The sequence below is a fragment of the Vulpes vulpes genome, chromosome 16 (assembly GCF_048418805.1).
Source record: "Vulpes vulpes isolate BD-2025 chromosome 16, VulVul3, whole genome shotgun sequence".
Lineage (NCBI taxonomy): Eukaryota > Metazoa > Chordata > Mammalia > Carnivora > Canidae > Vulpes > Vulpes vulpes.
The window spans coordinates 14,556,581-14,812,773 of record NC_132795.1 but is presented as its reverse complement, the minus strand read 5'-3'; the positions used below and the strand labels follow the sequence as shown (position 1 = coordinate 14,812,773).

General features: G+C 41.4%; 2 protein-coding genes across 8 annotated transcripts; both read right to left on the bottom strand.

Moving 5' to 3' along the window:
* Nucleotides 1-14,125: 14,125 nt before the first annotated feature.
* PLEKHM3 (pleckstrin homology domain containing M3) lies at nt 14,126-194,058 on the bottom strand. Of its 7 annotated transcripts, none has more exons than XM_072742358.1 (8): nt 193,842-194,058; nt 170,622-171,535; nt 154,366-155,301; nt 127,411-127,556; nt 115,451-115,644; nt 92,839-92,902; nt 45,416-45,573; nt 14,126-20,649 (listed from the first exon to the last, which is right to left on the bottom strand). In XM_072742358.1, the coding sequence occupies exons 2-8, from the start codon at nt 171,217-171,219 to the stop codon at nt 20,472-20,474; spliced, it is 2,274 nt and encodes a 757-aa protein (XP_072598459.1). In that variant the 5' UTR covers nt 171,220-171,535; nt 193,842-194,058; the 3' UTR covers nt 14,126-20,471. The 7 variants fall into 7 exon arrangements, 4 of the variants coding, with proteins under 4 accessions (XP_072598459.1, XP_072598460.1, XP_072598461.1 ...); XM_072742359.1 differs by having other exon boundaries at nt 170,622-171,478; nt 193,842-193,994; XM_072742360.1 differs by lacking the exon at nt 193,842-194,058 and adding an exon at nt 193,257-193,755 and having other exon boundaries at nt 170,622-171,478.
* Nucleotides 194,059-253,318: 59,260 nt separating this feature from the next.
* On the bottom strand, nt 253,319-255,565 carry LOC140595870 (gamma-crystallin F). The gene is made up of 3 exons (XM_072741484.1): nt 255,557-255,565; nt 255,232-255,474; nt 253,319-253,591 (listed from the first exon to the last, which is right to left on the bottom strand). The coding sequence occupies exons 1-3, from the start codon at nt 255,563-255,565 to the stop codon at nt 253,319-253,321; spliced, it is 525 nt and encodes a 174-aa protein (XP_072597585.1).
* Between the last annotated feature and the right edge of the window lie 628 nt (nt 255,566-256,193).

Below are 256,193 nucleotides of genomic sequence, written 5' to 3'. Positions count from 1 at the left end.
AACTTTTTTTTTATTGTGGTTCGATATCCATAGCATAAAATTGGCCATGTAAACAATTTTTAGGTGTCCAGTTCAGTGGCATTAAGTACATTCCCATTCAGTCACCACTCCTCCATCTCCAGAACATTTTCATTTTCCCTCACTGGCTTCTGTGCCCACAGAACACTGGCTCCCCTTTCTCCCTCACCCCACCCCTGCCCTGGCAATCACTAGTCGGCTTTGTCCCCCTGATATGACTGCTCTAGGTCCTCATACCAGTGTGATCACATGGTATTTGTCTTCTCATGTCTGGTTTACTGCACTTGTATCTTCGAGGATCATCCACATGATAGCGTATGTAGAATTTCCTTTCTAGGGCTAACAGTCCTTCGTATGTATTAACCACATTTTGTTTTTCCCTCTTCTATCATTCGTTCACACCTTTTGACTATTGTGAATAATGCTGCTATGAACATGGGTGTCCAAAGGTTTGCTTGAGTCCTCGCTATCATTTCCTTGGGGTAGGGACCCTCATGTGGCATTGCTGGATCATACGTAATACTTTGCTCACTCATTCAGGTACCACATCATATTCCATTGTGTCTTTCATGTGTTTATTGGCAATTTAAATTAACTTTTCCATAAATTGCCCATTGGTATGATTTTTGATGGTATTTTAGACAATCTTTATATAATCTGGATGTTCATTCTTTATCTGTTATATACCTGGCAAATTAATCACGTTTAAAAACAAGTTTCTACATCATTCCAGATCAAGCGCTTGTCCTTATCTCTGATTATTTAAGAAATATTTATGGATGAGGATTTTTACTATTATAAAGATAAGAGCCCACAGGCAGCCATTGGTATGCAGCGTAGGGCCTGCCTTGTAGAAGGTGCTCTGTAAATGTTTACTGAACGACTGGATTACTTTTGGCCAGCACATGGTCTCATTAGTTTCTTTTTAAGGGTTCACTGCGATCAGTCCAATCCAGGAATTAAATCCTTCATGATACCTCATAGTATAGCTTTTCCTAAGTTTAACCTGTTCTATCAGCCTCGGGGAAAAAAATTAAACCAAATTGCTATGAAAATAGATAGTTCAAGTCTCTGTTATTTGAAAAGCACTGTAGTGAAACCATCTTGCAGTGGGCTTTGTTAAAATGAGAATAGTTAGTGATCAAATAATCCCTGGACTAGAAAAGCTTGGAAAAGGGACAATAGTTCTTTACTCATTACTCCTGCCTCTTTTCCAGAAAGATTAGTATAGGTTTAATATGTATCAAATAATTTGCTGAACACTGTACACCTGTTATTTAATGTTCAACATAATCTTGAAGGGAACCCATGGCCATCCACATTTGAGAGATATGGGGGGCTCAGGAAAGCTAAGTCACTTGCACGAGATCACACAGCTTGTGGTAAATTGTAGAGCTGGGAATTAATCTGTGTTCCTTTGGGGCAGGCATTGAGATCTTAACCATTTTCTCATCTATGTCCATGGTACCCCAATACTAGAATGGGCTACTAGCAGGTACCATGGCCAATAGTGGGTGACCTTCCCAGGGTGTGTGCATGGAACGGGGGCAGGAAGGTTTGCCCGTGTCCCAGGGCTGGGTGTGGGACACAGGTTGGAGTGACTGTATCCATGAACCTCACAGGTCCACAGTGCACTGGCCAAGCCATTCCGTCCCCCCTCCTGAGACTGCTTCCCTAAGGCGCTACCAGGTCCTGGGGCTGGAGGGGCCTCCAGGGTCAGGCATGAATGCTCCACCTGTCATCCCTTGGGAATGGCTCTGCTCATCTCCTGGGTGATTCTGTCTCAAGCACAGCCCATAGGGATCTCTCTGTCTTTTGAACCCTGACCACACGGGGAGTTTGCAACTCACAACTTAATACAGGCTTATATTTGTTTTTGTCTTGTTCTCTGAACTTTGTTTCTTGTCAAATAGTGACACAATTTGTCACACCAGACAAATAGTGACGTCTCTAGGGCCAGAGGCCTGGGGTACACTTTGCAAACAGTGCTTCTGAAATACAGTACTCGAGCCAGGTATGGACTGATAAAGTATATTTTAGTGGACCACCGTTTCAGAGCCTCTGAGACCTTAGAGTCAGCTGAGAATAAGTGGTTATGAACAACTTCTCAGAGAGGAGAAGAAAGATGAGAAGCTCTCGAATTGAATTTTCTGTTTCTGGAAAGAATGCTGTGTACCTGTTTCAAAGTGCAATCAGCAGAACATTAGGGGGAAGCCCCCCCAAATTCCAGCTATCATTTCCCTCATGCTCATTCTCACTTCCAGTCTTAGGCATAGCTCATTTTCTAGAATTGCCTGCTCCAGGGCCCATTAACTAGGTAGGAAGTGCCTCTAGGGAGCCTGGTGGGGGTGGTGGCAGCAAAGGTGAGAGAAGGACCCCCGTTTTACTTGGAGGCATGAAAAATTAATCTACCCGTTTGATGATTTAAAATGGCATTTGGAATTATGGTTCAAATCCTTTAGGGGTTTTGTCTGTTCTGCAAGCGTGTGGATCATTTTAAATACCAAGAAGTTGAGGGGCTTGTCACTTGTCTGTGATTTGCCTGCACCGTCCTGATTCCCCGCCATCTAGATCTGCTGTGATTTCTACTCACCCAGCTGCTCTCATCTTTGAAATTGTCCCCATGTGATCTACTGTTACCTGTATCCGTTACAGAAGTCCTCACTGAAGGAAACAATGCTCCTTGAAAATAGGAGCCTCTCTCTTTCTCTGCTTCACTTGAAGTGTTTAACGAGCCAGCAGCCAGATGCCCTTGCACTGGTTCACACCCAGAACTGTGGCCCTGGCCTTATAGGCTCTGGGAAGAGCCATAACTAATGCTAGTAGGAATCCTTTGACAACTTTGGAGGAAAGGAGTGTAGACTAGTCTTACTGCCCCTGGGTAACCATAACAGAATGCCTTGACTGCACCAGGTAGAGTGGAGTCTCTAATCCCCCCCAACACACACACCTAGGTGTGGACAGCTTCTTTTTCTCATTTCAAGGTAAGATCACATGTGCCTACACTAGGGAGCCCCAAATTGTGGTTGTCAGCAGAATGTGCGTGAGAGAAGTTGGCGGTCTCAGTCAAGGGAGACAGAAAAGACTGTTTCCCTTTAATTGGAAACCTTTCTCCTTAGGAGGTGCTCAAAGGCTTGTGATTTGCACAGATGTCTCTCTCTGAAGCAACACAGTCTGGGAGCAGACTTGCTCCTTGGCCACGGCAGGGATCAGGAACATCGTGGAAGGCTGTGCTGTCCGGTGTGGGAGCCTCTAGCCACAAGTGGCTACTTACATTTATACTACTTAAAATGAAATAAAACGAACCATTCATACTCTATGTTGCACGACCCATGACCTTTCAAGTGCAGGTGCCTTCTGTACTGGACAGCGTAGCCACAGGACGCTTCTGTCATTGCAGAACGTCCTGTTGGACAGTGTTACTCTGAGGCATGCCACTTACCAGAGGCTGCCTTTCTGGTCCCAGGAAGGGGGGACCCTCACTTTGGCCCTGATTGCCCCAAGTGAGGCTGGAGTGAGGCCAGTCACCGTGGTCATAACACAGGCCGGGTCACTGGAGTGAAAACTTAATGCTACTTTCAATAAACATGTATTTCTTTTTTTTTTTTTTTTAAATTTTTTTTTTTTATTTATTTTTTATTTATGATAGTCACAGAGAGAGAGAGAGAGGCAGAGATACAGGCAGAGGGAGAAGCAGGCTCCACGCACCGGGAGCCTGACGTGGGATTCGATCCCGGGTCTCCAGGATCGCGCCCTGGGCCAAAGGCAGGCGCCAAACCGCTGCGCCACCCAGGGATCCCTAAACATGTATTTCTTTTTAAAATTTTTATTCATTCATTCATGAGAGGCAGAGAAAGGCAGAGACATAGGCAGAGGGAGAAGCAGACTCCCTGCAGGGAGCCTGATGTGAGACTTGATCCCAGGCCCCCGGGATCATGCTCTGAGCCAAAGGCAGATGCTCAACCACTCAGCCACCCAGGTGCCCCCTAAACATGTATTTATTAAATAACAGCACTCCATTCAATGTCACTCAGACATTGGAAATCCTGACACATTTCTGTTGCCTTGGAGTTCATAATGTATACATTGATTGATGTGTCCTGGAAAGATGGAATAACAGCAGGAGAAGTGACGGTGGGACATTGAAGAGAGGGGACCGGAGAGATCCACAGGCGGTGAACTCGGTAACTTGGTGACAGGACACCGACTGGACAGCATGTGGGGTGTGGGTCGTGGACGTGAACTCTGGGCCTCACGGTCTTCAGTCTGGGAGTCCGAGTGGGCCATCTTCCCCTGACCTCTCTTGAGCCACCTCCTTGGCAGCTCTGGCATCCTTGGGCTCCCATTCCCCCTCCCAGAGCACAAGGCGGAGGGTGGAGGGCAGGTGGGAGGTGCTGAGTCTGCGCCACCAGACCCCGTTCAGGGTGCACACTGTACCCTGTTTGCCCCCGGATCTGGGGGAACTGAACCAGCCTGTCTCTAGCCTAGAAGCACAGCCTGAGGAGGCTCTGGGCTCCTGTTTCAAGCCTCCCCGGGACTTGGTTTCCTGGTCTGGGTGTTTGGGACACGGCATGGGCTGCTATTACAGTTTTGCTTTTCACTTCCCGACTGAATCAGGATGTGCCCTTTATTGGGGTGGGGGGTGCAGGGGTGAAGGAACCCAGGCATCCGCCCAGAGCCTGAACAGTCCCCACAGCACGGCAGGAGGGAGGGAGAAAGAACCAGCAGGAGGGCATCTCCGGGGCGCCAGAAGCCAGTGTGCGGTCAGTGGCAGCGCGGGCTGGGTGCCAGGGTCCCCTTTCCCATCTCTCTCCTGACCGTTGTTGCACTGTTGCATGCGTGGGGCCAGCACCTTGGCCCCTCCACCCGCTCACGAGCTGGCCTGGTCAGGGGACACATGGCCTGGAGCTCTGGGCCCCGCATTCCGAGTGGTCCCCCCCCATCCTCCCAGCCTGAGGTGATGCCTGGGGAGGCCCCCCAATTGTTTCTGCTTTACTTTCCAGCCTGGAAAAGCCAGAGTGAGGAGGCGTGCTGCTTAGCAGGTCCTAGGTGAACCCGAGGGCTTTGCTTCTAAGACGGGGGCGATTTTATGGAGACTTTGCGTAGAGCGGATGTTTCCCCCGGCTTGTTTGTAAAGTCCATTACTAGGACTCTGGTGGGACCAAACACTGGGCAAGGGGAGGCATAGCTAGTGCCTTCGAAGGGAAACAAAAAGCATGGGCAGTAGAGTGAAGTGGGTACAAGTTACGAGATGAGTGCGTAGGGCTTCGAAAAACAAGTAGCAGGGCCAGCTTGGTGTCTTTGCACTTTCTGGAAACTGTGGTGTGGGCCAGGTGGGAGACAAGAGTGAGAGAGGATGTGAACAAAACTATGAATGGGGACGAACCTGGCCGTCCAGGAGACCAGCCTCACTTCGGGGGTGGGGGCATCTTTGCCCTAAAGAACTTTCTTTCATGGGGATCCCTGGGTGGCGCAGTGGTTTGGCGCCTGCCTTTGGCCCAGGGCGTGATCCTGGAGACCCGGGATCGAATCCCACATCAGGCTCCCGGTGCATGGAGCCTGCTTCTCCCTCTGCCTGTGTCTCTGCCTCTCTCTCTCTCTCTCTGTGACTATCATAAATATATAAAAATTAAAAAAAAAAAAAAGATTAAAAAAAAAAAAAAAAAGAACTTTCCTTCAGCCTCAGCTCTAACACACCAGGAACATCTCTGATGGTTTTGGGCATCTGTGAGGAGCAAGAGTGTTTGTGGTATCAGCCCAGGCCCTGAAAGTGCCCTGAAAGCAGGTTTCCCAGGCTGGTCCTGTGTTTAAACTGGGATGTGAACTTTGCAGGCAGCAAAGGCTCTGGATGTAGAAGTTTGGCTGATAGAAGCCCCCGGTGGGGAGGGGGGTGCTTGGCCCAGGCCCTCTGGGGGCGTCTCCCGGCTGGCTGCCAAAAGGGCTGGGCAGCTCCAAAGGCACTTGAAACAAATAAAACAGTGACTCTAAAACGTACCCCATATGTCACGTTCTTACCGAAAAATACTCTTTGTAATTAGTTACAAGCTTCTGAGAATAAAATCCAATTTACCTGTCAAAGAGAAAGTCTGAGCTGAGCTGTACCCCCCTCACCCCTGCAGGTTGCTGGGGGAGGGGCATGTGGCTTGTAGGCCCTTCCCTCCCCTCACCCCTACTTTTCTCCTGCCCCCTTTATTGGTGAGGACTGAAAAAAAAATTGGAAAGTTGGAAAAATCCTCTAAAGACACACAGCTTTCCAAGGACAATCAGGCCACTAATTACTGTTAAGCCCGAGCCCCGTTCTGTGTTCCAAGTGGGGGACCTCAGTGTGTAGCAACCACTTGCGTCTTTTCATGAGTTCGGGCTAACTCCTGAATAGCAGATTTCTTCCCCTGTCCTTTTCAACATTTGCTTGCTGCCCAGCCTTCTGTTCCTTTCTCCTTCATCTTCAAGTTCACCTTCTCCCTCTGTCCTTTTTTTCTTTCTTTCTCTCTCTCTCTTTTTTTGTTGCCCCCTCCCCTTTATTCTTTTTGCTTTTCTGATAGCATTTTTCTTCTGGCGTGGTGTTTTAAGTCTCTAAATGAAACTTGACTGCCCCCACGGCCGGCTGGAGAAGCACAAAGGCCTCCCGTTCCACTGGCTACAGTAACGCCATTGTGTGTCCTAACAATGCACTAATTGGTGGTGACAATTGTGGGGCTGGGAGGAAGAGGGGGGGCGCTCTTTTCCAATCAGCAGGGCCACCGGGATAAAAGGAGAGGAGGAGGAGGAGGAGGATGGGAGGCCCGGGGTGCCTGATGAGAGGGGGGACAGATCTGCAGAAGGGGCACAGTGGTGGGGCTCGTGTTGGGCTTTCTAAATTAATAATACAAACAAAGGAGAAAAGAATTGTTTTGGGGAAAAAAAGTAGACTTTGCCTCAGACAACTTCAGATTTGGGGGGGGTGGGTTGAACCCCCTCAGGGCCACTTGGTGGGAAGGGAACTGAGCAGCGCCCACAGCTCCATCCCTGTCCAGCAGGGCTGCTAATTGATGGAGATGTGGGAGAGGCCCATGAGAAGAGGCCGGGGGACCTCTCCATGGGCTGGTGGAGAGGCAGGTGTTGAGGCTGCTGTGTGGCAACATCCCCATGTCCACCACATTTCTCAGGGAGGGGAGGAAGCCACAAAGGGAGGAGGCCGAACCATAGGCTGTGTGGCACATTAGACTCTCACAGCGTCCAGGAGCTGTAGATGGTGACTCTGACCTTTAAACTGGTCTGGAAGTGGAGTTGGGCAGGACCATAGACAACAAAATGGTAGCCAAACGGTGCTGCTGAAACTCTCAGGGCCTGCTGGAGGATGTGCGAGAGGCCCCAGAATGTCACCCAGAGCCTGCAGGAGCCTCCTGGCCACCTGGCTTCAGCCAACACCCTTCCTTTGCGCAGAATGACTCATCTTCCCAGACCAACATCAAACGTGCCCTCTCCTAGAAGCTCCTCCTGGCCAGGTGGGGTTGACCCACATCCTCTTTCATGCTGTCCCTCTGTGCCCTGAAAACGACAGGACCTGATGTCCAGTCATCTCTCCTGTGTGCCAGGCCCAGTGCTAAGTGCCTTATCCACAGCATTTCACCTGAGTCTCACAACAGACCCATAACAGGAAGATTATTTTTATCCCCATAGAGAAGACCATGGGGAAACTGAGGCCCCCGAGCTTCTCAACGAGGTTCAGTATTGCGCTCAAGGCCACCCAGCTCAAAGCGGAGAGGAGAGGAATCTATTGAACTGCTTCAGTGATGTTGCTGGTTCACAGGCCCTGTTTGCTTCCACACTCACCTTTCCCCAGTCACTGTGGTCTCTGCAGGGTGGAGGCTGTGACTGTGGGCTTTGCGTCCCCAGCACCTAGTGCTTGGCATACAGGGGGGCTCCAGAAAAGTTTGCTGACTGAAGGGGGAGATGGGTGGGCTGGATTATTGGCAGGTCTCTTCTGTGCCCCCCTTGGGTCTCAGACTTCAGCCTGCATCAGAATCCGCTGGGGTGGAAGGTTGCTAAAACACAGATCCTGGGGCTCTGGCCCCCCACCCCCAGCCCTGTCTGGGTAGAGCCCGAGAATGTGCTTCTCTGATACTTTTTCCAGCAGCTCCTGCTGGCCCTGCGTCCCCAGCCTCACAAGGGCTGTTCCAGCTCCAGCATCATGCTAACATCGTGGTGGGGAATTCATTCCTCCTGTTATCTCTGTCTTTAGTAGTCCGAGATAAGAAGTTTTATTAAGGAGAAATTGACATTGACAGGTTTGGATTATAATAAATAATCTTAGGCTTCTGTTTGCTTTAAATAAAAATCTTATCGAATAGCCATTCGTACCTGATGAAAAAAAGCCACGTGCTCAACCAACCACACTGCAAATGGTGGCATTTTCAAGAAAACATCTGGACTGAGTCTGTTATTTGGGAGGACTCCGTCCAATGGCCTTTCTCTCTCACAGGTTTTTTTGTGCCTTTTGATTTTATGTCATGAATATCTTCTGCTTTAAAGGGAAATGTGCCTCCCAGGGAGGACTGAATGAAGAGCATTTGAGTTCTGGTCTTGGCAAGAGCATTGAGGGGTCAGGTGAGGCTTGAGGAGCCTTCCCATGAGGCCCAGAGTGTCAGGTCAGCTCAGGAGCCAATGCCCTGCATCTCAACATGTGCTGGGAAACAGTAGATGGGACCCTCTGCCATCCCTGCAAGTGAAGCGTTCTCTCTCTCTCTTTCCTCAATTCTATCGGAACCCTTTCTCTTGAGCCCGTCATTCCAATTAGTCTGTTCTTCAGCATCCTCGGTGAGCCACTAGCATCGTGTTGGGGGTGTTGCCTTGTCACAGCCTTTAGGCTATGGAGGCCAGGGATGGTGGCTCCTGGCAGGTTTGCTCTTATGTGTTCTGCTGGGAGCCTAGGGTGGGATGGGATGGCAAATGTACAGAAAAAGGGGACAAAATGTGATGAGATGTTGTGTGGGAAAAGCATTGTGTGAGAAACCGGGTCTGGTTAACCTAAAGAGAGAAGCCATTGTTGCATAGTTGATGGGAACTTAGGGAATAGAAACCCCCAGGTCTTTGGAAGAGCAGAGTTCAGGGCAGTTTCAGGGAGCTGGATAAGTGGAAAACCCCTTGAGCAGCTGTTGTCCAGGTGCACGCTCGGCTCCCGCCAAGTTCAAACTCCTGCTGGCCCAGCTTGGGCTATGGGTCTGACAGTCAGACTTTGACAGGCCACCTGGAATGGAAAGCACTGTCCTCTGAAGGAAGAGTGGGACACCTGTGCCTTAAAGAAAGTGGAAGGCGCCTGGCTGGCTCAATCGGAAGAGTGTGTGACTCTTGATCTCGGGGGTTGGTGAGTTCAAGCCCCACGTTGGGTATAGCGATCTCTTAAAAAAAAGAATCAAATCTTAAAAAAAAAAAAAAAAAAAAAAGGAGAAGAAGAAAAAGAAGGTGGAAGGAAAGCTGAGGAGGTACCAGAGCCTATATCAAACCTTGGGGGTGGGGGAGCACCTCATAATCTTATTTTTATTTTGTAAAAGCTTTATTGTTTGAACAAACAAAACAACAAAAGATGTTTTTGAGATAAGATGAATTCGACTTGAAACAGAGTATCAGATAGCAAGGAAACATTGCTAATTTTGTTAGGTGTGTAATGGCATTGTGACTGTAGAAAAAATACACTATTTATGATTTATTTATTTGTTTGGAGGGGAGGAGCTGGGGAGAGAATCTGAAGCAGACTCCCTGCTGAGCACAGAGCCTGATGTGACCTGGCTGAGACCTTGACCGCAGCCAAAATCAAGAGTCTGATGGTCAATAGACTGAGCCACCCACACGTCTTTTTAGATGTGTACTAAAGCATGCAGGGGATAAAATGTCAATATGTCTGGGATTTGCTTTGTGATATTTCCTCAAAACAGTGAAAAATGAAAAGGTGAGGTGGAACAAACAAGGCAAAATCTAATAATTTTTATCTTAAAAAATGTTCATTTTTCTCTTTGAAAATCCTCATTAACCGCATCCTGTGTTGGGCCGCGTGTGAGCTGTTTGGGTGCCAGCAGGATAGGTGTAGGGGTGATTCAGGCAGGGCTAGGTTCTGGGGTTCACTGTCCAACCAGACGTTGCCACATGTTGCCAGCGGCTCTGGCCCCTGCTTCCCCCCCCTTTCACCTTGGCGTGGGGTTGGACGTGCAGGTGCAGGATTACTTCCTTGAGATACCTGTCATGGGGCATCTCCTCCGGCTGTGGGGGCCGCTCCTGGCTGTGTCCTCAGTTGCCTCACTCCTGGGTTTCAGTGAGAAAGCCATCTGGGGAAGTTGACCTAGTTTAGAACTCAAATTCCCTTCCCTGCCTATGCAGTTGGAATTGGTTTCCTCTGCAAAAGGTTTGAATCTCAGCACAAAATGCCTCTAGCTGGGCTTGGGTGCGCACACAGGGATCGTAATGGAGACAGCTCCTGGTTTATTTTCCTAGCAGTGTGCACCTCGTGGTATCCTTGGAACCTGGCATTATTAAGAGCATGTCATCACAATACAGCACAGAAGCTAAGGCAATTTGGATGTCCTTGGGCCCCAAATTAATATGTGCTTTGTATAGTCTTGTAATTTGGGAGGCAATTTTCCATAACACAGTGAGAGATGTTCCTTCATACATTTGAGATAATTTAGCTCAATGTTCATTTGAAAAAATTACTGTGCTAATAGCAGCTCTTCAGCTTCAGAACAACAGCCCATCCTGGGAGCACACGAAAGTCCCTGCAAGTGATTCTCATATCGGTTTGTCTGGGAGCATCTGGATAAAAGCTGCTGGAATTTCCCCGAGACCTAGACGGCAGGATCTGAAATGTGGCATGAATGTGTGAACTCTAGCTGATTTGCATAAAGCCAGTCTCCCTCAATGGAGAAATATGAGATAAAGGTGGAGTCACGAGTGTCACTGTTGTCCAGGTAAACTGGAAGTCACTGTGCATAAATCAGAACTCCTATATATTCAGCTATGGGAAAAATTTATTCTTCCTGCTGGACTTTTCTGCCCAAAATACATGCCAAGGGGAAAGCAGGAACTCTATCTCTCTGCCGAGTGTGTTTGGCCCCGGGGTTCCTGGTTCCTATGTACCAGAGGACTTTGTTATCTAGGGGGCGGGGGTGGGGGGGGGGAGAGTGATTCTCCACCCCAGTCAGAACCTTTTTTAAAAAAAAAATTATTTATTTATTCATAAGAGACACACAGAGGCAGAGACACAAGCAGAGGGAGAAGCAGGTTCCATGCAGGGAGCCTGATGTGGGACTTGATCCGGGGACTCCAGGATTATGCCCCGGGCCGAATGCAGGCACCAAACCGCTGAGCCACCCAGGGTTCCCTCTACCCCAGTCAGAATCTAATGGAATAATAAAAATACAATTTTTTCTTGAAGATTTTATTTATTTATTTGAGATAAAGTGAGAGTGAACGAGTGAGAGAGCATGAGTTGGGGGGAGGAAGGAGAGGGAGAAGCAGACTCCCTGCTGAGCAGGGAGCCTGATGTGGTGCTGGATCCCAGGACCCTGGGATCATGACCTCAGCTGAAGGCAGATGCTTAACCCACTGAGCCACCCAGGTGCCCCAATAAAAATAAATTTAAAACATTTTTTTCCAGGACGCCTGGGTGGCTTAGAGGTTGAGCATCTGCCTTGGGCTCAGGTTGTGATCCTGGAGACCCGGGATCGAGTCCCATGTCAGGCTTCCTTCATGGAGCCTGCTTCTCCCTCTGTATCTCTGCCTCTCTCTCTCTCTCTGTGTGTCTCTCATGAATAAATACATAAAATCTTTAAAAAATCGAAACATTTTCCCCCCAATCAGGAATGTAGTTTCTAATGATCCTGCTTTAGAACAAATCCCAGGTAAGGCCCCAATAGACCCAAGTTAATTTCTAGTTGCATTCCTGCCCCACAGCACTACTGGCTGCCTATAGTGATTTTGAATGATGTCATCACTACTGTGGATGTGTTCCGTGTGATGAGCATTGTGGGCACGGAGGCGATGATAATTTTTAAGACTCAACTTTTAGGGAAAGCTCATGAATAAGGAATACTTGTCATCAAAGTCATTGACCTCAGAAAGAGAGGGGAGGGGGAAAACTGGCTGCTTCCATTCACCTGTAACTGGCATTTGAGGCTGAAAGTCATCCATCCATTCAGAAGGTGCCTGTGTTTGGAATGACTCTCGTTCATTTTCAAGTCTGATTCTTCTACTGAACCAAGGCAAATTTGGACACAGCTCAAGGTTTCATGCATTTCCCAGGTCTTTCTGGGCAAGAAGCACCTGGTGCATTTCCATTTTAAGCACCACTCTCAAGAGTGGTGAGGGTCATGTTGGCTGGATGGGTCTGAACTGAGAGCAGACTCTCACATGCATGCGCATGAGGAGAAGTGGAGCATCACCAGGAGGAACGAAAAAATGAAAGGGAGAATACAAGGCTCCCTTTGTAGCCAGCTTAGTCACCTGTGGCCATGACCTGGCCACTGCATTCACCAGGCTGTCTGGCGATAGTATATACTGGAGAAATAGAAGCTGACCGCACCCTGGAAGAAAATAAAAGGGGGTATAAAGGTGAGGTTTTATGGAAACGATTGTAACCCCTGAGCGGCAAGTCCCAAAGTACTGTTCTGTCCTGTGTCTGCTGGGAAGAAGGGCGGCGGCAACTGTTAGCTCGAGGGCAGCTAAGGCCATGCAGTCCCTCCACAGCCCTTTGACGTCCTTCCCTCTGCGGACCACCAGTATGCCAAGCAGATGTTTATTTCAGGGCAACTTGCTTCATTTCATCTAGTGGTTCTTAACTTTCAGAACACATGAGAATCACCCTGGGAGCTTTTAAGAAATACAAACACTCAGGCCCCATCCGGAGAGATTCGGATTCAGTTGTCTGTGATGGGGTCCTGACATTTTGCTTTTGTTTTTATGTTTCTGATGTGGGAACCACTGATTAAAGCCATCATCTTGAGCCATCATCAAAAGACAGGGCAGGGGAAACAATGAAGGGAGATTCAAATCACCATCTCCTGGGGCCGGGGGAGGGGAACAAAATAGTCTCTTTCCATCCTTCTGAAAACATCTTTGCATATCTTCTCTCTCTGATAATGCCAAACTTCCTGGAGTTACCAACCAGTCCAGTTTACCAAAGCTAGGGGAAAGCTAACCAGTCCTGTGAATCAGGTGAATTCCGGCTCTGACTATGGTTTTGTGAAACATTAACTCGTTTCTCTTTATCATGGATTGTAGCAGGTTTCTTGTGAGGATGAAGTCCAGTTGTTGCCTGGACAGAACGGGTGTGAGCCCCAGTTGGTTTCCTGAGGGAGGAGGTGGAGAGGCTGGGCATGAGCACTTTGAGGTACGTCTTGGGTGTGAAGCTCAGGGTTCGCCTTTGGTAAATGTTTAACCGGAAGCACCTTTACTAGTCTCCAATGGCTGTCTTTGAGAAAGTGAGTTTAAATGGTGTTTTGAAAGTTTCCTAGTGGACAGTCGTACCCCCCCCCCCCCCCCCCCCGTGGGCTTTGTGGTGGCAAAGCAAGGGCCAGCCCAGGCTAGGTAGAGCAGATACTCCCAATCACGTCTCAACAGCTAGAGGACTGCTCTCTCTCATGTAAACACCTACTCTGCTTGTCACTCTTTGCTCCCCAAATATGGTCTTCAGGAGACTAGCATCCTTGCCTGCTGGCTTACTGCCTGCCACTTGTCTATCCGATTTGGTGACGAGATGAAACCAGGGCAGGGAGGCTTGGGGCAAAGCTATGTAAGGTAAGACATTCCATGCATGAGCTTTGGCAGGTTTGTCTCAGACCTGAAAGAAATTGTGCCAGTTTCACAACCAAGACCCATAGTAGTACCTCTGCATTAAAAAAAACAAAAAACAACTTTATATTCTTCACAAGCATAGGAAGGGCTGATGAAAGTATTGCAAGTTGATAAATTAGAAAAAAGCTAAAATCTGGATTAATATTAGGAGAGATTTTTTAAAGTCCTTGTAGCTTACTTTCAATAAAGCTCAAATCTTGACTTTGAATTAGCATCCAGAGCTCATCTTGGGGTTTCACCAACCCTGTGAATACAGTATTTTAATGAAATTGTTATGAGAACAAAGTATTTTCTGCCTTGTTTATTGAGAGAGAGATAATTTTATACATTAGGAACTGGTGTGCTTAAATTATATGACAGATGACCATAAAACCTAGGGTTCTTGTCAACAACACAACTTCATCTTATATTTTAACAGTTACTGATATTTAAAAATGATATAGACAAAAGTATGGATAAGTTATGCTAAAACAAAAGGCAAAAATTCCAGAAAACACAAACAACACATATGTGTGTATGTGTGTGTATGTATGTTAGTGCATTAGGTATTTCAAATAGCTCAGCACATAGTGATATAATAGCCCAAACCTTGTACTACACTAGCAGAAATAAGGGAAAACAACACGGATCTGACCCAGGAGCAGAATGAGTGGTGTAGAACTCTTCTGCACCACATTTAATGCTCCTCATTTGCAGACTAAACATTTTCCCTCCTTTTCCTGTTCCCCCCCAAATCTTGTATGGTAGGCTTCTGGCTATTTAAAATAAGATTGCGGTAGGTGACTGAAATCAGAACCTAGACCTCCAGCAGCAAAAGCCAAATATTAATAGCTCGGTGGACCGCCCACACCACCCAGAAACATTTTTATCACAATGTATCCAAGAGGCTTCCCACTTCCTACTTGGAAAACAGGTGGTGAAGTAAAGCAGGAAACCTTTATACAGTAAAAGAAAAGAAAATTCTGTGTTTGTGTCATTTTTTAACCTGAAAAAGGCTGAGTTCAGTGACTTTACAGATTCAAATCTGGCTGACTGGTTTAATGCCTCCACTCTTGCCTTGATGACCGCATGACATTCCCCTGAGTTTGGTTAATGAAAGCAAGCAAGCAAATAAATAAAAAAAGAGTGACTTAAAAAAGAAAAGAGAAACAACCCCAGCATAAAACAAAGTAAAACATTACGTGCTATGTCTTTTGTATTTCCTAGCATGAGTGTCCACAGAGCTAGAAGCCCATGTTTGTACCATTCTACTCTCACAATGTGTTCCCCGAAGGAATCCTTCCCTCCCAAGCTTAAGGCACCAGGTTAAGCAAAGGGGAAGGGTCTGCCATGCTGGAGGAACGTGCAGGTTCCAGCGCACCCGTGTAACGGTGGCTGGCAGGAGGAAGCCCTGTGGCCTTCAAGTGGGTCAGTGGAGGCGGCTAGAAGCACGAGGCGGTACTGTAAGGCACTCCTGCGGGGCAGACAAGTGGGAGGAGCAGCGCAGGCTCCTGGGGCTGCAAGGCCCCCCCCCCTCCGGCTGAGGCTGGCGGGGGGGGGGGGGGGCGGGGGGGGGGCGGCCTAGCTCTAGGGACCAGGGCAAGGAAGGGGAGAGGCTGGTCTAGAGCGCTATGGTGGCGGGGGGGGGGGGGGGGGGGGGGGTAGTCTTCACTGCGCTAAGAGGCGCTGTAGGCGCCTGAATCTTCTCCCCTGGGCAATGGCTGTGGCTTCCACACCTTTTAACAGGGTGGCTTCTTTTTCCACAGGGAGGAACCAAAAGCCAAACAGCAGTTGCCCCTTTCCTGGGGTTTAACTCGCCTCACTTCGGAGGCCAACTGATGAGGAGAGTGCTCCCTAATACCATCACGGGGGGAACCCGTTTTAAATAAAACCCCTCACAACTACAGTTGTGCTGAGGAGGGGATGCCACACTTTTGACTTTTTACCTAGAGTTTAACCTTTTACCTAGAGTTTAACAGTGACTTAGACTTTACCGTGGCATGCACCCACTAAGACACATTGAAGAAGGGACACCTGGGTGGCTCAATGGCTGAGCATCTGCCTTTGGTTCAGGTTGTGATCCCCAGGGTCCCAGGATTGAGTCCCACATCACGCTCCCCACAGGGAGCCTGCTTCTCCCTCTGCCTGTGTTTCTGCCTCTCTCTCTGTCTTTCATGAATAAATAAAGTCTTTAAAAAACAAAAAAGACACACTAAAGAAAACCCTTCAAGTCAGGGGGTCTGAAAACAATGACACTGGAATTGTCTACCATTCGGAATTGCTGGGTGCCAGGACTTAACTGCACCCCATGACAGGAATCAACTCTTGTCTGCGTAAGTTAACCGAACGGGGCTCAGTCACCCATCACTGGGCCCAACCTAGGCCAGCGAGTTCTATCAGACACGGGGCTAGAAGGATGTCCAATGTCCACAGTGCGCTAATGCCTACTTGTTAACAAGTACCAAGGGAAGGAAAAAAGTACCTCTGGTGACTCAGTTCACGCAAAGGACAGTGTGTTCGTGTCTCTCTGTTTCACCCCCAATTCTCTACTTTTTGACATTATCTTAGAATCAGAAAAGAACTGAGACAGAAAATTCAAAAAATAAGGGGGGAAACTGTATGCATCACTCTTTACTGGGAGAAGTAAAAATAAATAAGTAAATAAATAAAATAACCCCTGTGCCGACTCTCGGCAGTATTAGAATCAAGAGCTGAAGGTTTACTTCCTTATCCAGATACTGCGGTGAAGTGCGGCAGAGCGGTGGCGATGAACGATTCCGCTCAAACTTGCGAACAGTAGCATTGGCTTCACCCAAAATTAGGAACAGAATGTACCCTGGCTTCCTCAGATAATGGCTCTCCCTGCAGGAAGCATTCGTGTGGCATCCAGGCCTACCCTGATGCAGTAACTCACACATGGCCCTGTTTGGCCAACAGGTAGAGAAACCACCCCACAGGTCTGGAAGCCGAACCTTTTCAAGGAGGCACAAGAAGGGGCTGTCTGGTGTCAGTGTTCAGTGTGTACACACGCAGGCCTCGTCGGAATGGACTCCCTCTCGGTGGCAGAGGCTGCCTATGGCTGCGGCATGACCTGAACACCACGGTTCGAGCCGCAGCCGGAAAGGAGTCACAGCCAGTCCCCTCTGCAGGAGTCCGAAATACCACTGAGTTAGTTGGAAACCACAAATCCCCAACGCTGATGATGTTCCCTGTTTGGGGGAGGCCTGGTCTAGTCGGATCCGAAGGCGACTGCCCTGTCAGCGAATCAAGTATTAAAGCTCCTAACAATATGACCTTTTACGGATGGAAAAGAACTCTTAATACGGTCCCCTGAAAGGCAGTGAGGCAAGGGGGATGACGAGAGTTTGCATGGTTTTCATATAAAGAGGCTTTCAACTTTGGGGAAAATCAGCCCTGGAAAGAACATGATTCGATTCCAGTTGACTGCTTTTAAAGTACTTTGTGGCCTTCCTGCAGTGGTGCAACTGCGGTCTATTTCGGGAACTGGCTTCTCCACGGCAGGGTTAGATGCCAGCATTTTACCAGGGTTGGACTGTCTCACACATGAGTTTCTGGCACCGTTAGGAGGGATTTCCTCAAGTGATCCACCAGGGAATGGGCCTTTCAAGCGAACAGAGGTTCCTCCAGTCGGCCGCCAGCTCTAGGAGATTAATTGGCCATTTTCTTGTGTGTTTTATGTGCGAGATATTTAATATGGGATGAGAAAGGGAACGTGAAGGAAAGCAGGTATTAGTTTGGTCTTAAGGAGGTGGTAATCCACGGATTTGCTTTTGTTTCGATAGTTTCTAAGCAGTAGAACAATTACCTAACAGTGCACCGAGTCATTTGTTTGGGTTGAAAACAGTAAGGGCGTTCATGTGCTCCAAGGCGTTCTGGGCTGGAAAACAGCAATTTGGAATTTTTCATGACAGACCCAATTCCTGAGCTGGCTCCACTCTGTCCTATCAGATTTTGGTGGTGGTGGCTGAGAGCCGTGTAGGCCGGCAGGCGGCACCGGCCAGGCTGTCAGGGGCGGACAAGAAGGAGAGAAAACAGAAGCGGCTGGGATGCAGTCCTGCTTCTGGGTAGCCAAGGGCGAGCGTACCTCCCTCTCTCTCTTTTTTTTTTTTTGGTGCCCTTTTGAAAATAAGCAGAAAGTGATGTGGGTAGAAGGTTCTAACTCCTCCCAAGGAGAGGCTGCCAGGGGAGGCCAGTGTTTAGCAGGGCCCTCCAGGCGGGTGCCCCCGTGAAAACAAAGGCCTTTAGAACAGGGATCTGGAATCTCACCTCCTTGGCAGGCCTGCCACTAGGTGCCTGCAGGGTGGGACAGGAAATCTGTCCAGAGGGAGAGCAAACGTGCTGGCCGGGAGGAGGGGGGCCTGCGCTTCACGACTGCAAACGCGCTGTGCTGGGGACCCTCGCTGACAGTCGGGACCTTGGATACATTAATTTCGGCGAAGGCAGAAGTAAGCTACGGTGACAGGGAGCCGGGGGTGGAGGAGAAAGGCACTTTGCCATCGGAGCACATCTGTTTTATAATAAGCAGGTCTATAATTCTCTTGTGAAAGATCATGTTCTGCTATCTTCTCTGAGGCTGGAAAATATAAAAACTGTATTTCACGAAGGGGAGGAAAAAGGAGGAGAGGATCAAATTTGTTTGCCTGTTTGCCAAGTGCTTGTTTGAGATTTTTTCCACCCTTTATCTTTCGTGTGCAGCATTCTCTGTAACTGGAGGGGGCGGGGGAGGAGTCAACCTGGTTTTCTAAGAATAAAAGGCACCCTAAGGTGTCCTTGTGAATGGGGTCTTGGCCTCTGGGGAAGTTTATATGCCCTTGGTTATGGCTGCTGTAGAATCGGAAAAGAAATGCATGCGCAGTGGCGCGCTGTGAAGTTGAAGCGAGTGGTCTGGGGCCCACGGAACCGGCAACAGGTTGTGCTGACTTCCGGCAGGCTGCGCGAAAGTCTGTCGGAAATGTCTTGCCTCTAAATGGACAGAGGTATCAAGAGTTAGGATCTGGGGGGAAGAGGTGTCAGGGAACATGGCCGTGGGGTTAAACGTATCGTGTACGGTGTGAGCCACTGACTCTCCAGATCCTAACAGCAGCGAAACTACCAAACCAGGAAGGTGTTGGAGGCATCAGCTCAGTGGAAACAGGGTCGTCTCATATAGTCTGCTAAGAATGGTTTCAGTATCAATGTATCCTTGTGCTGTGGAGTTATGGTGGGAGGACCCGAGCCATGATTTCCAGCGCCGTTCCCCTGACACTTTGGTCACAACCACTGCTACGCTGGCTCCTACGAGGGCACTGCGGTGGGGGCCCCCTACTTGGTCAAGTGGCGAAGCAGTTCATTATATTTCCTATTCCTATGATACGATTTAGCACTTCCTGTTTCACTTTAAGGTGGCAATTATGTGTGTGTGTGTGTATATTTATTTAAACAATATTATTACACTGAATTCATTACTTATAAGTTTGGTATTTTCTTAATAGTCTAACGTGTTCTGACGTCCCATGTTACTTTGATTTTGTAAACAATTTAAAAAGCGTAGAAGTGGCAAAGTTGACAAATTAAGGGTCCAAATGAAAGTGCAGTGAAGAACAATGAGAAATAAAGTATTTAAAATAAATAAGTAGGAAATGCCTACACAAAATTCTGTGAAAAGACACCGAAGACCATCTCATAGAAGGTACGCACTATACCCATAGGTCTACAAACCAATGTATTTAACCACAATCGCAGGAAATTTCCTCAGGCCAGCATTATTACAAAATCATAACTATTACCCATGAGACCCCGGGAAAACTCTTCGAAAGCTGTGTTTTCAACCAAATATGGAGGGGCGCCGTGTCATTGGGTAGCGCTGGGACTCGTACCAGCAAACAGCCGACAACGTGCAGGTATTGGTCGCAGAGGTCCCTTTTTTTTCCCCTCAGGAAAAAACCTGAGATCAACCTCAGAGCCAGAAGGAGCTCTCCTCATAAATCAGGGGTGCATGCTCTGCAGAGGGAGCTCAGTCGCCTCACTTCTGAGCCACTCGGCTCGGTTGAGGGGATCCCCACCTGTGTGGTAGAAACCGAGGTGCTGCCGTCAGGGACGCAGGGCCCCTTGGGCCATCCAGGCATCACTCCTGTGTTCCGAAGATTTTCACATGAAACAAACGATGATGAGTGCTTGCCTCAGTGACTTCGTCCTCTGCAACGGCTAAAAATAAATAACACAAAAATAACCTGAAGTTCTGTGGTCCCGTAGGTAAGCTTCCTCCTGTGTCCTGTGTAACAAAACAGCCCCTGAGAGCAAAAAAAAAAAAAAAAAAAAAAAAAAAAAAAAAAAAAAAAAGTCTGACCTATAAAGCCTTGTGTGTAAACCACATTTTGCTTGGGAGCAAGCTGCTGAAATTCAGGGCTAAGTGTGATTCAGCTAATGGTAGTTGGTTTTTTTTTTTTTGAGCCACAGTGGCTCCACTGACAGCGATTTACACAGAACATACATACGGGACGAACAGGTATGTGGGAATGTGTGTAAATATATATCTCTATCTAGCTGAACAGGAGACATACTCTTCTTCCAGAGGGATCTAACTGGCTAGCAAGGAAGCCACTGGGCTGCTGGATCAGCGAGAGGTCAGGCCCTGGCCTCGGGCTCCTGCTGAGTCAGGTGTTCTGGTAGGACAGCTCGAACATGTTGCAAGCCTCCTCCAGGCTCTCGTCCATGTTCAGCCTCCGCCAGAAAGATTTTTGCTTCTTCTGCAGCTCTCGGCGGACACATCTTGGGCAGGGGACGGACTTCTCTTTGCATTCGGCATGGAAAACAGCTCCACAGCTTTCACACCTGCAAAAGCCAACCACGGAGATGGTGAACGAGGCTGACGAGAGCAAGACAGAAAAGCCTCGGTGCAGCTCGGAGGACAACATGCGTCCCGGGGAGCCCTGCCACTGGAAAGAGCGATGACTCATAGAAAATGTGGGCTCTTGCCTTTTCCAAGATGCTCAAGGTTGAATTTTACTTGAAAAAAAAAAAAAGAAAAGAAAAAGTCCCCCCCCCCCCCCGATTGGAACTAGTTGGGGTGAGGCTTCTGGCTCACAGTAGAGAGGTGCCAACAGTCAACTAGCAACCACGTGATCACGGTGATGCTGGACAGAGCTCCAGAAACTGTGCATCAGTGTCCCTTCCTCTGGAAGGAGGCTGGGTAGCAAGCCTAGGGGTGGGAGCACGGGGATGGGGAACGGGAGTGACGGAGTGACGCGCTTCTCTCAACAGCAGCGCCACCCCAGCGTCAGCGCTGGGAAAAGGTTGCTTTCAGCCTCTGTAAACGTGGGAAGGGGGGGGGGGCCCTGGTACTTCTTGCCGCCTTTGACAGTTTGGAAAGATAAAATGACACATTTTCATTTTCTGAATGCTATCCTTGGGTCTACTGTCCTTCTGAGTTTTTTTTTTTTTTTTTAAGTTACGAAAACCTTTGTAAGCCCACCTTTTAACACAAGTGGGAACGGTAAAGCATGAGAAAGTGGGGAAGAGAATAGTTTTTAAAGAAAACACGCAGATACTGTAATTTATAGAGAGGAGGCATTCCAGGTGGATGACTAGTTTGTTGTCTGGCTTGGTGGAAGCCTGTGCATGAGGCCAGAAGGCTTGTTTTTACTGCAAAGTCTTTAATAATGAGTAAGTGACAAGCACGGCCATGGCTGCTCTGGGAGGTGGCTGGCCAGTGTGGATTAGGTTCCCATTCTGCCCAATGGGAGTGACAAGCAACTACTCCCTTATCTCAGGAGCCAGGGAATTGGGCCCGCATGGTTTCATTCAACCAGCAACCATCTATGGAGGGCCCAGCACTGGACTGGGCCCAAAGAGGACTGCAGGCTCAGCTTGTGCTTCTTTTGCTTTTCCTCTAGTGTCCTGGGCTTCAGTCCGGGGCATAGGCCGGTTCCCTAGCCTGCCACTGACTGAGCCCTGGCACCATTCAGGGTTCAGAAAGTTTGGTTCAAGGAAGATCCTCCCTCCCACCCTTGTATCCAGGACAGGAGGCAGTGGTTTGGAGCAGAGAAGCTGGGCAAGGGAGGGGTAGGGTGGGGTGGGAGGGAAGGGGAGGCGGGCGTATTGAACAGCTGAGAGACCAAAAGACAGAAGTCCAGAGACTGTACCCGGCCGTCTCTGCCCAAGCTCAGCTCTCTGGGCAAGTAAAACATAGTGGTATTTAGGAAAGCAGGCACAGAGGGACATGGCCTGACTTCAAATCACTTTCTTGCTGTAGGACTGCTACAGACTGAATTGTGTCCCACCCCTCAATTGCCACCAAATCCCTATGTTGAACTCTACCCCCCTGTGACACTGTATTTGGAGATATGGTCTTTAGGAAGTGATTAAGGTTAAGTAGGTTCTTAAGGGTGGGTCCTGAGCTGACAGGTTAGTGTCCTTATAAGAGAACCAGAGAGCTCTCTTTCTCCTCGACTGTGTGTACCCAGAGGAAAGGCTGTGTGAGGAGCATAGCGAGAAGGTGGCCATCTACAAGCCAGGAGGGGAGCTCTCACTGGAAACCAAGCCCTGCTGGATCTTGATCTGGGGACTCCCAGCTTCCAGAACCGTGAGAAATCAGTATCTATTGTTTGAACCCCCTAGTCTGTGGTATTTTGCAGGACAGCCTGAGCAGACTGTGACAGTGACCTGCAGCAAGTCTACTCCACCTCTCTGAGCTTCCATCACCTCATCTGCTACATGGAGTGTCCATCAACGTGTCCCTCATAAAGGTCTTATGAGGCTCAAAGGGAATAACAAATAAAACAGAGTTCCTGGCACAATAATACAGCCAAGACTGATCCTCCCAGGGTGAGCAGATGCCTCCTGCTGTCTTCTGACAACTCTTCCTGCAGCCTGACTGTACCAATGTCACATGGTGACCTGAGGACATCTTGATCAACCCCTCATGTCAGACATAAGACGACTGAGACTCTAAGAGGGGCAGTGATTGTCTCATGAGGACACTGAGTTGAAGACAGAGCTGAGACTAGAACCCAGGACTCCTGACAGCCTGGGCGTGGTGCCTCCTGAGGCCGGGTCATCTGAGTGAGGGGAATGTGCTGTCCTGGAGGCAAGCGCAAGCTTCCAGTCCGAAGACTCGTGCTCCAGTCACAACCCTTTTTTAGAGTTATCTGGGGCAAGTCATTGCCTTTTCTGGTGCTCTGGTCTCCTCATTTGTAAAGTGCTGCTCATAGTGACTTCCTTCCTACTCCTGGGGTTCTGTGGGACAAAAATGGGTGACTGTCTCTGGAAGAGCAGGTGTGTGACGCCATCTTTCATGATGACTCCACTACCTGCCTCGATGCTGCAGCCACAGGGGCCTGGACGGTCGAGGTGGGATCCTCTCTAGCATCTCCCGGCCCTTAGCCCCTCCCTCCTCCAGTGGGATGAAGGTTAGACTCAGGTCTCTGTGTGCCTCTGGTCTGGCTGGCTCCTCCCCGGGGCAGTGGCTTTGTCCTCACTGGGTCACACTTCTGTACCCTCCTATCACTGAAGTGACACTAATGGTAGCCTTATCGAATACATTTCCTCCTTCCTGCCCCCCCCCCCCCCCCCCCCCCCCCCCCCCCGTGCCCTGCTGAGTTAGTGATTTATACACCAGGGATGTTGCCCTAGGGCAGCGATTGATAAGGAGAAAGCCATGGGGTTCCTTCAGAACCACTCCCTTATCTCTGCTGATACCGGCACCCCGCACCCTGCTTGGGTGAAGAGGCTGAGTGTTACTGGGTATTTCTGGTGCGACAAACACTCATGGGGTGACGGAGGGGCTGAGTACACCTGCTCTTTCTAGCCAAAGGTCAGTAACTGAAGAAAAAAAAAAAAGTCTGAGATAAAAAATTAATGATTTCAGAATGTACCCAAGTCCTATTTTCTAACCATTTGTAAGCCAGCAGTCATCTTTTGAACTTTATAATGGACAGACTGATCAATGACCTTCCCAAATTCAGACACTCCATTGTTAACTTTCCCCCTCATTTTTTTTTTTTAAATGAAATGAATGTCAGGGAAAGGAAGGAGGAAGAAAAAACTATTTCTTACATAAACGTTACAGAGCTCTGTAAGAAAAATGTGCAAGAAAAATAAAGCATTTACATGAAAAAATGCAACCTATAGCCTCGCTCCTCTTTGAGAAAGGGTTTTATTTAAAAGGATCTTTCACTTTAAAAGTGTTCACTGGCTCCTTAGTGTTTGCTGAATTTCCTGACTGTATTTAAAGTTTGATTTTACAAACAACTTTTCAGGAACACATCTTGTATATAAGGGAAATCTACCAGTGCAATCATCCATGTAGAAAATTGCAGCAGATAATGAAAGAGAAATGTCCTTCCGTGTTCCCGAGTGATAAATCAAATGAAAGCCAGCCAGTTTCATCTTCATTTCTGAGCTCCCAGCTCCCAGCAATCAGCAGTTCCACTGCCTTTCGGTTGTTGCTGTGCATCTCCGAGAACAAAGAACCATGTCCTCCTTTCTAGTGTCACAGAGAATGCAACCACAGGGACACATATTGCTACTGACCAAAGCCATCCCATGGGGTTTTCCTGAAAACATTCATTGCTTCACTGAATCCAGGGATCTTAGCCCGGGCACTACTGACATTTGGGGCCAGATAGTTCTCTGTTGTGGGGTGCTACCCCATGCATGCAAGATGATCACAACATCCCTGGCCTCTACCCATTGGATGCTGGGCACAGTCCCTCCCTCCAAGTTGTGACAACCAATGGTGTGTCTGGACACTGCCAAAAGTCCAGATGTCCCCTGGAAGGGGCTGGGAGATCATCCCAGTTGAAAACCACTGACATATAATCTACCTGGAGAAGGCATTCTAAAAGGAGTACCCAGGGGGCACTTAAACAGTGCCCTCTCCAGGTTGAATTTGCAAGTGTCAGCTGCTGGCTTACACCAACCAATAAGGTCCAACATAGTGTTACTGATGCATTTCATTTTCACAGATGTATACTTTCAATACATCATTCGGTTAAAATAGCCGAAACTCGCTGGCATTACCCATCCTGTGGTTTTTAAAATTAATTTAGAACATCAGGTAAGAAGTCAATACCCATGACACAATTCTGTGCATTGCTACTAAGACTAAGAATTTCTACCAATTCACTCTGATTTTTTAGTCTTCCTCAAAAGCCATCTTGGTGGTTGGCCCTCAGTTGCACGTATTTGCTCTTTGGCCAAGAACATCTGGGCTGTTTTCTGTGGTGGTCTTTGCTTCTTCATGTCCTGTGTAGGCCAACTAGCAAATCTAAACCAAAAACTTGTATTTGTTCCACAAAATAAATTGCTTTTATGTAACTGTGAAGCAGTTAGGTTTCAGCAACATCTACAATGAAATGAGACTAGAAAATATTAACGAGGCTGATTACTGCAGAGAGGAGGGCTCAACTAGAGTGAGGAGCATGGAGTTCTTGGCCCAGGTTGGCCCCATTGTCCCTGGGATCGTGGGTGAGTTACTTCATCCCTGAACCCCCCATTCTCCACAGAAGTAGAAGTAAAAGGGGAGGCTGGATTATCTAAAGTTCCTTCCAACTTGCAGATTTTGTGCAGGGGTGAGGGGGCAGGGAAAAGCTACTCTGGGTTTTATCCTTCTCTGTCCACATTTTCTAGCCCAAGGTCTGTGGATGGGTGAGTGGGAATACCTTGCTGGCTGCTCCTTGGAATGTCTCAAACCGACGAACTAGGACTGAATGGGAGGATCCTTAAAGTGAAGAGTATTACTTTAAATTTTATTTATTTGCATTGATTAATCAAACCACGAAATAGCTTACAGACTAGTACATGCAGCTCTGGTTATCAGGAATTTGGCCAAAAGGAGCTGACTCTGCCTCTTTCTCAGAACATTTCAATAGTAAGGATTCCTTTCTAAGCATTTTCCCCAGCCCCTCATCAGCACCCTTTCTCCTCCCCGCCAAAAAAACCAGAATGGTTCAGTGTTGTTGACTTTTTATTTTGGGGGTGGTATGGGGACTGGCTAGAGGTGGCATCCTATGTGAAGAATTTTTTGTGTTTTAACCACTGGGACAGCCGCACAGGTGTGAACCCTATGCGTATTGGCACCCGTCTATACCACACGATGTGAGATGAGGAAAGGACTAGTTCTGTTTCTTTGGAAACTCCAGGGGGCAGTGCCGTGAACTGTCCACGTGTGTCGGGCAAGGTACGTGCTTGCCTATGTACCAGTCCCCTGCCTATGGCTGGCAGCGGGGGCAGAGCTCCGCCAGTCGGGGGCAACCTAGATCTCATTCTTTTAGTAAAGGCATCATTAAATGAGACTCTACACTCTAGGAACAGTCTTTGACCTAACGATTACCTTACTGACCTTTGGCAGGTGACAGGGAGGTTCACACCCTAGAAATCTAATAGCCACAGGCACGATGGTCTTATTTCCGCTCTCCAAACCAAGCAAATGGACCTGCTGCAAACAGACAGAACTACATATGTGCAGGGGCAAAGGTTTGCTTCTCAAATATTATGGCAAAGCGGCAAGAATTCCTGGCCGTAGACAGTTTCCTGTTCTGGAATGCTGATGATGTGAGACCAATTAGAGGCAGGCTCGATGGCTTTGTCTGTGTCTTCCAGATTCTAGCTGCACATATGCAGGTCACAGGAAGCTGCTAAAGGCCCCTGCCCCAAGTTGAGGTCACTGAAATGCTGCTGCTCTGTTCATGCTGGATTCTTCTCCTGCTGCATTTTTATTTTTGGCGCAGGCAATGACCTCAGATATTTCATTAGATTGAAATTCAGCCTTGAGTTTGGCTGGATCTCTGACAAGTGGAAGGACAGGCCTGCAGAGTAGGGCAGAGCTTTGGCTGATTTCCACTCTGCAGAGCCCACAGAGACTAGGGTGGGGTGCAGAAATAAGTGCATGCGAGCCGGCATGCGAGTGCGGTCGGGTGTATGGCTACTATGTAAGGCGCCCCACGGAGCCACTAGCTATTACTGGTTTTTCCAAGAAACCAAGATGATTATTGAAATCTCTTCGCTAAGGGAGGTAGTTATTGGGGCCTGGCTATTTTAATGTTTTGGGTTGGTGTTTTCTCCTGTTATTGTGTGAGTAAATGAATATAAGCCACTAACTTATAATTTGCTTGTATAGGAAGTCACATAGGTGTATGCCTGCGTACGTACGCATGTGCGATGTATGTATATAGGTATGTATGCTGCTTAGAAGAACACACAGAACATGCTACTAAACATTTTAAGGTAAAATGAGTTAATTATGATACAGTTGAACAGATTTTTTCTTTTGTGGGGGAATAGGAGGGTTAAAATAAACGTTTCACACAATTCCAGTAACGTGCTGATGGCTGGGGACAGTCCAAGTTTCACAGCCTCTGCCTGGAGCACCACTTCCGGTGAAGCCTTGAGCCAGGATTACTAGAAATCCACACACGCTGCAGATGCCCTTCTCTTCTGCCTCAGGGGAAGCAAGGGGAATGGGGACGAAGAGAGCAAAGGGCCTAGAGATGTTGTATTACAGAACTGCTGTGGCTCCATGCAGAGTAAGGAATAGACTACATTTGGGATTATTCATCGTGGGTTTTTTTCTTCTTTTTTTGGCTGGGGGTGGGAGTGGGGCAAAATATATCCGTATGGTTTGACTGGAATTGTATGAGACTGGGAAAGGTCTAGCTCCTTTGGCCAGATGTCTGGCAGATTTAGGTGTATATGTGCTGGTGTATTCAGCTATTCCAATAGTTCTGAATGGTAAATGCAAATACAGGCAGATCAATATTGGACATTTAAATTAGGCAACATCTGTATAGCCTTTTCCCCTGTTTTTATAGAAATTATCCTTATAATACCTCTCTGAGCTAGGTATTATTTATTTTCCTCTTTCTTTCCTTTTTATTTTTTTAATTTATTTTTTCTTTCTTTTTCTAGATTTTATTTTATTTATTATTTTTTTAAAGTCTTTTTTAGATTTTATTTATTCATTAGAGACACACAGAGAGGCAGAGATATAGGCAGAGGGAGAAGAGGCTGCATGCAGGGAGCCTGATGTGGGACTTGATCTGGGTACTCTGGGATCATGCCCTGAGCCAAAGGCAGACGCTCAACCGTTGAGCCACCCAGGCGTTCCTGCTTTCCCATTTCTAATAAGTAGTCACTCAGTATATGGATAAAATGAAATGAGGTAATAAAGTAACTGGTGGCTTCTCTGGTCCCCAAACTAGTAAGTGTGTGATCGACTCTGGCCTTGATTCCAGTCTTCTGACTTGAAGTCTGGCTCTCCTCCTGTTGCTAGCTAGTGGTCCTTTAAGTTATTTAGCACAGGCCCAAATATCTGCTAAGACTCAAATCATGGGAAGAACAGTTGGTATGCCCTGCAGCGATCTTTTTATTTACCTTTTAATCCTCAGAGTTAATTAAGGAAGAGTTTTTCCCTGATTGCAGACCACAAAGCCTTTGGCTTTGCACTTTTAGTTTGTAAACCAAGCTCAGTTAATAGCTTTGACAAAAGCTTTACTTAAAATCATGGCTTTGAAAGAGAATGTAAACAAGGGTTAATTAATTCATTTGTTAATTTTGCTATCCCATTGGGAATGGTAAATCACATTATCTTTAGTGCCAATGCTTAAATGCTTCTTGCTAATTTGTGGATGGTGATAGAACTTCTCAGTAATACTCTATGTATGTATATGAAATCTTAATAGGTTTGACCCAAGTGAAATAGTTATTTGAGGATAGAAAAAAACTAGTATTTCTGACACTTCTCAGGTTTTTTGTTGTTGTTGTTTGTTTTTTAATGGTTCACCTTACAGTTAATATAATTGTCAATAAATGTCCATTTCTTCTTCGGGTTACTTTAGGAAAAAATCTTGTTTAATATTAGAAAAAGTAAGGAAACTGCAGGAAGATTTAAGAATTTTTCTATAATTTCCAGAAGAAGCTAGAATATATCATAGTTGTAGCCATTAGAGAACCATAAATAAGACCAGTGGCTTTCTATAAAAATTTAGTTCAATACACCTAAGAGTCCAAGAGATGTTTAGCTGTGTCTTACCACATCTAAGAGGTAGTGAATATAATAATATTTGGCTAATGTAGATTTAAAAAAAAGCTTACACATGGACTTCCAGTGATTCACCAGTCCACCTTTTTAATGTAAAACTGACAAATTAAACTGTCAAGGTGTTTGACGTAGGTCTGTCTCTCTCTCTCTTTTTGATGTAGGTCTCTTGAAAAGAAATAATAATTTATAAGGATGATACATATTCCTAAGACTCTGAATGGGATTTATTTCTATTTAACATATTACATACCAGATCCTCAAAGTACTAAGAGTCCTAATGGAGCCAAAATAAGACATTTTCAAGGATGGGTACATTAGAAAAATGCAAAACATTCAGAAGGAAAAAGACCTTCAAATCAAAGATCCAAAGTGTTTTGTCATTACTGTACACTGTTCCCCTAATTCGTCTCCTCTCACCAATACAATTGTCTTAAATGAGATGATATCACGTAATTTTCTAATATTCAGTGTGTTCTAGGCCGTGGTTTTCAAAGTGTGGTCCCTGGACCAGCCAAACCAGCATCATCAGAGAATTTGTTAGAAATGAAAATTATTGGGTGCCACTCCAGACTTACTGCATCATAAATTCTAGGGTGGGACCTGGCAATCTGTGTTTGAACAAGCCCTCCAGAGAATTCTGATGAATATAACATTTTGAATACTGTTGCTCTAGGCCAGTTGTTTCCTAAAAGAGCAGGGCTGAAATATTAGACAGGACTGTTGTAAATATTTAGAACAAAAATATGGACTTTGCAAAATGAAAATGAGAAGTGGTATTAATGTTTTTATATTGGGATTTGCATTTCATATCTATTAATATTTTCTCATAGCTGCTAGGTAAGAACCTCATTTTACTTTCTTTAATTAGAAGTGATATTAAGCTGTTCAGATATTGGCCATTTACATATTTTTTCAGTCGGCTACTTCATGTCCTTTGCCCATTGTCTAATGACTTTTCCTTACTGAGTTTAAAAAAAATTTTATACTCAGGAAATGAATACTTTGTTAAATGTGTTAAAAATCTCTAAGTTTCCTGTTTGCACTTGTCTTTACGGAACTTTAAGCATTTACCTTTTTAAAAACATATTTAAAAGCATTTTGCTTCCATGGCTTCTAGGTTTGTGTCAAGCTAGAAAGACCTTCCCCACTTAAGATTATAAAAATATTCACTCATCTTTTCTTCTAGCACATTAGGGGTTTTATTTTTACACCAAAATATTTGATCCATCTGGAATTGATCTTGACATAGAGAGTATGGTAAAATCCGGAATTATTTTTCTTTCTCCAAATGGCTGTCTACTTCCCAGTTTCATTCCTTAAGGAATGTTCCATCTTTTGTTTTGTTAATTTGCTGTGCACCTTTGGCATGTACTAAATTCCCATATTACTTGAGTTTATTTTTGTACTTTCTGAAATCGTGTTCTGTTGATCTGTCTGTTCCTATGCCAGCACTGTACTGTGTAGTATATACTACATTTTTATATCTAACAAAAACAGTCTCCCTTCATGTAAACAACTTAGAGGTCAAATTCTATATTGAGTATGTTAGGAGAGTTTACTGCCACCCATCTTAATGTTAAATAAAAAATTTTTGAATTGTATATAATTAACTAATTTTAAAAACTTCTAGTATAATTTATAAGGTTTATCTAAAGTGAAATGCACCTGTGTAAACATCTCAGGTGGTCAAGGAGTAATTCTGGCTTTATATTTTTTTCATTTTTATATAGTGATAAAGGTATTGTATAAATTTGTTAAGACTGATTGTTTACATGTTTTTAGGAAACATAAAATTGTTTAGTAAGGTACACACTTTTAGTAGTTAAAATTATCCTATTTTGCATGAACTGTGGATGCATTATCTTGGAGAAATAGTTGCAATAATGCTTAAAGCATGGTATACATTATCATTGAACAAAGGAAGATGTGAAGAACAAAGCATGTTTTCGTAGTCCCTTTCATTCAGGGAAAACTGTTAGAACTTTTGTTTTTACTCTGCATATTAGTAAAAACTGGATAGAACTGATAATCATACTAACAGAAATAGTTATGCTCCCTATGTATACAAGCCATGAGCAGACGTGTAAGACCTCAAAGTCACTGAAAACTTTATGTCTTTCAACATGTGTATTCATAAGACAGGAACAGGGTAGAGAAGGCTAGATGCCAGTGTATCAGTAAAGGAAACTCTCAAAGGCAATAACATGCTTGCTCACTGGGGAAAGCCAATGGGAGGGAGCCTTTAGCTTAGGTCTGGGTAGCAAAGTGCTATGCTAACTAATAACTAAGCCTTTTCTTTCATTTCTCTGAGTGTGGCCAGGGCAAGCTCTCTAGACCTCCCAGGGAGAAAAACTGAAGTATGAAACGTTGGGGTAGGGTTAGGCAAGGTGGGGAGAAGGGTTACGTACTGCTCTTGGGTACTTTCTAAATATTAAGGTTCCCCTGATTAGGTTTCTCTCTTTTAAATAAGATACCTTAACTGCATTGTCAGGGAAGCGGAAGGGAGGACAAGTCATCTTTCTTGCTTGCTGCTTTGACATTCATTTCCATCCCGAGGTCCCTTGGCTGGTGCCTTTTTCAAGCACTGTATGAAAACTGTGTTACCTCAGGCCTCACTATCCCCTCCTCTACCCTGCCCTGCCATCCTGCTCCCACATCTTCCCCACTGCCAAGGAAAATTTTCTTATCTCTTTTTATTCTCAATTCTGAAATTTTTCTTTCAAATCGATGTAAGTTGCTTTCCAGCTAAGTCTTTTAATTTAAATTTCCTTTCTCTCCACCATCAAGGATTCTTTCTAGAAAAAAAGTGTTAACTCCTCTTAAAGAATGGCTTTTAGATACTTCAGCTTCCTACCTCTCAAGGCCAAACTAGATTTTTTTCAGTTGAAGTTAAGTCAGCTCAAGTTGGTGGCTTCCAATGTTTCCAATGCAGTCTTTGAATCAACCACTGGTTCATGACTTGCAAGGCAGTCTATTATGTTCTGGGTTTTATAAAAGGAAATTCCCGTATTTCTGTTTTTCACATGCTATCTTTTCCTGTTTTCTCATCAAAAGTTCATAAAATTCTTCCCATTATTTTTGTTAAGAACCCCTCCCCCCCAGCCCTACCACCATTACCAGAAGTAAGTGAGACAAGTTAAGGGTATGTGGTATAGTCTTTTGCCCTCCTAAGGTTAGTTTGTGTGTTCCCTCAAATTTCAGGCTGATGCTGTGAGGACAAGGTGAGGCAGAAAGGGGACTGTATTGGAATTCAACAGCTGGCATCTCTCAGGAGCTATGGCTGTGGTATTGGGTGGGGATGCCAGCCTCCCTGGGGAGGGAAGAAGGGAAGGGGTATGTGTCAGGGGGTGAGAGTTACAGGCAGATGACTCTATGCAAGTTCTATGCTACATAGACATAATTGAGTCCAAGTGGTGACTGTGGTAGAGAATGAACATCAATAGAGATAGCCTTTTCTCTAGTTTAAATACTTTGAAAGCATCAGGAACTGAACAGATGATTATTAATGACAGCTACAGAGCCAATATTTCCTGATGCACCATCAAGTGGTTTAATATTCAGAATACTGAAGAGGTTTAATAAAGACATGATAATAGGAGATCCTTGGGTGGCTCAGCGGTTTGGTGCCTGCCTTCGGCCCAGGGCGTGATCCTGGAGTCCCAGGATTGAGTCCCACGTCGGCCTTCTGCATGGAGCCTGCTTCTCCCTCTGCCTATGTCTCTGCTTCTCTCTGTGTCTCTCATGAATGAATGAATGAATGAATGAATGAATAAATAAATAAATCTTAAAAAAATATATAAATTAGATGCTGAAATAAAAACAAAAAGAAAAGAAAGGGATTTTTATTTTTTTTAAAAGATTTTATTTATTCATGAGAAACACAGAGAGAGAGGCAGAGACAGAGACAAAGGGAGAAGCAGGCTCCCGGCAAGGAGCCCGATGTGGGACTTTATCCCAGGACTCCAGGATCATGCCCTGAGCTGAAGGCAGACGCTCAACCACTGAGCCACCCAGGCGTCCCAAAAAAAGGATTTTTAAAAGATAAGTTTAACAAGATCTTGCTATCTGTATTCCGATAATTAGGCGAAAACAGTCTCACAATATCAAAAACACATGCTGACAAAACCAAGTTCCTATTGTACCTTTTGTAATTCTAAAGCATAAAATAGTTCATTTCAGAACATACTGCTCAGGCTGAAGAGTCAACATTTTTTGTATGGAAAGGTAAACACTCCTCTCTTCCCTATTGTGTATTCAGGTTACTTATTTACAGTGCCACAGGGAAAGAAAAAAACACACTCTAAAAAACGGCCAAAAAGATGTTTTGAAAATTAAAACTATCTGAGTAGCTTGGCAAAACTCAAGTTTTTGACATGAAAGTTTTCATTGGGCCAGAAAAATACATCTATGCCTAACATATGATAGAACGTTAGCTATCACTCAATAAAGTCATAGCTTGGTAATGTCTACATTTAAATATATAGTTTCCTTGAAATTCGTTTAAAAGTTATTTAAAATAAATGAAAATACATGGAAAAGCACAGATTTGAAAAACTAAAAATAAGCTCTTCATGAATTATTTGTTGAAAATTTACTATGTGCTGTTCTAAATGCAGAAAATTGAGCAGAGAGTAAAATAGAAAAAAGTCCATTTCCTCATGGAGCTGACATTATGTCAAAATGGTGGACTGAATCAAAAATTGAATTTATATCTTAATCCTTTCAGTAAATTGCATCAAAAATAGTCAACCTTGCTGAAAACATCATGACAAACTATCAAAAAAACTGGTACAAAATGATAAGCAAAGGAGCTGGATGAAGTAAAGTTCTATGTTCTTTGTTAATAAGAGCTTAAAACAGTGCTATATACCAGGTAGGCAAATCCAGAGGTGGGGTGGGGGATGGCTTGTCAAAGGTCACACAGCAAATCAGTGGACGAGTTAGGGATGACATCTAGACTTCTGTATTTCTACTCCAGTGATCTTTCTGTGGATTAGTCTGCCTCTAATTTTTAGATAGATCTTAATGATTTTAGAACCAATAATTTTTTTCTCCTGTTAAAGTAGCCATCAAAAAGTTTATGAACTTGGGATCCCTGGGTGGCGCAGCAGTTTAGCGCCTGCCTTTGGCCCAGGGCGCGATTCTGGAGACCCGGGATCGAATCCCACGTCGGGCTTCCGGTGCATGGAGCCTGCTTCTCCCTCTGCCTATGCCTCTGCCTCTCTCTCTCTCTGTGGCTATCATAAATAAAATTAAAAAAAAAAAATTAAAAAAAAAAGTTTATGAACTTGATTCTGATATGTGATAAAAAAGCTGGATATAAAACTACATATTCAACATATTGCCAATCTTATTAAAAAGTAAACATGCATACATACGTATGGAAAATTTTCTTTATACTCTCTGTGTACTTTTAAAATTTTCTCCAATGCAAATCAGTTAGACAGTTATGAGTTAAATAACGATGAACATTGTTGCCGCCAAACAACAAAAAATTAGGTTGTCTGAAATGCTTAGAGATAAGATGATAACACAGTATTAACCAGACACCTAACAAGAAGCCTGGTAAGAAATGTGTCTAGGTGGAGATGACAGCCATCTATTCAAGTGACCAAATGGCTTCAAAAAAACAATGGCAGCCTACCGGGGAGGACTACATTTATAAATGCACTGTATTTATAAAGTGGCTTAATGGCATAGAGGGTCAGGTCAGCCCTGTGAAACGAGGGTTTCACAGAGGTCTCGTCTGTGTTAGCAGACATTCTGAAACACTTTGACATGTGAATACAGGAGCCACCAGGCCAAGGTGAAATGTTATTTACCAAGTTACTCTTTGACCAAAGTTTAAAACTAACACTGTGTTAGAGATTTTTGTTTTTTGTTTTTTAATCAAGGAAAACCTTGACACAATAAATACATCGAAGAGCAGGCGGTCAGATAGCCTAAGAGCAGAATTGCATCTTGGTAAGTTGCCACTCTGCTTCTGCCACTGACAAACCCTTTGAGCACGTGGGGCTTCAGTTTTTCTACCCCCCAAGTGTCCAGATGTTCTCCACAGGCCTTTCCATCTCTGTTAATTTATGATTCCAGAACACAGGCAGGGGTCTTGTCCTCTATCATCAGTGTTAGAAGATGCGGAGAAAATTCCTCACTCTGCTCCTCGTCAATACCAGACAGAGGAAAGAACAGTAAGCAGATGGAAACTAAAGGTTCCTCAGCAAAGGTACCTAGGAAGAGGAGTTCCAAATTTCCTCTAGCTGTTTCAGGAATCCCACACCTCATCACAATATGCATTGAGTGGCTGCTTCCCAAGAAAAGCCACAGAAAGGAAATATCATTAAAAAAAAAAGCATATACGCATTGGGGGGAGCTATTCCCTCCCTTAAGCCCAGCCTCGCCAAGGCTGTTGTCCTCTATTGTTGAACAGGATGTAACAGGACTGCCAAGCACAGCCCGCAAACCTGCTAATTAGGTGCGCTGACAGTGTTTGTTTTGGAACCATTTACCAACAAAGGAATGTGTCAGGCTGATTAGTGAGAAAGGGGTATGTAATGTATGTGTATTTGGGTCCAGATGAGGGAATAATCCAGGTATTCAGTCTGTTTGTGCAAGGACTGACAAAAACGAAGGCTGAACAAATAGGAAGCCACAAGGAAAGACCAGCTTCTGGGCAGCGCTTCTCTCTCGTTCTCCTCTGGAGTTTTGATCTATTCTCCAACCGCTGCCAAAATATTCCTGCCTAAACACGAACCTGTCTTTCAAGAAATGACAAACTATAACTGGCTTCTCAAAAAATGGAAAAGCCTTTGTAAGGTAGCTGGCAAATCTGGGGTTTGGTGATTTTCTAGGCAACTAAGGAAGTGACAACTTTGGGCAAAGCCATCTCCATGTTCATCCTCCAGGGACAAATCAAAGGAAGCAAGGGCCCACAATACACAGCTCTTAGCGGACTGCTCAAGCTGTGCTGAGAAAAACTGTGCATCTCAGTATCTTCTATAGCAAGAAGCAATTCTGTGCTTTATAATAAAGCAGTTGCTTTCTCTCTTTTAAACCTTTTTAAGGTTCGACTGCAATTAGCTCTTGGAAACTTTGTGTGTACATGAAGCTTCAGGAAGGGCAGAAAGTGCCAAGGCAAAGACCAAACTCCACGCCCCAACAAGTTGAGGTCCTCAGGGGCAGGGTTGTGTGGATTGCCATGAAATGTAAAATGACAAAGACCAATTCACAAGGGTGTTGGGAGGAGCCTCCATGTTCTTCACTACAAACTGGCCTTTCTGAAATTTGGCCAGATGGATGAAAGCAGTGGGGCTTGGGCTGAGTTCTCTGGGAGGCCTTCTTTTTTCTGTAAGTAACCTAACAAAATAGATTTCTTAAAATGAAAAAGACGAGAGGCCCTGTTAGAAACTCACTTGCTATGGCTTTTTCTATGAGGCCAGTGTTCATTCTCAATAGACATATGTAGGAAATGTTCTTGAAATGTGTACAAATTGGACATGGTGTCAGAGTATGTTAACTCAACTGCTAAGAGTTTAGTGTTGATAAGTTCAAGGTCCTGAGTGTAATCGTTATTTCTTGGAGGAGGGGAGGGAGTGATCAACTACTGTACACAAAGAAAAACTGTCAAGTTATGCTCAATCTGCTTCTCCAAACCCTAGCGCTTCAAACAACACAGACCCCTTTTAAAAGAGTAACTGCTGAGCTGAACTGCAAATGACCTCCCCCCTCAACAGGAAGAACACTTCCTTGAATGCATTCTCTGGGACAAGTAAATGTTGGGGACCTGGGCAGGCTGATGCTCACACTGCTGAAATACTTAAAACAGTAGGTCAGTTGCTTCAACTTTACAGATAAAGCTTACATATAAAGTAGTGCACTCAGACTTTCACTATGCTCCTCTGTCCTTGCAAATATTTCTCTGCCTCCCCCAGCTTTATGGAGATATAATTGACTTATAACATTGCATTAGTTTCAGGTATACGACATGATGAGTTCATATGTGTATATATTGCAAAATGATTACCCACAATGTTTAGTTAACATCCATCACCTAGTGTAGTTAAAAATTTTTTTCTTGTGATGAGAAATTTTAAGATCTACCACTCTCTTAGCAACTTTCAAATATATGATATAGTGCTGTTAGCTTTAGTCACCATGCTGTACATTATATCCCCAGAACTTATCTTATAACTGGAAGTTTTTATCTTTTGACCACTTTCACCCCCTGCATTTGGCAACCACCACCCACTCTGGTCTCTGTATCTATGAGTTTGGTTTTTTTTAGATTTAACATGTAAGAGATCATAAAGAATCTTTCTCTATTTCAGATGGTTCAGGTATTTTAAGTTTTCTTAACTAACCAGTTTATTTAAAAAGCTTTGTTGGTGTTCTTAAGTGAATGCGCATGATATTCTGGGGAGAGCTGCACCAAATGATAACTATTTATGGAATGTGTACTATATGAAACACACACACCAAATTCAGTGTTAAGTATACCCTTCTTACAGTATACCCACATCTACATATAGCCAAAAATAAATAGGGGTCATAAGTCTCCCAAGTGCAATGTTTTGCATATTGGAAAACTTGTGGGGATGATTTGTATGTCACAAGAAAAAATCAACAAAACCAAATGGATCAGACTAAAAGGTTGGAACTGATTTATGAGAGTTGGTATATTTTGTAAGTCCCATGTTAAAATGCATGCTGAGTGTTTTTAAGATGAAGTATTCATGTTCATGTACTTGAGATCTGGAAGCATTTCAAGATTCAAGAATGGCATCTTCACACAAATTTGTGCAGCAGGATGGTCTCTTTAGCAGCATTATGTTTTTAATATCAAGAGAAGGTTAGTGATATGTAGAGATGTCAGAAAGAAAGCTGGATAGAAGGCAATTTAAGGATTTAAAAAAAAAATCTAAGCCTTGGGTCACTTTGTGCATATAGGTGACTTTTTTTTGCTTTTATATTCACTGTTTTCCCTTAAGCCTTAGAGTGTTATCGGTCCATTCTTCTGATTTGTAATTTGGAAGTTAGAGTTTTTATTTCTTCTTATTCTCAATCAAGGAGGTATGTTTGGTCATTTCTCTTTCTTTAGGATGTGGAATTTTATTGCTGTTTTAAGAGAATGTTTATCTCTCCTAAACTGTGCTTTCCTTTATCTAGAAGCGTAAATGTTGGATTAGGCTTAAGTTCTGGGATTCTGGATCTTACTATTGTATTTAAAATCTTACAATTTGGATTTTAGTGTTTTCCTACTTAGAAGTATGTAATTAATTTGTGTTGGAGAAGAAAGACTACCTCAAAGTAAAATAGTCAGCATTATCATCTGAATGGTGAGGGGGTAATAGTATATAGCACACTTAGCCGGAGTAAGGCGTCCTCAGCTTCCACAGGCCTCAGCTCCCACATGCGCCCCTGGGCCTCCTGACCTGCCTAGCAATGTGCAGAGGAGGGGGCTCCACTATAGTCTCTGCCCTCAGCCCCTCATCCCAGCTGCTCGGCGCTCTATCTCTCCCTCACCCTAACCTAACTCTGACCTACTGCTCCAAGTGTAAAAATCTTTACCATGGCACATATAGGGAGAATTCAAAATAACAGTTTGGGAGGAGGCTTCTTTAACAACAGAGGCACATAGTTTCTTCACATGTCTTTTAGGGGGTATACTGCAAAACTGGTTTGAAGACTATAGGTACAGAAGAAACAGTGATGGGTAATGGAAGAAGCATGGATTTTGGAGTCAGATGTACTTGGGTTCTAGTTTTGGCCTCATCTCTTGGGTAAAGTTCATTGCCTCCTCTGAACCTAGGCTTCCCCATTATTAAACGGAGGAGACAGTACCCCCTCAGAGGACTGGCCTAAAAATGAAATGATGAGCTATGTAAATTGCTGGCACCAGTATCAGTACATTATTAATGCCATTTCCCTACAATCTCAACACTTTCTCTATATCTGTCAGAGATGGCGTTCTAAAAATTAACACTAGGGCTATATTTTTAAATTACATATTCAGGAAGCTTCCTCCTGCATAACAATTAATTCAATAAGGAAAAAGTCTGAAGAGCTGATCAGTGTTTGACATATGATCATTATCAAATAAGTGTGTTAAAACCAAGTATATTCTGATACTGAAGTACCTAAGTCAGTGCTTTAGAGTTCAACATGGAGCTCTCTAACAGTTTAGAAATTGTGAACTGCTTTTTCACCTACAGTGTCCATAACTCCTATGGATGATGCCCCTTCTTAGTGCTCTGGGACTACCCGCTAGACTGTGGCTCCTCTAACACTTCAGCATAACTGCCTAATGGCTCAGTGTCTCTTACTAGAGACTGAACAAATTGTGAGCAGGAGCATGCCATGTTCACTGTGTGTCTCCAGAGCCTAGCCCCGTGCACAAACACAGTATGCTCAATAAATAAATAATAAATCAGTATGCTCACTTATTCAAAGGATGGATAGTTCTGATACTTGTGGAATGCTTTATTACTGAGTTGTAATTATGCTGTTCAAATGATGTTCGAATCTGAAGGGATATTAAGTATATATCTGAGGACACAGAGGTGTGGACTTTAGCAAGGTGGTCAAGGATACATGGTGATGAATTCACTGAATATATCATACCTAAGCTTTTGACTTACATTTTTTTTTTTTTTTAAGATTTTTACTTATTCATGAGAGACACAGAGAGAGACAGAGATATAGGCAGAGGGAGAAGCAGGTTCCTTACGGGGAGCCTGATGCGGGACTTGATCCCAGGGCCCTGGGATCATGACCAAAGGCAGACGCTGAGCCACCCAGGCATCCCAATTACTTACAGATTTTTAAATATGTCTTATGGAAAATTTCAAACATACTCAAAAGTAGAGAGAATAGTGTAATAAACCTCTGTGTACCTATCACCTTGCTTCAACAATTATCTTTCACTTATATCTATTACCTGTTTCCCACTGTCAGATTATTATTTTTTGCAACATGAGATTATTTCACAAATCTCACAAAATCACATTACTTTACCCATCAAGATTTCAGTTACATGTAAATTTAAAAAATTACCCCACTATTTAAATTTATTTTTATTAATCACATTTAATTATTCAGCACATCTTTAGCTAATATTCCTTCCTGCTGGGTAAAGGGCACCCTGAACCTACAGACGTGCTAATGTGATCATTCTTATAAGAACCTGGCACCTCTGCCCATGGCCACAGCTATTTAGAGCAGTGATTCTTCTGGCTGTGATGCAGAATCACATGGTAAGCCTTTGAAGATAGATTCTTAGAGTTAAAAAAAAAAAAAAAAAAAAACCAACAAGTCTCACGGGAGATTCTGATGTGTAGTCAGAGGGAAGCATCCTTCCCTTGTCATGGGATGAGTCCTAGGATTGAGGGCTTTAAAAAATGTGTGTGCGACCTAGTGCCCTGATGTTGGTTTCTAATATTATATTCTCAAATAAAAGCAACCTGGGCTCTTTGGAGAAATGGCTACTTCTAGGATTAGGACAAGAAATATATATGATGTGTCTAGAACATCTGGTACCACAAGAAAGTATGGAAATGATCAAAACCAAAACCCCACAATGATATGAGTATGTCAAAAATGATGCAGGAGCCAGTTGCAAGAGCTGGAGGGCAGAAATTCGAACAGTTTGGGCAACAAAATAATCTTGGATTATAACCCAAAAATTAAAACAAATATGCACCTGCTCATGCTGATGTGAATAGATAATTTAAAAAAATAAATAGGAAGAAGAGACAAATCACTCAAGCAGAATTCCAAATAATTTTGTATAAACTCCACTCCCAGGGGAAGTGGAGTATAATTAAGTGTAGGATAATATGGAAAAGGTGGGGGGAGAAGAGTATCTCCAGTGGAGAAACCTGACACAAACACTGCAGTGGTAAGTCATGTTGTTAGTATGTACCCTTGGTCTGATGTGATGAGAATGGCACTTTATGCCTGTGGTCTTCCTCCCCAAACTCATAAAACACAGTCTAATCATAAGAAAAACATCAAGTCTATCCTCACAGAGGGGTTCTACAAAATACTCCTCAAAACTATCAATGTCCTAAAAACCAAAGTCTAAGAAAAGTCATAGCCAAGAGGAGATGTTACAACTACATGTAATATGGTATCCTGGAACAGAAAAGAAAATTAGGTAAAAACTAAGGAAATTAAAAAACAAAACAAAACAAAACAAAAAAACCTAAGGAAATTTGAAAAAGCTATGGACTTTTGTCCATAATGTATCAATACTGGCTCATGAATTGTAACAAATATACCATTTTAATATAAGATGTTAATAGGGGAAACTGGGTGTGGGGTATATGCGAATTTTCTGTACCATCTTTGTAAATTGTCTGTAAATCTGAAATTGTCCTAATATAGTTTATTCACATTGATTAGCTTTGGTATTTGAGTCAACTGTTCAGCTGGATGCATTGTGGTTGTTTTTTTTTTTTTTTTTTTTAATTTTTTTTAGGACAGTTTTAGATTGACAGAAAAATTAAGCCCAGTTTTCCCTATTATCAACATCTTGCATTTGTGTGGTAAATTGATTATAATGAATGAACCAATATTGATACATTATTAATTAGAGTCAACAGTCTTTTTTTTTTTTTTTAAGATTTTATTTATTTATTCATGAGAGACACAGAGAAAGAGAGAGGCAGAGACACAGGCAGAGGGAGAAGCAGGCTCCATGCAGGAAGCCTGACGTGGGACTTGATCCCGGGTCTCCAGGCTCATGCCCTGGGCTGAAGGTGGCTCTAAATTGCTGAGCCACGCGGGCTGCCCAGAGTCAACAGTCTAAATTAAGGTTCTCTCCATGTTGCACAGCTATGTGAGTTTTGACAAATGTTATAGTGGGCATATATATATACACACAGATATATATACACATACAGAATAATTTTACTACCCTAAAAAACCTCCTGTGCATTACCTGGTCATCTTTCCTTACGTATTCTCGAGCCCCTGGTAATCACTGATTTCATTTTATTTTTCACTGTTTCTGCAGTTTTGCTCCTTTCAGAATGTTATATAGTTGGACTTATACAGTATGTAGCCTTTACAGACTGCTTCTTTCATTCTGTAATATGCATTTAAAGTTCCTCCATGTCCTTTTTTGGCTTTATAGCTCATTTCTTTTATCGCTGGATAATATTCCATCACATGGATATACCACAGTTTATTTATCCATCCACATGTGAAGGACCCCTAGGTTGTTCTCAGCTTTTGGTGATTATGGGTAGACCTGCTATAAACATCTCTGTGTAAGGTTTTGTGTGGACATAAATTATCAACTCATGTGTTACTTACAAATATATTGTTTAATCTACAAAAATGTTGGGATTTTGCAGGTATCATTGTTACTCATTTCTAGTTTAATTTCCTTATGGCTTGAAAGCATACTTTGCATGATTTCTATTCTTGTAAATTTGTTCAGATGTATTTTATGGCCCAGAATATGGTCTCTCTTGTTAAATGTTCCATGTGAGCTTGAGAATGCATATTCTGTTGTTGTTGGATGAACAACATGAATTGGCAGAGATGTCAATTAGATCCAGTTGACTGATAATGCTTTTCAGCTTAACGATATGCTTAAACTGATTTTCTGTCTGCTGGTTACTGACAGAGGGATGTTGAAGTCTAACTATAATAGTGGATAGATACGTATAGTTGTGTATTTGTCTGTTTCTCCTTGTAATTCTATTATTATTTTTTTTTTGTCACGTATATCGTGACTCTGCTTGTGCACATCAAGGATTGTTGTGCCTTCCTGGAGAACTGACTGCTTTATCATTATGTGATACCCCTCTTTATCCCTGTGTGAAGGATTGGTATTATTTCTTTAAATATTCAACAAAATTCATCTATGAAGTCATCTGGCTTTATGGGAAGATTTAAAAACAAATTAATTCAGTTTCTTTACTTGTTATAGGGCTATTCATATTTCTATTTCTTCTTGAGTCTATTTTGGTAATTTGTTTTTCTAGAAACTTATTCATTTCATCTAAGTTGTCTAACTTGTTAGAATATAGTCATTTATGGTATTTCTTTATAATTCTTTTAATTGCTTTTTCCTTTTTCCTTCCTGATTTTGAGTATTTGGTCTTTCCTACTAATTTCTTGGTCAGTCTAGCCAAAGAGTTTTCAATTTTGTTGATTCTTTCAAGAAGCAATTTGTAATTTCATTGCTGTACTGTTTTTCTATCTTCCATTTCATTGATATCTGCTCTAATCTTTACTCTTAACTTTCTTCTGCTCACTTTGGATTTAGTTTGTTCTTTGTTATCTGGCTTCTCAAAGGAATTTCTGGTAATGGATTTGAGACCTTTCTTTTTTTTTTTCTTTTGTTTTAAAAAAGATCTTATTTACTTATTCATGAGAGAGAGAGAGAGAGAGAGAGATAGGCAGAGGAAGAAGCAGACTACCTGCAGGGAGCCCAATGTGGGACTTGATCTCAGGACCCCGGGATCACAACCTGAGCCAAAGGCAGATGCTCAAACATTGAGCCACAGGTGCCCCTCCTTTCTTTTTTTTCTGACATTTTTTTTCATGATATGTTTATAGCTATAGGTTATACTCTAAGTACTATGTTAGCTGCATTCCATACTTTTTAATTTTATATTTCATTTTCATTCATTTCAAAATATTTTAAAATTTCTCTTGTAATTTATTTCTTCTTTGACTATAAATTTTTAGTTTGTTTGATTTAATTTCCAAATATTTGAGGGTTTCTCAGATTTTTTTCCTATTGGGGATCTTAATGTGTCAGAGAATATACTTGGTATGGTTTCAGTTTTTAAAAATTTATTGAAACTCATGAGACACCTGGGTGGCTATTGGTTAAGCAGCTGCCTTTGGCTCGGGTCATGATCTCAGGGTCCTGGGATGGAGCTATGCACTGGGCTCTCTGCTCAGTGGGGAGTTACTTCTCCCTCTCCCCTGGTTCCTCCCTCCCCTGCTTGTGTTCTCTCTCTCTCTCAAATAAATAAAATCTTTTAAAAAATTTATTGAAATTTTTTTTGTGATCCAGCATATAGTTGGAAGAAGCATTTTTAACTTAATTTTTATTTTTTTTATTAAACACTTTTGATTATGATCTAATGCATATACCATAAAATTCATTCTTTTAAAGTCTATAATTCAGTGATTTTTAATGTATTCACAAGACCATGTAACCATCACCACAGTCTAATTCCAGAACATTCTTGTTACTCCTAAAACAAATTAGTACCCATGAGGAGTTATTCTTTTTCCTTTCTCCCATGACCGAGGCAACTACTAATCTACCTTCTGTCTCTATGTATTTGCCTATTTGGGACATTTCATATACACAGAACATAAAATATGTGGCCTTTTGTGTCTGGCTTCTCTCACTTGGCATAATGTTTTTAAGGTTCACCCATACTGCAGCCTGTATCAGATTCCTTTTCAGACTGGATTATATTCCATTATATGGATATACCACATCTTGTTTATCCATTCATCAGTTGATGGACACTTTTTGGCTATTATAAATACTGCTGTGAACATCTGTGTACAAGTTTTTGTGTGCTGTACATTTTTAAGAAGTCTATAATCTCTAGGCTATGAGTTAAGTACCTGTACTCAGGAAATAAGGCTGGAGTGTGTGTGTGTGTGTATCTTTCTGTGTGTGGAGCCAACCCAAGTTCCTGTATGTTTACAAAGAGTCTGTGGGTTTAAGAAGAGGCCAGAAGAGCTGAGTCAACTCTTAATATCTTAGTTTTACCCTACATGCTTCAGCTCTCCCTGGCTACATGCCTCCCCTTCTGTTCTGAACCACAGTGTAAGTGAGCCCTGCTGGGTGGGAAATGAAGCATGATTTCATGGCCAAAGAAGCCAGTGCACAGACACATAAACAGTATATATTTCTATGATGCTTTTGGAATGAAAGGAAAAGTGATATGTATCATTTTGTGATTCAAGAAAAGCAATAGTAAAAACCCTACTCTCAAGTTAGCGGGAGAAGAAAATCATCCATCAATCAATGAATGCGATGATGCCCAAATATTACTTTGGTTAGAAAAATAATCCCACATAAACTCCCACTTTTCTCTCCTTTGGATCCTAAAACTTTCATCACCACACTGCAGCGCATCTGTGGAGAAACGCATGTGGTGAGCCAGACAGCTGTTTCCCAGTGTCTTGTAGTTTTATTCCTGGCGGTCAGTCCAGTTTTAGCATTGCTATGAAACTGCGATTTCCCTTTGCCTATCATTTGGCCCTGAAATATTGTGAGGATTCTTCTTCCCTGATCTTCATTCTAAAAATGAATCTAAACACTCTTCATTACCTAAGAAGGCAGAGTTAGGTGATGTTTTTTTTGCAACTCTTTATCTCATTTGGATAAAGATAGTGAAGTGAGCTGGGAATGAATATAGGAAACCAAAGGGTAAAAAATGTTCTCCTTGAATAAGGGAAATCCGATACAAGGTAAGAGAGATACAGTGCTTGACTAAAAGTCAAGGCCTGATTTGACCAAATAAAACTTCATGTGACATATTAAGGTATACTTTTATAAGACAAGAGATTCTGTACCTGCTTGTTGAAATATCCTCAAAAGGGTAGAGGATCTCTCCATTGTTACAGATTTCACAGATGAACCCCTTCTGGCTACAGAGACTGCAGCTGTACACGTGTGAGGTGGCAAATTTAATGACCTTGCCCAAGAATGGAGCCAGCTTCCCCTCTATTACCTGCGGAAAGAGAAATGGGACAGGGAAGCAAATCCATTGAGAACAGAAGTCTTGCAGACCCAAGAAGACTGGAATTCCTTTCCTTTACACAACAGGAAAACCTCTAATTATAATTTCTCAGCAACTCTGAGAAAGAAAAGACAGTATTTTCACTCCAAAAGAACTCTCTGGTTTAAACCACTGGAGGTTGGAAAATGAAGATGTTGGAACTTCTTTTGTATTCCTCTTTCACTGTAGCATGATATAGGGAATTGAGAAACAACAAATGGGGAACGCTACTTTCATAGACCAACTTACTGTTATAGTGTGCTATTAGAGGAATGGGGTAGATTTTCCCAAGATTAGAAAACATGCAAGGTAAACATTAACGTAGAATATTATGTTGTAAATTCAATAATACCTATCCTCTGATGAGTTAATAGTATAGCTTCTTTTACCATCTTCCCCAAAACATGTAACAAATGTGGAAAAATAGGTTTCTTTTGGTGCTGATAATAAGTATGTTAATATAAAGAGATTGCAATTCGACAGTCTGAGAGCTGCATTCAGCCTGAGGATTTTTTTTTTTTATTTTAGTGTTTTAAAAAATGATCCAATTTGATAACTGGGAGATTTCACAGAAAAATCCTGAATTTGGGCTTTTTGTTTTTTTTGTTTTTTTTTTTTTTTAAATTTTTTTTAAATTTTTTTTAATATATGATAGTCACAGAGAGAGAGAGAGAGAGAGGCAGAGATACACAGGCAGAGGGAGAAGCAGGCTCCATGCACTGGGAGCCCGACATGGGATTCGATCCCGGGTCTCCAGGATCGCGCCCCGGGCCAAAGGCAGGCGCCAAACCGCTGCGCCACCCAGGGATCCCGAATTTGGGCTTTTTGGGAAAAATAATCAGATTTAGCAAAACCCGGCCTGAATTCCAACATGATGATGATCCTGATTATGAGTAGGGGCTGCTTGCTCCCACAGAAGCACATGTTCTGCGGTTGACAGTTGTCCCCTTCTAGGTCCTACTATTTTGAATCTGCCTGCATACCACCATTACGTTACCTGTTGGCCTGCAAACATCCATGAGTCTGGAACCAATGGTTAGTCAGATCCCTTTTCACTTAAGTAATGCTGAATGAGCTTCAAAGACTTCAGCAGTTCAAAACTGATATGAAAAAAAATCTGCCTTCTTTCTCATCCATGCATGGGTATATACATGCTGATTTTGACATAACGAAGATTCAATTTAATTTGGAAATAGCTAGAAATAACTGGTAATAGCTGGATACTTTCACATCATGGAATAATCTCATGATGTTTTAAAAATGAAGAGAACAAATTGGAAAAGCAGATCTTTCACTGTGTGTGTATATAGTTTTTTTGTATTTTTAAAAACAATGTATATTATTTTTGTATTAAGATACAGAAAGTGAACAAAAATAAATGTTCACTGCTTTATAAGAGTGGATTTTCTTTTTCTTAATAAAGAGAATAGAAATTATGCTGGCTGTTTTTTGAGTCAAGCAAGTACATTTTCTGCCATCCTTTTACTTACTCTCCTCTGCACTTCTTTCAGGAAGCCATAGGCCAACCTCCTTTTATTTATATTTTCTCAAGAGCCATTAATATTGATGAACCCCAGTAACGTGTACTTCTAATACCACCACATGATATACACTTTCTAAGAAATAACCACTACCAAATCTTATACCAACCACCGGTAAACACTTTCCAATGTGTCATAGGGTTATTTCTAAATTGTGGTAACAATAGTTCAGCAGAGTTTGGTTTTATTTATGTTCCTCTTTACTAAACAACCAAGGTTAATGACACATTCAGAGATGCACAAACAAAATATAGCTCAGTTGGGGGAAAACATCAGGATATAGAACAGTCCAGAAACCAGGTGAGTAAAGATTTTTTGGAGGAACTGAGGGTGAGAAGGGAATATGTGGAAGAAAGTTATTATCTAGGGTCTAAAGGAGAAGGCTGGGCATCTTATGCATAAAGGTTTTTTTTTTTTTTTTTTCTGTTAGAAAACTTCCTTGAGACAAAGGGTGTGAACATTTTGAAGGCTTTTGAAATATTTCACCAAATTTACACTGCCAGAAATGTAAATGTATTTCTATCGGAAGACTTTAATAAGCTTTAAAAAATTAATCTGAGGACTGGTATCTTTATAATATTTATTCTCCTTATCAAAGGACCTTACCCATATCTCCATTTTATTAAATCTTCATTTGTTATTGCTTAATAAAGTTTTGGGTTATTTTTCCCTGTATAAGCAACTCACACTATTATTTAGGTTATTTTAGGGTTAAACTTTTATATAATACTTTTCCTTATTAGCTATTGCTGGTTTTAGAATATATTGACATTTGAGTATATCTTATATATAACTATTTCACTGAATCTTCATGAATGCAAATCACTTTTAGGTGATTCTTTGGGGTTTTCTGAAAGTAATAACTTGGTCCCTTCCTTTCTAATGTTATATCTCTTATTTATGTTTCATGTCTTATTTCATTGTACAGTGACCCTAAAATAATTTGACGTAATGGTGTTAGCAGATATTCTCGCTATTTCCATGAGAATTAAACTGGAAATTATGTAGTCTACAGTGAATGGTTCGTTTTCTCCATCAAACACGTATAGTCATTCACCACATTTATTAATTCCCTCTCCTTTTTAATAGCAGCTTTGAGATACAATTAACATGCCAAGTAATTCACCTATGTAAAGTCTACAGTTAAATGGTTTTTAGCATATTCACAGAGTTGTATGCCATCATCATAGTCAGTTGTAGAACATTTCACCAACACTTGCAAAAAACCCTATACCTATTAGTAGTTGTTCCTTTTCCCCCATAACCTGTCTCCTCCCCACCAAGCCCTAAGGAACCAATAATCTTTTTTTTTTTGTCTCCATAGATTTACCTCTTCTGGACATTTCATATAAATAGACTCATACAATATATGGTTTTTTTATGACTGCTTCTTTCAGCATAATGTTTTCAAGGTTCATGTTGATTCTCTTGAATATCTCTGGTATAAGTAAGTCTCTTTTTCCTGTCTTGCCAGCTATTAACACTCCTCTCTAGATTAATGAAATCATTTTCTAGTTTTACTTCTGGAAGCCAGTCTTTTCCCTCTGGTTCATCCACAGCATATATACTAACCAATTTTGGACATCATCTTTATCAAATATCATCTCTTCTTTCAAATCTTGGTGAATTCTTATTTTGTTATTAATAAAAGTTCACTCATTCATTTCATAAAATTATATTGAGTTACAATGTCCTATATACTCACTAAAGGAGTGAACCAGATAAGACTAGAGCTTACGTTTTTGCTTGGTGTGCAAGCGTCTCCATTAACTTATTCCATACTATTTATCCAGGCTCATTTTCCATTTCTTACTACATAACTTCCATTTTAAGAAAACTTTTCCCTGTGTAGAATATGCTTACTTTTGCTCTTGTGCCTTCACCCATGTCATTTCCTGTCTTAAGTTTCACTTCTTAACACATATTTATATTTCACCTAGGCTTCATGGCTCAGATCTAGTCAGTTTCATCTGGAAAGCCATCTTTGGCTACTTCAACTGTTACACTTCTCTTGTGCTTCATACAATTTACTTTTATATAATTTAATACAGAACTTGATGCTGTTTTGTACTCTTTACTATTGTTTAACATGTGATTGTTTTGCTTAATCCAACCAGATTGAACATATAAAAATGGTGATACTGACTGTAAAACAGTGATTTTACCTATAAAATGGTGATTTTATATGGAACGATATAAGAATGTAAATTGCTTCAAGGCAAAGACTGAGTCTCACACTTGTTTTAAATATCCCTTCTGCCAGGGACATGAGTTCTTGTTGATTGACCAAGGATGCCTTCTTATTTTTCCTCCTTGCCAGCAGCAGTCACATCTTAGGGGTGTCTTTGTGTCACAAACATTTTTAATCATTCTGCTGTGTGATTTAGGGAAGAGCATAAAGAGTGTGAGGACCTGGTGGCTGCTCAGCTGTTCAGGAACTTTTTTTGCTTCTTTATACTTAATTAATTGCTTTTTCTATTTGTTAGCGTAGGGTTCATGGCCATGTTCCAAAGAGCTGACGATGCTGAAAGTTTTTCCTCCAGAAAAGTGAGGTAATAGTCTATACATTTATTTTAGAATGTACACACATTTCTTTAATAGTATAGAAAAGAAAACTATAGGTACAGATATATTTAGGACGTTTAAAGCTTGTCTTTGAATACAACTACTAGCAGCACTGGAAACAGAATCCAGCTCTTCTGGCTTCTGGTCTAGAAGTTTTATCACCACAAAGAAGTAGGTTCTAAGTATGAAATCTCCTTGGTTCAAAAAAAAAAAAAAAACCAAACTCCTTGGTTCTTTTTAAAAATCAGATATATCTTCGCTTTGGATGATTGCTTAAAAAGAAATCAAGTATCCTACACCCCTACCACCTCCTCCTGCCTCCAAGAGTCTTGCAACTTACACTCCCAATTCCTATCCATCTTGGTGGAGCCTTAGGTTAGGAACATATTCCATAAACACCACAAAGAGGATGGCCTCACAGAAGACCAAAGCCTAAGGAGCCACTATCTTCAGGGTCCAAATAAGAACCAAGTAGAAAAGGGCCACCAGGATGCCGATGGGTCTGGAAAATGACTATGGGTAGGGAAAAGTCAAATGTCCAATAAGCCAACAAGCTTGCCAGCAACCACACAGCCTGAGAGAAGTCACACATGAGACCTCTTCTGTGTCAACCCTAAATTGGAGCACTTCCCCGGGTAGTGTTACTACCTAGAGTAACAACAGTCTTCAATAGGGCCCGGCATGGGGAAAAGTTCTGCAAACTGGGTATTTAGATTAGAGTTGATCCAGGGGATTCTGATACCACTGAGAGCAAGCCAGGACTGATCAGGACAAAGAAAACCACAAAAGTACTTCCTTAATAAAACTGGCCAAAGCTTGTTTAAAAAAAGAAAAAACCTAACCTTCGTAGTTTTAGCTTGACAACTTGGCTGTATTTTTCTGGTGTGTGGTAGTTTGATTCACCAGGGAGTCTCCCAGAGAGGCTGACATTACAGAGTTTTCCATATTCCCTCAGAACTTACTTGTCTCTGGGTACTGGGAAACAGCAAAGCAGAGTGGAAAAGGCAAAGCTGATCTGAGTACCTATTCTAGTTCATCCGCTTTCCAGCCACGAGATGTTGGCAGATTACTTAACCTTTTCGAGCCCCAGTTCATCAACTGAAAAGTTAGGATAATACCTACCTCGTAGGGTCAAAGGACGGATCAGATTTAATATAATGAAAGCACTGGATATAATGTCTAACTTAGAGCAAGTAATTAATAAATAATAGCTTATTATTTATCTTAATCTAAATAGAAACTTTAGATGATTTAGATTCATTCCAACTTTCAAACACTTGAGATTTACAGCAGGGGGAGAAAAGAAAGGTCTTTTTTTAATATGTCATTTCTAAAGGGAGAGAGAGTGAGAAAGAGAGAGGTGGGAGGAGGAAGGGCCAAGGAAGAGGAAGAGAGAGAATCTTCAGCAGGTTCCATGCTCAGTGCACAGTCTGACTCGGGACCTGATCTCACAACCCTGGGATCATGACCTGAGCTGAAAACAAGAGTCAGAGGCTGAATGAATGGAGTCCCTCAGGCACCCTACATATCATCTTTTAAAAGGTATCAAATTGTCTTTCTGTTGGATGGAATCAGTAGCAATTAACGTAAAGCGGTCAGTTCCATTCCCTCCAACACTGCTGTTAATAAAGGAACAAGGCTTCTTTTTGCCAGGCAGGATGCTGGGGAAAGACAGTTAACACACCTCAAGCTTGATTTGACTCACTCATATAACACCTTAGCAACACTTGGAAACTATCTTTCTTAATCTTTTCTTGCTTGTAATTAGTCACAGGTTAATATAACTTTATAATAACCCATCAAAAGTCACAAGGCCATTCCATGTTTAGCATAACAGGCTTGTGGTTTCCGTTAATCAGGTGGTCATTTAGGGATGTCAGGAGTGAAGGTGAAATAGAACTCTGAGATAAGGTTGTTATCCTTCCACTTATTTTCCTCAAATGGCCAGTCTACGTGAACAAAATCATGACAAAGTAGTTAGCAGAAGACATCTGTAGCTCTTCCCCATATCCCAGCCCCCTGACTACTCCTCATCTTCTTTGTACCAAACTGCCCTATCTCCTTGAGAAAAGGCAGATGTCCAAAATGGGGGAAAACTGTTTGCTTCTGTTTTCCATTATACTTAATTTCTTGTCCTAAGGAAGGTACTACTCTGATTGACTTATTTGGAGAGTGTGCATATGTGAGAGGTATTTTACTGGTCAGGTAGTCAAAGAATATATACTTTCATTTGTAATTTAAAGTTATGTGTCCCTGAGCTCTGGGTATTATATGTTGGCAAGTTGAATTTAAATAAAATAAATAAAATTATGTGTCTTCTCATCACATGGTAGGATAAGGACAAAAGGAAACATCAAGCTGGTATCTTCACAATTCTATTTTTTACTTTTGCAATCTTTCTACAATTCTTTTCACTCATTTCAGGTACTTCTAAAACTCAAGGAGCTGGCAAATGTCACTTTTCATCATCCAGTTGGCTGACAAATATAACAAATGTGCTTACCCTTCTTGTGTGACTGCAGCCCACGAAAGCTGCCTGGTTGAACTTCCAGCTCAGGGATACACACATTTTCCCCCCTTTCTATTCTGGTCAAGATGGTCAGCATTGGAATTTGAGGCCTATGGCTTTCTTGCAGACTAAGACAACAGACTTTATTTGATTTACTTTCTTGCAGACCAATCAAAAATTACAATTAAGTTAAAAAATAACCTAGTGCTGCCTTCTCCAAACCACAGTTTCAGAAACAGCTGCTTATTACTCATGTGTGGCACCAGGAAATTGCAGTGTCATGTTCAAGGTCTGTGGCCAATAGAGATCTGTGGGATTGGGAAAAGGGCACAAATGATTCTTTTATGTCCGTTACCTTCACTCCCTTGGCACCACAACACCATTCAAAATCTACAGGGGGAGAGGGACAGACCACTAGTAACTTGGGCAAGAAAAGAGGAAAAACTCTTTCTCATTGAATTTCTTTATGCAGTGGCTCATTCTTTCCCCCTGATTTGTCAAGTTACCTTCCATTTCAATACAAGCATTCCTCAGCCATTGTGTAACATCTAGATTCTGGACAACTGTTGGGAATACTGTGATGAAGAGGGCTGTTGCACTTGACAAATGGCCCCTCCTTAAAAGTCTAACCAGAAGACCCATTCACGGTAAACAAAGCCACCTGCCACTCATTGGTAACAAGCTAGCTTGATGAAATGAAAGAATCAAAACTGTCACACACTGTAAAATGATTTCAAATATAATTTAGTTTGCATTTGCTTGGCCAGAGGACTATGAAAGGTTTTGCTATTTTTTCTCTGCCATTTCTCAGCTGTAACAGGTGGGTACTGTGAAGTCCAGTGACCTTGGTCAGGTGAGTTTGTAGAGAGCTAGGAAAAAACAGTGTAGATTCTGCTCAGGTTTGAAAACCCTAACAGTAAGAATATTCTGAATCTTCATTCAATTCTAAATTTTTCTTAATTGTAAGTCCTTAAAAATATAAAATAAAAAGCATACCACCATATTATTTTTCTTAAAAACAGAAAATAACTAGAGGCGCCTGGCTGGCTCAGTCAGCACAGTATGCGACTCCAGATCTTGGGGTCGTGAGTTCACCCACATTGGGTGAAAAAGGGGGAAAAAAAGAAAACAAGTAGTATAAGGGATTTTCCTATTTCAAAAAGTTTGTTAAAACCCTACTTTCCCATAATTAACCTTTGAGCTCCTTTTTTCTTTTTCTAAAGAAAGACAGCACGAGTCGGGGAAGGGGCAGAGGGAGAGAATCTCAAGTGGACTCCATGTTAAGCAGAGCCCGATGCAGGCCTTGATCTCACAACCCTGAAACCATGACATAAGCTGAAACCAAGAAGCTGAGGCTCAACTGACTGAGCCACCCAGGTGTCCCTGAGCTCCTTATAATGGCTCAGTGCTGGGAGGTTGGTGTGTAAACAGAAAACTTCTCTGATCAGCTGCTCCCCACCCCTCTCACAGGACCGAAACTTTGGCTAATCAAGCACTTTGCTGCAGGTGGACTATGATGTCACCAATTAGCTATTATCTGAGCCCTTCCCAAAGGTGACAATTTCAACTTAGACTTTGTAAACTATGTGATAATTTAATCTAGTGTTGATGTAATTGGGTAGATTAGGGTATGGCCATCATCATTTCCATCAAATTGCATTTTGCTTCCTGCTGGAAACAGTCTCAGGGAATAAAAGAAAAACAATTTCCTTTGGTGAGTGAATGGCAAAGATAAATCCCAGAACACAAATTTCTTATTCAGAAAAATATATGGGATGGGGCCTACTTCAGATAATTTTTTCTGCACTAGGTAAAGTGCCTCCATGGCCACGACCCCAAGGAACTTCAGAGGAAGCATTTGCAAAGGGTGAGTACATGTATTTATGAGGAAAATGGATTAAAATATTTTAAATTGAGACAGTTCCAGAAAATTCCCATGGTCAGCAGGGTTTTACTTCTCTACTGAGTTAATTAGTTGTATGTCTGAAATAAATCATATTTAGGTCTCTATTGTTCATTTTGGCTTAAGATACTAGTGAGTCACTGAAAAGTAAGGAGACTTCCTAAGTGGTCTTTTACACTCAGCTTCCTTACTTCATATCTGAGAAAACCAAGGCCCCGTGATGCCGTGAGCTGCTCAAGATCACTCAGCTGATTGGTGGCAGACCCGAGTCTCCCTGTTTAAGCAACCTTTCACTATTCGAGGAAGGGATACTTCTAAGGGCATCTGAGGTCAGAGAGCAGCTCCTGGGTTTGGTTCAGCCTGGGAATTCTGAGGTTCCTGGATGTCTACTGACCCACCATGTATAAACAGAGGATTTCTAAACTGACTCAGTCCCAGCATGAAAGCAAGATGCACTGTCTACATCTCTATCTACATCTACCCACAATTTTGATCCAAACTAGACCTGCCTTTGGCTTACAGAAACACTTTTTTGTCCAACATATTCTCTTCTCGTATAACAATTCTCTTAAATGGTCACATCTTGTGTTGTTTTCTGAATATGGAATATGATTTTGAATACCTCATTATTCTTAGATTACTAGGATATTCACTGGTTAAAGTAACCACCAAATTCTGTGGCAAAAATGGACTTAACATCAAGTTAAACCCTAGCCTACTTACCAAAAGTAGAGAAGTAACTTCGTAAAAGGAGAAGCAACTACAGCTGGAAAGAGCAAAGCAAAACAAAACAACTCCACCTATGCATGTAACGTGGGAGAAATGAAAGAAGTATGCTTTTCAGAGAGGGCTCGAGTAGAGACCAATATAAAACATCTTAACAGAAAACAACAAAAGACTCCACACTTGAAGGAGAAAGATATCCGGAGAAATAAAAGCAGCATTACCTGATTACATAAGGATAGGAGAGACATAAAAGGCCAAAAGAAAGGGAAGGAGAAGTAGGGAAAGGATGGAAACAGGAAAAAAAATTAAGAAATAGTAAGAAGCAAAATTGAAATGGTCACAGAAACAAAGGAGAGCGTTGACTGTGGGCTGAGATGGCAGCGAGGCGGCCAGGTTTCCATCCCAGCCGTGCGTGTCCCCATGAGCTGAGCAACCTTTTGTAAGTCACTTCACTTCTCCGTGCCTCGGCTTCCTCATCCACAGAATAAAGGGATTGCACGAAGTCATTCCAAAGTGAAGGATCAATAAGGGTCCCTCTCAGTTTGAAGATTCTATGATTTTGTGATTAACCAACAGGGAAAACATCAAAAGAAGCTTGTTGAATACCCCCAGGAATGTAGAAAGGGAATATCTGGGGAGATAGATAAAAGGTGAGTTTAACCAGACTAATTAGAAGATACCCAAGGAAATTTTCAAAAGAAGTGAAATAATGTCACCAGCTTTTTATTCCTCTGCTTGCTGAGTGCCATTCAAAGAGGGAGTTAATGCTTTTTAGGAATCATCCCCTCACAGGTGTGCAACCAGATATCAGTTTTCCCGAAGACGTCTGCAAATCCCTTCCTTTCATCAATGCATTTAATTAGTTAAAGTTTAGATAGCACTTACGGACGAAAGGCACAATATAAGTGCTCAAAATTATTATTACTTAACAGCTTTTATGAGACCAGCAATGCCTAAGACTAAATGAGAAACCAAAATTAGTTTCTGGCTAGAAGGTTGTGATCTAATAAATTGCTGGGTTATTGATGTGAGGAAAAACAACCCTGCATATAAACTGAAATAGGTGCTCTTTATTAGCTTGCATGCCATTGTCCTAAGACAGCTGGTAATTTTTCTTCTTTGCCTCAAGGAGTCAACAAGTAGTAAACCACCACTTACCGTGCAGTACTGATTATGATTTCATACATCCTGTTTTTCAAGAATATTATCTGCTGTGTTTGTAGCATCTGTATGCTGGACATCTGTATACCCAGGATATGGATTCAAATGTATATGGGAACTTACCATACAATAAAAGTGGGGAAAGATAGGTTATTTAATAAATAATGCTGGGGTAACTGGTTAGACATTGTGGAAAAAATACAACTGAATCTCTAACTCATTTCATAAAAGAAGTAACTGCAAATAAATTGGAAGATTTAAATACAAAAAGAAAACCATAAAAGTATTTTAAAACTACAAAAAATATTAGAGAAAAATGTTAGAAAAATATTTATGTGGGGCAAATATTTTATAATCTTAGAAGCCATAAGAGTGATAAATGTGAATATGTAAAATTAAAAAATTAGTAAAGTACAAAATACTACTTACAAAGTGACATGACAAAAACAAACTGGGATAGTTCCCATTTATATAAAAAAGTGCCAATTTCCTTAATATAGAAAGAGCTCTTTTAAACTAATGAGAAAAGACTAATAACATAATTTAAATACAGGTTAATGAAATAAACAGGCAATTTACAAAAACTACAAATGGTGAATAACAAAAAAAAGATGCTAAGCCTTACTTACAATGGAAAAGCATATAAATTAAAACAATAGTGTGAAGTTATTTTTTATTTATCAGATTGGCTAGGATTAAAAATATTAATATAGACAATGTGGGTGTAGGAAAATAGGTACTCTTACGATGCTGAATGGAAGTAAAAACTGGTTTCACCTTTTCAGAAGGCAAGTGGCAGTACTTATCAAAGTACAAAGCATGCCTACCCTTTGACCTGGCAGTCTGATATTAACTAATTTACACTACAGACACAGTCACACAAGTGCTCAGGGAAATATATGAGGATGTTTACTGCAGTATTAGTTCTAGTAGAAAAAGATGCACTGGTTAAAAATTAGGATAACTCTAGGGCGCCTGGGTAGCACAGTCAGTTGAACATCTGATTCTTGATTTTGACTCTGGTCCTGAACTCGAGGTTATGGGATTGAGCCCTGCCAAGGACTCTGTGCTAGACAGGGAGTCTGCTTGAGATTTCTTTCCTTTTGCCCTTCCCTCTGCTCCAGTGCATGAGCACTGTCTCTCCCTCTCTCTTTCTCTAAAATAAATAAAATACATCTTTAAAAAAATGAAGATAACTGTATACTATGCAGCTGATGAAAAAATGAGGTAAATCTTTATATGCACTCAATATGCACATAGGCCTGGATGTTCACAGCATATTATTAGGTGAAAAAGGCAAGCTGCAGAAAAATAGTATTGCTTGATCCCATTTGCAAAAAAAATAAAAAATTAAATTAAAAATTAACATTTGTAAATGTGTAGAAATGTCTAGAAGAAGATAGGCCAGCTACAATAATGAAAACTACTTCTGCAGAGTCGTATGTTGGGGGAGAAAAGGGCAGACTTTAAAAATAGAAATCTGTAATGAAATATCAGAATGGGAGATTAAGAAAACAATCCCATTTACAACTGCATTGAAAAGAATAAAATACCCAGGAATAAGTATAATCAAGGAGGTGAAAGCCCCACACACTGAAAACTGTAAGACACCGATGAAAGACACTGAAGACACAAATAAATGGAAAGATATTCTGTGCTCACGGATTAGAAGAATTAGTATTGTTAAAATGTCCACACTACCCAAAGAAATCTACAGATTCAGTGGAATTCCTACCAAGATTCCAATAGCATTTTTCACAGAAACAGAACAAACAATCCTAAAATTTGGATGGAACCACAAAAGACCCCAAATAGCCAAAGCAATCTTGAGAAGGAAGAACACAGCCAGAAGTATCATGTTCCCTGATTTCAAACTATATTTCAAAGCTATAGTAATCAAATCAGCATGGTACTGGCATAAAAACAGACAAACAGATAAATGGCACAGAATAGACAGCCTGGAAATAAACACACATGTTTACAGTCAACTAATTTATGACAAAGGAGCCAAACACATACAATGGGAAAAAAGTTTCTTCAGTAAATAGTGCTGGGAAAACTGGAGAGGCACCTACAAAAGAATTGAACTGGATTGCTATTTTATACCATACATAAAAAATTAACAGGGATTAAAGATTGGAATATAAGACCTGAAACCAGGGGCACCTGGGTGGCTCAGTGGTTGAGCATCTGCCTTTGGCTCAGGATCCCGGGGTTCTGGGATCGAGTTCCACATCAGACCTCGCAGGGAGCCTGCTTCTCCCTCTACCTATGTCTCTCTATCTCTCATGTGTCTCTGTGTCTTTCATGAATAAATAAAATCTTAAAAGAAAAAAAAAAAAGACCTGAAACCATGAAACTCCTAGAAGAAAACGTAGGTGGTAAGCTCCTTGACATCAGTCTTGCGAGGATGTTTTTTGGATTTGACACCAAAAGCAATGGCCACAAAAGCAAAATAAACACGTGGGATTACATTAAACTAAAAGGCTTCTACACGAAAAAGGAAACCATCAACAAAATAACAGGGCAAACTAGTGAATGGGAGAAAATACCTGTAAATACTATATCTGATAAGGTGTTAACATACAAATATAAAGAACTCCAACAGCAAAAAGGAATCTGATTAAAAAAGTGAATTAAGCTTGTTAAAAGAACAAATAGAGGATCTGAATGGACATTCTTCCAAAGAAGACATACAGATGGTCAAAAGGTCCATTAAAGGTGCTCAACATCATTAACCACCAGGAAAATACAAATCAAAATCACAGCCAACTATCATGTTGCATTTAGAATGGCTATTATTGAAAAAGACTAAAAATAACAAGTGTTGGTGAAAAATGTGGCATAAGGGGGAACCCTTGTGCACTGTTGGTGGGAATGTAATTTGGTGCAGCCACTATGGAACATGGTATGGAGGTTCTTCAAAAAATTAAAAATAGAACCACCATATGATTCATCTTCTGGGTATTAATCTGAAGAAAACAAAAATATTAATGAGAAAAGATACCTGTACTCCCATGATCATTGCAGCATTATTTCCAATAGCCAAGATACAGAAACAGTCTAAGTGTTCATCAGTGTAAGAATAAAGAAACTGCAACACACACAGTTATACTGCCCAGCCATAAAAAAGAGTGAAATCTTGTGACAACATGGATGAACCCAGGGGGCATTATGTTAAGTGAAATGTCAGACAGAAAGACAAATACTGTATGATCTCACAACGTAGAATCTAAAACAACAATAAAACCCGAACCCAAGCTCCTAGATACAGAGAACACGGTGGTGGTGGTTGCTGGGGGTGGTAGTAGGAGTTGGGGGGGTGGTAGTAAGTAAAATAGATGAAGAGAGTAAAAAAGTACATATGTCCAGTTATAAATTAGTTATGGGGCTGTAATGTACAGAATGGTGACTATAATTAACTGTATTACATATTTGAAAGTAGCTGAGAATAGATCTTTAAAAATTCTCATGGGAAGAAAAAGTTTTTTGTTAATTATGTATGGTGATTTATGCTGTAGTGACTATTTCTCAATATACAACAACAGCAAATCATGTTGAATACTTGAAATGATTATGTCACATATCAATCATACCTCAAAGAAAGAAAAGAAATCTATCATAGACATTCAAAGGTGATCATTTCTTAGAAGTAAAAGAGTGGAGAGGGAAGAGAAATTTGAGTGGTAACACTGGGAGAACAAATTAGTGACTATGTGGATAATGTTTGTAATACAGAGTTAAACTTCCATTTTGAGGTTTGCCAACAGTTTTTTAGCCCCACGCCTGCCTTTCCTGTTCCCCACACCTGGGTAAGCTGATGGGAAGCCCAAGTGTTCTCCCTTTAGCACCTGCAGGAGATTCAAACCACTCAATTTCCTGCTTCCTATGGGAATCCTCACCCAGGCCCACCCCCTAACCGCAATAAAACCCTCAAGCCAGTCTGCTTTCCTCTCTCCAGCCATTTTGGACGTGTTTGAGACTGCTCTCCTTGTCCCCAAGACCTCAATTTGTAAGTAACTAGACTTTTCGTACTTTCAAAATATCTGTATAAAGGTTCTGTTTTTTTTTTTTATGTTTAAGTAATGAGAGTTAACACCTTTATAGTAAATGTTTAAATTGTTAAAAAAAAAAAATGACAGCTCCACATAGCAAGGCTTTAGAAATATAGAAGTGAAATTTGCATATGCATATATGTGAACATTATAAAAATGCAGAAGACTTTCATTTTTTTGGTTTTGTATTGGCCTCTGTTTTCACTTGTCTCTGATAATATATTTTTACAAAAGTTCCTGAAAATTGCCTATCAGTGAACCTGTCATGACTGCTTTAGACTTAATGCTTGTATCTAAGGAGACCTATGTGTCTAATCAGAATGTTCCCTGACTTATGGGCGTTTTTTAGGTTTTGGAAGGTAACACTGCCCCATTCAATTAGAACGACTTATAAGATATGTGGAGTGTCAATAGCCCTATCTAATACCAGGCAATTTAAGGTCAGGTTTTTGTTTACATAATTATCACCGAATTCTAGACATTTAATCTTATCTCTTTAAATACCTAACTGGGAGTTAGCAAGTAAGCAATCAGGATGCATATTGCATTTTCTACAAAACTTAAATGTTTTAAATGCCCTTTTGCAACTCTGCTTCTTCCTTCCTGCCCTCCCAGAAATGACCTGACCTTACGGCTCCCTCCCCTGGAGCACATTATTTGATCTTGATCACCGGGCTGGTCCCTAAATTCCAATAGTTTTAAATGGTGTTTTTGTAGTCAATAGGAGGAGAAATAGTATCGATACATATTTTAAATCCATTCCCTAGACATTCAGAGGTCACAGTAGTTCCTTACCACCCAGAGCACCGTGCAAGGGAGGTCTGTTACCCAGCTTGAACATTTTTACCACGTAGTTTGGTGTCAACCCAAGGAAAAGTCAGTGTACTGACTCAACTGCCTTAGACTTGGCCTTAAGCAAAAAATGAAAACTGGGATTTTACAACAGGATGACATTCCTAGATAAGATCAGGTTCAAAGAGAAAAGCATTTTGAATAGCAGGCCCACATGCGACATGTTCAGAGTTTTGGCAAACTAAATGGAAAAGGCTCCTAAGAAAGGAAACCCTGTTAAATAGCCAGTTTTTCAAAGGCAGATCATCTGTGCTCTGGTCCCCAGCATCCAACCTCCTCCTGCACACCACCCTGCTAGTCTGCCTTCCTCCCTTCCAGCATCCTTATGCCTCTAGGCCAGAAGAGAAATGACTCTTCTGTAGTCATTTACTATGGCCAGTAGCTCTAGCAAAGGGAAACTAGCAAGCAGGTCAGAGTTTTATAGGAGTTGTTGAGGTTTTGGTTTTCCCTGGGCTCTCTGTTCTTCAGGAGCATAGGTAATTGTAAAAGGATTTTACTTCATTCCCTTAGTTTCTCTTTTATTTTTTAAAATTCATTTTATTAAATTTTTTTTTTTAGTGAAGAGCACTCAGCTAATTGGGACTCCAGGCAGTTGTAGAGTAGCTCAGGTTAACTGGGACAAGATGCTTCACTGGCTGTATTTTTATTTTATATATGCATATGTAAAAAAATATATATAATTAAAAATTTATATATAAATGTATGTGCATATATAAAAGATAAATTTATATATATATTTAAATTGAAGCATTTATAAGGTAAAGTGCAAAATATCTATATTTAAATATATATATTTTTATATTATAAATATATACAGTTAATTGAGGTATCATAAATAAGGTAAAGTGTACAGATCTTAGGTACAACTCAATGAATTTTTAATCATGTGTGTGGAACTACTATTGTCCTACCCTGCTCTCTTGCCCTCCAGTCCCAACCATGCCAACCCAATCTCTATGCCATCCACCAGAAGGATCTTACTAAAATATATGACCAAGTGATAAAAATGACATGAGCTGTTGCACCACCACCAGAGCAGTGACTGCTTAATCTGTGCCAGTCACTGCCCTAAGCTTTTTTTTTTTTTTAAAGATTTTATTTATTCATGAGACAGAGACAGAGAGAGAGAGAGGCAGAGACACAGGCAGAGGGAGAAGCAGGCTCCTTGCAGGGAGCCAGATGTGGGACTCGATCCCAGGACTCCAGGATCACCCCCGCTGGGCTCAAGGCAGGTGCTAAACCGCTGAGCCACCCAGGGATCCCCTGCCCTAAGCTTTTTAATTCATTTTTTCTTTAAGCTAATACAAGTCAAGCACTTGGAACATTTGCAGGCACTCAATGGGCGTTAAATAAATAACTATTATTATGCACGGGAACCTTAAAAGGTCAATATTTTTATGATAACCAATTTGTAGGTGATAAAATTGAAGCTTATAAGGCTTATTCCAAGGTCACCCAGCTTGGATGTATAGAGTAGGGAACTGGATTCCCAGAGCCCCGTGCTAACCACTATACTTCAGTATGTTCCTAGAGTTGGTATTTCTTTTTTTAAAGATTTATTTATTTATTTGAGAGAGTGTGTGCACACACACATGCATACGAGTGGAGAGTGGGGCAGAGGGAGAGATCTTCAGACTCCCTGCTGAGTGTGGAGGCTTATGTGGGGCTTGGTCTCATGACCCTGAGGTCATGACCTGAGCTGATACCAAGAGTTGGACGCTCAACCAGCGTTGAGCCACTCAGGTGCCCCCAGCTGGTATTTCTTTAATGAAAACCCCTTGAAACTTCCTCAGGCCCTACAAGAGAAGGTCTCAACTCCTTAATATGCCCTATAAGGTCTTCCCACAAGCTAGGTACATCCTATCTTTCCAAATTTGCTTCTAGTTTTTATCTACTGTGTATCCATCTCCTGCTCTCACAATGCCTACCTACCTCATCATTCCTTGAGACACTTTTAATTTTAATAACTATTTATTGCTATACTCATGTATGTGTCTGGATGCTTTCTGTATTTATCTCCAATTCTTACTGCTGCCGACCAAAATAAGTAATATCCTATGCATTGTACAGGTAAGTAAATGGAGCAGAAAAATTCAGGTGCTTGTCTCATGGTCAGAGAGCCAATATGCACCATAGCTGGAGTTTGAACTCAGGCCTGTATGATGATTTCAGTGCCTTGTCCTGCTCTTGTATGTGGTCCAATTGTCACCTAGTTTCTAAGGCATTTTTGCCACCACTGGCCCTATTGTGCTCTGCTGCCTTCCACAGATGTAAACAGATTGCTTGTTAAGGAAATTAATGCTCCATTTCCATTTTGGGCCTTTCCAAGTGCATTCAACCTTTGCATTCAAAAAGCTGAAATGGAATATTTCTGGAATATTCCTACTGCAGTCCCCAGAACCAAACATTTAAATGGCAACCTTGTCCAAACACAATGGCAAGTCTTTTGACCAGATGAGGTTATGGCTTAATGGCATGAACCTAGAGGGCAGAGGAGTTGCTGCCAGTTAAACACCACATGCACTTTAGCAGGGCCTCCAGGGGATGTGTGATTCATGAACTCCTGGGACATGTACAATTCCTGAGGGATGAGCTAGTCAGCTCTCCAAACATGAGGACAATGGACGATGAATTCTGTGGGCAGCCAGAAAGGCCAGAGTGGGCAATTTTTGAACTGATCTTGAAAAGCATTTTATCATTGGAATAGCTAACATTCTTGTTGATTATGTAGAATAAAAAAATATTGAAGCATCTGAACATTTGGTATATGTTCAGCTCTTTCTGTACCTCAAAAATGAATATTAATGTGCAGTCTGTAAAAGTCTTATAACTTGACAGGAAGTGCCTGACTCTGCAACTGTCTCCTGACAAGTTTTGGCAGCATTTGATGGTGATCATTCAATCATACTTGTATTTAAGATTATAAAATAAGTTAATTCCTTAAAAAAAAAAAAGATTTATTTGTTTATTTTAGGGGTGTGGGGTAAAGGGATAGGGAGAGAGGGAATCTCAAGCAGATTCTATGCTCACTGCAGAGCCTGATATACAGGGCTCGATCCCACAACCCTGAGATCATAACCAGAACAGAAACCAAGAGTTAAACACTCAACTGACTGTACCACCCACATGTCCCTAAAATAAGTTATTTAGTTTATTAATCTTACATAAATTTAAACTACATGTGCTTCTTTTTAAGTCCCAAGCTAAAAATTCTCACTGTTAAGAAAAAGTATAGGACTTCAACTTGGAATCAGTACAATTATTAAAATAATTTAAAAAGTAAATTGGGTTGACAAAGTGATTCCAAAGTTGATCTGGAAGGATAAAGGGACAGTTATAAGAAAGACAATTTTGTAAAACAAGAATATAAGGATATATTTGTGCTACCAGATATGAAAAGATCGTAAAATTCATTCAAATGATTGGTACTGGTGATTTGAATTACTACTGAGAAAATAGAAGTGATTGCTCAGATATAGACCCCAGGACACACATGTAATTAGATTATCATGAATATGGAATCAAAAGTCAGCATGGAAAGATTATTTAAAAAGGAGCTGAAATGACTGCTTAATCATTTTTTTGGGAAAAACCCTAAATCTTCACTTATACCATGAAGAAAAATAAATCCCAGAAATTAAACTACTAAATGAATAAAATTATTTTAACAGAAGAAAATGCAAATTATTATTTATCTGCTGCAAACATGGAGAAAGGGTTTGTAGGATTTAAAGCCACAGAAATAAGTGACAAAAGGGAAAAATGAGCATATCTGAACTCATAAAAGTTGGAAACTTATGTTTCTCAAAACATTATATATAAAAATGGCAAACAAGAAAACTAGGAAAAATATGACACCTAATGTAACCTAATGTATATGGAAATCATGCAAACTAACTGAAAAAGTAGCCTGTCCTCAAACGGGCAAAAGATGTAGTTTATTTTTTTTAAATGTAGCAATAAACATACAAGAAATGTTTAGCTTCCCAAATAATAAAAGAAATAGATATGCAAAGTCAAACAATGATAAAGAATCTCTTTTTGGTTCTAAAATTATGAAAGGTGTGTCTGTCTGTGTGTGAGCACTCATGTGTCTAAAATAACAATGGCTAATTCTCCAGGGATCTGAAGGGAGAACTTGCCATGTTGGCAGGTATTGATTTAGTAAACTGTATCGAGAGCTTTTAAAAAGTTCAAACCCTCGCTATAATAATTCCTCTTCTGAATTTATCTTTAATCAGAAGCTAAATGATTTTATACAAGAATGTATATCTTAATATTTATTTATAATATAAATTGGAAATGCCTAAATGTCCAATTAAAAGGAAAAGGAGTAAACTATAACAATGGAATTTTCTACAAGACAAAAGAGCTAGTGCCTCTCTGAAGATTATTTAATAAGCCAAAGCAAAATAATTTATATACTAAAGAATAAGCCACGTTTTATACCTAATACATGCATAGAACTAGCCAGGGGTGCCTGGGTTAAGCATCTGCCTTTGGCTCAGGTCATGATCCCAGGGTGCTGTGGTCAAGCCCCGCATGGGGCAGCTTGGTCTGCAGGGAGTCTACTTCTCCCTCTGCCTGCTTCTCCCCCTGCTTGTGCTCTATATAGTCTCTGTCAAATAAATAAATAAAATCTTTATTTTTTTTTTTTACTTTTTTTTTTTTTTTAAAGATTTTATTTATTCATGAGAGGCAGAGGGAGAAGCAGGCTCCATGCAGAGAGCCCGACGTGGGACTTGATCCCGAGACTCCAGGATCACGCCCTGGGCGGAAGGCAGCACTAAACCGCTGAGCCGCCCAGGGATCCCCTAAATAAAATCTTAAAAACAAAACACAACAAAACAAAAAACAAAAAACCAACTAGCCAAATGTGAATCTAGTTATCATCTGTGATGCTGCGCTAATGGTAACTAATGAAAGTAGCAGCAGCTGACCTTCTTGGCTAGGTATGTGATCTCATTTAATCCTCATATCATCATTAGATCTTGTTTCCCCCGCTGTATGTGAGGATGCTGAGCAGTGACCTGGGATCTCAAACTCCGGTCTACCAAGGGCTGGGATCTGAACCTCTCTGCCCTGCTGCCTGATAGTTATTTTCTCCCTAGTGACTTTTTGTACTTTCAGATTTTCTGACATGAATATACTTTAATAATCTGGGAAAAAACACAAACTTTAAAAAAGTGAATTGGGGCCAAGAAGCCCTTGGAAGTCTAGTGTTCTGTCCCATGACAGCCTGTGGTATGAGAGACTGTGCCATCAGTGAGTCCTTCCACTCTTGCCCTTGGCTCTGGATTTTCCTTCTTCAATTTCCCATCCCTTTCTCCTTTCCAGTATACATCATGGAGTCACTTGGTGATGATGGGAAGCCCTTGGTGTGTGGAGGTGCCATTCCAGGGCTGGTCTTGCCTACTCATTTCCTTTCCTCTGCCTCTCTCTTTTCCTTCCCTTCTGCCAAACCTTAGACTTCCTAGCACTCCCTGGGAATAAGCCTGGTTCAAGGTTCTGGTTTAACAAAACAAAACAGGGTATCCTGGGGTTAACTCGGCCTTTCACAGTTCTATGATTAAATTGCATTTTTCAGTGGTTCTGCCTTTAAACTCAAACCCTTTTAAAGAGAAATTTAAGGAGAGCAAAACATAGGAAACAGTGCCAAATGCCAATAACATATTTTAGTCGTTTGGGGAATGGGCAGCTTTAGAAACCGCAAATTCCCACTTATGCAAGGGCTACTTGAGCTTTTTTCTTTATTGCTTAGTGACAGAAGCCTGGCTTTAGACCATGGTCAGAGTTGTTCTCCCTTGTTTTCTTTGTCTCTCTTCCTCTGAAAACAGTTATAAAAGGCCTGAGTTATCACAGTGAGAGTTGCCTAAGCCTAAAGCTCTAATCAAATAACAAAAATCATTTTCCACTGATGTACGTTGTTCAGACTAAAATGCAGATCCAAGTCTGTCTTGGTACCTGTTCCACCTGTTCAGCAAGCTGTCCTTACGGAACCCTGCACTCTAAGCTTGGGAGGCTCCACACGTGTGACTTCACTGCCAGTTGGCAAGGCTTTGGTACCATGTGCTCAGCTAGGTGTTCTGTCTCCTTTCTCCCAAAGAAAATGATGGAAGAGGAAGATATGAATATTGCTCTGTGATTATGCTGTCCCAAACCATAGATGGCACAATATTAAATGGAAAGAATCCCAGAGAGCTCCCTTCTGTGACTATCTGGGACTATGAACCCAAGCATCAGAGTCCAGTGAGGTCAGCTCCCACCGTTAGAGCTAGATTATGGTGTGGCCCAGCCAGTCCCAGGACATGAATTGGTGAATTGTACTACGTTATCACCAAATACATTGGAAATAAGGTGCCAGTGAGCTCATGTTTCCATAACTACTTCTCAAATTACTGGTAAATGTGAACTAGTTCCTCTAGAGGATAAGTAGATAGCAGTGAAAATTTGAAAGACTTTTTAACATATTGAGTACTGAGCATTTTGGTGGTAAACACATGTACAGAGAAATTGTAAGCCAGAGAAAGCCTCTCAGTATGAAGCAGCTGACAGTTCCCTGAGCAACCAATTAACATGAGAGCAAAAGATAAGTTTCACTGCATAAGTCAGTTAATTGATTCTGTAAAAACTGCAAACAAAAATCAAATAAGAACTATAAAGTTGGAAAAAGATACAAATATCCTAAAAAAAAAAAACAAAACAAAAAACTAGCCGGGGCACCTGGGTGGCTTAGTTGGCTAAGCATCTGATTCTAGATTTTGGCTCAGATTTTATGATCTGTGGATTGTGAGCATGGTTCTGGGCATGAAGCCTGCTTAATATTCTCTCTTTCCCCCTCACCCCCTCACCTCCTCACTCCTGTGCTCACTCTCTAAAACAACAAACTAGCCAATTAAATCTAGCAACATATAAAAAGAATCACTGAGCAATTGGGATTTATGCCAGGAATGCAAGGATGGTTTAACATCTAAAAATCAAACAACATAATAGACCATATTAATAGAATAAAGGACAAAAATCACACGATCATCTCAATAGATACAAAAAAAGCATTAGACAAAATCCAACATCTGTGGTAAAAATCACTTAAACTAACAGGGGAACTTCTTCAGTTATAGGCTATCCATGAAAAACTCAGGTAAAGCATATTTAATGATGAAAGACCAAACATTTTATGAGATTAGAACTAGACAAGAATGTCTATTCTAAACACATCTATTCAACATTTCACAGGAGGTTCTAGCTAGGACAATTGGCCAAGAAAAAGAAAAACTAATCGTGACAAGATCTGGTATATGAAAAAGTTGGAAACATTTTGCTGACATAAAAGCCAGGAAAAAAAAACCCCACCAACTTTAAGTATATTTTGATCAGGACTTTGTAATTATATCCATGTATGTTGCTTGTACTCGTGGAGAGGCTGTGGCTAACATTATCCAGTTGAGAGTTATGGAAACACTTATTAAGGGATCCCATTCCAAATAAGTTAAAAAGTTAGCGCTACTGTTAGAACATGTACTAAATTCTTCATTTTCAACGGAAGTATATTTTTATTGATAATCAGCTTCTCTCCCTCCTTCCTTATCTACTAAGTATATTAAATACTCTTTGACCACATATTGAAAGTATGTTTAAAGAGTACCAATCAGTAAGATATGCCAAATTATTAGCCTACTTGGGCATCCACATATTTTAGACTGGCCCTGCTTTCTGCAGGTTCTGTGGGTCATGACTACTCCTAAGAGAAAAAAAGATAACGTTAGTCAGATAAGCTATTCCAGGTCCCCTTGTAGTGGATCATGAAAGACTCCATATGGACAATGGGGCTTAGTTTCAGATCAGAACAAGCCTTTGCCATCTGTTGCTGAAACAGGTTATTGGGCACATGAAAATGAGAATCTGCTTGTCTCTCTACAAAGATCCTTTAAGGTACAAGGAAAGCCATATAAGGGACAGCTCTACTCAAACATCTTACAGTTAGTGAAATAAAAATATGAAACCCAGTGATATCCACCAAGTCTACAGAGTGATCCAGGGGCCTGGGAATGTCTCAGGTCTGAGAGCTCTCTGACTAGTTTCTATTTGCTTCCTTAGAGCATTGACTATGGCCGTGATCCTGGTGATTTGGGGTTGCTGGCCAATGCTGGTCTTTGAATTTGTCAGTGCTTCCCTGGCTCAGACCTATCCTGACAAATCATCTTAAATTTTGCTAGTCTTTGAACTCTGCTTCTTGTCTGTGCTTTGGCTTTACAATTAACTCTTCCAACTCCAGTCTCCTTGACATTGGGTATTTGGGGCCTCCTCTCCCTTTTACAACTCTTTTTGCATTTCCAAATGGACTTCTAGATCAACTCTGAAATCTCAGGGTAAAATAGTTGTGTTGGTCAAAGCATGAAATGAAAAAACAGAAAAATTACTTTTCTTCTTAAATATGTCCAAGATTTTTAGTTTCTCTGTTCTTCTGAGTCCTAGAAACAACAGCAGCAACATTAAAAACAAAACAAAACAAAAAACCCACGTAAGTATTTCTCAATTGCGCTCTGAACTTTCCACTTTGGAAGTGCAAAATGAAATAAACATTTTAGCAAATAAGAGTATTCCAGTGGATTGGTTGCTCATAGTAACTATTTCAGAGATACACCATCTTTCAAAAAATATTTTATCAATAATTAGCATTGCAGTCCTGATAAGAAAATATAAATCTAGAGAACAGACATGAGAGAATTTCACAAGCAGGATCTCTTTAATAATTTCCCTGAAGAAAATGCTTGAATGCACTTTAGAAAGAGTTTGGCATGATTCCATATCACCCCTCCTGAAGTACTCAAGACTGCTAGGCAATGAAGAGGAATCAATCATACCATGAATAGTAACTGAGCAATGGCACCCAAATTTCATGTTTTCTGAATCAATATTTTTAACGTTTTTACTTTTCCCAAGGATGTTAAAGACCAATCTATTGAATATCACTATCATTTCACAAGAAAGTAATGGCATTTTAAAACTAAAAAAGTAGAAATAGTATGATTTCAATAAGAAAAAAAAAACCTATGGGGTGGTATTAAAAATTCACCACATTTGGGATCCCTGGGTGGCGCAGCGGTTTGGCGCCTGCCTTTGGCCCAGGGCGCGATCCTGGAGACCCAGGATCGAGTCCCACGTCGGGCTCCCGGTGCATGGAGCCTGCTTCTCCCTCTGCCTGTGTCTCTGCCTCTCTCTCTCTGACTATCATGAATAAATAATAATAAAAAAAAATTTAAAAAAAATTCACCACATTTTATTATTTTTCTCCTTTCTTTATGACCTGGCAAAAGCTCCATCCCAGATGAGCCCTCAATCCATGGAGGAAAGGTGGGGAGCTTTTTGATAAGAGCACAAGGAATCTCACTCAATGTTTGCCAAAACCACTGCTTTAAAGTGAATGAACTTCAAAATGGAAGAATCAGGACAGCGTTTCCCAAACTTCAGTCCTGTGAAAACACTTTCACAAACATTGTCATAGCTGCATTCCACCTATGTTATTTACTTAATGCTTTATTTAAACAAAGTCATTTGTTTACTCAAGTAAGTTTGTTTAAAAATGAAAGCTTTATATGAATACCATAAATGGAAGCCAGTATATCCCTTGCCATAAAATAAGATAACACAATTGGCTGGAAGATTCTGAGCCTGCTGCCAACTCTTTTTTTTTTTTTTTTTTTTAACAAAGTTAGCAGGTGTTAGGGGTTCAAGTCACAGCAGCACCAGAATAAATCTTTGTTTAATTTAACCTCAAGGACAGAAAGAGAATTGAAGGGAACAATTTTCTCATTATGCAATTAAAAGTCATTTCATGACATGTCCATGTACTGTCTAAGGCCATCTCTTGGACCAACCAATTTCATTTTGATAGAAAATCCATGGAATCAGAGGTGTCTTTACAGTAATTAAAAGCACTGGCTAACCTGGCCATCCTAAGTTCAAATTCTGAGACTTTTCCATGTACTAGCTGGTGACTTTGGGCTGGTTATTTACCTGCTCTGCCTAAGGTTTTCATCTAAGAAATGGACATAACAGTAATACCCACTTCACAGGTTGGTTGTGAGGGTAAAATGAATAGATAAATGTATAGCTCTTAGAACTGTAAATAGCAAATTAAGCACTCAAAAATGGGGGCACCTTGGTGGCTCAGTGGTTGAGCATCTGCCTTTGGCTCAGGGCATGATCCTGGGGTCCTGGGATGGAGTCCTGCATTGTGCTCCCCACAGGGAGCCTGCATCTCCCTCTGCCTATGTCTCTGCCTCTCTCTCTCTCTCTCTCATGAATGAATAAATAAAATCTTTAAAAACCCCAAAATATTAATTGTTATTCTTAATATCCCACACTTTGAGGAATGGCAAATTAGGATACTGAAGGCCTATAGTAAGCTCTATGAGGCAAAGAGTAATATAGTAACATATTTCTGGAAAGAACAGATAGTTAGGGAGTAAGAATGACCATTCTTTTGATAATGTGAATTAAATTATTAACTTTAAAATTAAATTTTAATTTTTTATTAACTTAAAATTAAATTATTAACTTTGTACACATGTGTCTATGGCAATTTATTGCTCATTGGTTTGCTACCTTCCATGCCCCATTTTCTTGGCTAAGAGCATGGCAGAGTGATGTATTTTTGCCTTTAAGGCCTAGTACACAATGCCTTTGACACAGAAAGGTCACGCCATACAGAAAGGCTTTGGGATTTTAACTCTGAAGTCACTACTTCGGTAAACAAGGCCGTCTAAATATATGAGGTTTTTAATTTTGAAATCAATGTCCCCTCTATTTAGAGTAAACAACAGAATTAACATAGGATTTGACCCTCAGAGTGGCTACACGTTATGATTTAATTCGCATTGCGAAATATAGTAAGGGAGGACTTACTCATCACTAAATCATCAAATAAATAAGCTAACATCAAAAAGCAGTCGTTCTAGGGGGCTCCTGAGATGGATTAGTTGGTCCTGAACAAGAAAGACATATATTAACATATCCTAAGCTGTTGCCTTTCATGTGTTTCATCCCTTTTGTCCCTGGAACTATATTTAGTACAGAGTGAACAACAGTGCTGCTAGGGCAGTCAAGTAGAAAGAGAGGGTATTAATTTAGTAGATCTTGGTCAAGGTTACATAGGGCAAGAGATAGTGGATAAGTACATGTTGAGTTAGACTACAATATAAGGTCATTTGGGAATTTTAGCAATCCCCAGACCCTGTGTTGGGTCTACCTTGATGGTGGCCTCGTTCAGAAGGATCTGGATTTTTAAAGTATTTGTCTTCTTCAGTCCCTGTCCATTTGCCAAGGAGGGACTGTTTCTTCTACCTCTAGAGGCTGCTTCTTGGTAACACCTTTGTTGCTTCTTCCTTCTCTCAGCTCTGGCTGTTTCTTCTTCCAGTGTCCCAAGTTGAACGCTTTAGCTTTTCCCTTTTGCTGCCATCATCTCCCATTTGTAACTTGCCTCCCTTTATGCTACAGACCTCAGAATCTCTAGGCTTCTCTTTTGTTTTTTTGTTTTTTTTTTTTTTTTTTTTTTTAATTAATTTTTATTGGTGTTCAATTTACCAACATACAGAAAAACACCCAGTGCTCATCCCGTCAAGTGTCCACCTCAGTGCCCGTCACCCATTCCCCTCCAACACCCGCCCTCCTCCCCCCTTCCACCACCCCTAGTTCGTTTCCCCGAGTTAGGAGTCTTTATGTTCTGTCTCCCTTCCTGATATTTCTCAACATTTCTTCTCCCTTCCTTTATATTCCCTTTCACTATTATTTATATTCCCCAAATGAATGAGAACATACACTGCTTTTCCTTCTCCGATTGACTTACTTCACTCAGCATAATACCCTCCAGTTCCATCCACGTTGAAGCAAATGGTGGGTATTTGTCGTTTCTAATCGCTGAGTAATATTCCATTGTATACATAAACCACATCTTCTTTATCCATTCATCTTTCGATGGACACCGAGGCTCCTTCCACAGTTTGGCTATTGTGGCCATTGCTGATAGAAACATCGGGGTGCAGGTGTCCCGGCGTTTCGTTGCATCTGAATCTTTGGGGTAAATCCCCAACAGTGCAATTGCTGGGTCGTAGGGCAGGTCTATTTTTAACTCTTTGAGGAACCTCCACACAGTTTTCCAGAGTGGCTGCACCAGTTCTCTAGGCTTCTCTTTTGATCAGGCCAAGTCCTTATGCTCATTTGCTCTGCTTTTTCAGGAAGGTTGCTCAGCTTTTCTGTTGAGTTTTGCATCAAACATTAACTATTCTTTCTTAAAAATATTATCTGTCCTTTCCCACTTCTTTTCTTCCTACACTGTCAAGGACTGTTTGTAAATTCCTTCACTCTACTTATTATGTCTGTAAGCAATAGAATGTTCCAGATGCTGGAAGTCAAATGAAGCTGTATCTTCTAATTTCTTTCTGCACCTCTTCCCTAGGGACCTACTCCTTTTAGAAAGCTTATCTTGAGTACTTTAGGGGAGACATGAAGAACAGAATAAACTCAGATGCAATGCAGTAAATTCCTTTTCCCTTCCTTTACTGAGTTTGCATTTGGTCCAGGTAGCTAATGGAAAAGAGTGCCCAGGGGTGCATGGCTGGCTCAGTGGAGCATGCAACTCTTGATCTCAGGGTTGTGGGTTCGAGCCCCATGCTAGGTGTGGAGTTTACTTAAAAAAAATTTATATATATATGTATATAAAAAGAGTGCCGAAGGTTGGAGCTCAATAAGCCTTAACTACTAGCAGTGCCTCTAGCTTTTAGTGAGCTCTACACCTTATCTATAAATGGTAAATGAACACTTGTGGATCTGATTACTTTTTAATGATCTGAATAGGTCATTTGTCAAAGTATAATACTATCCTAGAAATGTCACTTTATCACCAAAATAAGGAGCAAACTTTCCATATACATTTATGTAGAACCTGCAGTATGCCAGGGGTTGCTGCAAGTGCTGGGGATACTAGTGAACAACTCAGGCAAGGGCCCAGCTCTTCTGAAGCGATGACTTCCTGTGAGTATTTAAAGGCCAAGGAAAACTACTGGAATCATACTGGTCAAGGAAACCAGGTTAAAACCGTCCTATTTAAGGAGGAGTAAACCAATTCGTTGGTGGATATGCCACTATGTTAACAAAAGCTCCACCTCCCTGAAGTAGGATACACATTTAAGAGTGGGCAGGTTTAAAAAAAAAAAAAAAATCCTAACCCAACCCCAAAGATAATGGGAATCATCTGTTCTGTTCTCATGTGCAAACCTATAATTTATGGAAAGATGGGAAAGAGAAAGTCCCTGAGGAGACCTAGCCAAGTTCTGTGGTGAAAATTCAACTGTATTCAAAGCTCAGACTGGAAGAGGTGGGGGTGGAGAGGAGCAAGAAGCCACAGTAAAAATAACATGTCTTGAGGCAGCCAGCTCCTTTTCTTTTCCCCGATTCCAATGCCATTCCTGGGCTGTCACTGGACCAAGCTGCCTCCCTCCCTTGCTCCTGCCACCCCAGCCCTTCCCCATTCACAGGTTATTAATTTTTCCTCTGTGTTTTTCATTCATTTTTTTTAAAGAATTCCAAACTAGTTTGTAGTAATCATTAATTCTGTCACAAGGTAAGGTCAGCAGTATAAAGTATAGGGCAATTTAGGAACCAGGTAGTTAACATCATGTGAGAATGTGTGTTAATGAAACAGCAGGAATTTTCAAATTATGGAAAGGAGACCATTTCCTTAAACACATAACCATGTATAATATATATTTGTGCACACTTACAAATAAAGTGATTTACTACCAAGAATATACTATAAGACCTGATAATAGAAAAGCCTATCATTCTTAAATGCAATGTTACTGTCATTATCACCCCACCAAACTCTGATTTTTATCTCTTTATCATCATGGCTACATGTTGTCTTTTTTGATGCTATTATCACTGCTTTTTTGGCTAATTATTACTTATACTTTAGAAACAATATTATAAATATTATAAAGCTATGGTTACTAATAAGTCAACTATTTTTTTAATTTTATTTTTTGGAGGGGGGGGGCAGAGGTCAGAGAGAGAGAATCTTAAGCAGGCTCCATGCCCAGTACATGAGCTCGATCTCACAATGCTGGGCTGAAATCAAGAGTTGGATGCTTAACTGATTGAATCACCCAAGTGTTCCTCAATTATTATTTTATTTTTTATTTTTTATTTTTTTCTCAATTATTATTTTAACTGTATTTTTTAAAATGCCAGTATTAGTGATTTCCACTGGGCCATTTGAAAAAGCATTTTTATTATACTTAATTTGGTCACATATTTCAATAAAATTTCAATATATATATGTTTTATTGGCTCCCTTATCAGCCATGTGAGGTAAATTATTATCCATGTCAGAGATTGAGAAATTGGGGCCAGCTAAACTAGAAAAGATTGGTGGTAGTGGTGGAAGGAGGATGTGAAATATATATTAAATTGTCCAGGCAGGGAATCCCCTTTGTAACATTTCAGTTTCTAATGTCTTTTAAAGTGTTCTTGCTATTGGTGGATAGTTTTCACTATTAGAATAAAACCGAGAAAGAAAGCACCCCTGGTCATAGGGTGCATGATCAAGCTTCACTACAGTGCGTAAATCAACTGAACTTTGTTAATATGACTGTGAGGGACTTCTAACAACAGCACTCCTAGAGTATTTGCTATATGCCAAGCTATTCCCCAGAGCACTTGACATATTTGTGACTCCCTTAACCTCACAACCTTATGAGGTAGGTACTTTAATAATCCCCACTTTACAAATAAGGAAACTGAGGCATAACAAGTTAAAGTGATTTGTTCAAGGTCACACAGCAGGTAAGGGGCGTGGCTAAGATGCAAGCCCAGGCTGTCTGGCTCTAGACTCCACGTCCAATCATTACACTACACTGCCTTTCAGAGAGTGTGCTACAGTTAAACAATAGACTGTGGTTATTTAAAGATTTACTTGAAAATCAGTTGTCCAGACTCAGGACTAAGCAGTCCTACAGAAAAACAAAAGATTAATGGTAGTGAGATCTTCAGTTCACACTTATGCAATAACATAGCTTGAATTCATGCATAGCTCCTTTTGAGTACATTCTCATCCTTATCTTCCTCTTCCAGTAACTGACTCATTCATTCACTCCATATTTATTAGGCACTTCCTCTTGCCAGGTATTGTTTTTAGTAGTGGAATCTAGGATGGATAAAGACTTGCATTCAACGTTGAATTTACCACTTATGAATTTTTTCTCTTTTCTTTTCTTTTTTTTAAAGTAAGCTCTACACCCAACATGGGGCTTGAACTCACAACCCTGAGATCAGAAGTTGTATGCTCTATGGACTGAGCCAATCAGGCACCCTTTGTGGATTATTTTTAAATGCCCTTACAAACTCAGGTAACATTTTATTACCTAACCTGGCAACTAGGCAGATGCACCAGATCCTACATATGAGGTGCTCATTTTTTCCTAAATATATCTCCTGTCCACTCAGAGGACCCCTTCAGGATACTAGATACTATTGCCCATCTAGAATATGTGTCTTGTCTTACACATTTTGAATCCAGTGCATCACAGTACATAGTACCTAGCACTTAAGAAATTTTTATTTATTTATTTATTTTTATTAAAGATTTTTATTATTCACGAGAGACAGAGAGAAAGAGAGGCAGAGACACAGGTAGAGGAAGAAGCAGGCTCCATGCAGAAGCCTGCCATGGGACTCGATCCCAGGTCTCCAGGATCATGCCCTGGGCCAAAGGCAGGAGCCAAACCACTGAGCCACCTAGGGATGCCCTTAAGAAATTTTTAGAAGGTCGTGAAATACAGTCCCTAAATTGAGGAGTGCTGGTGCTTTCCTGAGGTGGTCATGATCATTTTTTTTTTTTTTTTTTAAAGAAGCTAGTATTTTATTGTGGTAAATGTACATTTGCCATTTTGGGGCATATCTCATAATCCCTTTTGATTGGTTATACCTCATTGATTACTTTTCAGAATACTGCAACTTCGCCTCCACTGTTACCCACTTTGTGGGTAATAAAAGGTAATAAAGTCTCACTTCAGACAATTAGTTGGTTTCCCTAATTAGCACAGCCAGCCCCATTAGTACCATGGGAAGAGAGGACTTCAGTCCCTGTGATGCCCCTTCCCACCCTTGATGGATTCAGAAGCTAGCTCCAAGGTCTGAAGTTTCTTTGCCTTCCTCATCCTAAGCAGCTGAAGCAACTTGTCTCTCCACCCCTTTCATTATCCTATTCGGTCCACCCCATCAGTGGGGTGGAGACTCACAGCTTATAAGTGTGCTGAAGAAAACCCCAGAGGCAAGAAACGAGAATAACTTGCTCGTGCTAACAAAACAAACCAGAATACACAGCAGGGGCCAGGACCTCACAGTAGCTGGCTTCCAAATCTTTCCTTATCCCAAGGAGACAGACTGCCTGCCTCTCTATTCTAAGCTCAGGCAATGTGGCTTAAGCAAACTCATAGAAGGAATTCAAGCCTCAAGATCCATTTTCAGCTTCTCCCAGATCCCCAATGTGCCTTTTTATCCTTACTCCATCTTGCCCAGCCAAACGTGAAAGCCTGTGTAAAGACCATTACATGTCTCACTTTGAAAGGACTTGAATGCCCTTATGAACTAGCTCCTGGCTGAAATCTTTGGTCCCATGGAGACAGAGAAAGCAGCAGCCAGTTGGAAAACAAAAAAAGAGTTGTTATCTTTATGTCAAATTAAACTCAGATCTGCTTAATATCTTGGCCAACTTATGCCACAACTATTTTGGCCCTTTCCGCTACCCCAAAGCCTTTTGTGGCCAAAATGTACCATTGTGCTGCTGTTTGACACTGTGTGCCAGCAGGCTTCTGTGCCAAAGCCAAGTAACACCCTTCCTTCTTTGGGTTGTGGGGTAGCAGGGGAGGGTTTCTAATTCCTTTTGTGACCACTGACTAAGAGCTGACTGGTCAACAATTTGGTAAATTATATACACACCTAAAATGTCAGCTGCATCAGATTTTTGTTCTCTGTTGTTCCAGTAGCTGAAAGGAACCTTTAGGCCGAAGGCAATTCTGGAAGAGTTAGGTTTTCTAACCACATTCTGTGGGAGGAATGGTAGCAGAACTCTAGGCACACAGGATCCTAAGCAGCAAAGAATTATCTTTGATAAGGATATATACCAATGATTCAAACCAATGGCAAGGAATGGGAATTCAAATTAGCCAGTTACGAACACACACACAAAGAGAAAAAGAAAGAAGCTCTACCACAAAAGTCCTTTTTGGAAGCAGACTAGCTAAATACATAAATATATAAACACACTGACACAGGTCAGCCCTAACTATGAATGTAGAATATGCTAAGTCCAATCTTTTAAAAAACAAAAAGGAAATTCATAGTATCATAAGTCCATATGCAATTAGCATGTTCTCCCTTTGGGACTATAATATATTCTGTGCGCTATTCAGTTTTTTCTGGAATTTTGCTGTATTTGACGACTCATCGGATTGGACAGAATGAAAATATTTTGACCACTATGGCAGTGGTTGAAACTGACCTGTAAAAATTTTAGATGCCATGGACTATTGGGGGGGGGGATTCTGGGCCTGACCACTATGATCACAGCATCTATACTGACTCTCCTGGGCACTGGAATTTTTACATATGTGGTGCTGGTAGTCTGAGGCTAGTGATGGGTATAATTTACATAGCCCTGTTCCCCTCTTTGCCTTCTATTTCCTCCTTCTACCCAGTGGTAAGACTTGGTGGAGCTTCAGCCACATAGGGCTTTGCGTTGCTGCCAGGTAGATCTAGGATGTCTCTAGAAATAAAGTTAGTGCTGGCGGGAAACGTAGTACAATGTAGTGGTTTCAAGTTTGTGCCCACTGGAGTAAGGAATCCTTCAACAGCAGGGGTAGGGACACCTGGGTAGCTAAGCGGTTGAGCGTCTGCCTTCAGCTCACGGCGTGATTCCTGGTCTGGAGATCGAGTCTCACATTGGGGTCCCTATGAGGAGCCTGCTCCTCCCTCTGTTTATGTTCCTGCCTCTCTCTGTGTCTCTCTCATGAATAAATAAATAAATAATCCTTAAAAAAACCCAGCAGGGGGATTCCTGGGTGGCGCAGCGGTTTGGCGCCTGCCTTTGGCCCAGGGCGCGATCCTGGAGACCCGGGATCGAATCCCACATCGGGCTCCCGGTGCATGGAGCCTGCTTCTCCCTCTGCCTGTGTCTCTGCCTCTCTCTCTCTCTGTGTGACTGTCATAAAAAAAAAAACAAAACAAAACAAAAAACAAAAAACAAAAAACAAAAAACCAGCAGGGGTAATCAAGCAGCTGGTCATAGAGGTTATTCTTTTGATAAGTCTCCAGTAATTCATACAAAACTGAAACAAAAGAGGATATGTGCTAGAACTGGACAGCTTGGGTTAGATGACTTTGGGCAAGTTCCCTTCATTTGTAAAAGGTGGGTAATAACAGTACCTATCTCAGAGGGCTATTGGGATTAAATGAGATAATCCACATAGATTTAGAAAGGGTCTGGCCTAAGGTAAGCAACTCCATAATCATAATAAAAAATCGCGATGATTAATTAGAACACTGTTCTCATTTTACAAAGAATTTAAGCACCAGAGATATTATGTGACTTGGTAAAGGATGAACTATTGTCACCCTCAATTTTCTGAATGTCCCTCTCCTGCCTCCCTGATTAAGTGCTATGAAATGAGGCCCCTTGTCTTCAGTGAGGCTGTGCCTCAACAACTCTGGGATGAAGCAAGCAGACTCAGAGTCCTGGCCCTTTCTTGATCCTTCTGTCTGTCAGATGATCAGTCCCTGCCCCCAGCTAGCAGCAGGCAGAGAAAAGAGAAAAAGATGAAACTCAAATCAGTAGTTTTACTACCTGGGATTGCTTGGACTTTCTCTCTGCATCCTTGACCTCTGTTCAACCAAGAACCCATTCAACAGCATCCTTCCCCAGATTCCGTTTCTCTTCAGGCCTAAGCCTTCCCTTAGGATGCCCCATTCTTTTATTGTCCTTTACCTGACCTGCAGTGGGCTCTCTGCTTTTAGCCCTGACACAAATGTCAACTCCTAGTTCACCAGATAACCTGAATGATGCTGCCCGTTTTAGTAGCAGACTCACTAGACAGCATATTAACTTTTGCACATTTTCATCGGCCAGCTTTTGTGTGCTGGGCACTATTCTGACTGCCATTAGATGGTAAGGTATTATGCAGTTAATCTGTCTTTAAGGGCTATATGAAATTAGTATTCTTTGGTTTTCGTAAGCTGTCCTTCAGATCCTATTTGTGAAAATGCTTAAAACTGCTATTTAAGGACAAAAAGTCAAAACATCTGTTGATCTTTGGCAATTGGAAATCTTGACATTTGTCCCTCGGGACTGAGGGAGCAGATATCTGGCTTTCATTCCAGGTTTCTTGCCGTGCCCAGATCCCAGTGATGAAAACTGGCAAGAAAGTCCCAGATAGTAGATAGGTAAATGTAGAGTGGCTTCTACAATGTAATCACTTCTCAAGGATCATGGAACCAGGGTCTTAGAGCTAGGAGATGCTGTAAAAATTGTTTAATTCAACCTTTTCACTCCACAAATAAGGAAACTTAGGGCTCCAGGAAATAAAGTAGAGTCTGAGATTTTTGTACGAAGCCACAGCTGGAGGAAAAAAGTGGTCTAAGTTGGAGGTACTGTGTGAAATTGTCATTTGAAGATGTCCTATATCTCCAACACGTGGGTTAACAGGATTGAGAATAATCCCTTCAGGGGTTAAAAATCCATTAAAAAAAAACAACAACAACTCCGTTTTTGTAAAGCTGTAAGAAGGGACAGGGATGAGGATATTTTCAGAGGTAGGCTGTGTTTCCACTCCTAAGATTTAATGGAACACATGCATTCAGGGAGATGCGTGGAATTTCAACACAATTCAACATCAGTTAATTCTAAGAGTAAAGGTCCTTCAGTCCAGCTCCCTTCCACCTGCACGTTAAAGGAAGCTAGAAAGCCAATTACACTCACAGCAGGGCCTCTCCCTGACTGCAAAGGAAGAATGTACTGCAAATTCTACGTGTGCTTTACAAGCTAGTAAAACTATAATTGCAGGTGGGAGGGAAACATGGGTTCTCTTTGTTTCTGCCAACAGTTCAGTCTGGTAAGCTCCACCCTTCTATAGCTACAGAAACAGTGTGGACTCAGTCTTTTTTAAGCTAAAAAAAAAAAAATACATTCTATGATTCTACAAAACTTAAAGCATGCTTTTTGTTAAAATTGAAAAGATCTGTGTACAACCCACCAAAAGGGCATGCATTCTTCTAAGAGACAGGTGCTGAAGGAGCCTACCTTTTTGCGGGAAGCCCAAACTCAGCTTCTGGTTCACGTGCTGAAGGCCTCTTAGCAAGACCAAAGAAAGATGGTGAGCCTGGGAGGCCCACATGTGATTTGGACTTGTTCTATCTAGCCTGGCCCTCTGGGGAGGTCTCACTGCTGGTCCAGCTTGGGGATGGGGGTGGGAGGGTGGGAGGCTCTGGAAGAGCAGTTCCCCTGTGGGGCCACGGGGGAAGTCTGGTTTAGGACCACCCTGGAAGCAGGAGGAAACCCACCAGGGTTTCTCCACTTTCCCTATCACGGTGCTAGTCCACACAAGGACTGTATAGCTGCTGTTGCTGCAGGGTCCTGTGACCCAGAGCCCATGCAGAATCTGAGGGGCAAAACAGGTATGGCAGGCGTGACTTCTGTGGTGGTGGCTGCCGTCCGGGGTCCACTGATGCAGTGTCTTGGTGGCGCCCAAGAAAGCACAGGGAACCACTTATGGAAGGTCCACACCTCGTAGCCATCACTAACCCTGGCACTCGTGCCACTAGTGAAGCTCGTAGCTCTTAAGCCCCATGTGTCAAACAGTGTTCTGAGGGCCTTAGTGTCTTTAGTCCTCTAAACCTCTTGGCAACTTTTGGGGAAGGTACAGCTATTACCTCCAACTTCGGAGATGAAGTGTTTCTTGAGTTATGAAGAGAAGAGACTTGTCCAAGGTCACCCAGTGAGTCTGGAGCGAGCTAGCACTCGAATGTGGGCAGCTAGGCTCTGAGTGTATAACCCTGTACCATCCAGCCCTTCTGCAATAGCCAACATCGGGTATCATCAGCCTTCTGGAGATCTTTGCGCCAGGCAGAAACTTCATCCTATGTTGGCCTCACACTGGCCTGCTGGTCTCCTAAAGGCTCCTGATGGCCATCTTCATTTTGATTTGTATTTAATTTTCCACCTCACAGAGCAGTCCCAGAGAGAGGGAATCTGGTGATATCTCTTGAATATGATTTATTAATCAACAGCTAGAGAAAATGGAGGGCTTCCTTGCTGCCACCTGACCTTTGTCTTCAGCCTTCCTAATGTTTGCATTGCTGCCCTGACCTTGCAAAGTGACCTGGAATAGCTGGCCTGTTTCCTTGTGTGTGTCTACTTTGAGGGTCCAGCTGTCAGCCTGTGCAAGTCTGTCAATTAGTATCTCAAGAGTTTAGGATGGGGTCTGGAGCCTTTTGAGGAGCACAATCTAACACCAACCTCCAAATTCCTTCTCGTAATTGAGCATTCATTAGTTTTGGAGGAACAAAAGCAGGCATTCTCTATTATAAAGCAGAGGTCAAAACCAGTGGCTATGTTTTGTTTGGCCTGCAGAGTGTTTAAATATTGAGAAATTTCACATAAAAATACGGATTTCCGGCTTCTCTTGGAAAATGGGAAGAGATGACAACTCTGGGGCCACTGAATAACAGCTGTCCCCTTCAAAGAGGGACAGTTCTCTGGTTTCTCCTCACGACCTGAAGTCTCCCCTTGGGCCTGCCTCAGGCACGGATGCCACTTGCCTGGCCCCTGCAGGGACCCTGCTCTAAAGCCATATGGGTCTCCTTTAAATGCAGAATGGGATGGTTAGGCTGCCCCTGTGATGTGTTTGGCATGTCAGTACAGAATCAGGAGAGAATGTTCTCAGAAGGCAGGTAGGCGCTATGCTTTTTCGGTCCTGTCCCCAGTACCTGGCACAGTAAGTGCTTGGTACATAATACAACATTTACCACTTCTGGTATGGATAGATAAATGAATGACTGGCTTTCAGGAAAAAAGTGAATTTCTGAATGACAAGGAACCTGTTCAACAGCTAACAGAAGTCCAGGCTTATTAATGCTTCAGCAGCTTTCTGAGTGACTCGTGCTGCTCCCTATACCTCTCCTTGATTTGTTGGGCTATAAAGAGCTTCCCTGCTGTCACAAGTGATGTTAATCTTGTTTAAAATTCTAGGAGCAAATGTGTTGATGGTTCACCAGGATTTAGCCAGAAATTCAAAAACAAACAATAAGAGAAGCTGCCCTAGATGGCCTTCCACTTTTTCCTCGGAAAGATGGGGGCAGTATTATTGAAAAGCAACAAGTTCCAAATGTAGATGGAAGTGCAGGCCACCAACTGATGCCACCAGTGACTTCATCAAAGACACGTGTATTAATGCTGTCTTGTGAGCCTACCATCCTGCTCCATCTCTGGAGCAACATCAAGTGAATGAACTTTGTGAAAACCTCCTTAGCCTTTAACACCTGACTAGACCTGATCCCTGAGGCCCCTTGAGGACCAACTATAAATGTGGCAGAGTAGCTGGCATGAGGCATCAAGGGTAAAGTCCTGCAGGATGTCATTAGGTTAAGTACAGTCATGGGCAGCCTCTACCAGAAGTTCTTGGCACAGACAGTATAGGAGTTTGACCAGAATCAGTAAGAATTAGTAGTCTTTTTCTGAGTAAATGAGCTACTTCAACTTCAGGGCCAGCATGGCTCTGGGGACATAGCGCCCGTACTTAACATCTGAATGAATGAATGGAGAGGAGACACCCCACCAGGGGTTTGGTGACTGAGAATTTGACTCCTGTTTCAGCAGCACAGGTAGAAAAATTATAAACTCCAAGTTCTTTGTAGCTCTAGCCTGGAGACTTTTGCACAGACTTTTTTTTATTACGTTCATTTCTGAGGAAAGTAAAGCGATCCCATCATACTCATTCCATGAATGTTTGTTGAGACAATTTATCAAAATAATCCTGAAGCATGCAGACAGAATGTTCTTCAGAAATGTCAAAGTCAGTAATGAAAACTTTTCCCTGCTTGCCTCCATGACAGAAACATGCAGATTAGATTGTTGATGGGTTTGAAATGATCAAGGCCTGAAAGTTCTCTTCCCATTCCCCTCCATCTGGCTTCCGCCTATAGGCCCTCACATTTTAACTTAGATCGCAGCCTCCAGGAAGCCTTATAACAGTTCAGTTAATGGTGTTCAGTGACCACTGCTGCAAAACAAAATACCCCAAAACTAGTGGTATGAAACAATCATTTTATTCTCAGAATTTGTGGGTCAGAAGTTTAGGCAGGATATAGTGGAGATGGCTTTTCTCTGCTCCATACCTGTTGCATCTAGAGATGGGAATCCTAGAGATGAGAATCCTTTGAAAGTATCTTCACTCCATGCCTAGTAGTTGACGATGACTGTCAGCTAGAATGACTACATGTGACCTCTCCTTGTGGTCTCTGTGCATGGGCTGGTTTGGGGTTCCTTACAACATGGTGTCTGCATCCAAGAGTGAACAGCTGGGTTGAAGCTGTACCATCTTTTATGACCCAGCTTTGAAAGCCACATAGCATCCTAGCATCACTTCCACGGTTTCAAGCCCAGCCAAATTCAGGGAAAGGGAACACAGACCCCCACCTATTGATGGGAGGAATGCCAGAGTCACAATGCTGCAAGGAGGGCATGTGGGATGGGAGATGTAGTTAAAACCATCTTTGCAAACTATTATTTCCAAAGTACTGAATGTGGCAGAAGTGATGGCTGTCAGACTTGCGAGGCAAATACCTACAAAGGATAGCTTCAGATCACTCACAAGGCAGCCTGCAGCGAGGGCCCATGTGAGGAGGAGCAGAGGCCTCCCACCAATGACCAGCATCAACTTTAGGTGGGAGTAAGCCACCTTGGAAGCAGATGCTCCAGCTCCAGTTAAGGCTTCTTCCAATGAGTTCTCCCAAACAACATCTGGACTACAACCTAACAGGGCCTGAGCCTGAAATGCCCAATTAAACTATTCTCAAATTCCTGACCCACAGAAACCATGGGTAAAAAGGCTTTACTTTTGTTTGAGGTTACTGGGTTTGGGAGTAATTTGTCATATATCAATAGACAACTAATGCACAGACTTATGCCCCACTAAGCAACCACTGGTGTGGCAGTTATTTCCCTGACCGCATGATAGATTGGGTCTGATGCCAATCCATTCTTGCCTGTTCCCAACGGCTAACCACATTTGTGTGTGAAATGGCAGGCTGAGGGGCTGGGCAGGGAGGGTCTGATTCCACCAATAGTAAGACTGACACTCACCTTACTCTGTATCTTTAAGTAAAGTCTTTGAAATCAGGCCCTCTCCTTGCCGGTATCCTAGCTGCTTTTTTTTAGAAGTGGGAAACAACAATAATACAAACCCCACATCAACAACAACCAAAAACCCAGCTGATTGGAAGCCAAAGTAGAAGCAGGGCTTCCAGGGAAACTGGCTTCCAGGAAAGTGATTTCGGCACTGACTGAGCACCTCCCAGTTCTGTGGCTGCCACCTCATCTATTATCATGATGCTTAAACTTGGGCTCACATATGGCTTCTGGGAATCTTATCTCCCCCAAGCTCTTTCTCACCTGGAGGATGTGGCTCTCCATCCAGCACTTACAGCATACGGTTCCCAAGAAGAGCAACGTATTGTGCTCAGCTACCCGCAGTTTGTGCCACAGCCCCTGCCCTGCCCACCTTCCCCAATCCTTCACTGCGTCTGTGGACATAGCTGGGTGTCGTGCCCAGGTCTGCAGACGAAGTGTTCTCTGAGCAAAAAAGACTAATCAGCTGGCATAAAAAATTATCCGTATCACCACCTTGTTAAACCCTTGCTTTTACCCACTCAGCTAACTGGCCCTATCACTAAAACACCAATAAATCAATAGTCAATACCCCAAGGACTGAAGGCTTCCTGCCGAGGAGTCAGAAGGCCCAGGTTCCAGTTCAGGCACTGAGCATTAGTTGTCACTTCCCCTTCCCCCTGGCTGTCAAATGTCCTGCAAGACTGAGCATGAGGCCTGAACTATTCAGCGCCTACTCAAGATACACCTCTCCTAAGAAACAGTGACTTTCCATTTGCTCTAATGCCAGCCTGCCAGTTCTTCAAAGAACAACATTCAGTTCCTTCCCTTTACTCTTGAAACATACGTTCACTTTTGAAATATCTGGTTATTTAAAAAGGCATGATTTGTCCTCCCCCCCCCCCCCCCAATAATTTATGTTCCTCCTTCCTAACTCACTGATTAGAACAACTCTGGCTAAAGTAGCTAACAGAGATTTAGTGATGTTTTAATGGAGGCCTCATTCCTATCTTGCTCCAGATTACCTCAGAAGTTTCTGAAGGCAATGATGGCTGCGGCAGACACAGGCCCTGGACGTGGAACAACACAGGCAAGCTGTCACACTTTGTTTTTCTGCTTGTTAAATCCGAATGCTCCTAATTAGTTACCCTGCCCGCTAACGCAGGGGTGGACAATGGAGCAGGGATCAGGGGTGCTGAGAGGCTATGAATACAAGTTCCTCAGGCTGCTGAAGCTTGGAGACTGGTGACTTGGTTGTGGGCACCGAGGCGCTGTGTCCCTGTGGACTGTGGATTCAAAGATGTCAGCCTTGTGTGAATAAAGGTCATCACCTGTTGCTTCTTCGGTGAAAGGGCAGCTGTGCTGGGTGCCCACTCAGGCTCGGCCTTTGTCTGCTGACTCTCTGAATAGCGCCCACAGAGAATAACTTTCTCTGATTGTTTGCTTGGTGGGGCAGGGCCATGCAAAATTACTCACATACTTCCCCAAAGAATTCAGCGAAGTGTGTTTTTAAAAAGTTCCCTCGAAATGTCTTAAACATTGCCTTTGGTGACTACTCACTAGCTAGAAAACACTACATCACCTTCATGGTAGGACCACCGTTTATGTTATTGTTTCTGGTGACCATTTTGACAAATGCTTAGATCACCGAGATGACAACTCCTAAGTCATATGGGTGTGGGGGACTAGTGAAAAAGTTAACTGAAAAGTTGGCTAGCTGTTCAGGAATGTTTAGTGTTTGGAAAGTTTGCAACAATGAACAACGTGCCATTATCCCAATGTATAAAAAGCATGGATTTTATTTGGTTTTAGAATTCTGTGCATTGCTGTTTTACAGAGAAGCATTTCTAATGTTTTGTTTCAGGTCTAACATTAAATTAGTTTGTTTGGGGAGAGTGTGTGCTAATACGTTTGGGATAGTGTGTATATATATTCATCCATCCTTCCATTCATCCATCCATCCATCTGTTGATACATTGAATACATGCCCAGTTGCTTAGCATAAGCGCTTACTGCTTTAGCATTCTAGGCAACTCTAGAAAGGTAGGCTGCATTTGATTTACCTCTCTCTCTTCATGGCTCTTGAGTGCTATGGACCCTCTTCTCTGGCATCATTCCCAATTCACATCTTGTTAGTAAGTACAGACAACATTCCAGACTGTTCCATCTTCTTTCATCATCATATCTGCTGAAATGTATCTCCCCTTGAATACCATCCCGTGCTTTTAACTTACTAATAAGATGAAAGAATTTGTGCCAAAATAATTTATTCTCCTCAGGTAATATTTTGTATTACTGGAATCTAAATTGCCTTAACTTGAAGGTAGGATCTAGTTTGGAAAATTTAGGGCCCTTGGAAGATGGGTGTGTGTGTTGGCAGGTAGGTGGTAGGCGGTGGAGCAGGTGGCTAGGAGGGGCTAGTCTAACCAGCTGCCTCACCTGTGGGATCATCCAGTATCCTTTCTCATGAATCACATACAAATGGAATCATTCAATGCTTAGCTTACATATGCCCTAAAGGTGAGTAACACCAGAAGATTTAGTCATTAATATACATTTTAGGTTTTGTCACAAGAGCACTGCTTGCCAAAATTCAGAACATAAATGTAATCTTTCCTTTCAGCAAGTAGAAGGAACTTGAGAAGAATTCTCTTATCACTTACACCGTCTGAGGAATGAGCTATTAAACCAGGGTTCTGATTTGCTCCTTAAGAGCAACTATGATCTCTTGAACATTAACTTACATATACTAATGTATTCTACTAGTACAATGTGGAATTTTCTTATCAGCAATGTAAGTAAGGAGATGGTTTGTCACAGACTTTATAGGGAAAGGAGAGAGCTAATAGAAAGCTAATGCACTGAGAGTTCTAGTATTGTTCCTACTCTCTCATTGGGGCTTATCTTTTTATTGTATTCCTATCTTAAAGCCTTCCTGTGGACTTGTGATAATGCTGGATAGACAGAAAATAGCAAGACACAAATTCCATTCTACTTCCCCCTCTTAAAAGTATCAATGTAGGAGAAAGCTCTTAAAAAGCAGTGCCTTAGTTTCCCCATTCAAAACATGCCTCAGTACTGTCCATTCATTCATATAGGCTTCATCCTTGTCTGCCAAATCCTTTAGACTGAACTCCTCTCAGTTAAAAAAAACAAAACACTGCATTCACACCTCCTCCAGAAAGTTTCTGCTTATATGATTTTATTTTTTTAAAAAATCAGCAGTATGTTAGATTTACATTCAAAGAACACGGATTGAATAATTTTTTCTAACAATATCTATGAGCTGAACAGAAATTCACTTGAAATTCTAAACTGAAGAAATGACGGGCTCAAGTCACCGCCCCTCCAAGTTTCTAGGATTTGAAGAGCCTATGCTCCCATATTTTACCTTCCTTGGAACTGCTACAAGGCACAAGTACTTGGTTCTATCTTACGTGTGACATGTTACAATGCTATCAACTGATTATAGTCAGGTAATGACCATAGTGTTCAACTACTACCTTTATGAGGTACTAGTAAAACCCAGCAAACAATTTAATGACTGGTGAAATAAATCGACAATTAGGAACTCGGCACCAGCATAAGCTACAAATTTTGCCAATAACTGGCACTCACTGGCTAGCAGGCAGGCAACTACAGCTCTCAGAACAACTGGAGGGAGTTCCTTTTGCTAAGCAGTGTCCGTCTGTGCTATTATTTGTTTCCTTATATTCAAGTGTACAGGAGTAAAGGAGAACACCTGCAAGGAGGCCAGTAAATTCAAATAATGAGAAGTGGGGGGGGGGGGGGGGGAAATGGTCTTGAATGAAACTTCAGAAGCATTACAGTAGCTTAAAATCTTTAGCCAAATTGCTGAATTGAGCCTATCTCCTAAACTTTGGGATTGATAAATATAAAAATGAAAACAGATGTAAGAAGAGAGCAAATTTTTTGGTTATCAGAATTATTTTTTAAAGATTTTATTTATTCATAAGAAACAGAGAGAGAGGCTGAGACATAGGCAGAAGGAGAAGCAGGCTCTTTGTAGGGAGTTCGATGTGGGACTCGATCCCAGGACTTTAGGATCACGCTGTGAGCCAAAGGCAGATGCTCAATCACTGAGCCACCCAGGCATCCCGGTTATCAGAATTCTTTTAGCATCTTTATCTTAGGTATTACTAGTGTTTTGTGTATTACTTAAGATTATATATCCTTAAATTTTAAGTGTCCTCCTTTACCGTGTTTATTAAGTTCTTAACTTTTTTGATTTTTGGAGAGGGAGATGTCCACATTTTGTTTTTGAAATAAAAGTGAATGGATAAAACCAAATTCACTTAAGAGGAATTTGTAGAAAGCAACCTATGCCTTTAGGAAGGATATTTATATTATCATTATTCAAGATCTAGAACTCTTCAGTTACTTTAGTTTATCTTCTACTCATCTGCAAAACTTGTAAACTGAAAATCATTTTTCTATAGTTATTTTATGTGATCTGCTTTTATAGAGATCTTTATTTTAGGAGTGTGAAGGATAATGAAATGGGGGGAAATAACCTACTCTGAAACTCCTGAAGCTGACGTGACACAGGATGACCAAGAAACCAGACATAGGCCAAAATAGGGCTGGCAGCTGGCTCCATCAGTTAGGTCGGATTGCCTGCTGTCCCCGACACACTCTGTATGTTTTCTCCCTTGTGTTCCCTTCTTACGTACTCACAAGAACTGAGATTCAGAAAACATGCCTGAAATTTACTCAGAAACCAAGGGAAATTGAGGTGGAGGGGCCTTTCAGTACTGATAGCCTAGATGCAGACAGATCAAAAGCTAAATTCAATTTAAACCACCTCAGGCAGAAAAAGTAATTGAATTAAACTTCCTCTAAATATGATAAGTTTGGGGATCTTAAAACCATGCACAAAGGACCAGGTTAGAGTGAGCTGTTGCGTATTAAATGGATGCACAGAGCTCTAGCTGGTCCCCCCCCCCCCCCCGCCCCAGGGAGTTTGATGAGCTGCTCCTGATTGTCTCTATCACTTTACTACTGAGGCTGAAAACTGATTAAGCTGCTTACGGGGCTCCAGGGGCTAATGGTCTGGCCCACCAGGAATACTGCTGTCACTGACTTAAGTAAGCTGCATGACATAGTGGTTTGGTTATTACAAGGGGGAGAAAAAGTCTGCAAGGCTCAGGAAAGCTTTAAAAAGCAGGTTTTATCATGTGAAATGGATATACTGCTTTGACACCCTAAAATGAATATGGAATTTCTCTGAAATTTTTCTCTTCATCTGGTATCAAAATTCATTTTTGAAAGGCTTCCTCAAAGAGTACTCACGTTGGACCCCACCCATTGTTTTTCTAAAGCACCCTTACAAGACTATATGCATGCCTTTAAACATACTTCTCAAGTGGGTCCTCAGATACTACAGTCAGGTAGAGTCCTGGAAAATAGCTAAGTGAATAATGGGTATTTTGATCGATTTTCCTCCTTGCATGCCACTGGGCAATGGTAATTAAAAATATACCTTTTCCCACCCTAGCCAGAGATCACTACTGCTTGATTATGTAGTAAAGGGTCTGCAGGACTGAAGAAGTGAGAGGAGCTGATGTGTGCAAACAGGTTCAATTAGATGCATGCATGGAAATTAAAACCATTCTCTTGGACCTTTCCAACTAAATGCTCTAAAAATAAATGCTTTAAAATAACTTTCCTCCCTTAGGGTATACAAAGAAAACACAAAAGTCTTTAAGTTAAAAAGCAACAGCAGGGACGCCTGGGTGGCTCAGTGGTTGAGCATCTGCCTTCCACTCAGGGCATGATCCTGGGGTCCTGGGATTGAGCCCCATGTTGGGCTCCCTGCATGGAGCCTGCTTCTCTCTCGGCCTGTGTCTCTGTTTCTCTCTCTGTGTCTCATGAATAAGTAAATATAAAGTCTTTTAAAGAACACACACACAAAGTAATTTAAAGTCTTGGAAAATGACTGAAGGATCTGAACAGTTTTTTAGTTGACCTCTTTTCCCTGGGTAACGCAACCAGTGAGGAAAACAACAAACAGAACAGAATTGGTGCAGTTTGAAATGCTCCGAAAGCTGTCACAATTAATTATTTTTAAAAATTTTGACTCTAGAAAGAATAGATATATGGGAAGTTCTGCTTTCAGTTAGTGTCTAAAAGCTTCTGAGGGAGTGAGTTGTTGATTTAAATGATTAACTGAAGCTTACCATATTCAGAACTTTGGGTTGAACAGACAAAATCTTGGTTTTCTTCCTGGTTGCTAACTTGGTCAATTATTAAAAGGACAAGAACTAGGAAAAGTTTTAAAAGATGGTTTTTGACTCTCATATGCTTCCTTATGTTTTATTAAACTTTAAAGTCCTCCAACTGTTTGACCTAAGCACAAGTCAGAGTTTCCTTGAGGCAATGCCTTTTAGATCTTTTTTTTCCTTGTACAATTTTTTATTGAGATGTAATTCACATGCCATAAAATTCACTCTTCTCAAGTATACAGTTCAGTGGGTTGTGGTATATTCACACAGTTGTGCAACCATCACTTCCATAATTCCAGAACATTTTCAGCAGCTACAAAGGAAACTCCGGGCCATGAGCAGTCACCCCTCAGTCCCTTGCTCTTCCCAGGTGCTGGTAACCCCTCCTCTATTTTCTGGCTCCATGAGTTTGCCTATTTTGGACATTTCATTTAAACCATGTCAAGGGCAGCCCAGGTGGCTCAGCAGTTTAGCGCCGCCTGCCTTCAGCCCAGGGTGTGATCCTGGAGACCCGGGATTGAGTCCTACGTCAGGCTCCCTGCATGGAGCCTGCTTCTCCCTCTGCCTGTGTCTCTGCCTCTCTCTCTGTGTCTCTCATGAATAAATAAATAAAATCTTCAAAAAACTAAATAAATAAACACTGTCGGAAAAGATATATTCTTTTCTGTCTGGCTTCTTTTGGCAGGAGGCTTTCAAGGTTTACCCATGTTGTAGCATGCATCAGTACTTTGCTCCTTTTTATGGTCAGATAATATTCACTGTGTGGATATACAACATTTTGTGTTCATCAGTTGATAAGCATTGGTTGCTTTACTCTTTGGCTATTACAAGTAATGCTGCTCTGAATGTGTATAAGTTTTTTGTGGACACAAGTTTTTGATTCTCTTGGGTATATCCTAGGAGAGGAACTAACTGCTGGTTCACATGTAACACTATTTAACTTTTTGAGGGACCACCAAACAGTTTTCCAAAGTGGCTGCACCACTTTACATTCCCACCAATAACGTATGAGAGCTCCAGTTTCTCCGTACATCCTTGCCAACATTCTTAGTGTCCCATACTATCTCTATATAGCAAGGTTCCCCCCCCCCATTCTGAGTAGAATTATTAGGGCTTGAGAAGAAATTACCCCAAAGATGGCAGAATTCAGTGCCTAGACCATAACCAACAAAGACAACTTCCCAGGGAGAAAACAGAAATGAAACGGCCCTTCTGAGAGCTCACCTGCTGCAGATCAGCGAGGGAATACAGGTGGATCTGTTGAAGGAGGTATTCTCTGGGGAAAATTCTGAAAACAAGGACAGAAACATGAATGAACTGTGGTGCTGACACAAAACAAGTTTTGTCTCATTTAAGACCCCTTTCCTCTGCCTTCTTCCCTTTCCACCAATACTCCTTCCAGAATTCTCTGAGAAACCTCTTAACAATACACCTTTTCTTTCTCATACAAAGATGGAAGTAAAAGTTTGATCTTTTTTAATTCCTAAATGAGTTTATTTCCAGACAAAAAGGAGTAATGCTCTGTTCTGTTGTTTTAACTCAAGTGTAGATGACATACAGCATTCTGGTAGTTTCAAGTATTCAGCAAAGTGATAGAACAGTTATATACATGATGAAATGAAGTGACCACCATGATAAGTCTAACTACCATCTATCATCATACAAAGTTGTTGTATATTATTAACTTTATTCCCTGTGCTGTACATTGTATCACTGTGTCTTAGAAGTAGAAGTCTGTACCTTTTAATCCCCCTTCCTCTCTGTTACCCCTCACCCCAACTCATTCCCCCTCGGCAACCACCATATTACTCTCTGTATCTATGAGTCTGTTTCTGTTATATTTTGTTTGCTTTTTAAGGTTCCACACATAAGTGAAATTATGCAGTATTTGTCTTTCTCTTATTTCACTTAGTATTATACCTCTAGGTCCATCCATTTTGTTGCAAATGAAAGTTTCATTCTTTTATTATGGCTGGGTAATATTCCATTGTATGTGTACACTACCTCTTCATTATCCATTCATCCAAAGATTGGCATTTGGGTTGCTTTCCTCTCCTGCCTATTATAAATAATACTGCAATGAATATAAGGCTGCATATTCTTCTCAAGTTAGTTTTTCTGTGGATAAATACCCAAAAGTAGAGTTGCTGGATCACATATTTTTAATTTTTTTGAGGAACCTCCATACTATTTTCCATGGCGACTGTAACAAATTACACTGCTACCGGTAGTGTAGAAGGATTCCCTTTTCCCCACATCCTCACCAATATTTGTTACTTGTCTTTTTGATACCAGCCAGTCTGATAGGTGTCATTGGATTTTCATTTACATTTCCCTGATAATTAGTGATGTTGAGCATCTTTTTGTGTGTCTCTTGGCCCTCTTTGGAGAAATGTCTTCAGATCCTCTGCCTATTTTTTAAATTGGTTTGTTTTTATGATATTAGGCTGTGAGTTCTTTATATATTTTGGATATTAACCCTTTATCAGTTATGTTATTTGCAAATATCTTTTCTCATTCAGTAGGTTACCTTTCCTTTTTGTTGATGGTTTTCTTCACTGTACAAAAGCTTTTTACTCTAATGTTGTCCCATTTGGGTTTTTTTTGCTTTTGGTGCCCTTGCCTGAGAAGACAGATCCAAAGAAATATTGCTAAGACCTACATCTGAGAACCTACTGCCTATATTTTCTTCAAGGACTTCCATGGTTTCAGGTCTACATTTAAGACTTTACTCCATTTTGAGTTTATTTTGTATATAAGAAAATGATCCAGGGACACTTGGTCAGTTAAGTGTCTGCCTTCAGCTAAGGTCATGATCCCAGAGTCCTGGGATGGAGCCTCACATTGGGCTCCCTGCTCAGGGGAAAGCCTGCTTCTCCCTCCTCCACTTCCCCCTGCTTTTGCTCGCTCGCTCTCTCTGTCAAATAAATAAATTCTTTAAAAAAAAAAAAAAAAGGTTCAACTTTATTCTTTCGCATGTAGTTGTCCAGTTTCCCCAACACCATTTATTGAAGAGATTATCTTTTCCTCATTGTATACTCTTGCCTCCTTTGTTGGGCATTAACTGAACATATGAGCATGGGTTTATTTCTGGACTTTCTATTCTGTTCATTAATTAATGTGTTTGTTTTTGTGCCACTGCCATAGTATTTTGATTATAATAGCTTTGTAGTATAGTGGGAGATTGGGGCGTAATACCTTCTGCTTTGCTCTTCTCAAGATTGCTTCGGCTCTTCAGGGTCTTTTGTAGTTCCATATAAACATCAGAATAATTTGTACTAGTTCTGTGAAAAATTCCATTAGTATTTTCATAGGGATCCCACTGAATCTGTAGATTGTAGCTAGTAGATTTCTTCCAATCCATGGTATGTATATCTGTCCATTTATTTGTGTCATCTTCAATTTCTTTCATCAGTGTTTTACAGTTTTCAAAGTACAGGTCTTTCATTTCCTCAATTAAATTTATTTCTAGGTATTTTATTCTCCTTGAGGCAATTGTAAATGTGATTGTTTTCCTAATTTCTGATAGTTTTATTAGTGTATAAAAATGCAAGAGATTTCTGTATATTAATTTTGTATCATGCAATAGTATTGAGTTCATGTATTCTAATAGTTTTTTAGTGGAGTCTTTAGAGTTTTCCATATATAGTGTCATGTTATTTGCAAATAGTTTTATTTCCTCTTTTCCAGTTTGGATGCCTTTTATTTATTTTTCTTTAAATGACTATTATAGCTAGGATTTCCAATACTATGTTGAATATAAGTGGTAAGAGTGGGCATCTTTGTCCTATGCCTGATCTTGGAAAAGATTTTAGCTTTTTACCATTGAGTATGTTATTTGTGGGTCTGTCATATATGGCCAGCCTTATGGTGAGGTATGTTCCCTCTGTACCTACTTTGCTGACTTTTTACCATAAGTAGATGTTTAATTTTGTCATGCTTTTTCTGCATTTACTGAGATGATTATATAATTCTTACCCTTCTTTCTGTTATTGTGGTATATTATTTTGAGTTTGTAGATATTTTTATCTCTTTTTTTTTAATTTTTATTTTTTATTTTATTATTTATGATAGTCACAGAGAGAGAGAGAGAGAGAGAGAGAGGCAGAGACACAGGCAGAGGGAGAAGCAGGCTCCATGCACCGGGAGCCCGATGTGGGATTCGATCCCGGGTCTCCAGGATCGCGCCCTGGGCCAAAGGCAGGCGCTAAACCGCTGCGCCACCCAGGGATCCCTGAGTTTGTAGATATTGAACCATCCTGCATTTCTGGAATAAATTCCACTTGATCACTGTCAATGATCCTTTCAACTTCAATGTATAATTGAATTTGGTTTGCTAATAGTTTGTTGAGGACACCTGCATGTATGTTCATCAGCAACATTGGCCTGTAATTTTTTCTTCTGGAATGTCTTTGGTTTTGGTATTAAGATAATGCTAGCCTCCTAGAATACATTTGGAAGTGCTCCTTCTCTTCAATTTTTTGGGAACAGTTTGAGAGGCATAGGTGTTAGCTCTTCTTCAATGTTTGGTAGAATTCACCTATAAAGTCATCTGGTACTGGATTTTTATTATTTGTTGGCGGTTTTTTGATTACTGATTCAATTTCATTATTAGTAGTTGGTCTGTTCAGATTTTCTATTTCTTCTTGATTCAGTCTTGGAAGACTGCATGTTCTCTAGGAATGTATCCTAATCTTTGATTCTACTGTAATCAAGGTGCTAGTGACCCAGGCTTGAGGGCTAGAGTATCAGGTTTCTTGCACTAGCTGTATTCCTTACAAGCTGTGTCATCTCAGGCAAGTCCTAAATCCGTCTAACTTCAGCTTCTTCACTGTTTAATAAAGATGAATGAATACAGTGTCTTTAAATATCTTTCCAGTTCTGTGCCTAAATTAATAGATTTTGGAGTCGAGAAAATTGATTGGTATGGCAACCTGTGTGTCTTTGTTTAATAGCTTCTATGGCTTTCATTAATGGGGACAGTGATGTTGAATATCACATTAATGAATTATCCTTTTACATATATAGTGATGAATTTTAGTACATAGATACAGATGAGAATAATGGAATAAAATATTTCAAATTGGGAGTCCCTGATAAAGTCTAATATCTTTAGCTGCTGTCAGTTCACAGCATCTGGGTAAATGACAGTAAATAGGAAAAAACAATGGATTATGGAGAAGCAGATAGGTACCAAAGTGTTGATGGTTATAACCCTCCCCTTTTCCCCAACACACATACACTCCCCAAACAAAACTCATGGTGCTTGCTAGCATTTTTTTTCTCTCTTATGTACTACTATGCAATTTTCTTGTACCTTAAAGGAAAGAAACAACCAATTTATTTAATTAATGTTTATGATTGTCCACTATATACCAAGTACTGTGCCAGGCACTAGGTAGATAATTATGAATAAGATAGTCCCAGTACTGAGTTCAAGGAGCATTAAGTCAACTGAGCATATATATCAAAAGATATATAAACTGATAACTGAGAATTACGACTTATGCACAGGAAATATATTTTTAAAGTGGCCTAGCATGTTGGATCTCAATCCTATTAAAATCACATGGGGGAGCTTTTAGAAAATAACAGGGCACAAGCATGGGTAGAACCCAGAAATCAGTGTTAAAACAAAACCTCTCCTGGTGATTAGTGCAGCAAAGGTTCAGAACCACTGGCCTAACAGCTAGCTTTCAGTCTTTCAGCTAAGTCTGTGTGGAACATATGTGTGGAATAGGAAACCTAGGACCGTCTTAGTGTGGGGCACCTAGGGTAGTGATGGAGGATAATCTAATATGGGGACACAGCATGGTTCAGTGGGAGGAATAATCTCCCAACGACAATTGCTTAATAATGAAATCCCTTAAATAAAGTACCATGAAAGCAATGTGGCAGAAGGGCTAAGAAATGGAGACAGAGTGGATCAAGTAAGTAGGCTGGAAAATTATTTCAAGATTAGCTTCTGCCTCTTCTGTTTTGTACAAACTTAGGTCAGCTGGACACCGTGGGAGAAGGAAAGCCACTGAAATGGACTGCAGCAAGAACAAATGCAGGGTAGTGTTCTCTTGATGTTTTGCCACTTAGTTCTTTCTGCTCTAAAATCCTAAAACTTCAACAAAGCACAAGGAACTCAAAAAAAATAAGTATAAATTTACAAACCAAATCATACTGATATACTTTATACTTCTACTAAAGCATTACAGCCAGTTGGTTATCCAGTTAACAATTACTGGGTGTGTAAAATAAGCCAAGTGTTGTGTTAAGTGCTGTAGATGAATGTATCAGTGAACACAGTTGATGAGCAACAAAGAGAATTTGCAGATTCTCCATACTAGGCTGGGTTCTTCTTGCTTCCAAACACTGTTCATTAATTAACTCCTCTTCTCACACTAACTCACCAACTTTGTGCACGGTCTGCTAAAGTTATCTATGTATTTATTTACGTTTCTGTGTATAAATAGATTTCACGTTTGTTTCCTCTCCCCCAGAAGCACCTTATCTATGGTCTCCTCTCTACCACTCGTTCGTGTCTACCTCTGTAATTTACATAAGGTCAGCCATACCAGACACCAAGAGCTAGAAAATGCAATATAATGTAGAAAAGATAAAGGAACTAAGCTTAGTGCTTAGTGCGTCTGGAGAAGATGCGTTCAGGAGATAACGATGGTGGCCATAAAATACACAGGCTTTTAAGACTGGATGACGCCAATCAGCTTTTCTTTTCCCCGAGGATGGAAATTGTAGCACAAAAGCATTGAAGTCAAATACGACAATAAGTTTCCTGAGAGGGAAGACTGAGAGGTATTAAAATATATCTCTTATCATGATGTTTTTTAATGTCAATAAAAAAAGATGTTTTGCAGCTATTTAGAGGTAGGGACACACTCTTCTGCCATCAGAGGTAAGGGCCAGATGATGTAAGGCTTATTTCCTGCTACCAGTTTGTTCCTCTTTCCCACTGTCTTCCATCTTCAGGGTAGACCAACTGTGCAAGACACCCTCTGAACATCTTTAGGCAGATCCACAGGGGAAGCACAGGGTGAATAAGCCCAGGAAGGCACCTGCTCTTGTCATCTGGGTGATACCATGGGCTTTTCCCTGTGGTGGTTTAGCTGTACAAGTTGGCGCTTTCAACCAAGCTATTTAGATGGACCAAATGAGTAGGAGCATCCAGGGGCGAGTTTCCCTTATACTCTGAGTAGTAAAAGGGGTTGTGGAGAATCTGCAGGCCCAATGTGTGCTCAGGTAGCATTAAACTGCCTCAGACAGAGCTGACCAGGCAGGACAGGACTCTGCAGGGGATGCAGACATGAATTCACAGTCACTTCAGGGGCTGCTGGGGGAACCATTCATGTTTTGGAGAGAAAGCCAAAGCATCCCTTTGAGATAGTCATCTCAGCATTAATTTTACTACTAACGTATTCAATAAACGAATGGATTATTTGCATTTTGTCAGAAAACATAACCTCTGATCATCACATCTCCCAATGAATTTAATGCAAATGAAATACAGCCTTACAACCTCTGTGACTTGTCACGATGGTAAAAACTCTAAAATCAGAACCTGAAATCTGCATATATTTCATTGCAATAAATAGATGGTGAGTACATAATATGTGACAGGCATTGTTCGAGGTCCTGGAGCTTTGGAGAAGACATGGTTTTTTAACATCAAAGAATATGCAGATAAGTGGGATAAACAGGCAAGTAGACAAGCAGTTCCAGTTCACAATGCAGAGTGCTGAGATCTGTAGACACACATGTAGGGATGAGGGAAGCCTCCAGAGCACCTGGTCAGGAAAGGCCTCCCAGAACCGCCTAGAGGTACTCTCAAGAAGTGGAAGGAGGGGTATTCTGGCAGAGGGAACAGCATGAGTGAGAGCTCAGAGGCCAGTGTGAGTACAGAGCTTTCAGGGGACTGGCTGTGTGAGCAGATGAAGGAGCTGTGCACGTGTACAAACGGTAAGGGGGACCTGCAGGCTATGAGCTTAGAAAGGCAACATATAGCCAGACATAAGAGGCCTTGTATGCCTTGCTAATTAAGCACCTACCTCAAAAGAGATGGGGTGCCACAGAAGTGTAGCATAACGTGGTTAGATCTGTCACTTAACAATGAAAGCAGAAGGTAGACAGGGGAAGAGACAGACCACTTTTTTGGTAAATTAGGTGAGAAATTATGGGGCCTGAACAGAATTTAAATGGTTACCCTAGGACAGTAGAAAATGGGCCTACCATGAGATAGATTTCTATAGCAGAATCCACACGTGATGATGACTAACAGGAAGTAAAGGCCAGACGGGGAGCTTGGGATCATTTGTTTTTTCCAGCTAGGTAGTAGGAAAATGGCAGTTCCATTTACTGGCATAGGGAATAAGGAAGAGGAATTGTCTTTGGGGAGCAGGGAGTTCAGTTGGGGCAGAAGACTGGAACCGTCTGTAGAATGTCCAGGTAAAGTCATCCGTGAGTCCAGGCAGGAGATCTGTGTGCCCCTACAGGTGTTAAGTGGAGCCATGAAAATGAGTCCCAACCCAGGACAGCACATCTTAGAAAAAGAGAAAAGATGACTCTGGCAGAACAGTATTATTTAGGGAGTAGATGAAGGAAGACTGGGAAGAGCAGCTGATTGGAGGGGAAAAAAGCAGAAAAGCCAGCTTCAGTGAAGTCAAAGAAGGAGAGAATTTCAAGAAGAAAAAGAGGGTCACTGGCATCCAAGGCAGTGGAGAGGTCAAATAATATGAGTGAGACCGTCACAAAGCCTAAAAAGTCTCTGCTGGATTTGGCAAATGGGAATCATTAGTAATGTTGGACAGGACGATTTCAGGGTAGGAAGCCAGAAGCCAGACTGCAGAGGGGTAGAGGACCATGGATTACTCTTTGAAGAAGTTACCCTTTAAGAAAGGAGAGAAATTGGGCCATGGCTAAAAAAGGATGTAGGACTAAGAAGGGATCCAAGAAAGAAAGAAAGAAAAAGAAAGAAAGAAAGAAAGAAAGAAAGAAAGAAAGAAAAGAAAATGTATTATTTCAATTTAAATACTTTTCAATTGTAGTTAACATTAGTTTCAGGTGTACAGCAAAGTGATTCAACATGATATATATCACAAAATAAATACCGTGGGTCTAGTTACCATTTGTCACCATACATAGGTATTACAATGTTAACTGTATTCCCTACACTATACATTCTCTGTGACTTTTTTTATAACTGGAAGTCTGTACCTCTTAATCCTCTTCACCTATTTCACCCATCCTTTACTCACCTCCTCTAGCAACCACCAATTTATTATTTGGGTCTTTTTCCATTTTTTGTTTATTCATGTTTTGTTTCCTAGATTCTACATATAAGTGAAATCCTATGGTACTTGTCTTTCTCTGACTTATTTCACTTAGCATAGTACCCGCTATATCCATCTGTGTTGTTACAAATGGCAAGATTTAATTTTTGAAATCAGATTATGGCCGAGTAATATTCCATGCACACTCACATCACAGTTTCTTTTCTTTTTTTTTTTTTTTTTTAAAGATTTATTCATTTATTTATGATAGAGAGAGAGAGAGAGAGAGAGGCAGAGACACAGGAGGAGGGAGAAGCAGGCTCCATGCCGGGAGCCCGATGTGGGACTCGATCCCGGGACTCCAGGATCGCGCCCTGGGCCAAAGGCAGGCGCTAAACCGCTGCGCCACCCAGGAATTCCCACATCACAGTTTCTTTATTCATTCATTCACTGACAGACACATAGGCTGTTTCCATATCTTGGCTACTGTAAATAATGCTGCAATGAACATAGGGGTACATATCTTTCTGTGTTAGTATTTTCATTTTATTTAGATAAATCCCGAAGTGGAATTGCTCGATATGGTTTTTGTTCTATTTTTAATTTTTGGAGGAATTTTTATACTGTTTTCCATAGTGGTTGCATCAAGTATATTCCCACAAACAGTGCATAAGGGAGCCTTTTATTCCTACATCTTCACTAACATTTCATTTCTCCTATTGATACTAGCTTTTCTGCAAGGGAGGCCATATCTTACTATGGCTTTGGTTTGCATTTCCCTGATGATCAGTGATGCTGAGTATCTTTTCATGTGTCTGTTGACTGTATGTTTTCTTTGAAGAAGATGTTTATTTTAGGTCCTCTGCCCATTTTTTAATCAGGTTTTTAAAATATATTTTGGATATTAATACCTTATTATTTGTAAGTATCTTCTCCTGTTCAGTAGGTTACCTTTTCATTTTATTGCTGGTTTTCTTTCTTGGGCAAAAGCTTTTTGTTTGATACTGTTTATTTTTGCTTTCATCCTTCCCTGAGGAAACATCCAAAAAAATTGCAAAGAGTGATGTACAAAAGTTTACTGCCTGTTTTCTTCTAGAAGTTTTATGGTTTTAGGTCCTACATTTAAGTCTTTAATTCATTTTGTTTATTTTTGGTATATAGTTTAAGAAGGTGGTCTAATTTTCCCAGCACTGTTTATTGAGACTGTCTTTTCCCCATTGTATATTCTTGCTTTCTTTGTTGTAGTTACTTGACCATGTAAATGGGTTTATTTCTGGGCTCTCTATTCTGTTTTATTGATTTGTTTTTGTGTCAATACCATCCTGTTTTGATTGCTACGGCTTTATAATATAGCTTGAAATCAGGAGGCATGATATCTCAAGATTGTTTTTGCTATTCAAGGTCTTCGCCGGTTCCATACATATTTTATGTTTACTTGTTCTAGTTCTGTGAAAAATGCTATTGGTATTTTGATAGGGGTCGCACTGAATCTGTAGACTACCTTGGGTAATATGGATATTTTAACAATATTCTTTCAAACTGTGAACATGGTATATTCTTCTATTTATTTTTCTTCCATTTTTTTCATTGGGGTTTTTCACCTTGGTTAAATTTATTCCTAGGTATTTTATTCTTGATACACTTGTAAATGGGATTGTTCTCCTAATTTCTCTGTTAGTGTATAAACATTCCAACAGATTTCTATATATTATTTTTGTATGCTGCAACTGTACCAAATTCATTTAAGTTTTTTTTTTTTTTTTTAAGATTTATTTATTTAAGAGAAAGAGAGACCAAGAGCAAGGGGAGGAGCAGAAAAAGAGGGAGAAAAGCAAACTCCCCCCTGAGGTTGGAGCCCAATATGGGGCTTGATCCCTGGAGCCCCACATCATGACCTGAGCTGAAATCAAAAGTCAGATACTCAACTGGCTAAGCCACTCAGGCGCCCCTATTCTAACAGGTTTTAGTGGAGTCTTTAGGGTCTTCTATATATAGTAACAGTCACAGTTTTACTTCCTCTGTTCCAATCTGGATACCTTTTCTTTCCCTTTTTTTTGTGTGACTGCTGTAACTAAAACTTCCAATACAACATTGAATAAAAGTGGTAAAAGTGGGCATCTTTGTCTTGTGCTTGATCTTAGAGGAAAAGCTTTCAGCTTTTCACCATTGAGTATGATGTTAGCTATGGATTTGTTATATATATGGACTTTATGTTGACGTATGTTCCCTCTATACCCACTTTGAGAGTTTTTATCATAAATGGATGAATTTTGTCTAATGCTTTTTCTGCATCTGTTGAGATGACCATATGATTATTACCCTTCTCTTGTTAATGTGCTGTATCAGATTGATTTTGTGGATATTAAACCCTCCTTGTGGGGGATCCCTGGATGGCTCAGCGGTTTAGCGCCTGCCTTTGGCCCAGGGCACGATCCTGGAGTCCTGGGATCAAGTCCCACATCGGGCTCCCAGCGTGGAGCCTGCTTCTCCCTCCTCCTGTGTCTCTGACTCTCTCTCTCTGTGTTTATCTCTATCATAAATAAATCTTTAAAAAAAATAAAATAAACCCTCCTTGTATCCCAGGAATAAATCCCACTTGCCTGTGGTATATGATCTTTTTAATGTATTGTTGGCTTTGGTTTGCTAAAATTTCACCAAAGATTTCTGCATCTATCTTTATCAGAGCTATTGATCTGTAAATCCTTTTTTTGTGTGTGTGTGTGTGGGGGGGGAAGTAGTGTCTTTGGTTTGGTAGCAGGATAATGCTGGCATTGTAGAATGAATTTGGAAGCATTTCTTCCTCTGAAATTTTTTGGAATATTTTGGGAATATTTTGAAAAGAACAGGTATTTACTCTACTTTAAATATCTGGTGAAATTCACCTGTTGTGAAGCCTTCTGGTCCTGGACTTTTGTTTGCTGAGAAGTTTTAAAATTACTGTTTGAATTTCACTACTAGCAATGCTAGCAATGGTCTGTTCAGATTTTCTATTTCTTCCTGATTCAGTCTTGGAAGATTATACATTTCTAGGAATTCATCTATTTCTCTAGCTATCCAATTTATTGTTCATATTAGTCTTTTATAATCCTTTGTATTCCTCTAGTGTTGATTATAACTTCTCTCATTTTTGATTTTACTTATTTGAGCCCTTTCCTTTTATTCTTGATGAGTCTGGCTAAAGGTTTATCATTTTTATCTTTTCAAAGAACCAACTCTTAGTTTCATTGACTTTTTTATCGTTTTTTTTTTTTTTGTCTCTATTTCATTATTATTTCCTTCCATTAAATTGGGTTTTGCTTGTTCCTCTTTTTCTAGTTCCTTTAGCTGTAAGGTTAGACTATTTGAAATTCTGTTTCTTGTGATAGGCCTGTATTGCTATGAACTTTCTGTTTGCAACTACTTTTGCTGGGTCCCCTAGATTCTAGGATGTTGTTTCTAATTTCATTTGTCTCAAGGTAACCTTTAAATTTCCTCTTTGGTTTCTTCACAATCCATTGATTGTTTAGTAGCATATTTATATGCTAAAATGAAGGTGCTAGTATAAGAGAACCTATAGATACAAAAGTAGGGATAACTGACAGCCTGGCCTTGGAATGGCTTAGAGAAAATGCGGTGCGGACCGAGCAGGAAGGTCTTTAAATACACCTATTTGCACACATATGCGTGCACACACACAAACACACACGTCTCCCGTATTTTCTTAACTAAATTGCTTCAGGTTTCCACTACAATGTTATATAAAAGGTAGTTACTAATTTTTCCAATGTTCCCTTTAAGGGGGGTACCTACTGGGAACCAAAAGGCTCCAAACTACCTGAAAGTAATCTAATTTAGCCATTCTTTGGTAAACATGATTTTTGCTACAGAAGGGTACTGCTTTTTGCTTTCTGACAAGGCTGCTGTGTTTAAGGTTTTCTGTGATTAAATGACCTTATTGCACTGCCAGGCTATTAACCATCAGATCTGACAACATTTCTCCAGCAAGCCAACTATGGGAACAGCCCTGTCCGTGCCAATGCAAGTTCATCTGGTCAGTCCTGACATCAGAGCCCAAAGACAAATGTATTAAGGAGTGTCAACTCCACAACTTTAGTCACCCATCAGGGGAAATCACATTACTGGCAGGTAGCACTATCAAGTTCTCTGATACCAAAGACCAATAAAGAAGCTTGCTAAGGAATGATGGAAACCAAGAAGCACAATCATTTCTAATGCCAAAGTTTTCTATTTTACCATCTTCAGAATTGCCTGACACACCAAGAAGGTAACTTGCTTGAATGAGAAAGATGAGAAAAGATGAAAATTAAAAAACATCATATATGATTCAGAGTCCTTATGTTATGCAGCTGGTACTTGGGGTTAAAATGCAGAGATAATTGCCTATGAAATCAAAGGCAACAGTCTTTATAAAAAAGGTAGTGGTCCTCATTCCATTTTGTACTTAGGACACTGAGTCAAAAAAAATCAAGACTCATTTAACCCAACTGATTTCTGAGGTCTTTACTTCAGCTCCCACCAAATTCTGATGCTCATGAGAGAAGAGGCACTAGGTCAGACTCTGAAGTAAGTAAATGCTTTGCAGGATTTTGAAAGATTTAATAATATCACCATTTCCCTGAAGCTCAGTTCTTGGAGGTGCACACCTGGCATTTAAAAACCAGTGATTAATATTTGAAGAAAGGGGGTGCCTGGGTGGCTGTGTTGATTGGGTGTCTGCCTTCCTCTGGGGTCATGATCCCAGGGTTGTGGGATTGAGCCTTGAGTCAAGTTCCCTGCTCAAAGAGGAGTCTGCTTCTTCCTCTCCCTCTGCTGCTCCCCCTGCTTGTGCTTGCACTCTCTCTGTCAAATACGTAAATAAAATCTTTTTTTAAAAATGTGAAAAAGTTTGTAATGGAAATGTTAGCACATGTAAGAAATAGGTTTTAAAGAAAAGACCCATCTACACACACAACGCACACACACACACCCCACCACCACCACCACAGAAAACCTCCAACTTTGACTCTAAGTCATAATAGTCTAAACGAAGAATATGGATAGAAGTGCATAAAGAATAATTTAAAAAAGGAAACCATTTATTCATGTAGCATTATTGTGTTTTCCAAGAATATGTGCTCTAGGTTGGGTAATTTGCACTATGTTGAGAGGGCTGTGTAGCACCCACACTGAAATCAGTAATGTGATTTTAGCACCATGAAACATCCCCAGGGAGATGCAATTTGGTGTTCTTGATATGAGCTGCAAACTCTTCCTGCAATCGTTACATTAGGCTGAACGTGGACAGGAATCATATGTCTAGCCATGCTCCCAGCTAATGGAAAAACAATTTTAAATCAAAGGCGGATATTTTGATAGCAACCCATGTGGAAGAAACAAGCTTCAATCATTTCTCTAGATGCTTCATTTTGTTAATCCCATTGGTGGAAAAAGTAGCAAGATTGCATCAGACATATCTTGACAGATAGTTATGGGAAATCAGGGCCTCTTTTACCTGCTCATTGAAAAATTGTGTTAAGTTTCTCAGTAACAATCCAAAGCCTTAGTAGGAATATCTGGGAAGTAATTTTGGTTGTGATTATTCTATGTATCACAGTTATAGATCCTAGCTGAAAAGTCTTATAGTATTTTTTAACAATTCCAAGAACATAACATTTATCTAACTGCACGGAGTTTTATTTTTTTGTTCTCTAGAAAATGATTTTATTTATTATTTTTTTAGAAAACGATTTTTAGATCATTTCTGTGTGTTTATTTCCTCTCAGAATAAGAAAAAAATCAATACATAACTTGCCAGGATTCCTTTTTCACAGTTTATTAATCTGTTTAGTTTTAAAGGATACTGTCTTTTGCAGTCTGTAGCCACCTTTTAGCCTGCTGATATTGTTATATAATTTGCTAAATAAGATCTCTGAAGAAAATGAAGGAAGGTGGGGGAGCTATTAGGAGATCAGGAGGTTGCATGACTTGAAAACCTTAGATGTTCTAGAAGTCATCCAAGGGAAAAGGAATTCTTAAAGTAGAATGAAAACAATGATTGTTTTGAAAGCAAAAACATCCTGTGTTTTAGTAGTTTTGAAGTCCTGATAGGTTCATAATGTTAAGACTAAAGCCCCAACTGCAGCTAATGACTCTTAAACAGCTAACTTGAAAAATAAAGCCACAAAATCTGGCTAATATTTAAATCTTAGAAAGAACAAAGTCATATTCATTTACTGAACCTAAGTGTTATCTTATATACTTAACAATCCTACTAATGCTTATTCTTCTAAAATTCAACATTAACCAGTCTTTGTTGGCTAATAATTGTACAATTATATCTCAGATTTTGGTTATAAGACAGTCCTCACACGCAGGACACAGCAAGTCATGTCTGTGTAGATTGTGTTTTAAGGCTGCCCTAAGAGATATATCTTAATAAGCTAGCCTCCTAAATTAAGCGTATTCGATTCCCAACAGCATGCAATCTTTCCTCTTTGCAACAGATAACCCCTACACCTAATATGTCTGATTTTGAAGGGCGAAGTGTTGGTAGAGGAAGGTGAGGTATTGCTATGAAATGATCTCTCTCAGCTTATTATTAGTTCATGCATGCTTTTGGGCACACTAAATAATATCCTCATTTACTTTTTCCAAGATCAATGGTATATATCAAAGCACCATTTTTTCTGTTTAGTGAATCATGCTTAAGACAAATATTTACTGGCATAAAAAGATGTTCAAAGTATACTAGATGCAATGATTGAGTTAAAATTAGTATGTACAGTATGAAACAATTTCTGTGGGGAAAAAATCAGAGGAAAAAGTCTGAAGAGATATGTACTAAAGTGGTAGGATAATGGATGGCTTTCTTATTTTTGTTTTCTATACTGACTGGTATCTTTTTGTAATAAGAAAAAAAACCGGATCTCTGGGTGGCTCAGTGGTTTAGCACCTGCCTTCACGCCCAGGGCATAATCCTGGGGTCCCAGGATCGAGTCCCAAATCAGGCTCCCTGCATGGAGCCTACTTCTCCCTCTGCCTGTGTCTCTGCCTCTCTCTCTGTGCCTCTCATTAATAAATAAATGAAATCTTAATTCGATCAAACTCTTTTTTTTTAAGTGGGTAGAATCTTGGCAACAATTCATTTAGCTAATTTGTTCACCAAATGTTGATAAAGCCCTCACTATATGTCAGGTATGGCTCTAAGCTCTGGGGATATAGCAGTGAACAAAACAGATGAACCTTTCGTAGCTTAAACCTGGTGGGGAAAGCAGGCCACTGCATATGGCTGTGAGCACAGCACATAGACTGAGCAGAGCACAACCTCCATATCCATGCATGACAGCCCAAGAGATGGAGACAGACAAAATACCATGTTATATGGTAGTAAGTACAGAAAGAAGACAGGAAGTATGTGTGGGGGGAGGAGGAGTCAAGGATACTTTATTAATGTGACAGTTGTGTAAAGACCTAAAAGAGGTAAGGAAGCAACCCTGCAATTACCTGGGAAAAGGAAAAACAAGGATGGAAACTCACACAAGAGCCTGCTCAAAGACCAGAAAAGGCCAGTGTGACCAGAGCAGAAGAATAAGGGGACAGGTAGTAGGAGGTGCGAACAAAGAGGTGACTGGGGATGACACCATACATGGACTTGGCTTTTACCTGGGGTGAGAGGAGAAGCTATTAGTTTGGATGAAGACTGACATCATCTGATCTACCCATTGGCTTGAACTGTAGTTGATGAACAGATTGAAGGGGAAGATCAGTTACTGCAAATAATGCAGGGGAAAGAGGACTGTGGCTGGGACCTGGGTGGTAGAAGGGGAGGTGATGATTGGATGTATTTTGAAGGTGAAGCCAATAGGATTTGCTGAGGGACTGGATGTGGACAGGGGAAAAGGGCTTTGGCCTTGAACAGCAGGATGGCTAGAGGTGCCAGTAAGCTAGACGGGAAGTCTGCAGCAGGCACCGTTGATAACGGCAGTGGGCTCAGGAAGATGCATTCTGCTATTCTGCTCTGGGCATATGAAGTTTAAGATGCCGGCCTAACGGACATTTCAACTTTTGTACTTAGTCTCCCCTCAACTCAGTAGAAAGACGGTTTTCCCCAGGGTAACAAAGGAAGGAATGGGAATCAGATGACACTGATGGGGACTGGTCTAAGAGCTGAGCCAGCTGCTGAATTCTGCTGGAAAGAAGAGGCACACCCATACTCCTTTTTTTTCCTGGTACTCAACTGGATAAATGATGTAAGAATGAGAAACTTTATGAGAGAAATTTCTGTTAAGTAAAGCTGATATTTCAGTGAGAAATAATCCTGGATATAATTATAATTTTGAGTAAAATGTGGGACCAAAGGCCAGAAAAGGTGACTTAAAAGGTAGCAGAATTGTGTTTGGTATTCTCTTAATACTCCAAAGTTGAGCTGTTAAACACATAGGACCAAACGTTCCCCAACACAGTTCTGCCCTAAGCAACTGGGAGAATAGGTGTAACATTTCCAACTGGCCTTAACTAGTGTTGGAGAGAAACTAGTTTTAAATTTATAACATGATAGGAACTTTGGATTCACCAAGTACTCCAAGTCCCCAAATCACATTTTGATGACAGAGAATGGGAAAAACTCAGATATCCATATTAATTTCTAGAATGCCTTTCCCTGGACTGAATGGTGTACTTTAACACTCAGAAGAAAAAATAGGATTTAAGGGGCACTGGGTGGCTTAGTGGTTGAGCATCTGCCTTTGGTTTAGGGAGTGATCCCAGTCCTGGGATCAAGCCCCGCATCAGGATCCCTGCAGGGACCCTGCTTCTCCCTCTGCCTATGTCTGCATCTCTCTCTGTGTATTTCTCACGAATGAATAAATAAAATGTTTAAAGAAAAATAAGATTTAAATTTCTGAAAAGCTAGTCCAAATAGCTGGTGTCAGTTGGATGATATTTTCAGCAGTCCAAGGTAAAATGAGGAAAAGAGAATAGAATGAATTTTATAATCAATTTGATTTTAGGGGCACCCGGGTGGCTCAGCTGGTTTAAGTGTCTGCCTTTGGTTCAAATCATGATCCTGTGGTCCTGGGATGGAGCCCCACATCAGGCTGTCTGCTCAGTGGGGAGCCTGCTTCTTCCTCTCCCCCATTCTTGTGCGTGCTCTCTCTTAGGTGAATAAATAAAATCTTAAAAAAAAAAAAATCTATTTGATTTGATTTTTTTGTTTTTTGTTTCTTTTTTTCTTTTTTTTTTTTTTTTTTTCTATTTGATTTTAAAAAGCTGTTTGACTTTTGAGGTCATTTTTTAAAATACTACTATGTTCTTTTATGAAATGGTGAGAAATCTGCGGTAATGTTTAAGTTCATTCTGGTTAAAGATATGTATGTAAGACAACCTTATAGATATCTCCATATTCGTGTTTTAAATTTACAGGACTGTGAAATGGAAAGGTCTGGTAAATGCCGTCTTAGGGAAAATGCACTTGTTAACGCTAAACCAGTTGTCATGCTTGCTCTCCTAGGCTGCCTGAGCAACTCTGAGCATAAGAGTGCCTGTGTCAGCAACCCCACCTTCCCCCTCATGGGACATCACCATCTGCCACCTCCCTGCCAGGCTTCCCACTCTTCTACATGACCTCAATCAAGGCTTCAGGAGAATTAAAAGTGGTTCCTGTTAAGAGTCTGGAGGCCTCTGGACGCCGCCACCACCACCAGCAGCAAATATACTGGAGAAAGCTACGGTGACTTGGTTCTGAGCGGGCACTCTGCTGCTCACCAGCTTTGTCACATCTGGCAAGTCACATAGCATCTCAGAGTTACAGTTCTTTCTCTTCCTTCTAAATAACATCTGTTTCCCATCTTAAAGGACTGTTGTGAACAAATAATATATTTATGGGAAAGCACTTTTTAATTGATAAACCATAATTATCTTACATGAGCCCCAGGCATCACAATAAATGAAATCGGGCAGGGAGAAGAAAAACAGGGTAGCAACGTAGTCTACAGTGAATGACTCTGGGTTTGGGGAGAACAGGAGCAGGAGAGACCATGCAAAGTGGAGCGCCCAGGATCTAATGCTAAGTGACCACTGCCCCTGTGTAATCAGAGCTGCTGGTTTCCTCAGAGACACCAGGGAGCTTCACTGTGCATACATGGAAACACCCAGGGTATTTAAAGGTTAGCAACTAATTCACAACTTTAAAAGCCAGAGAGACCATTCCTGAAAGGCCAAACAAAACATGTCCGAGGGCAGATTTGGCCCTGAGTGCCCATTTGTGACGTGTGATGTACACACACATCCATGTGATGTTCCTGTTGTTCAGGATACACAAGGCTAAGATCCGCCGCCATTTCTTCTTAGTGTCCCTCCCCAAGACTTCCCTATGGCTGCTGACACAGCTGTGTCCTCAGTGCTAAGATTCTTCCGAGAGTTCTTCATGTACCTTCATGTGTGGACACTGTAAATAACTCTTCTCATGAAAAGTTAACTAGGCCTTGAACCAATCCAACAGGGTCACCATCTGGTAGTCCTCAGGAACAGTGAACTGTCAGCACTGTAAACATTTTAGACTTCATGCAAGACACTGACTTTTTCTAAACTAATCATCCCTGCCAGTCAAGATTTGCAGTATGGGTTCAGGAACAAGGCATTCATTTAACAACAATAACAAGAATACTGAGGATGAAGACCGGGCGGTCATCATAATGAAAGGTCTAAAAGCAAACTGTGACTTCCCTAATAAGGCGACGACCAAAGTTAGCTCTCTGGCTGTGGAGCACCAATACGATTAATCAGTCTGTTTTCAGTTTTCTCACGACAGCAATATTAACAGTTTGCTTTATTCTGTTTATATGGTGCTGACAGGTCTTCAGCATGTTGGGCCTACTTGCTGGAGATTAATGGCTACTCCTATATGGAGGTAAAAACCAGGCAAAGAGAGAACGCCTTTCACAACTAGATAAGAACTGGCTTCTCTTGCTCTCCTTTTGTTCCCCTCTATTAATTTCTATCAGGGTTATGTAAGATTAGTTGTGTATAGTAGGTTTCTCTTAAGTTTAAATTCTACTTTAAATGAATGCTCTGTCCCCAAGTGACACAGAAACAAAGAGAACTTTAAATATTACTTCTGGTTGATGAAGAGATGCTAAGTTTATCATCTCTCTTATCAAGGGTGCAGCTGGCTAATTTTGTTTTTAAAATGTCAGATTCCTTATAAAGGTAAAAGATAGGTAAGAGAGGGCTTCTGGTGACAGGAATTTGAGTATATTCGGTGGGTAATGGCTCCTCTTTGCACCTATGGTTATGTAGTGCACACTGTAAGAAGGCAGAAATGATATTAAGTATGGCCTGCTGCAAGAAGTACAGGCATCCCAAAAATCTCAGACCTATTGTACTAATAAATGGTCTTATTTCAAATCTTTTTATTTTGAAATAACTTCAGACCAGCCCCCTGTAAGAACTGCTTGACACTGGTATACTTTTCTCTGTGCCAGGGTGGGAAGACATGGTAAACCCAAATGCTATTTTAATAGCATCTAAGTATAGAGAAACTAAGATAGCAAATTAAAAAAAATAAAAAATCAACCTGTCTCCTCTAGGGTTCTGTAGGAATCTCATTCTTTGGTCTTAGGGAACCTCCTGCTGCACTCATTTTTATGCAACAACTGCATGAATAAGTATGCGTTGTATACACAGGAACCTCAGGTCCTATGGCCAGGATGAGCCCTCCAGCCCACTTCCTCTGGCTCACTCCTCTCCTGACATAGGAGAAGGGAACTGGTTCCAGTAGATAGGGCATCAGGGGTGGCTTTTAAGTGGAAATTTTGGGTTTTTAAAAAGATTTTATTTATTTATTCATTAGAGACACAGAGGCAGAGACAGAGGGAGAAGTGGGCTCCATGCAGGGAGCCTGATGCAGGACTTGATCCTGGGACTAGGGTATCATGCCCTGAGCCAAAGGCAGATGCTCAACCACTGGCCACCCAGGCATCCCTTAGGTGGAAACTTCTAACAAAGATTTTCAAAGCCAGAGATAAATAAGAACATTCTAGATAGTAAAACAGTATTAATAATGGTATTTATTGAGTGCTTACTATGTATAAGCACTACTGTTTAAGCACTTTAGTTGTAAAAAACCAATTTAATTCCCACATTAAAGAAAGTTAAATCATGTTTCAAGTACAAGATATTTGACAGTAGACCAACATACTGGACTAGATTTGCAAAGATCTTGAATTCCATATTGTACTTAAATAATTTGCCTGATGAAGGTTCATGAGAGAGGGAAGAAACCGATGTGAAGCTAGCTAGTCTGAAGGATATTGCAATAGTCTTGAGACTCCAAGCCAGGGTGGTACATTTAAAGTGAAAAGGAGAAGAAAGATTTGAGACTTATCTCTAAAACATAACCAATTAAAATTTTTTGACTGCTTTGATTTTTTAGTTCCATTATTCATTCAATATTCAATTATTTTTGAGGGTTTCAGATGGGTCAGGCATTGTACTAAAGGATATCTAAGAAAAAATAAAGTCCAAAGATCAACTCCTTCCTCAAAATTGGGCTATTAGCCATCATTCAGTGGTCTAAAGTGACACCACAGTAGACATCCATCCATTCCTCCCTCCTTCCTTTCATTCAAAACTTACTGAGTGCCTACCTGTGCCAGGAATGTGTTACATAATGGTCATTAACAAGTGAGGGAAAAAAATGAAAGGAAAAAAAGACTGCTCTCTTCATTTTCATAGCCCTGGGAGTGCCTTCTTTCTGGAACTTCCATTCCTTTTCTGGCCATAGATGCAGGATATGATGATAAACCACCAGACTGCAGCACAGGTATTCTTAGTCATCCAAATGAGAGCAGATCTATTCAATTTCTAAATGTATGCCCTGGCATATTTATCCAAAGCAAAACACTGTATCAGAAAGGTATCTAGGGGCACCTGGGTGGCTCAGACAGCTAAGTGTCTGCCTTCAGCTCAGGTTGTGATCTCAGGGTCCTGGGATTGAGCCCCGTGGTGGGCTCCCTGCTCAGCAAGGCCCCTGCTTCTCCCTCTCCTTCTGCCTTTCCACCCTTCTCAGGCTTACTTACTTGCTCTCAAATGAATAAAAACAAACAAACAAAAACACCTTCAAAAAACGGTATCTAACATGATTCCTAAGTGTAGATTTTAATACTCTCTAGAAGGACAGGCACAGGAAAAACTAGCTCTGAGCAAAGCCAAAAGTATGAATAGAACAAATATACTTTGAACAGTATCTCAGGGTACCTGGGTGGCTCAGTGAATGAGCATCTGCCTTTGGCTCAGGTCCAGATCCCAGGGCCCTGGGATCAAGTCCTGCATCAGGCTCCTTCTCCCTCTGCCTATGTCTCTGCCTCTCTGTGTTTCTCATGAATAAATAAAACTCTTAAAAAAAATAAAAATAAAAACCTTGTATCTAGTTCAGTTGGTAAATTAGAGACACATAATCTAACTGCCTTTCAGGGAAAGCCCTGATCTTTTAAAATTAAGATTTGCCTAGATTTTATAAGAATAAATCCTGACCATTTCCTAGTGCTTTTTGAAAAACAACTAGGTAATAGAATGACTACCACTGAGAAGTATTTTGCTTCGTGGCAGCTGCCTTTTCATTAGTATTTTATGAGAGCTTGTCTAGATATTATGTATTCCTCACTATCTACGTTTAGTTCTTTTTAAAATGTCTTCTTCAGATGCCTGGGATTATGTCAGTATCTTTCTAACCAGATCCCAAATAACAAACTATATCATTTTAATACTTTCCAAAGGTTCTTTTGCATGTAGGCTTACCTCCAGAAACCATGACTAAGGTGTGCTTTTGGTCATTTCTATTAAAACATTAAAAGGTATTTTTAGGGACCAATGAACACCATCAACAATTATTTCAAGTATATGATAGTTGGTACATGCCAAGGGTGAGACTTGAAATGCCAATAAAATCTAACTGTAAAAGAAGGAATTTGATGAAAGCAGGCATATTTTAACTTCAGTTTTATTTTGAGGATCTGGACCTGGTATGGACTTGTGTGTTCTATGAATTCTGAGATAACTAAGCTATGGAAGAAGAGCCTGCACAGATGGGGACGTTTAAAGCAGAATCCTGGGCCTGTGCATCTTAGTCCCAGCCCCCACCGCCCGCATCACTTACCACAACCATCTCCGGATGGAAAGTAAGTTTGAATAACTACTTATTTCCACTGAAAAATGTCTTTAAGTTATAACAGATCAAATGCGTTCATTTTACAAATGGAACTAGGAGAAGTGTAAAATACTCCAGAAGTGATCAAGGAGGACACTCCCATTGATCATCCTCTCACGTTAAGCTACAGAGAGGAGCAGTCTTCACTATTGGGGAAACTAGTTCCAAGGGTGAAAAGCCTTTAGTTATGCTAAACTATCCCCTTCATTTATCTGGTCTCAAACCAGAGAGGAATTTGGAGGAAGCAAGTCAAAGACTAGCCCAAAGGGAGAGCCACAGAACTTGGGCAGTCCACAAGGGGAAGGCCAGGGAGGTCATCTGACGACCTTCTCAGTGGGAGAGGAAAGCCAAGTGGAGCTGCTTGCTCCCTGTGACCTACCTGCGGCGCAGATCCTCGGCCACAGCGGCCCGGCAGCTGAACAGGTAGGCTCGCAGGGACTTCAGCCGCTGCCGCAGCCGCACCACAGTGGCCAGCGGCTCAGCGTGCAGATACAGCATGGGGTTCTCCCGTTGGATGTCAATCAGGGGCTCTTCATACACGTACTCCAGGAACTCTTTGGCCTGCTTAGATACCTAGGAGATAAACCTCCTCAGTCAGTCTGGAGAATCATCTGGCTTGCCATACCTCTTCCAACTAGGAGCCAGAGTTTAAGTACCAAAGTCACATTTCTGAACAAGCCAAGAGAAAAAGCCCATAATTTAACTAAATATAAATGTTGGTTTTGCTTTCTCTCTTCCGGAAACTTGTAAAAGTAACCTTGGCATGGAAAGAAATTAATTCTGTATCCTGATTATGGTGATGATTACATGAATCTACATGTGTTAAAATGACACAGAACTATACAGACCCAGGATACTCAAGTCCACTTCTGTTTTTTTTTGATGTTAGTGATCTAAGACGTAACCAATGGGAGAAACTGGGTGAAAGGTACATGGGACCTCTCTTTACTATCCATGCATCTTCATGTGAATCTATAATCTCAAAACTTAACACTACTGATAAAAGTCTTAATTTTTTTTAATTTTAAAAACTACATACATGTATATTTACCGGTTTTATAAGTAGTCATTTTTTAAAAATAGGTAAATCATGTACATATTAAAAATTCAAAAGGAATAAAAGGATAGCTTAAAAGGACATTATATACAGGATAACTTGCATAAAAAACAGGCTCAAAAACACACTGTAGTGAGCAGAAAGGAGTACTCTTAGTATAACTTTGAGCTTGGACTGACTGGCTAATATATCCATCCAATTCTATATCCATTTCTGATACTAAACATCAAAACTATGAGAAAGATAGTTTTAAAATGCCATTGTCAGGTCACCAGGGTGGCTCAGTCAGATAAGCATCTGCCTCGGGCTCAGGGTTCTGGGATTGAGCCCCACATGGCTCTCTGCTCAGCAGGGAGTCTGCTTCTCCCTCTCTCTCCCTCTGTGCTCCCCCTCAAAGAAGAAGTAAACAAAATCTTTTAAAAAATGTCATTGTCACTAGAGTAGAAACACAAGGTGTCTGAGATACAGAGGGAGTAGCTTAAATAATGTGTAACAAGTGGGTAATTTGGGGGACTCTTTACATGCCAATTCACTAATTCTGAGATGTGGATTGGCTAGTGACATGTAGAACTGGCTTAGTTTCTATTTATGGAAGGTAAAACCTCTCTAAAAATTTCCACCAAAACTGCTCTAGTACTAGGAGTAAGGATAGAATTCAACATTAAAAATTGAAAATCCACAATGCTTTGCTTTACATTCCAACTAGAAGTTTATTAATGAAGATAAATAGGATGCAGTCCTTGCCCTCAAGGGACTATTTAGTATAAGAGATAAATATTTAAAACAAAAACTACATGTAGTACAGAGCCTGTCCTCTATTATAAAAGAAATACAGATGGGGTGCACTGGTATCTTGAAGGAGAAATCAGCTGTCCTGCGGGGGAAGGGAGCCCTTTGCAAAGCAAGCCACACTGCCTCAAGGTCTAGAAGGATAAATATAAATTCATTTGGTGGGCAAAGATGGTACAGAGGATAGTACCACAAGTAGATCCAACCATGAAAACAAATCAATACGAATAGGTGGTAACTAAATGTAAGGCTATTGAATGTTGATTAAAACACATTTATGTAATTTAATATTTTCTAATATAAAGCTCATCAAAAGTGTTATGGAGAGATACAAAAAATGGCCTCGATGTTTTTTTTTCCTAATGAAAGTCTCATTCTCCCCCCCCCTAATTATTAGCAATTATTTTTGAGGTACCTGTTGTGTGATCCTTTGGGGTCCTGCAGAGTTACATAGGGGGTGAAGTTTACAGTCTCTGTAAACCAGCTCACAAAGAGGCACCCAGAATTAGCCAAAACCTTTCACTATTTAACCAGACGGGAAATAACCATTGGCAGGGATAAATAACGCCTCACTTAGAGGTGCAGAGACACAGGTACATGCCAGATAGATACCATAGCCGGTATTAGTGGAGAATAAAGCAGGCATAGCCCTGTCCTCATGTAGCTCAAGGTTCAGTGGAGAAAGAGAGAATTGGGTTCAAATATTTTATTTATCATAGTTAAATATTTGCTATATTTAAATATCTTAAATGAGGAAAAAACGGATGGTGTTCTGGGAAAAGAAGTACAGTCCACTTGAAACTGTTGCTGAAAAATGATGTATTGTACAATTCAATTAGTCTTCCTGGCTCTATTGAGCAGTGTTTATACTGAGTCAGGGCCCTGCTGAATTAGGCTAACAATACTACCTTTTAGTAGGTGAACAGAAGGACAAAGGGCACTGGCCAGTCTCCCAGGCCTGAAAAGGCTTCTCTCTTCAGGTGGTACTTAAGCCCAAAAGGGGAAAAAAAAAAAGTCTTTTACAGAGACAGTATAAGCAGTGAGACAAATGGCACAGCAGCTACCGACATCAGTGTTCATAAGCTGAAATTACTAAAAACAAAAACAGAGCTAGTTCAATAATGTCTAAGGCACTGCTTCACAAAGTTATTACCAAGGGTTAAGAATACAGAGCATACTGTGACCATGGCTGCCTGAGTAGGTGAACAAACCCCTGTAACTCTGAGGAATGGTTTTGGCAGCGTGGTTGAGCACACACTCACTTTTGAGAATCCACCACTTACAATGGTAAGGGAATTTTTGAAAGAACTAATAAGAATTTGGCATAAAATGCTATTTTTGCAAAATCGAATGCTATATCCCCACTGGTTTCTTAAGTTCTAAATAACCCTGCATACTGGTATAAGGATTCCATTTTCAAACTCAACTATAATTGGAAAGCTTTTTAAAAACGACATTAAACATATATAGTTACTTAGGGAAGGAAGCCAATGATATTCTTAGGTGATAAAGTTTATGTGAGAGAAAGTTTCTTTCCTGTTAACAGAAATATTACATAAATTATACGTGAACACCAAATATATTCCACCTAAGAGCTACTGTCCTATTTCTTGCCAACCAATTTATGAAAACCATGAAAAAGCCTGAGTGCATTTTCTGATATATATAAAAACTCAGCTCATAGGTGCAGATGGATAGGCCCAATACATTTTTAAAAATGGTTTTGGTTGGCATTCTTTTCCATGATCTCGGGAACTCCATTCACATTAGAAGCAACTTTTGTAGGGTCAATAGTTCATTTTTCAAATCTACTGACCTTTTAGCATTTTACTAAATAATATTTAAGGTTTATTAATAATATAATTGCTTTCCATACCTTTTAGCTTATAAACAGACTAAGTTCTAAGAGCTCAAGTCTGTGACTTTATTTTATTGCAATTTGTGAACTGGTGTCCCCTTCACAGGGCTGCAGTCCACGGGATTCAGAAGCTGAGCAGGAGAAAGTCGAGGTAGAAAGCAATTTCTCCACACCTCACACACAAGGGTTGTTGGAGGAAACAGCCAGTGGGTTATAATTAGCTACAAATTAAACATATGTATTTATTAATAAACATAGTTGTTATTTGAGTAGTAACCATCACTAGTATAGATTTAAACATAATACATCTTTTGTTAAGCTGGTGACGGCTACCTCTTAAAAACAGAGTTCTCAAATATTCAGGTTTATGTAATTCTGAGAAAGAGGTTCTGGAATGGTGTCCTGGTATGCTCCCCCACAAAAATAGCCCTGGGTAAGACAGCAATGGAGCAAAGGGAATGTTCAACCAGAGACAGCAATTTGGAGATTGGGGCGGGGGAGGCGGATAGTCAGGACTTCAGTTAAAACAGATGAGGAACACCTGGGTGGCTCAGCCTTTGGCTCAAGGCACAATCCTGAGGTCTCAGGATCAAGTCCACATCAGGCTTCTTGCAGAGAGCCTGCTTCTCACTCTGCCTATGTTTCTGCCTGTCTCTGTCTCTCATGAATAAATTAAATATTTAAAAAAACAAAAACAGGTGAGAACAGAGTTTTAGAATAAGAAGAACTGGTACAAATATCTAGTTCAGTTTTTCTCAGACTGTTCCAAGGAATACTAGTCCCACAAAAATGGTGTTCTGAGGTCCACCAAGAAAAATGCCACAGGCCACATTCTTCCCTTGGTGATTCAAAGTGTAGCATGTTAGCCTACAAAAGCTTATGGATGTCCTTGTCTGCCTCACATGCTTAGCCCAGCAATTTCCCAAACCTATCTGACTGCAGACAGGCAGCTATGTACTGTCGTACGGGAAACTCAGTCTGGGGCCTGTTTATCAACCGGAGGAAAGGGCTGCTGTCTCCAACTCCTTCCATCCTCTTGCCATGCTGTGAGCTCCCAGGGATGCTTTCTCTTGAGGGGCCCTGTTCCAGTTACAAAGCTGTCCTAGCTGTGGCCCTCCTATAGAACCCTCTTTTTGAGGAACACCTATTAACAAGCACATACCTTGTTAATGATCCATGGAACATATTCTGAGAAATGCTGAATTAAAATACTTAGTAGGAAAAAAACCCACTGAATCCGGAGAGCTTAAAGATCTCTGGATACTCTGTTTTATGCTTTTTAGTATTATTTATATCACAGTTCTTTTTATTTTTTAACAACTCTACCATAAACTCTCTCATCATCACCCCTCAAAGAAGGTGATGGCTGTCCGTGTTCTCTCCTTCCTTTTTCCCAAATACAAAGCCAAGGCATTACAAAGGGAGACTAACCGATGATATAATTTAGTAGTATGCTGGCCATCTGATTTTAACTATGAAACAAAAATTAAAGTCCAGGGGCTCCTGGGTGGCTGAGTCAGCTAAGCATCTTCCTTAGGCTCAGGTCATGATCCCAGGGTTCTGGGATGGAGCCCTGTGTCAGGCTCCCTGCTTCTCCCGCTCCCTCTGTCTGCTGCTCCCCCTGCTTGTGTTCTCTGTCAAATAAATAAAATCTTAAAAAAGAATTAAAGTCCAGTGACCCACCATTTATCTAGAAGTCACTTATTTGTGTATTTGTTTACGGTCTTTCTCCCTCCACTGGAGTACAAGCATTCAAAAGGCAGAGACTATATCTCCACTGCCTAGAACAGTGAGCATGGTGAGTGTTCAATTAATACTGGCTGAAGAAATGAATGAGTGTTTTACAGTGCTCTGGCTGTGAGTCTAGACCACACACTCTTACTTTACACACACTTCTAACAGCTATTTGTTTCTAAGTTTACCACATATTTAGAGTTAACAAAGTCAAAAAGGGGAAGGACAGCTTGAGGCAGCACAGTCACACCAGAAGTGATGGCTGACATCCTGGTACTAAGGAAGAAAAGTGTTTGCAAGAAGATACAGGTAGAAGTGTAGCACACAATCCCTACTGAGGAAATCTGGAATTTGCAGCAAACTCAAAAATGTACAAACCTACATCTAGGAAGGTGTCCTCAGTCTTACTTGTGAATGAAAGAACTTACATTCATAATGTATAAAGTTGTTCATTGAATCATTACCTGTAATAGCAAAAAACTGAAAAGCAATCATGAAAAAAAAAAAAGATTGGTTAGGTTGTCATGTGTGTATAAAATGTGTAAAATTCATGACAGAAAATGGAGTGGCTATAAAAAAAAAAAAAGAAAAGCAGGCAAGCCTAGGAAGAGTGATATGATCTAAATGGAACAGAGAGCTCTCCAAAAGTAGCATGTAGATCATCTATTGCCACTGTTGTGTAAAAAAGCACATACACATAAAATATCTCTGGAAAGATACACAAGAGTAATTTGGTTGCCTGTGGGAAGAAGAATAAGAGAGGTGGGAGGCAGATTAACTCTATGCATGCCCTTTGTACTTTTTGCAACTTAAAATTTGTGGAAGTTTATTCTTCTCTTTCAAACATAAGTGTATAGCAGTGCAAGGTAATTTATTTATGGAAAAGTAGCCTTCTATACCACATTAAATCACACTAAAGTAATCACAGAACAATCATATTTATAAGTCTGAGGCATTAAAAAAGGCAAATGTCTATACATATTTTCTGAAATAGAATATATGGAGCTAAGTGAGTTAAAATTTTAGGAATAACAAAAGCAACGATTACATTACTGAAAGTCTGGAGAATAAAGATCATGAAAGGAAAAATGTATCACAATTTTACCACAGTAAAATAACCACTTATTACTTTGGTATAATGTTTCCTTCTTGTATTTTTCCCCATTTATTGTGAAAAATTATGGCAAAAGTCTTACTAAAATCAATCCCAACCATAATACTTCTTGGTGCTCTTAAAACAGGCACTGGGGACTAATGGAGAAGGAATCAGGAGATCTTAAGGTTAATTGCAATTTGTTCACAAAATCTCCAAATGACTCTGAACAAGTGGTTTTTCCCATCAGCGAGCTGCTCTCCAGCTCTGTGAGGGCAGTACAGCTTGCCTTGAATGCCTCTCAAGATGTAGAGATAGGAAATGGTTTATGTAACATGGAAAACCCCTAGCTAAATGGAATGTGAATATTCAGGCTAGAACACAAAAATATTTTTTAAAAGCACAACAGAAGGGAACAATATAGGAAGAGCTGAGGCCAAGTTTGAGGTCCTCACCACCTCTTTGTCCTGCTTGGTCTTTTTGAATGGGAGGGCGGAGAGTAGGGGGCAAGGTGCCTTCAAAGAGAATTTCATTAGAAAATGGCTATAGAACACGATGGTAAGGTTTAGCTTCTGGGTAATCCTGGAGCTCAATTCAATTTGCAGGATGTATACCGGAAAATAGATGAAATCCTGCTTTAAAAATAATTAGGAGTATTATTACTCCAGAGGGCAGACAAGGAAATGCTTCAGATGACAGATTTCAATCTGCTCTGCAAAACCATTTTTTCACTCTTAAATGGATATTTAAGCCAGTCACGTACTTCTTATTAAGGAGAGGAGGCAGATCTAGCAGAATGATGTCTGGTCTGGGAAACTGATAGGTCTGAATTGATCCTCACAATTAGAAACATTAAGTTAAATCCTGGTGTCTGAGCAAAGACAAACAGATCCTGGACTAAATGGAATATAGTTACTTAATGCCAGTGAGAGATGATCCTGATAAAATTGACCAGCTCTGTTGTTGCTTTAAAATCTTCCCTGGTCCACTGAGAACCTTGCAAGGAAGGTCTGACAAAGGAGATTCTCCTAATGTACAACATGGATGAAGCGAGGGTACCTAACACCTTCAGTGAGTTACTTATCCTCTAAATCAAACCTTGTCAATGACCAGCACGGCAAAATGTCTGCTCTAGAAAAAAAGGCTGCATCAGTGACAGCTAAACTGATGGTTTCAGTGGCCTTTACAGCTTACTACAAACAGATCTGGATTTCCTCTACCATTTCACATCTCCATAAGCCACGTCTGATTTTCAAATTTTCCTCATTTAGTGCCACCTCTTCTGTTTTAACTCCTTGGAGTGGTACATATTCTTTCTGTTGGCAGGTGTCACTAGCCTAAGCTCTGGGTGACCACGGGGCTGGCATTGCCTCCCTAACTTGCTCTCTGTACACCTCTCTTAGCTGCCAAAGTCCTGCTATAAGCAGATTAATCTAAATAATCTAAACCAAACTCAACCAGCATTCTTTCCCTCTAAATACACTGTTATCTAATACACACAAGGCAAATATATTTATAGCTGATATTCAGAGTGTCAAGTACAAGATGCAGAGGAGAGAATGATAACTCCGTCTGGGAAAGGAAATGAAGTTTAAGACAGGCTCAGTTAGGGCTTGCCACACTGAATGAGGGCAAGGGGACGATGAGAGGTGGGAACCAGCACAGCAGGACTGAGGACTAGGATGCTCATGGAGGCAGGGAGGTAGCGCATGAAGGGGCTAGAAGAGCAGGGATGAGAGATCCCAGGCTAAGAGATTTGTGTTTAACTTGTATACAATCATAGTAAAAGCTGGCATTAGCCAAGCACCCATTGTGCTAGGGGCTTTCTCTGAGTCGTTGTTTTAAGCAAACAGCAATCTTATGAAGTGGTTACTATCATCAACACCTCCATTCTAGAGGTGAAGAAACAGACTGAGACAGAGTACAAAACTTACCCATGGCAAGATTAGGGTTTTCTGAACCACTGCTGGAGCAAAACTTGCAGGCAAGAAGCAGTTAGGAGGCTACCAAACTCCTTCATGGGAGTGACGCCAAAGGTTTGAGTTCGTGGGGTGGGATCACAGGTGCAGAAGAGTGTAAAGCCAGCAGTTGACTTATGCTAACTGATTAGATAGGGCGAGGGTGGCAGAGGGAAGAGCCCAAGCTATCTCCCAGTGCGGGCAGTGGGGACTGGTGGGACCACAGACATTCCGGAGGGACATGTTATGAGGGTGATGAAGCTGATTTGGGAGGTATTGAGTTAGAGGGGCCCATAAGATAGGCCTCATCCTCTCACTGATTCAGTGTACATTCTTGCTTATGTATCACATGCCAGAAACTACTGAGACAGGTTCCCTGTGTCCAGGGAGCTCACAGAGAAGGGCAGCATAAATGTGAGGATTATGAAAATAATTAAAACAGCTTCCACCATTTAAGCACTTACCAGGATTATCTGCAGATAGGGTCCTATTTACCCTATTCACATGACTTTTGTAGGTAACTATCGGAATTACAATAAGAATGAATCCTTATTCGGCACACACTATGTCCTAGGCACTATTCTAAACACTTGACATGTATGAACCCATGTAACCAGCAGTGGTCCTATGAAGTGTTATTAATGTACTCATTTTACAGATGAGGACACTCAAACATAGGGAGACAACATAACCTGCCCAGGTTAGACAGCTAATAAATGGCCAAGACAAAACCTGAACTTAGGGAATCTGGGTTCATTTTACAAAGTAGGAAACTGAGGCTCAGGAAAGTTCAAGTAATTTGTCCCAGCAAATCAAGCCCCGAATAAGAGGTGGAAGTAGGATTTGGACAAATGCCTGTTTAACTCCAAGCTGCTGCTACTAAGCCTAACTAAGAGTAATTATAGAGACACACACATGGTAGTGGTGGCACGAAGGAGAGAGCCAACAATGCAGCAAATAGGATAGGGTAGGAATATCAGGAAAGATGCTGCCAAAGAGGACATGCTTTTATCAGCTCTGGAAGAATGAAGAGTTCCCCCTATGGATAACAGTACCTATAGTACATGTGGAAGGATGCTCTCTAAACAGGAAAAAGGGCTCTTTTCCCTGTGATAGGGGAAGCGGTAAGGACAGGTACAAATACAGATACATTTGTGGGAATTCATATCCGTATCTTGTCATTTCAATGTTGTCCTTGAAGTAGAGGCAAGGTCATATGCTGAAAAGGACAGGGATGAGGCACCCTGAAGACAGTGAAGATGTGGATGGTTATTAGATTGACCAGGAGACAGAGCTGCCCAGGGATATAGAAAGGGTGTCAGCCAAATAGCCCCTCACAATTTTCATGTTTGTTTTAGAATTCAAAAATTACAGATAGGGGACAGTTATGAGTCCCTTCCCCACTTACCTTGCTCCCAGGTTACACTGAAAGCAAGCGTCACACATCTATTAGCAAGGAGGTATAAAAGCAGTCATATGGACTATGTTTGGACAAAGCACTTTGCATGGAAGGTATATTCAAGGCAGATGGACAGCATTCTGGCAGAAGAATCAGAAAAGCTTCTAGTCAGTTAGGTACCAGAATTCGGGCCCAACACAGGACCACAAAAGAATCCTAGGCCTAGAGTACTTCAGTGGCTTAGATTCCCTGACTTGCCAAATTCTGCCTTGTTTATGCATCGGGGGAACTGCAGTATAGTGCAGCTAATGAGTGCAGTATGATTCACAAACCTTGAAGACTACCAGGTTGAAAGTTAGAGCTAAGATGTCATTTAGCAATTAAATCCACAGATCTCCTTTTTAGTAGCAAAACTGGAGTTGGAGATAAAAGTAGGAATCATCAGGGAGTTAAAACCATGGAAGAGAAAAGAGATAATGCAACAGAGTATAAAGTGGGAAAAGGAAACAAAAAATGAAGCCAAGGAACTGCAACATGAAAGGTGTAGGCATAAGACAAAGAATCAGATAAGGTGAGAGAGGAAAAAGAGTTCAGGGTAGGAGGAGAACCAGGAGAATTCCTGGTCAAATAGTATATCCCAGAGAAGTCCAGTAGAACAAGAAACTGATGAGGATCAATCACATTTGGCAAAACTGACGGAGAAGCTAAGATCATGAGCAGAGGCAGAAGGAAGTGATGTTTCCATAGAAGGAGTGATGTTTCTTCTGTGGCTGGAAGGAGGACGAGGAGGATGGGTGTAGATGTGGACAAGTTTAGAAAAGGGTTGTCAGAATTACTGCCCAATCACTCCTATATCGCTATGAAATAGAAGGTAAAGGCACTTCCCAGAGTGACTGGGGCTGGGTGTTTCATCTCTTTAGGATCACAGGTGCTGAAATCAATGTGATGACAGCTACTGATGAAAATGGAAGAGGACTTCTCCAAGCTCCCCACTGGCACCTACATCCACAGACTCTGCCTTTTCTCTTACTTCCTGCTCCAAGCAAAGGGCAACCCTCCTACTGTCTACACGATTCTTACTCAACCACATCATTCTAGCAATTCTCTCTCTCCTAGGTAGCATAGAAAACATGCTGTTATTTCTTCCAAAAATCAAACCCAATTTCATCCTACTTCCCCTCTCGTTACTCCTCACACCTCTCCATCCCCTTAGAGCAAAACTTCTCGGGAGCTGTCTGTCCTTGTCTCTTGTTCCTCTCCTATTCCATGTCAAACTCACTCCCATCAGAGCTTCACTGCCACTGCTCAATTCAAACTGCTCTCATGAAGGTCGCTCATTAACTCCACATTCCTAAATCCCATGGTCAATTCTCAGGGCTCATCTTACCTGACCTATGTAGCCTCTGTCACAAGTGATCTGAAGACCTGTTCTATGTGTGGCTGGTTGGACACCCTTGGGTCCTTCTCCCTCACTGTGCACTGTTTGCTCCTCTCCTCTCTACCCTCTTAAGGTGAGTGTCCTGGTGCTCAGACTTCCTCTCCTCCTCTGTTGACTTGCACTTTTACAGCTACCAAGTCTGTTATTTGTACTTCTGGGATACCCTGCTTGGCTGTTAGCAGTTACTTTGCAAAGCTGTTAGCATATACCTGTGCTTCTCACTTCCTCCCTTTTTGAAAAGTAAACAACATTCCAGGTGAAGAGTGGCTCAGTGCACTGCTCCTTGGTGTGGACCGCCACCCAGAAATCCTCATAGCTTTTCTCCAGTTTCTAATTCCAGGGGAGATGGACTTGCTGGAAGACTGACGTTCAAATGAGTAGGAGTGCTACTCTAAGAAATATCTTTTTTTTTTTTTTTTTTTTTATTTATGATAGTCACAGAGAGAGAGAGAGAGGCAGAGACACGGGCAGAGGGAGAAGCAGGCTCCATACACCGGGAGCCTGATATGGGATTCGATCCCGGGTCTCCAGGATCGCGCCCTGGGCCAAAGGCAGGCGCCAAACCGCTGCGCCACCCAGGGATCCCTACTCTAAGAAATATCTTGAATTATATTAAGTCCTCTCCTTCAGAAGTCACCAGTATACTACTTTCCTGTTGCATTATTTTCCTGTTTTTATCCTCTGAGAGTGTTCTGATTTTGGAGATAAGATCTAATAAAAAATAAGGGAGGCCTCTTTTTCTATCAGAATTCTTTTTTAGCATTCCATAGTTCATTTTCGAGGCCCAGAAGTAAAAACTGCTATATTATCTTTTTAAATGAGGAAATTAATAAGTCATAGTTACACTTTTAAATGTGAGATATTTAAGAACCATTAGATAAGATCTTGTAGCTTTTATGAGACTACTTAGTCAAGTTTGCTTCAAATTCTTAGGTCATTATTTTTATAACCCACACAACAATAGCTGAATACCTACATTGCTATTATGAAGTAAACTGAGGTTCTGTACTTACCTTATATTTTGAAGTATCCCAGTTGTGAACTATGCGTGCTGGGATGAGAAAACTGTCGTCCACATGGCAGTTGCTGCAGTAATACCACCCACTGTAATTGCACACCTTGGCTTTCCCATTGGAAAGGCCTATGGATCGCTGACATCCTGTCCAAGGCAAAAGAGAATCTATGATTAGTGTTGTACTTTTAACATCACAGAACAAAGTTATACAACCCTCAAACAAAAGTCCACAACAGGGGGAAAAAACAAAAAACTTGTGAGAATACACGTAGAGATATGTCCTCCTCTTCCTAGCCTGATAGCCTCCACCCCCTCACCTCCTAAGGCGCTGCCATAACTGGCACCTAGTTGGTCCCGTTTCTGGTCCCCTTACATCTTCTGCAGACAGATGTCAGAGATCAGCCTTTCTACAACCCCACTATTAGCACCTCACTTCTCCTCATAAACTCTATTTCTACCACCAGACATTTTGCTGGGGGCTTCTCATCAAGGATCTTATTCACCAGGCACAACATTTCTGTGAGATGATGTCAGCTAAGTTAAGAATTTTGTCTGAGGTCACCCACCCAGTAAGAGGTGGAGTTTGGATTTGGCTCTTAGCTTGTCACTTGTCTGAGTTTAAAATGATTCTAAAAACTGATATGTGGCTTTCCTTCACTTACATAGTCAATGAAAGAAATCTGTCCTTCGATTGGCCCCTGTATCACCTTTCCAACTACCTACTCCTACTACTCTCCAATGGGAATATAACTTCTTTATTGCAATCAGAGAACTCTCCTCACTATTCCTCAAATAAACAGTGTGCTCATTCCATCCTCCACATGCTGGCACATAATTACTTCTCCTTACACAACACCCTCTTCTCTGATTTCCACTTTGCCAAATCCTGCCCATTACTCAAGACCAGTGGCTGCTTGCAAGTCCTTGCTAAGGCCCTTTTTATGTTCAAGGAAATCCATGATTCTGTGAGTACTGTCCTGAGACTCTCAGGGGGAATGGTAATAACCTTGGCCCTGTCACAAAGAAGTCATTCTTTTTCTTTAGGTAGGAGGAACTACCTTTTCTTGGTGAGTATAGAAATTCTATCACAATCCAAAGGACAAAATCCTGGCAGCCCAGAACAGGTGATCATGATTATACAAACAGCAACATTATCCTGGTATTTCTGATCTACTGCTTTCATTTCAGAAACCCTTCCATGTGGCCCATTTCATGGCTGGATCAAGAACTGTACTGATCAAAGAAATCTCACATTAAGCCTATTTCATGATAAGGGTACAAAATGATTTACTCTTAATCCTCCTCCTCCTCCTCTTCATCGCCACCATCACCATCACTAATGCACCTCATTTCCATTAAAGGGGCTCCAGTTTATTTAACAAACTGCTAAGTGAAGAAGAAACTGATTCACATGAACTACATGAATGAAAATATCACAAAACTCAAAGGACTTTCATTTTCAGCACAAATAAAATGGTATCAGTAATCAAACAATTTCACAGTGCATTCTCCAGGAAGAGAATTAGATCCTATTGTTTTTAAAGACAAGAGGTACTGAAAGACAGTAAGTAAAATATCAGTATTATGCTTCAGAAGCTTCATAGTGTTCCCTCCTGGAAAGGTTATTTCTTTACTACTGAGTAGCAGCAAAATCAGGACAAGCTCCTGTTTTTCAGAAAGGCTGAGCAATGGGATATGTGCAATACATAAAGAAGAACGGAATACGCATGCTGCTGCTATTGCACAGAGGAGAGGCCATCACAATGACTACGCTATGAGCACTGGAATGCTGTTTGCTGCACTCACTGGCTGCGTTATTGCTCATCTGGCACTTAGCACATGCTTCCTGAAACTACTATGCCTTTTTATGTGCTTGTCCAGCAAGAACCATTCTATAAACTCCTTCAGATCTGTTTTTTACCCTTAGTATGTAACACAGAGCTTAACATACAGCAGACTATTAATAACTGTTTGTGTAGAAAGGATGACAAACTGAATATTATTTGACACACATATACCTGCATAAAGAGATTTTAATTTCTCATAAGGATTCTAGAACTGATCCTCCTAACCTGGTCACTTTTTAAACAGCGTACTTTTGTTAATAACCTCTTGAAAAATATGCTGCTCATTCTAGGAATTACACATTACTCATGTGTTCATATATGGACTATGGAAGAGAATTCAGTGGAACTTGACGTATCCTAGAGACTGGGATATTGCTGTTTCCCAAAATTTGCTGATGGTCAAATTGACTTAACACTGAAATGACAATGAATAAAACTCAGTCGTTCCTAATGATTTAGAAAATGATCATGGTCTTGTAGGAATTCCAGAGTTTATTTTTTATTTTTATTTTTTTCACCTCACTGAATTCCAGAGTTTAAACCTCTCACCACAAAACACACCATAACACACCAAAAATAAATTCAGGTCACTTTAGTTTTTTGATTGTTTGAATTTTGGATGTAATTAGCATCAGTAAGCACTTGCTGGATATTTATATATGATTTAGTGGGTATTACTGGGTTTATCAGTCTATAATTTTTAATGACTTTATTATAATTTTTAGATGCAACATACATAAGCAATATTAAAATACATAAATGTGCATTTTAAGAAAGTACTGGTCTTAAAACATGTATATCAAGCAGGCACACAGGTCCAAAGCCTAACATGTTGGGGGTTCAACTATAATGAGCTAAGCATTCTCACCACTGCACTAGTTTCCAGGTTCATCAAAGTAGAGCTGAGAGACGTGGCTAGGGCTCACTCAGGTTTTATGTTAGAAAGAAGCTAACAGCACATAAACTCCTAGCTCTTGGGTGTCTTTACCTTCATACCATATTTAGAACCATGCTCTCCTACTTTCCATGCTGAAATCACCCCTAAGGACCCAGAAGTAGGTTTGAACCTATCTGCATGCTTAGAACTATTTTGGATACATGGTGTATAGACAAGCACAAGTCTAGAGTTAGAAAGCCCGTTCTTGTGTAGGACACACTGTGAACTTGACCCATCAAACTCTCAAAGAGGCCAGCCTAAATCAGTGGTTTCCTATATTCAGTGAGGGTCAGAATTTTCTGGAGATGTTTGTGAAAATACTGTTTTCTCCCCCACCCCAACTTCTATCCACATACCTCGATTCTGCAGATCTGGATTAGGGCTCAGGAACCTACATTTCTGCCCAATCAGCCAACTACCACCTGAGACCCTGGTGGGGAGAAGCTGACGATGGCTCCTTGTTTTCTAGGTGATTGCAGAAGTCTCTCCAAGCTCTAAAATTCCAATTCTATTCAAGTGCAGAGGGTGTACAGACCCCTAAGTGAAAAGCTCATAATTTGTCATGTAATTTATGTTCTAGGCTTCGAAAATCAACATTTCAGGTTCTTAGTCAATTTCTAAAAATCTGCTATATAGAAAGAACCTCAGTTCATTTTACCGGTGTTTTCCCTAGAGCATTCACTGTCCCTACTGAGAATCATCTTATTTAGTTTAGAATTAAAAGTTTAATCTCCAAATCCAATGTAGTATTTGATACTGAAAGAACATAGGATATCAAGAAAGATTAGAGGCTAGTGGCCTTATACAGATTCATTTTCCAAAAAGCAACACCTACCCTTTATTTGAAGAAGGAAACACCTATTCTTTCAACTAACTGTAAGATTTCCTTCTTTAATATCATACTAGTGGGCAGCCCAGGTGGCTCAGTGGTTGGGCGTCTGCCTTTTGGCCCAGGGCATGATCCTGGAGTCCCAAGATCGAGTCCCACATCGGGCTCCCTGCATGGAGCCTGCTTCTCCCTCTGCCTGTGTCTCTGCCTCTCTCTGTGTGTCTATCATGAATAAATAAATAAAATCTTTAAAAAAATATATACTAGCAAATCATAGACTAAAAATGTCTGAAATGATTCCCTGTAAAGATACACGATCTGGATTTTACTTTATCATTGTGATGTTCTCAACAGGGCAAAAAAAGGTTTCTTAATAACGACTACTAGAAAAACACATTTTTTTGGATGGCAAAGCTAGACTCTGACAAGAGGCATTAAGGGGAGGAAAACGGAGCTGAAAGCAGAGACAAAAAATAATTAATTGAAATAACTAATTAGACCTTATTTACATATTATATTTCTTTGCACTTTGAAACAGACTTTTCAATAATGCTTCTAAATTAAGGGGTATTTGTAGTAGGGAACCCTCCACATATTGGATCAAAGCAAATACATTCTTCCCAGTCTCTTTTTGAAACTTTTCAGAGGGCGTTCAATTCATAGGAACAAAAAACTATCTCACAAGAGAACTCACTGCCTTTTTTTTTTTTTTTTTTTTTTATTGCTTCCCACCCCACTTCAAATCTTTAATGAACACATGCTCTGAAGAGCTTAGCTTCCCCTCTGGTACTCTTTTGGAAACAAATGTTACCATTTAACTGAAATCCTATTTGCTGCTTGTACAGTCCATTTCCCAAATGGTCTTTCACTAAAGACAACCAAAAGGATCTGTTGCCGGGGGTTGAAGCAGAAATTTTGGCATAATTCTTCAGAAAGGCACAATCTTTCTTCTAACAAGTGCACCTAGTTAGCTCAATTGGCTGCAATGTGGTGTTACTGAAGCCAAGATGCTGAGGAGAAGCCAACCACCTTCTCCTTACTTCACGGCTACCAACTTAGCCCTCCTTCCCCCTGACCAGCAGCTGGAAAATTCATGGGCATAGGAGGAAAATGACGCAAGCTGCGGGTATATCCAGGTGAATCTCTCTAGGGAAAGAACTCACAATGCTTTCTACGTATGGTCAGCCACACACTATCCCCTTTACCTAATTTGGTAAAATAAACTTGGTATTTTGCATTTGGAAGGTAGAAATGCTCTAAGAAAAAGACAAAGGCAAATAAAAAGAGAAAAGGACTTAATGAAAGAGATAAGAAAATTTCATTTTGTTAAAAGAGAAAAAACTGGCAAATTTCCTCTCTTACTGTATGCACATAGTGGAGGAAGAGGTGGCCATAGGAAGGGCCAAAGGACTGCCCTTGCCCCACCCTTCCATCCAATGCCCTGGCGTGGGACAATGACCTGTGGTAAGTAAGCACTTTGTAAAATGTGACTTGAAGGCCCAGACTTAAGCTCTATAGACCAGATTTTCCAAATTGAAGGAAAACAGAAATGGGGATGGGGGTGTTCAGTGACTTACTATCTTATAAAAATAAGCACGAAAAAGGTCATACAGAACTCTGCTTTCCTAGTTTATAGTCTGTAACCACTGACTCACTGAAGACTGAAAATATAGATACGACCAGCAATCCTGTGCATCTGTCTCTTGCTTCAACAGTGTTTGCATGAAACAGACCTGGGGATCACCCCTTCTTCCAACCTCCAACCACCTCCCAACCTCCTTCCTATCCTAGTTGCAACCTCCAGGACCATCTTTCCTTGGCCAACCTCTGCCTCTGGGACCAGCTGACACTTTTTTTTGTGGTTAACTCCTTACTGCCCACCAGCCTTGAGCCCCTAGATTCATCAGAATTATTCCACCAAAGTGGAGGCTGCTGTCTACTGCTGGGTCAATCTACATCTGCAGGCTTTCTACACCTACCTCTCCATGGGCTTCTATTTTTGCCACAACGATGTGACTCTGGAGGGCATGGAGCAGCTCTTTTGCCAGGTGGCCAACGGGAAGCATGAGGGTGCCCAGTGTCTCTTGAAGATGCAAAACCAGAGTAGAGGCTGCAGCCTCTTCCAGGACATGCAAATGCCACTCCTCCCCCAAGATGAGTGGAGGAAAGCCTTGTATGCATGGAAGCTGCCATGGCCCTGGAGAACTGAACCAGGACCTTTTGGATCAGCCTGCCCTGGATTCTGCCTACATAACCCAGAGATGGAGAGCTAGACCTCCATCTCTGTGACTTCCTGGAGAGCCACTTCCTAGATGAGCAGGTGAAACTCATCAAGAAGATGGTGCCCACCTGACTAATTTATGCAGCCTGGGCTGCATAAATCTCTCGTAAAGTCTCACTCTCAAGCAAGACTAGGAGCCTCTGGAGCCCAGTAGACTTGGAGGGGTCCCTCTGTATCAACCAGGTGTCAGGGCATCTGCTCCCTGCAGCCGCTAAGCAGTTTTTTAACACTCTGAAGCCTTCTCCTCAGCTGTGGACCAAATGGAAACAAAGTTTTTACAGAAAAAAAAAACTATATATATATAAAAATAGCCTGTCTACACTGGATAAATGCTATAATATTTGTTTAATCTTCATGGAATGTTCTTATTAAGATTATAAATCATATGAAATAAATTGATAAATACCAAGTAGATTCCAACTCAAGTTGAGAAATGTCAAGATTCATTTGTCTTTCAGGTAAACAATGATTGAGAGACTAAAGTCAATATTTAGTCAAAATTTATCTTGAAAGGCAATAAATCTTGATTTTTGCCAAGGCAAGTAAGTAAATATGTGCACTGTTCTAGAGATTCCGACTGCTTTTCTACTAAATAGTTACACTGAGCTAAAAATATCTGTGACACAGATTTTCACTTCCAAAGACATAGTTTGGATGATGTTTATGATAAGATGCTTCATTAGTATAAGTATTATGGTAATGTAAGGTCAGAGAAGGTTAACAATGAAATGTTATTCTTTCAACATCTAGTATATATAAATCAGTCTAAACTTAGTATTTTTTCCATACTTGTTCTCTTAATAGTCTATGACTAGATTATCTCATTAACTTCTGTGCCTGACTGCTCTTCACCCAAAGACTTTCAAGAAAATAGTAAGCAATTTTAAATGGAAATAGTTAAATAGATAAACGGATAAACAAATACTTACACTGTGCTTACTTTATACCAGGCAGGCTTACTTTATGTCTAAGTGTTTTACATACACACATATTTCTTTAATCCTCACCAATTCTGATAAGGTAGGTATTATCCCCATTTTACACATGAAGAAACTCTGGCAGAGGTGATAAAGTAATTCTGTTCATGGTTGAACAAATAGGAAAGATGGCAGAGCTTAAGAGAAGTGGCTGATGTGGCACTTGATAAGAAACACTTATATATATGTGTGTGTGTGTGTGTGTGTGTGTGTATATATATATATATATATATATATATATATATATATATAATTTCCATGTAACTATTGCCTTGTGGAAAGTATTTAAAAAATGGTCTCTTTGTGTATGGCAATACGAGAAGCACAGAAAATATAAATCAATTATACAAAAGAGTATAATTCACTTTGTCAATGAGTGTTAGCCTAGGACCTCCTGTCAGTCAATCAGCCTAGGATCTCACAGTATCAGCAACACCCTGAATATGAAGGATGAGAGAGACAAGAATACAAATCTGGAAGGTGGAAACAGGAGACAGCAAGAGATAAGGCAAGGAGGAAGCTCTAACTGTGGAGACTGCGGAAGGCTGTGTAGGGATGGTGCATTTGAAAAAGGAAAGATATTTTTGTAAGAGGATAGCTCAGAAAAATAGGGGCACGTTTGGAAAACACTGATTATTCTAGATATCTGAAGTGCCCTGTAACAAGAGGGGTATTAGGAAAAAAGAACCTGGAACCATAAACTAAAGCTAGAACGTAAGAATCCTGAATGCTTAGGGGGAAGAATCCTTACTAACCAATAAGACATTACTAAGACATGGGAACAGCTAGAGTTGTTTGAAGCAGAACAGCAGTCTAAGCTTTGGAAAGATTAATTGGCAAGGGAAAAAAAAAAAACAGAAGTGGGGGAACCAGTCGATAAGTTATTGTACCAGCCTGGGCTTAAGGAGGCAGTGAGCTTGGGATCAGGAAGGGGAGAGACAAGTAGATACTACAGAGATGAACTGTAAACATTTTGGTGACTGACTAATGTGGAAAGGATTGAGATTGTCAAAGATGCCCATGATGTATGAGAAGTCTATCAGTCAGAAAAGGTAGGTGGTTTCAAGGAGAAAACACTGTTTGGAGCATTAAGTCTAAAAGACAGAATTCAAAAAATTTGAGCTACCAGACCTTCTGATTCCTAAAGCTCAGCTGGCTGAGCTAATTCCCCTTTACTGTACAAATCAATTTGAATTTGATTTTCTGTTATGTGACTGAGAGGATCTGATTGATGTATTTGACACTAAATAATGGCTGATTGAGGGTTCTCTTTCTATAACCTAATATCTTTACCTAGAGCTACCCATTAAGATGCCAGGGTCTCATTCTAAACCATTAGGTAGTACAAAATCATCAACATGCATCTCCGTAGAAGACAATTATTACTTTTTTTTTTAAGATTTTATTTATTTATTCACAAGAGTCACAGAGAGGAAGAGACATAGGCAGAGGGAGAAGCAGGCTCCATGCAGTGAGCCCAATGTGGGATTCGATCCTGGATCCCAGGATCACACCCTGAGCAAAAGGCAGACGCTCAACCGCTGAGCCACTCAGGCATCCCCAATTATTACTTTATATAGAAGTGTATAAAGAAATGGGTATAAGCCAAGTGAGGAAGAGATAACATAGCCGTTAGGCCTTATTTCTAGACAGCACAGTGGTTCTCAATCTTTGTCCCAAAAGGGGGCATTTACTATATCTGGAGACATTTTTGGTTGTCATAAAAGGGTGAGTAGAGTAGCTACTATCACCTAGTGGATAGAGGCCAGGGACGTTGTTAAACATGTGTCACAGCACAGGACAGCCCCCCACAACATAGAATTATCTGGCCCCAAATGTCAGAAGTGCCACTGTTGAGAAACCCTGTGACAGCACAAAGATAAGAAGGGAAAATAAGAGGTCTGAGTATGGACGTTACTTAATCACTTTTCTCTGCAAGTGACAGACACTCGGTCTATCATGGGAAGGAGGAAAGCCCTCTCCCCAGCTCTACTTTCTGAACTAAAAGAAATGATTCATGCCCCTAGGTTAATTTAGAGAGGCACCATCAAAGAGAGGTCTTATCCACACTGTGCCATCATCTCCTAGACTACCTGCCAGTAACATCAGCTCTTCGTGAAGTAATCCTTCTGGTGAGACACTTTCGACCAATAACTCATTTGGAAAACTGCAGAAATGGAAAGGGCTGAGCTAACCTGGTTATTTTAGATGTGAAAGTGGCCAGTGGTGGGAATATTGTCCCTCTGTGACAGTCTGCCTCCTGCTCCCAGTTGTCTCTTAAACATGGGAGTACCAGGGTTCCCCATATTGTACCCCTGCAGCCCCAGACAGGAAAGGGAAGTCAGCCTCACCATCCTCGTAGCAAGGCAGATTCTGGGCTGGGCCACTTGGAACTTAAACATGGAAAGCTTTGGGGGAACTTGTCTTATTAAATCAACTGTCTTACTAGAAGGTTCCTCTGAACCAGTGCTGAGCCATATAAGAGCCTAAGACAAAAGGAAAATTCAGTCATACTGATCCTATCTCTAAAATTTTATATTTTGTTCATCATGGATTTTTTTGGCATTAATTTTTACTTTTGAATAATATTAAAAATATTATTTATCTTGATTACTGAGGTTTGGAGTGGGGGGTGGGGCATGCTCTAAGTTGTATGCCCAAAGCAGTTCACTCAGTCCCCCACCCTAGTCCCAGCCCTGTACTGAACCTTTTCCTCAGAGTCGGCTGTGTACCCTAATAGTGCTCGTTCCACAGTGGTTCTCCACAATCTTTAATATTGTATTAAACCACCACTAACTGTTTTTGTGAGACACCACTTTATTAAAAAGTGAGGAAAAGCTGAGTGAGGAAGAGAAGATAGAGTTGGCAGGCCTTGTTTCTTTTTTTTTCTTTTTTCTTTTTTTTTGCAGGCCTTGTTTCTTGACAGCACAGTGGCCACACCTCTATGTTGATGGCTTTGAACGGTCAATAACCTCTTACTGGCTTAGAACCTCATATTATCTTTTTGGTTTCCCTGAGAAGCAAGCTGTCTTTCTTTACTCTTTTTCTGGAACCTATGTTTCCTTTCACCTTGTCTTAGAAGTCTCTGTGTAGGGACGCTGGGGTGGCTCAGCGGTTGAGCATCTGCCTTTGGCTCAGGTCGTGACCCTGGGGTCCTGGGATCAAGTCTTACATCGGGCTCCCTGCAGGGAGCCTGCTTCTCCCTCTGTGTCCCTGCCTCTCTCTCTGTGTCCCTCATGAATAAATAAATAAAATCTTAAAAAAAAAAAAAGAAGGGATCCCTGGCTGGCGCAGCGGTTTGGCGCCTGCCTTTGGCCCAGGGCGCGATCCTGGAGACCCGGGATCGAATCCCACATCGGGCTCCCTCTTGCATGGAGCCTGCTTCTCCCTCTGCCTGTATCTCTGCCTCTCTCTCTCTCTCTGTGACTATAATACATAAATAAAAAATTAAAAAAAAAAATTTAAAAAAAAATAAAAAAAAAAAAAAGAAGTCTCTATGTACATCAGCCTCATTTTGCCTGTCGCGTCTGTGACAAACACTGTCCCACCAAGGTCGCCTCAGACTTCTTTCACATCACTCCCCATTCTGAATGTCTGCTTCTCTTTCCTTATATTTTTTGTGAGTCTCATCTCTTTGAACTTTACAGTATATTTACAACGCAACCTTTCCTCTTCTTAGCTAAAACCCCTGAAAAAAAAAAAAAACCTGACAGCATCTCTCAGAGTAATTTCTACTTGAGCTATTTTAGTAATGACAACAATTTGATAAAATTAAAGTCATGAGAGTGGATCCAAGTAGTACTAGGAACAGTCTCAAAGTGAAAGAGATCACTTTCATCAGCTTCCCTTAAACCCATGCTTGAATTTCTTCATTTTCACCCCAAACCAAATTCTTTATGTTCTAGAGGATTTAGGAACTAACTCAGTGTATGCTTTCCTTGACCCTTTTCCCTATGCCTTTTCTGGCCTTCTTACCAAGCTTTTCTGTCTCTCTAAAAGCACAGATTTGTGACCACCTCCAAAGCTAACCTTTTAATGTATGTTTAGTATTTAAAAACAGGCTCCTTGTATTGGGATATTTAGAGTTAGAGGGCAAGACACACAAAAAAAATACCTACAAGCGGGAAACTCCTATTCCCTGGTCCTCATGTTGCCATTTGAAAGGAATTTCCTAGAGTTGTATTCCCAGCATATCTTCCCATGGTTTCGTCGGCCCTCCTCACAGATGGAGACACGAGGCATCTGACTAGTGAATTTAGAAGAACCCTGGCATGTGCAGCCTGGCCTGCAGGAAGCAGTTTTTGTTGTCTGCTACGGCAAGAAGGCATGGCCTTTGGGACTTCAGCTGTGACCATGTGAATAAGTCTCCCTAATTTAGGGGTCCATTATATAATAAGTGTGATTGGTAAGTCATACATGCAATACTTTGATCTCCACCTTCCTGACCCCTGGAAGTAGAATGAAGAGGAATGATACATTAACCCTGTAAGGCCTCTATAAGGATCATGGCTCAGACATCACATGTACCAATGGGAGTGGGAAGGAAGAAGGAAGGCAATCAGGTAACCCAAGCACGCATGGCAGTGGGTGATGGGTCACTGAGATGGGGATTGTACAGGAAAGCTAAGCTCAGAGGCTTACAAGGAGACCCTCTGCATTACCAGGCACCTTTCATTCAGTTAAAATTCTTCACCTTAACAATGGATGAATAACACCATTTTCCTAAAGGTTTCCCATCCATTATTAGGCCACAATAAGACTTCCACTCATCCAAGAACCTCTCCCATATTTTCTGGGGGAAAAAATGTAGTGACGTACAATATTACTGAATTAAAATTTGGCACTTTTGGTTCAGGTGATCTTTTGTAACATTTGAATTGAACATAGTCAAGGCAGTTCAATCTTCCCTCAAATTAGTGTTGAAGATGCTGACCCGCAAGACTAAATAAAAAGGCTGGCCTGAGGGTATATAATAAATCAGTGGCAGGCTATAAACAGAAGACCAAGCTCTTCTCCTAATGTATTACTTATCCCACTGAGTCTGGATGCTTCCTAGCCACCAAATCATGGGAATCTATTATTTTGTCTAGTCTCTAAAAGCTTGGGGGTTACAAATATCTTTATTGATAAAGATGCAGAAAGAAACCAAGAATTTCAAACTAAGTCTATCCTCTATGTCAGAGGTACAGGTTTGGTGATTTGACAAGGAAATTATTTTCAGTAAAGCTTTGGAAAGCTTTCAGCCCCACATGATTTACTTACTTCACTGAAAAAATTAGCAAGATACAACCCCTGGCATACTGATACATACCTGGTCAGAATGTGATTTTCAGCATGGTGACTATTTTATTATACACCTGAAAGTTTCTAAGAGAGTAGATCTTAAAAAGTCTCACCACACACACCCACAAAAGGTAACCATGTGAGGTGATGGATGTGTTAACTAAACTTATAATAGTAATCATTTTACAATCTATATGTATATCAAATCACCACACTGTACAACTTAAATTTACACAATGTTATATACCAATTTTATCTCAAAAAAGCTGGGGGGGGGGGGTGGAATGAATAAGTTCTGAGGATCTAATGTACAGCATGGTGACTATAGTTAAGAATACTACATTGTATATTTGATAGTTAATAAGGGAGTAAATCTTAAATGTTCTCACAACAAAAAAATATTAATTATGTGAGATGATGGATGTCTTTACAAACCTTAATTGTGGCAACCATTTCATTATATATATATATAAAATCATCACAATGTATATATAAACTAACACGTTATTTGTCAGTTATTATCTCAATAAAGCTGGGAAATAATAAAAGAATGTGATTTTCAATCTGTTGGAAATTCACACAAGCCTGCATGTCTTTAGTTTTAGAATCCTAGTTCCCTTCTAGAAGTGGTATCTAACACATGCTAAATTAGCTAAAGCTAATAAATGAAATTAATTTAGCTGGTAACCTTTAAAATATCTATTTAAAAAGAAACTCTCTATTTTAAGCCAAGATTTGAGAGTATATCTGGGTTAGAGAGTGGAATCACAAAGTCACTGGATGTGCACATCATCCTACAACCCTGAGAGGGCTTTAGCCAGGCTGGGCAAACCAGAGCCAGCCAGTTTCCTGGCTGTTTCTGAAGCTGCTTAGTTCCAGGAAGACCCTGGAAGATACCACCAGAATCTTCCCTCCTGAGTGAATGCAGTGCTGGAAGGCACCCACTATTAGCAGACTGGAAATGAGAGAACAAGGTAAACAGGCCAAGGCCTCCTCCTTCTCCGAGGGGTAGCCACATATATCACTTATCCTCCTTTCATCCAGATTCCATTTTTTGCTATGCACTGTTGTATAATAAAGAATTGTTTCATTTTTGTCCCTCATTTTAGCAGGGAGTTCTTAAAACCCTTGGAACTTCCTGAGTGATACAAGGGTCTTTATTATTCCTGAGCCTCTTGGACCATAACTGACTTTGTGCTAATGAGGTGACTCATGGTGGGCCACCAAACAGCTTGAGATAGACAGTGGTCACCAGACACCAGGAGGACCAACCCCTGATTGGAGGATTTGGATCCTGAGCCAGTCTGACCTCTGGGGAAGGAATGGGAGGGGCTGGAGAATGAGTTCAATCACAAGGTCAATGATTCAATCAAGCATGCCTATATAATGAAATCCCAATAAAAACTCTGGACACTGAAACTCTGTTGGACTCCCGGGTTGATGAATACATTGATGTGTGGGAAGGGTGACATCCCCTGATTCCATGGGCAGAGAACACAGAAGCTCTGCATTTGGAACCCTCCCAGACCTCGCCTTCTGAGTCTCTTCATTTGGTTGTTCCTGACTTATATCCTTTCTAATAAAATAGAATTATAAGTATAGTGCTTTCTGGACTTGTAAGTTGTTCCAGCAAATTATTAACCTGAGAGGGTTGTGGGAACCCCCAAATTTGTAGCTAGTTAGTCAGAGTGCGAGTGGCCTGGGGATGCCCTGAACTTGTGGCGGGGATCTGTAGTTGGAGCAGTCCTGTGAAGGATCAAGCCCTTAATTCGGGGGGTTTATGTTAACTGTGGGTAGTTAGTACCAGAACTGAAATCGCAGTACACCAGCTGGGATTGAAATAACATGTGCATATATGAGGAAACTCTGATGATGGTACAGTGCCTGGAGTAGGAGTCTGCACCATTTGTTTGAGGAATGCTAGTCATGCAAAGAGGTCAATTAAGTTGGAAATGTTGCATATTTATACTTCATAGTCAGTATAATAAAGGCTCTAAAAGGTTACATAGTAAAGAAAAAATTTTTTAAGTTTTATTTTTTTTAACTAATCTCTACACTCAACGTTGGGCTCCAACTCATGACCCCAAGATCAACAGTCACATGACTGCCTGAGCCAGCCAGGCACCCCACATAGTCAAAATTTTTTTAAAAAGTCCCTGGAAACCTTCAAGATCATAACTGGCTTTCCAAAAGGATAGGTTTTGGATCCATAATTTTCTAGTATTATTAAACAACCTAAATAACTAAGTAGAGAACATGTTAATTATATCTGCAGATGACTCCAACCTAGTATTTCTAGAAAAGACAGTAGAGTAGGGAGGAAGGACTCAAAACAGAGGATGACTAAAACTATTTAGTACATACCTACTGTGTACCAGATGCAGAGCTAGGGAGACAGCAATAAACAAGAAAACACAGGTCACTATAGCATTTGCAGTCAGGTGGAGGAGACAGGTATTAAATAAACAATTACACAAATGACACTACAATATCAATTATGACAAGTGCTAGAGTAAGAGGTACTAAACCAGCATTACAAAGGAGAGAGCTAAATAGGTCCTAAGTCAGTCTGGGGGGTTGGTTGAAGAAGGTGTTCTTAAGAAAGTAACGTTGAGGGGGATCCCTGGGTGGTGCAGCGGTTTGGCGCCTGCCTTTGGCCCAGGGCGCGATCCTGGAGCCCTGGGATCGAGTCCCGCGTCAGGCTCTCGGTGCATGGAGCCTGCTTCTCCCTCTGCCTATGTCTCTGCCTCTCTCTCTCTTAGATAATTAAAAAAAATTAAAAAAAAAAAAAAGAAAGTAATGTTGAAGTAGTGACCTAAAGAAAGAATTGAGGTAGGGCAGATGGTGGCTATATTCCAGGGAGAGGCAACTGCACACGAGAAGGCTCTGAGGGGAGTGGGAAGGAAGTGTAATATTTGAGAAACAGAGTGAAGTCAGTGTGGCTTGGACTTGGTGTGTGGGAGGAAGTGTCAAGAAGAGCTGAAGGTGAGGAAGTAGGCAGGAGTCAAATCATGTGGGGTCACTTTAAGGATCCTGGTCTTCATGCCAAAATATGTGCCGAAAAGCCACTGAAGGAAGGGTATGTAAAAAGATCTACTGGGGTCAATCTGTATTGTAATAAAACCACACTCAACTTATAGTAAGACAAGGTTGGGAAAGGTTAGAATGGAAGAAGACTGGCTGGAGGTCACTGTGGTTGTCTAGGTGAAAGATGACCTAGCAAAGAAATGAGGGAGTAAAAGCTATCTCAACATTCAAATACTAAATATGCTTATCAGGTTTAAAATAGAAACTAGGCCTAACATTAGGATGTATTAAAAAGGAAGCCAGAATATGAGTAAAGGGCTTGAACAAATCTCTTTTCTTCATTTGTATTCACCATTTGGTAGAACCTTATTAGAACACCATGGTAGTTTCCACAATGGTAAGGAAGACATTGGTAAGGAAGACATGGAAACCTGGAGATTATCAGCAGATTGATATCTCAATGGTTAAAATGTTAGACATACATAGAAGAAACAGTTAAAAGAATGTGCTTACATTACCTAGAGAAAACTGAAGTAAGGCTTGATTCATTCGCTAAGAACATTCTATGAGTTAGGAATTGGTTTCTCAAACTTTGTTATGTATGCAAATCAACTGGAAAGTTTGTTAAAACCTCCAGACCCGGGACATCTGGGTGGCTCAGTAGTTGAGCGTCTGCCTTTGGCTCAAGTCGTGATCCTGGGGTCCTGGGATCGAGTCTTACATCAGGCTCCCCACAGGGAGCCTGCCTCTCCCTCTGCCTATGTCTCTGCCTCTCTCATGAATAAATAAATAAAATCTGAAAAAAAAAAAAAAATCTCCAGACCCAATTCCAGAGATCCTGACTTCAACAGGTCTATGGAAGTGTCCAGCCATGTCTCCCCTCACCACTCTCCAGATTCTGATGAAAATGGTGCTCTGATCACTCTGAAAAGTGCTGGGGTCCTGTCTTCAAAAAAGTCAGACACATATCATAGGACCATGACAGGAGTCCAGGAGACTGAAGGAGGGTAGGGTCATGCAGGAAAAATGTTCAATTCTACTTGGGGAATTAGAGTAGGGTAGTCAAGGAAGGCTTGTAAAGAAGTCTTTAAGAGTGTATAAAGTATTTTTCACATCCAAAAGTCTTCAACAAAACATAATATAAAACTACCCAGAACTCTCCCTGTCACCTATGACCTCAGGGCTCACTGCTGTGCAGGCCTGCTCCATTCTGCATCTGAAATATGGAAAGGAGTTTTACGTTCTTTGTTTCTTATTAATGTGATTTAATTAAAACATTTTCCGTGTTAACATATTTCGAGATATAAGAACCTGCATAAGCAATATGTTGTACACTTGAAACTAACGTAACATTGTATGTCAATTATACTGCAATTAAAAAACAAAACCTGCATTCAGTCATATTTTCTGCAAAATTAACTTTTAGTTTACTCCCACACTTCAATTTCTGGAACTGCATGGTGTCCTTGTTTGTTGAATGATTGGATGAAAATATTATTGCAAGAAATAAATTAACATTACTCTATTACTAGATTTCCTTATCTAGGGATGCATTTGCTCATTTCAGTTAAGTACGTTTCTGCTTTTAGGCAGTATAATGAATTTTAGAAAACCTCTTACATTTAGAGGAGTCCATGAAAAGCTGTTTTTCAAGGAACTTAGCTAGAAATTAAAAGAATATTGGCCTACCCCTTGGTAGGATATCCCTAGTCTATCCTAAAACCACACTTAGACCAATTTCTGTCTCAATGAGAGGTCAGTAAATAGAAACTATTAACTCAATGCAGGGTCCAATAGTACATTAACACCTACTTTAGAAGTTTAACTGGAAATGAACACATGATGAGAACAATGTTAACCATAAAGGAAGCTACAAAAAGGGACAAGAACTTTCCAGACCAAAGTATAGCAACAAAGACTGGGAGAAATGAACAGCTTTAAAAAAAAAAAAAAAAAAAAAAAGATAGCACAGCTATGGCCTATGAAGTTCAGGAAGGTCTATCAAAAGATCCATATCTTCTGAAATTCAAAATGATTTTATTCTTCTGAAACATATCAAAGACCAACATGTGACTTCTATGATGAGATACCAGGAATAAATCAAAAAGCAAATTTATATCCTATAAAATCAAACAGCCTACTTATATAAAGTGATCAAATCTCTCTGAATTTTCGAATGTGAAACAGTTCAAAACCCAAACTATATAACTATCTTCTTCCATAGTCATATTACTACTTCAGCATGTATTCAGATTCTTAATGTACATTTATTTTTATCTAAAATCATTTCCTAGACTGAAACATTTAGACTACAAAAAAAAGTAAAAAGCAAATTTATCCACTGATAAACATCAGAGTCAAGGAAAAAGATTCCCACCTCCTATCTTTTTAGTCAAGTGATATTTCTACTGGTTTAAAATACCTTTCCCAAAGGAAGGATTTACTTATTATTAAATGAAGTTTAAATGCAGGGATCACATTAACCTAATTTTCTCTAATCTTCTATAGACATTCAAAGAACCACAGAATGAGAGATAAAAGGGACCATATAGAGCAAGGCTGTTCCTTCTAAAATATCCCAGACAGATGGAAGTGTTGGAAGGAAATTCAAAGACCTCTGAGTTCAATTGTGTGCTATAATTACTCATTTGGCTTCCAATTTTCAATTTCTGTGAGGGCAAATAATGGGATTATTCTGTTCACTATGCATCAAGCATAGTGTTTAGAACACAGTAGGGCTTCCACAAACATTTGCAGAAGGACTGAATTAATAAATCTCTTCATCTTGCAGATGAGAAAACTGTAGCTCAGACAAGTGTCTTGCCTTGAGGTCACAATTCCAGTTCTTCCAGTCTCATTGGCCAGGGCTCTTGACACTACTGATTTTCGCCTCTGGCCATCAAATCTTAAATAAGGGAAATCCACTTCAATCTGGACATATCTGTTCCCTTGGTCTGGTGGAGTTACCCAGAGTAAGTCTATTTTCTCTTCTTAGTGGCAGCCTTCAAAAATATGGGGACAACACTAGTGTCCTTCCTATTTTGGTTACATGTGCGCGGCATGGTTCACTATCCTATCACGTGTCAAAAGATGTAGTAGTTTGTTCTTTAAGAGCAACAGTTATAACTGAAGTTTCCAGATGTGATCTGGCCAGGGCAGAACACAGTGAGGACATGTCTTCTTTCTCTGGACCTGTTTTGTGAATGCTTTTGAAGTAAACACAGTGGTATAGATTCTGGTTTCCCATTGCCTCATTTGTATAAACACATGAGCTACTATTAGATCAAGCATCCTGGGCCTTCTATCTTTGCAGCTGATTTTCTAAATATAAGCATGGGACTATTTATCCCTACTAAAGTCACATCTTGTTTAGTCCATTTCTCTAGCTTATGTTTCAGAATCTGGATACTGTCATTTAACATATTTTTGTGCAAGTTGCATATTTGATAAGTATGCCCATGATATCTTTATCCAGGAGACAAATAATAAAAGGAACTAATTCTGATATGTACTTACTCTGTGCCAAGCACTGTCCCATGCCCTTTTACCTCATTTTATTCTCACTACAAATATATGAGGTGGATTTTATTATCTTCTCACATCTTAGGTTAAAAAAATGGAGATGCAGAGAGGTCAAGTAAGTACACAGGGTCACACAGTGAATAGCAAATCTGGAAACCCAGTCTGATTCCAAAGTCCTTGATCTTAACTACTAAGTGATGCTCATTCTCATTATTATCATGTATCTTTACCAACTACCTTCTAGACTGATAGGGATCCACTGGTCAATAATCCTTGTGTAAAGGGATCCCTGGGTGGCGCAGCGGTTTAGCGCCTGCCTTTTGGCCCAGGGCGCGATCCTGGAGACCCAGGATCGAATCCCACGTCCCAGTGCATGGAGCCTGCTTCTCCATCTGCCTATGTCTCTGCCTCTCTCTCTCTCTCTCTCTCTCTCTCTCTCTGTGACTATCATAAATAAATAAAAATTAAAAAAAAAAATCCTTGTGTGAAGCTGCCAATCAATCACAAAATGACAGAACTATAATCTCTGAATACCCACACTTCTTTGTCTTGAGGATTTTGCCAAATGCTTTTCTTTTTTCTTTTAATTTTAATTTTTTTAACAGAAGAAGTCTTGATTTTTTTACTCACTTTTCTTTTTATTTAGCTTTGTGATTCTGTCCTTGTGCCTTTAACAATTTCATAATTTTCTGCTCCCCAGTAAGGAAAGCATGCTTGATCTTGTCATGAACACATTTAGCACACGTGGAACCACCTCGCTGATGTGGTCTTTTTTTTGTTTTGTTTTGTTTTGTTTTTTTAAGAAAACCTGGTAAGACCTGTAGGTCTCACAGCGTGAAATTCTTGAAGTCAGCCTGGGCACACATCATATACGGAATTTGGTGCTTTCCCAACCTTGGTATGAAGATAAACGATTCTATTACTGGGGGTTCACAACAGCCTAGTTGTATTAGAGGCTGTATTGGATATGTTGAACTCTGGACCACTCTGAATACCTACAGATGCCATCCCCAGAAGAGGAAAAAAAAAAAAAAAAAACCCAGATAATTTTTCTGAACAGCAAGTGCCATAAGGCATGGACCTGTTTAGTAACCCCTCATTTTCCTTTGTGCATCCTCAACCAGACTACAAAGTCCTGGGAGCCCAGATCATATCTATGCTTCTCTTATATCTCCCATAGTACCTACTACACATTAAGCACATAACAGAAATTCAATTTTTATCTTGGATAGATGGGTAGTAAAAGCCAAAGAGATCTCCCTGAGTTTAATTCTATAGGAAATCTCAGTATGAAGTTTGAAATGGAGAAGTGGGAAGAGACACTACTTTAGCTTTCAAATTCTCTATCCTAAGCAGAGAGGGGATGCCCTGGTCTCCAAGACAGTGACCACAACAGCCTAGCCCCCTATCTCCCAGTCACATTCTCCTGCTCACCGCCTTCAAGTTCCCAAATCCTCTTGGAGGGGGTTCTAGAAGTCTTTGAAGAGTACAGCCCACATATTACTCCTACTTTCATATCCCAAGGTGCCTGGCAGAGATGTGTGTGGCACACATGAGGGGTTTAATGAATGCTTGCAGAAATGAACATTTCACCAAAACTCCACTTAAAGATTTTACTATCAACAATCTATCCATGGTCATATTCAAGGCTGGGGAAATAAAAATAAAACTTTGCCTGTCAGGACACACATACATGCACACACACAGGAGACTTTTCCGTAAGACAACAACCCAATACATTAAAAAACAAAATGACAGACAATACAAGGGTAAGAAAGCAACAATAAACTAAAATATTAAATATTAAAATATTTCTCTTTTATCCAAGCTGTTTATATGTTTCGAGAGGGATAAGCTTTTCTTTATTGTCATATTCTTCTCCAATTAGCTACCTGCCTATTCCTTAACTCAAATAAATCTTCACCTTACCATCATTTTTAGAAAGTAAAAGACAAACTTGAAAATAGTACTAAAGGTAGGAATTGGAGATATCAAGGAAAGTAAATTTTTTTATTTCTGTACCTTCTTTCCTTAGCAGATCTTACATTTTGGCTGCTAGAGGATCCCCTAATTTTTCACATAAGAATCAAAACAGGTTTTGGCTATGCTAGAAGAACATAATATACAACTTCCCTTCTTGGCCCTTAAAAACCTACATATCTTTCTTTATCTACTCTCATATGCATAATCAGCCCCTAAATTCAATCTCTCTTTTTCTTAAGAATTGCTATTCTGGGGGATCCCTGGGTGGCACAGCGGTTTGGCGCCTGCCTTTGGCCCAGGGTGTGATCCTGGAGACCCGGGATCGAATCCCACGTCGGGCTCCCGGTGCATGGAGCCTGCTTCTCCCTCTGCCTATGTCTCTGCTTCTCTCTCTCTCTCTGTGTGACTATCATAAATAAATTTTAAAAAATTAAAAAAAAAAAAGAATTGCTATTCTGCATGATTTATTCTGAGGCCAGTAAGTAACTATGCCCAACTCAGAAATATTGCTTACTTCCAGAGACTGGCAACTATTTAATGAATAATTAACCACTCCATACTTTCTATCAGGGATGCTTGTATTACCAGGGTAAAGGTATCCTTGATGTCTAAACAATGTCATAAAACAGGCCTTTGCCAGAAAGACACCCTCATTTATCACATGAAATGCCATGCGGTATTAACAAGGTCGATACTGTTTGTTCAATATATTTTGCTTTCATAGGGGCTTGAAATGATTTGTTTTTGCAGCTGTGATGGAGTTAAATTAGGGATTTAGCTTCTGCTTAGCTAGTAGAGCATATATAACCAGCAGCTATTAATTATCTGCCACTAGTCATCTTCCCACAACTTTCAGCATCCCGGGGGTACGGAGTTACACCACCAGCAGCCAGAGTCTACCCTTGAATAGCCAATCCTGGCTTCTCAGGAACTGAAGGGAGATGAAATCATTCAAATTGTTATTTCTTACTCCACAGCCACCCTCATCCCAACGTGTAAATGTTATTAGTGCACAGATTTTTAAAAAGTTGAGTAAGCAGTTGAAAAGAAAAATCTTAGTTCAGAGACTAGTTTCAGACATCCATCTTCACAAATGAGAAACTAATAACACCAAAAAACTTTTGTGACCCTAACACACCAACAATCAGCCCCTCTCCCCTTTTTCTCTCCTCTCACACCACCATTCTGTCTTAAATGGAGCAGGGGGAGAGGAGGAAGTTTGCTGCCAACATAAACTTGTCAAAAGCCTGCACTACAGTGCTAATTCCTGTCTACCTGTTTGTGTCACTGGGAGCAGCCTCCGAAAAGCTCTGGGGAAAAGGCAAGGGGAGAGAAGGAGCGAGAAGGAGGGAGAAAGGGCGGGGGCAAAGAAAAACTAGAATGTAATTCAAACAAAAATGAAATTGTGTGTACACGTGCGCGCACGCACACACTCTCTCTCTCTCTCACACACACACACACACATACACACACACACACACACACACACACACAAAGAGAGGGGGGAAAATGCTCCCCTCTCCTCAGGTCCTAACAACATACTTCTTTATCAGAGGTTCATTGTCAATCAATTAGCCAAGGCAGCAGGGGTCTGTGAGGTGGGGGCACCCGGGGAAACAATGGACAGCCCTGTTGTATTACTATTTAATCACTTTTGCTAAATAAATAGAGCAGCCCTGAGGTGCTGTCATGTCAAGGGAATTTATAACAAAACAACAAAAAAAAAACAACCTTCATTTTTCCTTGGTCAGTCCTTTTTTCCCTTCAGGACAAGAGAGGGTTATTACTGTAGCCTTAAGTTCCATCTTTGTGTTTCTTGCCTTTGATTCCCACTCGGACCCTGCCACTTTCTGGCACTAATTTGTCAGGCTGAACAAAGAGAGGATTTGTACCTCCTGTAAGGTCTCAATTAGGAATGGCTTCTGCTGTATTATGTGCCATTCAAGGAGGACACAATGCCGGTAATTACAGGAATTTGCACTAAATGGCTGAAGAATTCACAGCAAAACTCCCCCCCCCCCCTTGGGTTTACTCCTCCCAAGGGCTGGGGGGAAAAAAAGGAAAGCAAAAGCTCTTAATGCCAGAGAGATGTAATTACCAACAGCAGTCCCAAGAGGTTAAACAGCAGCCAAGGGAGTAAAACCATAAAACTGACAGTGTGAAAATAGTAGAGGGGATCCCCTCAGCTCACTATTTTTCTTGCTGTCTCTTCTGTTAACATTATTCAACTTCAGTCCAGAATCAGGAACACTGTCCCACAGTGGCCATCCGATATCACTCCCAGATTACAAAGCAGTAACAACGCTTTCAACAGTGAGCTTTCCAACTCTTACGGCACCTAAAACTAGGCCCTAGGCCCTTTTATTATAGTACTCAATTGGTAGGTTTCTTGACTGCTGGGAAATTACATGAAAAATAGCTGCAGATATTTGTGCCAAGAAAACCTTGTATCTAGTCAAGGGAAATAGGTATGTACACATGTCTAATTCCTGAAGAAAACAGGGCTGTTGCCTTATGATCTAATTTATACAACATTTTTGTGAACAACCCTATTTAGAACCACTTACAGGTACATACTTCATAAATATTTTAATAAGCTAAATAATCATGTTTTAGTACTAATATTTTGATACCACAAATGCCCCATTGCCAAACCAAATTTTGAATTCCAACCAGTAACTTTGCTAGAGAATCATACCTCATTTTCTTCTTCTACAGAGGTGTTCCCGAAGAGCTGTACTAAACCAGCACCAAATTATTTGTTCTGAAATACCACTTGCATCAGATGCTCCTCTCTGCTCAGGAACCTTCTGTGACTTCAGGGTCACATGTTCAGTTCAACTCTATCAAATTCCTTTTGCCAGTCAAATATGACTGAATAGCTGCTATTTCATATAGTTCTACTTGCCACCACCTAGCTTTGTCACAGTGGCCATTTGGCATTCCTGATGTGATTATTTGATTAATGTCTGGTTCCCCTCGCAGACTGTAAGTTCCATGAGAGCAGGGACCATGTCTGCTTTCTTGCAGCATGGCCTTCTCTGGTGCACCTGAGTTTTTGGCACATAGGCAGAAACTCAACACACAATAAATGGTAGAATGAAAGAAAGAACTTCATTTCCAAAGGCATTGTTTGCAGGAAGAAGGAATGCATGTGAAAAGGCCCTACAGGCAAGAATGACCAAGGTAGGTTCCAGAACAACAAGACAATCATTGTGGCTGCAAGGCTTCCTAGGATGAGGCAGCAGTGGAGCTGGAGAGGAAGCCATGGAATGAACCACACAAAATCAAATACAACTATAAAAAGTTCAAGCACATGTTAAGAAATACACAGTTATATATAAGCATGTGTTTTCAAAACCATAACCTCAGGCATTTTGGGATGGTCGTGCTCCATTTTCTCTGCAGGGGCTCTTTAAATTTCCAAAAAGGATATCGAAAATTCTTCACCTACAGAGTTTAGTGAAATAAGGCCAACCGCACTATTTTGTAGATTTAAAAGCCAACATTTGTATCTTGACTGGATAGCAACTGAATGACATCATAATAGAGAGCTCCTCAGTGCAATCTTCCACTTTTAAAGTTTTTTCATTGAAAATATTTAAATGGAATAAATAAATCCTCAAAAAATATTTAAAGAAGGAGGTACTAAGTAGATGTAAAAACTTACAATTTGAGACACTCACTATAACCATGAAATATTCTGGATTAGCTTCTCCTTAAAATAACAGATTAACAACAAGTTCAACTAAAAACAATTTAGTAAGCATTTTGACATTTTATAAGGTAAACATACTATGCTACTAGCTTTTTCACCAAATGTATATTTTTACAAGGATGAAAATTCAGGGGACACAAAACTAAATGAATAAACATCCACTTTAGATTGATTATGTTTGTGAGAAACAGATCAATTTTTAAAGTTCTATCTGCTATAATAATCTTCAATTTAATGAACCTTCCAAGTAATTTTAAAAACATTCAGAGGTTTGCTTAAAAAGTTTTAGCCTTTTTCTTTTGAGACTCTGCCCCCTACAGGAGATGAAGTATTCCTACCTGGGGTAGGAAACCAATATTCCGTGTTGCAATTAAGGAAAATGAAAAGCAACCTGGTAAACCATGTGTACCCCCATAGCAATCAAATGTAGCATTTTCCAATTAAAGGGCACTAAAGTGAAATAAAATATTTCTACTTTGGAATCTGCCATACTACACAAATTAGATTGACTTCTCCCCACCTCAGATTAGAAACCTCCGTGTACCTTATTAGAACTCCAAACCAAAGCATGAAGGTAAAAACTGAGCAGAGCAAATGAGTTTTAGACCTCATTCTCCTGCCTCCTGGATTCCCTATCACCCTCATCCCTAACCTATTGTCCGAACCGGGCCAAACTGAGTGAGGACATTCAGAGAGCAAAGGAATATATCTTAATGGAACCTAAAGCAGCTGCCAAAAAGTTCTATCCCTGCCCATTCGGTAATCCTTTCCCTATTCTTTTCTACTTAGTTTCCTTCTCTCTGCCTCTTCTACTCACCTTTCCTTGTCTTCTTCCTTTTTTCATTTCTTTGCTAGATGTGATGGACTTGCTGAATGCTACCTCTACTTGTATTTCTCCTTCCTCTGAGTGCTAGATACACTGCTAATACAGTCCAGAATGTGGGCAGTGCACACTTCATCAGGAAGCAAACTTATGAGAGGAAGGTAAATTAGGAGTCAACTAGGTGGCAATCCTTATGTAATCCCTCAGACTTTTCTGCCTCTGTTTACTAGAAAATTTTCCAATTCAGCTATTCCAGTCTCTACCTTGAGGGTGAGTTATTCTCCTTGATTCCAATATTACTACAGATTTGTTGACCCTATCAGCAATCCAAAGCCACGGAAGTGTATCAGAATTCCAGAATGTTCAGAGTCAGCATCAACAAATTATTGTTGAATGACTAAACTTTGAAAATATATGTACTAATATAAGACACTAAAATGTCAATAATTTCTAAAAGCTGTGGTAAAGCAAGGGTTCCTTTATTTCAAAACCATCTTGCAAAAAGTAGCTGGCTGACTTAACACAAGGTCATTGATGCCTGCAGATACATGCGTATCCCCTAGTATGACTTCCTTACTGGCTCAGTGTTGCTGGTCTCCCCTACCCAACCCTGCCAGTTTCTGCTTCATGGTCACTGAGGCCCTCCAGAAAAAGCAGGGATGATTCACTTAATCCCCTCTTTAGTTATATTATTTTTCAATAGAAAAGGCAATCTTTACAACTAACCTAAATGGAAATTTTCATTGGGCCCCGATTATTTGGCTTTCAAGACCAAAAATGTCAAGCAAAAATTGAAAATTTGGTCTTGGCTGGTGGTGGGCATCCCGTTCTTTTTAAAATAACATACTTAAATCTGGTATGCTTGAATTAGAATCTTCCAAATCAGGTTTCCAATTAAATGACCTTCATGGTAAATTTACCTTCAGGATGAATTTCTTGTCCTGTATTGTGGGGTTTAGTGAAAGGGAAATAACTGGATTTAGTTTATAGTAGATATATAGATTTGGTGTAGTGAGGGTTCTATTCTGCCTGGAGTACTGGTTGAGGGAAAGTGCAAGGAATGGGAGGTAGGGCAGAGAAGCAGTAACAGGGTTTGAAGAAATGACAGAGGATCGGCCTTGAACTCTACTTTGCGCCTCACCCTTCCACAGCAGTTCCAGAAGCCTCAGGTTCCCCGGGGATGAAGCACAGGCCCACTGTGACTCAGAGGTCATCTGCTGAATCATCATCCACCCTGCTGTTAGCCACCTCCAGATTTTCTGTCAAGGCTGACTTTCTAGATTCTACCTTAACAGGATTTGACAAGGTCATGATCAATGACAGTTACTGACTATGGACATTTTTCTTCCCCAAGAAGTGTCTCAGCAGTCAACTTTGGGTGTGAATGTCTCTTTTGAGACAATTTGTGACATCCACATTCCCAGTGACCTTCTTAAGAAGACAGAGGAAATGGAATCACAGCAGACAAAAGAAACCTAAATTCTAGTCTGGTTATGCTTTAGCTAAGTCATTTTGACTCAGTGGGGTATATCCTATCTGCTTCTGCTTACTTCACCAGCATGGCATGAAGACAGATGTTTTGATGTAGCGAACTCCTTGAAGGAGAGATGCTTTTGAAACAAGAGGTAGCTGTCACTGGCCCACTGAGGGATTTTTAAAGTGAATTCCAATTGTAGGATTCAGGATTGGTCTTTAATAATCTTTAGACTAAAAATTCGCTTCATACCTGCACATTTGAAACTCTGAGCAGTGAGTCCTCGTTCCAAAGACAAAGTTGTCAGAATGCTGAGGAAGCTGGTGGTCACAGACTGACGTTTGTTCTTCCTGAGTTCGTGCCCACCCATCTGATCCTTGGGTTTGCTCCTCAGGGTGACCTGCAGGTTTTGCTCTGAACTTCTCGCTGCGTTGGCTGCTGTTCTCAGAGCCTCCATCCACTCCTCGGCCCTCTGCCGGGTCTCAGCACGAAGGCGGAGGACATCTTGGGGGAAAATGACTTGAAAGCAAGAGTCACAGTCGTCCAGGTTGTCCATCTGGACAGCCAGACACACGTCCACATTGTAGCTTAGCAGGGGATCCTCGTCTAGCTTGCCAGGTTGAAAAGCCATAAGGTAGGCCCTGCTCAGCACAAAAGTAAATGCCTTCCAGTTGTTTTGGACAGTTAGCCTGTACAGCGTCCCTGATTTGATGATGTTTTGGTATTGTTTGGGGCTATCCAAGACAGGTGATGGCGCGAACAGCTCACTGGATTTCTTCTGTAAACAATGATTCTGTGTACAGTCAACGTGATGACCAAGCCCTGGTGAGTTTGCCAACTCGTCCTGCCGTCCCACGTAACCAGGCACAGCGGCGTGCACAACTTCCCAAAGCTTCTGCCCCCAGTCCAAAGCCTCCCATGGTGACTCTGCCTTTAACTGCAGCTGGGTGTTGTCATACAGAACGGTATCCACCAGCCTGGCCTCCAGGTTGCCCAAAACAGATATGCTCTGGAAGTGTGAAAGTTGGTAGGTGGCATAGAGGGCTTGATTGCCACTGCTGTCAAGGCTGTAGAAGTATAAGTTGTAGGGTGAAAGTTCTGCATAACAGCTTTGCCAGTAACTGTCATGGTCCTTCCTAATCTCCAGGTACCCCTTCTTCAGAATGTTTGGGAATGCCTGCTTGTGTTCTAGAAAGAAAAAACAAGACGAGAGAAGCAATGTATATTAATTTATGCATATGAGTGAACTCAATGAGATGAAAAGGCAGATGCAAGGAACCAAAGAGATCAGATCTTTCTGGTTCGAAGCAAACACAGTAGAAGCAGTACAGTTCCAAGATAGTACAATGACAAGATGTAATTGGGGGGAAATTTCAGGTCTAAAGAACTTCACAAGGGTAGAATCATGAGCATAAGAGGTGGGTGGTTTGCAATGTCAGTGTGACATGCAGAGGTCTGAGTGAAAAACAGAAATACTGGAATAACTGGGATTATCCCCCTTGAGCCCACAAAACACCTGCACTTCCCCAGGATTTCTTGTTTTCTAGGTAACATTCTACAGAGTACCAAATACATGAGAGAGAATATTCCTCCTATCACTTGACCTAACTTCTTGCTAATACTCTTACCTTTCTTTGGGTTAGGAAAGCCAGGAAGAGTCAATGGAAAGGACAGAGCATGAAGTGTGCTACTGATAGACTCCTGCTTCTCAGACCTCCCCCAACAGTTTTCAAGGCCAGTTCATGAGCCTTCTGTCTTCTAATCACTTCCCCAGGCTTGACTCAACTAGCTCGTTTTAGGTCTCTGGTTACAGAGCAGTTCTCTCACACCTCTTGAGCCTGGATGCTCTTGTACTGTTCCTTCTGCTTACAATGTTCCTTCCCACTGCTTCCACCAGCTACCACACATTTATCCTTCACTTAGCCATCCTCTCTTCCAAGAACAGAGTCTGTCCTGACTCCCCCAATCCCTCACCTGCAAAGACACGGCCCTGGGTCAGTAACTGGTAGTATTCCTATTATTCCTCTCTGATGGGTTGCAGAGCTATATTACAATAGTTTATTTCAATATCTGAGTAAATAAAATAAATTTTGAAGTTTTAAAAAAAAAAGTCTGTCCTTCCCATTGGACTGTAAGCTCCACTGAGGACAGAGGAGAGGTCTGTCTTGTCATCCTTCTATCACAGCACATAATGCAATGCCTAGTACATAGTAGGCTCTTCAAAAGTACTTGTTGAATGAGAAATATAGCTCCTAGCACAATACCCAACATATAATAGGTATAATTTTTTTCCCTCCCCGTTTCACTAGTTTATCTGGTCATGCCATCTTTAATCAATGATTAGCTGCAATGTATACAAGTTGAGTACTTTAATAGAAGGAGACTATCATTTGGGAGACTTCCTTATACTTTTTATCAGGCGTGAAAATGATATCCATGCAAAAGGCAGCACCCCTCTCTGGTAGAGATTTTCATTTCATCCTTTCTCAATTTGTTTGCTAAAATACATCAGAGACAGTCACAAACTAATTGAGTCATTCCCTAAAGAAGACATATCGCACTCCCAAAGTGTATGATTTCTGATCTTGGCTGAAGAAAAAAAAAAAGATAACACAGATCTAGATCTTAAAATAGCAAACTAAAAGAGAAAAGGAGAGAAATGAGACAGAGAAAAGCCAATTTTACCTGCTTTACATCTCCAGTCCTGACATTCATTAGTATTTCTGTGATAACTCAAAAGCCATTAATTTCTTGCAACCTACACTAATCCCTTTGTAGAGAGAGATAATGGATGCCTATTCTCAGTTATCTATCTTTTCTGATAATGCAATAAGGGAGGTAGTGCTGTTAGAAACGCTGCTGCTACCTCTCCCCCTCTCATTTTCATCAAGCACTGATGGTAGTTCACTATTTTCCATAATAAGACTTGTAACCATGTATCCCTCCATCCCCATCTGTCCTGCGACCCAGTGGCTCAGCTATGTATCCCTTAGTAAAATAAAAACCACCTTTCTTGTTTTTAGCTAGGAATTTTTCTCTTCTTTCCTCCCTGAGAGCTTTTTACAACAGCTAGCATGAATTAGAAATTCTACTTTAATTGGGCCCAAGCCAGCAGCGAACTCAACTAAAAACTCATCTCTTTCTGACTGTCCAAGCCAGGGTGGTAGATGTCAGCTTGGGTGGACAGAGTGAGAAGTCCTGCCTAGGTGGTTCAAAGGTCCCCTCACTTTCTTGATGTAGAGTAAGGGTAGAGAATGCATTGTGTTTCCAGATTTTGCCCCCACCTGGCTTGGCCCTCCCTAAATAGGCATGTTAAACTGAGCCAGAAGAGACTGGTGTTGATAATAGGAAATGACCCATACTTATAGGCTGTAGTTGTACCATTAATTTCTTGAAAAAGAACAATCAAGAAGAGAGCATACGTGATCAGAAAGCTATCCTGTGGTGTGCATATTCCTCTCTGGAGGGTCTTACTATACCAGATCTTACTATATTTCCTGTATGAAGTACTAATGGTCTTTGAGTTCTAGAGAGCTCAAGAACTACCACTTCTCTTTAGTCTCTAACAAAGGCTACTTTCTATTTCTTAAATTTTTTTAAGGTTTTATTTATTTATGAGAGACACAGAGAGAGAGAGAGAGAGAGAGAGAGAGAGAGAGGCAGAGACACAGGCAGAGGGAGAAGCAGGCTCCATGCAGCAAGCCCGACATGGGACTTGATCCCAGGTATCCAGGATCATGCCCTGGGCTGAAGGCGGCACTAAACCGCTGAGCCACCCGGGCTGCCCAACTTTCGATTTCTATCTAAAGTTTGTTTTTAATATTTGCGCTACTGACAAATCAGTAATTTATAGTTCATCATTAATTTACAGCTCAATTTTTATATCCCTAGACCATATCATTTCAGTTCATTTAATTAACCTCACACCATTATTGTAAAGTGTTCAGTTTCACAAATGAGTAATATAAAATCTATTTAACCAATATCATAAATGATTCAGAAGAGACCACTGACAAAGATCATGACCATTTTCTCAACAAAACAGGAAAGGATGATCAAAATGAATCACTATACCCAAAAATTTCAAAATCACGAGTAATCCCTTGTGAAAAAGAGGGAAACCACCCCCTTGAATTCTTCATTTCCCCATTGCTTTCCACTTTGACTAATATGAAGACCTGGTTCAGTTCCTCTGCAGGTCTTCTTCCTCTTCTTCTTCCTCTTCTCCAAGTCCTGTAATGTCAGTGCCATGGCTTAGGGACAATGACTGCTATTTACTGAAGAGGAAGAAGGGAACTTTCCCCATCATGTGTACTGCCACTTTGGTACAGCCAATCTGCCAGAGTTCCTCTTTTGCTATTGTTTCCTCTATCTGTTCTCAGAAAAGTTTCCTTTCTCATGGCCACCACCTTAATCGAGGTCTGGGTTTGTTTGTTTGTTTTTTTTCCTATTGTGGTACAATTGTCATATAACATTATATTAGTTTTAAGTATACAAAAGTATACAAATGTAATGATTTGATATCTGCATATAATTTGAAATCATCACCACAGGAAGTCTAGTTCACACCCGTCAGCATACATAACTACAAAACATTTTTTTCTTGTAATGAGTAATGAGAACTTTTTTTTTTAAGATTTTATTTATTTATTCATGATAAACACACACAAAGAGAGAGAGTGAGAGTGGCAGAGAGATAGGCAGAGGGAGAAGCAGGCTCCTCCATGCAGGGAGCCCCATGTGGGACTTGATCCCAGGACTCCAGGATCAGGCTTTGGGCCGAAGGCAGGTACTGAACCGCTGAGCCACCCAGGGATCCCCGTGATGAGAACTTTTAAGGTGTATTCTCTTAGCAACTTCCAAATATTCAATACAGTATTATTAACTGTAGTTGCCATGCTGTACATTACATCCCCATGACTTTTTATTTTATAACTGGAAAGCTGTACCTTTAAGACCTAATCCAGATTCAGATGGGCTCCCACCTCTAGTCCTCTTTCCTCCTGGGCCATCTCACGTGCTGTTACCAGGGTCACTCACAGCCCTTCTCACACCCCCTTTCCCGGCCCAAAACCCTTCACAAGTTCCCTAGCGTTATCCAGTAAAGTTCAAACTCCTTAAGACATTTTATTATGGAAAATTTCAAACACACTCCAAAGCATGTAAAAGAGTAAAACAAACACCCAGGGACTGATCCTTCAGCTGCAAAAATCAAGTCTCTGCTATTCTTGTTTCCTACCTCCCACCCCTCTCTGGCTCTGGCTTTTTATTGGTTGTTTTGGCTGCAATATTTGAAAGCATATTGCTAACACTTTATCATTTCTACTCTAACTACTTCAGGGGTATCTCTAATCTGACAGGTAAAACTTTAATACACACACACACACACACCATTTTCACACTCAACATGAATAATTCCTCATCTAATACCTAGTCTGTATCTGATTTCCCCAGATTATCTCAAAAAATTATTTTACACAGATGACTTGTACAACCTCGTTTCACACATTGATTTGGCTGATACATCTTCTAAGTCTCTTTAAATCTATAACAGTTCTTTCTCCTTTTTCTTTCATGCCACATATTTATTGAAAAATGAGTTCATTTGTCCTGTAGAACTTCTCACATTCTGGACTTGGCCGAGTGTAAGCTCATGGTATTATTTGAATGTTCTTCTGTTTCCCATGTTTCTGTCAATTGCAATTTAGATCTTGAGGTTAATTTATTTTTTTATTTTGGGGGTCTTTTTTTGGCAAGAATATGTAACAGGTGGTTGTCCCACTTCCAAGGGTATTAAGATTGATTAGGGAGTCTAGAAGATGTTAGTCTGATCCCTCCATAATAACTTTCCCCACTGACCTTTCACACAATGCAAGTACTTTTCTCCACTCCCCCATATATTAGCCAGGTGACCTGATGCTGTTTCTACCCCCCACCCCTCCCAACCTTTGTGCATGTTCTCTCATTGACCTTTCTGCCCAGATCTCCCCTCGCCTCTGCTTGTGCGTATTTTCCTCACACATGAGGCCTAGTACAAAAATCTCACCTATTCTTGAAGAACTTCTTCATCCCCTCTAGTTGAAATAACTGTTGTCCTCTGAACCCCCAAACTCTATGGCTAGACTACTCTGATGACTCAGATTTCAGATACTATTTCACATTTATCACATACATATTCAGTTATATAATAATATTATTCAAAATATCAGAAAGAAATGTAAAAAGCAACAACAAAAAGTTTTTGCCTCCATATCCCAGCATCCACAATCCTCCTGTCCAGACTGTATACTGTTTGATATGAAGCCTTCAGACGTGTTATATATGCAATAATATAAACAATAATTCGAGGTATATTATATTTATATAATTATTGAAGTTACTCACTTTCATGTTTATTATTTTATGCAATTTTATCTTTTTAAAAACCATTATATCCCAAATCAAATATATGAAAGAAACATTTCAGTGATCTTAGTTTACCAAGAAAATCTGGACTGCCTGAGTCAAGCACAATGAATGAAGTCACAAAAACAGATTCTGAAGATCAGGCAATAGAATGAAAGTCAAAGAGCAACATTGCAATGTTTTCAAAGAACTCAAAAGCCCAATGTGATGCCAATATTCCAAATCAAAGTTATCTTGCCAAATTTAAAGGAAACATTTAAATTCTTATAACAAGATTAATAAATGTGAAAGGAAGCCAAGGTGGAGAGTGAATGGAGACTAATCATAATACTTCAGTGTGACACTATCTAAGACAAGCCTAAAAGGACTGCCTTTCAAAGTCTGGCAGGTATGTTACATTTCTCCTGTGGTGGAAGGGGCTAGGAAGCTCTTTGAGTCTCTTGTAAATAAGAGCACTGATACCATTGATGAGGGCTCCAGTCTTGTGATGTGTGTACCTCCCAAAGTCCGTATCTCCTAATACAATCACTTTAGGAGACAGGAGTTCAATATATGAACTTTGGGAGTGACATAAATATTCAGACCATAATACCAACCAGAAACTCATGTTGCTCAATTTCTATCATATCTTTTAGTCTTGACAACTCATTATTTGATTTATTTCAGTGGATCCCAAACACAATCCCCACAACAGTTTTTCCACACTTCCTTTATTCTTTCCAAACACCTAATCCCACTGCTTCATTTTGTGCACTGCAGGGAGCTCCTTTATATGTATTATGCTTGGCTTCATGTCAATGTTGCAATAGCTAATGTCCTGTGCAAATGCTACAGCACACAGTGGTTAAGGCCACAGGTGCTGAAGCCAATGAGCCCAAATTGAAATAACAATTCTGCCCTTACTGGCTGTGTGACCCGGGGCAAATTACTTAACCTGAGTCTCAGTTTCATCATCTTTAAGATGGTTATAACAGCACCTACCTCACGGTACTGTTGTGAGAAAGAAATGAGTAGTTCTTAGAACAATGCCTAATGCATTGTGAGTATTCAACAGATGTTTCTTATTTTGGTCGTCTGGCCTCAAAGGAATCTTCTTTCCTCCTTGTTAGAGCTAACTCTTCCACCTCTACGCTGTGCCTAATTCCTTCCTACTTCTTCAGAATCCCTTCCTCTGCAACATCTTAATATTATCCCTCCACTAATCTCTTTTCCTTCTGTTTTCCAGTACCCTAAGGTTTGTCATATCTATTAAAAAAGCATTCACTTGATCCTACCTCTCATCCGCCTCAATCGGTCTCCTTCTTTCAGACGCCAAATTCTCACATTGCCTCCACGTCCCGTTCCACACAATCTGGCTTCTGACTACTGCTCTGACCTCATCTCACATCATTTCACATCCCTTCTCTCATTCCAGCCACATTCTTTTATATTCTGTGAACAAGTTGAGTGCAGGCCAGCCTTAGGAATTCGGAGGTTGCTCTAGCCTCCATTTGGAACTTCTCTCCTCAGCCCCACTGACTTACATGCCTCCCTCACTTTTTTCCCCCTCAGCTAGGACACCCTTTACCACCTTAAAGAGTCTCCTGTCTTATACCTTGCTTTATTTCCCTCAGAGAACTCTCTCCTTCTCCTTGAGGGCTGGGGCCTGGATATCTCTCTCACTCCTGTGTGCTAAGTGGCTGGCCCTATAAATATTTGTTGAATGCATGTACAAAGGACTCTGCTAGAATCTGTGAAAACCAAATGAATCAGACACAGATCCTGTCAACAGATCTATGGCCTAATTAGAGCCCTTCTTTTTCTTTCACAAGTCTCACTTTCTCTTTGGTCACAGCCACCCTAAGTTGAGACCTTATCGCTTCACAGCATGATAACTGGCAGAGTAATTAGTTTCAAATCTCTTCCATTGCTTCCATCTACCAATCCATCCTATATTCTGAGGGGGCCTGATGGGAGCCAATAAATAGCATCCCTTTACTCACCCAAGTTTTAAACCAACTGAGACTGATAGGCATTGTCAGACACATGGAGATCAAAACATCAGCCAGTTGGAGGATGTGGCTTAGGTGTCCTCCTACCAAATATACTCACCTCTGAGTCACAAGCAGTACTGATCACCACAGGCTCCCCCTCCTGAGGGACTGCCCACGAAAGGCTGATGGATGGAGGAGGAAGTGTGAAGGAACAGACCAGAATTAGGGCTTCCTGTGAGAGAGGATGAGTTATCTACATCTAGTTCCTCTTCTAAACTTGCCTATAAGTTGCTCCTCCCTGGGGGTGGAGTATGCAAAGGAAAGGAAAAAGGCTGTTAACATAACTGATATCCCTTTACAAAGACAGAAAAGCTACCGGAGAGGAGGTTCCCTAGTACCTACCCCCATTACCCCTCAATCATGCTGACTTATATACTTTTTATAAAACATCTTTTTAACCTTGACTTTCAAGTAATTCTCAAGTGTTTCTGTGCTAAACATATCACATGAAGTCTATCTGTTTGGTTTTAAATGTCCTCCATGACCTCAGACTACAACCCCCCCAAAATGCAGCCCTGTTTGACTTAGCCTCCCGCACATCTCACACACACGCTGTGTTCACTTGATCTTGTGCTCAACCCTCTAAATCCAGCTGAAGCATCCTTTCCTCAATGAAGACTTCTCTGACATTCTAGATTACAATCATGTCTCTTTTCTTTATATTCCTAGTTAACAAAACATGGTTTTCCAAGTCTATTTGTTTCATGTTATAGTATCCAACTGTTTAAGCCAGAAACTAGGGGAGAAAGTTTTAAATAATTTTAAGGTTTTGTTCTCCTCATTAGAGGCACACAAGAGAAGTGACATTAACAGGATTCACATTAATCATGACACTGCCACAAATGTCCATAGAAAAGAATATGAAGAGATTAATACTACAGGAACCAAAGAGAGGCTGTGTCTTGAACATATGAAATATGCTCCTGATGCCAACACTCAGCAGTGGCTCACAGATACTTGTTAATAAACTAATTCTGGCAGAAATGAAATAGACTCAAGTAATGTCTTTTCTGAGAGCTACTTTGGAGACCTGTCTTTATGGGTAAAGTAGACTATCCCATTGGCTCTCCCTTCATAATAAACCTAGGGGAAAAGACATATAATCTGTGCAGGCTATAATTTATCTGGCTACATATTAGCTGGACAGATATACCAACTTAGGGATCTTCTCCATCTAAGTCCTTCGCTATGGGCAACAGTGATAGAGCATTAGTCCACAGTCCTGGTCAATTTCACTTCTAAGTGACTCCCACTAGGAGATCACTGACCCAACTTCTTAAATGCAGAGGCTTTCTGCCTTCTGTGACAAGGGTAATCCCTAGTCTTTAAGAATTTTGTGGGCAGCCAGGGTGGCTCAGCAGTTTGGCACTGCCTTCAGCCCAGGGCCTGATCCTGGAGACCCGGAATCGAGTCCCACGTTGGGCTCCCTGCATGAAGCCTGCTTCTTCCTCTGCCTGTGTCTCTGCCTCTCTGTGTGTGTGTGTGTCTCTCATGAATAAATAAATAAAATCTTAAAAAAAAAAAAAAAAAAAAAAGAATTTTGTGACCCAGAAAACAATTCCAAACCAACTTCCAAGCTATGACCATTCATCGCCATGGTGGGCTTTTCACTGTTTCTGTAGGAATTCTATAGGACTTAAGTATAAAAGATTATAAAATAATATAATATAAAAGAATCTCCCATACATACTTAGGCCAGCAGATTTTTTTTAAGACCAGCAGATTTTAAGGTAAATATAATTTTCAGTGTCTTTGGGTAACACATTAGAATCATAGAAATTTAAAGTCAGAAGGGACTCTTAAACCCAGTCTCATCTGAGGTAGAACTTTGTCCATTGTTTACCTCATTATATGTCCTCCTGCTTCTTTACCAACAGAACCCTAACGAAACAAGATATGCTTAATCCAATCACAGAAATGCTATTTTCCCTTGCCAGACACTGCTTTAGGAGTGTGACTCTAGCTACCGAGTAGGTACTATCAGGGACCACTGGGAAAGAGACCCAGAGGAGGTGCTCTGGCTTTTCCTTCTTGACTTTGGCTATTGGTATATAAGAAAATGACTTTTGGGACTGCTGTAGCTATCTTGTACCAATGAAAGAAAAGAAGAGACATTACCAAGATACTGAGAAGCAGAGCAAAAAGATGGAAAGTGTCTAGATTCTTGATGAGCCAGGGACTGCCTACATCTGGACTTCTTAAGCGCTTACTGCATATAGTGCTTGATATTCACTAAGTGTTCCACAGCTACCTGTTACATAGATGAAAACATAAGATGGTAAATGACCTTATTACTTATGCCACTTTTAGTTGGGTATGTTGGTAATTGCCTCTGAAAATATTCTTAACTAATTTGACAGATTTGGAAAGAGATCCCAGGAAGCAAAATGACTTGGCCAAGATTATACCACAAAGTATACAAGTTGAGAGAACTCTAACCTCCAAACTTGGAATCTATATCATACTGTATTTATTTGTGGTAGAGGGAATGAAACTTCCCCAGGCTTGAGAGACAGCATTATTGAGTAGTTACATGTGGCCTCTGATGTCAGGCCTGGTTTAAAATCCTAGTCTCACCACATACTACTGCATGGCCTTGGATGAGGTCAACTTCTCTAAGACTCAGTTTCCTCATTTGTAAAATCAGAACAACATCATCTGTCATATTAAACTATTATGAATATTGAATAAGATAATAGACTTGTCTTAGCACACAGCTGAGCATAAAGTTAACTCTCATTAAATGATAGCTCTTATTGATAGTATTAATAACGAACTTTATTCAAGTTATCGGGAAGGAAAAAGGAAAGAGAGGCTATTTCCATTCTGGAAAACAAACAAAACAAAATAGTACTGTTTTGAGGTTCCAAGCACCAATACATAGAGTTCAACCAGACATTTTGCATATGCTCATACTTGGTACAATACAAAGTTTTCTATGATATTGTTTATAGCATCAAAAACCTTCCAACCTAATGTGGGAGATGGATATACAAGCAATTACCTATAATTCACAGCAGAATAAAAATATGCTATGAAAACATATAATGAAAGAAAAAAAGAATTTTAATTGAAAAAAATACAGAAAGGTCTGAGGGAAGACATGGCATTTGGATTAGTCCTTGAAAGATAATGGTGGATTCTGAAAGGTGAAAAAGCTAGGGAAGGCATTCTGGATGGAGAGACAGCATGAGCAAAAGTTCAGGAGCTTGAAAGGACATGGCACATTCAAAAATGGCACATAGGTGGAGTGATGGAAAGTGCGAGCAATAAGGCTGGGAAGATATCTGGGTGCTTTATAGAACTTATACTTGATTTTGTAAAGAACTGGGAATGATAATTCATTTTTGAGAACAGAGAGGAATGAACAGATTTGTGTTTTAAGAAGGTAATTCTAGGAGTTTGTGAAATCAGTAACTATAGTTCTCCTTAGCCAAGAAAGATAAACTATATCAAGAGAGCAACCACAAAAAAAAAAAAAAAAACATCAGAAACTTCATTTTCAGAGTTCCCATATAGAAATGTTAGGATTAGGGGATCCCTGGGTGGCGCAGCGGTTTGGCGCCTGCCTTTGGCCCAGGGCGCGATCCTGGAGACCCGGGATCGAATCCCACATCAGGCTCCCGGTGCATGGAGCCTGCTTCTCCCTCTGCCTATGTCTCTGCCTCTCTCTCTCTCTCTGTGACTATCATAAATAAATAAAAATTAAAAAAAAAAAAAGAAAGAAATGTTAGGATTAGGATTTGGGCTGTTGATGAGGCATGTTGGGTTCCCAATAGCTGCCACAGGCCAACATTCAATAATGTAACCAGTGGAAACTATACAACCATTTAAAATCAACTTTCTGTGACCTATTTTAGCAACTTCTTTGTACTGACTAATCTTACTAAAGGGTGAATCATAAATTCAGCAAGAGACCATGTCCTGGTGACCTCACTTGTTCTAAACCTGCAGGAATATTCCCACCTCTATTGGCTCCAAGGCTTCTGAGAAACATCATAATTGAAAAAGTAGTCATTTTAGTATAAGTCCCAAATTTGGCTTTTTTTTTTTTTTTTTAAGTGAAAGATGGGGGGAAAAGGGAATCAAAACAGAGTAACATGAAACTCAAGATAAAGAAACCATACTGCCATGGTTTTTCTAGCTCTAAAGAAAATCTCTGCTTGAGATCTTCTCCTAAAGTACTGAGAACAAGAAGATACAGGTATAGACATGGTACCAGGTCACCAGAGAGTGAAACCAAATGAAACAAAAGCCCAGTTGACCACTGCCCTTGCCAAGCAGATGAAAATGTGAACACAGTCAGGGAGAGAAAAGTAAGTCAGATTCTGACAGTCTGTTGAGTTTCAGAGCTCCGTAGCTAACGCAAAGGATTTCTTTTAAAGAAAAAATTGACTTTAAAAATTACAACCACAGCAGCTCACCCAAAAGTAGAGTTAGTTACAAGGCACACAGAAATTCTTCTGTTTAAATAATTTCAACCATACCCATATTTCCATTACGACCTTCCATTATCAGTCTGACTATATATAGTTAATTAGCTCCCATACAACCATGAGTCAGGATCAGTTCAAATATATCCTAAAATGATAGAATTTTAGAATTGGGAGGATCCTAGAGACAATTCAACCTGCTTCACTAGGTTCTTAAATCAAAGGCAACTGACAAGCGATTTTCCCAAACCTACATAGTTGAGTCCTAATTGAGTGTTCTTTGCACACACCTTCACCTTCCTCTACTATGTGTATATGTTTATAGGTATAAGTACGTGTATGTGATCTATTTTTCATATCGGTAACATAGCTAGTGTCCACATGTTCATATGATTTTTTATGTTCTTGCTATAATTCGCATTTATATTTGGATTGTAATTCTATGATGTTAGGATCCTGTCTTCCTTATTCTATGGGAAATTCCCTACTGCCTGTGGCTGAACAAGAACAGGATGGCAGTGATAGAAAAGGGAAAGGGTTAAGTACATATATTAATCAAAAGCATGCCTGTACAGAACTAAGATTAGTGCTAGCACAAGCAATGAGCTGTTCTGGTTGTAGGATTAGGACCGTCCCCCAGGGCTAGTTCCTTGTCATACCTTGCTACAGCTGCCCAGAGCATGGCAGCAAGGATGGGAGCTGACCATGAAGCAGCTTTGTCTCCACTACCTGTCTTGAGGACTTTTAGAAATAACTGTTCTGACATGTGGTGGTGGATGTGCTAACTAGACAGGGGGAATCCTTGCACTATGTATATGTATATCAAATCATCACGACATACACTTTAAATGTTTCCAACTTCGTCAATTATACTTCAATAAAGCTGAGAGGAAAAATCTGCCTATTTCCATCTTGTCTTAGATTTAGTGCTTCCCAGTGATTTAAGATCTAACCTTTTCAACATTGTTATCCCACCCTCAGATAGTGCAGACAGTCTTAACAGGGTGGGATTCAAGCCACACCCACCAACCTAGTAGGACCCACAGACAGTACCCTTCATCTACTTAGCACTGGCAACATTCCCTTGTACGAAGCCTGTCCTGGGTCTGTCTCTGCCTGAGGCAATGAAATTTCTAGAATGCATTCTAAATTTGCTTCTAAGTAAGACTGTAAAAGGCAGCCAAAGATGGACCAAAACTCCAAAGCCCTCTTCCCAGAGTTACAAACCCACGGGGCCAGTTCACTTAAACTCTTCCACATAGCCAAAATTCAAAAGTATGAAGGGCAAAGTTACAGTCTTCCTTTCATGGACTCACTGGTCCTCCAAAGAACCGTTGCCAGCTCTGCACTGACCATATATTTTAGTGAATATGTTAAACTCAAAAAACAATCCTTACTTATCTAGGCTGCTCTGTGTGACTCACTTTCTCCTTGTTAGGGATCTCCTGAGGGATTAATTGTAGTTTGATGGACATCATCCAGGTCTGTCTCTTCCACACCACTTCCCACCCTCAACACCCACAGGGCCTGATTGCTAATAAGGCTTTCAAAGTAGAGGGTTTTGGAGACCTAGATCTACTGGCTTCCAAGGAAAGGGTTTATAGCTCCAGTTTAGTGGTTAAAAGTGTGGACTCTGGAAAGACTGCCCAAGTTCAAATCAAGGATCCACGTAATACCAGCTATGGAACTCTAAGCATATAACTCAAGCTCTTTGTGACTCAGGTTTCATCATCCTCAAAATGGGATCAGTAAAAATATCTATATTACCAGAGTATTCTATGAATTAAATAAGCTGCTACTTGTAAGGAACTTAAAATAGTGCACAGCATTTGTTACTGTCGCCATTTTTCCCTTCTCTTCCTACCTGGGCTCTCTTACCCTGAGAACAGACACACTGGGTGCCTGGGTGTTGGCTCTGACAGTGACAAGGAGGCTGCTAGTCTGTTTGATGTATTCTGCTCTCATATATCCCAAGCAAAAAGCTAGGAAAGAAATGATCTTCAAATCCAAAGCAATAATCTTGTATAAAGAAACAATATTAGGGAACCGGGAAAAGTTGAGGAGGGATGCAAAATTACTTCAAATGACTGCCAGCTTTACAAAGACTAAAGAGCAAAGCATAATTATCGCACAAGGCTTTGTGCTCACCAAGCAGCAGTCACATTCCTCCACAAACGGGAATCCTAACTGTACGTATGTGACCCGGGAGTCTGAGAGGTATCTGGATACTCCTCCAAGGCCAGGGCACCAACATTCTGCCAATATGAGGGGCCACGTTATACACTATATCTGTTTGATTTTCTGTTATCACAAAGATAGTTCAGTGCAGCCTTTGAGATGAAAGCAAATATTCATTTTTCACTGCTGCTAAAGAGTTTCACAGAGAGGATGTGCAGGTTATGAAATGCTAGATGATGGCACAAGGCCCTCAGAAAAGAGGGTAGAACTTTTTTCTAGAAAGACACAAACTGGCTGACCAGTAGGAGACAGTAAACAGCTGATCACAAATCAGTGTGAGAGGAGGGAATGAATGGTTCACTTCCCACTAACAAACTCATTAATAATATGAGAAAGCACACTTCAGAGAGGCCAATTTAAGAAAAACTTATTGTGAGGCCCTTTTATAAAGAGACTATGCCTAGGAAAAGTAGGAGTGATTGGTAGTGTCACTTTGATTCTCATTGAGGAGTTTCAAATTTAATCAATAATAGTAATATTATTAAATGTTTAAGATAGCTAAAAGAAAATGCTTGGGGACATGAAGAGATGGTCTGTCACACCTCACAGAATTCATGTGCACATGCACATGTATGAAGTACAAAGAAAAAAAGAAATTCAGGGCTCCACCCCATGACGTCTCCCACCTTCTCCTCCTGCTACCCTCCATGGGGTCCTCTGTTGCCCCCCTGCACCTCTCATCTCCTCACCTTCATTCCCACTATAATCCTGACTGAGTGTCCTCTACGGCAACCCCCTTTCTGCATCTTAGTGTCTTTTGCGGTCCAGCTGAAGCTCCATGAACTCTCATAAGCCCTTCCTGACAAGCCCAGCACAGTGTCTTCTTCCTTCTTCTGTCCTCTCATAGTCATTGTCACTTGCTCATTGAAAGTATAATATAAAGTAAAACCCAACAATATAAAGTAAAACCAAAGCTCCCTCACAAATATTTCAGTTGACTATTAGTTTCTCTCACTCCTGGTGCATTCTTGAGGGTTTGCTTGTGTCTGATCCCCTTGGCTAAAGCAAGAAGTTCTTTAAGGCAGGGATGGTATCATTACGCATCTTTAAATGCTTCATAGCACAAGACTATGCCCAGTGTGTGATCTGATGAACACGTACTGATGCGAACAAGCAGTATCAAACTGTACAAAAGCAAATACTACATGAATTAGGAGACTATTCAGATTCTAACACATAAGATTAAAAGGGAGATTAACCAGAGTCATCTTTTCACTCAGCACTTCTTATGAAGACACCAAGACTGAGGCTTAAGGTAAAGTGTGAAAGCAAATGGAAGAGGGAGCTTAATTAGCAAACCAGAGAGGGACACTGGAGAGTACACTTCCTCTGAGATAAATGGAAGAGAGACAAAGGAAAGTCAAAGATTGTTCAATAGCAGTCAGATATAAAAACATACCAGTATTTCCTTGAGCATCTTCGACCTTATTTGGTGAGGATGACAGAAAAGCTGGTCTGGTGAAATGAGGGCCCCGAAGACATGGCTGCTGCTGCAGAGGCATGGTTTGGAGGACTAGCCTCCAGTCCACCTGGGTAATATCTGACCTTGACCGAGTATGCCCCGGCTTAAAAGTAGAGGTCTCATCCAGTAAGTCATTCACGGAGCGAGGCCTGTCCCTCCGACGCTGACAGATGTTGAAAAAGTTAAAGGTCGATGCTTCCTTTTGTTCCATCCACGAAAGATTATCTGGAGCTGTCCCTTTCTGGACCATAAACTGTTCTTTGGCAGGGAAGACATTTTGAGCTTTGGTTTCCAAGAGCCTGCTCTTACAGTGGTCCCAAATCAGGCCCCCCTTGCCCAGGGAGGTAACATTTCTGATAGCACCATTATCTGTTATGTTAGTGAGAACTTCATGCCCCACCAATTCAGGGACTTCCTGAATCCCATAAACCTCAGCTTGCTGCACAGCCTTCTCTAGCTTACTGTCAAAAGTACTAAAGAAATCCTCAGTAACTTCCAAGGCCGGACTGATATCATCCACTTCCAAAGCTTCCATGTCACAGGCTCTAAGAGGCCTAAAGCTCCTAAGCTGGTTCAGGAAAGGGCTTCATTGAACATTCATTCACCCAACAAAAGGAGATGTGCTTCAGCAATAGAGTTCTGGAAAGAAACCTTCATTCGACTGCCTTCAACAGGCCAAGCACAAGGATAGTTGATGTTTTTTTCAGTCATTAAAAGCATTTGCTAGCAGCTAATGGCCATTAGCAGAGGTATGGGGTGACAAATGTTCCTTTGAGATTATTCTTCATTGAGATCTGTATAAAAACAACAGGAAGTGCTTGTCAAAGCAATGCCATGAAATCCTTAATTTCCTGGAAGAGAAGAAACAGCACAACATTGGCACACGGTTCACTGTATTGATAGTACACGAATCTGCCCAACAATTTTCCCATCTCTACATCTCTTTTATGGCAGACATGCCCCAAGGTGGACAACACCTACACAGAAGTTCATTGTAAAGAGTACACAGCACTACCGGCTTTGTGTGAGAACCTACACAGAACAGGGTGAAACACTTGATAAGGGGAATTAAGGTCAATAGCTTTTACTCATACAAAAAAGCCTTTGAGAGCAGTTGTGAAAACACTGTCCTGGCAAATCTCTGTGATACACTGACCTATAAAACAGTAAGCAAAGAGACTAAGAATTCTGTGTCTGGGCCTACATCATAATCAGTCGAAAAGTCATAAATACACAAGTCCTTTCACAAACTTTGAAAGCACTGATGTTTGTCAGGCTAAAAAGTGCAAGGGGGAAGTACCCAGGGGGTCTCTGCCCTTTGATTAAACCCAAATGTTACTGTGTTTGTGCTTCCCAGGCTTGGATTATATAATACCTAATGCCTCTGGACTTCAGAATTCCTCCAGTCAACTTAAAAAAAAGGTTTCAGGCTCCAACTCCCTGATGTTTTTGAGTATTGGCCTAGGAGTACAGGTCCAGCCTCAGGGCTGAGCAGAAAATACCTTTCATGAGCACTAACTCATTATCTCTTGGGAAAGATCTCCAAAGTCAGGCCTGATGAGCACAGACCTTGACAGTAATGCTGTCCAATATGGTAGACACTTGCCATATATGATTATTTCAATGTAAACTTATCATAAAAAAATTAAGTTTCTCAGTCACACTATTACACTTCATGTGCTCAGCAGTCACATATACCTTTGTATTTGTACAAAAAAAAAAAATGAACAGAACAACTATGCAAAGGCTTTTTGCCCTTAACTACTTAAAAGTAGGTAAAGTTAGACAATTAGCAACACTTCTATGTTTTTTTGTTTAAAACTGAGCAATTTTATGGTTAATTAAACTCATTTTTAGCACACAGGTCATTAACCATTACATTAAAATCAACAGTACCAATCTACATTGCTTAATATATGTAAACTAAATTAGTATATATAGCCCTTTATTTTAAAATGTGTCAAGACATTTGCAGTTCAGAGGAACTCTGTGGTTAACCTCTTGTGAAGTGATAATGACTATGAATTTGTCTACATTCTATATTTTGATACTTATTATATTAGCCCTCATGCAGTAAGGCACTGATTGACTTTTAGAGATAAGTATCAGTTATAATAGTTGCGAACAGGGTTTCTTTGCCTGTGTCTTCAGCTAAGCCTTAATTAAGCCTCCTGAATTATGCAACAGGGTTTCACTACTTCTATAATTTTAAAACATGGGATTTTTAGTTTCATCCTCTATATTAGAGTCTATGAAAAAAATACATAATTATGAAACTTTTAGTTCTTTCTTTACTAAAACTTCAAATGAACAGAATATGTGTTTAAAAAAGAAACAACAGATTCAAAATGGAGTCACTTGTGCAGAATCCGACATCAGCAAATCAAGACTATCTAAACATCAGTACTTTGGCCTTTCCCAGGAATGTGACCTTTAACCAGTTAATCTGGAATTACCTAATCAGCACTACTGAGGTAATCTGCTTGATAGATCCCTGCCCTTCCCCCAAAGGAAGGTGACCTTCCATCCCTTCTGCCTATAAAAAGACTTCCATTTTACAGAGCTTTCTATTTACTAAATGGTATGTCACCTGATTCATGAATTGCTGAATATGGCCAAACTGATCTTCAAGTTTACTCACTCAAATTTTGTTTTTAACATGTTTCTCATTTTATAGAAGAGACACCAAGGTGCAGAGCAGTTAGTGATTCATTTAAGATGATACCACCCATTTTCCTTTCCTTACCTAGTGCTTACAGTTCAGTCTTTAATCATATTAGAAAGGGAGAGTAAATACTTTCAAAGTGATTCTTTTTTTAAATCAAAATGTCTAGAAATATATTCTTTGTGTTTGATAGGCTGGTTAGATGCATATAACCATTGATGGCCAGCACCGCTATCTTGTGACTCACACATCCTAAAACCATAGACTGTTAGAGAAGGAAGGAAACTTTGAAGTCATCCTTCCATCCCCACCCTTTCACGGAAGGGGACACTGGGGCCAAGAGATTATGTGATCACATGGATACTTCTGTATGCATTAGAAAGTCTTCAAAAGAAGGTGCCCTTTGAGTTGAGCCTAAGAAATTTAGAAGGTATTTGCCTAAATGGCTAGGAACAAATTATAAAGACTAAATTATTTTTTGATTAGGAAGAGATTTTCAAGTTTATTATATGACTTTCCATAGGCAGTGTGGTCAGCAATATAGTGGAAAGGGTCTGCGCTCTAGAGTCAGTTCTGGGTTCAAATCCCAATTGTCTCAAGAGCTATGTGATTTGGGGGAATATTTCCCTGACCCATATCCACTCTACCCCAAGTCTTTCTCTAGGCTAACGTGTACTTTCTCTTATAGGAATTTTGAGTTTCACTATTTAGCACTTTCCATTGCCTCTGTTTGGAATTTGTGCAGCTATTCCCTTTCCTTTCTGATGGAAATATGCATTTAACCTTCTAACCACACCCTAGACTTCTACTCTTCTCTATGTGACCCAGCATTTTCCTGCCACTCATCCTCTTCTTCTTCCACTCAGTAACATAGGCCTTTCAGTCCCTCCTTTTTGACCTCCAGGCCTGTCCATGATACTGTTCTCATTGCTGGAGAGATTATTCCCTCCCTCACTCTTTTGCCTATCTAATGCCAAAATAACCTTCAACCTAACATCAAGTGACACATATTCTCTAAAGATGGCCACAACAAATTCCACCCTACGTGCTTTTCTGCGATGAGACCTTGTTACTCCTCCATCTAGAACTGACTTTATTTTTCCACTCCCTTGAATCTGGGCAGGACTTGTGATGTTTTGATCAAGAGAGTGTGGCAGAAATGATGCTGTGCCCACTTGAGGCATAGCCCTTACCTGGCCTGGCAGCTCCCTCTGCCTAGCTTTTGGAGCTCTAAGCTGTTATCTAGGAACTATTTGCTAGAAAGAGAGGTCACGTTGCAGCAGGAAGGCACCAGAATGTGCATGAAGAAGCCATCCTGGATGACAGCCCAGTCAAACTTGCAGAGGATTCCAGCCCCAGTCAGTATCTAACTGCAATTCATAAGGAATCCCAATTGAGGATTGTCCAGCTGAGCCTAAGTAGTCCAGAACTGTGAGAGGCAATAAATTGTTTTAAGATACTAAGTTTGGGGATCCCTGGGTGGCGCAGCGGTTTGGCGCCTGCCTTTGGCCCAGGGCGCGATCCTGGAGACCCGGGATCGAATCCCACGTCAGGCTCCCGGTGCATGGAGCCTGCTTCTCTCCTTCTGCCTATGTCTCTGCCTCTCTCTCTCTCTGTGACTATAATAAATAAATAAATAAAAAATTAAAAAAAAAAATAAGATACTAAGTTTGGGAGTATTTTGTCACATATCAACGACTAATCAGGACTTTTCGCTTCTTCAGGGTGTCCCAGACTAGGTGAAATGTCCTTAAGTTTCCATGATATTTGCATGTCTGTAAGTGATATGCTTTACATTTGTTATTAGCAGTTTCAACGTCAATAGCCCCTCTTAGGCAGCAGCTGCATCCTTTGGACTTCCAGAACACAGTTGCAGTTTAATAAATAGTTTTTAAGTAAATTAATGAATTATTTTTGAGTAGCTATCTTTAGGATTATTAACATTGTTCCCTTTTCCTCTTTTTCCTTTGTTACGAGTACCTCTGACTTACCACTTCTTACCACTTTAACAACCACTGGCAACGAACAGTAAAGATAGCTGTTGCTTTAGCGGTAGCCAAAAAAAAAAATTACTCTTTAATATATGAATTGACAGACCAGTGTGAGAGGTCCAGCTCTTTGCCTATATTTGCACAGTACAAATAAATAGCTAAAAAGAGTTCTTGGGAGTTACAGTGATTTATTCATTCCATAAATATTTATTGAAGCAGCTACTGAGTTCTAAGCACAGGTGATACTACAGTGAACAAAACAGACATAAACCCTGCTCTCATGGAACTTACATTACTACAAGAGTAATGGAGCTCTTACTGTATGCCAGGCACAGCTCTAAATGCTTTCGGTGTCTTACCTTCATGTGTAAGGTGTGGCTGAGAAGGCCTCCTGAGAAGGTGGTGCACTCCTCTATACCCTGCGTCAATCTGACCCATCCCATCCCAAATCCCAGCCCTCTATGAAATCTTTCCTGAGGACTCAGTCCTTTCAGATCTCTTCTTTCCCTGAATGTCTAACCCATTGCTGAACAAGTCAACTTCGTAAACCACCTTTTTCCTTTCAATTAGACTGTGAGCTTCTTGAGGGCAAGCCCCATCTCCACATCCATGTCCCTGTTCCACAAAACCAGAAAGGTCTTCAGCCTTTTGCCTTCCTCCCTCTAATGCGCCTTCCACATCACTTCTTGTAACCCTTCAGAGTCTCTTCAGTAGAACAAGAGTCAGCAAACATTTTCTGTAAAGAGTAATAAGTAGGTTTGGCTTTAGGAGCCATATAGTTGCTTTTGGTACAACTCACCTCTACTGTTGTAGTGCAAAGGCAGCCGTAGGCAATATGGAAATGAATGGGCATATCTGTGTCTGATAAAACTTTACTTACAAAACAGGCTACAAAACAGGCTGATAAACAGAATGTGGTATATCTGTAAAATAAAATATAATTCAGCCTCAAAAAAGCAAGGAAATCCTGCTATATGCTATAACATGAATGAACTGTGAGGACATCATGCCAAGTAAAATAAGCCAGTCACAACAAGACATAATACATGATCCAATGGAGATGAGAAATCAAACGTAGTCTAATTCATAGAAACAGAAAGTAGAATGCTGGTTTACCAGGGGCTTGGGGGACAGCAAAGAGAGCCGCTAGTGTTTAAGAGGTACAGATGTTCAGATTTGCAAGATGAGAAAGTTCTGGAGACCTGTTTCACAGCAATGTGAATACACTTAACACTACTGACACATAAAAATTGTTAAGATGACAAATCTTATTTATTTTTTTAAAAGATTTTATTTATTGGGGATCCCTGGGTGGCGCAGCGGTTTGGCGCCTGCCTTTGGCCCAGGGAGCGATCCTGGAGACCCGGGATCGAATCCCACATCAGGCTCCCGGTGCATGGAGCCTGCTTCTCCCTCCGCCTGTGTCTCTGCCTCTCTCTCTCTCTGTGACTATCATAAATTAAAAAAAAAAAAAAAAATTAAAAAAAAAAGATTTTATTTATTTATTCATGAGAAACACACAGAGAGGCAGAGACACAGGCAGAGGGAGAAGCAGGCTCCATGCAGGGAGCCCGACGTGGGATTCAATCCCGGGTCTCCAGGATCACGCCCTGGGTTTAAGGCGGCGCTAAACCACTAAGCCACCCAGGCTGCCCAATGATAAATTTTATATGTATTTTTTTTTTCAACTTAAGATAACAACAGGCAGAGAGTAAGATTTTCTTGTGGGAAGTAGTTTCCTTGAAGATCTAGTCCAGCAATGCGACTTCAACAAGTTACTAACTTCTTTAATTTCAGTTTTCTCATTTACAGAATCAGCAAACTAATAATACTCCTCTCTCGGGACAATTGAGAGAATGAAGTAAGACAGTATGTGGCATGGTTCCTGGCACATAATACATAACTAACCATGGCCTAAAAGCTCTTACCTCAATCTGCTCCACCACCTCTCCCCCATGACTTCATATTCTCCTTCTTGCCACACTCCCTTCCATCTGGCCACACTGGCCTCTATGTGGATTCACAAACTAATAGGCATGTTCTCACCTTGGAGTCTTTGCATTGGCTGTTCCCTCAGAACCAACATGACCAACTCTCTCTTGAAGTGATTGTTCATGTCACCTTTCCACTGAGGCCTACCCTGACCATCCTATTTAAAATTATAGCATCTATCTCTTCAATGGACTTCTGGTTCCCTTTACTCTGCTTTCTTTAAAATAAACTTACAATTTTAAAAGTTTTATATTTATAAAATTATTGCAATGATAATAGAGTACCAACATACTCCACAATCAGTTTCCTCTATGTGACATTTTACATTAGTATGGCACATTTGTCACATTTATGGACCAGTATTGATACATTACTATTAACTAAAGTTCATACTTTATTGAGATTTCCTCAATTTTTTCTAATATCCTTTTTCTGTCTCATGATTCTATCCAAGACACCACATGACATTTAATTGTCATATCTCCTTAACCTCCTCTTGGCTGTGAGTTTCTCAGACTACTTGTTTTTGACGACCTTGACAATTTTGAGGAGTACTGCCCAGGTATTTCATAGATTGTCCCTCAGCGGGGGTTTGCTTAATGTTTTTCTCATGATTAGGTTAGAGCTATATGTTTGGGGGGGGGGGGGACCACAGAGGCAAAGTGCCATTCTCATCACATCATATCAAGGGTAGGTACTTATCAATATGACTTACACTGTTTATGCTAACCTTGATCACCTGGCTTGACCCTTTCTCCTTATGAAAGGAAAGAGTCAAGAATTTAGAAGAAATTACTATCTTTTAAAGCACCACTTAATTTACTTATTTATTTAATGTTTAATGTTTCTACCTAATATAAGCTCCTCAAGGGCAGGAATTTATGCTTGCTTTGTTCACTAAGGTATCCCAAGTGCACAGAATAGTGTCTAACTTGCTAAAATAAACAAACAAATATTTAAAAAATTAAAAATTAAAAAAAAGGTACTAATTATTCATGTGTTTATTGAAGGCCTTGTTATTCGTTTACATGACATTCATGGCCTTTCATGACCCATCCACCTCTCTGATTTGTAGATTCTCACCAACATTCACCTTGCCGTATTACTCCTCCATGCTTTGTTCCAAGTTGGGGAGTCTTTCCCAATGGCTCAGGCCCTCTCTTAGCACCATGGGTTTGCCACATTGCACTGAAATGATCGACAATCTCTACCCATGTATCTGACTCTACACTCTAAGTGACTTAACATCCTACACAATCTTTATGTCTTCATCCTTTGGGGCTTCATTTTTAACCTTATTCTTTTTAGAACTTCATCTTTTCCCTAGGAAGGGAAATTCACTACAATTCACTACAATGTAAGGATCTAATTCACTAATCCACTAATTCACTAATTCACTACAATGTAAGGATATAATGCCAAGTTTAGTCTCTATAAATAAACACTTCTTCTCAGCTTTCCTCATTTTTTAAAAATTAATTAATCAGAAATAACAATGGCATATTCAGACAGGTCAAAATATGAAGATTATGCTCCTTTGACAAAGTGAACTAAATAAAATGAGTGAGTAGGTGCAGTGTGGTTTGCCTCAGCACAAACTGGAAATTAGGAGCTAATTAGAACTGTGTTCTAAATCTGGCTCAACCACATACACACACACACACACACACACACACACACGTGCTGGGTGGCCTCCAGCAAACCATTTAACCTCTGGGTGCTTTACTCAGCTACCTGTATCCAATAAAGTTGCTAACATCAAATTGCTATGCCTGTGTATCATTCACTAGGTAGCTGTTCCAACATGTCTTTAAAAAATGTAAACTACTATATAATTATGGAGCACTCCACTGGACCTCACCCATTCAACAACCACATGCTCTTAGGCTATACCTTCAAAGATTTGTCAGCCCCACAAAGGCAAAGTCAGCAACCAACTACTTATGCTACTTTTCAGCCAAACCCCATGATCTATAGATATTTTATTTTTATACAAAATATCCTTTCTATAAAAAGGGTTATTTCTCCTACTTAACAGATTGACAAACTGAGATCCATTTGTTCCTGCAGTAGTAAAAGTTCAACCCAAAGAATCTCCTGCATGCATCAAAATGTAACAGGATGGAGAATCAGTGTATTGCTATTTTCTAACAAGGAAATCTGCTGTTTACATACTCATTAGGCAATGCTAATTAACAGGATGAATACAGCCGTCCTCCCACACTGAAGAAGCAGATATGAGCAATAATACCAGCCCAGCCCACACAAAGGTGTCATGTTCTCCCAAGCTGGATGGTACAAGTGCTGACTTCCTCCCACTTGACTAAATGGCTTGTAATCAGAATTTAATGAGTGCTGAGAGGGTGTCTGAGGCCAGGTAATTTTAGAAGCAGCTGGACTAGGGAGAAAAAGGCAATGCTGAAGACACATAGAGTGAACTGTTTCTGCCAACCCATTTTCAAACATGAGGATGAAGAGGGATTACCAGGACAGTCGCACATGTGGCTCTCATGTGTTCTTCCCTTTGGTTAAGGCTGAGGCTGACTGAAAATTTTCTAAGTTATATAATATAAAGAATTGACCAGAAAAGGATCTGACCCTACTAAGATGACCTTTCTGGACCATAAGGCTACAAGAGATAATGACTTGTTTGTGGTGCTTTGATATAGACAATGTAGGCATTTGGATGGAGCACAGGCAAGCCACAGAACGCAGATAAGGAGACGGTGCTGGTGTGGACCTCATAAGGAGTTCAGGCGTCTTCCAGAGGAAAAGGACAGCCAGAAATACAGATGGAATCCCATTTCATAGGCCTAGTAGGAACACTAGATAGCTATGTTGTATACTAGTTTTAATAAATGAGATATCTATTGCTATGTAACACTTTAGAGGAATAACATTTTAAAAAATAAGTGGTATAGTGTTTTCCCAGTTCTAAACGCAATAGATATTCATAGAAACTCTGGAAAACTCTGACAGATACGGCAAAGAAAATCAGAATCAGTCTTGATCTCATAATTCAGAGAAAACAAATCAATAGTTAGGTGTGTTTTGTCCAGTAATTAACTGGAATCAGATCATATAGACAATCTGGGCACACTGTTTATACGGATGCTCAAAAAGCAAGTAACACTAACCTTGAAAAAATCTCAAGCAATGTTCCAGAATGGGTTGTGCCCACTTACACAAGGGTCCCCTCAATTGAGCCTTCTTTCTACAGCTCTCTAGAGACTTCCTCAGTACACAATCACTAGTGTTCTTCCAAGGCTTGACTCTCTTTAATGCTGTCAACCAGCCCTTCCTCAAACAGCTCCAGGGCTTCATAGACATCACACATTCTCATCCTTCTCATTTCTACTCTCTCATTCTGGGTCCCCTCACCAAATGCAGGCATTGCCTAAGCTCTCTTCTCTAACTATAGCTACACGTTCTCCTGAGGTCCATTTATCCACACTTGTGGCTTCAATAATTATGTCTATGTTCATGCCTTCCAAATGTCCACTGTCAGTCTCAATCTCAAGAGATCTCAATCAAGAGATCAGGTCTTAGGTTCCCAACTATTCATAAGACTTTTCTACCTGGCTTATCTCATGATAAAATTAAGCTCATCTTGTCTAAAGTCACAGTTATTCATTCGATAAATATCTGCTGAATGCTCACCATGGGCTGGGCACTGTTCCAGGCCCTGGAGGGACAGGAGCAAATCAAATCCTTCAGGGCCACTTCTGTTGACAAAAGGTCCCACTTGCTCACCTGACACCAAACCTTTCACAACCTTGGCCCAGCCTGCCTGTCCAGCTGCTCATTTCTTTTCCATGATATACTCTTTTCCTCCAAACTGCAATGCTATAGCTCAAATTTTGTTTTCCCAACTCCAAAACTTTACTTAAACACAGTTACCTTTGAGGTTCCCTCTCCCTCTCTCTACCTATGAAATCCTACCCACTCTATAAGCTGGGATGCTGCTTCTTCCATAAGCTTTAATACTTGATCCTAAAATAGTGCACTCTTTTCTTTAAATGTCCATAGAATGTCTTTGGTACTTTCCCCACAACATAAATTGCATGTTGCCTGTTCTTTCTGAAATGATGATGACAATAATAATTATAACTTATCAAAAGCCCATACTGTGCCAGGTACACTGCTTGGTATTATATATCACTAAGCCTCACAATGTATGAGTATTATTACCTCCATTTTACAGACAGAAAACAGAAGCTCAGAAATAATTTGCCTGAGGTCACAAACCACCCCCGACTGAACTTACAGCAACTTGAGAGTGGTGATTTTAACCTATTTCATTTTTATAATCCCCCACTGGGCCTAGAACTATGGCTAGTACACAATAGATGCTCAGTAAATATTTGTTGAATGAACAACTGAATAAAGAGTAAATTTTCAAAGCACTGACATCTGTAAATATAAATACCACTCTGACTCTCTGGCAGAAAAAAAGTACATCTGAATTTATTATAAACTCATTTAAGTAAAATCTGACAAAACATGTGTTGAGTTGAGCTTTTAAGATTTTCCTGGGTAGAGAAGGCTTCTAAGCTATAGAAACCAGGTTTAAAAATAACATGGCAAAGGTCAGGCACCTCACTCAGACCTCTTCTAGAAACAAAAGCACCTATGCAGCACTACGAATTGTTTTGTGAACCACTCCAAATCAGTAGTTGGGCTGGTCTCATTTTCCACTGACTTAGTGTTCAACCTCTTTCTAATACCAGTAAAGGGATGTTCCCTTTGAAATACACCAGGCAATCAATTTAAAGCATTTTTCAGTACATCTCTGTGCTTGCTTATTGTTTGCCACTTGCAAAATCGAGACATTTGATGCCCCAAGATGTTTTCCCAGAAACTAAACTAAATATAAGCACGGCACTTCAAATCTCAGATGGTTTTGCTGTTGAAGGCAGTCATGTTACTCTGCCACTATGTCAACCACTGGACTGGAAAGCCAAGGCTCCTGATTGGGAATCCCATCTCATAAAATCACCAGAGTTCTAGTATGTCCCACTTTTAGAAACCAAACAGACACAAATTTCAGTTGTGTAAGTGTCTAAAAATGCAGACTCAATGTTTTCCACTTCCTTTTACCTCCACGGTAAGAATAGAGATTAAAAAAACAAACAAAATACCCATTCAAATTATCTAGGACTGAGGTGAAATAGGCAAAAACTTCCATTATAAAAATCACATCTTGCTACAGTCAGCCTCCAACTGCAATGGAACTTACTGGCCCACGTGGGTGCCACCTAAGTCTCTCCAGCTGGCAGAAGCTTGAATGTGACAGATCACAACAATGAAGGTAACAACCACCAGGGAGGTTCACTGAGACCCAGATATGCAAGATATCCAAAAGGAACCAGGAAAGGGGCTTTAAAGATGTCATCAACTCCTGTAACCATTTGGCTTTACTGAAAATAAGCATTTTCATATGCACGGTTTAGAGAATGGTTTATAAAGCGCTTGATAATCTTCTTGATAAAAACTAGTAGTAAACAGAGAGAAGTAATAGCTAGATTATTTCAAAGATGACGAACAAGAAACCAAGATGACTCCTCTTTTGTCAGTTGAAGGCCCTATGAGGAACAAAAAAGGTTCCTGAACCCCTGTCTACCCTGGGTCTACCAAGTTTAATTACTTTTTAAGTCACCTTAAATCACTCAGGGGCCCTGTTAGAAGAACCATACACTGTAAGTAGACTGAATCCAACAATTAGCTACCCAGTTGTAAGTTAGTTCAAAGGGCAGATGTATGACAATGAGAACACAAATTTCTGAGACCAAAAAGGGTTAATGTCCCAGGACTGCCTTCTAAGCTGAATGACTACAAGCAAGTCAGGCTGACTCAGGACTTGCAGGCCCTCCTTAACTGCAAAATGGAAATCTTCCAGTGCCTGCTCCCATCTACCTTAGAGAATTGTAAAGCACAAATGTGGATAATGTATGTGAAAGCTCTTTGTAAAATCTAAAGTAATTACTATTCCTATTAGAAGCTAACTGATTCCTAACCACACAGCCATTTATACTCAACAAGCATTTACAAGGATGGACTAAATACACAAACACTATGTTAGAGGCTAGGAACACAAAACCAGAGCTTCTGCCCTAGACAAGCATAACAACTAGTGAGGAAACAACATAAAACTGAGTGTAAACAATGCCTTAAGAAAAGTACCCAAATAGGTACATAATAGGTACATAAATAACCATTATAATCAAGAGATAATAGTTGTAATGACCAAACACAATTAAATGACGTAACAATCTACACAGAAATGACTTCAGTTGGAAGAAACCAAAGACAAAGGAAACAATCAAAACAAAACCAATCATACCTGCTCTAGAAATGATACTGCTTCTGGCATAAAGCTGTCAGCCTATGGTAAGAGCTGGAAAGGCTCCACCAAAGGGTAAGCTCAAATTAACCTAGCAATTGCACAAATAGAAGGCACAAATGCAGAGCACTGTTCATAAGCTGCTCAAGTCTTTCTCATCCACAGAAACATCACTGGCCAACAGAAGGCCTCTGCTGCGTGGCTGAGATATCATGGGAAATGAATAAATGCCTCACGTCCTATTGACTTTTTTAAATTTTTTTTTAAAGATTTATTTATTTATATATTCATGATAGAGAGAGACAGAGACAGAGACACAGGCAGAGGGAGAGGGAGAAGCAGGCTCCATGGAAGGAGCCCAACGCGAAACTCGACCCCAGGACTCCAGGATCACACCCTGGGCGAAAGGCAGGTGCCAAACCGCTGAGCCACCCAGGGATTCCCCCCCACCCCCCACCCCCCGTCCTATTGACTTTATTTCCTTAGGTCACTGCAGCTGATTAGCAGAAGGAAAAATACTTACAACTTTAACTTTCAAAACAATAATCAGCCTATGACTTAGCACATATTCACCAAACCAGTTCCTATGGGCATTTGGGGTGAATGTACATGAGATAATTAAATGATATTTTTTTCTTTCTCTGCTATAACTGAACCTGCGAAAAAGTGAGGCTGTGTCTTTGTTAAATGGCATCCTGAGAGTTATCAGACCCATGATAAGGTCTAAGTAAAAGATGACTCCTTATTTGAAAAGACAGACACACTCAGTGGTAATGAACTGCATCCGTGACCCCTCCCTCCTTTTTTGTCTTAATCTGTGACAACAACCTTGACTACCAAGCAGCCTCTTACTGACTTACTGATTCTGTCAGGAAACAAGCAGGGCTGGCAAAGGCAGACAAAACAGTCCATGACCTTCAAAGATAAGGATAAGGTAAGGTAAAAATAATAGGATGAGTCTTTGTTATTTTACCATGTACAACATGAAGGTCAGAAAAACCTCTATCATACAGAACAAAGGAAAAGTTTACAAAATGTGAAAGAGAACAATAGGAATACCTTCATCTCCAGTTCTGTATTTAAATTTCTTTTATTGTAGACTATTATCATGAGTCTGAAATGGATTTTTAGAAAATAACGGAGCAGCTTGTAAACATCCTGGAGCTCTGGTGGGTACACATTTAACTTTTTAAAAAAATATATTTAAAAAAAATTAAAAAATAAAAAAAATAAAAATATATATTATTTATTTATTTATTTGAAATAGAGAAGGAGAAAACAAGCAGGGTGAGGGGCAGAGGGAGAGGGACAAGCAGACTCCCCACTGAGTGCCGCACCCAACACAGAGCTCAATCCCAAGAGCCTGAGCCAAAGGCAGACACTTAACCTACTGAGCCACACAAGTGCCCCTCTTCAGCTCTTTTGATTTGACATTAAGATGATAGGCATATGACAATTGGGACTCAAACAGCTGCTCATCATGCAAGACTACCAATACTAAACTCATTAAATGTCCTGCAAAGGGCTTATTTAATGTGGATGGACACATTTAAATGTGGAATCACAGATGCAATGAAACGCCGGGACACCTGCACCCCGATGTTTCTAGCAGCAATGTCCACAATAGCCAAACTGTGGAAGGAGCCTCGGTGTCCATCGAAAGATGAATGGATAAAGAAGATGTGGTTTATGTATACAATGGAATATTACTCAGCCATTAGAAACGACAAATACCCACCATTTGCTTCAACGTGGATGGAACTGGAGGGTATTATGCTGAGTGAAGTAAGTCAATCGGAGAAGGACAAACAGTGTATGTTCTCATTCATTTGGGGAATATAAATAATAGTGAAAGGGAATATAAGGGAAGGGAGAAGAAATGTGTGGGAAATATCAGAAAGGGAGACAGAACATAAAGACTCCTAACTCTGGGAAATGAACTAGGGGTGGTGGAGGGGGAGGAGGGCGGGGGGTGGGGGTGCCTGGGTGACAGGCACTGAGGGGGACACTTGACGGGATGAGCACTGGGTGTTATTCTGTATGTTGGTTAATTGAACACCAATAAAAAAATTAATTTATTGAAAAAAAATAAATGTGGAATCATGTATTTAGTAAAATGTTTAAAAACAAAATAAAGACAGTTCTTGTAACTCCTAAGCCAAGACCAAGATTAAGGGGTCACAGCTAATATTTTTGAGTACTTATTAAAGGACAGTCATTATTTGTGCCCTTTATCTGCATCATGTTGTTAAATCCTCACAACAATCCTATTGGAGTGCTGCTATTATTACTACCACCTTACAGAAAAAGAAATTCAGATTTAAACAGATGAAGTTATGCATCCAAAGTAATACAGCCAGTGGAAATAAGACTGTAAAAGGCACATAAAGTCCTGTATGGAATTTAATAGCAAATTAATTACCCTGAGATAATACAGTTAAAATTTTACACACATGGTGCTTTGAATTTGTGTCAAACATCAACTTTAAATTAGTTATTATTAATAATTAATAACAATTATTTAAACCATTTATTTTTAAATCTTTGTTAGTCCCACAACTCAGAAAGTTCAATGCTAAATATCATCTTTACACCCAGGGAAACAGTTTATACTTAATTTACTCAAAAAAATCATGTCTGTAATACTTCTGTGTCATTGCAAATTCTCTAAGGGAATGGTGGCTGAGAGGTCCCAGAACAAACAGAATAAAAAGCTGTTCTCTAACTAAATAGCTAACCTCAATTCTTTTAGTGACCTTGAACACATTCCTTGGAATGTCTGCAACGGTATAATAACTGTGACTTCGTTTAGGCTAAATAAGTGCTTTTGCAAATGTTGACATAGGCCTAATTGCCCAAACCTTTTACTAATGTTTCTCTAAGACATCATTTTTCATTTAGCCAATAAATAGAAACACTTGTAAAAATGTTTACTTAAAAAAAAAAACCATAATAAGTGTTTCTGTCAAAAGAATTAAAGAACTATTTTCAAATTAAATGTGACTATAGATAATTCCAACATATTTTAACTATTAAGGCATGCCCAAATAAAGCGCCTCCTTCTAAAACCAACTGAACTTTTTTGGGGGAAGGAATAGGGGTAAGAATATCAATGTACATGGGGCTCAACCAAAATAACAAAGTTGACCCACAACCATCAGTCTTAAGTCTACTGAAAGATGGTAAGCCCAGGTTCCACATGACCACACTACCAGGAATCCATAGATCTCATATCTAACATTTCAGTGAAGGACAATCATTTTGGGACCACAAGATCTGGAACCAGAAGACCTCAGTTTCAATGTTCCATGCCCTGCTACCAGAGGTGTGATTCTGGGCAAACCATTTGAACCTGAATTCCCGTTACCTTCACGCAGGTCAAGTAAGGATACCTGTCCTACGCTCTTCAAAAGTTGGCTTGGAGAGCAAGTCAAATGACATAATGCAGTGGCTTTGTGAATGCCAAAGCAGGGCACAGGATGCCGACAGGGGTGTGTGTGGTGCCAGAGAAAGGGTTACCACATTCTCTCTGATCTCCTCCCATTATAAACCAACAAGCTGGTACAGAGAGCAGCAACAGCAATCAGTTTAGAAAGCTCTGAGATAGGTTTTAACCTATTCACAGAACTGCACCGTTCAAGGCAGCCTGAGTTACTGTGCTTCTGCTTTTCTGGAGGTCTTAGAGTGGGAGATTCAATAGTGCAAGTGTATGACGATTCAAAAGGAGTATCTCCCTCAATGAAGAAACACCAAGTGAGTAAAACCCTCCCTTGCCCTCCAAGTTCCTCTATAGCTAAAATACTTTCTCTTCCTTTTCAATTCCGAATTTCTAGAAGAAACTTGCTCTTTATGCTTTCTGACTACTTCTCACCAACCATTCATTTGCCCTTCAGAGACAATCTGGTTCTGCCCCAGCTGAAAATGCAGAGGCCAAAGGTCAGCAACCATTTTCTTGCTGCTAAACCCAGGAGACTTCACTGCACGTCCGACCTGACCCCTCAGCGGTGTCTGACCTACTGCACGCCCACTCTACATTGCTCTCATGAATATACTGACACAGCCTCTTCTGATGTTTCTCCTTTATTTCTGGATGCTTGGTTCAGTCCCCACTAAGAGCTCCCTTCTTATGCTCCTATCATCAATTAAGGCATTCCTCCATTTTCTCCATAACTTTCCTCTTTAGTCCCTCTTCTAGCTGAGTGACCTCCACTTTTGTGGCTTCCGCTGCAGTCCACATGGAAGATAAGAAATGGATGACTCCCTTGAGCTCTAGGCCCCCAGATGCAACTGCCATTTGGATGTCTCCTAACTCCTAATATGCACAAACCCAGCTCCTCATCTCAGCCTCGTCCATATAGTGAAGAACACCATCATCTGCCCCAGAAAGTGAACACCACCCTTGACCCTTCTGGCTCATTTACCCGCCGTCACTCCAAACAGCAAGTCATATTAATCCTACCTCTACCACATCTGTCCAATCGATCCATTTCTTTCTTTATTGTCTGAGTTCAGACACCACCACCCTCTTCCTCCTTTCAGTCTCACCCTCCTCTGATCCAGTCACCGCACTGCAACCTAAGTGGGCTTTCTAAAATGAAAACCATGCTGTCTTCTGGGGAAACCATATACTCCTTAACATCGCCTATAAGTGTTCATTGCCACCGCCTCTCCTGGGCTCATCTCTTGAATCTCCCTCTTTACCCCCACCCAACCCCCACCCCACAACACACAGGGGTACAACTTGGTTAATTTTAATTCAGCCTCTGAGTCTCTGCCAGAGGGAGTATCACTTCTTCCCTGGCCTCCCACATCCATTTTGATTGTCCCTCTTGCGTGTTCCCATAGCATCCTCACATGCTGTGTAAAATGGCCTGCTTACTTGTCTGACTCCCCGACTAGATCATAGGTTTTACCAAGGCAAAGACTATGCCTGTTTCATTCAAAGTTGTACTTCTGGCCCAAGTACAAGAGCTACATATCATGGTACAAAACAACTACTTCTTATTTGTTCAGTCAATGAATCAATGAATCCCTGATGGTAGAAGGGAAGTTGTTTTGGAAAAGCTAAAATGTGGATTCAAATGGATCAAGAACACGTGGGAAAAGACCACTTAGTTAATTTCCTGAGGCATAAAAATCGCTGGTTACCTTTCTGATGTTTTCTAGCTAGTAGTACATGTTCCCTGTTCTGTGACCAAAAAATACATATACAATCATATATACAAGCCACAAAGTAAAGTGGGTATTTAGTAATCTCCCCATTCGATAAATGTCCACAAGTAAACTGAATAATGCAGAACCAGGAAGCTTTTGTTTGTACTGAATATAATGGTTACACCAATCAAGATAACTGGACAAATAAATCTCTACTATTCTCACAGATAGGGCATATAATCGGAGAATACACTTTGAAACAGATAACTCAAATTAACAGTTAATGTGTATGAAAAACAAACAAAACGTTACTGAAAACAACATGCCCTGACATTTCAATACACGGCCTCTACAGTTTAACTTTGGTTTCTACTCATAACTCATGTTGCCATCAAAGCTAAGTACACCCACAGACCAAATACAGTTCTTACCTTATTGTCAGTATGAAGGTAAATTATGTGGGCTTTTTATTGTCTGGCCGGTAATATCCACACTAGCCAATGAAGTAGAGCAAACATAACATATGGAATTTGCTACTGGTGGTCATTTTTATCATAGTGTCACTCAATACTGAGTTCTCACTTGCACTAGAAGCTCTAAGCTAGAATATGGTTCAGCTACTTATGAACCAAATACAAAATCACTGTAAAAAAAAAAAAAAAGATTAAAAAAAAGCAATTCCTTGCTAGATGTCTTTTAAGGGATTTCTTTTAAGGGATTTACATTCCTCATGAAGAAAATCACCATTTGGCTAGTGCCAATGGGGCAACAGACACTTTCTGGACATTTCTTGTAAGGTGTGAAAGAACAAAGCAAAATGGAAACAGGAAAGAGAACCAGTGGGGAAAATTAAAGAGTATCAGTGCTCTGGTTCTCCTGGAAGCTGTCTAGAGATGGAAAATCCTAAAAAATCTACCCCAATGATCTAATCTTTTCCAGGTTCCTGTTTAAAAAATCAGGTCTTCCAAAACAAGTAATTAAAGTAGTACCCATCTACCCGCCTGCTTTTAAATATATAATTATATAGCTTGACTTCATGTATTATGGGAAGGCTGCATGCATGCTTAAACTGGAATAGATTATGTCAAGTATCTGATAAATATGCAATGAATATTAGCTTTGGGTGTTTTCTAATGCAAATGTCACCGGCCTGGGTCCAGCTTGGTTTTCCTAGCTAGAACGTGCAGACGTCTTTCTTTCTGCAAATGGTTACATATCCATCACAGTTCTTCATTTTCCACTTATAAAATTAACCTAGGTCTATCACCCAAAGCCTAAAATCCATCAATCTATGAGAAAACAAAGCTACATTAAGCATTTGTAAACATTAACTTTAAAAATATTTCTAAGTTCCTTTGGATCGATTGCTAGAAGTATTAGGTCAAGAGGTAGGAACATTAGTGAGGCTGTTCATATAGTCAGCCAATGAGATTTTCAGAAAGGTTATACCATTTGGTCACCCCTCATGGCATTTGAGAGTGTCTGCTGCACTGCACACTAATTAACGTGAAGAATTGAAATTTTTAACAATCTATGTAATTTAAGAGTTGGAAAAATGAGACCCTGCTTGTTGTTCATTTTCATTTCTCTGGTTAATGAAAAGAGAATGTATTTTCATGTCTATTATTCACTTAATTTTCTCTTCTATGGATAGTCTGTTCATGTCTTTTGCCCACTTTTCTGCTGGAGTCTGTATTGGTTTTCTATTGCTTTTTAACAAATTTCCACAAACTTATAAGCTTAAAGCCAACACCTATTTCTTATTTCACAATTCTGAAGATCAGAAGTCTGGGTTAGCTTCACTGGGTTCCCTGTTTCAGGGTCTCTCTCAAGAGGCTAAAATCAAGGTGTTGTCCACCAGGCTGGATTCTTATCTACAGGCTCTGGTAAAGAACCCAGTTCTAAGCTCATTCAGGTTGTTGGCATAGTCCGGTTCCTAGATTGTGCCCCTAAATCTGAGGTTCCAGTTCCCATGCTGGGCCACCGTCAGCAATTCTTGGTATCCTGCATTCCTCAAGGCTCCCCCATTCCTTCTCAAGTGTTGCCTCCATCTTCAAAACAGCAACATTATTCAGTCCTCTTCAAGCTTCAAATCCTTTGGATTTCCCCAGCCAGAGAAAGCTCTCCACTTTTATGGGTTCTGGTGATTAGATTTTGGCCACTCAGATATTTTCTCTATTTTAAATTCAACTATGTCGTGTAACATAAGACAATCAAAAGAATAATATTTTGTCAACTTTCCAGGTTGCAAGGATTAGAGCATGCAATCTTGGTAGAGGGGCATTTTTAGAATTTTGCCTGCTACAGAGTCTTGGGTGTTATTTCTCACCATTTGTTCACGGTCTTTATGATAAATCTTTTTTTTAAAAAAAAGATTTTATTTATTTATTCATGAGAGACACAGAGAGACAGACAGAGAGAGAGAGAAACAGAGAGGCAGAGACACAGGCAGAGGGAGAAGCAGGCTCCATGCAGGGAGCCCGACGTGGGGCTCGATTCCGGGTCTCCAGGATCATGCCCTGGGCTGAAGGCGGCGCTAAACCGCTGAGCCACCCAGGCTTCCCTCTTTATGATAAATCTTAATTGCATGAATTTACCAAATAAATCTTACTAATGACTGCAAGAAGTTGCATTTTCACAATGGCAAAGACCACTATGGAGGGGGTTGCTGTGCACCAATAAGAATTTTGAGGGGTGTCTGGGTGGCTCAGTCAGTTAAGCAACCAACTCTTGATTTTGGCTCAGGTCATGATTTCAGAGTTGTGAGACTAAGCCCTGCATTGTAACAGGCGTGGAGTCTACTTAAGATTCTCTCTCAGGGCACCTGGGTGGCTCAGTCAGTTAAGCATCTGCCTCCAGCTCAGTTCATGATCCCTGGGTCCTGTGGTGGAGCCCTACTGGGGCTCCCTGTTCAGCAAGATGCTTGCTTCTCCCTCTACTCCTCTCCACTGCTTGTGTGTGCATGCCCTCTCTCTCTCTCTCTCTCTCTGTCAAACGAATAAAATCATTAAAAAAAATTTTTTAATTAAAAAAAAAAAAAGATTCTCTCCCTCTGCCCCTCCTTCACCTAAAAAAAAAAAAAAAAAAAAAAAACAAAGAATTTTGAATACCTAACTTTGCCAAAACCGATATTTTTTTAAATTTTTAATTGTGGAAAAAAAATTATTTAAGGGAAAAATTACCTATAAAATTGGCCAGCTTAACCATTCTCAAGTGTACAGTTCAGTAATAAGTACATTCACATTGTTGTGCGACCAATCTATAAAACTCTTCATCTTGCAAAACTGAAATGATACTCCTTTAACAAAACTCTTCATTTTGCCCCTCCCCCAGCTTCTGAAACCACCATTCTACTTTCAATACTGGCTTATTCTTATTATATGTATTTAAAAAAAAATCAATGAAATAGTTTATTAGGTTTTTTTTTAAGTAATCTCTATACCCAATGTGGGGCTTGAACTCATGACCCCAAGATCAAGATTCACACGCTGTCCAGGCTGAGCCAACCAGGTGTCCCTTATGTATTCATTAACAAACTTGTATATAGCAATTGCTACATGCACTGTTCTTAACGCTTTAAAAATGCTAATTCATTTCGTCCTCATAACAAACCTATGAGGTCAGAACTATTATTAAAATACCCGTTCTTCAGATTTCAGAAACGCAGCAGGTAACTTCCCAACGGTATACGATAGGAAGTAGCCACACAGGAACTGGAATCCAGGTATACTCTAACTTTATAGTTCTTGCTATGAACCATGATATCGTGAAAATATTCATTTTAAAGTCAAAACCCTAAGACATTATTTCTTTGACGTGCTTGATTCCAAAAACACTTCTCTATGTGCAATTTAATCTAATACTCTTGGGACAACCGGGTGGCTCAGGGGTTGAGCACCTGCCTTCAGCCCAGGGCGTGACCCTGGAGACCTGGGGTCGAGTCCCACGTCGGGCTCCCTGCATGGAGCCTGCTTCTCCCTCTGCCTGTGTCTCTGCCTCTCTCTCTCTCTCTCTCTCTCTCTCTCTCATGAATAAATAAATCTTTAAAAATAATAATAATACTCTTCTACTAACTAAAAGACTATGGTGACGAAAGAGACTCGTCTATACATAGCCCAATTTTTTGAGAAGGCATTTTCTTGAAGCTAATGTAATGAAAACCGCCCTGTATTTGGTAAGTAAGACAATTAAAACTCACACGCAGTCTATTTATAATAAAATACCTTATGGATGAATACAAATCGCCATTCCCTGGGATTACTGAAATTAAAGTATTCAAGAAAAAAAAAAGTGTTTCTCTTTTCCGAGGAGAAAAAAAAGGGGGGGGGGGGTACTTCCAAGTAAGTTTTCACCAGCGTAGCTCAATCTCGGCTTAACCCGTGAAATCCAAATCTGCCCTTCCTCGTAAGCTATAAATCTAGACCAACCTCAGGCTGTCACTCAACTGTATCTCAGTGGACACTTCTTTACTGAGTGGGTCTGAAATGTCCTTGTCCCGGTTCGTTCGGCTTAGCCATCCTCTCACAGGAGGCCGAGTCGTGCTTGTCATCGGCCACACGGTACCGCTTCCAGGACGCGAGGAAGGACGGGAGGCCTCGGAGGCCAGCACCGCGGCCGGCCAGGAGCTCCGCAGCGGCGGGGGCGGGGGCGGGGGCGGGCGCGGGGCGCGCGGCGGGCTCGGGATTCCAGGGCCCGGCGAGCAGGGCGCCTCAGCGACGCACCCAACGGCAGCGGCTCCTCCAAGCCGCCTTCTGCCCGCACACCTGACGCACAAAAGCCAGCCGCCCGCGCACCCCCTCACCTCCCCGCACCCGTTACCCGCTGCGCCGTGCTGCGGCCCCAGCACGACACCAAAACCAGAGCGCGGCACAAACAGCAAAATCATCGCCGCCCCAGGGATGCCCCCGGCGCTCCGTCAGTGTTGTCATCCGCACGCCCCTCCCCCCCGGCACCCCCGGCGCCCGGGAGCCGGCAGACGCTCGGCCGGCCGGCGGCCGGGACTCCCCGCTCACCTGCGGGGCCCGCGGGCCTCCCGGCTGGGGCTCGGCGCCGCCGCGAGGCCGCCTCACCGTGACAGTCCGTCCGGCCGCGACCCTCGCCGCCCCGCCGTCTGTTTACAAGCGCCCCTCGCGGTCCCGCTCGGAAATGCTTCCCCCCGGCCACCCGGGAAGCGAGACCCGGCGCACAAGGTTCCAGGCGGCGCGGACCCGGCCGCCCCCGGCCCCGCCCTCGGCCCCGCCCTCGGCCCCGCCCCCGGCCCCGGCCCCGCCCCCCGCCGACCCGGGCAGGGCACGCCCGCACCGCCCAGCCTCGTCGCTGGGGCCCTCGGCTCGCTCTCGGTCGCTCGCGTCTCGGGAACAATGCGGTTGCCGCAGTCTCGGCCGCGCTCCTCCCAGCGCCCGAGTGGATGTCGGCAATTGGAACATTTCCCTTGGAGCAGATGCAGGATTGGGCCCATTTTTAGCAGCGCCCTGAGAAAATTACTCAGCTCAGTTCTTTCTGAAAATAGGACCATTGCACCCTGGAGGTGGCTTCCCATGGCAGGCTTGGAGCTGCGGAGAAAATCACTTTGGGCTGTCCTTTCATGTGGGAGACGGCGGGTGGAAAGGGGGTGCCTTGGAGGGGAGGTCCTCAACCCCCATCCCCATCCCCACACAACGGTGTGTGTGTGTGTGTGTGTGTGGTGGTCGCGTACACACACACTGGCCCCCGGATGCTCCTTAGTAAGATGCCCCATCCCACCAAACCCACAGTGATATTGGCCCCATTGCAAGAGGGTACGCTGGTCTAGCTGGACCGGCCCTGCCTGAACTTTCCCTACCATAGCACACTTCCTAACCATCTTCCCAGTGGACAATTACTCAGTTATTTATTTACCTATTTTATTGGTTTCTCCACCCCTACCCCTCTCACCTACAAACTCCTTGAGGGCAGGAGCTGTTTCTTCTCATGCACCAGGCACAAAGCACCAGTGCCCGATGTATGTCTCTTTGAATGAATGAGTGAGAAGAAATGGATGCAAAAAAAAAAAAAAAAATTGTCAAAGGAGGCTAGAGAAAGCAGCATGAAAGGAATGGAAAATCTGATCCCCTTCCCTTTCCCTTAAAGATTAATGAGAAAATCTTTAACCATAGAATTTTTCTTAATATTTATTTATTTGAGAGAGAGCAAAGCGTTCGCAGGAATAGGGGGAGGGGCAGAAGGAGAGGGAGGACCTTCAAGCAGAACCCCCCCCCCCCCAGCTCAGGGGAGGAGGGGGAGCTGATCCTAGGACCCTGAGATCATGACCTGAGGTGAAAGCAAGAGTGGGATGCCAGCCAGATGCCCAACCTCGGAATTTTAAAAAAATATCTTTTTCCATTGATGTTCAAAGTTTATTTAAGTAAGTTAAAAAAACAAAAACCAAGATAGTGCAATTTGAGGCACATTTCTTGTTCCATAAACAGTGTTCTCTTTTGCCTTAGGACTTTTGTATGGTAGTTTCCTCTGATGAGATCTCTTACCCCTGCCCCATCATGTTAGCCTAACTCCCTGCTCTTTAAAAAGTGGGTGCTATCACACCTCTCCTGGAAACCTGGAGGGACCGGAAACCTGTTCCTTTTATGCAGGAATTCAGTGTTCCTTTATAAATGCACTCATCACATTGTTACAAAGTCATCTAAATACTTGTCAGTCTTTCTAGGCCAGTGATTTTCAAGCTTCAGCATGTAACAATCTTCTAGAAAAGTGCTTCTCAAACCCAAATTTTCATGTACGAGGATCCTGTTTAAATGCAGATTCTAAAAAAAAAAAAAAAATGCAGATTCTGATTCAGGACATCTGTGGTGGGGTCTCTGCACCTCTAAGGAGCTCCCAGGCAATGACATATTTCGAGAGTCAAGGCTCTTGGATACTTGTTAGAAATGCAAATTCCTGGGTCACACATCACAGATTTTTATTCTGAAAGTCTGTAACAGGGTCCTGAATTTTGTGATTTGCACAACTGCCTCAAAGTGCTTCCAATTATAGGTGATCAGGGGACTACCCTTTGAGAAACCTATACAGTTTTGTGAAGTTTGAGGGCCAGGGCCTGTGCTTTGTCATTGTTTACCCACTGTGCATTAAGCACAGGGGCTGGCCCATAAAATGCATTAAAAACTCACATTTACAGAATGTCTCAATTTATTCACTAACACCTCAGCACCTAATCAGGGGGGTGATCCCAGAAAAGGGATGAAAGTCAACGGCTGAGAATAATCTCAGCTGGGCAGGCTCTCAGGCCTCCATTAGATCAGCAGGGAACATTTTATTCCTTTAAATTTAAAATATTTAAGTTCATGTCTCCATTCAAATGGCTGTCTGCTAACAGCAGTCCCACCATCTTTTCTTTTTTTTTTTTTCTAATAGACTTTATTTGTAGAGTAGTTTTAGGTTAACAGCAAAATTAAGTGGAAAGTACGGAGTTTCCATATGCCCCCTGCTTCCATACAGGCACAACCTCCCCCCACTGTCAGCATCCCGCACCACAGTGGTACATTTGTTATAATCAGTGAATTTACATTGACACATCATTATTTCCCCAAATTCATAGGATCACCTATCTATTTATACTGTTTAGGCCTCACAGTTATTACCACCAATTAAATCACGGTTTGCTCCAGGTATCTTGAGTAGGTTTGTCACTTGCAACTGAAAGTATCTTGACTAATATCTCACCTTTTCAGACTTGTCTCCTGCATATTCTTTTTCTCTCACTCTGTATTCCAGACTCACATTTCTTTTAACACTCCTGAATACTCTTCCTTTCCCATTATCCTGCTTTAGGCTCCCCTGTTGTACCTCCTTCTGCATGCTCTGAAGGTCAAGGACTTGTCTTACTCATCTTTGCATATTCTACAACACTTACCTTTGTATCTAGTAAATGATCTCAATAAATATGCATTGGAACAAAATGAGATACTGAATGACATGTAAGAAGATTTAATTATCATACCTTTTCATTAAATTTTTTCCTTTTAGCTTCCATTTTCTACAGTAATGGTCAGGCCAGGATTCAATAAAGCAATGCTGTCTTCCAAGAAATAAAACAACAGTCTCATCAGAAAATGTCTTAAACTTAACCAGAAAATCTGGAGTGCTATTTATAGCTTAAAGTGTGCAAGCCAACTATACCTCATTCCCATCTCCCCAGATATGCCCAAGTAGAGGTGATTAGGATATTCATTGAAAGCAATACAATTTGTCTCCCTAGGTAAATTAAAAGCATTTGAGATATGGACTACTAAAGTCACAAAAGGAGTCACTTGTTGAAAGTACAAATGAGCCTGATATTCAGCTAGCAGACATCATCAAGGTTATTATACCCATTGTTAAAATATTGAAACCATTCCATACAGATTGGTAATTAGCTTCTGTCCCTAAGCTTCATAAGTGTCCCAAGTCTCTTTCTGAAGAGCCCCCTCCCAATCCATCCTAAGATCCAACACCCAAAGAATTAATACCTAACTCTATTCTGCTGGGATGACGGATGTTTACAAGATCCTGCTCTTACCTTAGGGCCAGGATTCTTTGCGATTAGTTGATTGTCTGGCCATACATGTTTTTAAGTCTTCTATCACTTGAACAGGAGGAATTAATTGTCTTCCAGGTAGGGGGTTCGTGGTGACTTGTATAATGGCGAATACTTAAGACTTTATCTCTGGGGTGCCTGGGTGGCTCAGTCAGTTAAGCGTCTCTTGGTTTCAGCTCCGGTCATGATCTCATGGATGGTGAGGATAGAGCCCTGCAATGGGCTCCATGCTCAGTGAGGAATCTGCTTGAAGATTCTCTCCCTCTCCCCTCCCCCCAATCACATGCTCATACTCTCTCTTTCCAATAAATAAATAAATCTTTAAAAAAAAGGGGGGGGTGCCTAACTATTGAGCAATATCATTTGTCATTGGGGAATTAAAAATTGAAATCCAGGGGTGCCTGGGTCACTCAGTCAGTTAAGCATCTGCCTTTGGCTCAGGTCATGATCCCAGAGTCCTGGGATAGAGCCCCATGTTGGGCTCTCTGCTCAGTGGGGAGCCTGCTACTCCCTCTCCCTCTGCCTGCTACCTCCCCTGCTTGTGCTCTCTGTCAAATAAATAAATAAAATATTTTTTAAAAATTGAACTCCAGCTTGGAGGCCACCAGTAATCCCTCAGAACTAATAAAATTAGAAAAAGAACTGACAGTACTAAGTGAAATATATTTGGCAGCATCTTTTGAATTAGAACACATAAAAACCTTATGATTCCATATGTGCACCAAGGGACAGACATGAATGTTGTTAGCACCATTTCTCATAATAGTCTCAAATTGAGAACAATCTAAAGTTAAATGTATATAGATAATCAAATGTTTATACTCATGTTACTATCACCACAATCCAAGTAATAAGCAGATTCATTGCATATGTACCAACTCACTAATTTGTATAAATTATGTGCATGTTTTTATATATTAATTATACTTCAGTAAAGATGAAAAAAACAGTCAAATGTATACAGAAATTGTGGTCTGTATTAGCCTTGGAGATATTTTTCAAGATTTTATTTATTTATTTTTAGAGAGAGAGAGAGAGAGCACAGAAGCAGGGAGAGGAACAGGGTTGAGGGGAGGGAGATAATCTCCAGCAGACCCCATGCTGAGCACAGAGCCCAACACAGGGCTCGATCCCACCCTCCCTAGATCATGACCCAGGCCAAAACCAAGGGTTGGAGACTTAACTGACTGAGCCATCTGAGGGTCCCAAGCAATGGACACTCTTAATACTTACATTGTATAACATTGCACATACCACTTCATGAAGCTACTGAAAAGTGACCAGTCAGAATTGAGATGTACCGTTGGTGTAAAATGCACACTAGGTTTCTAAAACTTCATATGTAAAAAGAGTGTAAAATGTCTCCATAAAAAAAAAAATGTGTAATGATTACATATTGAAATGACAATATTTTGGATATATTGGAATAAATAAAGTATACTTAATTTTATTTTTAAGTTAAAAGCTTGCATCAGAAACACTGTCTCGATCTTGTGGGACAGAACCTTTTTGTATGATACATTCTCAATTTCCTTCTAGGAAAACTTATTCCTGATAAAGTGCCTAAGCAATCTGCAAAGCTTAGATAAACTTTAACAGTAGTAAGGGTTGTTGCAGGCTGAGTTCCCCAGAAAGCAGACTTGGAGAGTTTGGCATGCAGAAAGAGCCCTTAGGATCAACACTTGTACATAGGGTGCATCAGGGGATAGCAGCTCTATCGGGGCAGAGGGAGAGGTACAGCTTTGAGCCCCTGCAAAGACAGCCTAGGCTAACCTCACTAAGACCTCTGAGACCAAGTGGCCTTTCAGAAGCTTCAGCCAAGTCCGGCATTGGCCCCAGAATTGTGGTGTGCTGGCCAACTGACTCTCCGAAAAACAAAAGCCCCGATCTGTTTGCATTTGCCAATTTCCGCAGAGTAATTGCCTAATTTTAAGTTCTGGATGTCATGTCAATGAACATGGAGTTCAGGATGTGCATAGTCAATGGAAGCCAGTTCCAGGACACCACGGACCAATATGGCCAAGCCTTTACACTCCCCCATCCCTCAGTCCATGGATGTGGGCCACTCTGGGAGGTAGTGTGGCATTGGGCAAGGTGTCTCTCTGCAGTTGACATAGTCCCTGAAAGGACCGACTGCTGAAAGCAATCTGCTGACAGCACTCCCTTCTAGAAGCTGGGGGAACAATTCTTTTCCAATGGGGTATTTGGCAACTCATCACAGAGTCCACCATACTTATTCTGGGAAACCAAACACCTGCCCACTCAACACATTGTCAGGGAAGAGTCCGGTCATCCTTTTTTTTTTTTTTTTTTTTTTTTTTTTGGTGGAGCTAATAGATAAACATGTGAGAAGATTCCCAGCAGTCCCAAACAATAAGGATCTGGAGAGTGATGAAGGCAAAAGAAACTCCAGATGTTCAGAAAATTGGGAGGAGAATGAAAATGCTCAGACAGTCCTCTACAAAAGTCCGAGAGTTCGAGCCTGCCTTGGAGGAAATGTAGAACTGAGGTAGAAAAGCAAAAGAAGTTGAGTAGAAGCTGCATTGCCTTATGGTTAGAAGCTGGGCATGGCCCTTACTAGCTATCAGGTCTGCACAAATCACCTTACTTCTCTGTGCCTCTGTTTCCTCGTGGATAAAATGGAGATGATTATGATGATGATAGTAATAATGTTATCTACCTCAAAGTGTTTTGGGGGGCTTGGGAGGCTCAGCAGTTGAGCATCTGCCTTTGGCTCAGGTCGTGATCCCGGGGTCCTGGGACTGAGTTCCTCATCAGGCTTCCCACAGGGAGCCTTCTTCTCCCTCTGCCTGTGTCTCTGCCTCTCTGTGTCTCTCATGAATAAATAGATAAAATCTTTATTTAAAAAAGTGCTTTTGGAATAAATGAATTCAAAATAAGAGTTTCTAATAGTGGTTGGCAATATTAGGCCCCCAACAAGTGAGTTGTCATTGTAGCAAGTACTATAAATATATACACATACAAATTATATATATATACACATATATAAAATAAATATAGATATATAAAAAGCACAAATGGAACCATAACTTACAGACTATATATATATATATATTTAAATATATTTAAAATTGAATTTATATATTTGTATAAATATATGTGTGTATGTGTATTCATTCATTCACTGGAACTGGGCAGGCATAACTGATATTTATAGGGACAAGAGAAAAAAAGACCGCTGCCCTTAGCTTCCTATCCTAGACCCTGTCTTGCTTTGCAAGGCTCCACATAAGCATGTAGACGCCTCTGTCACCATGTCCTAACATCTACTGTCCTGTCATCTTAACATGTCCTTTCGTTTACTGCTTCCCTAGCAGTAAGCACCCCTCAGTCCATGAGGACACTGGCAACTGGGTCAGCCCCCAGAAGACAACTCCTGGGGGAAAAGTCTCTGTAGCCCTGGAGGCAGGTTTCTGGCTTTTGGGCAGGAATGCGGAGTCCCCAGGTTCCTGATCTAGGAGGAGGGGGGTCCAGACAGCCACCTTCTTGGCCAGGGAGAGATGTAGTCAGAGGAAAACCTAAAACCCAGAGCGCAGGACAGCAGCCCAATTGCCCACATCTAAGGGCAGCACTTGGTTCTACTGGAGATCAACCTTCTTCATACAATATTCTATCTTTGGTACATGCTGGATTATGATCAGGTAATTGTGTTACAAGAGAGGCTTTGCTGTACTAGAAAAAGCACTGGATTGGGGATCAGGTCCTTTGAATTATGATCCTAGCCACAAAGTCTAAGATTGTGGATTATAGACATTATACTGGTTATCCTTCACAGCACTAAGCACCATGATGGCCCATAATGAGATCTAATGAGCAATTTATATTTGTAGTGTCCAAGATTATTGAGATTCCAGAATTCAATTTGTTTTTTTTTTCCAATTTGGTTTTTTAAGAGTGATTTTTAAGATTTTGTTGTCTGTTCTTTAACATTTTTTTATTTTAATTTTTTTTGTTTTGTTCTTTTTCTAATGTACCCCAAAGTCACAAACCTGTCCCTAACAGCTGGATCCCCTTTTCCTTTTGTACATGATCAAAATTCACTTCCCTAACACATCCAAATGAACTTTTACACTATTCCGTCCTTTTCACCAGAATGGGGATCACTGATATGAATCCAATGCCCAAAACACTGAGTTTGTCATTTCCTACTGAGTGATTCCTTATTTCACACATTTTAACTAAATATCATACAAATGCAAGTTGTTACCCGACAGGTCGTTAATGGCGCAGTTGTAAGAAACTAGCATCTCTAAGAAACTCTTTGTGTCTTTGAAAAAAAATAATAGCAGAAATTTAGATTATACAGAAGGAGCCCCCCCCCATAAACCATTCAGTCATTAAAATGAAAGGTAAAGAAAAAAAGTGAGAACTAAATGGAACATCCTTTCGTTTTCCCAAGTAGAATATTTCCTTGCCTATAGTGTCTTTCTAGAATCCAGAATCAGAGAGTGCTTCTTTTATCTTGTTGGCTGTAATGTGATCAATCTTCCAGGATTTGTCAAACTGTGTGTGTGTGTGTGTATGTGTGTGTGTGTGTGTGTGTGGTGGGTGCTCTGTGATACTCACTGAGATGCATATAACTCACTTTCATGTATTTGTGTGAGGTCACCCCACTTCCTTATGCTGGCCTGTTTTTACATTCCCTCTGTTCAAGAACTGTCAAATCAGACCATTCTGGAAACTGAAAAAGTCTTCCAGACAGAGGTGGGCAAGAGCCGGTTCCAGCCAGTTTGAATTCACTACAGTGTTTCTGAATGTTGTTTTACCCATTTTTATAACAAAGTTGCTCGTGATTGAATTTTTTCACTCCCATATAGAAGAATTTGACCCTTCCCCCCCAAAAAAGTGAGATTGCCCTTTTTTCACATTCTCTGTCAGGATATAACCTGTCTTTAAAGATAACTCTGCAGTCTAATTACCAGAAAAAAGAGTTGCCAGCATCAGGAGAGAGGGCTACAGAGGAAAGTATTCCAAGCATCTCAGCATTCCCTCCTCTATGTTTTGTCTCCCACACTTTTCCTTCCACATTTATAAAACTTTTCACATTTTTCAACTCTGAGCAGTAGACATGAATTGGGATGACTATATTGTCTTTGCGCTATTATGGTTTGAGACTTGAAGTTCTTCAAAGGCAAAGATAACTTTAAGATCACATCCTACCAGGAAATGCTTAGGAAATTAAGAATGATAGGCACCTTCTGCAAGCATTTGAGGGTCGCTTGCTATTTCTAGGAGTAGATTTTCACCCAGTCGAGGACTTGATAGACAAAGTGATGCATTTTATTTCTGGGAGAGATGAGTTTACAAGGGAACAGAGGAACAGAAGGAAGCAACATTTAAAATTGACCCCCCGCCATAAGCTGAGCTCTTCAACACACACACACACACACACACACACACACACACACACTCACACACACTCATTGGCACACAGACACACACAGAGTTTGCTATTCTTCAGCTAATGGGATTGGCACCGCTTAAAGCAGACTACTAGGTCATTGTCTGAGAACACAGCAAGAGAAACATTATTTAAAGGCCATTCAGACCCTAAAAGAAGCGGCTGAGCAGAGTAATTATCGGAGACTCTCCATTAACTAGGGCATCTTTACTCTTTGTCTGAATTGGTTTAATAAGGCCCACTAATGGGACTGTGGGGGAGGGGGCATGCTAATGATTCTAAAAAAGTCCCTTCTTGGCTCTTTTATTACTGGGGACTGTCCTTAGAGATGCTGACAGTAAAGCCAGAAGTTACCATAATGCAAAATGACCTTCACAAAAACTTGGTTTGGACCCCTGCCGCTTAGGACTCTGATTTCTAAAATTAAGAAACACCTTTGTCTTTTTCTCTCTTTTATTCCAAGGTGATTTTCGCCCACCTTCTCTTGCTGGACCTTGGTCCTTTGGTTTTTTGGGAACTTGTCATTGGAAACAGCAGCACTCAGTGGTAATAAAGCAGAATGACACTTCCTGACCAATTTTTCCTTTACCTTGCTGCTCTCACTCATTGTCCAGTAGTCTACTTCTCTAGAAAAATTGCCTGCTCCATTATTCCTTTAAAAATTTGAAACCAAAGTCAGCTAAACACTTACATGTCAAGCTTAGGTTGGCCTCTGGAATTCAAACTGCTGTCTTATAATCAGCCAGCTATATAAACAAGGCCTCAGACACTCAGTTTTCTTAGAGGTTTGCATCAAATGAGGCGGGACTCTCGTGCATTATTAGTTTAGCTGGCAAGTGGCCTGAGCTGTTCTCATCTCATACCCCAACCCTTAGACCAAGCTTTCATCTTCTCTCCCCTGGATGACTGCAATAGTCCCCTAATTGGTCTCCCAGCAGCACCATTGGCCCTCTCAATCCATTTGCCTTACAATAACGAGAGTAAGTCTTTCAAAACAGAAATCTAACATTTCAGTGGCCTCCTATTACCCATAGGAATTCTTTTTTTATAACTATTTTATTGAATTATAACATCACTTTCATTGTATTTTTTTGTAAGATTTTATTTATCTATTCATGAGAGACACACAGAGAGAGAGAGAGAGAGGCAGAGAGACACAGGCAGAGGGAGAAGCAGGCTCCATGCAGGGAGCCTGATGTGGGACTTGATCCCGGGACTCCAGGATCACGCCCTGGGCCGAAGGCAGCGCTAAACCACCAAGCCACCCAGGGCTGCCCACCCATAGGAATTCTTAATGTTGTCTGTGAGCCCTACACATGGTCTGGCCCTTTCCTCCTTTCTAGCAACATCTTGTACTCCACTTCTCCCAATGTGTGTACTAGCCTCTGGGGTTTTTTTTTTTTTTTCAATAAATAAACATGTCATGCCATTCCTGCCAGAGGGCCTTTGTACATCTTTAGCCTGAAACACTCTTTGCTCTCGTAGTTCCCACTCATCCTTCAGCTCTCAGCTCAGTACTCAGATCACCAGAAAAGCCTTTTTCCCTCACTATCCTTGGTAGGTTGGCAACTTCTATTTCATGCATTTAAGGCATATATCCCTCCTTCACAGCACTTAACTTTAATTAAGTGTTTCCATTTGTTTGAATGGTTTATATTAATAATTACCTTCTCATGAGACTGTGTCATGAGAACAATTATAAGCTCCCTAAGCAATAACTATGTCTGTTTGGGGGTATGGTTAGATCCTTAGTGCCTGGTATAAAGTTCATGATCCAAGTACATAATAAATATTTGTCATGGTAGATAGTGACTCAAAATACTGTACCCAACTCCTCCACTCCTGTTTTCAATTTATCAACCAAAGTTTATTTCCTGAGAGGTTCCCATGACTACTATATTTGGAAACTACCCATATCCCATATTTTCTCCTACCTTCCCACATCAGTGTAGAGGGCCAGGTCTCCTTTCTTAAGCGATTAAAGACTACTTTTCTAGTTTACAGGTAGAACTAGAAGCACATTCTTATTCTCTGAATGTGTGACCCTTTGTGTAGTAACACAGATTCACAGGCACAAATAAACACACACAAGCTTCAGTGATGGCTCCTGTCTTCTCAAGACCTGGTGGCAAAGAGAATAGTGCAGCCAAAGAGGAGAGTCCAACATTGGTTTCTTAGCACTCCAGGCACACTGGCACAGAGACCACAGGGGAAGGGGGAGGAGGTCCCAGTTGTCTATGGTTCCTGAGAAAACTGGGGACTTTCTCTAGTGACTGCGGTAGAAGGGTGGGTATAAGCAGGTGTAAATTAGCAGGAGGGATTGGGTGTAGGTTCTGTGGCTTGGGGCTGCTCTGGAGAGGTGGCCATCAGGTTGGCCTTTATAGGCCAACTGAGTGTATGTACACTGACTTACATGAGTGGGGCCAGGCATTCATACAGTAAGCTGACCAAGTTTATGTATCCCATCACTACTTAAAAAAATAATAAAGCTTGAAGTCAATTGTACACTTGCTAGAAGTCAGTTCACACTTAGTTGAGATGCTGACAAATCCCTCGACTTCAGGGATTCACCCAAATTCAGACTGCTCTATTACAATTGAGTTGCATCAGCCAGCCTCCAGATTGCACTAATATAGAGTCTAGAAAAAAAAAAAAGGAAGTCTTTTTTATTTTTAAAGATTTTATTTATTTATTTACTCATGAGAGACACAGAAAGAGAGAGAGAGGGAGGCGGAGACCTTGGCAGAGAGAGAAGCAGGCTCCATGCAAGGAGCCCGATGTGGGACTCAATCTTGGATCCTGGGATCACGCCTTGAGCCAAAGGCAGATGTTCAACCGCTGAGCCTTGCAGGCATCCCAGGAAGTTTTTTTAAAAAAAGTTTTTTTTAAAAACTTTTTATTTTAAGTAGTCTCTGCACCCAACATGGGGCTTGAACTCATGACCCTGTGATCAAGAGTCATACACAGAAAGAAAGTCTTGTTATAAAATTGTGTTTTCAGAGACTCTGAGGCCCATGGAGGAATCATCCTCCTGAGGTAGGTATGTACATTGTCCCTTAACTGACATAAAGTCACATGGCCATACACATGGATTCATGATGCATTCAAGTTCAGAAACAGGGCCCGAAAGTTTTCTGGAGCCAGTACAAATGGAAGACACAGCTGCAAAGTCTTACATGATTTTTGCAACTGTCTACATACTGAGAAGCCTGTAAACTCCCAAGCCTCAGGTAATGTGTATCCTATGAAGATCTTTTGGTTCTTGAACTGCAGAGAATACAGAGGAGTGTAAAACAATGTTCCTACCCACAGTTGCTGGCCATCTAGTGGAAGAGACAAGTGACCTATGAAATAAATGAAGCAACAGAATCTACAGAGTTTGGATCATTGCTTTCTAGACCAGGGACTCTGATGTGTGATCTACAGCCCACAGCATTGTCACTTGGGTGTATTGTTAGGAGTACAGCAGACTTTGGGGCCTGACCTTGGGGCCTAGAGGGTCAGAGTATCTGGGGGTGGGGGAAAATCAGTAACAAGAGCATTAACAATCCCTTCAGGGAATTCTTACAGACACCAAAGTTTGAAAGGCATTATAATAATTGAGGAAAGAAGGAGTCTGAGTGGATTGAGAGTCGAGGGAAGAGTCTCAAGGAGACCCTTGAATTTAATCTGGGCTGTCCTTGAAGGTCCCAGAGATAGGATTTGAATAATGAAAGGTTTGGTGGGGGCATTTCAGGCAGGCAAAAGGAATCACAGGAGTAGAGGTGTGGAGGGGAGAATAAGCCTGGCCTGAGCAGGACTGAAGCTGAAAGTCTGGGATGGTCTGAAGGCAAGGCCATACCTTGTAAGCAACTGAGTTTTAGAAAACATGTTGCACGTAAAATATGGATATATATGTGTGTGTGTATGTAGAAGTATAGATATTTCTATGTATACACATATATAGAGGTGCATATAGCTTTTGCTGATTTCAAAGGTAGTTTTTTAAATAAAACCATAAGATATGGGAATCCCTGGGTGGCTCAGTGGTTTAGTGCCTGCCTTTGGCCCAGGGCGTGATCCTGGAGTCCTGGGATCAAGTCCCACATCAGGCTCCCTGCATGGAGCCTGCTTCTCCCTCTGCCTGTGTCTCTGCCTCTCTCTCTCTCTCTCTGTGTCTCTCATAAATAAATAAATAAAATCTTAAAAAAAATCATAAAATATCAGAGAAGCACATGATACAGAAAAATTTCCCCATGATGTATACATTCCCTTGGAACTTTCTCCATGCATAGTTTAATCACCTCTGTCCACAAGAAACACTAGATAGCGTTCTCTATTTACAGCTCTGCAGCTTCTTTGGTTCACATCACAACAGAGTCTTTGTATCTGCGTCAGCCTTTCTGCTAGTCCTAATGATCTACCTCTTGCTTTTTAATGGCCCCATAGTATTTCATTGCACAAAGAGGCCTCACTTAGCAAAGTACCATAATATACTGCTGTTGGTTCTTATGTTAGGAAGTATCTGATGATAGGGATGCTTTAGAATATAAATGTGAAAGGGGCACCTGGGTGGCTCAGTGGTTGAGCATCTGCCTTTGGCTCAGGTTGTGATCCCAGGACCCTGGGATCGAGTCCCTCATCAGGCTCCCTGCGAAGAGCCTGCTTCTGCCTCTGCCTCTGCCTATGTCTCTGCCTCTCTCTGTGTGTGTCTCATGAATAAATAAATGAATATAAATGTGAAACTGGCTATGTATATGATATGATCAGACTTTGAGAAGATCAGCTGGAATAGAGGTCTGAGGTGTTCAAAGTAACCTGACAGCTCTGTACTTGGAGGTAACCTTAGTCCTCTACATCCGTGTCTGTGTCTATATGTATATGTATAGCTAACTATTAACCTATATATATATTTTTAAGATTTCATTAATTTATTTGAGAGAGAGCAAGAGAGAAAGAGTGAGAGCATGCACAAGCAGGAGGGAGGGATAGAGGCAGAGGGAGAAGCAGACTCTCCACTGAGCAGGGAGCCCAGTGCAGAATTAGATCCCGGGACATAAGCTGAAGGCAGATGCTTAACTGACTGAGCCACCCAGGCGCCCCTCAAAAAGTATGTTCTTGACCTCATTGAGGACAAAACATGGACCTAATACTGAAAAAGAAGGAGCAACACTAGATGAGCAGAGAATTGTTTCACTATTGGGTAGCTTGGGCAGGAAAAACATGATGTGCAGAGTGACTATTGCTCTATTATTCTCTTCCTTCGGGGAGTTTCTTTGGATGGGTCCTTTACTTTTTTTTTTTTAAAGATTTTTATTTATTTATTCATGAGACGCGTGCACGCGCGCGCGCACACACACACACACACACACACAGAGAGAGAGAGAGAGAGAGAAGAGAGAGGCAGAGGAAGAAGCAGGATCCATGCAGGGAGCCCGATGTGGGACTTGATCCCTGGTCTCCAGGGTCAGGCCCTGGGCTGAAGGAGGCACTAAACCGCTGAGTCACCCGGGCTGCCCTGGATGGGCCCTTTGGATGGGTCCAATGACATGTACATGAATGGTAAATGGTTAGTATTGCTTAGTGGCCCAAGGATGCTTACATAATTCGATGTAATCTAGACAATTCAAGAACTTGAAAGATGAGTGGACAGGAAAAAGATGGTCAATATTTGACTTTGTAGTAGACTGCTCCCGGTTTAAGTCTCCAGACCTTGTGATATTCATGGTGATTGAATATGATAATGCACTATTTTATCCTTTCTTGGTCACACATAAAAAGGAAAGTAACAAAAATGGAAGAAATATTAAGCTACCAGGCATAAAAATCTTGGCAAAAAACAAAAACAAAGAAAGTAGAAAATGAAATAATTTTGGCTCAGAGCAGTTACAGTCTCTCCTACATCAGAGTTAAGCATTTTTCTTAATGGATCATCCTTCAGGCTGATAGAATAACATACTGCAGCCTGAGGGCTTATAAACGATGAAAACATATTTATTATTGCTATGCAGGCTGGGAAGTCCAAGACATTAGCACCAGCAGATTTGGTGTCTAGTTAGGGACTGCTTCCCTTCTCCATGTCCTTCCATGGTGGAAGGTTCCAGGCAAGGTCATTCCTTGGGGAAGGACCCAAAGGGCACTAATCCCTTCACTTGTGAGCCCTCTATCCTCTTGACCTAATCATTCTCCAATGGTCATCAGGATCCCCTAATCACCTCCTGATGTCACTATCTTGGGAGGGAGGATTTCAACATGAATTTTGGTGGGACACAAACATTCAGACCACAGCATGGATCTTTCTTTTGCAATAGCACTGGAATGATTTAAAACTGTAGTGAACCTCAAATACAAATTTCCCCTTATGGGGACTTCAAGTACACCCCAAATTTATTTCAGTACCTTTCCAGCAGCAGAAGAATTTAATAGCTTTAATTTCCAAGCACTTTACCTAAGCCATATCCATTACTCCATCCCAAGAGACCCTCAGTTTTATGTGGGATGGCAATGCGCCCTGGTAAAATAAAAAACGCTTTATTTCCCACTCTCTCTTGCCATTAGGAGTGGCCAGATGACAAGTTCTAGCCAAGGAGATGTAAACAGAAATCTAGTGGATGAGATTTCTAGGAAAGGTAGCGATTTCCTCATAAAAAAGGGACTGATTTGGCTTTGGGAGCATTTTGCTTGCTCTTTGTGTGCCTCATCTTGCATCTAGTGCCGGCACAGGATCTTGAGGTTTGACAGCTGTTTTGTGAGCCTAAGGGCAAAAGGCAAAAGGGAAGGATGTTGGTGCAAAAAAAACAGAGGGAGTGTGCAGCACAGGGCTCTCCACCAGCCCTGAGCGGTCTGTTACACAAAGAAACTATTTCCCTCACTTGCTTAAACCTTTCAATCTGCTTCCTGACACATGCAGGGAGAGCATAACTCTCCCTGATTAAACCACAGCCCTCTCTCTGGAGGATAATTAGAAAAAGAGAGACCTCTAGGGTCTGGCATTTGGTTTCACAGCCAGATTTACCAGAATTATTCAAACTACTGGTAGGCCCAGGGCAGAGTGGTGGGGACAACGATGAAGGATGAAGTCGTCTGCCCTTTGTTATGGCCAGGTGCCAGTAAACATCCACAAAGTCAGTGAGAAGATATTTCTAGCTGAAAAATATCTTTGGCCTAAATTTAAATGATTGCTGAGGTTACTGAGTTTTAGTAGTTTGCACAAAAACTTGCCATTTACCACATTTTATTACTATTTTTCCTTTAGTAGATGTGTTCAACATGGACATTAATCACAAGAATTCCCAGTCACACACTGAGCTTCCAACAGCACATGGGGACACAGGCTCATTTCATTTTTTTTTTTAAGATTTTATTTATTTATTCATGAGAGACACACAGAAAGAGGCAGAGACACAGGCAGAGGGAGAAGCAGGCTCCATGCAGGAAGCCTGACATGGGACTCGATCCCAGGTCTCCAGGGTCACGCCCTGGGCTGAAGGCGGCGCTAAACCGCTGAGCGGTTTAGCTCATTTCAAAGGTAACTTTATAATGGTTCAGGATTGTTCTAGTCACTTTAGGGGTCCAGTTTGTGTTTCCAACCCGCACAGTACTACAAATGCCTGTGTTTAAGCAGTAGATTCTAAATAAGTAATAACAACAGTGATTGCAAAGACAAGGAATCAGAGCATGAGTCAAGTTCGGTTTTGTAATCCCTTGTGAATACTTGGATTTTTGGTATTTTAAAAGATAAAACAGATTAAAAAAAAGATAAAACTGCAAGGTGAACATTTTTTTATTAGAAAGCACAAAATTTATGTGTTAAATGTTTTGCTGAATTTGAATAGTATCTTCATAAATTTTTTTAAAGTAGACTCCAAGAATGTTATCTTTATAAATTTTTTGTAAGCAAGCTCCACATCTGGCATGGAGCCCAACATGGGATGACCCTGAGATCAAGACCTGAGCTGAGGGGATCCCTGGGTGGCTCAGTGGTTTAGCGCCTGCCTTTGGCCCAAGGCGTGATCCTGGAGTCCCGGGATCAAGTCCCACATCGGCTCCCTGTGTAGAGCCTGTTTCTCCCTCTGCCTGTGTGTCTGCTTCTCTCTGTGTGTGTGTCTTTCATGAATAAATAAATAAAATCTTAAAAAAAAAAAAAAGACCTGAGCTGAGATCAAGAGTCGGACACTTAACCAACTGAGTCACCTAGTGACCCAAATATTATCTTTAAAATAGAAATTTTTGGGGGATCCCTTGGTGGCTCAGCGGTTTCACACCTGCCTTCAGTCCAGGGCGTGATCCTGGAGTCCTGGGATCGAGTCCTGCATCAGGCTCCCTGCATGGAGCCTCCACCTGTGTCTCTGCCTCTCTCTCTCTCTCTCTCTCTCTCTCTCTCTCTGTGTGTGTCTCTCTCATGAATGAATAAATAAAATCTTAAAAAAAGTAAAATAGAAATTTCTTCCTGTTTTTAATTTTAAAATAATTTTTATTAAATTATAATGCTATTATTCATTACATGACCAACCAATACATAGGTACAAGGGCTCAAGTTTTTTCCTTGTCAAAAAAATCCTGCAACATTGTAATTAAAAAGTGGTAATCCATATTCCCCTTTTCATTAATCTAATAATTTCTGAAAAAAATATTTTATTTATTTATTCATGAAAGACACAGAGAGAGGCAGAGACACAGGCAGAGGGAGAAGCAGGCTCCCTGTGAGAAGGAACTTCATCCCAGGACCTGGGGATCACGCCCTGAGCCAAAGGCAGATGCTCAACCACTGAGCCACCCAGGTCTCCCAATATAATAATTTCTTTATTTGTATATTATATATACAAGTTTCAATAAACTATTTTAACTTTCTACATTTATTTTCTGACCATTGTTATTGTTTTATTTAAAGATTATTGCTGAAAATAATTTTGCCTTACAAAGGGTGGAGAAGTTAATGAATAATTTATTCTTCTGTTATCTCAGTTTTGATTTTAGCACTCAACACTGATGATTTCATTCTATGACTTACCAGCTCATAAGTTTTTTTTTTTTTTAAGATTTTATTTATTTATTCATGAGAGACACAAAGAGAGAGAGACAGAGACACAGGCAGAGGGAGAAGCAGGCTGCACGCAGGGAGCCCAATGTGGGACTCAATCCCGGGACCCAAGGATCACGCCCTGGCCCAAAGGCAGGCACTAACCCATTGAGCCACCCAGGGATCCCCCAGTTCATAAGTTTGTCAGAGTGAAGTAATTTTTGAAAAGGGTCCATAGGTGGCATCCGCTCTAAGTGCTTGGCGAATTAAATTTTCATATTATCTTTCCCTGAGCGTGATTAGATTCCAACCTCTCCTTAGCATCCTGTCAGCATTGCCTCGTTGTCATTAGGGATTTTGTGTGGCAGAGAAAGAAAAGCTTGAGAGAATTTTTTAATTTGTTGTTTTGGGTACTTTTTTTTTTTAAAGGAGAAAATGGAAAAATAAAATAAAAGGAGAAAATGGGTATGGGGTAGCATATTCCCCCATTTATCCTGTGGTTCAAAAGTTTTGTCCAAATGTGTCTGTCTAGGTATGGGTTTCTCTTGACCCATTGCACCTGAGATGTGGTTTAGCACTTCTGATCTGGTTAAACATCTGCACTCACAAATTCGTTCACTATCTTTATCTCAGATCTATTTTACAATGGTTCTGATGTATTTTTTTCCCCTGACGTAACTGAAGGACACAGCGCAGCCCAACCAGCAGTTATTCATCATTGCCATTTCAAGGCACACCATTCCTTCCAGCCAGTCCTGGTCATGTGCCCACCAGGGCTGTTACCCTCATCTCCAACCCTCCAGGCAGAAGCACTCTCCTAGCCCACCTTTGGCCACTGTGTCCTTCCCATTGTTCTGGATTTTTCTTAAGGACACCAGTCGACTCTCTTTGCTCTCTATCCTTCTCTTCTGTCATCTTAACTTTTTCATCTCTTTGCCCTTCTCTCTCTACTTTGAGAGTGATTTATCCTCTACATCACTACAGCATCCATTTTGCTATACCTCCCATGTTTTTTCCCTAATTCTAGCCTTCCATTTTAATTTCCTTTCAATCTTTCCTTATCACATCATCCTCCCTTTAGAAAGCTTGCTGCATTTTTATTTCACTCAAGTGTGTTCTCACTATATTCTCTTATTTTAATATATGTAACTCTCCCCTTGGTAAAAGTCCATTTTGTGCCTGTGGAGGCTAGCAGTTCTCTGAAGTTTTCTTCTGTATCCTACAGTGGGTCAATTCCTAGCACAAGCTCTTCCTGGAGTCTTCCGGAAGTTGTTTCCTTTCTTGTATTCTGCAAAAGTTTTTTTTTTTTTTTTTTTTTTTTTTTGTGAGGTTGGCTGCAGTGTTTTGTTCTCCAGACTCATCCTTGAATAAAGCGAGCTATGTCCAGACTGAAGCTTTATCACCAGGCATGCTCTTGAATCCATTCCCTGTGAAGTGGAATAACGCTTGAAGCCTCTCCCCAGATACAAATGGAGAAGAGATCACACACAGAGCTCTCACATCAATTTCCAGGCTTTCGCTAGCATTCACCTGTGCTGTCTCATAAGTGACATCTTTCTCTGGTGCCTACTCGTTGATTATGTCTCAATCCATTCCATCCATTCCTTCCCCTTAGAAGTAACACTCTACCAACATTTCTCATACTTCTTTCCTTACTTTTATTTCTATAGTTTTATCACCTGTGTGGTAACACATCCCTAAACAATTTAATTAGTATTGACTTTTATTAACTCCATTTGGATAGAAGTTTATATGTTTTATGACTTGCTTCTTTCACTCAATTTAATGAATCAGTGCCCTCCGGTCACACAGACAGACTCCGGTAGTTGACAAGGCTCCAATTGATTGATTGATTGATTTTAAAGCTTTTAAAATTTTTTTTATTTATTTATTTATTTATTTATTTATTTATTTATTTATTTGACACACAGAGAGAGGCAGAGATGCAAGCAGAGGGAAAAGTAGTATCCCTAAGGGGGGCACGATGTGGGACTCAATCCCCTGGGGATCACCACCTGAGCCAAAGTAGATGCTCAACCACTGAGCCACCCAGGTGCCCCAAGGCTGGGTTTATTATTCATTATGGTGAGGGACAGCACACACCAGCGGGGAGCAGTGGGCATCTCAGTAGCAGAGTTCCTGATTTATTATAGGCATTGAGCTTGTGTTAGGTGAACTGGGGGAGAGTTTAAGGAAGTGGGGCTTTGCTCTGGTTTGGATAATGCTAATCAGGAAGCCAGGTTATTCTGCTCTTGGGTATCACTCTGAATCTTACCTCAAAGAAAGGAAGACAAGACCGAGGGTAAAGCTATAATTGGAAAAGAAGCAGTAGTCCCTCATATCAGTTCTATAAGAAAATATTGGGTCATTTTTGCAATTTGGGCAATATTAGTGTTTTGTCGGATGTCAGACGGGATAACAGTCGTTTTGGTTTTGTCTTGATCTATCATGGTCACAGAGTGGCTTTGTCTGGTGTTTTCCTGTGAGAAATCATTTATGTTAATCAGAACACCAAGGCCTGGGTGGCCCCGGTGGCACAGCGGCTTAGCGCAGCCTGCAGCCTGAGGTGTGATCCTGGAGACCGGGGATCGAGTCCCATGTCGAGCTCCCTGCATGGAGCCTGCTTCTCCCTCTGCCTGTGTCTCTGCCTCTCTTTCTCTCTGTGTCTCTCATGAATAAACAAATGAAATCTTAAAAAAAACAAACAAACAAAACACCAAGGCCTCCCTGTGAGTGGCTGAAAGCACCAGACTGGGTCCTGGATATCGGGGCAGCTTTTCTCTTTCTCAAATGCTGATGTGCTGCATCTGTGTCATTATGTGTAGCTCTAGTTTATTCATTTTCGCCACTCAGTAGTGTTCTGTTCCACACTCAGCATAATGTATTCATGTGGATTATAATACAACCGTATTTCATTTATTTGTTCTACTCTTGATGGACATTTGAATTGTGTATAAACAGGGCTCTGACAAATAACACCCCACTGGCCCATTGCTTGATTTTTCTGATGCTTTAAACTTCATGTGGTACATAGGAGCTGCAAGCCCCAGAATTCACTACAGTGTTCTTCCTCTTTGCTCCCACTCAGCACTTGACTTAGGAGGACCAGAACTTTCACAGTGCCACACACTTCCTGTTTCACTTATAATTGGGGACTCTTGAAAAGTTTTGAATGAAGTCAATAAAGATCGAGAGATTAAAGATAGAGGAGAGGCAGAGAATGATACATAGTGTCCCAGTCAGGTGAAAGAAGATGATGTCCAGAGCCTGTGTGAAGGCGTTGGCATCTCTTCCACTGCAAAGTAAACCACCAAGACAGGAATTCCGGGAGGGGGGAGAGGGAAGTAATTGTAATTACTGTATTGGGCTGGGGTGGTCAGGGAAGTCTCTAGGGAAGACGTTAGATTGAAGTTGATCTTGAAGTAAGGCTGTGATAGAGAAGAGCAGAAAGGAAGGGAGACAAGCTGATCTAGGGTTAAGACAAAATTGTGTACATCAAACAGTAATGCAAGTATGGACGGTAAACGTGTGGGCAGTAACAGTGGAAGGAGGCTTAGATGAGAGTGAGGAAGGCTTGGCATCCAAGATAACAATGAAGTCTTCCTCTCTTGAGAGAGTTTGAGGGGATTTGTGCAAGGAAGTGATATAACAAAACCCATGTTTAATAATTGTTGTGCCATTAATAGCATTTCAAACTAGATTGGACTGGGGTCTGGGCATGAGTGAGTTAGAATGAGAAAGAAGAGAAAGAAGGGTCAGGTCTTAGGCACCCTCACAGCTTCAGCAAAATGCTTTCAATCAGCAATGGAAACAGCAGACCATAAACCATACAAACTAAACACTGACTCCATTCTCTCCTCGACAAAAACCCTACCTTATTCTATAGGAGTGTTTGTCCATTTGCTGCCTAGTAGCCAATCAGAAGACAGTTTAGACTGGTGGAAAGAATATTTTTTTTTTTAAGAATATTTTTTAGAAAAACGAAAAGCTTCAAATGTATGGAAAAATATGAATACATTTGCCTACTGTCAGAATTAACAAATGTTAATATTGTGTGATATTTGCTTTTGATGTTTTATTAAAAAAATATTGTAGACTGAATTCCATTCCTTTTCCTATCCTCATAGGCAACCACAATCACACATTTGATGTTGACTTTTTCCTATGATTTTTGATTTATTTTTTAAAGATTTTATTTATTTACTCATGAGAGACACAGAGAGGCAGAGACATAGGCAGACAGAGAAGCAGGCTTCCTGTGGGGAGCCCGATGATGGACTCATCCCAGGACCCTGCGATCATGACCTGAGCCAAAGGCAGACGCTTAACCACTCAGCCACCCAGGTCCCCCTCCTATGATTTTTTAAATAAAAATTTTTATTTTTATTTTTTTTTAAAAGATTTTATTTATTTGTTCATATGAGACACACAGAGAGAGAGAGAGAGAGGCAGAGACACAAGCAGAAGGAGAAGCAGGCTCCACTCAGGGAGCCCAACGTAGGACTTGATCCTGGTACTCCAGGATCATGCCCTGGGTCAAAGGCAGGCACCCAACCGCTGAACCACCCAGTCTTCCCAATAAACATTTTTAAATAAAATTTTTTTAAATGTTTAAGAGGTATAACACAATGATTTGATATACATAGTGAAATGGTTACCAAGTTTAGCTAATTAAAATATCATCTCCTCATATAGCTATTTTTTGTGAATGATGAGAGCCCCTAAAATCTATAAATATCCACTTTTTATTTATTTAATATTTATTTATTTATTTGAGAGAGAGAGAGAGCACATGCATGAGTGGGGGCGGGGATAGGGGAGGGACAGAGGGAGAAGCAGGCTCCCCACTGAGCACAGACCCCCATGAAGGGCTGGATCCCAGGACCCTGAGATCATGGCCTGAGCTGAAGTCAGACACTTAACCAACTGAGCCACCCAGGTGCCCATAAATAATTCTACTTTTTATTGCTAAACAATATTTTGTTGTATGCCTATACTCATTGTCTTTGATATGTAATTATTTAATTGTGAAAGAGATGAAGATTTTGGTATATTTGACCATGTTTCTTCTGATTTGATTTGACTTATTGAGTTGTACCATGTGTTGTATATTAATGATAATTTCTTAGCCAAGGGTATTGAGATATTTTTTCCCAGTTCGTATATGTTCAAATTTGTTTTACTCTTCCTTTTAGACTTTAAGATTATGTGTCCTAGAAAGTGTTTTTGTATGCCAAGATTATCCACCAAATAATAAATTCACTAAAGTTTTAAACTACTAATATTATAATTTTATTTTTTATGTTGAAAATTAAATCTTCTGGAATTTTTTTGGATATAAAGAATATGGTAAAAGACCATTTTATTTATTTTTTTCATTCCTAGGCAGTTTAACCACCACTATTTATTAATACATCTTTCCTCCTCCTCACCTCCCATAAATTTGATCCATCTACCTTTTTCACACATTAAGTTCAATAGATATTTGGAGTTATTTCTGCTCATTCTATTCTAATCTATTTAGCTTTCTATTTCTTCTCCGGAATAAAATATGTTGATTATTGTAACTTTATAAGACATTTAAAATATGGTTGTACTCATTATTTCCCCATTACTGTTTTCAGAATTTAAAAAATTACCCATTTCCATTTGCTAATGAACTTTAGTACTATTTTCTCATGTTTAAAAAAAAACACATTGGTGATTTATTTGGTTCTGCATTGAATTTATAGATTAATTAAGGAAATTAATATTTTTATAACTGTGGAGAGTCGACTCTCTTACTGCTGTAAGCAAAGAGGGAAAATCTAAAGTGGAAAAGGAGGAGGAAGAAGAGGAAAAAGGAAGAGGAAGAAAAGAAGAGACACTTTCCTTCATAATTCACATTTAAAATATAACAAATTGCATTTTCTCTCTGAATAGCACAAAACACTTTTAAAACATCACCCCAGTTTCTAAAATATCACATGCAATTACTATTTCTAATTTATAGACTGAAAGTTCAAGGCAGAATCTTGGCCAAGTTCTTTAAGTTTTATATATTTATTCTTAAATGATTTCCTTTCTTTTGAATATTTATGAAGAACTGAGTATAAATCTTTCCTGCCTTTAGGCTTTTGGCAGCTTCTGTCAGAGTGACGTGAAATAATGGATGGGCTTAATAGAAAAGCTATATATATACACAGGCGCATGAATCTAATTGATGGTGACTGTATTCTGATATAAGTTACTTTCTGTAGATGTTGAGTTTTATCCCAACTTTGACTCTTTTCCACTGTCAAAATTATTTCCAGATTATCCAAAGTGGTAGGTAATAAACAGAGAAAGAAATTAAAGCTCATTCTTAGCTTCTCATACCTCTTAATTTTGAACAGTTTCCTTTGGAGAATCATAAAATTAAAGGTTATTTTCTTGCAATTTTTTTCCTCCTAAATATTTGGATAACACACTGGGGTGACTAAATGGATAGTTCAAATCTCCCATGAAGACAGCCAATCTGTAAAGCAAAGCTAAGAGAATGGAGAGTCCAAATGCACTTGGAGTACCTGGAAATTACACCTGGCAGCCCGCAACCTTTTGTGCTTCTTTGCTGTACGGTATTTTCTGGCAGCAGGCTTTCAAGGGTACCTTTATTTCACTGATTACTAAATTAGTGTTGGATTTAATGAGGGAGATCTGTCCTTTTATTTGTGCCTTTTTTCCTTCTTCTTCTTACTTAAAAAAAAAAAAAGGATCAGCATCACAAAAGCTTTGTACATTTCTAGTTTGCTTTTGATGATGTGACCATTTGCTCCCATCTATCTCCATGGTAATAAGCTTCCTCCAACCCCCACTCTCCGAAGCCTCAGATACTTAGGAAGCTTCAGGACTGGGGTAGAGTTGCATGCTAAAATGATGTGGAGAAACAAATTGGTCTTTGTAAATAGGCCCCATCTTCAAAGCATTCGAATATCCTTCAAAATGTGATCCATTTTTCTGTGCTTGAAAACAGGTGTATTTTAGATAAAATATTCAAAAGTAAAATTTGCATCTCAAGAAATGCATGACAATAAGTGCCTGTATTCCAAAACAAGACTTGGACAGGATTTTAAAGCTGGAAGAAGCCTCAGACTTCATATAGGACAGAATTTTATTAAACATTTGAGGAAACTGAGGCTTAATACAGTTCATTGTCTTGCATCTAATCATAACTTGGAGCTGGGACTTTTGTCTCCCAGAAACTATTCTTTCCTCTGTTACCAATATTTCAACAATAATAATTAATAACAAATATTATGAATTGTTAATAGTATTTTGGATATTAATAATAGCTATTAGTAGTATTAATAAGAGAAAATGCACAGAAGATGTGCTATAAAATGCGAGTAACTATTATTATGTCTGTGCTAGGCAACTTTTCCCTATAACTTGAAGTCCATTCGGAGTTGACCTTTTGGGATGCCTGGGTGGCTCAGCAATCTGCTTTCGGCCCAGGGCATGATCCTGGAGTCCTGGGATCGAGTCCCACATCGGGCTCCCTGCATGGAGCCTGCTTCTCCCTCTGCCTATGTCTCTGTCTCTCTCATGAATAAGTAAATAAAATCTTAAAAAAAAAAGTGGGGGGAGTTGATCTTTCAGATTTCAATTACTATTCTTTTATACACTCATAGAAATCAATATTCCTAAAAGATGATTTATAGATATATATGTATAACACATAATACGTAAATAGAATATTAACAGTGGTAGCTTCTGAGGAGTGGGTTAGAAGTCCTTTTTTATGATTTTATATATTTAAAATTTTCTATGTTAAAATATATTACTTCTAAGAAACAAAGTCTTTTTTTTGACAGAGAGAGAAAGAGCACAAGCAGGGGGAGCAGCAGGCAGAGGGAGTGGGAAAAGCAGGTCCCTTGCAGTGCAGGGAGCCTGACAAGAGGCTTGATCCCAGCACCCTGACATCATGACCTGAGCTAAAAGCAGACGTCTACCCGACTGAGCCACTTAGGCGCCCCAATGAAGAGTCTTTTTAATTTTAGAAAGAAAATTCGTACATTTGATGCTTAAGATATAAATCATTCATTCATACTTGGCCTGATCTCACTGTTCTTTTCCTACAAAATGTAAAACAATGTATGGTTCACAATAGCTGGAGATACTCTGTCCTGCTCTACCTACTAAGACTTACTTCTGGGCCCGGGATGGCTGCATTTCCTCATTATTCACAACATACCTGGGATTCTCACTGAGCCAGGAGAGAATGGACTGTAGAACCCAAGATCTTTGTAAAGAATATCCCCTTCACAGTTTTTTTTTTTTGACCCACATTTTGTTTATTATTTTGTTTGGGAGCAATTTTTAAGGTAGAGATAATATTAATGGCTACTACAGAGGGCTTTTCACCCGAAAACCTCACGATACTTCACATGCCTTAACCCATTTATGATCTCATTAAGGCATGTATTTGGTCTCAAAGACTCATCGTGGTTCTACCAACGAAACCCAAACAATCAATTGCATTTAGGAAGCCATGGAAAACCCTCTGAGAACAAAGAGGTGTTCAAGAATAACAACAGCAGTGCAGCCTGTGACACAGTGACAGTCCCCAGCCTAGTGCCCCATGGATGACAAATGCTAAGAAAATGTTCCATGACTAAAGCAGCTCCAATTCAGAGATTACATCAGGGCTTGATTATCTGTTCAGGTATCTGCCCCCCAGGTAACCTATGCATTCTGATCATGCACCATCTGCCTAAACAGAGTCAGTTGCAAGCTATAAGTTTATCTCTGTTTCTAACCATGCAAAATATTGCAAACAGCTTAGTTTAATCTCTGTTAATTTTTTTCCTGCTTGACTAAAACTGAAATCAACTAGACCCAAACATCCTTTATTATCAACAGTAAGATTGATCAATTCCTTTTTATAGAAGGATCATGCTTGAGCCTTTGAGAAGCTATCAAGTACTCACTTACCATATCTTCTTTTACATCTGACTGAACCACCTTCCTAGGAACAGCTCTAATTGGATACCCGAGAAGAATGAGAAAGGAACATATAACTTATACTGAGACATTAAAAATTAATGGGAAGTAACTATGTATCTTGAAATAATTGTCCAAAATATTCCTCTAGATTTTTACCCCAGATCTGCTACTTCTCCAGGAGTCATCTCTTCTTATATGGTACTGGTATTTACCAGGTTGCTCAAACTAAAAACCACAGAGACACTCTTGGCTCCTGTCTTCCCCTTACTGCCAAATTCAGTCTGCTGGCAAGTCCTGTTAGCTTAACTTCTAAAAAATTCCTGCATTTCTCTGCTTTTTTTTTTTTTTTTTTTTTTGCTTTCCACAGCTGTTCACTGGGCCAAGCCCCTGTCATCTTGCATTTGAACAACACCAATGACTCCTAACCAGTCCTCCACTTCTGACCTGCACTGCAATCTCTTCTCCCCATGGTAGCCAGATTTAACACATAGATCAGATCACGAAAGGTCAATACCTCTGGCAAAAGGATCCCTTCTTATAGAATGAAATCCGAACTCCTTTTTGCCCAGAGTCCCCCTACTCAATCTAGTCACTGCCTACTTCAAGCCATTTCTCCCATTCTCTCCCCGACTTTCCTGGCTGTGCCAGCTTCTATGCTGTCCCTAGCTCTGCAGATGCTCCTACATGCACAGAAAGCTCTTCTCCGAGGACTTCACATAATTTTCCCATTTACATCATTTAAGTCTACCCAAATGCTTTTTCCACAAGAAGGCTTTCCCTCACCATCCTATCTGAAATAGCATTTCTGGGATCCCTGGGTGGCGCAGCGGTTTAGCACCTGCCTTTGGCCCAGGGCGCGATCCTGGAGACCCGGGATCGAATCTCACGTCGGGTTCCCGGTGCATGGAGCCTGCTTCTCCCTCTGCCTGTGTCTCTGCCTCTCTTTCTCTATTATAAATAAATAAAAATTAAAAAAAATAAAATAGCATTTCCCTCTTTCTCTTCTTGACTTGCTGGCTCTTAATACTATTTGAAATGATGTTATATAATTTAACTTGTTTGTTTTCTGTCTCTGCTTCTAGAATCCAATCTTCACAAGGATGGATGAGGTCTTTCTTGTTATGCACTATGATCTCAGCTCCAAGAGCAGTTCCTCACTCAATAAATATTGTAGGATGAATGAATGGTCCTGCCTTAATCCTTTCTTCTCTGAAAAAAGAGCATTTGGTAGATGTAGATCAATGTTGGAGGTAATCAGGATATCTAGAGAATAATAGATCAGCATGTGTCATATACAATAGCAAACACATTGCATTTCTACCATGGATCACTATAGATGTAAGTGAGCACTTCATATGGATATTTGGACCCCATATTTCTGTAGCTCAGAGAGGTGCTACCGCAACAGATAAACATTAAATGCTATGTAAGACTCACTGTACTAATTTATAAAAATTGTAATCATTTATGTAAGTGCTTATTGCCCCCTTCAGGTGGTTATCTTCAGGGCAGACACCATGGCTTGCTCATCAGCCTGTATTTTCTGACAGCAATCTGCAAACAGTAGGTAATGTGTAAATATTAGTGAACTGAATGAAATTGGTCCTTTCAAAATTGGCATGAATTTTTAGATTCTAGGATGTGTATGTGTGTGTCTGTGTACATTCAAACTAAAAATATCTATTTTGAAGTGATTGGACTTGGAAGATATGTCAGTTCTCCCTAATTCAATTTATTAATTATCACAATCCCAATAAATATAGCAACAAAATAAATACATTTTTATGGGGCCAAATTAGCTGATACTAAAACTTATATGAAAAAATAAAGAGGCAAGAACATTCAGGTAGAAGAAAAACTGTGAGTGGGGAGACTAGCCTGACCAGATACTAAAATATTCTATAAAGCCCTTATAATTAAAATGTCTTCTATTCTTAGATAGGATGACCCAACATCACAGAGATACCAATCTTTCATAAGTCAATTTTTAAAAAAGATTTTGTTTATTTATTCATGAGAGATACAGAGAGAGAGAGAGAGAGAGAGGCAGAGACATAGGCCGAGAGAGAAGCAGGCTCCCTGCAAGGAGCCCGATGTGGGACTTGATCTTGGACCCTGGGATCACGCCCTGAGTGGAAGGCAGAGGCTCAACCGCTGAACCACCCAGGCATCCTGTAAGTCAATTTTTAAAAAAGAGTTTAACATTTTTAATTTTAGAGAGAGAAACAGAGAGAGAGAGAGAACAAACTGGGAGAGGGGCAGAGGGAGAGAGAGAATCCTCATGTCGATTCTACACTAAGCACAGAGCCCAACACAGGGCTTGATCTCATGACCCTGAGATCATAACCTGAACTGAAACCAAGAGTCCAGTGCTTAAGCAACTGAGCCACCTAGACTCCCCTTCTAAGGGCATTAATTATTGTAATCCCAATAAAAAGAACAACAAGCTCTTTTATGGAGCCAGACAAGTTGGTACTAAAGCTTATATGGGGAAAATAGTAAAATATCATCAGGAAAATAATTTAAAAATTCGGAGAACGATTAGACCTATAAGTTATTAAAACATCCTATAAAGCCTTTATAATTCAAACAGTGTGGTCTTGTGAAATAGAACAATATACATACAGGAATTTAGTATATGGAGAAATGTCATCTCAAACCACTGGGGAAAAGATGAATTTCTTCCTAAATGGTGCTGGGACAAACGGTACATTTGAAAAAAGATAAAATGAAAACCCATACCTAATACCATAGTCAAGAATTAGTTCAAAATGGTCAGGGATCGGGATCCCTGGGTGGCGCAGCGGTTTGGCGCCTGCCTTTGGCCCAGGGCGCGATCCTGGAGACCTGGGATCGAATCCCACATCGGGCTCCCGGTGCATGAAGCCTGCTTCTCCCTCTGCCTATGTCTCTGCCTCTCTCTCTCTCTCTCTGTGACTATCATAAATAAATAAAGATTTAAAAAAAAAATGGTCAGGGATCTAAATACAAAACACTAAATCATACAAGTATTAGAAGACAATACGAGTGAATTCTTTAACCCTGGAGTGGGGAAAGATTCAAAATCTAAAAGCAATAAAGAAAATACTTAAATATATCTGATAACATACAAAATTTTTAGAAAAGGTTCTTTTTTTTTTTTGGAAGGCTAAGAACCCGAGAATAAACAAAATCAAAAGACAACTAAAATATTGGTAGAAAACATTTGTAAGATACAGCAGAGACGGAGGGCTAATATATCCTTAATGTGTAAAGAACTCTTAAAAATGGAGAGACAAAGGACCAAAAACCTGATAGGAAAATGCGAAAAACATATTTTTTCGCAGATAGACAATTCTGCGAAGAAAGCAGAAAAAAGTTTTAATTTATGGTTAAATAAATAAATCACCCACAGAAAGAAAAAAAAGAAAGAAAGAAAAAAGAGAGAAAGAGTAAGAAAGAAACTTGCCTCAGTCTCCATCAACAAACAGAAGGCCAAAAGAAGATAGCTTAGGAGAGTTTAATAGAGTCAAGATTTAGGGAAACTAATAAAGAATAATGAGTGTCTGGAACTAGCAAGAGCCAGGAAGCCATTACTACCCTAGGTCTTTCAAATGAGAAGGCTGTCTGGGGAACTATGGAGCCAATCCACAATAGCTCAACTGGGAGGGAACTGCAGGAATAAATGCCAGGACTTCATTCATCCCCCACCCCCATCCCCCATAAACCTGCTGGTATTGCCTAGTGGCTGAACTCAACCAGAAGCCTCCTGGAACACAGAGCAAGTGAAAACAGGTAAAGACAACTGGAAAGATGAATGGAAAATATTAAGAACACCAAGTATTTCAAACACAGTGTGCATCGAATATAAAACTTAAGAGTCACAAAACGAAATAGTCACAAGGCAACTTTATGTAGAAGATAAGAACTTAGAGTCCGCTCCCCTTTATGAATGACAACTGGACAGAAGTCGAGTTGTATCTGAATTTCTGTTCTCATGAAGTTGTTTTTTTTTTTTTTTTTTTTTCTCATGAAGTTTTATCATAGGTGTTATTATAGTCCTTGTAATGAAAGTGTGGTGGATAAAGCTAACTAGGGATTTTTGACTCTAGTCCTGTTGAGAATGAGACAATGTGTCCTCTCCTTGATTTTGGTCAGGCTGTCTGCTTTGACTACAGAGCATTGTGGAAGTGCTGTTCCAGGCTTGGCCTTAAAAGCCTGGCACCCTCTATTTCCATCTCTTGGGATGTTGACTGGAGTCCTGAGTTGCCCTGTAGAAGTCTGACAATCCAGAGGCTGCCATCTAATGAGGAAGCCTAAGATGGAGCCATAAAGAAACCCTGGGGAGGGAGAGAGGAGGAGGAGGAGGAGGAGGAGGAGGAGGAGGAGGAGGAGGAGGAGGAGGAGAGACAGAGAGAAAGAGATTGAGAAAGATGCCCCCCCAAGCATCTTGGCATCCCTCAAGGCATTCAACTCATATCAGGTGAGGTCCCGGGCATTCTGGGACAGAAATGAGCTGAGCCTTGCTGTGTCCAGTCCAAATATCATCATTATAAGCTGTTGTTTCCAGCCACTGAGTTTATCATACATCAATAGGTCCTGTGGACAGAATGTGGTACTTGGAAGTGAGGTGCTGCTGTAATGAATCTCTAAGCTACATGACATTGGCTTTGGGACAGGGTGACAGGGGGACACACAAAAGGCTGTGAGAGGACCGCTGGTGAGGGGATGAAGGACTGTGAGGATAATGTGGTCAGAGGTTGGAAAACACAGAACCTTTGTTCTATAATGGCCGAGAGTATGGCTGGACCGTTGGCTGCTTAGTAACTCACGGGGTGGCTGGGAGCTATGTGGGCAGAATGCAGAACGTGCCCCTGGCCTCTCCTAGCTGCCTACCACAGGGTACGAGACCAGAGGGGTGACCCAACGGAGAAGCCGATCAGGTGTTCAGCAGAATGGGAAGGAAATACAAGGAAAGCAGGATTTACAGTGTTCTAAACTAAAATTGTTTCTCAGCCCCACTCCCTCCCATGAAAGGACTTCCAAATGAGAAAGGACTTCAGGGCTAAGGTCAAGTCCCGAGTGGGGCTGTGAGGAGCTTTGCTGGAGAATCTAGGGGTAGTCCCCACAGCACTTCCAGGAATCTTCAGGGTGTGCCTCATGGACTGGCTCAGTAAGCAACAGAACTTTCGAAAATTTCAAGGGTGTGCTCCACGTCGGCCTCAGAGGAGGTTCCAAATTCCTAATGTGTGAAACGGGCATATTCACATCTAGTGCCGGCCTAGTAAACAAAACACTGTCCATTCGTTCTAGATAGAGCCGATTGGGGATCCCTGGGTGGCTCAGAGGTTTAGCACCTGCCTTTGACCCAGGGTGTGATCCTGGAGACCCGGGATCGAGTCCCACATCAGGCTCCCTGCGTGGAGCCTGCTCCTCCCTCTGCCTGTCTCCCCCCACCCCTGTGTGTGTCTCTCATGAAAAAATAAATAAAATCTTAAAAAAAAAAATAAATAGAGCTGACTCTCTACTCTGGGCCAGGTGCCGTACTACTGCTTGTACATTCCTGATAGGTATCAATCTTCCAGACTCTGGAACAAGAAATGGGCATTTCTAGGAATTCATGGAAATTCTCAAAGTCATAAGATATCTATATTTCTCTTTAACACCTTCTTTACATGTTTTTAAAAAAGATTTTATTTATTTATTCACGAGAGACACAACAGAGAGAGAGAGAGAGAGAGAGAGACAGGCAGAGGGAGAAGCAGGCTCCATGCAGGGAGCCCGATGTGGGACTCGATCCCGGGTCTCCAGGATCACACCCTGGGCTGAAAGCAGGTGCCAAACCGCTGAGCCACCCGGGCTGCCCTCTTTACATGTTTTAAATGACTGACCATAATAAACAGTGAACCATTTTTCTTTTTTTTCCCCCATTTTTCTTTTTTTCCCCCATTTTTCTATAATAGGGTCATACTAAATGTTTCTGAAGCTTTCTGTGAAAAAGAAAAAGGTAGTAATAAATGCATGGTTTATTATGATCATGTACCAATTATGTATTGGTAGAAAATAATACTACATTTCAATGACATGTAAAAGTAATCCTTATCTGGTATAGACTTTTGATAATAGAAAATATTAAAAGAGGGGCTCCTTGGGTAGCTCAGTTGGTTAAACATCTGCCTTCAGCTCAGGTCCTGATCTCAGGGTTCTGAGATCGAGCTCCCCTCACCCTCCCCAATCAGGCTCCCCGCTCAGTGGGGAGACTGCTTCTCCCTCTCCCTCTGCTCCTCCCCGCTGCCTGTGCTCTCTCCCTTTTAAATGAATAAAATCTTTTTTTAAAAAGAAAACATTAAAAGAAGGAAATATCAACATAAAACTAAAGACATAAGTAATTTTAAAAATTGAAAAATACACTTAAATTTTAAGTTATCATTCTTAAAACGAAATTTATAAACATGTAAAGTGTGAATTGCCCTAATTGTCTTCATCCTTCTTTTATGACAAATATTCCAAGTGTAGAAAGATCTTTCATTGTGTGTTGACATGTTTTGGATTGTTGGGAGTGTGTCTAGAAGCATCTTCTAGAGTTGGTCGTTAAGGTACATGCTGCTTATTGTATAATACACGCTTTTTTCCCTAATGATTAAAATATTGTCTTCTCTGGTTTTGATCGTGCCCTTGAAGTCCATATTCTGTTTGCTAATTCAGACTTTAGATCAGTGTCAGACTTCACGATGGATAGACCACAACACTTCTCTTTGCAATTTCTTCTGATAAAGCATATTTTCCTTCACAAGTCTTTCCATTAATGATTTTACTAATTGAACTACCATTCTTGTTTGCCAAAGCAAAAAAGTTGTCCACCTCATATAAACTACTAACATTGCTTAAATGTTTAATGAAGGATATTAGACCTTTATTCTGCATCAAGCAATTTGGTTCTAATTTCTTTTAAAAGCATACGCTCAAAGCAGAATTCTGATTTTGTTTAGAAGATTTTGCATCACAGTTGTTACTTCATGCTTCAACTGCTACTCAAACTGGTTTTAAGCAATTTGAAATGTCTCCTTCTGTTTCAAAATATTCCTCTTTACAAAAGTATCCTAGTTTCAGTAGGTAGAAAATAATTTTTATCAGATCTAGAGTCTTTAGAAATCTTTCCATCTTTCTTTTTTTCCTTTTAGTGTGTTCCAGGGTGCTTTGCAGCTCAAAATGATCTGTAAAAAATTTTTTCCTATTCTTATTGCAAAAGAGAATTTCTCACTGGTGAAAATTTTAAAAAGTTTTACCATTTTTCTTCTAGAATTGCCAGAAGGACAGGACAACACCTTGCAGTTCATAGTGATTCATGCCAGCTACATCATATGAATTACTTGCTTTCATCTTTCTTGTGTTCAGAACCTGCAGTGTGTGTGCTTCCTCTGCTTGCTAGCTGTTCTTGATGCTCCATCTTTTAAGTGTTTGAATAAAAATGCTTTGGTTACAGGAAAGGCAAGGAGAGTAACTGATGAAAACTTCCCCAATTTTTTTCACCATATGATCATTAATTATAGATACCGGTGGATTCCTTCAAATGGGTAACATCTCCATGAAGATTGTTGAAATTTATTTCCTGTGAGAAGAATCATAATACTTTCCTCAACTGATTTCTCAACTGATTCTTCCTGGAATTCAGAACAACAGCAACCCTCTGAGAAACTCTGGGAGGGAATTCTGCAAAGAAATATCATTCTGTAACAGGTGCTTGGGATCCTGCAGGGGGTGAGAGAGACCCGGATGCTCATGTAAACACAAATGAATGAGCTGTTTCAGGTAGTGAAGAAAAGAGGGTGATGTGTCCGGGGATGGGTGTGGTATATTTAATTAATATTAAGGTGTGGTGGCATGTAATAGGAAAACTACAAGAGCAGTGATTTAAAGAAACAGTTTATTTTTCTTCTACATAAAAGATACCTATGCAGCTCGGGTGGCTCAGGGGTTTAGTGCTGCTTTTGGCCCAGGGTGTGATCCTGGAGTCCCAGGATCAAGTCCTGCATCAGGCTCCCTGCGTGGGGCCTGCTTCTCCCTCTGCCTGTGTCTCTGCCTCTCTCTCTCTCTGTGTCTCTCATGAATAAATAAAATAAAATAAAATAAAATAAAATAAAATAAAATATACCTAGAGGCTGATATTGTATGCTCTGTCCCAATTCTATAGTTTCATTAGTTTTTTTCTGGCTCCTGTTTGTCATCACTGACATCTCAGGATATAGGAAGCTTCCAGAAGTTCCAGTTATTACATCTGCATTCCAGATAGTAGGAGAAAGGGAAATAGGAAGGAGGGTGTGTCTGCTTCTCTTCAAGGAGGATTCTAGGAAGTCCCACTCAATGTTTTCACTTACATCCCATTAGGCAGAAACATGGCCACATGGAGCTGCTAGCAAGGCTACGAAGTGTGGACTGGAATCCTGGGCAGCAACGCGCCCGGCTGGAGAGCAGGGTTCTGCTGGGAAGGGCAGACAGGAGTGGGTGGTTTAGGAAGTCTTTTCCTAGGAAGTGGCAATTAATCTGGAACGTGAATGATAAAAAGCCTCTAGTTAGATGATGGGAGCAAAACATTTCAGGCAGACCTCAGCAGGGGAAAACGTAGGTATAGGAAAAGGTACGATGTGAGGAAGGAAGGAAGGTACGAGAAGAGAGGAGAGCATCCCGGACGTAGGCAACAGCTAGACCATCTAGGCTTTTACCTGTTACCATGAGAGCTTTCTGTTCATTTCTTCCTCTCTCTTTTAAAAATTTTATTTATTTGTGAGACACACAGAGAGAGGCAGAGACACAGGCAGAGGGAGAAGCAGGCTCCATGCAGGGAGCCCAATGTGGGACTCGATCCCAGGACTCCAGGATCAGGCCCTGGGTCAAAGGCAGACGCTCAACCACTGAGCCACCCAGGTGTCCCCTTTCTGTTCATTTCTAAAAATTTACTAGAATGCTTGGCTCTAATAGTCGCTAGAGAAATTTATTCTCACATACACTGGAAGTGTCTTGGTCTAATCCTGATTTCATCCTTGATTATTTAACAGGATGTGGCAAATTGTTGTTTGTTCCGCCTTTGATTTGTCTGTGGGCAACATGTATAATTATATTTGCTCATTAGCTGCCTCAGTGAGAAACAGATAATGTCACATAGCAGATCCACTGTGGAATGCTTTCTGTAGGGGCGTGAGGTGCAGCAGATAGGAGGGCTTTGGGCACAGGGTGGGGGGTACTAATAAATTAGAAATAGTACCATATCTGTGGATTTGTGGCTGGCTCTTTCAGGATGTGTAAAAGCCATGAAAAGCTTTTCAAAAATCACTCCTTTTCCACTTTCTAATCTTTTTTCTTTCTAAGGTCATGAGCATTCGGTAGGGATCTATATGCTACTACTGGGCCAGGCTATACAACAACATTTACATATGTAAATGTTCACTGGAGTTTTCAGTATCTGTTGCATATTCTGTGCTCCTCTAATGCTCAAGGCGAAGCTAAGCAAGTGCAATGGGAACTTTCAGCTGGTAGAGGAATTGCCACAAATGCCTGTCTGTGGTCTCCCTCTAGGGGACTAGTTGGGCATAACATTTGAGGGCCGCCTGACAACCGTGTTTCTCCACTATCCTCACCTGCCAATATCCACTCGCCTTAAGTGATGATGCAGCAGTGTCTCCTGAGCGGAGCACAACCTCCCATATGCTTGGGCAACCAAAGAAATGAGCTGTAAATATGAGCTTTAGGTCTTTTAGGTAAAGACTCAGACCCCCCCCACCAACACCCCCCACACTTCCTCTCGGTTCATGTTATTCCAAAGTGTTTGGTGGTTTTTCTCTTTGTCCAAATGCTTAGCATTCTACTACCTTCGTGTCACAGCCATCCTTGGGTGCCCTGAATTTTGTCTTCTTCCTAATAGTCCTCCTGGCTGTTGACCTCCACGCTGTATGTATGTGTGTGTGCATGTGCACGTGAGTGTGTGCATGTCCTACTGCCTGCTTGGGTGGGGCTTGAGATAAGAGTGTGAAGGTGAGAGTGTTGGGGCATGTGGGAGGGAAGTGTAAAGGGGTCCAAACTCCCCATCAAAGGAACTGAAGCTGGTAAGATTCCCTTGTGACTCATTTTTTTTTTCCCTCAACAAACATGAAATGGATGGGGTGCCTGGGTGGCTCAGTTGCTTAAGCGTCTGCCTTTGGCTGGGGCCATGATCCTGGAGTCTTGGGATAGAGCCCCATGTCTGGCTCCCTGTGGAGCAGGGAGCAGGGAGCAGCTTCTCCCGCTCCCTCTGCTGCTCCCTCTCTCTCAAATAAATAAATAAAATCTTAAAAAACAAACTAAAAACTGTGAAATGTACAGACATGGAAACACTTTGAATACATTGGTTTTGGTAAAGATTAACAAGAATAGTTAACAGTGATCCTGTGTGATAACGCCTTAAGGTTTACAGTAAAATCATTATAATCGAGTAGATGACCTAGAATAATGCAAAATGAAATGTGCTGTATCACTGCATTCCCAATATGAAAGGAAATAGAGAAGCCTCCTTTTCCTTGTGGAGGCAGTTGTGTTGAGGTGAAGGCAGCACTGCAATCATCTGAAGAACGGGAACTGAGTTTTTACTTGTCTGTTTACCATTTCTGGGACTCAGGGCCAGTCATGGGCTCTGAGTCTCATCTGTTAAAGTGAGGGTATTAGTGTTCATCCCACAGGACTGGAACAGGGATCGAGTGAGACTGTGAGAAAGTCCTTTGTATGTAGTGAAGCCCTAATCAAATGTGAAGTTTTATTGTCAGAGAATAATTCTATAGGTAACCCCTGTGTTTTTTAAGGTGGAGAGGTAAGGCCCAGGATGGTGAAAAAAGGACAATACTGATGGGCTAAGTAGTTTGATTAGATCAAGTATTTACATAAATATTTTCCAGAAAATTCTCTGTTAGCTGCTGTAGATTGACCCTCCCACCCTTCCCACTACAATTTGTTAGTTCATATCCCAGCAAACCTGGCTGAAGATGTTATAATCATCACCAACCTTCAGTGTTTCCTCTCACCAACCCGTCTACAAAGCCAAGAGAATTAGATTTCTAAGAATTACCTACGATAGTATTACTCCTCTGCTTAAACCTAACATGGCAGCTCCTTATTGTCTGTAAAACAGAGGCCTTAGGATGGCATCTGAAGCTTTTTAAGTGCTGGCCCCAACTTCTCTAACTTCATTTTCTCCTAATCCCCATCTACTATCCAATATGGCAGGAAGGATCTGGCCTCTCCAGTAGAGAACACAATTATGTCCAAGATGGCCAACTGAAGAAGTCAGATTGAGTGGCCAGTACGGTTAGAAATATGAGGCAGATTAGAGATCATATGCCAGGTGAACCCAAGATCATCAGGAAGTGAAGCGTGAGGGTCAGAGATGGTGACCTGAGTCGGACAGGTCTGGTGGGTTCATGGGGTGCTGATGATTTGATACATGGTACACAGGCCAGAGTCAAAGGCACAGATGGCAGTCACACACTTGGCCCAATGAGCCCATCCTCCTCTGTAGGTCCTTTGTCTGTGCTGGCTTCTTCTTCTTTTTGAAAGATTTTATTCATTTATTCGTGAGAGACGCACACATACAGAGGCAGAGACACAGGCAGAGGGAGAAGCAGACTCCATGCAGGGAGCCTGATGTGGGACTCGATCCCGGGTCTCCAGGATCACATCCTAGGCTGAAGGCAGTGCTAAACCGCTGAGCCACCCAGGCTACCCATGTCCTGGCTTCTTAATTTCAGTCCTACCTTTATATGAAGAGCACCAGCTCTTTAGCCCTGGCCGGGGGGCTTCTAAAAGGCATATTGACCTGTGCCTGGAGAGAGAGTGCCTCTCTGCGGCTTGTCGAGGGCTTTCCCTCTCAGCATGAAGAAATCCCCTGTGTGCAGGGATGTGACATTCCCCTACAGACCAAGTAGCACTGTGGACGTAAAGCTGGTAAGATACACATGACCTTACATAACTGCTTATGAAGTTCTGTTGAATTGGCATCTATCATGTCTTGAGACTAAGAACCTAAATAGAATCAGCAAAGAAGAATATTTGTCTCGTTTGCATTGGTGGCAATCAGTTAAACACTTTATTCATGGGGTGCCTGTCTAGCTCAGGTTATGAGTTCAGATCCCATTTTGGGTGTAGAAATTACATAAATACACTTAAATAAAATGAATACTTTGTTCAGAAAGCAAATTATCCCAATGGTTGCCAGTGCTGCCTACATGTTAGAATTGGCTGGGGAACCTCATAAATGTTGGGATACCTCAGCCCTGTGTCAGAATAATTCAGCTTCATCTTTGGGGTGAGGCCAAGCTTCAGGATTTTTTGAAAAACTCCCCAGGTGATTCAAATGTACAGTGACTGCTCTGGTAGAATGTCTCAGAGTGATGGGCTGATGGGGTTTGGGAGGATGCAACATTGGTGTCTTGCAGAGAGATGAAGGAAATAGGGAAGAGGGGATGGTGGAGAATCTTCTAGACACTGAAGAGGGATATATACCAATGAAAGAATTAAAAACTCAAGATAGAAAAAAATGGCAACCAGAAATAACACACAGATTAAAAAAAATGGTCTCAGGAAACATTTCCATAATCTAAAGGTAAAAATAGACCAATTACAAAGAAAGGAATGAAAATCCACTAAGTAATTCATAACTATCTTTATTAAAGGAGAAAATATGATTGTTTCCCTAGAAGGGAGGGAGGCTAAGCTTTAAATGAACTTCTATCCACATTTATTAAAATGTTCAAATATGAATAGCTGCTCACTTGGGGGAGAGTCTAGGAATGTGTTTGAAGTCGAGTGGCCCTGTGAGCAGCAGTTTTATTACAGAGTGATTACACGTGTCTACCCCACAATTAACTAGGACAAGTTCCAGTTAAATACTGGCTTCCTGAACACTATTGCATTTGTTCCTCACAAAAAGCTGGTGAGGCAGATAGGGCAGGAATTTGGGTCAGTATGTACCAGAAAAGGAAACTGAGGCACAGAGAGTTAGATAAAGCTATGTAACTAACAAGAAGCATATTGGGCACTTGTGACCCCCAAATCAAACCTCGTTGCACAACCCCACTGCTAGTTACAAGCGGGAGCTTTACAAAGTCTTGGTTTTAGAACTCTACAGAAGTTCCAAGTCTGGTTTTCAAAGTGAGATAATAGATTAAAGGGCTATATTAGGCATATGGTTGTGGGAAGGCTTGGCCATTCAGAGCAACGGGATTACTTTGCAGATCGCTGCAAAACTGGCCTGGAAGACATCAGCAAGGTCATTGACCCTAGTTTTTAGACAGTTTCTGCTAGAACAATCTTCCAGCTTTACACATTCATTCCATCCCGGGCTCTCCTCACTTTCATCAACAGGAAGCTCTTACTTAACCCTAAGTCCTTTTAGTAACATGGAAAAAAAATCTAAATTCCAAGGAAGAAGGAAATCATGTTCTGCTTCACAAAGTCAAAGTTGACAGGGTGCTGACCTGAGAACTCAGGGTGTTATCAATGGACTTCAGCATCTGTGTTCCTCGTAATGATGGAGTTGGTAGCTAGTTTGTTCACTGAGTAGCTGGGGTATTTGCTACATCCTGTTGCATAAAGCTACCAACTGTGGTGCCTGGGTGGTTCAGTCGGTTAAGCATCTGCCTTTGGCTCAGGTTGTGATCTCAGGGTCCTGGGATGGAGCCCACATTGGGCTCCCAGCTCAGCAGGGAGTATGCTTCCCCCTCTCCCCCAACTCCTCCCCCTCAACTCTCTCAAATGAATAAATAAAATCCTTAAAAATTAAAAGACTTTCTCTCCCTCTGCCCCTCCTCCCAACTCTCAAACGAATAAATAAATCTTAAAAACAAAAACAACACACACTCAAGACTGTTTATTTTTATTTATTTTTATTTTTTATTTTTTTTAAATTTAGCACTGGGGATCACCTGGGTGGCAAATATCTGTGTTTTTTTCCCCCTGCTGCTTGGAATCCATACCACTTTCTAGGGCCCCTGTGTTCTTTAGGTGATTGCCTCTTCCTCATTCTCATTCCGGGTAGGATAGGTCTCGTGAACTCTATCCCCCAGCTCCAGGATTTATAGCCCAGGCTTCATCTCTGGCCATTCAGAGCATTCTATTCTACTGGCCCCAGTAACTGGCTCAAGAAAGGGGAAATTAACTCAAGCGAGGCCAGTGAGACTCAATGCCAAGACTTTTTTAGAGCTCTCCTTTGGGATTCTGAGACACAGGATGCTGTAACCTTGGAGCTGTTGAGGTCCGCCATATGGAAAGAGCCTGTTGGCAGTAAAGCCAAGCACAGAGGAAAGACATAGGGCTACAGGGAAGAATTCTTGATGATCTCATCTGAACCCCTGCACCCATCCATGACTAAAGAGTTTAGATTTTATGGGCCAGTAAATTCTCTTTTTTCCTTTAAGACAGTGTGAGTTAGTTTTTCAGGCACTTGCCATTGGAAGAGTCTTGCCCAACAATGTAGCAGTGACCCTAGTTCAGAGTTAGCTGCATCCTAACCCGGTAGGCTGATCCTGCCTTTCCTATTCTGCTAGAAGGCAGAAATGAAACTCCATAGATCACATAGCAGTTGCTGTTGATCTTCTACTGGAAGCTCTCGGTGCAAAGCTGGGTCCAGAGTACTTTGAAGATTTGGGGTGCCTGGGTAGGCTCAGTCAGTTAAGTATCTGACTCTTGATCTCAGCTCAGGTCTCAATTTCAGGATCATGGGTTCAAGCCCCATGTTGGGCTCCACATTCAGCGTGGAAGCTACTTTAAAAAAAAGCATTTTGGGGATTAAGTGTAAAACACTGAGGACTTATCTCTAGCAAGTGAGATATTTGCTCATATAGGCTTCTTTAAGAAATCAACTTTGCCTTTAACTTTACTTTTAGGTTAGGTTATTATAAATGTCAACAAAGCTCATTATTGAAAATGGAAGCTGGAAGTTTTTCCTAAGTTAAAACTATGTGCAAGACTTCAAAGGAAGGGAGAGAAAGGATGAGGCTCATTTAAAAATGTAATTAGTGCATATTTTTGGGAAAAGGAGTTGATGAATTTTAGGTCCATATTTCCTGTTTGTTTGTTTTTTTTTCCCAAAGGGAGGGTAAATAATGTTGGTTACATTTTTCCTTACTTTTCTTACCACTATGGGTATCAAAACTGGAGACATAGAAGTTGTTGTTTTTTAGTGTTTTGGTAGTTACTTGTGCTTTATATCTTTAAAAAAACTCAAAAGGAGAATAATGCATTGACTATAAAAGGTACAATATTGATAATACAGTAGCTACAGCAACAGCAGAAGTTTACATATATTGAGCATGATGTATATGCCAAATTCTGTGCTAAATTATTAGTATATTAATTTTGTCCTTCACAATAACCTGGCCAACCATCTTGCATGTTGAGACTCTGAGAGGCTACTCTAACTTACTAACCCTGGCCCTCTGATTGGTTAGTGGGACAAACCAGATTTCAAACCCAGGTCAGTCTGACTCCAAGGCTTAATTACCAAACTATACTGACTCAGTTCTTAATGTCTCCTTTGGTCCTAATTGTGCAGAAATGTAACTGAGGAAGTTTTGCTTGCCCTGCAGGGCGATTGTTTAAAGTTTAAGCCAATGTTAAAAATCAGAGTGGTGGGTAGTTGGTCAACATCAGAATGTACAGTTCTAGATTGTCATGAAAAATGGGGAAATCTGGGCAGCCCGGGTGGCTCAGCAGTTTAGCACCACCTTCAGCCCAGGGCGTGATCCTGGAGACCTGAGATCAAGTCCCATGTCAGGCTCCCTGAATGGAGCTTGCTTCTCCCTCTGCCTGTGTCTCTGCCCCACCCCCCTCTCTCTCTGCCTCTCATGAATAAAAAAATAAAATATTAAATAAAGGCGGGGGGCGGGGGGAAGATCTGGCCACGCTGGGCCTCCTTTCCCTGGAAGGAAGACAAGGTACAAACGGCAGCAGGTCCTCTGTACATGCTCTGTGGCTCCCTGGGCTTCCTGCTTCCATCCTCCCTTCTGATAATTAGTATTTTGTCTTTAAGGAAACAGGTCCAGGCACATCAAGCTTTCTGAGTGCCTTCCATGATCCCCTACTATCATACTATCAGAAAGTGCTTTATACCCTGCTCCACCCCATCTCTCTAGGGTTTTCTCTGATCCATCACCCCTCTGCTTCCTCCAGCCATAAGGGGTTCCTCACAGCCCAGTGCACCACGCCCTGTCATGCCTCCGCGTGCTCCAGCCTTTCTCATGATGCTCTGGCGCTATCAGAGCGCTTCTACTTTTTCTCCATTGTTATATTCTTACTCAGACTTTAAACTCCATCTCTAATGTCATCTCTTTGGGAGATAGCAAATCTTTTTCTGGAATTCTCCTTACTTACCCAGGAAGACTTCACATCTTCCTTCATTCTTGCCTCTGCAGCCCTTCGCATCCAGCTCCTACACAGGTAACCACAGTTTACTTCATCAAGTTAACTGTGGGCCTGGCTCTCCGGCTGGACTCCAAGCCCCTTAAGGGGAAAGGCTGTCTTAGTCCTCTTCGCATTTCCATAACCTGAAATAGAGATCGGCACAGAGTAAGGGCTCAGTCGGTTGGTCCCCTCTCCTCTCTCCTAATGGCAGTGACTATCTTACCATCTCCGAAATTTCTCGGCTTAACTTAGCAGCATAGGTTCCTGGGGCATAACCGGTGGCTCACCGAGTCTGTGTTGAACTATCAGTTGAAAGAACGTCTGCCTGTCATAGCAGGTCTTCACCTGTGTCTGAGCCACTATTGAGTTTGGCCCTTCCAGGACCTTCTCTGTCTCTATCTGCTCAAGTACTTGCAGCTGCCAGCAGTACCTGTTACCTGCAGGCTCTGCCCTTCTAATCATGAAGCCAATGAGGGAGTCAGCTCAGGAACCAACATTTGTTACAATCAGTGTTCTTAGAAGCAATAGAGGTGAGCAAAATCCCAGGTGGCTGCCTGGATAACAAGCTCTTTGTCCCCGTGGCCTGTTTGCCTGGTGGGAATTATATTCTGCTTGACGGGCCTCACCTTCCTGTCTGAGTTCCTTGCAGGGACAGAAGCCCAGGCTCGTGCAGCAGCCTCATGGGTGTGGATTCTGGGCACCTGGCCAACTTCTTGATGCCCATCTTCATGGATCCTATTATTCTTTTTATTGACACCGCATTAGACACTGCTTAATGTTCTTTGCCATGCCTTGTCGAGTCTTTTTGAACCCTGATGAAAACTCAGAACTTACTAGCATTGGTGCTTCTCTCAAACTTGGTCATTTACACAGTAAACTGTCTGTTGGAGTAGGGAGCACATCTCTGCTCCTGTGTTAGCTAACTCTGGCCAGCTACCCATTCCTGCCAGGAACCCCCAGGGTGCCTTCTAGAATTGTGTCCACTCTTTCCCTGGGTCGTCTAGCCTCTCCTTCCAAGCTGAGGTTTTCCCTTTATCTTCTGTCTTCTTTTAAAAATATTTTACTTATTAGAGCACAGTGTGTTTTGGGGGGGTTGGTGGCAGGACAGAGGGAGAGGGAGAAGCAGACTCTGCTGAGCAGGGAGCCCGATGCAGAGCTTGATCCCAGGACCCCAGGATCGTGACCTGAGCCAAAGGAAGACACTTAACTGATGGAGCCACCCAGGCACCCCTGTTCTCTGTCTTCGAAAGATAGATCTTGGACCTCCTAGTCCTTCAATTAACTATCTTGGTAGATTTATTCTTCTATAAAAAAGAAACGCACTTGGGTGGCTTGGCTTATTAGGTGGCCGATTCTTGATTTTAGTTCAGGTCATGATCTCAGGGTCATGAATTCAGGGTAGGGTTGTGAGATCAAGCCCTGAGTTGGGCTCCATGCTGGGTGTGGAGTCTGCTTGAGAGTCTTCCTCTCCTTTTCCCTCTGCCCCTCTCCCTCCGTCTCTAAAACCATGCCCCCCAAACAAGTTCATGGTATCTTTAACTCAGGATAACAAATAATAATCATCATGCTATGGGTTTTCAGCCCTGGGCTGACAAAATGTCTTTCTTAAAAGAATTCCTCCAGGAGACTGCCCCCACCAGTAAGTCTCTGCCGTAGGAGGGGTCGTTAGCCCTCCCTCCCTCAGACTCAGCAGACTCTACTCCGGGTCAGGTGACTCACCACCAAACTGGCTGATCCCAGTGGTGTCCTGCACTCACATTCCTTGTCTTCCCAAGAGCTCAGAGATGGGTTTCCTCTGCTCTCTGACAGCAATATTGGAAAGCATTCTTCCGGCTTCCTCACCGGGAGTGACTTACTGGGATATGGTGGCACTTTCCATGCCTTCATTCTCTTTCCTCGGTTACCTCATACCAATTGTCCTTATGAGACAACCCTGCCAGTGCCTTAGGGCATCCTGCAGAAGCAACATGAGTGCTGGTCTATGAAGCCTGTTCCTCCCCAGATGAACCAGGATTGTTGATGGGGGGAGGGGGCAAATTTCTGCAAGTCCAGGCCTTGCAAATGTATTGCAAGAATGTCCCTTGGAAGCAGGGACCCCACCAGTGCGCCTTCTACTACGGTCTTGCTGACAATCCTGTCTAAAATGACAGAAGCTCCAACATCCAGCCTGGGTTCCTGAGTGTTACAGGCCGAAATCTCCTCAAACAACTCTTGCTTTTCAAAGTTTTTCAAAGATCCTTCTCTTCTTTGTTTCCAGTCTTCCAGTGGGGGTCGCTTTCCCTGCCTTTCCCTCCGCCTCTTTCCTTCTGGTTTTGGATAAGATTGCAACCTCTGAGTAAATTATTGCTAGAAATGGCATGTCCCAGGAAATAGTATACACATTTCTCTGTGTCCCCTCCCCTTCCCCCAAACCTCCTGTGTGTCTCCTTCCACGTAGAGGCAGCATAACTTACTGGTGAAATGTGAGGATTCTGGAATCAGAGAGTTCTGGCTTCAAATCCTGGCTCTACTGCCTCCGTGTGTCTGTAGCACTGGATTAATCATTTAACGGCTCTGAACTTGTATCCTCGCCACAGCAGATAGGACTGGTATCTAACTCATTCGGTTGCTCTGAAAGGATTGAAGCGGGTGTGAAGCGATTGGCACCATGCCTTGGAAACACTGTAATTGTCAATTATTGTAATTGGCTGCATGGCAGAAAGAAAGATTATCAAAGCGGCAGGCCAGCCTTCCAGAGCTGCCGTCCTTTCAACGGCTGCTCAGTCCTTGCTCACTGATGTGTGGGTTATATGTGCCAACAAGTCAGCCTCACATATCTGCAAATATATTCCAGATGCTTCAAGAATTTCGACATTTTCCTGTGTAATAAAACCACAGTGGAGAATCATCTTAAAAGTGTCAATTGGTTTTATCTCTAAAATTCCAATAATGCGTATTATACCTCATGGGGAATTTTTTTGTTTGCGTCTAAGCTAATAGAAACATTAAAATTAATCCCTCCAGTGAGGAAGTGGGTAGGCAAGCAGCCCCTTCCCACTGTCACCATTTTATTTTATTTATTTATATATTTTTATATTTATTATTATTTTTTTAATTTTTTATTTATTTTATTTTATTTTTTTTAAAAGGTTTTATTTATTTGAGAGAGGATGGGAGGGGGAGGGGCAGAGGGAGAAGCAGGCCCCCTACCCGTGGCTGGATCCCAGAGGGGTCATGACCTGAGAGGAAGGCAGAGGCTTAACTGACTGAGCCACCAGGCATATCACACTGTCACCATTTAAAAAAGTTCCCTATAGGGTATTGGTGACAGTGAGTCCTCACTAGCCTGGGCACGCTGAGCAGGAGCAGTGTACATTGCTACAGCTTTTGTCACTAGGAGCACCATCAGGTTGGCTCCTGTGTCTCTCCCTTCCTTGCTCCCTCCTTTTTCTTTTAGCATTTTCCTACCTTCTGGCACCATCAGAAGTTCCAGCCTCATCTTGTATTTCCTCTATTCCTGCCCCAGGATTAACCACTTCTCCTGGAAGCTCTAGGTCCTTCTATTGGGCTATGTGCTTAGAACTAAAGGAAAAACATATTACTGTTTTCCCTTATGTGACACACAATACTCTGGACACTTCCATATTCTGGTCACCAAATATTTTATCCCACATCAAGCAATTCTGTGACACCAACTGGGTGTCCTACAATTTAACTCAATTCTCACATCAGCCACTTGGAGATGACATCAGGTCCCACAGGTAAAGGGCTCCATCCTACGAGACTGCCCCCCCATCTCCACGCCACTTCAGACACCAGTCAAAAGTCCAGGTTGTCACCTGTGCTCCTGATCAACTGGCTAAACTGGAGGTTTCCATGATCTCCTCATTGGGTTTATTTTGCTATCTTGACTCACAGAACTCAGAAAAACAGTTTATTTACCAGATTGCACAGTTTATAAAATGATATTTTAAGTGGTTTTAGTTTTTCATTTATTGGTTCAAAGAAAAGAATTTTACTAAAAGCAGCCAGCTATAAGACCATGTCCATCAGGGCAGCCCTGGTGGCGCAGTGGTTTAGCGCCGCCTGCAGCCCAGGGCGTCATCCTGGAGACCGCGGATCAAGTCCCACATCAGGCTCTCTGTATGGTGCCTGCTTCTCCCTCTGCCTGTGTCTCTGCCTCTCTCTCTCTCTCGGTCTCTATGAATAAATAAATAAAATCTTAAAAAAAAAAAAAAAAAGACCATGTCCATCAAACTAGTTTCTCTCACAGGAAGTGGCTATTCCTTGAAGTGTTTCTGAGATTTTTTGGACAACCTCAGTGTTCTAAAGAGTCTGTACTTGTGCATATATCATTTATTATCACTTAACAGTCTTGGGCACAACAGCCCAGACGGCAGAGAGGCATATGGCAAGGCAGGGGCGAAGTGGGGTCTGAGCTTCCAAACCCCCTCTGGGCACACCCCTCTCCTGGTACCTCCCTGTGTTCACCAGTTTGGAAGCTTCCCAGACCTCATCCTTTTGGCTTTTTAAGGAGGCTTCATGACACAGTCGTGGGTGGTTAAATCCTTAACCATTGGTGATTGAGCTCAATCTCCAGCCCCTCTCCCTTCCCAAGAAGTAGGGGTGGAGCTGAAAGTTCCAACACTTTAATTTCATGTTGGTTTCCAGCTCCCATCCTTAGGGGCTTTCTTTTTTTTTTTTTAATTTTTTTTTTTTATTTATGATAGTCATAGAGAGAGAGAGAGAGAGAGAGAGAGAGAGGCAGAGACACAGGCAGAGGGAGAAGCAGGCTCCATGCACCGGGAGCCCGATGTGGGATTCGATCCCGGGTCCCCAGGATCGCGCCCTGGGCCAAAGGCAGGCGCTAAACCGCTGCGCCACCCAGGGATCCCTACGCCATCCAGGGATCCCCTTAGGGGCTTTCTAACAGCTAAGTTCTCAGGACACAAAATGAGATAAATAGGAAAGCGATTGTCAAAGGATCAATAACCAATGGGTACCCCAAAACCAAATTCACATGTGTCATGATTCAGAGACCTAATTCTTACAAACGTTTTTATCCTGCTAATCTGAGTTTGGAAAGGAAAGATCAAAGTGACATTTTACCTTCCTTTCTCGATTGGGCACCAGAGGCAGAGATCTGGGAGAGCTGACTTTGCTAGGAATTCTTAGCCTTCCCCAGCTTCTGGATTACCGGGATCCCATCTGCAGGTTCCGGGGCAGGTGGTATGTCCTAGTGGGTCCCATCTGGATTGCCAAAAGTTTAGAGGAGGAAAAATAACTTTCTACCTTTCTGAGTTCTTGGTTGGAACATTCTATAATGAAAGACCGATTAAGAAACACTCTAGGGGATCCGTGGATGGCTCAGCGGTTTAGTGCCTGCCTTTGGCCGGGGGCCTGATCCTGGAGACCCAGGATCGAGTCCCGCATCGGGTTCTTTGCATGGAGCCTCCTTATCCCTCTGCTTGTGTCTCTGCCTCTCTTTCTCTCTTTCTCTCTGTGTCTCTCATGAATAAATTAATTAAAAAAAAAAGAAACACTTTATAATAGAAGACAGTTTATTCACATGTAGATCTCATGTATACATGTGAGATTCCCAGAGAAATTCCCAAGTAACTCCCCAAGACAGCTCAAGCCACCACCTTCAATACCGTCTTTAGCTAAAGACAGAAGGAAGATGTCGGGTATGGTGGGGAGACCAGTCTGGGAGGCTGTCAGGAAAAGCATGGTAAACAATGGTAAGATTTGTTTTATAGAGTTAAGTTGCTGCTTTCTTTGTTGATAAGAGTCTCTTGTGATTTAGAGTCATCCTTCTTTCCCTTCCTGGTGCAGAGAGAGACACACAAATGGCATGGGGAAAAAAAAACAACGGATTTTTTTGGTAAATGTAAATGTCCTTACAAAAAAGTAACTTGTACTCTGTTCTCAGAGCTTCTCCTGTGTCTGCTGTTTCTTAAAAAATGATCACCTCAAAATAATCCTTATGCCAAAGAGACATATTTTGGGGTGGCATATTCTGCTACCTTTCACCCCGCAGCCAAAGACCACCCCGCAGCCAAAGACCAATAGGAGCACACCTATTGGTGAACAAAGTTGAGTTTATTGATACTTGCTGCACCAAGGGAGGCTGCATACCATGGGGCACCCCAGCACAAAGGTTTTTGGAGGGGCTGCTATTTTGGATTTGGTCTTGTGTTAGGTGACTTGGGGGAGGGTCACAAGCTGGGACCACTGCTATTATCTAAATATAATCTCGGAGGTGGGAGGAATGGAGTGAGACTAAAGCTGTAATGGGAAGAAGGAGATAGCAATCACTCGTTGTCTGGAATGTTTGGTCATCTCCTCCATTTTTGGTGTCCTTGCTCTTGCTTTTGGTGCTCAGACACAGTACAGAGAGGCCTTGTTTTTGTCTGGCTCCATCACAGTCAGAGTGACCTCAACTGATGAAAGCATGCTGTTAATTGTTTATGTTGAATTGGAAATCATGATGGCCTAGCTGAGTGCCAGGCTGGTTGCCAGCTGTGGACTGTCAGGGTCTGGTTCCCAGCTGCTTTTTCCTCTCCCTCTTGACCCAGGTAAGTGCCCTCCAGGGATCTCCCACCAGAGCAAGGGGGCTGGGGCAGACAGTGGTGGTGCTCCTCAGGGTACTTATCTTCCCAGTCAACAAGCTGTCAGCAAGGAGCTATGACCTTCCCAACCCCATGGTAGGCATATTCTTGAGCTAGTTGTTGAAAATATTTGAATTGCTTCCATACCGTTTGGCATATCACTTTTGCCCTGAATCTTGAGGCTCACCCATGCCACTCCTTTGGGATCCCAGTTCAGCCTCAGGACCCCATAGCTGGTACCTAATGTTTTTGCCTTACCAGGTCTTCCACACTTTACAGACCACCCCTGTGTCTCCTTGCTCACTGCCACAGAAATATGTTAAACCCTCATGGCATGTATTTCTTTTTTTCCATTTTAAATCAGTTGTGAATGCCCATCTCTTTTAGGTATGCAGGACTATGTGTACATGACATTTATTTTCTGAGGTTTCATGACAATGCTAGGCATATAGAAGGCCTTAACCATTGTCTGTTATGTATTGAGCCAAATTGGTCCCCTGACCTCCAGGCGCTTATGATCAAGGCAGTTTGGTTTGGAAACAAAATTATAAATTTTAATTTATTTTCTTTTTCTTTCTTTCTTATTATATAATTTATAAATATTCATTGCAGAAAAAAAATAGCTATACAATAATTTATGTCATCTTGAGTCGCATACCTTAGAGACAAATACCATTGACATTGTAGTGTTGATTTTTCCAGACTATTTCCTACTTGCACAGAGAAACATGAGATTATACTTTTAGGCTCTTTTGACAAATGTTATTTTACTTAAAACATCATGACCAGATTTCCATATCAATAAATGTTGACCTACACCATCAATAGCCAATTGCACATATGTATTAAACAATGACTACCATGGGGATTTTAAAGTCTGACAGTTTTCCTGCTGATATTATTAATTCAACATCACTGATATTGTGGGTACTTAAAAAGATTAATTAATGCCACAGACATAACAGGAAGAGCAGAAGCTCTTATTTAGATTTGGAGTAGTGGGGTGAGGAGGTGGTGGTGCATACCCACAAAGGAATTGAAATTTAGGTACTTCTTTTTTCTTTTCTTTTCTTCTTTTTTTTTTTTAGATTTTATTTATTTATTCATGAGACACACACACACACACACACACAGAGAGAGAGAGAGAGAGAGAGAGAGAGAGGCAGAGACACAGGCAGAGGGAGAAGCAGGCTCTCCTTGGGGAGCCTGATGTGGGACTCAATCCCAGGACTCTGGGATCACACTCTGAGCCAATTTCAGGTGCCTGAAATTTAGGTACTTCTGATATTTTAAGCAGATGTTGCTGTGAAGAGGTTTGTGCTGTACATGAAACATTTCTACTGGAAAGGAATTTTTGAAAATCTTGGGAAATTCTCTGATCCATTAAGACAAAAGTTATCCTATAGGGAGAATTTGGCACATTTCTAGATAATCTACAAATTAACCTTTCCATTTCCATTCATTTGTGCCAAATTGAAACCAATTGGCTCCTACATTCCAATAGTTATTATTTCTGGAAAGAAATTTACTTCCAGATTACTTTGGTAGTTACAATAATAATAACTAATAGATGGAACCTCTTATAGAAGGAAAATGTGACCCTAGCAGGGAAAATGTTTACAGAAGGAAAAATAAAGTAGTGTTTATATTTTACATCTGTAAATAATGGGCAATACTTTACCAAAAAAGGGGGGGGCTTTTTTTGGGATCACCCAGAGAAACTGGAGGCATATTTGTTATCTGCGTATTCAGGAGTCCTCTTGTAGCAGATAACTTTTAGCATTTGTCGACTCAACATCTCTTTGACAGCTGCTCTGCACCCCTTGCCCCCCATCACAGTGGAGCTAGTGGTTTCAAGTTTCCCATCTCCCCAACACAGTGGTGGACATGGGACCAGGGCTGGTGGAGAACAAGCAGTTCTCTGGCCCTCATGGTTCAGTGGTGGTCTCCTGCCCCTACAGGATCAACAGGGATTTTGGACACTAAGGATCAGGTAACCCTGGAGTTTCTAGCAACCATCTCATGGAAAAAGCCTGGAAGCCCACATGGCAGAAAGTTTATCATTGTTTGAACTCTGGAATCCATCTTGTGTGACAACAGCTGTGACCTCCTACTTCTAATCCTGTTTCAGTTTAAATTCCTTTGAGTTCATTATCTGTCATGTGCAATGAAAGGAGTCTACTATACCTTCCTGGAATCACATAAACAACTCCCATGAGCAAGAAGAGATCTCACTGCTAAGTTCAGTTCCCACCTACATGGAAACCCTCTTATTATTATTCACTGCATGTCAGCACCTCATTGAATACTATGCAAGGCTCCCATTACATTGCCTGATACTTCTGACTCCTTTAAAATCTCTTTCATGTTGAACTGATAACAGCCTTTCCCCAAATTACATACATTGGTATTAATTCTATACTGGGCTCACAGGGCAAATAGTGAGCCTTTTCACATGGTAACATTTTGTTTATTTATTTTTCAAAGACTTTATTTATTATTCATGAGACACATACACAGAGAGGCAGAGGGAGAAGCAGGATCCGTGTGGGGAGCCCTATGTGAGACTCGATCCTAGGACCCCGGATCAACTGCTGAGCCACCCAGGCATTCCTGCTGCTGCTTCTTAAATGTAAAATTGTGGTCTGTGAATCCTTGAATATGGATTTAACATGGAGGGTGGCTTGGGGGGGGGGGGGAACAGGGGAGATAGAACAATTCTGAATAAAACCTTTAAGATTAAATAAATATTAAAGACGAAGAGTTGTGAAGAATAAAATTCAAGATAGGTGGAACAGGGGATCCCTGGGTGGCGCAGCGGTTTGGCGCCTGCCTTTGGCCCAGGGCGCGATCCTGGAGACCCGGGATCGAATCCCACATCAGGCTCCCAGTGCATGGAGCCTGCTTCTCCCTCTGCCTGTGTCTCTGCGCCTCTCTCTCTCTGTGACTATCATAAATAAATAAAAATTAAAAAAAAATTCAAGATAGGTGGAACAAAATTTGAAAATGGGTAAATAACAAAATTACAACATAGGTGGGAAGAGTGAGCTGTGGGACATGGAAACCACAGAGCAGTATCAGACATGGGCAGCAGAGTGGTGGTTTGGGAGAGTGTGATGGTGAGACTTGGCTTAGAACAGGCCTGTTTGATTTCCTGGAAAGATGATGAGGAAAGACAGGGTTTATCTTATTTTCCAGGCCAGCACCCTGAGAGAGGGAGGCAGGTGGCCACAAAGTCAAAGTGGGAGAGGCTAGATTTCAAAGCTGGAGTCTGGTAGATCCTCAAAGGGACCTGGATCTGGGCTGGTGTGCAGCAATCCCCTGCCATGTGGAACTTAGAATGAAGGTTTTCTGGAATGCCTACTAGAGCCCCAAGTATATGAGAATGTGAACTATATTGTGAGCTCTATCGATAGTTCCCAACTCCCACCTTTGAAACCAACGTAAACTGGGCTCAGGCAGAGACAAATGTCTCTTGGAGGACACTGCTCAATGCAGCCCAAAGATGCTTAGCTTGGGGAGCGCCTGGGTGCTTCAGTCAGTTGGGCATCTGCCTTCGGCTCAGGCCATGTTTTTTTTTTTAATATATATATATAAATTTATTTTTTATTGGTGTTCAATTTGCCAACATATAGAATAACACCCAGTGCTCATCCCATCAAGTGCCCCCCTCAGTGCCCATCACCCAGTCACCCAGACCCCCCGCCTACCTCCCCTTCCATCCCCCCCTAGTTCGTTTTCCCAGAGTTAGGAATCTCTCATGTTCTGTCTCCCTTTCTGATAATTCCCACTCATTTTTTCTCCTTTCCCCTTTATTCCCTGTCACTATTTTTTATATTCCCCAAATGAATGAGACCATATAAAGTTTGTCCTTCTCCGATTGACTTACTTCACTCAGCATAATACCCTCCAGTTCCATCCATGTCGAAGCAAATGGTGGGTATTTGTCGTTTCTAATGCCTGAGGAATATTCCACTGTATACATAGACCACATATTCTTTATCCATTCATCTTTCGATGGACACCGAGGCTCCTTCCACAGTGTGGTTATTGTGGACATTGCTGCTAGAAACATCGGGGTGCAGGTGTCCCGGGGTTTCATTGCAGCTGAATCTTTGGGGTAAATCCTCGGCAGTGTAATTGCTGGGTCCTAGGGCAGGTCTATTTTTAACTCTTTGAGGAACCTCCACAGTTTTCCAGAGTAGGCCATGGTTTAATAAGAATTTTGGCTAATAATGTTTGCCCTGCGTACACTGCCTAGCAGAGTATATTTAAAAGGTGCAAAATAATCTCTTAATCTATGTGTTTTTGGAAAAAGCTTTTTTTTGTTTGTTTGTTTGTTTTTTTTTCTTGTTTCTTCTCTTCTTTAGATTTTTTTTTAAATTAATTTTTATTGGTGTTCAATTTACCAACATACAGAAAAACACCCAGTGCTCATCCCGTCAAGTGTCCACCTCAGTGCCCGTCACCCATTCCCCTCCAACACCCGCCCTCCTCCCCTTCCACCACCCCTAGTTCGTTTCCCCGAGTTAGGAGTCTTTATGTTCTGTCTCCCTTCCTGATATTTCCCAACATTTCTTTTCCCTTCCTTTACATTCCCTTTCACTATTATTCATATTCCCCAAATGAATGAGAACATACACTGTTTGTCCTTCTCCGATTGACTTACTTCACTCAGCATAATACCCTCCAGTTCCATCCACGTTGAAGCAAATGGTGGGTATTTGTCGTTTCTTTTAAAGGACGCTTGTCTTTTTTCTGGTGAGCACTGGGTGGAGCTCTTATCTAAATTAAGTAAAAGCATTGTCTAAGCGAAGGAGAACGAAGCTACTTGAAAGAGTTTTGATTTTTTAGTTATTTAGTCTGTGTGGTGCAAAAGATTTCCAATTTTTTGCTAAAAACAAGTAGCTAGGGCAACCCGGGTTTAGCACCGCCTTCGGTCCAGGGTGTGATCCTGGGGACCTGGGATCGAGTCCCAAGTTGAACTCCCTCCTCTTCCTGTGTCTCTGCCTCTCTCTGTGTCATGAATAAATAAATAAAATCTTAAAAAACAAACAAACAAACAAACAAACAAACAAACAAACAAAATAAGTAAATAGAGGAGCACCTGGCTGGATCAGTTGGTAGAGCATGTGACTTTTGATTTCAGGGTCATGAATTCAAGCCCTACATTAGGTATAAAGCTTAATAAAAAAAAAATAAATAAATAAAAATGGGTCTTCCTTAAAAAAAAGATAAAACAATTTTAAAACGGAAGAAAAGAGAATTACAGGAACCATACATCAGTAGGAAAGATGTGAGAACAATGGTACATAGAGAGGATTTGTGAATGGAAAGATCTCTTGTTAATAATAAATTCGGCTGACAATTTTGGCATAGCTAGGTCTAAAGATTTCTTCATATCCAAAAAGCTGTTCCTGAGATAAACATCTCCTTGATCCTCAGGTGATTGCAGCTTAATCAACAACAACAAAAAAATCAAGGAGAGTCGTTGCTGACCTCACTGGGTCTGTCTGTGGCTTCCCCTGCAGGGCCTGCCTGCCTAACGGTGCTCCCCTCCCCTCACCCTTCCCTGCTGAGCCTGGTCCTACCTACCACCAGGGCAGGGCTGTCCCTAGGAAGGACTCCTGCACTCAGGTAGCTGCCCTGCCTGTGCCTGGTGGTTAGTTTGATTTGAGGAGAAGCTCTGGGGCACCTGGGTGGCCCAGCGATTGAGCGTCTGTCTGCCTTTGGCTCAGGTTATGATCCTGGGGTCCTGGGATCGAGTTCCGCATCAGGGTCCCCACAGGGAGCCTGCTTCTCCCTCTGCCTATGTCTCTGTTTCTCTCATGAATAAATAAATAAAATTGTTAAAAAAATAAAATGAAGAGAATTTCAGAGCCCCATCTTGACCCTAGATTCAAACCCTGTTTTCCAATCCAGCTTCAACATTATTAAAATATTAGGTATATTTGGATGTCTAGAATATATAAGTAAAATAGCATACGTACGTTGATAAATTTTAAATCAGAAGAGAAAAATTATTTGAAAATTATGTACTTAATTCGGAATCTTTAGTGTGGCCCAGGCATTAGATTTTTTTTTTTTTTCAGGCATTAGAATTTTTAAAAGCTCTGTGGATGATTCTAATATATAGCCAGACATGGGAAGCAGTGATCTATATTGTACTGGATTTAGGGGATACCGGCACTCCTTAGCCTGCAGCTTCTCAAATTGGTATGCACGTGAGAATCATCTAGGGGTCTTGTTAAAATGCAGATTCTGATTCAGCATGTCTGGGGTGAGGTCTGGGATTCTATATTTTTAACAAACTCCCAGGGCATCCCCGTGCTGCTGGTTTGCAGACGACACTTTGGGAAGAAAGGCTTTCACTCAGGGTTTTCCAAATGTTCAGGATCATAATCCTTGTCAGTGGGGGCTTGTTAATTCGTACAGATGCACAAGAAATTCCCCGGAGATGTCTGATTCACCAGGTGTGAGCATCGTGTGTTGGAAGTTCCTGGGTGATTCTCCTGGGCTGTGTGCTTGAGACAGACTGCCCTCACTTAATTTGGGTAGTTGATTGTGTACCAGGCCTTTGTGACTGTCACGGAAGCTTCAAAGTCCTTAATCCCTTAATAATTCTAAATATCGCTGTATAAGCATCATGTTATTACTTAGTATTCATAACAGTTTTCTAAGTTTTCTTCTTTTTTTAAAAGCCTGTTTATTTATTTATTTTTGGTAATCTCTACACCAGCATGGGACTCGAACTCACAGCCTTGAGATCAAGAGTCGAATGCTCTTCGTACTGAGTCAGCCAGGCGCCCCTCAAATTTTCTTGATGAACTGGTAGATAGTGCTCCCTAGTGTAATGGTCAGAAAATCAAAAGTGATGTGAAACAACAATCAGATTTCACTTTTCTAATTACTTTGGCATTGTTCCTGCTGACTTCCTTGTTTCCAGATTACTTGCTTTTAAGACTTAGCTAAAAAGTCATTACCGTCTATTTAAAAAAAATGAAATTCTTAAACATTTTTTCTTTTATTTTTCATTATTATTATTATTTAAGTAGACTCCATGTCCAGCGTGGAGCCCAGCATAGGACTTGAACTCACGACCCTGAGATCATGACCAGAGCTGAAATGGAGAGTCAGACAGTTAACTGAGTTACCTGGACTCCCCATTAAAAAAAAAAACACCATAAAACCCTCTTTTATTTTTTAAAATTAAATTAAATTGTTTTATTATTTTTTTAAAGATTTATTTATTCATGAGAGACAGAGAGAAAGAGAGAAAGAGAGAGAGAGAGAGAGAGAGACAGAGGGAGAAGCAAGCTCCATGCAGGGAGCCCGATGTGGGACTCGATCCTGGGTCTCCAGGATCACACCCCAAACACCAAACCGATACGCCACCGGGGCTGCCCGGGACACATTTTTATTAGCCCTCGGACCCTGAGGAGGGATGCTCTGCCTGGATCCCCTCACATCCTTTTCCAGCTCTGCATGCTTGCTTGCCCTCCTACCCCGCTTCTGCAGATCGCCCTGCAACTTTCTGAAGATTACCTCTTGCTGGCAGGTGAAGGGAATCCAAAGGGTCTGGGGGTTTTGTGTCCTCCTCCCCTCCAGTGACCAATGACAGAGGGGACTGGTGTGGGAATACCAGCCTCCCCCACCCCCCCATTGCCTCCAGGCTGGAGAGACTAGAAAAGGGGATGCAGGCTCCAGGCTCTCCACAGGATCAGACTGAGCTGGCTTTGTGCCCGCCTCTATCTGTCTCCCCTATTCCCTCACCTGCCCTCCTGGGAGCACTCCTCTGATCAGTCACCCTCGAGTCCTTGGTTCCTGATCTGGGTCTGGGGGACCTGCCCTAAGACTCTAGCCTGGCTAACACTGGATACAGATGACATTCAAACCCAAGCAGTCAGATCGAACTCCAGGCAGATTTTAGACTTCTAATCCCTCCATTATGCTGCCTGTCGTGTCCGTGTGATGCTTCTGTGTCAGTGTTCGGTCCCTAGCATTCCGCTAGAAAAGTTACCAGAAGATTTTGGAGCAGTATTTTTTTTTAAAGATTTTATTTATTTGAGAGAGAGAGAGAGAGCGCGAGCGAGCGCACCAGCATCAGGAGGGGCAGAGGGAGAGGGAGAATCAGACCCCTCCACCCCCTCCCGAGCAGGAGCCCTAGTGGCCCCATCCCAGGGCCCTAACAAAGATCATGACCTGAGCTGAAGGCAGACACCCAATTGACTGCGCCACCCAGGTGCCCCCGGGTGATACATGTTCATACTTCTTACCGCGGTAATGGGAATGTTCAACTCAAGTCCCTTGAGTGATGGGTGAAGACGCAGTGAAAACTCTGACAAGCCTCTCGGGCTTCTTCCTCAAAGCCCCTACGGCCCTTTTTACATACTTGCCTCTACTAGGTGCAGGCATAATTACTTTAAAAATTCTGTAGAAGAAATGTGTGGGAAATATCAGGAAGGGAGACAGAACATAAAGACTCCTAACTCTGGGAAACGAACTAGGGGTGGTGGAAGGGGAGGAGGGCGGAGGGTGGGGGGAATGGGTGACGGGCACTGGGGGGGACACTTGACGGGATGAGCACTGGGTGTTTTTCTGTATGTTGGTAAATTGAACGCCAATAAAAATTAACTTATTTAAAAAAAAATTCTGTTGGGGGCAGCCCTGGTGCCTCAGTGGTTTAGTGCCGCCTACAGCCCGGGGTGTGATCCTGGAGACCCGGGATCGAGTCCTACGTCGGGCTCCCTGCATGGAGCCTGCTTCTCCCTCTGCCTGTGTCTCTGCCTCTCTCTCTCCTCTCTGTGTATTCTCATGAATAAATAAATAAAATCTTTTAAAAAAATTCTGTTGGAAGTTCTATTCCCCCTCTAGACTGTTAGACTCCTTATTTCCCAGTGGAGAACACAGTGTCTAAAATAGGGGTGCTTGATCTTTTGGGATGTGATTCTGCACTACGAAAAGCTAGATTTAGCACCATGGTTCTCAAATACCATTTGCAGAAGCAGCAGCTGGGGGTGTGTGTGTGTCTCAGAATCTGCATTTTTAACAAGTGTCCAAGTGATTCTGATGCAGCTGATTCCTGATCCATTACTGATAAAACACTAGTTGATTAAGCCCAAATACTCTATAATAATCGAGGAGCATTTATGTTTGTAAATGCTTATTACACAGCATTTACTTTGTGCCTGGCACCATTGTAAGAAAATTAAAAATTTAAAAATAAAAACTTGCGTGATCCGCGTCACGATCTTATGAGATGAAGAGTGCCATTAGCCCAATTTTTACGAATTAGAAAACCGAGGCACAGGAATGCCCAGGAACGTGCCCCATCGCCTACAGCTAGTAAGGCTTTGGACCAGGCGCCCGGGCTCCCGAGGCTGTGCTCCTAACTGCTGCCCCACGCCAGCCCATGCACTGACAGGTGTCAGCAGATCCACATTATTCCAGGCTTTCTGCTGAGCCCCTCCAAGGAGGCCGAAAGGAAAACAGGACCACATGGCTGCATGAAACACACAGGAAATATTTTATTAGCTTCCAGATGGAGAACAGGGTAGAGTAAAAATGTTTCAGTAGAAATCCACGGCTCTCCTCAAGGAGCCTACCCGGGCACTTGGGGCGCCCCAGTCGTGGTAGCGCCTGTAGTCCCCCGGCCTCAGCAGGTACTGGCGCCCCCGGTAGTTGGGCAGCTCGTAGAGGACCCAGTAGCCCTCCAGCACGTGGAAGGAGTGGATCTCACTGAAGTGGAAGCGGTCGTGAAGCGAGGAGCAGTCCTCGGTGATCTCTACCATCTGGCCCCTGTAGTCCTCTCGCTCGTAGATCCTGATCCTGTGGGAGCTGGTCTGTGGGTTCGGCCATCAGCAGGTGAGGAAAAGTCAGAAAACCGAGCCGTTAGCAACCAGTCACACGTGCTACAGAGGGATTGGGCATTTCTTTATCTTTTCTGTATCAAAGATGACAAATTTTGAAAGATAGCCAATGCCAGGGCAGCTGTGTACATCTGAATGGGTTGCGCACTGCAAAACTGAAGAAGGCGTCATTCCTACAGCTCAAGTTACCTGTGGTGCTGCCAAGAGTTTCTCAGGCCACAACCTGTATGAACCATCCACACTGGCCGTATTTAGTATCATTCTTAAATAACTATGTGCAGATTGCTGTGGCCTTTATGGGTTTATGGAGGGCTCAAGTGATCCTTGGATGACATAAGAATAATTAGACATTTAAATACAATTTTAGAAAGGACCCCTGGGAAAGAAAGTTCTAATTTTGAATCTCAACAGTATTAGAAGAAGCTGGTGGGAGGGGAGGTCAAGTTGCTTTTCCCTCAGGTGAAGTCACAGACTAGTGGCAATTCAAGAAGAAGCCCAGCCCGGGCAATCCCTAATCCCTTCCCTTCTGCCTTCAGCCCCGCTCCTCTAAGGCCCTGGAAAGCAGGAGGCCCCCGGAGACTAGGTTCGGGTGTCAGCTCCAGGGCGCTCCTGCAGATCTGCTTTAGGTAAGAAGCAACGCGGAAAGCCCAAGGTCGTGGAGGAGGCCTGCACAGGACCAAGGGGGAATAAAACCCTGAGAACAGCGGAAAGCGAGGCTGTCTGTCCGGAGCAAACCCTGCCTGTCTTCCTCGGGCACTTGATCTCTCCTCTGCCTTCCCAGAGGGCGGACGGTCTCCCTGTCTTCCTTCTCCCGCCACCGAATGCTCTTGGGGAAAGTGCTCAGGAGCAACCCCCCGCGGTAGAAAGCACTTCCGAGGGGCGTCTCCGTGGCTGAAGGGCCCGCGGTGCACCACCTGGTCTTCACGAGGCCCTGCACCCGCGCAGCAGCACCACAGCCTTTGCCTCTTTGATGAGAAGCGGAGGCCTAGGGCGCTCGGCCCAATTAGAAAGGGGGGGGGGTCCCCGGGGCTCAGCGGCTTGGCGCCTGACATCCGCCCAGGGCGACCCCGGGGCCGGGATCGAGTCCCGCATGGGGCTCCTGCGAGGAGCCTGCTTCTCCCTCTGCCTCTCTCTCTCTCTCTCTCTCTCTGTGTCTCATGAATAAATAAATAAATAAAATCTTTTTAAAAAGGAAAGAAAGGGCGGGGGTGGGGTGGGGAGCCGGGCGCGCGGGCTCCGGGGCTGCTCTGGGGCCCTCTCAGCCGCGGGCCTTGCGGGAGCTGCCGGCGCCCACGGTCGGCTCGGGGTTGGGCGGCACAGGAGGCGGGACTGCGCGTGCGCGGGACGCCAGCGCTCAGGGCACGGGTGGCCGCCGCGTGCTCGGGGCCGCTCCCGGCCTCGGTCCGACCCCACGAGGCGACAGGTGCAGAAGGAGAGCAGCGGCGGCGGGGCCGGCGGGCCACCTGCGGGCCACCTGCGGGCCACGTGCGGGCCACGTGCGGAGCGGAGCCGCGGGGCTGCACGGCGGGGTCACCGCTTAGGTCGGGGCGCGGGCGGCGGAGTCCCGGGGCCGGGGGGCGGGGGGGGGCGGGGGGGGCGGGGGCCGCACTCACGTGGGGGAGGAGGCGGCAGGAGCGGACGGCGTCGCTGAGGCCCAGCCACTGCTGGTAGTCGGGGTAGTCCCCGCGCCGCAGGAAGTACTGGCCCCCCGCGTAGTTGGGCTGCTCGTAGAGCATCCAGCAGCCGCTGTCCACGCGGACGGAGTTGCAGCGGCTCAAGTAGGGCTGCAGGTTGGGGTGGTCGCTGCTGCACTCGTAGTGCCGGCCCTGGAAGCCGCGCTCCTCGTAGAAGGTGATCTGCAAGGCAAGGGAGGGAGAGCTCGGAGGCCTGGCCCCGGGCTGGGGGCGGGGGTGGGGGGCCGGGGCTGGCGGGGCTCACCTTCCCCATGGCGGTGGAGGCAGGTCCAGGTCCAGGTCCAGGTCCAGGTCGGGGACGGCCGCGGCGTGCGGCTATATAGCAGGAGGCCTGCTGCGTTGGCAGGAACCACACAAAAGGGGCCCGCGGGGCGAGGAGGGGATTTTCTCTCTCTCTTTTCTATATAATGACTCTGGGGGGTGGGGTGCGGGACTTATTGTATGTTTTCTCTTAGACTCTCCAGTGTTTTCGATTTGATGACCCGCGTTAAAACTGTCACTTGGTGCCTCTGGGGCCTTTAGGCGAAGCCTATTTAGGACTTTGGAGCTGAGCAAAAGCCCTCACCGAGTTAATAATGGCAATGGAATATTTTAGGTATCTTCTTAAATTGCAAAACGATCTCTTTTTGGATAATAGAGCCGGGTAGTGGGTCTCCTTTTGGGTAACAGAGCCGGGTAGGGACCGAGTGAGGTCAGAACTGAGGTCACTGAGGTCAGTGAGGTCACTGAGGTCAGAACAGGCCCAGCTGGAGGCGTTTGGATGAGAGCGTTTTCTTGGTGTGAGAACCTGGCACAGGGGGAAGAGCCTGCCTTCTCCATAGTATGTTTAAAGTAAGATGGGATTTCTGTCTAAGAGGAAGAACCTCTCCATGACCCTCCGG

Bases quoted from the DNA above. Each gene is read 5' to 3' on its own strand.
- PLEKHM3 (XM_072742358.1), bottom strand. From the start codon at position 171,219: ATGGAAGCTTTGGAAGTGGATGATATCAGTCCGGCCTTGGAAGTTACT. The intron at 127,557-154,365 runs GTATGAAGCGAA...TGCCTTGGACAG, and splicing joins TCAGAGTTTCAAATGTGCAG to GATGTCAGCGATCCATAGGC. The intron at 20,650-45,415 runs GTACAGAATCTC...TGGCTTTTGCAG, and splicing joins GAGGATATTTCAACAAGCAG to GTGTGAAAGCTGTGGAGCTG.
- LOC140595870 (XM_072741484.1), bottom strand. The intron at 253,592-255,231 runs GTGAGTGCGGCC...CCGAACCCACAG, and splicing joins CCTGCCGCCTCCTCCCCCAC to ACCAGCTCCCACAGGATCAG.